This window comes from Astyanax mexicanus, chromosome 11 (assembly GCF_023375975.1).
Source record: "Astyanax mexicanus isolate ESR-SI-001 chromosome 11, AstMex3_surface, whole genome shotgun sequence".
In the NCBI taxonomy this organism is placed as follows: Eukaryota; Metazoa; Chordata; class Actinopteri; order Characiformes; family Acestrorhamphidae; genus Astyanax; species Astyanax mexicanus.
This window is the reverse complement of record NC_064418.1, coordinates 31,532,832-31,821,189: the sequence shown is the minus strand read 5'-3', so window position 1 is coordinate 31,821,189 and position 288,358 is coordinate 31,532,832. Positions and strand designations below refer to the sequence as shown.

Sequence of the window (288,358 nt, the reverse complement as noted above, 5' to 3'; positions counted from 1 at the left end):
TGTTACATTATTAATGCAAAGAAAATTATATTTTAAATTTAGTGGCATATTTGTTAGGTCAGAAATGTGACCACATGAGGAAGTTTTCCTCATTTCTACGTTTCATTGGGATAATGTCAGCCATGTATAAATAAAAAATATTTATATTCATAAGAATTTTATATTTATATAATTTAATATGTTTTTAGATTTGCACTTGATGGAAATGTTAAAACTTGCAATATGCTTTGCAATAGTATTATTACAGTATGTTTATGCCGAAGAAGCTACAATTTTATCCATATTTTAATTTGAGGACTGTCAAAATTACATTCACACTGAGACCTTATTAGCTTAAAGTAGAACACACACACACGCACACACACACACTAACGCAAAGGCAAGAATCTGCACTTGCGTTTTGATCCCAAATACAGTGTCAATGCACATGCATGGTGTAATTCGGTGTAATCAGATTTGTGTTCTGTTTCATCATGCGTTCCTCCGAAAGAGGGAATGAAATCCTGCATGAGTTATTTACCTCTTAAATGTCACCCCAGTGGGACATAAAATCCTTTTCTTGTTTGAATCTGATTTGATGCTATTAGGATGGAAAACAAATGTAGGCCTGGAGACGTGAGTGTGCGGTACGGTGCGGTAATTCAGTTAAACTTGCTCTATAAACAGGGCGGTAATGCACTGCGATTATAGAGGTGTAGTTTATTCATGCCTATGAAGTAACACTCAAAAACAATAATGCAGATTTAACTCACATCTGTCTAACACACAAATCAAATCAAAGCTGAGATTTTACATGCATAGTCACATGTGGTACAACTAGTAGTGGAATGCTTGTGATAAGATATTTATCTATATATATATATATATATATATATATATATATATATATATATATATATACGACAAAAGCAAAAATAACGTACATACCATAAAATGTAGAAAAATAAAATATGTACAAAACTGAACAAATATGGACAGTAGAAATTTGAGAAAGATTTTATGAAAAAAAAATATAAGTGTAATACATGGATTATCTATTTTAATAGATTTTTTTAAAAGCTGGCAGGTTTAATAAAAATTAACCATACAATTAAAAGCTTTCTTTGTTAAAACATATTTTTTGTCATCTCTGTTGCTGGTAATGCATGCATTTGTATCACTGCTTTATTTTACACTTGGTTTTTTTTAATCTAATAGAACTTTAATGTAACATGACTAACAGATCTTTTTATGATACAATCCAAAAATGTATAAAAAATGTTTTTTAAAAAATCTGGCAGCAGGGATGCATGAAACTTTAAGAAAATGCCATATTTTATGAGATTTTTTTGGGCCTTTACTGCCGAAAAAATATATATTTTAACAGTTTTTTTGGTCCAGTGTAGTTATTTTCCTGTCGCGTACTCAAAAAAAGTTGTAATACATTTCATCCTTCGTCTAACTCCAAAAATATTTTTTTATATATATTCAATGATTTTTTTAAGCATGCAAAACCTTAATGAATGTAAACCTGCTTATCTTTGGTATCAGTGAAAAAAGGTGTTTGCCTGATAAACGAATAGAAGGGTCCATTGTTGGGATGTTTGAGGTCCTCTAGCATCTTCCTGGCTTTAGTCCAGCACTCTACTTTGCTGTAGATCGTCTGCAGGTCATGAAGTTTTGTTCAGATGATGAGCTCAGCTAAGTGCATCACCCTCTGGAGAGCCCACCTGTCCTGTGTGTTGCTTTTCCCGAACCAGGCTGTGGAGTTTTAGGTTTGTTTGAGTTTTATTTCAATATTATTGAAATATTAAGTTCAGCATCTATAATATGATTATTTATGTCTGTGTGTTTAGGCCAGCTGTAAGCTCACTTAAACCACGAGACTGCAGTAATTTTTAGACGTGTTAGCAGGAGTGATTAATTGTGCGAAATTGGCCTGGCCTGGTAAATTCGTCATGAGGGAAACGGTCAACATCTGTTTGTCATTAATTACAGTAAGATCAATGCAACCTTTGGTTATTACAGTAATCACTACATCGTTAAGCGGATTCGTGAAGATTGTAGCTGTGGGCCTGGAGCAGAGGGGAAGAGCGGTAGCCGTTGTGGTGATTGTAGCAGTAAAAAGAGAAATAGTAGTGGGTGTAGTATCGCTAATGGTAATTTATTGCTTTGGAGTAAAGTGGTGGCACTGGCAGTGGAGGAGGTAGTGGAGGAAGATGGAATCGTTAGTGTCAGTAGTTATAGGAGCTGTTGTTGATGTTAGACACTTAACGCTTTGGTCTGCCTGTGCCATTATACTATTGAGCTGCTGGTAGAGGGGTGAGGCCTTTGTCCTCTTTTCTCCCTCCCTCTCTCTCTCTGTTTATTTCTTTCTCTCTTTCTCACTCTTTCTCTAAGGCCAGGCTTCATTTAAAAAGTGTAGTACAGCATGTGATGCCTCAGCGCACCTAGTCTATATCTCTCACTGTAAATTCGGCTGTTATATTATTCACTCTGTCGGCCTCTGGAGAATCAAGCCCCTTTTGAATATTTAACACAAGCCTTTTGTGCTCATTCATTCCCTTTACCATGTTCATGTTCCCCACGCACACACACACACACATACATGCACACACACACCAAAGTAGCATGGACTCAGTAACTTAGACTTAAGGAGTGCATAAACACACATTGGTCCTGTTCTAACACATCCATATATACACACACACGCACACTCTCAGTCTTCCTGCTCTTTAGCTGGTGAGGAGGCTAATCCCCGGGCTGGCAGGGCAGCAGTGTTGTTTTGCCGGTTGTTTTCAGTGTAGTTCATAAATTATAGATGGGCCATGTCAAGGGCCGTCACCGCGCTGAGGCCTGTCTGGCCTGACAGCTGTATGATGCCCACTCAGTGCAGCAGATTGGGAGCTCAGAGTTTCATCAATAAATATCAGGCCGACCCTCACACTCAGCCTCGTGTCAGCGGTCAAGGTAATGGCTTTTTATTATGGTGAAGGGCAGCACAGCGAGGGGTAGGCTTAAGGTTGCTCGTCCATCGCTGGTCCTCAGACAGAGAGAGAGAGAGAGAGAGAGAGAGACAGATGAGACAGGGGAGAGGAGTGAGAACGAAACGAAAGAGCGTGAGAGAGAGAGAGAGAGAGAGAGAAGCAGAAGAGGGGGAGAGGCAAAAGTTTAAATGTCTGAAGCTCGGACTAAGTGAAGTCTTGGGAAATGGGTGTACGGCCAGAGTATCCGTGAGGCTCTTTCTCGAGCCGTGCCCTTGCTGATCTATTTCTGTAGTTTAGTAGAAACTAACCTCCTTCAGAAGTGTAATGTGTAGAATTTTACACTCTTCCTGTAAATCTTTAAAAGATATAAAGTGTTTCCATTTATTGTTTTTGTCTGTAAGAATCTGTGTGTGTGTGTGTGTGTGTGTGTCTGTGTCTAAGTGTTTGTGTGCACACTGTTGAATGTGTGATCTGCCTGCTGTAAAAATGCAGAAAGCCTGTGAAATCTCAGTCAGGTACCCCTCCCCCCTCAACCCCCCCCCCCACCACCCACCACCCCGCAGACATCTGCAGAATTATAGTTTTCATCTCAGACGCCACCGAACAGAACAACATTTTGTCTAAAGTTCATTCATCAGAATGCCGCATATTTTGAAAAGGGTAAAAGCGCTATACTAGTCTGTCAGCGGAGCGCAAAGGCTAGATACTATAGATTACTCCTATCCCCCTGCCAGATATAAAACGGATAATTACATATTTGTGGCGGAGGCTGAAGCGCTGAAAAAATCAATAGAACTTTTTTTTTCCAGATGACACTTCATTAGGGAAGAGAAATCTGGCGGCTGAGAGGAAGAGCAGCGCAATTAAACGCTCCTGCTAGCTCGCAGGCTGCTACACCTCCATATTATTATCCAGTTTATCTGAAATAGTGGTTGCACTTGAGGAGTAATTGGAAAGCATTGATTATGTACTTTTATGTGTACACTGTTGCAAATCATTACGGAGAGAAGCAATAGTTAGTTAGCCTCTCTAATGAAGCGCTAATTGCGCTAAGTAGGTTAAGATGTTAGTCAAACTGTGAGATCAGAGCATGGATGCCTCTCCACCAATCACTGTCCAGACAGACAAAATCACCCCCCAACCCCCACCCCACACCCGCTCACACACACACAAACACATACACACACACACTCGTACTCTCATAAATAAACTTGTACATTCTTTTTTTTTTTTTTTTTTACTTCTTGTGATGAAGTAGGCTATACCCCTCTTCATCACCATAAAGACTATATCACTTACCTGTGTACACTCATGCTCAGCCTGTTGAGACAAAAGGGTACTACACGTAACTCAAAACCTTTTACTTACCTGGGTGAGTCCATCCTTGCAGAAGAGAGGGGGAGTGTGTACCTGTAAAAGAAAGGGAAGAAATGTGAATGTGTATCTTATATGTACATTGAAACTCGTACAGATTTCAGCACTTACAAACTGATTAGAGTTTGCTACTATTATTATTATTATTATTATTAATATTGTTGTTCTTATTATATCATAGTACCATGTACTTGGTGTATCATTACCCGGTTCTACCCGTGTGAGAAATGGTATGTTCATGGGAGGGGTTAATGGTATAAAAGGTGTACTGGATCTATGGGTAAGGGGGGGGGCAGATAGTTCGGGATATCAGCCATGAAAAGAAGCTCTATACGACTGTATAGGAGATAGACCTTATTCTCTGCGTGAAGAGATTATTTTGTGTTTGTTTACTTTTCGTTTTCTTTTCTCGTCAAGTACGTACGCCTGTAAATTTGTAAATATTAGTGTTGGTGTGTAAATAAACGGTGTCGGATAAACTGTACCTCCTTGTTGCCATGGTTACTGGCCCTGCTTCTGAGCGCTCGCCCTACACTACCCATAAAGTTTCGTTCTGTCCTTGCTGGATATGAATGCGCTTTATCACACATGGTGGCAGTGGTTGCCGTAACTAAAGTTGGGCAGAGGTAATACAGTAACTACCGAGGGCTTCGGACGCCAGAGAAGGAGACGCCGCAGCCATTTTGCAGCGTGCTACTGAGCGGCCCCAGCCAGGAGAGGGCGATGGCACCAAAAAAGCCCACCGTCACCCAATCATCAACACATACACGCAGTGATGACCAGGAATGCGAATCCTCCGAAGCGCAAACAGCAGAGAGTGCATCGGAGATCGCTTGTCTTCAGAGGACGTTTCAAAACTTCATGGATATGCAGCTGCAGAAAGACGAGGAGCTGCGCAGAGAAGCGGCGAAACAAGACCAGAGGTGGCGCTCGATGCAACTTCAGTTCGGACTCCTGCAGCAGGAGGTTAGGCGCGGCAGAGAGGAAGAAGACACCGGAGCACCACACGACACTACACCAGCAACAGCGCGCACTCGGATCTACAGACCGGTGATGCCTGCAGAAAGCACTCACGAGGCGGCAGGAGCTCAGACTCAACCAGCGCCTACAGCGTGGCCAAGGCTCCCAACGCTGAAAGACTCGGACGATATCGAGCATTATTTTATAATGTTCGAGCGACTAGCACAGGCGGCTAGGTGGCCAAAGACGGACTGGGCTTTCCATTTAGTTCCGCTGCTGGAAGGGAAAGCCAGGGCAGCTTATGTCGCTATGTGCGCTGAGGACATTAACGACTTTGATGCGGTGAAAGAGGCTGTGCTCAGGAAATTCCAGATAAATCCGGAGACGTACAGGCAGCGCTTTCGGAGGAATAACGTCTTGATGGGCGAGACGCCAAGTGAACTTTTTACGCGGCTGATGGGACTTTACAGAAGATGGATCCGTCCGGATCACAAAACGAAAGAGGAAATTGGACAGACCATCGTACTCGAGCAGTTTCTCAGCATGGTCAACCCGGAGTTGAGGAGCTGGATCCTCGAACGTAGCCCGACTTCAGCACAGCACGCAGTAGATATGTCGGAGGCGTTCATGGCGGCGAGACAAGCTGAGGGAGGATTTCAGCTGGGAAAACCAGATTCCGGCAGGCAGAGGGGTGAGTTTGAGCAACGTGAACATGGTGTTGTGATGAATCAGCTTAGACCAGCCTTTAAGACGCAATGGCGCAAGGGTCCCAGTAAGAACCCTATAGATAAACAAAAGATCAGATGCTTTAACTGTAACCAAATAGGCCATATAAGCAAGGAATGTCAGTACCCCCCAAGTAGTGCTAATCAGCTATGCTACATACCTAGAAAGGAAAACTCTTTTACTACAAGGGAAGGTAGTGACGAGACCACAGTTTTTGTTAAAATCAAAGGCAAACAGTATAAAGCATTGGTAGACACAGGGGCTAGCCAAACACTAGTGACGCAAACGTGTCTAGACCACCTGCAATATAACTTGACGGGCAAACTTAGGGTTAAATGTATCCACGGTGACGAGCAGACATATCCTACTACAGAGATTACCATCTCAATTAAAGGCCAGGCGTACCTGGTAAACGTAGGAATTGTACAAAACGCACCTTATGCTGTCATATTAGGTAGATATATCCCAGTACTGGTGGATCTGCTAAATAGCGACGAGGAAGGCACAGCAGAGGTCATGGTTATTACCAGGCAACAAGCAAAAAATACACCAAAAGACAATTTGGACATGCTCAGCAAACTACCCTATGCTCATGAAATAAAGCGTAAAAAGTCGAAGATGGAAAGGCGTAAAGAGAAGATTAAAGGCACCAAAGTGGCAGAGAAAATAGAGCAGCCAGCTGCTAATATCTTTAGCCTACCCTTTAACATTGAGGAACAGCAGAGGGAAGATATAACATTAAAACCACTTTTCTCTAAAGCAGCACAGGACGGTGATAATAGAGAAGGTTGTCACTTAGCTGTAAAGGACAACAAGCTTTACAGAATCTCGGAGAAGGGAGAACAGCTAGTACTTCCACAGGGTTTGAGACCTGAAGCGCTTAAAATGGGACACTCAGACCCATGGGCAGGCCATTTTGGCCAAACTAAAACCTTTTTTCGTGTAGCTGACAGATTCTACTGGCCAGGACAATTTACTGACGTGGTGCAGTATTGTAAAAATTGCCCCGAGTGCCAATTAACCGCACCACAGAAAAAATCTGACAGAGTACCAATGATAAGTATGCCAATCATAGATGTGCCATTCACGCGCATAGCCATGGACGTTGTAGGTCCATTACCACGCACTACAAATGGCAACCGTTACATCCTGGTAGTGTGCGATTACGCCACTAAATATCCCGAATGTTTTCCGCTTAGAAACGTCAAAACACGCCAGATCGTCAATGCCCTCATCCAACTCATCTCCAGGGTAGGGATCCCTCGGGAGATATTGACAGATTGTGGTACCAATTTTACATCTAAGCAGATTAAGGCAGTTTACTCCCTGTTGGGCATTAAAGGGATACATACAACACCATTTCACCCTCAAACTGACGGTCTGACAGAACGCTTTAACCAGACCCTAAAGCAAGCATTAAAGAAACTCACCAACACCAACGGAACGGATTGGGACACATGGCTACCATACGTCATGTTTGCATACCGTGAAGTGCCCCAATCTTCCACCGGTTTCTCCCCATTTGAACTTTTATACGGACGCCAGGTGAGAGGCCCTCTGGATGTCCTGAAAGAAGCTCTGGAGGGAGACAACAGAGAACAAGGACTAAACATTCTGTCGTACGTCATGAAAATGAGAGAGAAACTGAGCCAGCTCGTTGAGGCTGTCCATGAGAATATGGGAAAGGCTCAGGTGCAACAGAAGCGGTGGTACAACCAAGCAGCACGGACCAGAGTGCTACAGGAAGGACAACAAGTACTCATCCTGTTACCCACTAGCGACACAGGACTGTTGGCTAAGTGGCAGGGTCCTTACAAAGTGCACAGACAGGTCGGCGATACCACGTATGAACTGTACATGCCAGACAGGAGGAAGAAACTCCAAAGCTTCCACATCAACATGCTGAGGCCATGGAACGAGCCTGAGGCTGCAGGCTCAGAGCAGCTATGGGTCAGAGCAGTGGAGGACGATGAGGAAGCAAAGGAGCAGTATTTCCCAACAGGTGGCGCCAAGTCAGTTTTTCCAGAAGTGTCACACCTGGGGGTACTGCAGAAAGAGGAGTTACTGCAAGTAATTCCACAAGGTGTGTTCTCAGAGGAACCTGGACGGACAGAGGTCACGCAACACAACATTCGACTCATCAAAGACGGGCCAATTCGTCAGACATCCTGCAGAGTCCCAGCTCGACTCGTCCCAGCTCTAAAGAAAGAGGTGGAGGACATGCTGAAGATGGGCATCATAGAGCCTTCGTGCAGTGAATGGTGCAGTCCTGTTGTGTTGGTCCCGAAAAAGGATGGAGGACTGCGCTTTTGTGTAGACTTTTCCAAACTAAATGCAATTTCAGCCTTTGACCCGTACCCTATGCCACGAGCAGACGAGCTCATTGAGAGGTTGGGCAAGGCTAAAATTTTGTCCACATTGGATTTATGTAAGGGATACTGGCAAGTCCCACTTAGCCAGGCATCTAGGAGACTTACTGCTTTTAAAGCTCCTTCTGGATTGTATCATTTTCGGACAATGCCTTTCGGACTTCACGGAGCAGCTGCTACGTTCCAGCGTCTCATGGATACAGTTCTGAAGGGTACAGAGGAATTTGCGGCAGCATATATTGATGATGTCGTGGTCTTCAGTGCTTCGTGGGAGGAGCACCGACGTCATCTGGGCATTGTTCTCAGAAAGATCGCAGAGGCAGGACTGACTGCTAACCCAGCTAAGTGTCATCTAGCTCGCAGTGAGGTGTCGTACCTTGGATTCATCCTAGGTGGTGGGCAGGTCAGACCTCAGGTGGACAAAGTGGAAGCAGTGCGAGCCACACCACAACCTACGACAAAAAGGCGGGTGCGGTCGTTTTTGGGTCTAGTTGGATGGTACCGTAGGTTCATCCCGGACTTTGCGACCAAAGCGACGGCTCTAACGGACCTTACAAAGAAGGATATGCCACAAAGGGTCAGATGGACGCCGGAGTGTGACGTTGCATTCAATGTACTCAAAGACAGCCTGTGCAAGGAACCAGTTTTAGCCAGTCCAGACTTTTCAAAGCCCTTCTGTGTGCAGACCGACGCGTCAGGCACAGGTCTGGGCGCAGTCTTGTTGCAGGGAGAGGGTGAGGATCGGCACCCCATCCTGTACATAAGCAGGAAGCTTTTCCCCAGAGAGGTAAGGTACTCCACTATAGAAAAGGAGGCTCTCGCCATTAAGTGGGCACTTGACTCTCTGAAATACTATTTGTTGGAGACTGAGTTTCTTTTGGAGACTGATCACAAAGCGTTACAGTGGATGAAGAGGATGAAAGACTCTAATGCCAGAATTACTCGCTGGTATCTGGCACTACAGCCCTTTAAGTTTGACGTTCGCTATAGAAAGGGCTCGGAAAATGTCACTGCAGACTTCCTTTCTCGACACTGGGAGAGTGCCGAGCTTGAAGGGGGGGGTGTGTGATGAAGTAGGCTATACCCCTCTTCATCACCATAAAGACTATATCACTTACCTGTGTACACTCATGCTCAGCCTGTTGAGACAAAAGGGTACTACACGTAACTCAAAACCTTTTACTTACCTGGGTGAGTCCATCCTTGCAGAAGAGAGGGGGAGTGTGTACCTGTAAAAGAAAGGGAAGAAATGTGAATGTGTATCTTATATGTACATTGAAACTCGTACAGATTTCAGCACTTACAAACTGATTAGAGTTTGCTACTATTATTATTATTATTATTATTAATATTGTTGTTCTTATTATATCATAGTACCATGTACTTGGTGTATCATTACCCGGTTCTACCCGTGTGAGAAATGGTATGTTCATGGGAGGGGTTAATGGTATAAAAGGTGTACTGGATCTATGAGTAAGGGGGGGGGCAGATAGTTCGGGATATCAGCCATGAAAAGAAGCTCTATACGACTGTATAGGAGATAGACCTTATTCTCTGCGTGAAGAGATTATTTTGTGTTTGTTTACTTTTCGTTTTCTTTTCTCGTCAAGTACGTACGCCTGTAAATTTGTAAATATTAGTGTTGGTGTGTAAATAAACGGTGTCGGATAAACTGTACCTCCTTGTTGCCATGGTTACTGGCCCTGCTTCTGAGCGCTCGCCCTACACTACCCATAAAGTTTCGTTCTGTCCTTGCTGGATATGAATGCGCTTTATCACACTTCTTTTTGTTCAAACAAATAATTCTTCCAATTTTTAATTTCATCGTCATGATCATCTTTTATTTAAGCTCGGGTTTACATTCATTTGCAGTGTAGCCGAGAGCCACAGGAATAATAAGAACAACACAGCAAATTGAGATTGAATTAAGAAAAAGCTCATTTTTAAACTATTAAAGAAATAAACAACAATGAAAAAATAATATAGTAAGAACAAGATATATCTGGATTTCATTTGTTGTTTTCCCCGACTTTATTTATTATATTATATTTCCCCCTCAGCCAGAGTCTCACAGAACAAAAACAACCTGTACTACTACTACCGCCAGCACAACTGTTACTTCTTCAGCTACTGCTATTGTTACTGGTACTGATATAACTAGCACCACTACTGCTGACACTAATGTTATAACTACTGTATAATACTGTTATTCCATTGCTACTGCTGTCACTACTGCAGTTTGTACTACTACTGCTATTACTGCTAATGCTAATAATAATACTGCTATCACTAATACAGTGTCTACTACTGATATTAATACTGCTTCTAACACTACTACTAAAATAATAAAACTGTTATTACTACTACAGTGTCTACTACTGCTATCAAAACTACTAATAATAATAATATTACTTCTATTACTACTGCTATAATATATTTTTATACGACTAATACTACTGCTGTAATACCACTGATACGGCTTCTACTAATACTGCTATTACTACTAAAGTGTCTACTACTGCTATTAATACTACTAAAACTGTTACTGTTACTGCTATTACTGCTACTACAACTACTACTGCTACTAATACTACTAAAACTGTTACTGCTATTACTGCTACTACAACTACTACTGCTACTAATACTACTGAAACTGTTACTGCTATTACTGCTACTACAACTACTACTGCTACTAATACTACTGAAACTGTTACTGTTACTGCTATTACTGCTACTACAACTACTACTGCTACTAATACTACTAAAACTGTTACTGCTATTACTGCTACTACAACTACTACTGCTACTAATACTACTAAAACTGTTACTGCTATTACTGCTACTACAACTACTACTGCTACTAATACTACTGAAACTGTTACTGCTATTACTGCTACTACAACTACTACTGCTACTAATACTACTGAAACTGTTACTGTTACTGCTATTACTGCTACTACAACTGCTACTAATACTACTGAAACTGTTACTGTTACTGCTATTACTGCTACTACAACTACTACTGCTACTAATACTACTAAAACTGTTACTGATATTACTGCTATTACTTCTACAACTACTACTGCTACTAATACTACTAAAACTGTTACTGATATTACTGCTATTACTTCTACAACTACTACTGCTACTAATACTACTAAAACTGTTACTGCTATTACTGCTATTACTTCTACAACTACTACTGCTACTAATACTACTAAAACTGTTACTGCTGTTATTTCTACAACTACTACGGCTACTAATACTACTAAAACTGTTACTGCGATTATTTCTACAACTACTACTGCTACTAATACTACTAAAACTGTTACTGCTATTATTTCCACAACTACTACTGCTACTAATACTACTAAAACTGTTACTGCTGTTATTTCTACAACTACTACGGCTACTAATACTACTAAAACTGTTACTGCGATTATTTCTACAACTACTACTGCTACTAATACTACTAAAACTGTTACTGCTATTATTTCCACAACTACTACTGCTACTAATACTACTAAAACTGTTACTGCTATTATTTCCACAACTACTACTGCTACTAATACTACTAAAACTGTTACTGATATTACTGCTATTACTTCTACAACTACTACTGCTACGAATACTACTACAACTGTTATTGCTATTATTTTTACAACTACTACTGCTACTAATACTACTAAAACTGTTACTGATATTACTGCTATTACTTCTACAACTACTTCTGCTACTAATACTACTAAAACTGTTACTGCTATTATTTCTACAACTACTACTGCTACTAATACTACTAAAACTGTTACTGCTATTACTGCTATTACTTCTACAACTACTACTGCTACTAATACTACTAAAACTGTTACTGCTATTACTGCTATTACTTCTACAACTACTACTGCTACTAATACTACTGAAACTGTTACTGCTATTACTGCTCATACAACTTCTACAACTACTACTGCTACTGTTACTGCTGTTACTGCTACTAAATGTTTACTGCTACCAATACTACTATTACTTCTACTACTACTACTAATAAAACTGTTTTTACTACTACAAAGTCTACTGCTACTACTAATACTACTGAAACAGTAACTGTTATTACTGCTACTACAATTTCTACTACTACTACTAGTAATAATAATAATATTAAAACTGCTACTACAACTTTTACTATCACTACTTCTACTACTACGATAACTACTAAAATAGTTATTTTTACTGCTAATACTTCTACTAATAATAACAATACTGCTATTACTACTCCACTATCTACTACTACTATTTCTACTAATAATGATAATACTACTGCAAATAATAATAACACTGCTATTACTACTGCAAGTTCTACTACTACTGCTAGTACTACTAATACTACTAAAACTTAAACTGATAAACCTGATACTTCTACTACTAATAATAATAATACTGTTATTACTACTCCAACTTTTACAACTGCCAATACTATTACTACTAATACTGGTACTAATACTACTAAACCTGGTATTCTACTAGTAATAATACTGCAATTGCTACTACAACTTCTACTACTACAAATAATACTACTAAAATTCTACTTCTACAACTACTACTACTACTGAAATTGTTATTTATTCTACTGCTACTATTACAAAGACTGATACAACTTCTCATACTACAAGTATACTATAGTATATTATACAATATACTACTACCAATAATAATGTGTTCAGACAGTTTCACTTCTTTGAAAGCTGCTCTGCAAAAAGAATGAACTGCAACTGTGGAAAGAAAACAAGCTCCAGTGATCAATGTTAAATTAGTGTCTCATTTAATGGTTTTCTAAACCTTTTAATGAGAATAATTTCTCAGCACTTTATTGGCAGATAAGTATCTTCAGATTTGTGGCCATTAGACTGATTAGATTTGAAGGTTGTAATGCTCATTTATATTTCAACTATGGAATAAAACCTCTATTCTTTTGAGGAAAAAAAATATTAAATATATACTGTACATTATATTTTTGCCTTAACTTTAACTTACACATTAACATTTAGAAGTTGCAGTAATCTTTAACAAAAGTGATTACCAAAGCATGTATATGTTTTAATTATTTATTTCTTATTCCCTGAAACAAGTGGAGAAAATCTGACATACAGCTTTTAAACCTTAATCCATAGAACTTATCTGTAAAAAAATAAAATAAGACATATGTTTTATATTTGAGTGTGATTAAAAGTTTTTGACTTCTGGTTGCAGGAAGGAAGCACAAATAATGATTTGGAACCTAAAATGCCTTAAAAAGCCTATGTTATCTGAGAAACTGATCTTTTTTGATTCAGCTAAAATATGCAATTTTTAGATTAATTGTTTTTATTTATTTTTTATTTGACAATAGCACCTTAAGTTGCAAACTCAATGCAGGCCTTGAGATCGCTACATGGGTTAAATGTCATCAACAAATCTTTTGTACTGATGTTTTTATTGTAAGCAATGCCATGTCTCTAGTATCATACAAAGATGTGAAAAGTATTCACATTCATTACTCAGGTAACCATATTAATAAACCTTATTTAGGAAATTTCACTCGAGTCTCTCAAATTTCACTCTGGAATATAAAAAAAGCCATCAAACTAAGCTGAAATTTTGCAACAGGAGTGGCATAAAGTTATCCAAAAGCAGTGTGTAAGACAGGTGGAGGAGAACATGCCAAGATACATGAAAACTGTGATTAAAAACCAGGGTTATTCTACCAAATAATGATTTCTGAACTCTTAAAACTTGTTTTCTTTGCATTATTTGAGGTCTGAAAGCTCTGCATCTTTTTCGTTATTTCAGCCATTTCTCATTTTCTGCAAATAAATGCTTTAAATGACAATATTTTTATTTGGAATTTAGGAGAAATGTTGTCTGTAGTTTATAGAAAAAAACAGCAATGTTCATTTTACTCAAACATATACCTATAAATAGCAAAATCAGAGAAACTGATTGAGAAACTGAAGTGGTCTCTAATTTTTGAGCTGTATGATATATAATGTTAAATAAATTGGCTTATTTAACCACTTAAAATACTTATTCCAGTCAGAACTGTGGACATGGCAAAAATAATTAACCTTTCATTATGTAAAACATGTAAAAAAGTTACTATAAAGTGACGGTTAACAATCCTTCATGTATTTGCTGTGGACACAAAGGGCATATTTTTTCTTGATATGAACCCTGAACCATTAAAATCAATTTATTGATGGATCCTTTTGTTCACCTATATATTGGCAGTGGTAACAGTCAGCAGGCGGGTTATCCATGTCACCCAGTCTACAGTTAGTGTCTGAATATCTTTAGATCTTAGACTTTACAATCTACTAAAGTACTTCTTCCCATTCTTCCTTTTCCATCCCGCCATCACAGTCCAGACACCCACACACTCACAAACACCTCTGTAAGGGCTAAGCCCTTTGGCCGCGGACCCCGAGCCTTTGATCTCATCCTTTCAGAAGGCTCAGTCTGTCTTTCAGTTGCATGCTTCGACAGCAGCTCAAGTCTCTGCTGTGTAACAATTAACAACAGAAACTGCCCTCACACTTCCAGCTTGGTTCAGCACCTTTAGAAGAGATCCATGTGTTGACCTTGATTATGGCCCTGTTCATTACTTTTAAGGGTGTATTAGACATGCATATCTGTGTTGTATAAAGCGCGCTATAGGTGTTAGCGCTGCGCTGCATTAAGGTGCAGGTTTCCATCAGGATGTAGTAGTAATGGAGTCTCTTTCTTCCCCAGCATGTCAGAAAATCTCCCAGCTTTACGGCGGCATCAGGGGAGGAAGCCGAGTGCTGTTAGCTGTCATTGCACATGAAAGGATTAATGCCATCTTATAAGAAGGGGGAAAAGCCGCCTTTACTCTTATTTATTCTGTTTCATTCTCATTCCTACAGCTCTGCGAGAGAGGGAGTCTAATGTCGGGTCTAATTTGTAGCCTTTTAAATTCCAGACTGAGGATCTTTACATATCTCTGGAGCTCTGGGCTCCTCAGCTCTCCTCCCCGAACCCCGGCTCCTACTGGGAATCCCCCCTAAACCCACCAATTTAAGATGTGGAGCAGAGTGAAGATTTACATGAGTTTGTAGTTGAGTGGCTCCGAGTGAAACAGCGGCGGCTCCGTCCACTAAACACCCTCGCTATAATTACACCTCGCTCAAACTAGACCCAGACCCATACCCTACACCTTCAGCCAAATCAGAGAGAGAGAGAGAGAAAGAGAGAGAGAGAGAGAAAGAGGGAGAGAGAGAGAAAGAGAGAGAGAGAGATGGAAATACTTATTCCCCAATGCTGATTCTGAGCCCTCCTTGTTCAGGATATGTAATTGGCTCTGTGTTTTCCACTGGCTGCTAATAAGGAGCTTACTCTAGCTCCCTCTAGACTTGACCCACCACATTTTTTGTTTTATGAATTTTACAAGGGGATTTTAATAGACGCTTTAGGCTATGCAAAGCATAGGCTTGAAAGCAGGGCATAATGGAGCAGGCCGGACCTCCAGGCTGCTTATCATTGCGGACAGGTCTCATAACTTTCATTAGGACTGGTAGAGGACGCCAGGGCGAGCCCCGCACGCAGGGACATGAGGGAATATTAACCTGTGCTCTCTAACTAACTATAATTGTTTAGCTGTAAGGCCGTGTGCAGAGCCCAGCCTCATTAACCAGGCAGCCACATCATGGCCTGGCTGATACCGGCAGCAGTGCTTGTTAACGAAGAGGTGGAGAGGACAGAGAACACTAAGGGTCAGGGCACGCAGCAGCGCTCCGCTGGGCTTTAGCGAGGGTGGGACCACTCTGACTGGAACTGAAGAAAGTGGACTCCCTTAGCATGAGACCTCAAGCACAACGGAAAAAAATCGGATACTCAACAAGTGCACCGGAGTTATCGTGTTTGAAGTTAAGTTACTAGAGTCACTAGAAGCGACGAAAAAGTTAGTGGTCACATGTCTTTAGAGTCCTTAGAAGGTTTCAGTATCATTAAAAAGATAATTTACTGTACACTCATCAAGTAATGTATTAAGATAAACTTAAGGTAATGACAAGGAAAAGGGGCCTGTCTTCAGGTGCAACAGCAGATCCATTGATAGTCAAACCACAGCGATAATAAACTTACAAAATAAGTATTAGAATATGATCAGTTAGAAAGTTTACAATGGTTTTCCCTCCACAAAATGGTTGACAAAAAAGTTGACATGCAGACTGCTTCTACAATCATTTGTAAAACAACTTGTTCTTCTCAGTTACTCAACTAGCAGTGGTATCATAACAAAATGAAAGCAAACTTCCAGGAAATAACGTGACTAATGCTATAGACCTCCAAAACTCATGTGGCCTTCAGATCAACTCAAGAATAGTGCTTAGAGCACTTCATGGAATGGGTTTTCTATGGTCGAGCAGCTGTATCTTAGCCTTACCTCACCAAGCGCAATGCAATGCGTTGGAGGCAGTGTAATAAAGCATGTTGCTACTGGACTCTAGAGCAGTAGAGATTTGTCTGGAGTGACAGAATCATGCTTTTCTGTCTGGCAATCTAATCGACAAGTCTGGGTTTTGCCAGTATAACGATACTTGTTTGATTTCATTGTGCCACATGTAAAGTTATGGTGTGGGGCTGGTTTTAGGAGTTGGTCTCGGGCATTTAGTCCTGATCTTAGACCAAGAGAACCTTGTGGAAAGATTTGCATGAAGAGTTTTGAAGCTTATGTTGAGAAAATTACCTTCAACCATAGATACAGATCTTCTTAATTTGGAGGCGTTCTATATAAGTCATGGGGTGCCACGTAACAATTATCATTTTGTGTTGTGTTTAAAAGCCTCTTAGCTTTACCCTAAAAAAACCTTAATTAGCTTAATCAGCCAATTGTATAGCAGCCATAAATGCATAAAATCCCGCAATCAATTTCACATCAATCCTCATATTGGGAAAAAAGTTATTCTTAGTAATCTGTCATTTTTGTGCACAACAATCTTTTAATTTAGACACTCAGAATGGTGTAAGAAAAGCAATCGGTGTATGATATTTCTGTTGAGGAAGGTCAACAGAGGTTGGCCAGTTTGGTTAGAGCTGACAGAAAGGCTACAGTAGTTCAGATAACCACTGTGTACCAGTCTGGTGAGCTGAAAAGCATGTCATAATGCCAAGAAGGGCAAAAATAGAAAGCTGAGGCTACAGACCACATCATTGGCTGGCTCATCAGTGGTATGGTCAGAATTTGGCACTGATTCAGTGCCGCAAACTTGTGTGAACAGTCCAGGCTGGTGAAGGTGGTGTGATGAAGTAGGGAATGTTTTCTAGGCGTTGGTTGACTTGTAACTTGTTAATGGCAATCAAGTATATCTTTGATGCCACAGCCTATTGTTGCCCTTGAATGCCACATGTATTGTGTTGCTGACCATGTGCCTCCCTTAATGGCCACAAAAGTTACAACAAAAAGTTGCTTACAACAAGATAATGATTTCATGAACTTTATAACAAGTTCATTGTTCTTCACTGGTTTTCCTAGTCACTAAACCTGAATCTCATAGAGCACCTCTGGGATGTGGTAGAAGGAATTCAGAGCATGAAGGTGCACCTGAAAAAATCTGCAGAAATTGCATGATCCACTCATGCCAACATGGACCGGAATCTCAAAGGAATACCTCTTATTTCTTGAGGAATCCGTGCCTCGACAAAATTAGGCTGTTTTGAGAGCAAAAAGAGGCCCTAACCAGCATTAGGCTGGTCCTCCTAATAAATTGCTCGGTGAGCGTAGATGCTTGGTTTACGTTGCTTCATCTGAATTGGATGAATTGGAAGGAAATGCAAAGCACCCACCTCGGTTCCAAAAGTACAATAGTGCCGTATCAACTGTCTAAGAAAGTCTGTCCCTTTTGCTTTGGTCTTGTAATTGGGTGGTTCTGGTGTGCCAGATAACGGGATGTAGATTTGAATCTCGTTCTCCTTTTTCCCCCCTCTCTCTCTCTTTCTCTCTACTACTCTCTCTCTTTTTCTCTCTCTCTTTTTCTCTCAATGGTGCTCATTTGAGAGGAGTGGAATGACAGAGTCTCTTATGCAGGGTTGCTCAGATGTGACGAATGAAAAATTTAAACCCACTCGCTGACCCGTGGCCGACCCACACTGTCTATCCCATCATTAAAATACTTCCAGCTACCACTACTTATTCCACTCGCCATTATGCGAAATCTTCTAAGTGATTTTAGCGCTGACACACTCTCACCACTCTTTTTACCATCAAACCCATTTTTTCCTATAATTTCTTACAAAAGAGAAACTGAACTTCATTTGTGATGTTTTTTTTTCTTTCAGGGATTGCTCCAGCAGGAGAAGAGAAGCAGAGTGAGAGAGAGAGAGAGAGAGAGAGAAAGAGAGAGAGAGAGCGGCAGAGGCAGACATGCTGCGAGACCAAATCCCTGTTGCTCTGCATGGAGCTTGAGTAGATTTGGGACGAGGCCGTCGCTTCAGCATCAGATCACTAATAGCAAACACGATCACAAGCACCTGGAATAAATGGCGAGGTATAACAAGGAGACAGAGCTTTCTCTTTCTTTCTTTTTCTAAATTTCTCTTTCTCCACACTCACTCTCTCTATCTCTCACTTAATCCCCACCCCCCCTTTCTTTCATCCCCCCAGCGGTCCACCCCTCTGTTTTGTTCTTCCCCTGCTGCTGAGCCCTTTCTAAAGCACAGGTTACTTCATCACAAAGCTAACGTGGCATGGAACTCTAAAGCCGCCGCGTTTGTTTTCTCTCACCGTTTGCGTCCCTCTGTCTTTGCGTGCTTTTCTCTTCGCTCTCGTTTTTTTTTTTTTTTTGCTCACAGTGTTGGGTAATTCTCCCCATCTGCAGCGTGTTGGGAAGAAACAAAGCAACACTAAGAGGGGAGCAGTGTGCACGGGTGTCAGGTTGTCAGTAATCTGACAGCTATGGTAACTACCCTGTAATCCGGCCGGCTGCAGCCCAGCTCTGGGCTGACACGCGAATCTCTGAGTGACAGCTGAGGGCCTGGCTCAGCCCGCCTGCTACAGTCACATCCACTCCATTAAAGCAGACACGTCCAGCGCCCTGCACCCGGAGAGCAGAGAGCAGCCTGCCCTGCCCTGCATCCATCCCACCACAGCCTGAAGCCTGAGAGAGAGAGAAAACGAGAGAGAGAGAACGAGAGAGCGAGAGGAATAGACTGAGTGAGAGGGAGAGGCCAGGCTCCAGCAGTGTCAGAGAGCACACTTGCATCAGCATCCTAACCATATAGTAATGATGCTACTGGACTATGAAACACAATGATTGCTCAACCAGTCAGAGACAGGTTATGTCTGGGTATTTTACATTGCCAATGTGCTCTCTCTCTCTCTCTCTCTCTCTCTGTCTGTCTATCTTTTTCTCTCAGTCTCTGCCCCTCTCCCTCTCTCTCACTCTCTCTCTCTGTCTGTCTCTCTCTCTCTCTCTCTTGCAGTTTCTCATTCTTTCTCTATCTCCAGCAGAAGCAGCAGCAAGAGGGTCTCCAGGTCCCAGGCGCCAGTCAAAGCCGGATCCGCTACATGTCGGCTTCAGCAACATACATTCATCTAAAACGGACTGATGCATGGCAAAGAATGAGCGAACAAGGCCAAGAGAGCGAAAGGGGCCGGGAAAAGAGAAAAGAAAGGGAGAATATTCGATTGTTATCTGGATTTCTTCCCACCAGCAATGTGTTTTCAGCCGTTCATGAAGACATCCTTGTTTTAAGAAGGGCTCTTATCTGATATGGCCTAACACAAGATCGTCTTTATTGTTACACAGTTTAGCACAGCCAGACATACATGATTGCCTCTGGAGTTTTTGCCACGGCCATTAGAAAGCCTTTTGTTGCAGTGTTTAGAGTTTGGGGTGTGATAATTTGCCCTGGCAGGTCGAGTTGTTGTAAGACATTCATTAGGATACACATCCAACACACAGAGAGCAAATGAGAGCCAGTGGCAGTGCTTATGTTGGGAAAAGCCCCAAACCCAGCCAAAGCTGTAATGACACTCTCAACAGCCTACATAATGGAACAAGTTTACATAAATTAGCCCTCAGTGCAGGCTACGCTAGCAGACAGGGAGCCTGAGCTGTTTGCTGTGCGTGTGTGTGTGTGTGTTGTAAGCCTAATTAAAAGTACTGGAGGCTCTATTATATCTTAAAAATCTCCACTTTCTTCTTTCATTGCCTTATGCCTGGAGCCTTGCTCCTGGTTATGCTCCCAGACTGACCAGCTACTGCATTCATCTCCAAATTAACTCCACGCAAACTTTTCTCCTTTTGAAACTTTGATTGTTTCCAAGAAGTCTCGGGACACGACTTGTTTTATGCTTGTGAGAAGCTATGCATCTCCAAGATTATAATACCATGTATAATACCGCGAACGGCTGAACAAGCAGGCTCGTTTCCTCTTGGGTGCCTTAAGAATGCAGTAAATCCTTTACTTTAGTGCCACCATCGTGCCGCTTTAAGGCAGATAAGTCATGTATGAGCCTCCCCTCTTCTTCTCATCGCCTCTCCTCACTTTGTGCCTCCTCTCTCCTCTTCTCCTCTCCCCAGGTGAACTCAGCAGAAGTAGCTTACCCCGTCTGTCTCTACGGGAGAAGGCCCCAGGCTCCTCCATCTTCCTTACCTGAGCTGAAGGCTGCAGGTGGAGGGCTGGCAGAGTGATTGACAAGGAGTTAAGTATACATTCCCTCTGTCTGAGGTGGCTAGTCAAAGTGCCACTGCAGTTTACCACCCAGCCTTTCACTGAGAGAATCCATTCACTCGCGCATCAGCTGGTGATAACCAGTCTCAGTGGGCGCTGTCAGTTCTACCAGGCACACAGCTAATACAAACCAGGGCTGGAAAGATTTAGATGATGGCTTAAGTCAGGTTTGCTTTTGGTCTTGTTGGTTACAATGTCTGGTAAGATTTGTGAGGTTTTTACCTCAAAAATAGTGCATCGGATTATAAGGCACACTATCAATCAATGGTGAAAGAGCTAACTAGCGCTTGCCACTGTTAGCAGCTAGTTCTAATACCGCTCCAGCAGTGCTAGCCAGGGTTAGGAGCAGGCTACAGTCCGATAATACTCACTTCTGAACGACAAAAGAGCTAACTAGCGCTTAGCATGGTTTGCAAGTAATGTTTATACTGCTCCAGCAGTGCTAGCCGCAGTTAGGAGCAGGCTACAGGCCAATGATACTCACCTCTGAACATTAAAAGAGCTAACTAGCGCTTAGCACGGTTTGCAGCTAATGCCAATACTGCTCCAGTATTGAGTCTCAGTGCAGGAGAACCAAACTATAATTCTGTAGAGTGGCTTTACTGCTCCTTACAACATGACTGGTAGAATTCATACATAATAAAACACACCGGATTATATGGCACAAAAAACTGACGTTTTTTGGGGGGAAATTAAAGGATTTTAAGTGCGCATTATAGTGCAAAATACAGTAATTACCATTCATAAGGCTACATGATACCTAGGTGATACTTAATACCTAGCGTATTATGACAGCTGACATGATTGGAAAGGTTTATTTCAACAAATGTTCTTTATCATAGCACTTTCTGAGTTGTAACCTTAAAATTTACCAAAGCAGCCTCTATGAGAAAGGAAACTTAATAAATGTTACTGTTCAATTTAAGCCTAATTTTTAGTTGTGTTCAGTTTCCACCCAGTATCTAGGATTCCCTAATTACACAATGCTAAGAATGTGGAAGGTTTACAACTAAAATGTGCTTCATCCAAATCATATGAAGTGACACTGTATCATTTTTGAACTGCCATTAATGCAATATAATTGGACAGCTGAACTCAATTGGAGGACAGTTACATCAGCCAACAGGCGCACAATCTAAGTCACATAGCACTGTGTGATGGGCGAAAGGCAGGGTCATCCTATTCCTCAGCATACTTTTTTGCAAAGGCAACGTTCACCTGGTTTGCACACAGTTATAGATAAAATGAACAACAACAGAGGCTTAAATTCTGTGTCACACACATTTACATTTACATTTATGGTATTTTGCAGACACCCTTATCCAGAGCGACTTACAACAGTGCTTTGTTGTTTACTTCCAAATATCCATAGCTAGTTTGTAGAGACAAGGATCAAGAGATACACCAAACTTTCATAGTGTTAAGAACCCTATGAGAATTTGTTTTTTAAAGATTAGTTTAGGAACTCTTTGAAAAGATAAGTCTTCAGACGGTGTTTGAAGGCTGTTCTGACATCCAGTGGAAGTTTGTTCCACCACCTTGGTCCTCTAGCACAGAGAAGAGTCCGGATGTTTGTTTTCTGCTGGTCTTGAGGGATGGTGGGTCAAACCGAGCCGTACTGGAAGCTCTAAGATCTCTTGGTACAGATCTAGCTTTGACCATTGCCATCAAGTAGGAAGGAGCTGGTCTGTGGCAGCTGGATGAATACATGGCAGCTGTATGAAGTGCACAGATGAAGACGCTACACAGCAAAGCCTGTGATTGGTCAAAAAAAGGGGGCAGGTCATGAAACAAACATAGCTGCTTTGATCAGCTTTTCTTCGTAAAAAGACAGAGGAGCCAAAATATCTTGTTTTTACATGTCGTCATAGATAGAACTAGTAAGGTTAAAGGAGAACTCCAGGGTAAAATGGACTTTTGGTGTAGTAAAACACGATAAAAAGTACTTACCTTTGACGAATAGAACACCTCCACCCTCCCACAGCGTTCCGAGATCCATAAATTTTACCATAGCATAGCAGCCAGCACCAGGAGTAATGGCGGCACTCGGAGCTCGCGTTATATGATGTAAACAGTGGCTTTTAATAAGCTTCTTGTGCACTTTTTGAGTTATTAATGCCTCGTTTTTAAATGTCAGGGCTCTCCGAATTCTAGCAAGGAGGTGTGGAGCTACTTTGAGCTGGATAACAGTGGAAAAAGGCAATTTATTGGGGCAAATTATGCCCCGTGTCCCCCAGTCTGAGGGGTGTTTGGACAAACTGTTAAAATGTGTGCTATTCATCAAAGGTTAGTACTTTTTTATCATGTTTTATACACCAAAAGTCCATTTTACACCGGGGTTCTCCTTTAACATAATCACTCTGCACAATTTGCGGTTGTGGATTGTAAGTGGCAGGCAAACTACAGAAAGTAATAAAGCTCATAATCTCGCAATGGTGTATTTGGTTTTGTGCAACACTCGCAAACTTGCACACTTAACAGGAAGTATACTGAAACCTAAAGAAAGAGCAATTGTGAAAGCCAATTGTGCTTTCTAGGACTTTCAGCCATGGATGGCTTTTGGATCAGTAGGGATGGTCTACCAATGATTAGTGTCAATGCTTTAGAGTTGTCATAAAGGGCTTATGCATATACTGCTCATTGAGCTCTATTGGCTACCAGTTGCTGCTCATATCAAATTCAAAGCTCTAACAATCACCTACAAGGTGATGACAGAACAGGCTCCTTCCTACCTGCACTCACTCCTGAAGGCTTACGCTACCTCCCGGCCGCTGCGCTCCTCCAATGAACTTCGCCTTACTTTACCAAACATTCACACTGGTGAAACAAACTTCCTTCCACTACCAGATCAGGAGCGTCCCTCGCTATCTTTAATAAACTCCTGAAGACAGAGCTCTTCAAAGAGCACTTACTCTCCTAACACCTCTCACAAACTAACTACTTCTAACCTCATTTCATTCTTCCCTTCCTTCACTCCTCTCTCCCATTATCTCAGTTTGACCTCCTCTAGGCCCTCTCTAAAGATGTTTTACCTTTAACTTCTATTACTTTTGTATTTCACTATTGTAAGTCGCTTTGGACAAAAGCGTCTGCCAAATGTAATGTAATGTAATGTAATGTAATGTAATGCAATATGTACTTTTCACTTGTATTCAGTAAGCCTTTTTAATACATTCTTGACGTGGTAGAAATGTGGAAAGTTCTGTTATTCTGCACCTTTGGCTGTCTGCAAACTGGCCAGGCAAATTTTCTTGGTCATTGATGTCCATTTAATAGTTGATCAGAGTCATTAGAAGCCCTGTGGAGAGTGCTTTGTTTTCTGTGCACATCTTCGGGGCTCCTCTGCATGCAGGCCCATAGAGTCGTAATGAGACAGATAATTGGGGATATTTTTTATTCAATGCCTAGTTAATTGGTTGCCACCAGTGTCTCAGCAAAGGTTAAACTTAAAGTTGCATGTCACCAATTACTATTCCAGCTGGATCTGTTCATCTGGAAATATTTATGGCGAAAAGTCAATGTTTGGGCGACAAATGACAGCAGCAGACGTGAACGCTTTACAGATTCATGCCTGAGATTCTCTTTGCCTCTCCCCCCCACCCTTTATCTCTCTCTCTTTTTCTCTCTCTAGTCTTTTCTCCATTTCTTTCCCTTTTTGTCTCTTCACATTTTTTTCCCTCCATGCATAATCCTCCCGTTTTGAAAAGTGGAATCGATGTGTGCATAATCAAACTCATATTGACAGCACTCATATCCCCCTTCAGTGTGGCAGCGCATAGAGAGAGAGAGAGAGAGAGAGAATGAATGAAAGAAGAGAGGAAGAAGAAAAAAGAGAGAGAGCAGTGGATGAGAGGAAAGCAGTGAAGGGTTGCATTACCATGCAGTCGGTCTGTCTGGCACATAACAAAGCCGTGCGTGCATGTGTGTGTCTGTGTGTGGATGTGTGTGTGTGTGTTAAGCGTGTAGATTAGGTCAACTTTTTACCTCCTCTGAGCTCTTTGCCTGTAAATGACGAGTTTTGATGTGAAACAAGCAACATGTCAGAGGGAGTTGAGAGATGTAGGCCTCCTCTGCCATGTCTCTGTGACAGGGCTGTGAATATTTGGGCCATTAGGGGCTTATTAGCGAGTAAATGGCCAGATGGTTCAGCCATGCGCGAGAGATGGACAGAGCTGCCTGCTACTAATCAGCCCTGTCTGTAGCCCTACTGTCAAACCACACCACGCTGTAACCCATGGCAACCGAATAAAAGTTAACATTAGCAAGTCAATTTGAGCTGTAGAGGCCGTAAACAGGCATGTGAAAAGGCTGTATACTGAGAGCACACGAATCAGAGAATCAGAGCAAAGCAAGCGGCCAAAATATGCTTTTAAAGATCTCCGGCGTGTTTCTCTCAGCGCTAACACAGTGTTCATACTGATATGGTGTGTTGGCTCGTGGTTGACCTCCTGTAGGGAGGAGGGTTGTGGTAGATATCACCTCCAGTTACAGGGCATTAAAAGACATTACACCCTACCTAAAACTGACATTTAAAGATAAGAATAAGATAATATGATCAGTGTTGGGACTTGTCCTAGTTTGGGTAAATTGCAATGTGTAGCTTGATAATGGGCTTAACAATCCATTTTTTATATATAGCATAATTTAGGGGGCAGCTAATGTTGGTCATATGACAGATGGATTATGATTAATTAATTGTTGACCCCAACATTGGCCCTGTTCCACTTTATGTAGAATTTATATTGGAACTCGAGCTACAAATATTTATTGATGCTAATGAATGGAATAGTAGTAGAAAAACTCATGAAAGTCATGCACACCACTGTGTTTTTATTTATTTATTTTGTATTATTTTTGTATTCGTATCTGTATTCTCTTTTTATGTTAAAGACGATGATGATGAGCAATCCTAGATTCATGCCACATAAAATGATCATAAGCAATCACACACAGTGAAGTACAAATTATTGAAATTGAAGTGTGTAAGAGCCCTCTGTAACTTGGTACTTGATATCAGCTAATACATTTTAGTTCAGGAAAATCTTATATATAATCTTAGCTAAAAGAGTTTATCATCGTATCAAAATGTATATTTGACAATAAATGATTTTTTACAAATTGTTCTTATTCTGTTTTTATTCATACTTGTAGCAGACATCACACTTTTAAAAAGATTTTTCCCTGAATGCCCAAAATATTCTGTATATCAAACTACTGAAGATTATTGATGTGTATATTGATGGCCAAATCACATTTTTAATATGTGTAGAGAAATTCCAAAATTAGCTTTTAACTTTTAAAAAATACGCTGTTTGAGTGATACTTATACTGGACTTTAATATATTTATCTGGGTGTAAATATACTGTCCTTTGTTGAAAAAAAAAATAGTTTTTAGCCAAAACCACTTGAACAGAAGTCACGTTGTACTTACGAGGTGAATTTGAAGGCAGCATTTACTTCCTTGTATAAATAAATGGCTTATGGGAAATTAAGTCTGTGTGGTCTGTATCCTTGTTGATGAAGCTCCACTAAAGTTCAGGATTAAGCAGGTGGTTTACTGAGTGGTTAATAGAACAGACTGTCTGTGATAATGTAACACACTGGCAGCTGTTATCAACTGCAGACTGTCGTTTTAAAAAGACTGCTAGTAATGCTGTATCCTGTAGTGTGTTACACACTGCTAGCTAGCACAGTATGTGCAGCAAACGTGTTTACTTTCTTAAATTTCAAAATAAGCTTTATATTCAACCTGCTGCTTTAACATTCTAACAATTGTACTAAAGACTTTTAGATTCTTGTCCAAATCATTAACACAACCATGTTTTATGACAAACCAACCAAAATATTTCTAACTTTTGATGTCCAAGGCTATCATTGTTAGCATTGTTCCAGGTTAGCATTGTTAACAAGACCAACTGATAACAACTCTGGATCCAAACACCATGAAACCTCTGAATTTGTCACTTGTACTAGGCATTCAATTTAATTTTTTTTCTTGAAACTTGAAAATTCTGACACTAGAGTTGAAAATGAATGCAGCAACAGGATAAATGTGTTTAAGATAAAAATCTTCCAATTTGTGGAAAACCACAGTTTCTCTTTGGTTAACTGTCTTAAAGGCCCAATAGGTAGGATTTCCTTGATTATTGAACTTTTTAAAGAAGTAAAATTACAGCTTGAAACTCACTGCAGCGCTGCATTGAGGTGTAATAGGAGGATTAGCGGTCCTTTCGTGTCTGTGCCGGGCTCCTCTGAGCTCAAACCAGACTCTGTAAGTTTTCCTAGGCGGCCGCGACCAACACTGGCGAGAACTGCGCCTCTTTTGAGAAATGCGATCTGCTTTCAGACCTGTATGTAGTTCTTACAGTTCTACAAGGACTACAAAAACCCGCTATTTGGAGTTGATTAATTCCTTACAGAAGCTAACGAGTAGTGGTGGGCACAGCAGCTCTTTTAAATGAACTGAATCATTAGAATCTGTTCACTAAAAAGATTCGTTCAAAAGATTCGTTCATTCGAACGAATCTTTTGTGCTGTTAGTCTGTGCTGTACAGGAGAAGCTGGTGAGTACCAGATAAAGACAGATTATAAGTAAATCAGTGGGTATTTCTGTTTTGCAAGGAGTTTAAAATGTTAATAAGAGAGTTAAAAGGTTATTAAAACAACCAGAGTGTAAATATGTGAGGTATAAGTTGAGTTAAAGTATTTGTTTTGCTGTAGGCTAGCAGGCGGAAGCTAGCAGCGATTAGCATTTGCGATTAGCATTAGCAATCGGGTTAAATGTGTACATATATCATGTTAAGTGTAAAATATGGCTGTTTGTAAGCTTAGCTTACAGTAAATTGCCCCAAATTGAAATATACATTTTAGTCTGGGGCTTGTAAAAGCTTTTACTGATACTGTGTTTTTGTTTTAATATTATTTCATGCTGTGCTTGTTTGGTGGTGAGGGCTAACAGTGCTACTCTGTAAACATGCTGTTTTATCAGTTGTAGACACAGAAGAAATGTCTTGTTTCAGTCGTGATTACAGTAAAGTGTAAAAAGAGACAAACTGGTTTTCGTGTGCTTTTTACTTTCTGATAGAAAAAGTTGCTTACATGCAGGTGGATTTTCCACTATTTATGTAGTCAGAGGCGGTCTTTGCATAGAGGCATTGCTAGGCAACTGCCTTGGGCCCCTCCCACTGCAGCCCACTGTAGGGTCCCCATACTTAGCTGCAAATTCCCATAGGCCTACAGCTGGTAATTGGGGCCCTTTGGACAGTAATTCACAGATAGTGAGTTCATAAATGGTGATTCTTGTATGTTAAAAATGGAAACAAAGACAACACAATAAATTACAAAGAAATACAGATTCCGTCCACACCCCCTCTCTTTCACGTTAAAATGGAATATTCCATCCATGCCATGTGGTCATGCCGGTGAACCGCGAACGCGCTGCTTGTGAAAGACGGAATTAAGGTGAAATTAAGTGTACAAGTGGTATGTGAGCGAAAAAAGAAAAAAGAAGCAAGTGTGTCAGCACCCATATCGTCATTTATGACCCACGCCCACTTTTTTGTTTTTCCAGAAACATGCACTGACCTTCTTTGGGTCTCCTTCACCTAAAACTTTAGCAGGGATTGTATGGAAAAATATCAAATCAGGTATATAACTTAAATTAATTAGAGTCAGGGATGAAAATTTAAATACCCTACTGCTATAAATATGCCTAATTGGCATATTATTATATTATTTATTATTATTCTATTATTATTATTCTATTATTATTTATATCTAGGTTACAGCTTGTCTTCGCTTTTTCTACATGTCTGTATTAATTTAAAACATTTCATGTTATTCAGGCAAATAGAATAAGCCTGCTCGTTGTGCGTTGGGAAACTTGCGAATTGTCAACCAGTGTTGGGCTTACTTTGAAAAATCAGTTATATTTACTAGTTACTAACGGAGTTACCTCACTATAAATGTAACTAGTAAAAGTAATTGACTTACTTTAAATTATGTAAATTCTATTATTTTTATTTGAAAAATAACAAACGAAAAGAACCCAAAATGTTGACAAAAATATAATCTAACGAATTTCAAAACATAAAAACGAAAAACGTTAAGATGGTATTAATATAACCTAATATAATATAACAGCTGGATCAAACAGTTTAGCGTCAGTCACAAGGAAAGCGCGCGCGGCATTGCATTAAAAAAATAAATAAATAAGATCTTATCAAGTGAAGTAAAATATAATGGTAGTAAAAAATATTAAATTCACATATTTATTGATATTTAAACAAGAGAAATCAGGCAAAATGCGCCGCGCCGCACTGCGCTGCCCGCGCGCTCTCTCTCTCGCTCTCTCTCTCTCTTCCGCAGCGCTGAACTGAATTCAGCGCGAGGCTAGAAATAATTTGAAAACTCAGTTTAGTTAAATAAATTAAGATGAGTGAGGACCTGTAAAGTTAATCAAATATTGTCAAAGTTAATCAAATAAAGGATAGGTTGAGGTTTTGGGGAGCTGTTTCAATTATTTGAAACTGAAACTAACTGAAACTGATATTATTCTGCGCACTATTAGATAGCTTTTGATTCTGTTTTAAATGAGTTTTTATTTTATATTAATTATTTTTTATTCATTTTAAATATTTTTAGTATTTTATTGATCAATTTTTTTTTTATTGATGAGCCCCCAAGCTAAATTCGGCCACCGTATGTAGTACATAACAGTCTACTGTATATATATATATAATATATAACATAAAAAGTGCCAGGAGACGGAGGGGGGCGTTTTACGACAGTGCTGTGTACATTTATTACACTCTGCAACTGTAGGGGGAGCCCACGAGCACAAAATCTCAATCCTTCCTAGTTCAGCTTTAAGCTTTTTCTCATATCACTACATTTGCTTTGATATTGTGAATGTGAATTGTGAAATTTGTCACTAATGTGTTCTCCTCAAAGCTGACAAGAAATCTTAACACTATATTTTAACACTAATATTGTTTGTTTAATGCAATGGACAGGAATTTGAGTTGCAGACTATATATTTTCTTTAAATACAAAAATCTCCATTTAAATTCTGCGGAATCCAAAATGACAGTATGACAAATATGTTTTTGTCTGAGACATACAATGTTTGTGTCATAGTACTGAAAATTAACCTATATGACACACAGTTTAGCTCTGCAAAAGTTTGGGCACACCTCTTCTCATTCAATGTATTTATTTTATTTTATTTTCTAATTTTAATTTAATATTGAAGGCATTAATTCTATGCATCTATATTTTCTCAGTGTCTTCATGAGGAAGAGTCACCTGGAATAGTTTTCTCAGCATCTTGAACAATAGTTTCTGCATTCCCTTCATGCAGTGAAGCTGTAGCTCATCCCAAATTACCAAATCATCTCAGTTTGGTTTAGATCAGGAGATTGTGGAGCCCAAACACACCTTTTTTATTTACTATATAATTTCATATACAAGCCTTAGTTGTCTCAAATTGTCTTAAATATCATTGAATGAGAAGGCATTTCCAAACTTTTGTCTGGTACTGAACATAGTATAGAATTTGCATTTGAACACAAACAATAAATCCCAGCCATAAAGCTTTTTTCCTATTGTTTGTTTGGAGGCGGACCAAGCGAACAGTCTGTTTTATTCATTCATTCTTTCAGCAGACATCAGAAATCTTGGATAAATGTGACACTAATAGCCTTAAAAGTTTTCTTCAAACTTTTTTAGCCTGAGTGATCAAAAAATATACGCTTGAACTTCTACTGTTCTTCCACCCCACTGAAGCATCCTTCACTCTTCTCCTCTGTATTAATGGATTTATTCCATTGCGCTATCGAAGGTGTTTTCATTAGTTTACCCCCCGTCCGTCTCCTCTCGCTCATCTCTCCGTCCTCTTCACAGGAGGTGGAGAACTAAAGTTCAGACAGACGGTGTGTTTGTTTAAATGTAATTGGTTATGGGTGTGTGTGAGTGTCTGTGTGTGTCTGTGTGATGTGATGGACAATGAGAGTGAGAAGTTGAGACAGTTGTGAGTGTGTGTGTGTGTGTATGAAGCAGCTGCATATGAATGTGGAGTAAACACACCCGGGCTCTGTAATTGTGTGTTGTTGTTTGATGGCCACAGCTGAGCCTGTTTGCTACAGTAATGGATGAGGAGACAGGACACAGCCGTTCTGATTGGTTAGAAGTCTCTTTCTTCGCGGTAATTGATGGCTGGTGTTTGCTTTAGATTTGGTAAAAGGAATACTTTCATTTCGGGGTGTAAAACACGAGTTTAAAGCCTTCGCCATTATGAAAGTGCTTTATAAATACCCTCCTTGGCCTACATACTGATTTACAGCCTTGAGTAATTTGGAACAGAAATGTGGGAGAAACGTGTAATTAGTATGCCCTATTTTCATTATTATCGTTATCTGCTGTTGGAAGCGTTCGTTGATTAGATTAACCTAACATAAATTACATTGACTTTGCGATGTTGGTGTAACGTCGCTTATTATAAATAACGCTGCATTTGAATAATTTATGCACGTAGATGGTGTTTTAGCCCGTTTCTCCTTCTCAGCAGCAGCTTCAGCTCTGAGACATAAATAAAGTGTGCGTTATGTAGGGGGGAACAGTAGGACGCCATGTTATTGCCCCAGCCCCCATTACACTGAATACGGCGCATTGTTATTATTTGTCATCATATGCTAATTATGCATCATTAATGTGAGGCCCTAATGGCCTCTGGAGTGTGAGAGCGTGTGTGTGTGTGTGTGTGTGTGTGTAAACCGAGTGGGCTGTATGCAGAGAAGTGCAGTCTGCAGGGAGTGGGAGAAACACATGCTAATGAAGCCGAGATCTTTTATCTTACAGATTAAAAGCCAAGGAGATCACCACCCTCAGAATAGGCCCTCTGACATCTGTAATTGGTGGAGACAACAAGCTTTTTGTGCTATTATGAGTAAAGGTCAGGATTATTTCAGCACACTTTACACGTGTGTGTCTATTTATATATGCATGTTTTTTAATGTTTGATATTTAATATTGTGTCTGAAACCTTGAGTGACCTTCTGTTATGCCGACCTTAAACCGACCTTAAACGATTTTCAAGCGATTTTACAGTCGCAGACTAATTTCCAGAGAAGGGATAAAATCACGAGAGTCTTGCTAAGTCAAGTTGCGGTCGCGTCATCTCGATCGTTCAGTGTAAGGTGGTTAGGATTGAAAGTATTTGTTAGTCTTTTTCTCGTTCTGGTGTTCACATAAAATCAGCCGTATTTAATATTAGTCTTGAGACTTGGCACAAGCAAATAAGTGACTCGACAATGTCAACAGCCAATAGGAGAGCAAAAGTAAGCCGCAAGGCAAGAATATTTTATGTTGTGAAGTTAATATTCCTTATATGCTTCTTTACGGAGCCCGGGAGGGGCAGTGAAAAAAATAATAACTAAATCGAGTGAACGATATAGCAGTTCATGCTCATGTTTTCTTTAATTTGAGTGAATGATTTGCAATTCGTGCTCACGATTTCTGTAACTTGTGCGCATGGTTTCTGTAATTCAAGGGAACTATTTCTGTAATTCAAGTGGATGATTTCTTTAATTCGTGCTCACGATTTCTTTCATTCATGCTCACGATTTCTTTAATTCGTGCTCACGATTTCTTTAATTCATGCTCACGATTTCTTTAATTCGTGCTCACGATTTCTTTAATTCGTGCTCACGATTTTTTTATTTGTGCTCACGATTTCTTTCATTTGTGCCCCCGATTTCTTTCATTCGTGCTCGCAATTTCTTTAATTCGTGCTCGCGTTTTCTTTAATTCGTGCTCCCGATTTCTTTAATTCATGCTCCCGATTTCATTACTTCAATTAATTTTTTTTATGCTCACTAAGAAAAGAAGCTCGGAAGAAAAGGAGCATTTTCCGCTCTTGAGCAGTTACAGGGTTGCTATGATGATACAGTTTTCTAGAATTCAGAATTCATCATATTTAAAGTTATTTTATTTTGCACTACTTATTGTCTTATTGTGCAATGTTATTTTTGATACAAACAAGTTTAATAAATATATATTTTCCATGAATAATGTTCTTTATTGCATTAATTCTAGGCAAATGTACAGCAGTAAAACTGTAATTTCTTTGCTTTACAAGGTTGTCGCAAAAAAGTGGGTAATGAAGCTTATAAGCAGAGTTGAACACAAAATGTATTTTATTAAAAAATATCAAAAACTAACAGTGTGAAAGAAAAATGTAGGGTCTCTAATAAATTACAGTATTGATATACTGTACACATTATTTGTAACTTAATATGTAATTTGTATTTTATGGAAACTCCACCAGAAGCATGCTGGGAAATAATCTCAAAAAGAATCGAGTTGCAGTTAGTCTGTTAAAAGTCTTTTTAGAGTCTTTTTAAAGACTTTAAATTCGTGTAGTGTTTGGACAGCATTAGTTGTACTGAGCCTGAAAATACAGCATGCCCACCTACACCAGTGTTCTCTAGTGGTGCACTGCTTCTTATGATTCTTAATCCCAGTGCTGATGAGCCTGAGCACTGCATGGTTTCAACTCCTCCCTGCCTCAACACACCTGATCCATCTCATGAAGGGCTCGATGATCAGCTGATGAGCTGTATCAGGTGTGTAGGGGCAGGGAAGGCTTGATACTCTGCAGTGTTGCTGTGAGTTAGCAGGAGCAAGGTTAAAAACACTGCAGAAGTGAATTCCTTCAGCTAATTCTATCTCTGTGTGAATTAATGATGGACATTATTGATATGATTCTGTGTATCACGATATTTCCCCAAAGATATTGCAATTTCTGATAATATATACTGTAAATTTGTATCAATCAAGCCTATGAATTAATGTATGTAATGTATGTAAGTGTTTACACCTTTAACACGTTTTAAAGAGCTGTTCAACAGAGCAAAAACTAGGTCTGCCAGAAACTGCTCAATTCAAATATATATATATTTTTTTACAAATCTTTTTTTTTTTTTCGATTAAATCAATTATGTTTTGCAATTTAAATGAACATATACATAAACATAGCATTTGCTAGATCATTATAAAGCCTGCTTCAGCTATCTAAACGTTTATCTACAAGGTGGAGTTAATTGCACTCAAATTGCTTTTGTGTATTTCACTAAAAATGAGAAAATAGACACCAGCAGAATTACACAAATTTTGCAGTTTACTGACGTTACTATTTCAAATCAGCATTAAAAATTTTACCAAAAAAACGAAAAATGACTTAAATTCAAAAGTACAAATCAAATCTAATTGCTAATATCTTCCAGTAATAATAATGCATTTTTAATTCTAGTTGCTCTTAGAGTAAAAATCATATACATAATTCTATGCACTTTTTTGTCAGTGTTTTAAAATTAATTTATGGAAAGGACATTTCATTTCTGACATTGTGCAGGTACAGCTCTGGAAAAAATTAAGAGGGCATTTCAGTTTCTGAATCAGTTTCTCTGATTTTGCTATTTATAAGTATATGTTTGAGTAAAATGAACATTGTTGTTTTATTCTATAAACTACAGCCAACATTTCTCCCAAATTCCAAATAAAATATTGTCATTTAGCGCATTTATTTGCAGAAAATGAGAAATGTCTGAAATAACAAAAAATATGCAGAGCTTTTAGACCTCAAATAATGCAAAGAAAACATGTTTATATTCATAAAGATTTAAGAGTTAAGAAATCAATATTTGGTATAATAACTCTTTATAATCACAGTTTTCATGCATCTTGGCATATTCTCCTCCGCCAGTCTTACACACTGCTTTTGGATAACTTTATGTCACTCCTGGTGCAAACATTCAAGCAGTTCAGTTTGGTTTGATGGCTTTTGATCATCCATCTTCCTCTTAATTATATTCCAGAGGTTTTTAATTTGGTAAAATCAAGGAATAACATCATCATTAAGTGGTCTTTTATTTTTATTTTTTTTTTCAAGGATGTATGTAGTATTTCTCAATCCACAGTGTCACATGTGTACTGTAAAAAAATGTAATAGAAGGCATTAGTATCACTCACAGTGGACAGTGCAGTTAGTGGTAATGATCATGACCAGCAGTGTCTGGCTAGAACTGTCTGTGCAAACATGTAAGCAACATCTACATTTAATGCAAAATGCCACACATGCTTACCCAGCAGGTCAGGGCAGCATTGCTTAGTTTTCATTTGACATGGCAGAAGTCATGGGACATGTTGCCCCCTCTTTTCAGTGGCTGATTACACACTCTTTAGAAGCGATAACTGGGCAGCATTGCTTAGTTTTCATTTGACATGGCAGAAGTCATGGGACATGTTGCCCCCTCTTTTCAGTGGCTGATTACACACTCTTTAGAAGCGATAACTGCAGCCAGACACTTTCTGTAGTTGTTAATTAGTGTCTCACAACACCGTGGAGGAATTTTGGCCCACTCTTCTGTGCTAGGATGCTTTAGCTCAAAGATATTTTTTAGGCTTTTGAACATAAGTTCCACTGTTTTATGTCCTGATCTCCATTTCTATAGGATTTAAAATTGGGACTTTGACTAAGCCACAGACATATTGTCTCTGTCAAAAAAAAAATTGCCTCCAAAATCTTTTCTACTTTTTGACATCATGATTTTTTTTCCTTCTTGTGTAAAGTAGTTATTTTTAGATTTTGAGATGCAAGGTTTTGGTCTGACAACAACTCTCATTCTTTTTCTCATTTCTTTTAAGCATTCTTTTAAACAGTCTCAAAGTATTAAGTAGTGCTGTCAACGTTAGCATGTTAATACATTGGAATAATCTAAAAAATACAAAAATAGATCTTTTTTTTCTTACACAAATGAATCACTTTACTAAGTTTTGTCCTAGATGCATTTATTTAGCAGTGTAAATATGGTGCTGCAATTTATAAGATTAGAATGTAGATTATATTTCTATGCTAAAGTATGGATTAAATCTTATAACTAACACCCACAGTCTTATTCCTCCTTTCTCTTTGTGTTCTTGTCTCTCTTTTTCTCTCATTTTCTCTTTCTCAAACATACAGCTGCTTCCTCTATTTTCTGGTTTAATTCATCGCCATGTTTAACAGTAGAAATTATTTTACTGTGTAAGTTGTGCTGTGGTAGCATTCATTTCCTAAAACTTTTTACACAGCACATTTAAAATCTTAACTACACTGAGATGTTATAATACATTTATAAAAGTTTACGCTAGCCAGCTTGCAGTGAGTTTTTATATGTTCCCCCAAAATGTTTTTTTTTTTCTTTTACAGTTTTTTTGTTCTTCAGTAAGCCCTACACTCTATCTGAGCTTCCTGTAATTGATCTTAATGTCCAGGATCCAAAAAGTGTTTTTAACCTGCAAGGAACTGAATCATGTTTCATCATTCATCATGATTAAAAAAAAATATTCCTGTTAGTCACAACAATAATCATGTTTCTTTTAATTTTGGGAAAATATTTAAAAACAACAAACCAGATATCCTAAAAAAATTTTGGGGCATTATGTGCACATATAGTAGATGTAAAAGGGGCCACTTTCATGTTTTCCCAAAATTAAAAGAAAAGGAAATTATCGTTGTGATTAACGAGATTTTTTAAATAATGATTCAGATCATGAAACAGAGCTCTGCATTCTGTATAAAGCAACAGTTTCAGTATGCACTGTAGGGGTGCACAAGACTATAGAGGCTAAAATGTCCTCTTTATTGAATTCCCATATTGCGGTGGTGGGCTGTGTTATGTGGTTTTGGCTACGAGAGCAAGAGGGACAGGGTGAGAAAGAGAGGGAGATAGTGTGTGTGTGTGTGTCTGAGTGTGTGTGTGAGAGAGAGAGAGAGAGAGAGAGAGGGTGAGAGATATTTGAGCCTTCTTGCTCTCTGTGCTCTGAGGAACAGGGAGTTGCCAGCTGGTCCTGCACACCTCTGTGTTTGACCCGTGCCTCAGAGCACTTGAGTCTGTGTGTGTGTGTGTGTGTGTGTGTGTGTGGTTGTGTGTATCATGTGGCCAGAGGCACAGTAGAGCCCAGAGGACAAACGTGCCACACGCCACACCTGGCAGACCTCACATACATGCACAGATACACACACACACACACACACACACACAGACACACACATGAACAGCCATTGTTGCCCCAGGTGAGGGGAAGATAGCTGAGGGCCACATGGGGCCATTTAGGGCCACACTCTCTCACCCCAGAGCCTGAACAGGCCCACCTGAACAGCAGGCTCCACACCGGCCGGAGGCCCATCTGTGAGTCTGCTCTGAGATCAGCTTAAACAGGCCACAGAGGCTGGAGGACAGATCATAACGGGATTATTTAACCTCTGACATTCACACCATCTCACACAGTCTTCATGCTACCGTGGGCTATTGTTTCAAATGGGTATCACTGAGTACCTGTGTGGAGCGTGCTTGGAAATGCAGATTTAAGGCACATTAAGTGGCACATATTTTATTTTAAAGTAAAAGGATACGTTTTTTCTGAATCAGTTTATTGCAGAGAAAAGAGATTAAAGAATAAAAAAAATAAGTACACATAAGTTATATCAAATCTACATAAAACATTGTACCCAGATATGACCACAAACATTTTTGGACTTCACATGCAGTTTTGTGACCTTTGACTTTTTAACTATTAAGTTTAAATGTGTTAAATTTTTTATCTAAACTTAATAAATATCTATGAAAAATAATTAGTAAAATGTCATTATCATGTGAGGAAAAATAAGGACATCCTCACATTTATTGCTACCTAAAATCTTCTTAAATGGCTTATTAGAATCAACTGCGGATTATTAGAACATGATTAGAGAGTCTGTCATATTCATATTTATAAACTCAGATATTTGGTCCTATTTGCTCCTAATTTTTCCTGTTTTTGTCCAGAAATAAATACCAGTGTACAACATTTTTTTAAAAACCCATGTGCTACTGCAGCTCTTTTTTAGTTTTTTTACAGTTCTTTTTCTTTTTCTTCTTCTTCTGTTATTCAGTAGGCTCAACAGCCTGCCTGAACTTCCTGTAATTGGTCTGAATGTCCAAAGCATCCAAAAAGTCTTTTCAAACTGCAAGGAACTGAATCTTGTTGCTTGGTTGCTGAGTGATCCAGCTGGTTAAGCACTGCCATTATGATCAAGAGATCGCTGGTTCAAATCCTTGTCATGCAGCTTGCATTCAGCTGCTGGAACCCTGAGAGAGCACAGTTGGTCTTACTCCTGAAGGCTTACGTTACCTCCCGGCCGCTGCGCTCCAGTGAATGTGTGAATGTCGTCTCGCTTTAACAATTATTCACACAAAACAATCCAACCTGTTCTCATACAGAGTTCCCCAATGGTGGAACAAACTACCTTCCACTACCAGATCAGGAGAATCTCTCGCTATCTTTAATAAACTCCTGAAGACCGAGCTCTTCAAAGAGCACTTACTCTCTTAACACCTCTAACAATCTAACTACTTCTAACCTCATTTCCTTCTTTGACCTCCTTTAGGCACTACCTTAAAATGTTTTTTTTTAACTTCTATTACTCTATATACGCCATTACTGTAAGTCGCTTTGGACAAAAGCGTCTGCCAAATGTAATGTAATGTAATGTAATGTAATGTCAATGTTTGATACAGACCAGGACTATTTTTTTTTGGTCAGACCACATATACAGCACACCTACACTGTGTTCATGTGTGGACTTAGGTTTGACTTAGGTTTGAGCACAGTCCAACCAAGCGATGGAGGTGTGAATTCTCCTAATGCACTATTCTATGGTCTACAGTATGTGATGCACAGGCCTCATATTCCCTTCCTAATGTGATGATATCACATAACCTGGTAAGACCTGCGAAGAGGCTTGCTACAGTGGCAGCGAGCGAGTCAGCCGGTGTGTTTAATTATGACTAGTTATCCCGTTAACTCCTCTTTGACTCAAACACGTATGTAATAAGCACATTCTTGTGAGGTGGGAGGGGAAGTGTGAAAGGTCAGCTGTCAGTTTTAATACGACTAGTGCACCTCTAATGAAATGCTGCTCACAATATGTGTTGAATACGAATGCATTAATTTCTTAAATGTCTCTCAGATTCGCGGGCGTCTCCGGCCCGTTTTAGGGGGGATAATTTGACAGCAGCCCCCAGACTGGCTCTGACAGCTCGGAGCGGAGCGGACCAACACCTGCGTCCAGCCAAGCATCACCGCCCCCATCCCTCTTTTTGCTCCCTTCCGCTCATCCTCCCTTCCTCTCTTCCTTGGTCTGCTCACAAATGAACTGTCACATCATTACTGTGGCTGATGCAAAATAATCTGCCTCCAAATTAGCATGGGTCAGGCCACTCGGCTTTTCTCGCTCTTGCTCTCTCTCTTTCTCTTGCCTTCCTTCTTTCTTCCTCTCTCTCTCTCTCTCTCTCTCTCTCTCTTTTTCTCTCTCTCCGTTCACGCGGTGTGCTTCCGTGAAGGTGCTAGTTTGAATATGCATCTCTGCGCACTTCCATCAGGCGTTCCGCAGGGACAGCACGCGGAGAGCAGCAGCTCGCTCTGCATTAGCATGGCGGGGGAGAGAGGAGAGGGGGTCCTCGTGGGTTTGGGGTCCCTGTGCAGATGCCCCAGCCCACTTGTTCATTACTACTGCATTTCATCAGCCTGATGATGTCCACATGTCAATTGAGCGCGAGGATTTTGCACACAAAGGAGCCTGAGGGAAAAGGACTTCAGAAACTAATCAGCTGATTATCATAACTCCAACTCTAACGGAGACAAGAGAGAGAGAGAGTGAGGGAGAGGGAGAAAGAAAGAGGGAAAGAGAGAGAGAGACAGGATGAGGACAAGCCGATCGACACCCCCACTCCTCCTCCTTATGAGCATACGGTGCGTTATGCAAAGTGAGTAAATGAAATTCAAAACATATGAGCAGGACAAATAAAAAGCACATAAATCACTGCCTGAATAAGTGTGGGTGTGCACAGAGGCCTGTTCTCAGGTTCAGGGTCACACACTGTTCCATCATTACCATGTAGCTGATGCCATAGTTGAACTTCAGTGCAGCCCATAAGTAATTGGACAGCGAGACCCAGTTTGAAGACTCTGTGTTGCAGAGTCACAATTACATCTGAAACTTACCTAAAATTTAAAGCAATATATATATTCACAATCGCTTTGCTGTTAATGAGCATCTGAACTCATAGATAGTGATGGTCTTCGAGGCTTACAGTGCAGACAGTGTTGATTACACACTTCCTGATCTATAAATGCATATTATTGTTGTTTAATTTAAAAAAAAAAAAAAACTTTCATCTTCAACTTCTATTACCTTTATATATTTATTAATCACAAGGCATTACTTTCATGAAGGAAGCTGTTATATTGTAATTGTAATTGTAATTATACATTCTGAAGATAAAGACCAAAAAACAAAAAGTTAAAACAGATTTGGCATTTCTCATCCTGGGCCCTGTCTCTCGTTGAGATATGAAAAAATTCCTGGACGAGCTGAAAGATACAGAACTTTTAGTCATTTCACCAAAGTTAGAGTTTCAAGTAATAATACAGATACTGTACTTTCCATTACTATTTCAGTGGGACATCAGTATGATTTTAAAACCCTTGTTAAACGATGCATTAAAGTAAATAAAGCTCTTATATTAATTATTAAAGAGCATACATTAATTTGTATGATTTTATAACTTTAACACAGTTTAAAAGGCAATTAATTTGTGTACTTGTGGGTGTGTAATCAAGATTATAATTGCTTATAGTTTATGCTAAGGATGGGATAACATTGCTGTGAGGAATTTATTTGTATTTTGGCAGCAAGAGAGTTAGAAAGGTCCCACCCCACAACCCCACCTCACCCTCAACGTCCCAACTTGGGGATGAACAGTTAAACAAAATTTATTTATGACTGTTACTCAGAACTTCTAATAAATGTATGAATTTAAATGCTTGTGTAGTTTTTATTTATTTATCTTTTTGTTTACTTACTTACGTACTTATTTATTTTAGTTAAAAGTTATCAGCTTGATGGCCAGCTTGTCAAGCACCTAAGACCTTCTGAAACCAGCTACCAGTAAAAGCTATTAGATGGTAATTCTAAATAAAAAAATAAAAACTTACATTGCTTCACAACATATATATATATATATATATATATATATATATATATATATATATATATATATATATATATATATATATATATATATTTTATTTATTTATTTTTTTTTTTTTTTTGGATTTCTGAAAAGTAGCATTGTCTTTGTAGATAAATACCTTTACTTTCTATTGTCTACAGAGATGTGTGTGTATGTGGGTAATGTATAGAAATATTCAATTTAATGCTAAAACTATGCTCTTCCTTGAGTTTCCAAATTGAATCATTTTATTGATCTAGTCATCGCAAGATTTTGTAAATATTGTAAACTCAAAAAAAAAAAACAGTAGAAATGGCAATGCATGAGAGTGACAACGTGTGTGCAACCCTATATAATAATTAACAATATATTAACATGTATTCTGATCGAGCTGTGCTGTAATTGAGATGGTGTAGACATGGATAGACAGCTTCTTGTTAAGTAAAATAATTAAATAAAATCCTAAAACTGAATAAATACAAACACTTACCCCCCATCTCTCATACAAATAGAATATATTGAAAATAATGTAACAAGGTGTAACTCTGCTTTCTAGGAAATTATTTACATGCGCTGCATATTTTATTGATAGTCCATCACAGCACATCTGCATGTTTATATTGAATCAGGTACTCTCACTCATATGCACTGGCAAAACACACATACATATTTGCATACACACACTGAACGTATTCACACTGACATATACTCAGAAGCACACAAACATACACCAGCCGGCCACACACACACACACAAATGTGCCTCAGGCCCAATTATAAAGTCTGCAGACTGCATTGTTCCTGTAGCCGTAGGATCAATGTGCTGAAGGCATCTCCCCATCACCAAGCCTAATGATGTCTTTCTGGACCATGGCCTCGCACACTGCATAGTAATCTTCTGCTAATTAGCGCTATAATGCTCAAGCAAGCCGCCTCAGCTCCGCAATCCCAGAGCGAGCTCAGTGCACTTATTTATTTCCAGCCTCTCTCTTCCATTCTTACTGCTAATATAATTACACTGAAATTATTGCAATAGGAACAAGGATTTCGTGGGAATTAGATATAACGGAGAAGAGTAAGAGAGAGAGAGAAGGCAGATTTGAATAGAAACTAGATAAATTGTTGATCGTTTATTTAGTTACTCTATAAACCAGTGTATTTTTTAACCTGTGGGCCACAGCCCCCCAGTGGACTGCAGTGGTACTACAAGAGGGGGAAAAATTGAGTTCTTTTACTGTTTTGCTAAGTGAAAATGATATATAGATTTTACAACACATAAAATTTAAGAGAAATAGTATAAAAATAGTATTTAAGATAAATAGTTAGCAAAAAATAAAACATACTTAGGACGCACTCATTGATTGGTCTTGCTGTAAATGCTGTAAAGTGGTGCATTAACATGCTAAGTGGATTAGCATGCTAGTTACGATAATGTTTCTGATGGCTTGAGTGAAAGGTTTCTGTCTTATTCCATATTTTTGCCTGTCAGAAGGAATTGTACTGAAGCAGTTCATGCCTGTTAAATAATTTAATTGCTTACATTGATATGTGCTGTATTTGACTGAATCAAGTCAAATCCAAATTATTGTCACATCACATAGTGTACAGGTGAGTAAAAAAATATATAATCCGACCTAAAATGCAGAAAACACAATATATACAACATAAAATAAAATAAAATAAAAATATAGTATATTTTTCGCTCTATAAGGCGCACTTAGAATCTGTTAATTTTCCCCAAAATCAACAGTAGACCTTCTAATCTGGTGTGGCCTATGTATGAATTTTACCAGTCAGGTTGTAAGGAGTAGTAAAGTCACTCTGCTTAAGTACAGCATTATAAAGGAGTTTCAGTGAAGTATCTCCAACACCGAGGCTAAAGCAGTATTAGCATTACCTGATAACCGCGGCTCTAGCTCTTTTGCTGTTCAAAGGTGAGTATATCGGACTGTTAGTCTGCGTGTTCCTCAGTGTAGGCCTCGGGGGTGGCGCTTTCTAGCGCTAAGTGCTGCTAACCACGGCTAGCTCTGCTGCTAACCGTGGCTAGCGCTGCTTCTAACTGTGGCAAGGGCTGCTGCTAACCCTGGCTAGCGCTGCTGCTACCCATGCTAAAAGATTTTCAAAATCTAAGCTTACTGTTAATAAACGGAAGTGCTTTACTCACCCAAAAAAACAGTTTTCAGGAAAGAAATCTGTGTAGATTAATATCCAGCCCTCGTTTGACTTTGAAAGAAAATGTTTTTTTAAGAATTACAGTTTTGTTTACTTAGGCGCCCCCCCAGCTTCGCCATTAGAAGTAAAACATGGTGACACTTACTATTGTCCCTTAAAATGCACCTTATAATCTAGTGCGTATGTATGTATGTATGTATGTATTTATGTATGTAATTAAAACAGAAAATAGACGGTTATTGATAGTACGCTTTATAAAACGTTGCGCCTTATAGTGCGAAAAATATGGTTGTTGGAAACACCAGTGGTATATTGCCTTTACCTTTAAACCAGTCTGTGTAGTAAAAACACAAAAACATACACACTAGCGAGCTTAGACACACACACACACACACACACACACACACACACACACACACAGATTGTGAGCACACATGCCCGGAGTGGTGGGCAGCCATCACTGTGACACCCAAGGATCAGAGGGTTGAGGGCCTTGCTTAGGGGCCTAGTAGGGTCAGCTTGTCATTCTGGGCATCCATGTCATAAATAACCTGGTGCTCTAGTCACTGAGCCACCACTACTTTTGGTCAGATTCAGATGGTCAAATTCTTAAAGCAGCATTATGCAGTTTTTGATATTTCTTGCTCTTGGTGCCTCCTACAGTCAGGAAGTGTAGTTTGCACTTTTAGCAACCTCTAAAGGACACGCTTTACACATGCATTTCTGCACGAGCTGAGAGATACAGAAACAATGCAAAAAAAGTAAAAGAATGAAGCAAAATGTGAACAAAGATGACTCAAGTTAAACACTGTAACTCAATACTTTATTGTGTTGTACTTCTCACTTTACCAAAGTTACATAGTGTAGTTTCTACTATGTAACCTGGAATTATTACAGGTCAGTGGAACTTCACAATGGTTGTGAAGCTGTGATTTTATTTTATGTTTTAAGTATTGGTGTTTTTGCTTTATTGCTGATTTTGAAAGGGCAGCCAAACCTGCTGAGTAATCTCGGTACGGTTTTCTTTGCTTTTGTGCAAAACTGAGAAGACTGCTTGCGATTGTGACTCATCTATTTGGCCATTTGCCATTTGAATAATGACTTTTTGCATAGATAATTATCTGAGTGCATTTCTTTCACACCTCCCCAATCACATATGATTCGGGAGCACCGGTGTTATTGTTGCAAGCTGTAAAAAACTAGGCCAGAGGGGCTAAAATGCAGACGTAGCTGCATTCACCTGGGGAAGATTAGCCATGTGTCAGGCACACAGGTGCAGGGCTAGCTCACCTTTGGGACACCTGAAGAATGGCCTGAAGAAGTCTTATAGCACTGCAGAAGCAGAGCTGTGTCAAAATTATAAGTGCATTGAAATTCTGAAAATAAGGAAAGCTGTTTTATGCAGAAACCATAATAGGCCAGGAGAGGTGCGTCATTCTCTCCCTTTTATTTCTCCTTTTTGATTTCCCTGACTGTACCTAATTTTTCAGGCCTGACATTCAGAAGTTCTGCTAAATTTGGCGTGTGGGTCCGCTCTGTGTATGTCTTTCATGTTTTAACGTGTGTCCATTCGCTCTTTGTCTTCCTCTCGCTCTCACTCTCAGAGAGGTTAATACGTGCCCAGCCCTGCAGACAGGCCGGCTGGAGCTGACAGCATGTCTACCTGAGCGGAGATGTTCCTCTCTCCTCACACACACCGGCCTGACAGCCTGATGAACTGCCAAAGAACCTTCTCTCATCTTTGCCTCTCGTTCCCTCGCTTCCTCTTGGCCCGTATACACCGAATGAGTGAGTGATGTTTATACCTCCGTCAGTCCTTCCTTCTCTCCATCACCCTTTGATTCTCCCTCCGTCTCATAATCGCGTCTCTACCTGGGAGCTCTTTGCTGAAGGCTTGTTTGAGTTATGTCATAGCGCCAGTGGAGATGTGGAGATGTTTCCAGCTTGATGTTAGGAGTTGTTCACGGTTTTCTCAGTGTGTTATGGACTCGTTGTTCAATCTCTTGCTGCCTTCAATTTACACCTTGGAAGCCTGTGCTGACGATTTTGGAAATCACTGGAAGTATGAAATAATTTCTGTTTCTCAAGTTATTTTGGTCAGAAACAACACAAACACATTTTACAATTACTTCTGATTGTTTTTTGGCAAAATAAAAATCAAAACAGTCCAAATATATTTATATATCAGCAGAATGTAGAGTATTTTGTAAATTTTTTAGGCTAGAGACCTAGACTTGAGTAATGGTAAAAGTGCTATATTAAAAAAGTGACTTGGGTAGAACACTTAAATAGAATTACTAAAGTATTCAACATTTTTAAATATGCACTTAAATATTGCAAGCAGTCTATTCTTAAACATAGTACTGAAGTACTGAAAGTAAAAGTACAGTACTGTTATTAGTATAGTTATTACAGAAAGCAATGTAAAGTTCTCAGAGTTAAAGGCAGAACGGGAGCAGTGAGGTCTTTTTATAAGATCAGCTTGATTAGTTGATTCACTCAATGATAAGCAGCTTAATCAAACCCAGTGACAGTGCAGAGCATCTACCACTCTGGCTTTAGTAATAATGTGGATTTGGAATGATTCCTAACATTTTTATAATTGTAAAGATGATGCACATAAAAAAAAAATATTGGAGTGAAAGTCATGGAAGTAGGAGAAAAATAACAACACTCCAGTAGATACAGATACAGCATTTTAGTACTTCAGTACAGTAGTGAATTTGTTGTACTTAAATAAGTTAAATACTAGTAATAACAGTACACATTTAGGTTTCTGCTTGACACCCCCCAGCCAGCACATAAATGTGTTCAATTCCATCACCACCTCACCAGATTTAACATAATTAATTCATCTCTGATTTTCAAAACCAGCTGTTAGACTCTCATGAGGAGAGCTTTGAATATGTTTTAATCAACACACTGACATAAACCACTACTTTTTGTATGCATGTTATTTGTATTTATTCTAATATTAGTATTTTACTGAGAATAAAAAACACTTACTGTCTTAATAAGGAGCTTTAACATTTTTTATTTTATTTTTACAGGTGCTTAAACTATTTGCAAAGTACTGTATTTAACTGATCTACTGAAACTAAAAAAATGACTGCAGTTGCTGTTAAATGGATGCATTTTTATGAACATGCCCCAACTTGAAAAATCTCATTGAAAAACCCCAGTTTGTCACTGGTAAATATAAATAAGTGATTCATGTGCACTCATTTCCTAATTTCTACAATACTTCCGATACGCAAGTAGAAGGCAGCGCCTCTCTTTTTACTGACTAAAAATGGCGGCAGCATGGTGGCTTTGATCGTACTTATTTGTAGTAGCCTTAAGGTAGGCTTTGGGGCCAGAATGAGATCGGTGGAGAGAGAGAGTCGATGAGAGAGAGAAAAAGCGAGAGAGTTAAGCCTCTTTCCTTTAGTCCTCTTCATCCTTTGCTCTCAGTACAGCAGTGACCTCTCGCCCTGTGACAGCGATGTCAGGGGACCAGGCAGTTCAATACGCTCACATGCTCCATAATTAGCCATTATAGCTTGTCTCTGTTTGTGTGTGTGTTTGTGTGTGTGTGTTGGGGGGACAAGTTAATGAAAGCTTCTCTAAATTGAGGAACCAGTGGGATTGTGGGTAAGGGAGGAAACGGTGTGGTGCCATCAAGGTGACCACCAGAGCAATTTACACCATGACTTATTTCCCACAAGCCCCGCTTCCAGCCAGGTGTGTGTGCGCCTTGCGTTGTTGGTGTTGTACGTCTCTGAGTGCGCGTGCCTTTACTGTTGTGTTTTGTGTCATGTTTGAGCACATTCTGTGTACTGTGTCTTAGAAAATGTAAGTGTTTTGTGTGTGTGTGTGTGTGTGTGTGTGTGAGAGAGAGAGAGAGAGTGTGTGTCTCTGCCTGTCTTATGTTCCATTTCCCCTCATTAATATGCATGGAGGCCGTAATGAAGCAGAAGAGAGTAAGATAATGAAAGTGAGGGAGGACACCATGGGCCGCTCTAATGCTGTGTGACTATATTCTGACGCATTCATCTCCAGATGCCTTTAGACGCCGTTTAGCTGAAACACAGCGCTCGCTATCAGAGCTGCTCTGTTAGACATGCCGCCTATAATTACATTTTACACTCACTGCACCTTTGCATCCGGCTTTTCACCAGCCCGAGAGTGAAAACATACTTAAGCACACTTTGTTAGACGTTTAATTAGATAATTAACAGATAAAATCACCGACTGCATTTCAGAAAGAAGTGTAGGCTTTACCAAGCTGAGAGTTGTACTGTAGCTTACGTACATTTGTGCTACTAAAACTTTACAAAAAAGGGAAAAATGTTTCAATAAGAGTGAATGTAATGTAACGAATGTAAAAAGATTTTATTAGAAACATTTCTGTTGTTCTGTTAATCAAGAACATATACAATGTAAAGAACAACTGCCATATTTTCTTATTATTTAAATTATTTATGTGAGATATAAGTGGTGTACTTTACTATTGATATAAGTCAGGATTAAGTCAAGTCATGGACCATTTTTCCCTTTCAGTGGACCTTCTCAATTTAAACCGATATGCAGTCCAGAGTTAGTCTTAATTCCTGTCCAAGGAACCACACTGTAAGTTTATCCAACAAACTAGACTAAGATCTACAACCATTTAAGGTAGATTTGCACATTGTTGCTGTTCAGCAAAATTGCATTTTTTGCTATTTTTTACTTTCTGTTGTCAGTTGTTTAAATTGTATCAAAGTTGAATAATGAACTGACGAATAGAATAGAAATGCTCCAAAATTACTCAGAAGAAAATATTTTAGAGATATTAACTTTTCTCAGGTCAGTTTACAAACATTCATCCCACTGTAAGTATTGTCTGTTCATGTTTGTCATTAGTAGAGATACATTTTAAAATCTATGGTCCCTACATTATTTTATCCACCTGCTATCTATCTATCTGCTAAAAAAATAGTATTTATCATGTATTTATCAGTATTTATCATGACATCGTATTTTTTTTTTTGGCTATAAGATGCACTGGATTATAAAGCACATTTTACGAGACACTATAAGGAACTTCTAATTCAGCAGGTCTGGCTGCTGGGTGGTGTGTGTGTGGGGAGGGGGGGTGGTGTAGCTAACTAAGTTAAGTAAAGCTAAGCTAAGTAAAAATCTATGCAGATTTCTTTCCTGAAAACTGTTTATTTGGGTGAGTAAAGCGCTTCAGTTTATTTGCAGTAAGCTTTTTCACAGCACTAAGGCTGGAGCATTAGTGGCTAACCACTAGCGTTAAGCGGCTAATGCCACCCGACAGCACTACACTGGGTAACCCTTAGTGTTATGATAAGCCAGGGAGATATTAGCTAGCAGGTCATCCCATGTAGCTTGTTTTAACACGCTAAACACGCAGATTACAGACCGAAATAATCACCTCTGAACAACAAAAGCGCTAACGCGGTTAGTGGCTAATACTAATGCTGCCTCAGCAGTGCTGGCCAAGGTTAGCAGCAGGGTACAGGCTAATAATACTCACCTCTAAACGGGAAAATAGTGGTTAGCGGCTAATGCTAATGCTACTCCAGCCCTGGTGCTGGAGAACTAAACTAAAATACTTGTATAAGGCTGTACTTCAGAAGAATGGATTTACTGCTCCTTACATCATGACTGGAAAAAATCATACATAAGGAGCACTGAATTAAAAGGTGCACTGATGATTTTTGGGAAAATTAAAGGATTTTAAGTGCGCCTTACAGTGCAAAAAATATTTTTTCACAGCTGCTGCTAAATTTACTGCTCTCTATCCAGGTAAGCAAACCTATTTACAATCTATCTATAAAGAAACACGCAGTTGTTCAGTCTTATTTAAACACTAATGAGATTGATTTCATGCTTATAAAAACATGAAGAGGCAGATTCTCACACAGGTATTAAGCCTAGTCTTGAACTACACTGCATTTTGAGTAGAGATGTGTGTATCTTAATGACAAAATATGACAGTACAATAAAATATTGTCAGACCGCCCTCTCTACTGGTATCCTAAAAGTTTATTAAATATGTGTTTAAGAATATGCTAAGGCTAAAATCTGGGTTTATTCTAGGTTGATGGATGGTGCCAGTGTGTGTATTAGGGCATATACAGCTCTGGAAAAAATTAAGAGACCACTTCAGTTTCTAAATCAATTTCTCTGATTTTGCTATTTATAGGTATAGGTTTCAGTAAAATAAACAAACTACAGACAACATTTCTCCCAAATTCCAAATAAAAATAATGTAATTTAGAGCATTTTTTTACAGAAAATGAGAAGTGGCTGAAATAACAAAAAAAAAAAGATGCAGAGCTTTCAGATCTCAAATAATGCAAAGAAAACACGTTTATATTCATAAAGTTTTAAGAGTTCAATATTTGGTACAATAACTGGTTTTTAATCACAGTTTTCTCCTCCACCAGTCTTACACACAACTTTATGCCACTCCTGGTGCAAACAATTCAAGCAATTTAGCTTATTTTGATGGCTTGTGATTATCCATCTTCCTCTTGATTATACTCCAGAGGTTTTCAATTTGGTAAAATTAAAGACACTTTTTTCCCAAAGCTGTATAATTTATAATTATTTAATGTGTGACATAATTTTAAGCATGATTGTTAGTTTAGGGAATGCTATTAATGCATACTTTCTAGATCCGTATATATTGATTTTAAAGGAGTTTGAATAGAAATATGGATTGCTATTAAAGTTACAATTATGTTTTTGATTATTGACTATGCCTAGCTGTAGACTATATTTTAATTTAATTGAAAAATCTGCTGCACAGTCCATGACTAGGCCCTAATTTTTGTTTCAAAAACTAACCCAAATGTTTGCACTCAAAAACATTAGCTTTTTGGATTCACTGGCTAACCCACTACATATTTACATAGATTAATGGCTAAAAAATATTAATTAGTGACATAACTAGTAGTAATGTTGTGTTCACAGCTGCTTGCTTTTAATATAAAGGTGTTTAAAGAGCACCTCTGTAAAGTTTTACAAGCGGCCTCAAGGACTAAATGAGGAGGAGAAAACAATGAAGAGCTTTTCAGTCAAAACCGTTATAAAAAGAACTATAAAGTTACTTTTATTATACAGCTCTTGTAAACATCTTGTTTTCAGACAGTTTTGGTTCACAAACTATTTTGTACATTTAAACGCTGTTAAAGTGGAGTTAAAGGGGTTAATGAGTAGAGTATATCACTGGATTTTACTGTTAAATCATCTGGTTCAGTTAAAAGCTGCATGCACTCTGCGGTTGCATTCTAGATCATGCTTGCCAGTTTTTTTGTGGAACACGTTTGATTTTGCCAGTTTTTCGTGTGTTTATTTCATGTCTGAGACCACACATTTTAAATAAAGAAAAGGGGAGAGGTATAAAAGCGGAACAGAATTATTGATTGGGGGTGCAGGGTTGAGCTGGTGCCAGGCAGGCACAGAAGTAGAACAAGCGAAGAGTAGGTTTGTAAAGGCAGGGCAGCACCACACTGTCACGGGCCGCTGTGTTCCTAAACGGAACTATAAATATAAGTAAGTGTAACATGGCCTTGAAGGGGAAAGCTATGATTTTGCTGGAAAAGTTCTCTCTCTTTTCCTTTCTGCCTCTCCCTCTCTCTCTCTCTCTCCCCCCCTCTCTCTCTCTCTGTCAGCAGTATTTTCGCATGGGGAGTGGGTCCGGTGCGTTAGCTTTGTCTTCTCCTCTGTAAATAAGGCGTCCCCATTCTGTCACGCGCAGGAGAAGGAGCATTTGACTACAATGGGCTATTATTGGCCATCATAGGGATGAGACAGACTCTCAGGGGAGAAAGAAGGACTTTTGTGAACTGGAAATGTCGACTGCTTCTCACTCCGCTCTCCTCCTGTTGGGTTTTTCTGCCCAAAAGCAGGCGAGAGAGCCTCAGATAACTGAAGGAAGAACCTGCCTCAGACACTGCTTTAATATGCGAAACAGATAACCGTTTCGCATAGAGAAACACCGCCGTGAACTCTTCCCCTTTGTGTCCAAGTGATGTCCCCAGTCTTAGCACAGAGATGTGTCCTAATGAACCGCTAGTGAGAACAGCCATGTTTGAAAGATGAGAAAAATGTATTTCCAGTTCTGGGGGATATTATTGTATGATTGTAAAGGGGGGTGGTACACTAGTTTTACTAGTAGGAGCAGGAGGAGGATTGTAATTTGTACTTTATTTTAATAATAATACTTAGTTCTTAATGTATTCTCAGCATCATGGTTATTAATATTTATGGGGAATGCTTTTTCACAACACAGAAATTAAATATCTGTTTTCAGTCAACAATATTTTTAGAAACAGGCAGATTAAAAAAAAGTTGCTATATACATTTTAAGAGAATATATATTTTTTTTACTAAAAACAGCTTTTACAGCTCAGGCTAATCAAGCTGATTAAGTCGGTTGACCAGCCCAGCTCTTCTCCAGCATGTCGGTGCTGTCCAATGAAAAACAGGTATCTCCATTTTTGTCGATTTTTAGTTTACTACATAATTTCAACAAACCAACTTCCCTTCCCACTGTGTCAACATTTCTTGATGAATGGACCAATAGAATTTCTCAAAAAAATATTTTTTTAATTTAGTTTTTATATTTACTTCCACAAAGTTAAGAAGGTTTTATCTTTCTCCTGTAAAGTTGCTGTTTTGGAGACTTGTTTTTCATTGGACAGCGACGATATGGTGTGTTTTTTGGTTGAGTTTGACCAAACAAGAGAACAAACAAGGAAACAACCATTACAGACCAGACAAAGCAAACTACAGCAACCAGACAAAGCAACAATAAAGAAAAGCGTCTGCCAAATGTAATAAAATGTAATGTAATGTAATGTAATGTAAAAAGAGCTATATACCGGTACACAGACCGGGAACTGGGAACACCTGGGGAAGGTAACGAGGGGGCGTGGTAACAAACAAGACAGGTGGGAACACTAATGACTAGGGCAGAGACGAGGGAGGAGACAAGACAGAAACTAAAACAGAACCATGTGTTAAGGAGCACACGGCAAGTAAAAAACAAGAAGTCTGACCAGAAAAGTCATAGGATACATGTATATCCTACATGTGTATTTTGATCAATCTACATGACCAGGATGATCAAGCATTGCAAAAATCTAATTCAGTGTATACTTACCAGTATAGTCTGTGTTTTCATCTGGGTGACCAGATCTGCTTTTAAAGAACATTTAAAACCAGCAAAAGCTGATTTTGAGCTGGAATTCAGAGAATAGAAGCATACTGAGCATAACTTTTTAGCCTTTTAGTTTAAAAAAAAAATAACAGATGCAAATAATTTTATGTGTTTATGAAAGAAGTGCAGGAATAAGGAACTCTTCAGTATCTACAATGAATTAGTGGGGCTGCTTCTCTGGCCATTGTGTCAGATCACAAACTTCAATTCTGCCTAGAGTTGTGGGAAGTCTCTAAGCAGTTCTTTGGTTCTTTGGAAGATATTTTCATCAGTTTTCATCTCACGAATGTAGCAATACTTACGCTTCAGAATAGGCTTAGACTAGTCTTCCCACCTCAGTCTGTTCAGGAAATGACCATTTCACAGAAACTCTGGTCCATTATACCTTTATTATAAAGTTTAAATATAAGATTTGATGTAGAATATTGTTTTTCAGCCATTATCCGTCTCTTTCCCCACAACCTGCTGAAGATGGGGTGTGTCAGCAGCTCAGTGCTGTCAAGGTCTCCTCCATGAGTGTCTGTGACGTCCTCTGGGTGGTCCGATGGGCCGCTGCTAACTAGCCAAGCCTGAGACAGGACGGCCTGAGGCCCCAACACCACCACCCTGCATCCACAATGTGTTCTTCTCAACACACACACACACATAAACACACACAAACACACACGTATTCACACACAAGATGAAGTCTCACTTCAAAGGGTGCATGTTAGGGAGCAAACAACTTATACATACATCAACACTTCTCCATGTCAGAAAGTTACCTGTGTGTACCTGAAAGCTGTCTTTGAATGTTTCCCTCCTTGAATGTTAAATAACGAGCAGTCCTGAATAGATCTGACTCAAAATAAACAAAAATAGAGAATCTAACAGTAAACATGCATATATCTACCAACAGCTCTATATAAAACAATGTGACTATTTAATTGTTTTCCATGTTGAATATCATTATGTACAGTTCCATATTAACATTTTGTTGATTTTTCTATATGGAAGCGAGCAATAGCTGAATGCTCCATAGGTAACACAGATTAATATGTTGTTTTTATGTATTAATCAGTAAGTAATACATTATTCCTCTATAGATAACTGTCACATGACGCACATGGATGAGTTTTTTTTTCTGCATTAATTAGTATGTTATAAGTTAACCCTGTATAGGGAACACCAATTAACGTTATTTTTCTGCATTAATAAGTAAGTTATAAATTAATCATCCATAGATAACACAGATAAATGTTATTTTTCTGCATTAAGTAAATTTGAAATTAATCCTCTATAGGTATTTAAAAGGACTGTTATTTTTCTGCTTTAATAAGTAGGTTCTAAATGAATCCTCTATAAGTAACACACATGAATAAGGTTACTTTTGCTTCAATAAGTATATTATAGATTAATCCTCTGTAAGTAACACACGTTATTTTTCTGTTTTTTTTTATTGTTGTTGTTGTTTTTTTGGCTTGCTAAATCAGAAACATATTAGAAACAAGAAACTGTAATACTTTAATGCACCATAATCTTTGTAGCTTCCACATGTTAAATCACTGTCCTGGTCAGTTATTTATCTTAATGTTACTGAACTCTAATAAAGCATGGATATACTGAATAACAACTATGCTGTAAAGTATCTGTATAGAATATTGCCAATATAATATGAACCTATTTTTGCCTTTGCTTATTTCAGTTGTGGACTGTACGGTAGCTGTATTGAGCTGTGGAACAGTGGAACTGTGTTCTCTGGAATGGTGGTGTTCCATCCAGTACTTTTGAGATAAGATTTGGAGCACTGCATGAGGTGGGTTGGTGATCATCCAACATCCTGACCTCAGTAAAGCATGTGTTGCTGAATGTAATCAAATTCTCAAAGCAATTGCTCCAAAATACACTGTCATGCCAAATATCATGGGATAGCAGTATGATCATTGATCATGAAGTGTTTTCCCAAGGGATGGTTTGGGAACACCATGTTAAACACTAGTCAGTGTGCTCATGACAAGGCGATGTTAACTGTCAGAGTTTGGAGCGAGGCCTGAAATTCAGGCCTGGAACCACAGTGTCATGGTGTGCTGGAAACACATCAACACACCCTCTTCCCACTCAGGAATACTACTGCTTTCATTTCAAAGACAAAACCTTAAGAAAGGCCTATTTTAATTCAGCAAATAAACAGTAATTGTGTGAAAAGATTGTCATGTAGAAAATAACCAAAACAATGAACAAAATCATGTGAGTTTTTATTGTATTTTATTTGTATATTGTATTTCATTCATCCATAATCTAGACAATTAGAGTGTAAATCAGTGTAACACTTTAAATGATGTGTTTAAACGTATTTCTGCTTGTAGACTGGAAGCGTATATATTGACTGAAATTGGTTTGCGCTGTCATCATAGCTATCGTTAACATCTACGCTGGAGCAGAAGCAGAGGCTGAGCTGCCTTAATGCATTTCCCTGTTGCTCAGGCCCTGGTGGAGTCTGCCTGCTTTAGAACAATTCTGCATATGGACATAATCCATATTAGTCAAAGTAATTAAAGCAACCCCTCTAACAAGCTCCCTCTCACGCGCAGACACGTCCTCAGCTTTATCTCATTAAAGCTAATCATACTTTAGAAAGAAGTTTGGAGGAGGATTTGAAACCCCAGTGTTTTCCTTTTGTAATTGATTTTAGCCCATAATAGCCACCATTAAGTAGGTCAGGTTAGGATTCGGTTAAGAGCTGATGTTGCTTTATCTTAGCTAAGACAGAGAGAGAGAGAGAGAGATAAGGAGAAAGAGAGAGAAAAAGAGAGAGAGGGGGAGAGAGTCAGCTCATTATGGGTAAAAGACACAACAGTTGACGTTGAACTTGCACACCGTGCCCATTCCGGCGTACGCTGGGGCTCTGGGGCCGACGATTAGCATAGTGTTAATGAAAAATCACCAGCATACTTGGAAAAAGGCAGAGGAAAAATCTGTCTATCATCTCTCTTTTTTCCGTCCCCTCCGGGTCTTCCCTCTGTTCGGAATGTTTGAAAGTTTTGCGGCTATTCCCAGGAGCGGGGCTGCTATCATATCAGAGATTGGCATTGCAGCAGTGACCAGCCTGTGCTTTGGGCCTTCTCTCTCTCTCTCTCTTTTCTTTCTCTCTCTCTCTCCCTTCTTTCCCTCTATCCATCTCTCTCTCTCTCTCTCTATCTCACCCATCCCCCCTCTCCCCGCCTTATGCCTCCATCAAAAGAGAGTCAGTCTCACAGATGCACTGCTTAACAATGCCATCTCTCTCTGTAACACACACACACACACACACACACACCTCTGACGGGAGCAAGAGTGTGGGGTGTGTGTGAGGAGGGGGTGGTTCAGAACAGCGGCCTGACGAATGAGGGGGGCAGGTCCCCTGTGATTGGCGCTCTCTGAACATTGATGCCAGCTTCCATCTGTCATGATAGCCCTATCGCTGAACCTTCAATCTGTCAAACGCCTGCACCAGCCCACCGCTCGCCCAGATCTGGCCTGCTAAACACAGCTGACAACAGGCATTATCACAGCCAGAGAGAGAGAGAGGGATGGTGGGAGGGAGAGAGAGAGAGAAAGAGAGAGACTGAGGGAGAGAAAGGTCGATCTAGTGCTAAACAGACGAAAAAAAAAAAAACTACCACGAACGTGTTAATTGTGGGCGGAGTTGTAAACTGTCACTTCTCATCTCATTTAACACTGACAACGCCATTTTTTTCACGCATCCTTTTTTTCTAGCTCACAATAGCAAAACATATGGAGGCGCAAAGCCCAACAGCCCAGCGTTAGCCTGACGCTACTACGGGTCCCCTTGGTAAAGCGTGAGATGCTAGCAAAGCTAACCGGCTAGTAACAGTCACCTCTCTCTTTAAGTGGTGTGTAATGAGATTATTAACAGTTCACTGGTGGCGCACACAGTAAAGCGGCCCCCTCTGTGTTATGCTAACAGGGTTAAGACCGTGAGTGATCCTCGCGGTTGCTCTTTGCCTGCTGCTTTTGTGCCCATCTTTTCTTCTGTTGCACAAACACAAGCTTGCTCACACACACACATAGCATTTGGGAAAAAGTAAGAGATTGTAAAATAAAAACATAGGATAAAAAAAGATTAGATGAATTACAGATATGGTGTGTAAAAGACATATAACTGATGTTTTTTTTTTCTTCTGTTAGTCCTTTGATTATGGGTGCACCCTAGTCACATACTAATTGCTAAGAGTGTATGATGTTGAAAAAACTGACATTGCTTTAAATATTTATTTTTGCTGTAAAAATTGCAATATTAAATAGTAGAGGAAATTCATCATAATATTAATAATGCAGTCTATATATCAAATATTGCAATAAACTCTTATAACAATTATACATATTATTATACTGTTTTATATTGTGTTGCCCTGCCAACTACTAATTAAAACTAAACTGATGGTCAAAGTGGGTCAAAAGCTGGACATCCAGCCAAAAACAGACCCTACAGCTCTTGACCAGCAAGTCAAAAACTAAGCTAGTCAACCAGCTTAATCAGTTTGACCAGCTAGATTTTTTTAATTAGTAAAAGTTAGGTATACTAAAGTATCCATTATTCATACCCAGCACTGATTGTTTTTTTATGAGTGTGGTTACACCAACATCCGGTACTGACCGTCTGATTAATCCCATGCACACAGAGATAATTCCAGATTCTTTGATTTTTTTTTTTTAAATATTATGTACTATATATGCTAGGATACCCAGTATCTTCTTAATTTTGTTTGCTGTCCTTTTTCTGAAATTGGAGCACAATTTTTAGATGCAGTGTTTCGCAGGTTGGTCAATATCTTTTTCCTTTTGAGAGACTCTCTAAGGCTACGTTTACATTACAAGTTACATTACACACTGCTCAAATCCGATTTTTTGTTTAGATCGGATTTGGATCTTGACGGTTCACATTCACAAATGTAAGTGATTCGTATCTGTTTTTAATGTTAACAAATCTATACCTGAAACGTCTCACATGCTGCACATTGATATATGTATAAAGATCGCCTTCTTCCCCAACAACCAAAAAAACATCATATTTGAGACTCGTAGCTTTATAAAGTGAAATGGATGATTTAGCAGCTCATAGGTGGAGCATCTTTTGCTGGAGTGGAGAAACAGCAAACAGCTGGTCTGAAGTTCATGCTCAGGTCGAGGAGGTAAAAAAACGTCAGGCGGTTTGCTTTTGCTGTTTTTGCAGCTATAGCTGCACAGCTGCACCAGTAAAATTGTGGGTATGTCAGAGAAACATTTAGCACATGCATAAAAGCAAGAAGACACATGAATTCCGATTTGACCACATGTTTACATTCATGACGCGGGTCCATGGATCAGATACGTATCCGGTTTAGAGCACATATGAAATTGACTCAACTCTGATTTTTAAAAATCGGATTTGTCACACAGCCATGAAAATGTCATATTTTAGTCACTTCAACTTGGTAATGTCAACTTAATGTGAGCCTAAAATGCTCTATTTTATCTAGTCATGTGAGTTTGTTGCAAGTTGCTCATATTGCAACAGTTTTTGGTAGTACCACTTTTCCCCTTTTTCTAGCCTTTTGTTGCCCGGTCCAAACACTTTTTGCTGCATCAATTTCTAAATAGGATTATGTTTTTCATGAAACTAAAAAAATGTAAAATATGTAAAAGACATGTGTTCTATGTTTTATTGCAAACAAAATGTGGGTCTATAAGATTTGCAAATCGTTATATTCTGTTTTTATTTTCATTTATTTGGATTTTATTCTGAGGTTGTAGAAAAAATGGCGGCTAAGATGCAAGTGCAGTGGTTACAGCTTGGCTGTGGAACAGGAGGACAGTGACACGATATTTTGGCGTAGCAGTGCTAAATCACTTTCTGTTAGTAGAAACTTAGTTAGTATGTTAAAGGTCTCATTCCATTGTTTTTTATTAATTTTAGTTAATAGTTTAGTTGTGGTCTCTAGTATGAATGAATGCCATCTAAGCAGTTTTTTGTGAAAAAAGAGCTATGGTGATCCGGTATAACGTGCTTTAGTCCGGAATTCGGCTCTTGCTCATGAATATTCATACATGCAAACATATCGCCTCTGATTGACTAACAGCACTGTGATGCAGCGAGACGGACAACAGTTATAAATGTTTTAAAATAAAGACATTTTGTCACTAATAACAGTCTTTGCAATGTCATATGTTACTTTACAGCATGTGTAATGCTCTGTTAAGTGCAGTTCAGTCACTGACCCAGTCTTAGAGTCTCTGTAAAACTGAAAATCCACCGGAGATCCTATGTAAACCTATAGTTACCTACACAGAGAAAAATCAAATCCAGGGTTTTGTTACCTGAGTTTCATGTGCAGCATGCATATACAACTCAGAGAGACATATTGTATTTTTTATAAAGAACAAGAAAAAGTATATTTGAGCAGAAGGACACCTTTAATATTTTGTGTACTAATCTGACAAACCTGCACTATTAAGATTAATATATATATAGTATTAGCCTTATATATTTGTGTGTTGTAAGCAATTGGGACACAGCCTAAGTTGCATATTTAGGTTGCTTTATAAATGTCTGTTTTCTGCATAGAATGTTTGGTCACTGTGTTACACTTTTAGCTATTAGTGGTTGGAGAGCCAACAGTGTACACTATAACAAAGAAGTGTGTGAGTGTGGGTGTACGTGTGTGTGTGTGTGTGTTGTGGTCGTCCTTGTCAAAGCTTTCACTGACTCTCAGTAATTAGTGCAATCATGACACATCCAAGTAGCTGGTTCCCTGACAGGCCTCAACAGAGACAAGTGTCCCAACGGACAGAGTTCAGCCCCCTACGCACACGCGCACACACACACCCTCACACACACTTTTCACTAATAGGATTGAGCAGCAGGGGACCAGAAGCTTGGTAAAGAGTTTGCAAACACTCATCTCTAACCCAGATTTAACGCTGCTCTTAAGAGTCTGTTGATAACAATAGAAGCTAATCTGCTCTCCACGTGTGAAAAGAACATATAAAAGAACCTGTATTAAGAAGCTTTTCTGAGAGAAACAGATTAATAAGACATTAACTTGCTATTAAGTTGATAATGATTTTACAATAATGTTGTATCTCAGTGACTGAAATGGACAAGCATATATATTTTACATGTATGACAATACACTCAACCTATGATTCAGTTCACCATTTAATATACTTTCATATCTACACTTACATAAAAAATATACAGCATGTTCAGCAAATGACACTTGAGCAGTGAGGTTGGATTAGGCCGGTCATGATAACAATTCTTGGTGGACGATATATCGGAATATTGTCATTGTCATTTTAAATGCCATTAAATGTCACTGACATGAAGATAATAGAATTGCACAACAAAGCAATTATACCCTTTTAAAGACAAAATATTAAATAATCATAGTTGGGAAATATATTTATTTTTTTCCTTACCTACTGCAGTTCACACTGTATGTATGGTCAGTGAAGCATGGCTGGCTAAAATACTGTTCATTGTTATATATGTGAACAAACAAACAAACACAATAGACAATATCACCATTATCAAATATTTCATGGGCATTTACTGTACGATTAATTAATAATGTAATTATTGTCATAGGTATAGGTTTTTAAACCATAGACATTCGCAAAGCTATGCTTTAATACATGTTGTGTAAAAGTGGAAATGTTAAAATGTGATTTTTTTTATGCGTTAATCATTTTACCAACTTCCTGCAGTGATTCACCCTTTTTTACAGAAGGTATGTTGTTTTTCAATTGATATCTGAGTCTTAGCAAAAAGTAGAATAAAAATAATAAATATTTTGGCATAGAATAAAAGAAAAGAATAAAAATAATAAAAATGTTTTGGCATTTGTACTTAATTTTTTTGTCAAATACAACAGATTAGGCAGGTTATAACTAATATAGCTAATAACGATAAAGAAATTAATTATAGTTTAAAAATAGTGTTTTAACAAAAATCTAATTAACATGATAAATCAGCCACCTCAGATGTAGATGTTAAGTCAAGACATATTTACTGTAATTTCTTATGCGCTTCTTGAGGGAAAGAAAAGCTAGACTAACATTGGACACTGAACACTGGACTTGAACTGTTATCACTCTCATTTAAAAAAAAAAACTAAAATTGAATTAAAAATCTACTAAAATGCTCCTTTGTTTGTGTTTACATTTAATAATAAAGTAATATATAGTAAGTTATTTATTCTTCTAAACCAAATTAATTGAATGTACATAATTAATAAATAAATATGTTTGACAGGCTTTTATTTACGTATACAGTTTAGTGTTTCCTAGCAAAATTAGCCTAACATTTATGGTTCTAACCTAAGGATGCAAACAAAAAAAATCATGTAAATATCTTCCAGATTTTGTCTTTTAAGAGTACACTGCTAATTCAGGTTTAACAACTGTAACCTGTTTACATGACTTTATATTATTTAGCAAACGGTGTTATCCAGTATCCACTCACCTACTGTGTAATATGAATTTAGCATTTGGGTTTTAGCCAGGAACACTTCTTTTTTGGATTTGATTTGAAGTTATGTGTGGAATGTTTGTAACTTCACACTGATTGTACATCAATGTTTGTTTGTAAAGTTGAGACACATCCTGTGTGCAGATTTTTACATCCACCATTGGTCAAACTGCTTCCCCCACAGCCAATTTACCACAGCCTAAAAATATATAAATATAGATGTAATTGAATACAAATCATTTTGAATTAAAATTAATTAATTTTGACTACATTTTTTATGTATTTTTTAGATAGTCTTTTTCACAGTTGCATTACAATTCAAGTTGAAATATAAGTTGAAAGGAGATGATTTGCAAATATAGCACCCCAGGTACATTGTGTAGCTTGGTTCTTTCACTGTACAAAAATCAGACTCAGTCCTCGGTTATTGGCTGTTCAAAAATCCAAATATTGGTACGATATTAATAATGAATTTTCCTTTTTCATCTCTGTATTAAATATAGGCCACTGCAACATGATGCATCCCTGCTTAGCATCCCCCAGAAACTATGACTATGAATCTTTATATAGATAGTGACTGTGTGTATGAGTTAGTAGACATACTGGGGTGTATATGTGTGAGGGTATGTGCACACTCTGGCTACCTGTGATACTGTGTGTGTGTGTGTGTGTGTGTGTGTGTGTGTGTGTGTGTGTGTGTGTGTGTGTGTGTGTGTGTGTGTGTGTGTGTGTGTGTGTGTGTGTGTGTGTGGAAGAGGAGGACAGAGGAAGCCTTGGTTTCATCTCTGCAATTAAGAATGTGGTGACAGTGATTGTGGGCCAGGACAGGATGTAACAAATGAATGTATTCTTTTATGTGGAGAAGCTGCTTCCTAGTTCTTTCTCTCTTTTTCCTCACTCCCCCTTTCTCTCTCTCTGTACTCTGTCCATCCTCCCGGGACCTCATCATCTTCCCTAACAGTCAGAGTGGGATTTAGTACCCTCTATTCCCTCACCTTCCTTGGCCCTTTTTCACTCTCTCACTTTCTTTCTCCGTTCTCTCCTGCCCCATCTCTGCCTCTGTATCCCACTTTCTCTCTCTCTGCCCTCCTGGTGTTTCCTTCTGTGTTGCTCTCTTTCTCTCTCTCTCTCTCTCTCACTCTCTCTCTCGTCCTCTTTCTCTCTATCTCAGTAATGGAGGTTTACTGTACTGTGTACTGTGGTGATATTGGATTATATAGGGACAGGCTCTGGGTCCTACCAGTTGCAGGTGGAATGCCTTGAATTTCATAGAATTTTGAGTATACAGCAGTTACACAGACTATAGGAAAAACTGCCATATACACGAAAGGGCCTGTATGTAAGTGGATATAGACTTAAAGTTCCAAACCATACAGTTTTAGAAAAATACTACTACTACTACTAATTGGCATATTCCACAGGAAATTACATGTATAAATGTGCACACAAAATAATACATTTTATTACTAAGCATAGTCTCTTGTACATTTACCTAATTGCAAAAGTAAAAAAATAGCATTCGTTACCTGTCCCCACTCTCTAACTATAAACTTTACCATGAAATATAATTATTAAAATCCTCCAAATCCCATCTCTGCTTTAATTAAAATATATATATATATTATAAGAAATCCATAATATTTAAGTTAAAATACACATTTTAATTGTGTCCCTGAATTTCACTCAGTCCTGTTACTGTAAAACATTACCCCATCTGAAACATCTGGAGCATTCTTCAGGTCACATCTACAACAGGAAGTGACATCAGCTGGTTCTTCTAAAAATTATAGGAAACCCACAATCAGATCCCCTCATTTTTTTTTTTTGTATATTATATATTTGATCTTATAACTTGTCACTCATTCCTGTTACCTAAATTAATTCTTAGATCTTATTTGTTTATTTTTGTAAACTTATTCCAGTTACTTCCATTTCTGTTATTCAAAACATAAAAAGTAACAGGAGTGATTTCTTTTATTTAAACATGCAGACTTTCTTGAGAGAAAATCAAAGGAATTTGTGGACCTGCTTTTAAACATGCTTTTAAACGTCACATGAGTTTTGTAACAATCGTCAGCTTAGAAACCTTGTAAAACAATTAAGTAAAGCTACCTGAGTTTGACCAGTACATGTTTTGAAGAGTTAAATACATGTGTTATTATATTCAGAGTTGAAAATAGATTAAAAAAAGTTTAATTTGGAAGAGTTAAAACAAGCAAATGGCACCCATTCAGTGGAATGGCCCAATTACCATTCTTTACATTCTATTCACATTGTGTACTTTTAAATGTTTCAAATTTAAGTTTCAAGATTCTGCAAATGTATTAAAAAAAATAATAGTATATATAATAATATAATATAACAAGATGCTTAGATTTTAAATGGGTTAAACAGGCCTACCACCATAATAACTAGTAACCTATAAATATGACTTTTGCCCTAAAATAGCAGCTTAATGATGTTGTTAAAGTTCCACTGACTAATATGGTGAATGGCATCTCTATCATTGCTACTTTGGGCTTAAAATGCCTGTGTGAGACTGGAAACACTGTATAATGCTTTATGACTATAAATGACTATTTTAGCTACTGTAGCTATAAAAAGAAACTAGCTTAGAATTGAGAGTATGAACATCATGACAGTGGCTGAAAAAATACCAAACAAGACATTGTTAGTAGAAGCAAGCAGAAAAGAAAGCGAGTGAATTAGCAAAAGAAAAACTAACATGATTAAAAGTCTAGCTGGAGCTAAAAGAGATGAAGGATGTATGACAGATGTCAAGCTAGTCTACTTCCTGTTTAACTGGTAAGTAATTTACTTTTATAGCTACTTACTTGTTTTGTGTCTTGAATTGTTTTGTTTATTTGATGATTTGTGCTGTTAGCAAAGTTGTTGATTAGCCATGTATTGATTACAAGCTAACTCATCTCAGTGGCTGGAGTTTAGCTGCTAGCTAGACATCTCAAAGTGATGTTAGCACATTTGCTAACCTAGATATCTTGATATTTTGAGTCTTGGTTTCTCCCAAGCTTACTTCCTCTTAGTGTAAAGCAGTTTTTCCACTATCACTGTGGTTTTTACTCATAAGAGGCTTGGACCTTTTTCTCTGTGAAGCTGCTTTTTAAAACAATTGGTGTAAAAATCAATATATACAAATATTTTAATTTAATTTAATTAAATAAAATCCTGACATTGGTTCTGGCAAAAAGTGTTCTGACATCTAGTTGCACTGGCTATCTGGCCACACAAACTTAGCTTTGTTTAAGTAAAATCCAAGTTTTGTAAGGTTAGAGCTTGTAGTTGACAAGCTGCACTATGTATGTTAGCATTCATTTAGGACTGATATGTTACGGTAAGGTGTTTCTTAGTTCTTTATTCTTTATATTGTCAACAATTCAACATGTAACACAGTAATGTTGTATTTAAAAGGTTGTAAATCACACTTATTTTAAAATGTAGGTGATTCTAGTAGCAAACAGTATTTATTCTTGCTTATGCTAATAAAAAATGACTTTCTTTGCCTTGTGTATCTGTAATAGATATGGCTGTATGTGAAATGTTATTCATGATGCACAATGTTTATGTATGATTGCTTTTCATACAGACAAAATGCACCAAAAGGGGAAGATTTTAAAACTATCCAAATACTAGCCCTTACTTTAATATAGTATTTTTTACTCAGTCTTCCTTAAGTACTGAAGACAGAAAAAGTTTATTGTATAGCATTATAAAAAAAGTATCACAACACAATCAAATATTATTATAGTGCTCATCCCTATAATAGGGTTTGGTATAGTACATGTAAAAGTTTATATAATATAAAAGATACTGTTTAGTCCTCAGTTCATACATAAGGAAAGTAAGCTGCTGGCCATCCACTGGCCATTTTGAATATACCATTTATAAAGTCTGAAGTTATGTGAGAATTTTACCTTAACTTCTTTTTTAAAGAGGTCCAATACAAAACAACTTATCTGAACTTATCATTTATGTATATCATTTTTTAAAAATGTAACAAAAACAGCCTGTTTGATTATAATGAAAGATAAAAAATAGGTAGTAAAATGAATGTAAAAAAAAATCTATTAATACAGTACATAGACAAAAAAATATCAGTTGGCCTCAGAAAATTAAGAAAAAAAATGTTTTTTGAAATATTAAACATTTGAAATTTTCAACAAATTATCCCTTTTGATCTGATAACAGATTTTTCCCAATTCTTTGTTGTTGTTGTTTTTTATTTTTACAAGGATATACTGAGTCGTAAGTTTAAAAAAATTAAAAAAAAAAAAAAAAAAAAAACAATTCTGGAATCCAGTTGAAAATTGATGATGGTATTTAGGATGTTTGAGCGAGCAAAGAGTGATGCTGATAATTGCCTGTCTGAGAGGCCATGTAGTCCCACAGTCTAGTCCCCAGACATCACAGCCCAGCCCAGAGCACACTGCACACTTACTGGATAGATGACAGACAAATAGAAAATGGTAATTTATGTGTGAGGCTTTTTTTTTTTTTTTTTTTTTTTTTTTTTCAGAGAGTCGACAGGCCACCAAACCCCTCAGAGACCACAGAGAGTGATACTGCTGCTCAGAAATCACAGCATAATGTGCCGGAAAAGGGATGATGTGTGTTTTTTTTTTCTCTCTCTCTGTCTCTTTCTCTCTCTCTCTCTCTCTCTCTCTCTTCTTCCTTTTGTCTGGGCTTGCTCTCGTGTTCATGGGATGAGAGGCATGATTGGGTCTTTTCTTTCTCTCTCTGTGTGTGTCTCACTGCATCTAATGTGTCCTACACTTTCTTTCTCTCCTTCAGCATCAGTGTTGGTGACGGAGAAAAAGCGGAGACTCTGGGGTTTAAAAGTACCCAAAGCATCCTGGGTAATTAGCCATTACGTTGCTGTCACAGAGGGTTGTGCAGTCAATACAGAGATAATTTGGGCAATGGTGAATGACAGCGCTGTCCGGACTGCTGGGATGATCAAGGACAGAGCCAGCTGCACCCGGCATCTGTCAGGCTCATGAATCACACACACGCACACACACACATGCGCGCGCACACACACACAACACACACAGCTTGCTGCTTACAGAACAACTGAAGCAGAGCAAGAGAAGCTAACGGAGCTGGAGAGATACACTAAACAAACCTGTTTTTACCCTCTTTTTTTCGTCTCTTTTCTTTCTCTTTCTCTTCTCTTCTCTTTCCTCTCTATACTCTTCTCCTCTCCTACCTCCTCCTCTCTCAGAGGGAAATGGCTAGTTAAGGCCTGTCTCTCCAGTAGAAAGGCAGGGTAAGGTGCTTGTTACTGTTGGTGGCAAATGAGTGACACTGGGTGTGAAATAGAGAGGGAGGCCCAGAGCGGCCAGAGCACTGGGTGTAAGTAATGGCAACACAGGCAAAGAAAGAGCGAGAGCAGGGAGAGAGGGCCTGCTGGCATAATGAAAAAGCTATTTATTCCAGTAATAAAGATAAATGTGTGCCAGGTTGATTATATTTGGATCGTCTGAATTGAAGCCGTAGCACATTGTGTGCTCGTATGTTGGGGGCTGGGCGGGAATAAGGCGAGCAAAAGTGTGTTAGCTTCAGGATTGCTGCCCTTGTTGAAATATTTCAGAATTTCACCCCCCCCCCCTCCCCTCCCCTCCTCACCATCACCACTGTTCAAATCTTCCATAATCACATATTTAGTTACTGTAATCACTGACACAGGAACATTAAAATAGTGTTTGTTATTATGACATATTTATTTCTATAACAAAGACTTTTACATACAAATGAAGGCAAACTCTACAGAAACCAACAGATAAAAGCTTAATTATATTGCATCCTAAAATTAGAAAAAAAACATTATCTTGTATACAGTATTGCTCACATTTTGCTCACATGTACCTTTTAATTAAATTATACGTTTTTCTGAATTTTACCGTGCTGTATAACATAACATTACAGCCATAACATTAATACTGGCAAAGTGAAATCAGTGATTATCTTTATCTAGAGTGGCATCCGTCAAGACGTGGGACTTAGGCAGCTAGTGAACAGTCAGTTCTTAAAGAAAATGAGCTAACAGCAAACAAAAACAGATACAAACTTTATCACATAAACCACTGCAGTAGGTAGTCTGAGACAAATTTGAGTCATATGTTATATCAGTCTAAGGCCCCGTCCACACAAATCCGGATATTTTTTTAAATGAAGATTCTTTTTCTCCAAGATGGAGATAAAAAAAAAAAACGCCGCTACCGCTGTGTGGATGGGAAAACTGAGCTTTTTAAAAACGCTGACGTCACATTTTTGTTTTCGATGGCTTTGCCTGTTCAGAATGAGCCTGAAACATGGACAGTATCTGGGTTGATTCTGTTGATGTTTGTTCTGTGATTTGCAGATTAATAACAAGTTTACAGATTAATTTAATGTTACTTGCATATTACTCTACACGGCGGAGGCACCAAAATGCATTGCATGCAGTTTTTGCGTGCACCTCCGAACAACATATAATTTTCACGATACACTATATTTATTTTACTATTTTTTCATACAGACAAAATATACGGGAAGTGGCAGATTTTAAACCATCCAAATACTACCTCTTACTAGTATAGTATTTTTATTCAAAATGTGCTTCTCTACATTGATTAAACAGGTAAAAACTTTACCACGATTGGAGATTCTGGACCAGGCCTGGATGAACAAGCACCTGGTGGCACAATGTTGAAAATTAAGTAATTGTTGCAGAGGAGTTGCGAGAAAGCTGTGCATGAAAACTGTAATGAAAAACTAGGGTTATTTCACCAAATATATAGATTTCTGAATTCTTAAAACTTAAAACTTTGCATTTCTGAAAGTTCTGCATCTTTTTTTTTTATTTCAGCCATTTCTCATTTTCTGCAAATAAATGCTCTAAATTAAAGTATTTTTATTTGGAATTTGGGAGAAATGTTGTCTGTAATTTAGAGAACAAAACAACAATGTTCAATTTACTCAAACATATACCTATTAAAAGCAAAATCAGAGAAACAGAAACTGTGAAAAAGTGGTCTCTTAATTTTTTGCAAAGCTGTATTTTAGCATATTTTAGCTATTTTTATTTGGAAAAACAGAAAATGGGCATTACAAAAAATATTTTCAACTTTAATAGCTTGATGTCTCACACTTTGAATAGCTTGATAGAAAAAATTTCAGGTGATACAAAATTTCAAAGATGTATAAACACTTTGACTCCTTAAATCTTGTCCCATTAATCAGCTGCAATTAGGTACTTTTAGCAGCTGCCTAAGAAAAAAAAGAACTTGTGCCCACAAAGCAGGAAAAGCAGTTTGAGATTTTATCTGCTTGTATATTTGTCTGTAATAAATAATAATTATCAATTGTAGTTATAAGAAACAGGGAAGGTCAAGTTGAGGCCTGGAAGACCAAGAAAACTTTGAGCAATAACTGCTTGTAGGATTAATAGGACTTGACAACTATTGTGTTACTTCTGCTTTGGCACATATTCCTTCCTGATATATTTTTTTAATATAAAAAATGGAAAACAATTGTGCATAAAATAAATAAGAATTGTCTTCAGTAAAATCAGGTCATCTTTTTAAATCAGGTCATCTTTTAGGTATTTGCTTACCTCTTCTCAGTACACAAATCCTTACCAAGAATACTATCTTCCATGCCTAATTATTTTTTGTACATTATATACCTTAAAATTATAGAACCTTAATATCTTGCATTTTTGACAAATTTTGAACAGCATCCAAGTGATTGTATAGAGTTAGCTTTCAGAAAGGCAAAACTGTACTTTATTTAATCATTCTGCTTCTGTAGAAACTCCTGCAGCTCGGGGGACAACTGCACCATGCCTCTTTATCATATCTTAATCAATATCTCTCGCTGGGTGGTAACACAAAGCAGCGAAGTATATCTAGAGTCCATCTTCTCTCTGCTTCACTAAAATTCACTGCTGGAGCAAATATAATATAACATACTTAGAGTTTCTCACTACGTTTCAGGACATTTGACCTGTGATCTGTCTGAACCTTACTTCCTCACTCTAGTGTCAGAGAGAGAGAGAGAAAGAAAGAGAGAGAGAGGGAGAAAAGGTGGAGAGTTTAATCTTATATATAATCTTATTAAACAGTGGCGTAGCAATGACCTACAGTGGTTGTGCAGCTACTAGAAGAACACAGTAGAATAAGTCACCTTCCTGCTGTATAATTACCTCCATTCATCCCGCACCGGCATTAGCCTTATGATAAAGACAGTGAAACTGCCTGTCTCCTACTGAATGACTCTGCAGATGCACAGCTGTGACAGTCAATTAAAAATGAAAGATAAGGCCCTATTCTGAGTGGGCTCTGAGTGGAGTGTTTAGGGCCTTTTCATTTATGTAAATGTCTGGAAGGGCTCCGAGAGGCGATTTCACATGTAGCTTTCTCTTTTTTATTTTTCACCATATGCAAAACGCCATAAACCCTGAGTGTTTACCTGCCATCTACTGGAGCTGGGCACAGGCACCTTCTCACCACATCCCACCACATTAAGAATTCCTCGGGGATCCATTCCTACATATGCCTCTATAAAAGAGAGAGGGAGAGAGAGATAGGGGGAGAGAGAGCGGGAGAGAGAGAGAGTATTTTATAATGGCTGTTTACTGTGCTTGGAGATAGTGCTCCACGCTGCATTTTAAATGATAAGTGTCTCTCCATTACTGTCTCGAAATAAACATTTAAATAGCCTTTAATTAGCGTGTCCTTTCTGCCTGTCGATAGGGCTGTGCTAACCGCTCAGCACCTTAACGAGCCTTAATTAAACTGGTTAAAGTGGAAGCCAGCAGGGAAGCTCCTGTCATTTGTAAATAGATAAATACGAATGGATTTTGGGGCTTTGGCGTTGGTAAAATGATCACATGTTTAATATTGTGGAGTCGGCAGAACGAAATGATCATTCTGTCGCTCTAATAAGCGACAGGATTTGAAATACTTACCATTTTATCTATCTGGTAGTTAAATCAGACTGCTTTGTTCACAGCCCACTTTAGTCTACCATAGTTCACCAGTATATATGCACTGGTACAGTGTTTGTGTGGATGTATATTTATATATGTAATTGCTTGTAGTAGGGGTAGGCGATATGGGCCTAAAATAAAATCACAATATTTTATAGTATTTTCGCGATACTGATACTCTTGGCGATACAACAAAACACTGAATTGAAAAAATATATATTTTAAGAATACACTACTGTAACAAAATAAAATTAAAATGTATTATTTCATATGATATGATATGGCACACCCCTAACTGAGCTTTTAAAAAATACAAGAATTTTATCAGATTTGTAACAGAAGTCAATGATCCAGAATGTCATGATACTAATAATGCACTCCAAATATCTTCATATATCCAGGATTAAAGTAAAACAAATGATACTGGACAGATTTAATCTCTAGTCTCTAGTCGATATATAATAGAAAATAAGAACAGTGTGAATTTTACTTTTGTTAAAAACAGAAAAAAGTAGCACCCTGATGTGATCATTAGGGGTGAGCGATATGGCCCTAAAATAATATCACAATATTTCATGGGATTTTCATGAGAATAAAACTCTTGGCAATATGACAAAACACTAAATAAAAAAAATATTTGAAGAATACACTACTGCAACAAAATTAAAACAAAAATGTGTTATTGCATATGATATGATATGGCACACCCCTAACTGAGCTATTAAAAAATACAAGAATTTTATCAGATTTGTAACAGAAGTCAATGATCCAGAATGTCATAATACTAATAATGTACTCCAAATATCTCCATATATGCAGGATTAAAGTAAAATAAATGATACTGGATATATATAATCTGTCTCTAGTAGATATGTAAAGGGAAATTAGAACAGTGTTTTTTTTTTGCTATAAACAGAAAAGAGTAGCACCCTGATGTGATCATTAGGGGTGGGTGATATGGCACGATATTTCAGGGATACATAAAGTGCATTGTTCTCATAAATTGTTGGATTTCTGGTAAAACCTGGTGAAAATTTCTGTATTGCAGGAGAATGTTGACTCTCTGTCGCTCGTGCCAATTAGCAACATGCAGTATTTCCCAAAAGTATGTTGACTGTGCAACTGTAATTCATTAGATCAACTGGTATAAAGATATAATAACTTTGTGTTAAGTTCCTTTTGTGAAACCAAAAAATAACATCAACAGTTTCTTATTTTTGTTTATTTTCCACAAGTGGACCCATTTACCTCGGTACCTTACACCACTCTCAACCAGTTACTGAGACAAACAAGTCTGTCTACATTCACAAGTCTAAGATGTGGCTCTGCAGTTTAGCTGTGAGGGAGGGAATGCAAACTGCACACCGCATAGTCATATTTCTGGAGTGGATGTAATTAATGTAACAGGAATGAGTGCCATTAACAGGAGTTATTTTTTTTTGTCATAAATATCAATTATTTGAACATGCAGTCAACCATTTCTTTAAAATAAAGACTTTTTTAAAAAAAATCAAAGGAATTAGTGGACTTGATTTTAAATATACTTTTTAAATGTCACGTAAGTTTTGTAATCATCTTCAGCTTAGAAACCTTCTAAAAAATAAGGAAAGGTGCCCGAGTTTAATCAGCATATGTTTTAATATTTAAAAACATGTGTTTTTAGATAAAAAAAAAATAAGTTTCATTTGGAAGAGCTACAACAAGCAAATGGCACCCATTCAGTGGAATGGCCCATATATTATCATTCAGAGTTTAATACTGCCCTCATCTTTTGGACTATGTTAAACTACTTTTGAGAAAACATTATAGTGACTGGAACTGTAGCATCAGGTCATAGGGCAACAAGGAATTGATTAATCAGCGTATATATTTGTTGCTGTAATTAATTAATCCATATTAACTTGTTAATTTTTACAGCTCTAATTTTAACCAATGTCACTAAGGACATGACAACATTGTAAAGACACAGCAAGAGGATTTTTTTAACAGCAGGTCTGAAATGTTGAGATGATGAAACGCAAAGACACATAGTGGATTGTGAGCTTCCACAGCAATCCACTAATAAGCGTCAAAGAGTCTTGTGTAATTAATAATCATAATTTTAAGATTTAAAATACATTTTTAAAATTATATTGAAATATTTACATATATGAATGTATAAAAAACACTATAAAGCATTTCGTTTAAGCTGTATTTTCTTATTTTGCGGAAATAATCATGTTTTGGCACGTTTCCCAAAGCCGACATGTTCATTATTGAGGCTAAATGAAATAGCGCTTAACATTAAAATGAGGCTGAAGTGATATATAGCTGGTGCACGGACTCATAGTGACATTTCTTCAGCGGGAAAGGGCCAGGGTTCCGTTTCCAGTTTAATGGAAGTGTAGAGAGCTCAGATGTAACTAGTGTTCAGAAAGATGGCAAGCAATTAGAAAAAAACCCTCAACAATGGAACTTAATATCCTTGTTACCCTGCTATGTGTCGCCGGCTGCTGGGAAAGTTTCGGTCCTAATTATGCACATTTCTGCCTGTCTGTCTCTCATCTCATCCCTCTCTTTCTTTCTTTCTCTCTCTCTCTCTCTCTCTCTTTCCCTCTCATTATCCCTTCTCCTCACGATCTTCACACTGTTACATTAGCAAAAGAAGGAGTCAGATCTGCACTTAACACAGATATGTGGAGGAGGAAAGGACTGAAGACATGAAGAAAGATGGTAAGATGGAACTGATGTGTAGAAAAGTTGCAAAAAAAAATGTGCAAAGGAAAAGCAATGTACAAAAAAAATTCTTGATGCTCGTATAAGAAGACGAGCTTTTGGGCCTCTGTTGAACCCTGCGGCCGTCCAGATGAGCTCGTCACCTTCGACTTCATGGTCCTTCTGTCCACCCACTCCCTCAGGAGAATCCTGTCACTGAGTTGATTCAGAATATGAATGTTTAGGTTCTGTTTCTGCAGAAATATCAGTGTGAGATCTGTCTCGCGTATCTAGAATGATGACTCGCTCATCCTCAGTGCGAATAATGAGGCACTGAGCTAGGAGACGTACAGCAGAACAGCATTCAGAGTGAACTGTGCTGCTGGATTACATCTGTACTGTATCAGGATATTGTCACTCATGCAAAATCTACATTCAAAATGGCAACTTTATATAAGCGGGAAAAAACTTTAAGTAACTTTAAATGCAAGTCAATTGTAAAATAAATATTTATTTTCATGTCATTTTGAAGCATTTCTACAGGTCCAACCATTATAAAATTCACAAACAATGTAAAGAACAATGGCCTGATACACATCATGTTAAAAAGCAAAAAATGCCAAATATGGAGACTGATAGAGTCAAGATATACAGTCTGTATATGCTTTAATATTTCAGTTCTTTGCTCTCAGAACTGCAATACTATACATCTATATTCATTTCTTAATAGTTACCAAATAATTGTAGTTTCCAGAGAGTGGATTATACAGTGACTTGCTGCTAGATTACATATAGCCGCATGATGTAACTTTATATAATAAGAGCATGTGCTTCTATAAACTATTCCAAAAGCCTACTCATTAAATATTTTTCCAGCAGTCTGTTATTCCTGTTGAAATATTAGTTCTAAATTGTAGAGCTGAGTAGCAATGGTGACAGTAGCAGTTATCCTATGCTAGTATACATATAAACAACAGTAAAAATAACTTATTTTTAACATATGTAATGAAATAATATAGAAAGTCAGTTAAGTAATTTAAAATGTTATTATACTTAAATGAATAAAGTTATTAACAGGAAGTTAATGGTGACTGACGGAATAGACAAAGTAAGAATAGCATTCAGTAAGATTTGAGGTTTAACAGTATAAACGAATGTGGGATCACTATTTGGTACACAGTAGGCCACTTTTGCCCTTTCTATTTAGGTGTTGTGATTCCTTATTAATGGTTTATAACCTAGTTAATAACCATTAATGAACTCCTATTTATGAACCCTTTATAAAGGAGCCTTATGTTAAAGTGGTACCAAAAAAAAAATTTTTAAAAGACAGTAAGTTAAAAACCTCCACTTTAAAAAAATGTCATTTAAAATATTACCAAACAGTCAGATAAAAAACTTAAAAAGGGGGGGCAGATCATGCAGTGTCAAATCTCTTTGGAAGCCTGTTCTCCACTCTCTAGTTCCTTATGAACATTTATATATACAGTATACATATATGCTGTGCCTTATATATCTTAAAAAATATTTTTAATGACTATTTATCTTATTTATCTATTTAAATGACTTCAGACTACACAGAATACATCATATTTCCCAGTTAAAACACTTTTTATTTTAAACCTTTTTTTTCAGCAGTAATTGTTCAGTTTGACCTTGTTCTGTTTTTTTAAGATACATTTTGGTTGACTAAAATTATTTTAATTACTTTGATATTTTAGCACAACAGTGGGAAGAGCTTAAGTTTTACTTCAGCTAAGTATGGAGACAATATTAAATGTAATTATTAAGTGGAATTAATAATAATTATTAATAACATGCAGCATGTGTTTTCATTCACTTGGAAATAAAACTATTTAATTTTTTTTTTCAAATGTTACTTTCTTAAAAGGGTGGATAAAGGATTAGTTCACACATTTAAATTGCTTGATTTTTTTTTATTAAAAAAAGCTTAATTTAACAAGCAGCACTGCAAACCAAAACAAACCTCACCCCTACATCACATTATAAAATGTATAAAAAATATACAAAAAGTACTTTAATAGTGTACAGTGTTCTATATTCCTCTATATTTAATAATCATTAATAATGTGTTCTTTCACAAATATTTTTGAAGTGTAAATCTTCAAAAAAAAAAATATTGTTACACAGTTTTTGTATTTTTTTTTTTACAACTACTCTGCAGACACAAAGGCCATGTTATACTAATATTGACACAAATGAAAGCAAACTAATACTGACCCCCTAAAAAGGTACATGGTAAACTGTAACTGCTTTAAAAACGATTGTTGATAGCTTATATAAAGATATCACACATCTTATGGATTCGTACAAATGTCTTATTTTGTGTCACAAATGCAAATGAGCAGAGGGGGTAGTTCCTCATGATGTAGTACTATGGGATTGCAAAAGAGCGGTCATATTCTGACCCAGACACAACCTCTCCGCTCTGACATTAGGATCTACCTTATTAGTGGCCTGTAGGAACAGCCTTATCTGACCATAACTCCACTCACTACTGACATCAGAATGGCCATCATCTAGCACCTATGTGTGTGTGTGTGTCTCTGCCTCGCCTTTGCCTCCTTTAATTAAAGGCACAGGGCTCTCTCGCCTCTCTTTCTTTGCATACTCGGCACAGGGGACATTGATACTCATTATTCGCAGAGCCAGAACACTGAGACTGTGTCAAGCCTGCATCCATCACGGCATGCCCGCGTGCAGTCAGCACAAAAAAACACCGTTCTGCACACTCAGCACATTGACCAATTTGCAATTTTCCAGTGTTGAGGAAGGCTGACATGTTTTTATAGCTGAAGATCACTTTCAAATGTGCAGATCATGAGAGAGGCCCCTCGTTAGCCTTGCTCGGCCGGCCGCTGCTCTAACGAGCCTCATTAACAGCATCACACTGAAGAGGGATGGAGTCACCTCTGTTAATGCCCAACAACTAGATGTGTTATCGATGGCAGTAAAGCTAATGCAGAGGCAAGGTGATACCTGCTCTTAATGCCAAAAACTAACTGCACTACAGAGTAGAGGTGCACGATATGGACAGAAATTGCGATGTGCGATAATGCTATAGGGGTTGGACAATGAAACTGAAACACCTGTCATTTTAGTGCGGGAGGTTTCATGGCTAAATTGGAGCAGCCTGGTGGCCAATCTTCATTAATTGCACATTGCACCAGTAAGAGCAGAGTGTGAAGGTTTAATTAGCAGGGTAAGAGCACAGTTTTGCTCAAAATATTGCAATGCACACAACGTTATGGGTGACATACCAGAGTTCAAAAGAGGACAAAATTGTTGGTGCACATCTTACTGGTGCGCCTGTGACCAAGACAGCAAGTTTTTGTGATGCATCAAGAGCCACGGTGTCCGGGGTAATGTCAGCATACCACCAAGAAAGACCAACCACATCCAACAGGATTAACTGTGGATGCAAGAGGAAGCTGTCTGAAAGGGATGTTCAGGTGCTAACCCAGATTGTATCCAAAAAACATAAAACCACGGCTGCCCAAATCACGGCAGAATTTAATGTGCACCTCAACTCTCCTGTTTCCACCAGAACTGTCCGTCACCACAATAAATTATTGTGGTCTAAAACCAGGTGTTTCAGTTTCATTGTCCAACCCCTGTATATGTGCTATAGTATAGTCTGATATCGATGTCAAATAATATAAATGAAGATCATAAATTAGTTTAACACCTCAAAGATATTTTAGGACCTGGCTTAAGCCCAATCCTATTTTACCCCTTGGATCGCTAGTAGTTTGTCTCAGTAGCTAGCTAGCTAGCTAACTTTCCTGTTCCACCTTAAATAGTGCAACAGACGGCAAAAGCTGCAGCATTTAAGGCATAACGGAAAAATGAATAAAATAAAAACTAATCTAATTTCAAAAAAGCTAATTTCAGCTCCACATCATAGAGGAATTAAGAAATGGACTATAATAATTAATTTCTACATCCCCCCCTTCCTGAATACATACAATAATGCCCTAAAGTTAACTAGTTAACCAGCAGCAGCTAGGCTACTGAACTTTAGTGCTGCTGATGATGTATCGGGGTGCTTGAAGGGTTGTCCCAATTCTCAGTGTGGAGGATTTCACCCCCTTCCCCTTGAAACAGAGTTAAACTTGAAAAGAAGGTATGAGGGTAAGTGGTAGGGCCAAGGGGTGAAAAGGGTTTGAGCCTTTGTCTTTTTCCCAGGTTAAAGCCCTATCCAGACAGGATAAGTGTCTCAGGGGGACATCTTAGAAAAATATTTCATACTTCTACACTAAAACTCTTGCATCCGGACTGCAATTGAAAAAACAGGAGGACCAGTGAGTTTTTTAGTTTTTTTCTCTGTCACATGACATCGTGTTCAGTAGCTCCTCCATTTCCACTCGCTGTTCTGTTTACCGGGATGTCTGTGGAAATGCGTGCCCAAAGTGTAATATTTCATTTTAATTTTTAATTTAGTGTAATATATAAAGTGTATATTTGCGTCCAGTCGGGACTAAAATTACTGGAGGAACACAGAGTTCAGCGAAAAACGTCAAGATATCTAAGAAAAACAAAAACATGGTCGTTCCGGACGGGAATAAAATCACAGAGGACCCCCCATAAAAGAGAACATTACCCCAGGGCAACCCTGAAAAACTAATCCCATCCGGATAGGCCTTAAGAAGTAGTTTGTTATGTGCATATACTTAAACTTCTGCCTCATTCTTCCTTGCTCCATCTCACTCTGCTTCACCATACCTCACACTACCTCTTTTAGCCTTGTTCAACTTTACACTACCTCGTGTTGCCTCTTTATATCTTACTCTACCTTGCTTTATTTCACTGTACCTCACTCTGCCCTGCTATACCTCAAACTACCCTGCTCATCTTCACTATACCTCGTTCTGCCTCGTTATACCTCACACTACCTTGCTTAACTTCACTCTACCTCACACAACTTTGCTCTGCCTCGGTATACCTCACTTTAACTCCTTCTACCTCATTTGCTCTACCTTGCTCTGCCTCAGCCTCATTATATCACATGAGTATGGTTTGCAGCATGAAGAGCTTTCATGCATGTGTGATGGAGGTGCAGCTGTTACTAAAAACATATAAAAAAAAATTAAAATTAATAATTTCTATAGTCTGTGTGATGCAAGATTAGATGCATCTAGCCTGTGTGTGAGACCGAGATGATTGTAATTGATGCTAAAGGAACTATTTCTGTAGTGTGTGTGATGCTAGGTTTTGTGCATCTAGTTTTTGGTGAGTGTGTGTGTGTGTTGTGCTAATGAAGTTTTGATGATATTGTGTGATGCTAAGTTAACCGTCCCTACAGTGTGTGTGTGATGCTAGGTTAGATGCAGCCTGTGTGTGTTTGTGTGTGTGTGTGTGGCGTTGAGTTAAGTGTGTCTGGGCCCATTCGACTCTATTCATTATGTGGCTAAAGCGGCAGCTCTGCTCTCCTTGGAGCTGGGATGAGTGTTATTAAAGGCGGAGTGTTCTGACACCACTCTAATGAAAAATAGGAGCTTCCTGAAGGTTATGTTGCCAGCCAGCACTGAAAAGACTGCTTCATCTCTCTCTCCTTCTCTCTCTCTTTCTCCCTCTCTCTCTCTTTCACTCTCTCTTTCTCCCTCTCTCATGTTCAGGCCAATGTAATTCGCTTCTCCTGATAGATATTTTCTCTTAAAGGTTTTGTGTGTGTGTGTGTGTGTGTGTGAGAGAGAGAGAGAGAGAGAGAAAGAGAGAGGAGTGTGGCCAGTGTGTGGCAGCCTCATCATAAAGAGACCTTTAGCTTTTTCTGTTTTGATGTTGATTTTTTTTTCTCCCTATAGCACTGAGCAGAAGGCAGCTCTTGTGTGGGTTCTAGGCCGATCTAGCTGCAAGAAAGAGGTGCTGCTAGATAAAACATTTGTACCAATGATTTATTAATAGAATAAATATGAAATATAAATTCATAGAATCACTACGATAGGAAGGTGTCAAGGGACAAATGAAAGGCCAAATTTTTTAATCCTCTGACACATGTCCATTCATGCTAATTTACCCAAAATATTAATTTATTCAAACATTCATTCATTTAATCTTATGTTCTTCATGGTGAGGGTTTTGGTAAGTCAAGTTCTTGCCTGGAATCAAGGCAGCAGTTGCCAATCTCACACCTAAGGGAAATTTGGCATGAACAAATCATACTAAATACAGCCGTGTTTTTTTTTTTAAAGACACACTATGTAACCCTTTATTTTTCTTTTAAGGCTCCCCCTTTAGGCTGGGAGAAAATGTACACTGTTTCGCTGCTATTCCTCCGGATCCTCCCCCTAGCCATGCGTGATTGTTTTAAGCACGGCAGACCTGCAAACATAAAAGAAAAGGGTTCACAAATTGCATGGCTGAAATTATAATACAATCAGAAAAAAATTGAACCATTCTAGGGTATCAGTAAATGCTAGTTTAGACAGAAACACACTAGTTTTGTTAGTTTTATGTCTAGCAAATGCAACTAGACCTTGTACCCAACCTGGTTTATGATTTATGCTGCTCATTGTAAAACAATCTGCACCAAATAGTTAGCTATTTAGTAAAGTAAATACAAATACCTGCACTAAACTTTTTTATGAAGCAATTCAAAGGTAGTTGTCTAGCTGTTACCCAAACAACAGTGTTTAGCCAGCTAGCTACCTAACTAGCTAACTCTCTAATCTAAACAAACATCCCTACTAGCCACTAATCTATCCAGCAGCTAGCCTGCATCTCTGCTAAAAGTGTCCCTAATATTTGCCATAAAATAGGACTGACTCACGTGATGCCCGAGACTTGTAAGCTCATGGATGCAAGCTGAGGATTTCTGCTTCTACTTGCAAGCATGGTTTTCTTCCTATAGACCAAAAGGGCAGCTGAGACTCATAATGACTCATTTAATCATCTCCAACAGTATAAAACACAGAGTACCTTTAAATCAACAGGGTATTGTTTGCTCCTGGGCTCCCCCTACAATCAGGAAGTTTACTTTATACCACTACTAAGGGACGCACTTTTCACATGCAGTTTACAAACTGAGATATATCCCAGGAAAAAAAACGATGAAAATAACACTGTTCTCGCTATTACAGCTTAGTGGAGCATCAGCATGATTTTTAAGCTGTTATTGTAAAGTACAAATGCTACGTAATTCTGCTTTAAAAGCCAAGTTTCTGACCTCTCCACAGCCCTTAAAATTAAAAAAGACTGTTTGTGTGTGACACACCTTTAGGACTGGTTACATGTAAATATTCTCTGTTCTGATTTGCTGCTCTGTATTGTGCCCTGTGCCCTGAGGGTACTCTAAGCTAAAAGCTAGGCTGTCAGTGAGTAGTATAATGAATTAAATGAATGTTTTGGTTTTCATTACTTTTTTTTTTATTCATGATATTAAGAAACCTGAAAGAGGTTCTATGCCTCAAGCTTGGCGTTGCTACATAGTAACACAGTAGCACTTGTTCTTTTAGAGTCTATACCCTGACATACCAAAGATCATGAGATAGCAGTATGTAGATTAGTAATAAAGTGTTAATTTAGGGGATGGTTTAGAAACACCTACACCCGTATAAAAAATTGAGATGTAATAGTGTAATAGTTCTGCTAGCATTTAACGTTCTGCAATACCCAGAGCCACTGGGGGTAATGATTGTGACCAGAGGTATCTGGCTAGAATTGTCCGTTGTCCAACAGACAAGCGATAAAAATTGTAATCTTGCCATGTTGGTGTATGTACAGTGTACATCAGTGTCGTGCAGTTAATATAGTGGGTACCCCTTCTGCAACACCCCCCCTCCACCCACTACATATTATACAACTTATTACAACGTTAGACTAATCACAGAACTCGTTACCTGGAAAAAAATTTGCTCAGCTGAGCTTTCCAAAAGGCCCATTTAGGCCATTTAACTGTGACACTGTTGTTTTATTGAATTAGAATAATGGAGAAACCGTTTCATTGAATTAGAATAAATGCTCTAATATTTGTTTTCTGTGAAGAGTGTTCACTGTGCAGTATAAAGTCAGGGTTGAGTAGAATTTCTAAGTTGTAAAATCAATCATGGGTAAGCAGCACGACCTCTCAACCGGAATAGTGGCTCAAATTCAAGCCCTTCGCCAACAAGGCTTGACCCAAACTAAAATTGCTGAGCAGCTCGGCATCAGCCAGTCTTCCGTCTGCTAAGCTCTCAAGAAAAACTGCAGCAAGCGCACCAACTGTTCCGGCGTCCGAAAAACTTCTGCTCGCGACAACAAGCAGCTGAGAAAGATCGCAGTCAGCAACCGGTTCAAGTCCACTTCCGAGCTCACCGACTTGTGGAACAAGCAGACCGGCGCTGACGTCTCCAGATCAACCACTTACTGTCGTCTGCGCGAACTCGGCTTCAAATCTCGCGTTCCAGCAGTAAAACCGATGCTGAACAAGAAACAAATGGAGAAACGGCTGAAGTGGGCCAAAGAACACGGCGAGTGGACTGCTGAAGACTGGCAGAAAGTGGTCTTCAGTGACGAATCACGCTTCTGCATCTCCTTCGGTGACCAAGGTCCTCGTGTCTGGCGTCGTGGTGGCGAAACCTACAACCACGAGTGCGTGAAAAGATCCGTCAAGTTTCCCCAGAGCGTTATGGTCTGGGGATGCATGTCTGCTCGAGGTGTAGGGAAACTCTGCTTCCTCAAGAAGACTGTCAATGCTGCCGTATATCAAGATGTTCTGGAAACGTTCCTGATTTCGACTGTTGAGGAACAGTTCGGCGAAGAAGACTTCATATTTCAACAGGATCTTGCACCGGCTCATGCGGCAAAGTCGACCAAAGATTGGCTCACTAAAAAACAGCTTGAAGTTTTGGCATGGCCGGCCAACTCGCCTGACCTCAATGTCATTGAAAACCTTTGGGCCATCGTCAAGTGGAAAATTCGCGACAGAAAGCCTACTACGCTGGACCAACTGAAGCAGAACATCGCCACTGCCTGGGAAGCTGTGAGTGCGGAAACTTGCGACAAGCTGGTCAAATCGATGCCGCGGAGACTTCAGGCAGTCATACAAGCCAAGGGGGCAGCCACAAAATACTGAGAAAGTGATGATTGAAATTATAATAAAAATTATTCTAATTCAATGAAACGGTTTCTCCATTATTCTAATTCAATAAAACAACAGTGTCACAGTTAAATGGCCTAAATGGGCCTTTTGGAAAGCTCAGCTGAGCAAATTTTTTTCCAGGTAACGAGTTCTGTGATTAGTCTAACGAGTAGGACAGGTGCGGTGAACACCTGATTTGCTTTCTGCACAAAAAATGCATTCAAAGAATTTCATGATTGCACTATTTCAAATTATTCTAATTCGTTGACCAGCACCTGTACAGTGTGTATGGATGCATGTGCATAATAGGTGAGTAACATGCATCTGCTTTGGAAACAATGGGAAATGTAAAGAACAAGATAAGGGCAAATAAAGAACAAGAGAAAGTGTGTGTGTGAGAGAGAGAGAGAGAGAGAGAGAGAGAGAGAGAGAGAGAGAGAGAAAGAGAGAGTGTGTGAAACTAAGTATTTTTTCTGCAGTACTCAGCAGTTGGATGATATGTATGGCTTTTCTAAGAAGTGGGAGGTCACAGTTTGGATGCCCTCGAATTCCCACACTGACAGTCTAACTCTCTGCCCATAAAACTGCATACACACACTCACACACCACTCACTGCTGCCCAGCAGACCCCTGGTCATCCACAGAACAGCCTCACGGGAGGCCTTGTCACTCTCACATGCAGGCAGATTACTGTTTTACAGTCAGTCTCTGTTTCTCTTTGTCTCCGTCTGTGATCTGGTTCTGTATAGTCTGATGGTAATGGACTCATTAAGAGCATGTCTCTGTGTTCAAGAATCTCGTAAAAGCTGTTTACAGGAATGTTTACATATAGTGACAAGCACCGAGTAGCACAGGCATGCAGTGCAGTGCTGCAGTAAGTGGAATAATGGAAGTGGTGAATGAGTGATGGTTAAATGAGTCAGATTTCTTTTATTGACTTTTGTAAAAAATATTTTATTTCTTAAATAAAAGAAAATTCTATGTTTCTAGGTGCTATGGTTGTAGCATTATACAACATGACATTCAATAAGTAAGTAAGTAAATGCGTAAGTCATCTCTATTGTAGACTATATCACACTTTAAAACAAAGGTGCATTAACTAACAGAACCTATTAACAGAACTAATTATTAATCAACACTAGTTAAGACATAATTAACCATTGCAAAATAAATGTCTGAAACAAATGTCTAGGTCTGTCACAATAATAATTACATTATGGATTATAAACATGACCTCATTTCTACTTAATTTGTCTGTTCTGTTTATTTCTAAGTTAGTTTACATATTTAACTAGTGAACAGTATTTACGCCAGTCAAGCATTGACCAATAGTCCATACACACAGTGTGGACTGCAGCAGATGAGGAAAAATATAGCTGAATATTTCCTAATCTATGATTAATTACATATGTGTTGTCTTTAAAAGGGTATGAATGCTTTGTTGTGTTATTATATTATCGTTATGTCATTTATGGCATTTAAATGGTCTTAAAATTAAAATAATATAATTTATATCACAATAATTTATTATCCACAGAAAAATGTTATCTTGACATACCTACTAATGTCTCAATTAATTATTGTTTACAACATTCATAAGCATTAAAATTGAGTTATGTTTAATAATGTCTTAAGAACATTTATTACTGTTGTAAGTAGTGTTATTTGTGAGTCTTTTTGTAAAATGTTATCCATTAAAGGTTCAGAAACTACTAAAATCACGTGGATAAAAATAAGTCTTTAAACATTTCTTATAAACATGAACTGATGTTCCAGAGTCTTTTAGCATAAACTATCATTTTAGTTTAATTTGCGAGACAACTAATTACCCCTGGTTTAAAGACTTTTGCATTGTTAATTGAAAACAAAATTTTAGTAATGTGTGCTCTTGGTGTGTACAGTCAAGAAAAAAATTATGAATAATGAATTGTGAAGCTGTAAATCATAAAATTCAGATTTTCATAATAATAATCATGTCAGTTCCCTTTATTAGCCTGAAATCACTATTGTTACCATGAATGCAGCTGAACAGAAGAAAGGTTAATCCCAGCGGGCATTTTAACATTGAATCAACGTTGATCAACATAGATGTTACGGTTTAATCAACGTTGTTTTTGAAAAGTGAATCAACGTTGATATAGCAATGTTGTTTCAACGTCATACATTCAACCTTTAATAAACCATAGCTCACTAAAATAAAAAAAACTATGATTAACAAAGTGTTAACAATAAACTTACATCACTGTTGTAAATTTGAGTATAAAGAAAGTTACCCACCACTACCAATCTGATTCAACATCTGACCTCAAAAACACTAAAACAGTAAAACTAATAGAACATGAACATGGTTTTAAATTAAAAAGCAGTTACTGCAAATAGAAGTAAAACACTTTTTCATTCCTCCATCCAAACGTTTTTAGAAATTATATGGTGATGAAATGTAAAATGCTGATTCAAAAGGCAGAAGGTTGAGGACATTATGTTGATTCAATGTTAAAATTTCAACATTAGGACAACCATTAAACATTAAACATTGATTCAACGTTAAAATTTCAATGTTAGCACAACCATTGAACAGTAAATGTTGATTCAACGTTAAAATGTCAATGTTAGAATAACCATTGAATATTAAACGTTGATTCAACGTTAAAATTTCAATGTTAGCACAACCTTTGAACATTAAGCGTTGATTCAATGTTAAAATTTTAACGTTGGCACAACCATTGAACATTAAACGTTGATTCAACGTTAAAATTTCAACATTAGCACAATCATTGAACATTAAATGTTGATTCAACGTTAAAATTTCAACGTTAGCACAACCATTGAACATTAAATGTTGATTCAACGTTGTTTCAACGTTGAAACAACAACAGACATTACTTTAATCATATTTTAACCACAATTCAACATTGAAGGTCGGTTGTGTGCCAGCAGGAATACTTTTTTGATTGCAAGACTTAAGAAAAAGCACAAATCACTTTAGCACTAAAGCTAATTACTCAAAACATGTTAGACACGAGTTTGGTACTTTACTTTAGAATAGAGAGGCTAGGCTAACACTGCTAACAAACTCAGGACTATACTTCCACAATTTTATATCATGAACTCATGAAGTTAGAACACAATTAGTGCTTTTTTACATAGGGCACTGTTTTGGGTCGTGAACCTAATTTTGAACTGTTCGCTGCTTTTCCAACAACAAAGGAATGTTCCAGAACTAGGAATGTTTGTTTGCAGCAGGAACCGTAGAATATTAGGTTCTTCAGTGCGAATCATGATTGCTTCTGTCCACCGCTGCTGTTCAGCGCCCTCTGTGGTCCAGTTTGGCACTGTGGTCCAGTTTTAAAGTGGAAAGCTGGACATTAGTCAGATGATAATAAATGTTAAAATTTTAGTGATACACGTTTAAATAAGATCTGTCCTGCTTCTTTTTTAAGAGTAAAGCTTTTTATTTGATTTTTGCATGATTCATTGGGGTGAGATTGGTGGTAGTCTGCATCCAGTGTTTGTTAGCAATGTTAGTCTAGCATCTCCCATCACCATAACTAAAGAAATAGATACCAAACCACTGGAGTTACTCTATATAGCATTGCTGAGATTTTTCCTGGACAGGTACTGTCTCTTGTTTTAGCTAGGATAAATGAAGATTGTATTAGTACTGATTTACTGATAATACAGGGTAACATTTACATCGGTTAGTATTTATTTTGGTCGTATGTATTGTGTGATTGTATGCTACATTGTACTTGAACACCAAAATCAACAACACTCCAAACTTAAATATAATAATCCTACTTCAAAAGAGCATTCATGTCATAAATGTTCTTGTAACATTGTCATGTACTTTACACTTACACTACTGAAACACTGAAAATGTAACTAGAAAAAAATATTTTTTGATAGAATAAAAATTGTATTTACTTGTATAAAATGTATGCAGTATTTGTACAGTAATTAAATCTAATACATCAACCTAATAACAGCAAAAGTAGATGAAAAACAAGCGCTGTTGTAGTGACATTTCAGTGCAGTCTGAACCAAAGTAGCAGGTGGGAAAGGGGCCGCAAACCACACTCCAGACCAAAGCACCAGAGTTTGGTCAGATCAAAAGAGGTGGTCTCTGTGTAGATCTACTGAACCACTGTCCATTTGTTTGCAGTGTTAAACACTTTTCTAGATGGTTTGGACTTTTAGACCAATTACTGGAAGTTAAGGCAGTCTTTCAACAAACCATAGGGGGAAAAAATGGTGTTGTGCTGAAATACTATGCACATCATGCGTAAGTATGGACACAAACGCTTAGACTGGGAATTAATTTATTGGATGTAACAGTAGATTAACTTATTTTAATTTAATTAACCTTATTTGAAAACAGAAATAAAAGGAATGTGAGAATAATCTTTTACACTTGTTGTGCTGGGGATGTGCATGTATGTGAAGGGGAGTCAAATTTCTGGCAAAGAGCTTGAATTCGGCACAACACCTGGCAAAGCAAACTTTCAAACTCATAACTCAAAACATTGTTCTACAAACCGACTAATATGAAGTATAGAGAGATGCAGCTATAGATAATGACCAGTTGTTCTTTATTCTGCTTACTAAACTCCAGTGTGAAACCAAAACTAACTGATCCAGATATACTATACACAATGTAACAAACACACAAACCTTGATGTGGACTCTGGTCCAGACTACTTTTTTTTAGTGCTCACGGTTTGTTTGTTCCAACAAGATCTAAAAGATGGAGCCTCTCGTCATGAACCCTGGTTTCAAGCATTTATTAAAAGTGCTGTAGTCCTACTAAAACATTCCATCAAAAAAACTAAACATGGTTATAATGAATAATGAAATGATTCTTTGTTGTTATGAAGTTAATAAAGGTGAGGCTATACAGAATGCCCAGCATCTTTATTTTTCCACCATTCGTACTGAAAACGTACAGAAAATGTCCCGAACCGTGAGGTTTATACCAAGGTGTGAACTGAATTGTGAATTTTCTGTACTGTTACACCTCTAATAGAAACTAAAGTTACAAAAAAAAAAAAAAAAAAAAAAAAACGCTGGTTTTGGATGTCACATGAACCAACTTATTTACATACACCCACCTATTACCTATTCAACATACCACAGTTTAGCCTTTTGCAGTTCATATTGCACTTTTCAGGTGGGTATCATCTTTTTGTATTTACTAAACAGAGCTTATTTATTCTTTAGCTTTAAAGATTTAGTAACAAAAACAGTGTGTTAAAAAAGCTTTAGAAAAGGGGGCCAGGTAAAATGGATTATGAATAGATTATGACTGTTTTTGGAACATAAAGCTGCACAGGTTTTGTGTTAGTGGACTTGAATGAAGGATATACAGGATATATAATATATAATAGAGTAAACGTTACTATATGGGCCCTTTAAATGGTGCTATGCCATAAATAGACAGGCCTTAGCAAAGAAAAAAATGGGTTATATGGGTTTTCCCTCTTACTATGGATGAAGAGGCCCCTGAGGCAGAGAGTAGAGGAAGTGTATGATGAGCGTGTTGAGTGCTGAGTTTCTCAGTGGGGTGCTAAGCTCCGTTTATGATACAGCACTACACTAATGATGGAGCTAATGTTAGTGCTAAACACTAAAAACTTTCTCTCTCCCAAGCTCTTGCTCACCACAGCATTAGATACCGGAGTGTTTGCTAAGCACCTGCTTAATTTCCCTTAGACAAGGGAGTCTCAGTTTGTGAGTTTGTGTGTGTGTGTAGCTGTGTGTATGTGTGTTAAGCACCTGAAGAGCAGTGAAAAAAACATGTCACAGTCACTTCCTGTGGCATGCTTGCCTGTTTTAGCTTGCATACGCACCCCCTTTTTTTGTCGGTGTGGATTGTTAGGGTTGTTTTTGAAGCACAGACTCCACTTGTCAGATTATGCCACATTTCCATTTGACTTTCATAAGCTGTTTGCGGCTCACAGATTGCACAGCGAGCTCCTCTGCTGTGCCCGGCTCTTTACATATGTAGCTCCTCTGAAATGAGAGCGCTGTCCTGCTTAGAGCAATAATTCTAAAACCAATCCCGCGAGATGGTATTACACTCTTTTTTTCCTTCCTATTTTTTGAGGAAATATAGGAATGGAATGGGAATATGTAGAGATGCGTAAATGCAAAACTACACCGTGTGTTATATGGTAATACATCCGTACGCCTTCTCTGCACATGCATGCGTGTTCACCCACCTCACTATACCCCATGCATCTTAGCGACAACTTCCATCACTGCTTTTATGTGATGTGTTTTACACAAGGTCTATTAATAGGGTGGCTAATAGGGAGTAGTAAGGTGATGACTATGGAGTGTGCGTATGTGTATATATACAGCTCTGGAAAAAAAAAAAGAGACCACTTAATATTTATGATTTTCTTTCATGATTTTACCTAATTGAAATCCTCTGGAATATAATCAAGAGGAAAATGGATGATCACAAGCCATCAAACCAAGCTGAACTGCTTGCATTTTTGCACCAGGAGTAAAGGCATGAAGTTATCCAAAAGCAGTGTGTAAGACTGGTGGAGAAGAACATTCCAAGATCACTGTGATTAAAAACCAGGGTTATTCCACCAAATATTGATTTCTGAACATCTTTTTTGTTATTTCAGCCATTTCTCATTTTCTGCAAATACTTTTTCTAAATGACAACATCTTTATTTGGAACTTGGAAGAAATGTTGAAATGTAGTTTATAGAATAAAACAACAATGTTCATTTCACTCAAACATATACCTATAAATAAGAAAAACTGATTCAGAAACTGAAGTGGTATCTTAATTTTGTTCCAGAGCTGTATGTTTGAGTTTTTTGATTGGTTTGTATGTGTATAAATGACTGTGTGTTTGATTTTATATACATACTATAGTACTTTGTAGGATATGCAGAGAATAAAACACACTGTACAACATTATAACTATAAAAATAACCCTTATGGTTTTTGTACAGTGTGTTTTGCTGTTGTCTGTTTTTAAAACTGCATATTGTAGTTTTTGGTAAAGTTAGTATTGGGAATATGATAAGAAAAGTCTGTAAAATTATTTGTAAGGCTACAGTATGCCTACAGAAATATTTAAGGACAGTGTTTTGACAACTGATATATTCTACATATATTTATATATACAGTACTAGTGTAAAGATTGGACAAACTTTCTTTTTAATTGTTTTTCTTTATTCCTTTATTTTAATTATTGTCTACATTAATAATATTAATATTGAGGGTAATAATTAACAAAACATTGTTTTTCCTCCACAATCCTCTGACCTAAACCCAACAAAGATGGGGAAAATATTCCAGTTGACTCTACCTCATAAAGCCACTGAAATTAAAATACAGATCTGTGCTCAAAGCCAAATGTGGCTACTTAGAAAAATCTAAAGTATAAAACATATTCTGGTTTGTTTAACACTATTTAATTACAGCTGAATTCCTAATAAAACAAATTAATATAGTTTTATTGACTTCAATACACATTTACAGTGTAAAAATCATAAAAAGAAAGAAAACACATTGAATGAGAAGAGGTGTGTCCAAACTTTTGACTGGTACTTTATATACTTAACTTATTTTGACACTTTTAATGATGAATGAATACTCCAAAATTATTTGGAAAATAATTTTAAATAAAATAATAAAAATTTGAAATTGCCATTTTAGCGATACAAGTTATGAAGTTGTGTACATGAGAAAAATACTATAAATACTATAAATATTTACTCTCATAAATACAATTAAATATGGCTGTCCTTTACACTGTACATAGTCACAGTGTGACAGTCATGACATGATTGATATTCAGTAATATATAAGAGGGAGATGATAAAGCTTATATTCGCTCCAAAATATTGACATTGTGTTCAAATAAGTGGGTGATGCACTCAACAATGTACATGAATGAAACTTTCACCTTTTTTTTGTTCAAGACTATTATTTTATACTATTGTTTTTAAACTATTTTTCATTTCATGAGTTTCTTTGCTTCATTTCTTTTTTTTTTTACTAACAGAGAAACAATAATTTTTTGTTAAAATTATAACTGTAAAAAAATAAACTGTAAAAAAAAATTAAGATAGCACTTCATTTTCTAAAGTCAGTTTCTCTGATTTTGCTATTTATAGATACACACACACATATATATATATATATATATATATATATATATATATATATATATATATATATATATATATATATATATATATATATATAATTAAAATGATTAAAATGAACATTGCTGCTTTATACTATAAACTACGGACAGAATTTCTTCCAAATTCCAAATACGAATTGTCATTTAGAGCATTTATTTGTAGAAAATGAGAAATGGCTGAAATAACAAAAAAGATTTAGAGCTTTCAGACTTCAAATAATGCGAAGAAGACAAGTTCACTTTCATAAAGTTTTAAGAGTTCAGAAATCAATATTTGGTGGAATAACCCTGCTTTTTAATCACAGTTTTCGTGTATCTTGGTATGTTGTCCTCCACCAGTCTTACACACTGCTTTTGGTTAACTTTATGCCACTCCTGGTGCAAAAATTCAGGCAGTTCAGTTTGGTTTGATGGCTTGTGATCATCTTCCTCTTGTCTTATTGATTATATTCCAGAGGTTTTCAATTTGGTAAAATCAAATAAACTCTTATTGACACTTTGTGCTTCAGTGAAATGTTGGCAAAAATAGTCAGTTATTTATTTAGTATATAAAAATCAGATTTTGCAATCTTTCTGTATGACCCCTCGTCCTGACATTATTGGTTAAAAACAAGTGTGTGTTTGTGTGTGTGTGTTTCCTGCAGACTCCAGGGTGTGAGGTCCAGATTCTGCTCTCTATGGGGAGGCCGGTGCAGTGAAAGAGGGATGAAAGCAAACACATGGGAAAAAAGCCGGCGTGAGTCCTGTTCAAAGGCACACAGCACTCCTGACTGGATTAACATTTATTGAGCGTCTAAGCTGGCTTTTCTCGCTCCAGGACAAAGATACAAACTTAATTGCTGTGACTGTTCCACCAACTGATCACCAGTGTGCCCACCAAAGCTCGGCTAATAGACACTCCATTACGGATTAGAAAGTCTCTATTACCAAACAAATTAAGCATGCTCGGATCTTAACCTATAGGTCGAACGGCATTACAGCAAAGTTTAAGCTGTTAGATGGCTGAGAAACGTATTACGCGCTGGCGCTGAGGTTGCAGTTTGGTATTGATTTTACGATAGCCTGATATGATGATTTATGGAGTGCTGGTGTCAGTATAACAAGCTGAAGGACACACAATATCATCTTCAACATCATTAAAATTCAGACGCTTCTCCGACCCACTCATCAACTGCTGCTCACTAGCAGAGAATTTCACAGGGAGAAAGATGCACACAAGGAATACACACATACACACACATATAAGTATATATACACACACTTAAAGACATATAGACACACATATGTATACATATATATACAGAGAACAAGATGGAGATTAAAATAATATACATATATATAATGTTTTTCCCACTTATTATTTCCCACAAAAATATGTACAGTGTACCCACAGGCACACACACACACACACACACACACACACAAATATTGTAAGCTTCTTTCTCTTTGATGATGTTGACTAATCATTTATCTCTCCTGTCAAAACCCAAAACTAATATATATGATTCCTTAAAAAAGTACTTACCTTATTTTTTCCATTTTTTTAAATGTAGCATTTTTTTTAATAACAGCATGTCTTGCCACTTATGCTGTGTTTGTTAAAGCTGCTTGTTTTGATGTGAATGGAGAAGCAGCTTAAAGGATCACACCATTCAAAGCAGCTGTGAGGGTAGAGAGGACTTCCAGAGTGGAGGTCTACAGCAGAGCAGAATCTGTGGTACACTAGAGCCCCCTGTAGGCCTGGAAAGGTATTGTGGAAAGGTAAAGCGCCTGTGTTTGTGATGCTACTCGTCCACTTCAAGAAAAATCTCGGTGCAGGTAGTTGCAGGCAGCCTGAAAGCTGCGCACAATGCAAATATTTATTTATAAACTACTTAAAAACAGTATAGAAATTACGTGCACATGGCGTCCAATATGGTTAACGTGACAACAAGCGCTTTGATGCCGCCATCTGCATTTACAGTATGTCTGCTCGTGTCCTTGCCTTAAAATGTGAATCCTGTGTGTTTATGTTTAAACATATAAAAAAAACAAGACGACAAGAATTTACTTTAAAAAGTAATTTTACGCCCATATTGTTGCTGTCACACAAAAACCTCTAGTGTCTGTTTTTGCAGATTTTTAATTTTGAGGTAATGTGAATCTGGCAGTTGTTCTTTGCCGAAATTTCATGATTAATCGACTAATAGAAATGTACGGAGCCCCTAAGGTGACATCATGTAAAAATAATAATAATAATAAAAATATAAATGCATGGAACCAGATTATTAAGGCGTGGCCACAAATTATTTAGGCGTGGGAGCTAGTTAATTTAATCTAGCCGGAGAATTATAAAGCTTGTTTTTTTTTCTGCAAATGAATGCACATGAAAAAAACCTGAATTTTACATCAAAGTTATTTTAATCCAAAGATAATCTTTATTAAGAAAATGTGGAAAGTAAACTGGTTTCTTTTTATTTTAATCTCTGAATAAATTATGATGGGGATATTTTAGTCTCTTGCAGTGAGACATGGAATAATTCTAAGTAAAAGACACTTAATTCTCATACTAAAAGCTGATTGGCTCAGACGCAGACAGTATTCAGAGCCGTTTACCTTTCTTCCTCAGTCATATTGTGCAGAACCTCTGAGAGCTGCTCGCTTTGTTAGCTGTGAGTCAAAAGAACCTTTTAGCCACACCCTAATGGCTACGATTGAATGAACTCGTTCCCACGGCTTAATAATACGTGGCCACGCCTTAAGGATCTCGTTCCTATGCCATAATTATCTTATTTCCGTTCCCACGCATTAGTATCTCGTTCCTACGCATAAGTATCTCGTTCTCATGCCTTAGGATCTCGTTCCCACGTCATAATAAGCCGTGGCCATGCACTTATTTTATTATTTACATAATGTCACCTTAGGGGCTTCTGTAGAAATGTGCAAAAATTAGTTTTTACATTGTCTTCCAAGAGAAATCAACCTTGAGTGAGACTGAACAATGGCCAGCGTGCTTAATGCTTAATGCAAGATGGAGTAAATTATCAAAGTTAATCAGATGTTGAGCAAAGTCTAACAGTGGGATAATATATTTAACATTCCTCGATGTTGCAGGTGTAGTGGGAATAAATTCAGAAATCAGAAATTATCTCCCATAGTGGACAGTGCAGAGTCGTAATGATCATGACCGGTTAGTATGCAATATATATATATATATATATATATATATATATATATATATATATATATATATATAAACAGTGTCTGTAGCCTAGACGCTAAAAATTCTATTTGTGTTAATTTATATAATCACTCCCTAAGTGGGAAGAAAGAATCGCTGTTCCTTTAATGTGTCTGTAGGGTGAGATGGCATGCAAATGAACAACATGATGACTAAACACCTCTCTCTAATGACTTAACTAGCTATTAATTTACTGTCATGTCATCATTATTAATCACATTACTCTCCACACACACACACACAAAACCATGCACGTACCGTCTCCTCCAAGGATAAAATGGAGTGGAACACAGTGATAATATAGTCAGGATGGAAGAGCAGTTTTACAAACGAGATCGTAGAAAGAAAATAGGCTAATGTCTTTTTTTTTGTTGTTAAGGAATTTTTAATAGGGCTGTTACTCTACATTATTAACACATTTACTCTACAATGTCTTTGTGTGAGTCATTCTGTCTTTTTTGTATCTTTCTGTCTGTTGGAATCTTCTGGATCACAGAATCTGTCCATCGTGAGGCCGTCAGTGGGGTCAGAGCGGCAGGGCAGGGTGTGAGGTCAGCATGCTGGGGTCCATCAGCCTCCTCCAACGGAGACAGAGCTAAGCGTGAGAGAGAGAGAGAGAGAAAGAGAGAGAGAGAGAGAGAGAGAGAGAGAGAGGAGACGTTAATGCACAATCTTCTGCTGTGACTTGGCGCACCCCACTGGACAGCTGGAGACTCTGGGAGCAGAGAGGCTGCCAAAGCCTGTCTGACAGAGAGAGAGAGAGAGAGGGACATAGAGATAGAGAGAGAGAGAGGGAGAGTGAGAGTGAGAGAGAATGGTGGGGTTCTGTTACCTGCAGCTGGTCACCACCATCATGATCTGTAATTATGTACATTTACCTACTCCTGTTTTCAAGCCTCAGCTATAAGGCACACACATACCCAGGCTCACATACCTACACACACACACACACACAATACTATAGAGAAACATTTGACTATAAAAAGTACTACAAAAACTGTCCAATAAAAAATGTGTCTCTATTTTCTCCATTGTTTAAATCCTGTAGCTGTTTTGTATACTATGTTAATACTGCATGATGAATGGACCAATAGAATAGCTCTAAAATGAATTGAAATAAAAATCCTATTCAAATTCCATACACAGTTAAAAACATTTTAGCTTTCTCACGTTTTTTATTGGACAGTAATATTATGCTTTGTGACTTTGGTAAATATAAAGAATATAAAGAATATAAAGAAAGTATGCAGACTGACTGAATTGTTGTGGCTGTGTTTTACCACAGGATGGGGGTGGGGGTCAAGAGGTTTAAGAGGTTAACAAGATCCTTCACCCTCACAAAAGTGGTTCTTTTGGCTTTGACTTCATGTCCCATGTACTGGAGGCGGCATACACTTGTCCTCACCCTCCTAGTGTCAGAAGCATTGAAAGTGATAGGGGGAGTCCTAGTGAGTGGGTTAATTGTGTGAGCTAAATTAGGGAGAGAATTGGGTAACAATTAGACTTCATTTAACACCTTAAATGAAATACAAAATGTACAATACAAAACCATCTAAAGCAGTTTTAAGAAACACTATCAGTAAATCTCCCATTTGCTGTGTAAAGCTCACACGTCCCACCATTGTGTTGCTATGCAGACGCAATCAAAAAAGGCAAAGTGCTTGAGATGGAGGTGGTGTGTTTCGTGTTTTGCATGCCGTGAGAGTTTTTGTTGGCTGTGATTTGGTGACTTAGCACAAAACTGCCTCAGTTTGAACGAGAACCTAACTGTCAAATTTCCATTTGTGAATAATCGGCTTCATTTACAGCGTCTGCCGGAAAAAAGCCAAATATATACGGAGAGCGGTTGCTTCTTTTTCTGATGGATTATCAAGTTGGCTCCACAATAAACATTTCCCTTAACAGCGCTGCATCTCTCTCTGAGCGGTGTGAATTATGATTACAGCATATGAGAGTGTTGATAAAATTGGTTAGCGTGAGGGTGGAAGTGGCTTAAAAGCAAATGCTAAAATACAGTCAGATAATCATATAAATTATGCATAAGCTCTTCAGATGGAGCAAAAATGTTTACTCCATGAATTATTCATTGTTTATGTGTGTGTGTTTCATTATCATATTTCCTTTTTTCTGAAGGCCTGGAAAAGTTTTTTTTTTTTCGAGAAGAGAGAGAGAGGTGGACTTTTGATGGTATTTTGCAAGTATAGCAGGAGATTTTATATATATATATATATATATATATATATATATATATATTATTTTTTCCCTCACTATGTCAAAAGTTAAAGCTTTTCTTAAAATCTAATACATGAAAAGGTCCAGTTATTCAGATCACACTGGAGATTGGAGAGGAGAGGGGGGATAAATAAATATATATAAAAATAATGAAAGGCCCGTGCAACTAATTCTGCATAATGCAATGCTGGAACCCAGCACTGCAGTACTGCTCCCATGACTCCAGCCATTCGGTCTGTCCACTGATTTCAATGCCTCATATTCACTCATTAGACATAATGCCAAATGTGTGGTATGAATATTAGATCAGATGTGTGATTGCGGATTCTGGCCCAGTTATGCCCACCCCTCCACCCGCCCCACCCATCGCTTAATCGGGATCTAATCTGGGTTCATCAGCTCCCCAGCCCTAACTCGCAGGCCTGCTGACAGTCTGCCTGCTCTCTGATAAATGATCTTAGCTGAAGCCAGATTTAACATGAGAGGCTCAAGTGCCAATTATGGGCGTCTGAGCTGGTTAATAAGCAGATGTAGTTAAATTTCTGAGCTGGACGCCATTTGTCAGGCTGAGTGTGTGAGTGTATGTGTGTGTGTATGTGTGTATGTGTTTCCCGGAGAGACACGATGCTGTGGAACATGTGAAACCTGCATCTTTCCTTCCCTAATCACCTTTTATTAGCGAGCTGACATCATGATTAAACTAACCCAAAAACATGTGCCCATACACACACATACACATACACAACACAGTTATACACAACACACACACACACAGACACACATGCAGATTAGGGGAAGGCATTCCTGTCACTATTCTCCTGCTTAAAACACACTGTGTGAGGATAAATGAGTAAAGCTGTGTGAGGAACGGGGTGGGTAAGAGAGGAAAGGTAAAGTGTAAAGCTGCTCTATACAGCTCTATACAAAAAAATGAAACCACTTAAAAATTATGATTTTTATTTCTTTTTTATTTTACCAAATTGAAAAGCTCTGGAATATAATCAAGAAGAAAATAGATGGATGATCACAAGCCATTTCTGCACCAGGAGTGACATAAAGTTATCCAAAAGCAGTGTGCAAGACTGGTGGAGGAGAACATGCCAAGATGCATGAAAACTCTTATCAAAAAGCAGGGTTAATCCAAGAAAAATAGTAATTTCTGAATTCTTAAAACTTTATAAATATGAACTTGTTTTCTTTTAATTATTTGAGGTCTGAAAGCTCTGCATCTTTTGCTACTTTAGCCGTTTCTCATTTTCTGCAAACAAAGGCTCTAAATGACAAGATTTTTATTTGGAATTTGGGAGAAATGTTGTCCGTAGTTTATAGAATAAAACAACAATGTTCATTTTACTGAAACATATACCTTTAGCAAAATAGCAAAATCAGAAAATATGATTCAGAAACTGAAGTAGTCTCTTAATTTTTTCCATAGCTGTATAGAGCAAAACATGAGGATAACAAACAGTATAATTTTTACTTTTTACTGGATGTTGGACTGAGCTCATAAGGTGATCATTTGCACACTAAAGTTCATTTAAGGTCATTTTAGTCACTGGAAGAACATACACAAGGATGTTGTGATTTTTTTTTTTTATTTCTTTGATAATTCCCCCTCCCTGCTTTTTAATAACTGAAAGCTCTTGCGGCTTTCCTGGTCTCAGTTTAATAAACACTCTATGTTCATGTGGGATGTGTGTGTGTTTGTGTGTATGTGTGTGTGTTCAGGTGGGAGCTCCGTTCGACAGTGAAAGTGTGTGGTTTCTCATCCTTCCCGCAGCTGAGACCTGGTTCCTCTTCAGCACGCATACACTCAGGTGATTTTATTGTGCTTTAAAATAATCCTTTCTTGGCCAGGCTTGGTTCTCCTCTGTTTTCTTCGCTCCCAGAAAACAATTCATAAACAGTATGAACTGGAGATTATGACTTATTTTCTGGGAGCAAGGAGCATTAATAATAATAATGGATTCTCCGGCTATAGCAGCGCATGTGATTTCAATAGGCTGCACCGGCTAGAATAAAAAAGGAAAGCAAAAATAACTCTAGCATTTAATAAGACTTACCAGCATTTGTCATCTGTAGGTCATACCACCTTTTCTAGAGGAGCTTTTTCAAAATTGCCGCCAGTGGAATACCTCCTGTCAAAGTGTTAAAAATGATAAGAAATTGAATAACCCACCAAGCTTCTTTATACAGTAAATTTACATTTACAGCAATTTGAAAACCACTAGAATCTAAAGATACCTTAAGCCCAGATATTGTCAAATACACTCGAGCAAGTATCTTGTCCCGAGACAAAGGAGAAGTCAAATAAAGAACTACAAATCCTTTGTTATCTACTTTATTTACTGTATTAATTATTTTTCAGATGACTTTTTACTTTTTACTACTTACAGTTTAACAGTTTCATTTTAGTTTGTTTTCATTCCTGATTGTAATGGTTAAAAAACCTATTCAGATAAATCTCTCCATCTGGTTAGAGTTAATTTAATTGTGGTTGTATGAAAAGTATAAACATATACCATTCCGACACCCTATTGGTTTATACATGATCCATCACACCTGCACACGTCACGCCCACACTCCAGTAAGAACATAGCAGACGTATGTAGCCTTATATGAAGATGATTCGTGGCAGCGACTCAAGAGAACTCGAGCTAAATGTCCCAACTAAGCTTCTTTTAAGATATTTAGATTATACTAAAATGCGTTAATTTTAAATGGGCATATATGCAGTTGAAACAGAGGCTAGTGCATCCCAAATTTATCAACCTTATCATTTTAATATAACATTTTAGTCATTATGTCTTTTAGAAAAATGTGTTTTAGGGAGTGGGGGAGTGCACTATAGGCTTATGTGATGCGGCCTTAGCTTTTCTCTTTAATGCCATTTTTTCCATAAATTACTAAATTATTTTTATAGTTTTTTTATACATACAGTATAATTTTAGTTTTCTCCAGAATTTACACAACCAATTACCCAACCCACTCTTTATAACTCCTACTATCACTAGTGATGCCCCAACACCAGGAGGGTGAAGACTAGTACATGCCCCCTCCGATAAATGTGAAGTCAGCCACCAACTCTTCTCGAACTGCTGAGTAGCATCACAGCATGCTCTGATGAAAGTGTAGCGACTCGGTTCTGATACGTCAGCTCACAGACGTCTTTGGAGTGATGTGGGGAGAGAGCGCCATCTACCCATCCGGAGAGAAAGCAAAGCCAATTGTGCTCTCTCAGGGCTCCAGTAGCCGATGGCAAGCTACAAGAACAGGATTCGAACCGGTGATATCCTGATCATAGTGGCAGCGCTTAGCCCGTACTTTTATAGTGCTAGGGCTCATAGGAGTTGTGGTAGTCAATTCTTAAAGTGACCAGGGACTAAATAAGCACATTGGGTTCCTTCCTTGTATGTATTTAATGGCAACTTGGCAGAAGAAGAAAAAGACCTTAAGCTTTTAAATAGAAATCAGTTTAAAAATATTTAATTCCGATGCATTTCGTATTTTTTTTATACAAAATTCACCATGAAACTTTAACACAGTTAAAAAAAAATTCAAATTCTATAAAAAAGTGAAAAACAATGGCAAAATTGTATATAGGTTTTTTTGTGAGGGGGGATATATTCTTCTGCAGAAGCAGCACCATGCATACTCTCTTCACCTTTAATGTTCTGACCTCACTGGTTGGTAAACATATATAGCATAATTAATGCTAATGTATCACTATGCAGTATATTTACACACACAAATAAACACACACAGTATGTGTGTGTGCATATCAGAGGCTGAATGGGGGGTTGGGAGCATCTGTTGGCTGAAATAAAAGCTTTTTCATGCTCATGTTGGGAGGATCATTAGCATAATATCCTTTTCTGTAAGGTGAAAACAGAATAATAATTGACTTGGCCTTTTCTCTCTGTGTGTTGTAAAACAGTTAGGCATTAATTTGAGGATAACTGTGCAATTATTTTGAAATGCTAGCCGATTGCCAGGCGGCTGTGGAGGAAAGCAGAGGAGAGGGGGGCAAAGAGGAGAGGAGAGGTCATACAGGAGAGAGGGAAATTAGAAAGGCAGAGTGGAGGCAGAAGAGTGGAGGAAAGTTAAATAGGCCATCCCATTAGTTAGCAGCCTTATTTGAAGTGGACTCATGCTTATCCTCGCTTTGATTACGAACCAATTAGGGACACATATTTATCGGGTGATCATTTTCTTCATCTGCGGGTTAAATAATGAAGGGATTAATCACAGCGTCACAGCGGTCCAGAAGGTAGTGTGTGCCGTAGAGCTCCTGGGTTGTGGGTTGGAGCCTCGCTTGGGTCATGGTCTGTTAAGAGATTTTTGTGTTGTCTGTTTGGGTTTCCTTTGGGTATTCTTGTTTTCTCACAAAAACATGTATATTTGTGCTATATAATAAGAAATAACAATGCTAAATTGTCTCTATGGTGAATAAATACTTGTGTGTTGTACTCTGCATTGGACTAGCACCCTTGTACTCAGTTATTTCAGTTGCACCGCTAACTACGAAGACGTGCAAAAGAAGATAAAATAATCAAATGCACATAAACATGTATTAAAAATTTCTCATATTATATGTATATATATAATGGATTACTAGTGCATCTTAAAAAAATAGACTATTATTAAAAAGTTACATTATTTCAGTAATTCAGACGGAACTCTTCAAAGAGCACTTACTCTCCTAACATCTCTAACAAACTAACAAATTCTAACCTCATTTTTCTTTTTCCCCTCCTTTATGGCTTACAGCCAATAAAAACACAAAAGTCAGTATCTCAGAAAATTTGATTATAACAATTGGACCAATAGGTACTTTTGGCAGTGTGCCAAGTCCTGCTGGAAAATGAAATCCATATCTTCAATAAAGTTGTCAGTAGAAGTGCTCTAAAATCATCTGGTAGACACTGCATTGACTGGACTTGATATAACACAGTGGACTAGAGCAACGGCTACAGGCACCTAAGCACATCATTTATTGTGAATATAATTGTGTTTTGGTTGTTTGTAAAAAAATAATAATAAATAAATAAATAAAAAAGGACACCCAATGAAAAGCCTTCATTTTAAATATATGAGAATTTGATCTTTAGTAGAAACAGAGAGATGAAGTTAATAGAGCTAAGCAAAATAATGAAAAAATGAACCAATAAAGAACTTACAACATCCTCACGTCATCACTGTTCCGAAGACCCCTAAGGCCAGGAAGCAGACGCAGTCAGTCCTGTATGGGGAGTCGCCTGAGTTAATGAGGTCATCATTTATTACTCTTTACATCCTGATGCTTCATTCACAAGGAAAGACAATTCTCTCACAATCACATGCGTTCACAAAATCACATTCTCACACGCTCGTTTTCCCATATAGCAGCAGACAGGAAGAGGAAAATAAAAGTAGTTATTTGGGTGCTGTTCAGAGTGGCTGTTTCCTGACTGTGTAAAGGTGTGTGTGAACAGAGAGGAAAACCGCTGTATTTTTAACACATCTGAATCATGTCCGAGGAAGACTGTACTGTCCTCTTATCACACATCCTCTACACATCCCTGAAGGTCCACAAATATATTTAATAGCTGTGTGTGTGAGATACATGAATATTTACTGGTAAATGTAATATGCATAAGAATTTTGCAGCACCTACTGCAGGGGTGTCAAACTCATTTTGGCCGAGGGCCACATTGGCATATTGGCTGTCCTCTGAGGGCCAGATGTAACTTATAAATGTAATAAAATGTAACCAAATGTAATATAAAATGAATGTAATTACTCCTTAATGTTAAATAACTCTCAATATATTATTTATTCAATCAAATATTACAGTTGCATGGAAAAAATGTTTGCTTGTTGCTCTATTAACATAAATCTTTTTAATTTGTCATGTTATGAAATCCAAAAACTCCATCAATCAAGAACCAAACTATTCAAGTGAATAGAAATGACATCAAATACAAGTTATATTAACTTTGATCAAAACGTTTGATACTGAAAAGAGGCTTAATAAATATACAATCAAAAATTGTGAGCTGTTAAGAACATGTGACAGATTTAGCATTTCCTCAGATTTAGCAGTTCCTCATCCAACCACTAGTCGGAGCTGCAGCAGCACAAGCCCCGCTGTCTTTACTGAGTCAGAGCTACAGCCCAGCCACGGGCTACAGGGCTCAGCTGAGCCAGTCTGGAGCGTTTTTACAGTTTTTAAAGTTCTTCTGTATAGGAAATAAAGGTTTTAACCCCAATAACCGTATAATACAGCTCTCTACAGTTCATCTTTTAGCCCAAGCAGCTAACAGCAGCAGTTTAGAGCAGCAGTTTAGAGCAGCCGTCACGGAGTCACTGCTGGGATTACATTATAAACAGGTCAGTTAGCGCGCTGCTAACCTCAGGATGTTTATAACTACGGAGTTTAGTGGACACACCACGGCTGCAAGGTTAGACTGTTAAAGGCTACTGAAGACTAATAAAGGCTATTGGATGTTATTGAAAGGGTTATTGGGGGCAGAAATCAGTACAGGCTGGTTAGATAAGTGATTCACGTCCTCGTACTTTGCTGTGGTGAAACTGTGACTAGCGCTGACACAGTGATGTTTATTAACGTCATTAAAACAGATTTTGTCTGGTATTGTCTTATAAATATTTACACATAACATATCTCTCTCCTAAAAAGCGTTTATTTTGGTCAGTAACACTCTTCGTAACACAAAAGGCATACCGGTCTTTCGGCTTGAAGCACAGCCATCCGTCTGCATCAACTTCTCTTTTTCTGGACATTATGGGATAAACATTTGTATGTCTCATGTCCACCCGCGAAGTTACGCCTTCCCTCCGGCAGGGTTTCCACATCAATGACTACACTGCCGTGTAGTGGCAGTAAGCCGTAACTTCGCGGGTAACACAATTGACAAGCATTGTAGGAAATGTAGTTTTTGGTCAAAGCACGCTTCTGACCTATTTATTATAGACACGAAGATCTTACAAGCTCTCGCGGACCACATGAAAGGACGTGGCGGGCCACACGTTTGACACGTGACCTACTGTATCAATCTGTGGGGAAACGGTCACATTTATACTGGCCATTGTAGTAGTAGCCCCTGTTAGAATATGTACTAGCAATTCCCTGCTCTAACAAACCTGCTACAGTTTCACATTACATCACTCATTGGTTGATTAAAGAGTGTTTGGAGCAGGGAAAACCTTAAAATGTGCATGTAAGGATTTGCAGATTTTGCAGGATGTTCAGCTTTAGGAAAATGTTAATGAATTGTCAGAGTGGAAATGCAGTGTATTGAGAATACATGTTTTAAACATTCCATTATGTAAATAATCACACTTTTCATGTTTAAGATCAAGCTTTTATTTACAGGTATTTAAATGTAAATAAAAGAAACAGTATTAGTTTGGCAACATTAAATATTTAATTTCAAAATTTGATTTAAATCATTTAAATTATTTGCATCACAACAATATTCTCTGACTTAATCATGATCCATTTTCACTTTAGAATAGCTCAGGGCTGTTTTAATGCTTTTTTAAATTGGAATATTTTAATGTGCTTGTACCACCTGGTGCTAAAAGCGTTCTCATCTCTCCCACACTACCACGCTCTGCCTGCAATCTCTGGACTACATTGACCAGGACGCAACACACACTGACATCACACCTAAACCACACTACCAGGAAGCAGGTCACCTGAGGAAATTAACAATGTAGCTTCATATCCCACATTTAACAACTTAGAAAGCAGAAATGTGAGACTAAATCTCAGCACAAAATAAATAAATAAATTTACTTTATGACCTAGGCCACTGTTTTACATCACTAAAGATAAGGGCTAATACAGGCTCTGTAAACAACCACATGATTATTTGCATTAGAAAACACATTAGATTAAACTATACGCTTTAAAACTACTTTTTAAACAAATGAATTATGTTAGCCACAATATAAACATGAGTTAGTGAATGCTTAGAATTCATTCATGTTTATATTGTAATTTATTTTTTTACCTGTTCAGAACACATAAAGCCAGATTTTAAGACTGTATTAAACTCAGTAAGCTGTTTAATTTGTAATGAACCATAATTGCTAAAAAGTTAATGCTAGAAGTGCACACTTGTAAAAGAAGAGTCAAACCACAGAATGAGACAGTTTCAACATTTTTATTGAGCTCACCATCAATGATGCTGTTTTCCTCAAGAATCAGGTCTGCAGCTGGTCACTAACATTAGATTGATTGATTGATAGATAGATAGATAGATAGATAGATAGATAGATAGATAGATAGATAGATAGATAGATAGATAGATAGATAGATAGATGCTTGCTGAGCCTGCCTTTAAAAGCATGCTGGGAATTCTGGGTAATGGAATGTACTACCTTCTAGGGGGTAAACCAGAGTCTGTAGAAGATAGATAAGTGGGTAATTGGCATCATTTCTATTTTATTTTATTCTATTCAAAAGTAGAATGTTCTTCTACTTGTTCTTTATTAGATGGACTGTTTGTAGAATCTATAGTAATCTAAGTATTCTCCAGCTAAATGTAACTAATTGTTGAGGGTGACTCTACCCTGTAATTTCAAATAGTCTGGTCCGTCCTTATAAAAGAGCACCGCTTACATCGTGATTAATTAATTAATTAATTAATTATATTTTAATTTATTTTATTTTTGCTTGGCTTGGTGATGAAGGTTGTTTTCTTTACATAATGGTGAGTTAAAAGTCACAGGACACCTTCTTATTTTTAGAAATCAAATTATATAATCTTAATACTTTCAGGCCATCATAATCTTTCAGGCCATGTCTGAAACATGGTTGTATTGAAAGCCACTATAATTTGTTTCTGAAGTGAGTCTCCTGTGACTTTTGTATCACCTTGTATTTAGTTTTTGTTTAGTTTTGAATAGGTCTATTCAAAAAGTGCAATATATTTGGATCAGTCTTAAAACTTTATATGAACTTGTTTTTCTTTGCATTATTTGAGGACTAAAAGCTCTGCATCTTTTTTTGTTATTTCAGCCATTTCCCCTTGTTCCTTTTTAGATCAATACATCCACGTAGTAAACATGTTGGACCTCAACAAGCCTCTTTACAAACACTTACGTTCTGCTTGTGTTGCCAATCTCTGCTAAAGCATGAGTAGACTGATAAACCATTGTGTTATATGGAACAAGTAAGTAAGTTTCCTTACTTTTGGACATATATGTGGAAGCATGGTGATGAGTTACAAGCTGAACTTAAAATGCAAATATTATTTTGCACGTGTACCATTAAATTACTACTTTGGTAGACCCTGAAACCTTGTGGTGATGAGTTTGAGGCAACACTGTCATGCAGTCTTGCTATCTATCCTTGGATGTCCTGCTTTGCTTTTGCTTTTTCTTTCAGTCCTGCTCTCCCTCTGCTCATAAGCACTCATGTTCTCTCCCAGCCTCCATCCACCCAGCGCTCTTGTAATCAATGCTAGCTTGCCTCAACAGCAGAGATCAATGTGTCAGGGTTTCTGCTCTGCACGTGTGGAGGCGTGGGGGACTTAGCCTGAGGTTTGAGTTTGTGTGTATGTGCAGGGAGGCTGCAGGATTTGTGGCTGAAAGTGTGTGCGTGCTTATGAAGTGTGTGTTGGGATATAGGCCTGGGGCGCGTGTCTGAACGTGTACTTGTGTTTTGGCAGTGTGTGTTTATAGTGGATCAGAGGCTGGTCTTGTCTGTGGCTTACCCGTAATCCTCACCCTGATCTAAGTGTTTGATCAGCCGATTGCTCCGGCGGCGGTGTGATCAGCTGAAGCTCTGTAATTTAGAGCTGATGTAGCGACGGTGATCCTCCTCCCGCTCCCTCTGCTCAGAGCAGCAGCAGCAGCAGTGATGAAGGCTGCTTACAGGCAATCCTCAGCCTGAGCGCCCTGCGTTCAATATGCTTCCACAGTCACCCACAGACTCCACTATACTCCTGACACACTTTTCCGGATTAGGCCTACAGTATTACAGGATCATGCTGACAAACTTGTTATTGTGCTGTGAGGTGAGGTTCGGATGGGTGACGGTGTACAGCTGTTACTGTGGGTTGCTCTGGATTTGTAGTTTCAGTCTTGCATCCCCAGCCACCATCATGTCTTGGGATGTCTTAAGACTGATGTATGTTGACCCCAAAAACCTACCAGGAGGCCTAAACCACATAGAAACACTTTCCCAGGCAGGGATTAACCCTAGTTTTGGACAACATAGCATTTTGAATAGAGATTCAATGGAGACTAGGTTTAATCACTGTTTGGAAAACCAACCCATATTGTATATTTTTTAATACCATACTTTTTTATATATATATATATATATATATATATAGCTCTGGAAAAGATGGATGATCACAAGTCATCACAAGTCATCAAACCAAGCTGAACTACTTATATTTTTGCACCAGGAGTGGCATAAAGTTGTCCAAAAGCAGTGTGTAAGACTGGTGGGGGAGAACATGCCAAGATGCATGACAACTAGGATTATTCCTCCAAATATTGATTTATGAATATGAACGTGTTTTCTTTGCATTATTTTGGGTCTGAAAGCTCCATCTTTTTTGTTATTTTAGCCATTTCTCATTTTCAAATGCTCGAAATGACCATTTTTATTTGGAATTTGGAAGAAATGTTGTCTGTAGTTTATAGAATAAAACCACAATGTTCATTTGACTCAAACATATACCTAACAAAAAACAACATCAGAGAAACAAAATCTAGAGCTATATATATAGTTATTGTATATATTGTTATTTGTGGTTTGTGTGAATGATAGAAAAACTGTCGGTTTAAATTTTCAAACATTTGAATCAAATAAAAAATATTTGAGTTGAATAAAACCATTTCAGTTCATTGTTTTTTTGTTTTTCATTCATTCACTATTTTACTTTTCAATAAAAATGTAACTATAAAAAGACAGAATGAGAATATGTGTATATTGGCATATGACTAATCTGAAAACATTGCTAGTAAAAAAAAAGTTTACCTCTGATAAATAAAAAGTTATATCTTATATCTTCTTTTTATATATATATACGCTAAAATGGCTTGCCATAGTCTAGTCTTTGTGATATGCCATTGATATAGTTTCAACAAATAAGCTTATATATTTTTCTCATTAATTTACATAGAGAACAGTTTAATGTATTATGATTTAAAATATACCATTCACTTCCCAATCCATATATACCACATATGGAAAACAGTTTGTTCTCACTTCATTAAAAAAATCACATTTACATATAATACTGTATGTATACCAAGTCTACTGCCTGTAGCTGTTCAGTCCCGATCATTCGTGCTAAAAGTTTTAAGGAGCCTTTTAGCAATGAGGCATAATACATGGCCACCAATTAAAAGCCAATAACCATTGTTTTATATTTCCTATTCCTGCTCATTATGACAGGTCCACTATTACACAGTGCTACCAGTACAATGTAAATGCTAGACTAATATCAACACTGTCAGACAACAATTGTTCCCTCATTTTCTTTGCCTTTTTTTTTACATAATATAAATCTGATTATTTATTTGACTTAACATATTCTTTTTTAATGTCCAATGGAAATTCAGAAGGTCTCTTGTACTACTTCTACCTTAAAATTTGTCATTTTAAAGAGGTAAGTTTTTGTGTGACAGTGAAGATAGGTTTCCCCCTAGACTCATGAATCCAGCCAATCTCATCTCACCGTTAGGTGGCCAGCTCAACATGCTTGGACTATATCTCCTAGTTCTGTTCGTATATCTTCTTTATGATTTATTACTTAGTGTCTTAGAATTATTTTGAATATAAATCTGTTAAGATTTTTAACTAAACCCACATGTCCTGAACTCTGATTTGAATCATCTACATGCTTCTTGTTCATTCAAGAAGAATGTTACCATAGACAGTTCTATTGTAAAACCCTCATGACCTTATGTGGGCTGATAAATGTTTTTAAGATCTCAAAACTTGATAAAAAACAAACATGAACAAAAACATGATAATTCTGAATTTAAATAACAATAATAATAATAACAAGAATGGTAGATGAGTAACTGTGGCTGCTTTGTTATGCATATGCTTATAGTGTCTTAGACTGCATTGAAAACTTTTTTTCTATTAAAACTTAAATAAAAAAAGTTTGGTATTTAAAAAAAAATACAAAAATATTAAAAAATATATATTCTAGATTTTATTTTGAGGTAAATATTTGTGACACTGGTTTCTTAACAGCTTTTTTCAGTTTAATCTTTTCAATTTAAGCTTGGTTCACATCATTTTGGGTGGATTTACTCAACAAAATCCTCTGCTCCTGGGCTCCCCCTACAGTCAGTAAGTGTAAGTGTGCTTTGAGACACCATTGAACAACATGTAATTCTGGACAAGCTGAGAAATACAGAATATAACTTTTCTTCAAAAATATTACTTGGGTAATGCAGCGTCGCACTGTTTTTGTGAGTGGCATTCAGCTTCACCAAAGTTACAAAGTACAGTTAGCAGTGTGCCTAGCCTGGAGTTGCAAGTTAGCAACAATAGAGTATCACAATACTCTTACAGCTCTAAGGAAAAAACATAAGAGACCACTTAAAAATTATGAGTTTCTTTGATTTTGCCAAATTGAGAAGCTATCAAGCCATCAAACCAACCAGAACTGCACCAACTGAATTTTTGCACCAGGAGTGGCATAAAGTTATCCAAAAGCAGTGTGTGACACTGCTGGAGGAGAACATGCCAAGATGCATTAAACTTTGATTTAAAAAAACAAATATTAAGATAAATTCACCCAATATTGATTTCTGAAGTCTTAAAACTTTATGAATATGAACTTGTTTTCTTTGCATTATTTGAGGTCTGAAAGCTCTGCATCTTTCGTTGTTTTGTTTGTTAGTTCTGCAAATAAATGCTCTAAATTACAATATTTTTAGTTGGAATTTGGGTATACCCATACATTGCAAAATCATTTTTTTTATAGAAATTTTTCCAGAGCTGTATATAGAAGATGCTATTTTAAGGCAATATGCTACAGATGCTAAAGTTGCTTTAAAACACTCCTTTTAGTTTTCAGTCTTTTGCACACTCTATGTGTATGTACATCAGTAGTGTAAGGTATTTTCTGAACAGTTGGACATATGAATATTGAATTGTTTGTATATTTATTTATAATTGTATAAGTGTGTGTGTGTGATTTTGATAGTGATTGTGTGAAGGGGGGGGGGGGTTAACAGGTCAGCGAGAACTGCTATTAGCCTGTGTGATAGGCCTAGCGCTTCGGGGTGCACTAAATCCTTAGGCCCATGACGATCTGCAAGTTCTCGCACTAAAACTTTCAACAGGACGCCCATTCCACCATTCAACGGTGTGTGACATTGCAGTAAATTGTTGATTGCCTAGGTCGGTGAACCCTCTTTCGGCCGGGGTGAAATGTCAAAAATTGATTGGTATTGTGGCAGCGATGTGTATCGACAGGGCCTGCACCTTTTATGTTGTTGTCATATAACCTCCTGGCCTCCTTTGAGGAACGGGATATAATCGTTACATTATAAAACTGTACAAGGTCTTATCTTTGCTTGGGATTAACGGAGAGATGCCCTATCTCTCTCTCTCTCCTTCTCTCTCTTTTTCTCTCTGTATGACTCTCTCTCTTTCTCTCTCTCTCTCTCTGTTGTTTTGTGTGAAATGTATCCTGTTTTTTTAGACTGAGATAAAGTGCTGTATGTGCCTGCGCAGGTCTGCAGATATATGACAGACTCTCTCTCTGGTCAAGGTTAGAGTTTTTCTCTGTTTAATGACTCTCTCTGCGAACCCAAGGTTAGACAGAAGCGTGCTCTACAGCTTTGCTAAAGCAACCTTTTGATAGTTCCATATTCGAGCAAAGAATTATGTGTCTTTAGGGACCACTAGTGCAATCTACGCTCATATGTACAAAAACAATGCGCCTTGATTTGCTCTGACCGCTGCCTTGTGCTCGGTGCCCGCAGGAAGAGCGTGAATCCGCTTGTTAAGTATGCCAGTGGCCCACTTATAACTTAAATGACTAGTTTAGTTAACCTCTTCTCTCAAGTCCAGCGTCTCGTTATGGCGACAACAGAGCACTGCATAATTCCACTGGCATTAACATCCGTCATCTTCCCACTCCTGCTATAAATACAACTGACAGTGCGAGTCCGCGAGCGCCCACTGCACGCGCACACTTCAGTGGGAGAGTGTGAGTCGGGTTCCAGAGGTGAGGCACTCTGATAGTCCAGCAGATGAAATATTTGCTGACTTCCCTCACCTAAGGGACTGCTGTTCTGATGGAGGCACTTATATGTAGCCCCATTAGTCTCTAAGGATTTTCTCTAGCCCACTTTTCACCCGATCCGTGCCAATTAAGCAGCCGAATTATGTATAATAGTGGGAGTGACTCGCGTTTGCCAGAGCAGGAACGAGTAGGGCTGCATGACAGAGGGAGACTGTTGAATAATTAGAGTGAATTTTCAGAGCCCTGGAAGCTCAATCATATTCTGCCATATGCTAACTATTTTTAACCTAATCTCTCTCTCTCTTTCTCTCTCTCTCTCGCGCTCTTTCTTTCTTCTGTTCTCCACATATTCTGTGCTGTTTAAAAAAAAAAAGAAAGAAATTCACAAAGCAAATTCTTAAAGAACCGATGAGTATCTATCGGCAGTGAGAGAAGAGCTTGCAGAAGATGCATGAGACTACAGTCTCATAATCTAAACATTACTTGACATACAAAATAATAATAATAAAAATTAAACAATATATATTCATAATTGGCTACATTGTGATAGGCGGACAATTAAACAAAATAAAACACACACCCCAAAACAGCCCTATAAAAATGCAGTATTATTGTAATAAGTATAATAAAACTAAAACATGTTACATAATGAGTCCATGCATTCTACACATATGATCAGATTTTTTGCATAATATGTTACGATGGCTCTTCTGAGACTTTCACTATATTTAAGTTTAGTCTTACAGATAAAGTAAGTTTAAATTTAATGAAGAATTAAGAATAAACTCTAACATCAAAAAATATATTAGGTACAATTTTCCAAAAACAAAAACAAATGCTGAATCATAAACGTCTGTAAATATTTTTGATAATTAGCCAATTTTTGTTAGGCCTATTGTAATTCAAAGTGCAATAATAGAGAGTGAGACACAACCTAACATGATAAGAACAAATTTCAGTCTTCTTATCAACCATTTAATGTTTGTGGTACAGCTCATATAATGCATATAATTTACACCTTCATTATTTTAATCACTATCTTGGTGGTTGTCCTGTAATGTGGGCCATGCTGAATACGGTACTGTAAATAACTTATAATAAGAGCTAGCCAGGCTAAATTAAAGCCTCCACACCTGGGGTTAGCTATAATGCAGTGTTACATATAAGTGCTGAGATATATGGCACTCAGTTTATGTACAAATATTAATATGTCAAATATATTTTAAACATTGTAACAATTACTGCCCATATACTTCTATGTGTCCTTTATGTTGATATCAAGGATGAGCAATACCTGCACTAGAGGGAGCTTCAGAGTCTTGTTTTTGACAACAACAAACATGGCAATAGGTTACGACGCACTTAAATTCCTTTAATTTTCCCAGAAAAAATCATCACTGTGCTTTATAATCCAGTGCGCCTTATGTATGAACTCCACTGAAGTACAGCATTATTCAGGAGTTTTAGTGAAGTTTCTCCAGCAAAGAAGCTGGAGCAATATTAGCATTAGCCGCTAACTGCAACACTAGCTCTTTCACTGTTTAGAGGTGAGTATAGCCGCTACAGATACCCGCAGCTATTGCTGCTGCCCACTGTGGCTAGCGCTGCTGCTAACCACACTAAAATACTGGAAATTGAATTTTACTGTAAGTAAACTGAATTGCTTTACTCACAGAAATAAACAGTTTTCAATCTGTGTAGATTAACATCCAGCGCTCTTTTGACTTTAAAAGAAAATGTTTTTTTTTTTAAGAATTACAGTTTGGTTTACTTAGGGGTCTCAACCCCAACTTTGTTATCATTAATTTGGCTTGAATTCTTTATACAGCCCTGGAAAAACTTAAGAGACCACTTCAGTTTCTGAATCAGTTTCTCTGATTTTGTTATTTATAGGTTTATGTTTGAGTAAAATGAACATTGTTGTTTTATTCTATAAACTACAGACAACATTTCTCCCAAATTCCAAATAAAAATATTGTCATTCAGAGCATTTATTTGCAGAAAATGAGAAATGGCTGACATAATAAAAAAAGATGCAGAACTTTCAGACCTCAGATAATGCAAAGAAAACAAGTTCATATTTATAAAGTTTTAAGAGTTCAGAAATCAGTATTTGCTGGAATAACCCTGGTTTTTAATCACAGTTTTTATGCATCTTGGTTTTATGCATGTTCTCCTCCGCCGGTCTTACACACTGCTTTTGGATAACTGTATGCCATTCCTGGTGCACAAATTCAAGCAGTTCAGCTTGGTTTGATGGCATGTGATCATTTTTCTTCCTCTTGATTATATTCCAGAGATTTTTAATTTGGTAAAATCAAAGAAACTCATCATTTTAGTGGTCTCTTATTTGTTTCCAGAGCTGTATCTAAAATAATTATTAATCTTCCATTAAATTTGTTTTCTGAAATCAAAAGGTGTCAGGTTGTGCTGCGATCTCTACCAAAATATAGACCCTGTTCATCCCTTTTCACCTAATGTCACATTTTCGCTCTATATATGATGCTGGTATGTATCTGTGCATACAAATATAAAATTCTATAAGCCTTCAGTGTGTCCATAAAGCCGTACAGATAGATTAGAGCTATATTTAATGAATACGAAAAAACTGTAGTTAGCATATGGAGTCAAAAAAATGAGATGAAGCTCAATTCTTTATCCGTTTAAGAGTTATCTGCTCACAAAAGCAGAGCAGACTGTGAAGCTTTAGAGTAAGCCTGCCATAACATATGCCCATAAACATCCATACTGTATCAGACACCACACTGCCAAAAACCAAAACAATTAATCTGCTTTACTAACTTACAGCTGATTGAACCATCTGTGTGTAACATAAATAAAGTTTGGTGAGGGCTTGAGGAGGAGGTAGAGAGGGAGAGAGAGAGTGAGAAAGAGAGAGAAAGAGAGCGAGAGAGAGTCCCCATAGGCCCCAGCTCCTTCTGATCAGCCTCCCATCAGTTCTCCTGCTGCCCTCCACCATCTCAGGCTTTAATAATTCATGCTGTGCTGATGCCGGGTGTTTATTTTTAGTGATGAGAAGATTGATGAGCCGTTCATATCACTCTTAACCACCAGCTAATGAACTAATTAGCAGGTCTAAATGAAGCCGCACTGGATAACACGGCAGCACCAGCAGCAGTAGTGTGTGTGGATCTGCAACAAACGGTACACAACTCTCTAACAGGAGCCAGAACACACACATGCCTTTTTCGGTCCGGTTTCCAACACACTGCCAATGCTGAATTAACACTGCAGGTATTGGGTCTGTTCCTTAGCTTAGAAATATTTAATGGGACTGTTTCATAGATACACAACATTTCCTCTCTTTGTACACAACAGTTTGTTGTAGTATACAAATAGTATAACAGTAAAAAATACCTTTCATGTCTCATTCTATACTAAATGAAAAATACACCAAATTCCAAATTATTATGCAAGCGATATTTTTCTTAGATTGTCCTAAATCTGAGAAAAATATCGCTTGCATAATAATTTGGAACATGATGTATTTTTCATTTAGTATAGAGTATAATAATGTCAAGCCATGAAATGACTTTATGAAATATCTAATGTTTTGTCCAAGGAACTGCACTATTTTGTGCTTTTCATCAGCTGAAAGATTCTTTTTCTTTCCCATATTGCTTGAAACCTGTGGCCTGCTTGATAATGTGGAATCGTACATTTTGATTTATCATCGGGAGATTTGTTCAATAAAATTGTATTTATACTTAACAGCTCATGACTTTTGAAATTATACTGACTGTCATTTGTTTTGACCATTTAGGAAAATCTGAAAAAAATATCACATAATAATTTGGAACACGGTGTAAAATAAAAAATATTTTAAAGCAAGCAATATTCTGAAATCAAAGATGTTAAAGGAGTTTAACCTATTTTTGTTGAAGTAACTGTCTCTACTGTCCAGGAAAGCCTTTCTACAAAATCTTAGGGCATTGCTGTGAGGATTTGATTGCATTAAACAATGATCACCACCCTACTGCTTGTCCATCTTCCCATCTAATTCAATAATTAAAGTATTGAATGTAGCACCATCATTCTAGAGAACACAGTTTCACTGCTCCACAGCTCAATACTGGAAGGAAGACTTAAACAACTTAAGCCCACACCTGGAATTAGGTAGGGGTCCAATATGGTATTTGTCCTTGAGTATTTGCTTCTATTAGCAGTACTTCTCTATAAGAACTAGCCAAGTTGTAAATTTGTGAGATTGCACATCTGTGATGGCAAATGTAACCCAAAGTAGGTAAGCCTACATTAGAAGGTGTCTTTATGTTGGATGTATAGTGTATGTTGTATCAACCTTACAGACATTGATTGTGTTGGTGCAACATACTGTATGTGTATGTGACCACTCGACTTAATCACATAAATTTAAAGAATAAATCTGTATTTCCCTTGGAATGCCTTTATAATGAGACCATTAACATCACTGTTATCCTATCCTTACCCATGACCTAAACAGGGTTGGAAAGTGAGACAAAAAGTCACATGATTACTATTTGTACATCAAAGAACAACTTAAAATCCTGTGTTAAAAACATTTGTGGAACATTTAAGCTGCAAAAACTATTTGTAATTTATTTTGAATTCACTTTATTTTGATGTGTCACACAACACACTTCCATAGATACTTTTTTTACACAGCAATTTAACTCACTCAGTCATACTAGTTATATCTGAATATGGCAAAATGCAGCTAAAATCCTTTTTGAATGTCAATTGGCATAGTAGGAAATGTAAAAGATAAAAATACCATTCATTGCTGTTCAATGAAAAACAAGTAATTCCATTTTTGTCCATTTTTAGCTTATTATATAATTTGAACATACGCCCTGTCCCCCAAACTGTATCAAAATAGCTTGATGACTGTACCAATAGAACTTTTTCTGAATGACCTGAAATAAACAGTTTTTACATTGATTTCCATTAAAAGTTAAAAACCTTTATCCTCTCTCCTGTAAAGTTGCTGTTTTTGGAGATGCAAGTTTTTCATTGGACAGTGGTGAAATATACTGTATATACTGTATGTCGTCTTTAATACATTTAGATGTAGTGAGGACAGTTAAAAATAGAGAGTTTTATGTCTTATCTTGTATCTCATTTCTCTTAACTATAACTAACATTGTTTTTTTTGTTTTTTTTAAAGATCCAGGCCTAAACTGAGGAGGAAAAGGGGAGGTGGAGTGTGGACGGTGTGTCAGAACGATGACAGATTGACGACAGAATGAGTGAGAACAGGTGAGTGAACTCCGTTGTCCTCTCTTGCCCTGAACATGTGCACCACATCGAACAGAACATTCATCAGCTCGCTGTCTTCAGCTCATTTCTCCTCCTGGACGGGGCAGAGGAGGGAGAGATTTTTCTCCTCCGCAGCTCCTCCCGTCTTCCTCAATAATCCCAAACCGCTAGTCTTCCTCCCGTCAGACCTCTGCCTTTGGCTGACTTTGACCTGCTGCTCTGCTGGGTGAAAGGTCGCGTGTCCTTGTTTCAGAGAGTTGATTGGTGCATGTTCTAATTACTGGTTTACCATTGACATAACACCTTGCTCTTTCCTGTTCCTCCCTCTTGTGAACAGCGCTCATATTGGTAGCCTTGCACACATCATTTTGCCTTCTCCGTTCGCTGATTGCCTGTAGAGGCTGTGGTAACGAGATGTCAGCCCACTGTGAATTCTAATTTAGCGCCGGCCAGTGCTTGCTAGGCATTTGTACCGTCCTACAGGGTCTTCGGCTTCGGAGAGAGGCCTCGCAGCAGCCTCGCCGCAGCACTTCGGCTGATTATGACTGAATTACCTTGTTTTCTCCTCAGTCCGGCTGTTTTTAGCACTCTGACACTGACATTAGAAGGCAGAATCCCACATGGCTACTGCAACCTAAAAGTTAATAATCCTTTTAATTAATGGTTAAAGCCAATATTGAGCACAAAGTATGAAGGATTACAAGCTAAATGAGCAGCATCAATTAGGCTACACTTTAAGAGCTGATTTGAGAAGCCGGCGCTGAGACGAGGCGTAAAACTCGTAGAGCTGCTCAGGGAGGCTGCAGGGATGTTAGCTTGTGTATTAATGGCATCGGGGTTGTGCGGGTATCAGGGCTGGCTGTGAAACGCAGCATCCCTCTGGAGTGAGCCCCTCCAACATGCGCAATATGATCACTCCATCACTTCATCAGTGCTATCTACATTCATCCAGCAGCTGCAGCAGTTTTATCAATAAACACACCCTCAACAATTAGCCAACTCTAAAGGGGAACAAAACCAGGAGCCAAGGAATGAAAGCCAGACGTACACTTTAATCACTGACACCGTTAATCAATAAAACGCCTTCATATCTTTTAATTAAAGTTTTATTAGAGGAAATGCGATGGAATATTCGTCCGATGCTGATTTTCCATTAATGGTGGCTGGAGGGTTTGGGGAATGGCCGTGGCAGATGCTGCTGGTCAGTCACGCTGGGCCTCCTCACGTCTGTAATTGCATTTTCTCACCTACAGAGGGTGGTGGAGGAACCCCTGATAGAGGCAAGCCTCTGCCTAACAATTATTGTCGAGCAAATTACCAGGTAGGCAATATATAAGCTGTCAGGAGAGGTTAGCAAGAAAAAGTGTAAGGAAATGGACCATTCAGCCATTCATCATGGCTGTAGTGGCTGGGTCCAAATTGAAAAAATGTCATTCTATCTGTTGGAATTAGAGGATGTTAAAGCTTAGCTCATCACAGTGCGGCGAAGATGAGGAAAAAAAAAACAGTGTAATGAATGCTCTTTTTCCTCTTCTCAGCACCAATCTGTCAAAGATCGCTACATCACATTAGCTACATCTAAACATGTGTTCTTACAGCACCTTTACAGACATGAACAATACACAGATATATTTACAGTAAAAAAAATTACTGTGGAGGAATCCCTCAGTAGCGTCCCAGCGTATCAGTGGAAACAGTTTTGTACCCACATGAGCTGTACTTTACCATCTGCTTGATTCTCTGCATGATGCACACAAACACACAAACACACAAACACACACATGTTCACTCTTTCTCTCACTGGCGTTTTCAGATGATTGCATGCACATGCACACTTAAACACAAGGGCAATACACACACACACAAAGACACAGGCACACCATCACTTGTGAGCATTACAAGAATTACATTGGTAACATTTATTTTGAATTGTTTATATGAATGATACACACATAGTGGCTTCATAACATAACAACTTGATGAGAATTAAATAAAATGTATACATATTGCAATACTGGAATATTTAAAGCATCACTCAGCACATGACATAACCGTTCTATAAAATTAAACAGTGTTGACAGTGTATCGATATATGTGTAACATGTATGACTGTTGAATTTCGTACAGCTCTGGAAAAAAAATAAGAGACCACTTAAAAATGATGAGTTTATTTTATTTTACCAAATTGAAAACCTCTTGAATATAATCAAGAGGAAGATGGATGATCACAAGCCATCAAACCAAGCTGAACTGCTTAAATTATTTGCACCAGGAGTGACATAAAGTTATCCAAAAACAGTGTGTAAGACTGGTGGAGGAGAACATGCCAAGATACCAGAAAACTGTGATTAAAAAACAGGGTAATTCCAGCAAATATTGATTTCTGGACTCTCAAAACCTTATGAATCTGAACTTGTTTTTTTTTTGCATTATTTAAGGTCTGAAAGGTATGTATTATCTTTTTTGTTATTTCAGCCATTTCTCATTTTCTGCAAATAAATTCTCTAAATGACAATATTTTTATTTGTAATTTGGGAGAAATGTTGTTCGTAGTTTTTAGATTAAAACAACAATGTTATTTTTTCTCAAACATATACCTATACATAACAAAATCAGAGAAACTGATTCAGAAACTGAAGTGGTCTCTTATTTTTTCCAGAGCTGTATATATATTTATATTTAACATATTTATAATTTAGATTTCAAAATAAATTTATTATGTAAATATATTAAGAACACTATACATACATTTCCCTCTCTTAAATTATAACCTCTGTACTTTTGGTCTCTCTTAGTCAGTTAAAAACTGTTTTATACTTGTTTTCTTTTTCTTCATGAGGAAATTTGATACTCTTTGACCTTTGGTTTATTTATTTATAAGCCTGTTACGAAGCATTATTCCAATAAGATGCAGGGTTTTGAAAACATCTGTTTATAAACAACATAGTTCTATGGCCTCAAACTAATTTTCTTAATTTTCCTAAATTTCCTTCAGGATAAATAAAGTATCTATCTATCTATCTATCTATCTATCTATCTATCTATCTATCTATCTATCTATCTATCTATCTATCTATCTATCTATCTATCTATCTATCTATCTATCTAATGTGGGAAAACATTTTTCAGTTAATACACCTTTACTAAGCAGAACTCACTAAACATGTTATTTTTATTTTATTTTTAGGAAGGCTCTTTCATTCCTTTTATCAAGGTTTTTTCTCTCTCTTATAATACTTTACATTTATGCATGATATTCTAATACAATCTCATGTATTTTATAAAATGTTTTATGTATTTATATTATTTATGGTATTATAAGTACTTTCATAAGCCATGCATACATATTTTAAGAAATATTTATACTATAAACTACTTATTAATCTGTTATGAAGCCCCAATGTATGTGTTCTTTCTGTAGACGTACATGCATACATACATACACACACACAAACATGGTCTGTATTTGGCAACATCATGTCCAATTAAAATGAAAAAGAATGGCTTCATGAAAAACAGCATTTCGGCTTTAAGAAATTGTCTTCTGTTACAGAAGCAACCGTTTTTGGCCCTGATGCATTTTCTTTCTTTTTTTTTTTCTTTTCTTTGTTAAATGTAAACTTTTTGTGTTTTATTTTGAACTAGAAATATTACTTAATTGAAAGTAATGACACTTGTCATTAAGATTGGTTTTATGTTACTCATTCCCAAGTTTAAATTTAGTTAATTTAGACCCCTTTTAGTTCAGGAAGGTACTGGAGCGGTCCTTAACCCCATGAAGACAAAAGGTCCTCAATTGATGTTTCCAAATTGTCCAGGACAAAAAAAACATTTTCAATTTATATTTTTTTACAATAATAATTAATACTTAATTCAACAGTTCTTTTAATGGCAAATAAAAGTTAAGAAGAGTTTTTCGATCTCCTGAAAAGTTGCCTTTTTTTTTTGCTCCACAGTGATGATATAAAAAAAAATATATGTTAATTTTTTTTTTGCATGTACAGTTGTTTGTAATTTCAATAAAAGGAGTAAAACAATGCTTTTTTCCCAATATAAATTATAACAATTATCATATATTTGCCAAATTTGTTAGGTCACCTCATAGTCACACCCTCCATCGAAGGACCACCCCAACCTGCTCCTCCTTCCTCTCTGGCCTCTCAGCAGGTTCCAGACTATGAGTAGTCACTTTAACCCCTGTGCTCCAACATTCTGCTCAGGCTTAAGGCGGTCACTGAAGTCTGTTTTATTATTGTTTTCTCTGGAACCGCCCCATTTTCCCGTTTAATGGCGGCTCAGAGTGCTGGCGCTGAAATGGCGCCCGGGGGAACCGAGCACGAGCGCCTGAATCTGCCCACCTATTAAGCAGCCTCCATTTAATTAGAATGCATGGAAACCTGACGTACCATAACTCACCGCTCTCCACGTCTACATAAAGCATATCTGAGGCGCAGGCACCGCTCTGAAAACGCTGAGCCAATCTCACCACCACTTTTATTGAAAGCTAATTACATTCTTGATGGCTTTTTTTTTTTTTTTTAGTTTCAGAAAACCAAAGCTGGATTAGTGGTTCGCCATGATGGAGCTCGGCCCTGGTCAGTCGCCACCGTAAATGTGGATGGATATGGATGCAGAGAAAAAGAGAGAGAGGGGAAAGGAGAAAGAGAGAGTGCACACTGGAGATTATTTCCAGCAAGCAGCCATTGCAGTCTCTTTTCCCCTCTCTCTTTTTCTCTCTCTCTCTTTCTCTCTGCCTCTCTTTCTCTATTCGTTCCTCTCTCTCTGCTGCCATCAATTAGGCCGCGTCTCAGGCCAGCACTCCCATATTTCCATGTCTAATAAATTATGCTGCATATCAGAAATGGCACGGATACCTATTTAAAAAACAGGATTGTGTCGAGGCAGCCCATAAATATAAAATATGAAAGGCAACAAATTGCGACAGTCAATAAAGTGTGAGATTTGTTATAGGGCTAAATGCTACGTGGGGAAAGGTGAGGCTTACTATCAGGAATTATGATGATAGAAATGGACTTTGATTGGTGTTTAATTTTTCGCTCTTGTACAGGCCTAGAAGCAGCAGGCAGGTTCTATTTACTGTATGATTAATAACAGGCCGACTGCGCCTCGGCGAAATGAAGACATTACTTCTAATTTGACTTTTATTGTAAAAATCACCTTTTTCCTACATTGAGATTGGATTCATTTATTTCGTATTATTGCTTAAATGCTCCCTCCTGGTTTTAATTTAAAAAGGAAAAAATGGATCCTCACCTTTTCCCCCATTTTTTATACCCGCAACAAACAGAGTGTGTCTGCAAAAGGCTGCTTGCTGCTCGGAATAATCTCGGAATCACCTCATTAATTTGCCACACTGCTTAACTTTACATCATTGCTGTGCTCAGGCTTTTTTCTTTAAACCTTGCGCTAGTTTTTTTTTTGTTGTTGTTGTTTTCTTTCCATATCTGCGTAACATCTTTGCCTCTTTCTTTGCTTTGACCTCCCGACGGTTTCCGACCTCCCACATTTTTAATTGCTCATTACATAAATCTGCCCCCAAAAGCCTGAAATAAGGACTTTTATGGGCCACTCGCATGAGCCCATGAAAGGCCGGCATGCTGACAGTGACACAGTCCAGACAAGGTCCATTTGTTTGGAATTAGTATGACCGCTTCTCGGCCTGTGTGAACGTGTGTGTGAGTGACCTGCAGAACAGGCAGTCGATCACAGAGCTGTGGATTTCTCCGCTGGTGGCCGATCACAGGGCTTTTAGCAGGTGAGGCCCACCGCCGTGAACAGCAAAGCATAGTCAGGCCTTCTCACGCACAGGGGTCGGGGGGGTCACCGGCGCTGCGGGCCCTGACACCATGACAGATTAAGGGGATGGAGCTCATCTGATGTGTGTGTGTGTGTGTGTGTGTGTGTGTGTGTGTGTGTGAACAGTGGAGAGCCCAGGTTAGTAGTCTGCGTTAGTTCACAATGCATTAGCTCTCAGCCATATGCAGTAAGATGTGTATGTGTGTGTGAACCTGTGTGTGACAGACTCGTAAAGCTCCATGATGGATTCAGACTGAGGCACGCCAGATTGGCTCAGAGTGTGGGAGGAGTGGGGCCAGATCAAGCAGGTTTCTGTAGCAACTGCTGCCACGGCCCCCAATTTACACAGAGGTGCTCTGACAAGACAGGCCTGCACCTTTCCACTTAGCGCCTTGAGTTGATTGCGCATGTGTGTGTGTGTGTGTGGCTGTGTGTGGCTGTGTGTGGCTGTGTGTGGCTGTGTGTGTGGGCCAATGTGCATGAATATCGTGTGAGGTGTACTTTGACTGTGTTGTACTGTTTTTTTGTTGACTTCATAACATGAAGCCTCACTTTATTGTCTGGACGTCTGACAACAGTCTGTAAGATTTGGAAAATGAGTTGTTTTCCCATTGACTCCCTTTAATAGACTTTTCCCCTCATCCTGTTCCACTAGGATGTTGAAATTCCGTGTGTGTTTCATGTGTGTGCCGCCTCCCAGGCTCTGTGCCCTTGGGGTCAGCCTTTATAGAAGGCCTGTGTTCCTCATAATTTGTTTATGAGCCTGTCAAAGTCAACACTCACTTCATTTTCGGGATAATAGCGCTCGGACGGGTGGTAGCTAAATGACTTTTTACCGCTCTCTAGGCTAGGTCATTCTGATTGGTTTCATTAGTGCTTTATAAGGGACACCCCCCCCCTCGCCTCCCACATTCCACCACTCCCCACCACTCCCCTCCCACTTATCCACCCTTCCACCAATTGTTTTGAAGCACACTGTCAACAAATTGGCCTACTCTGCTGATTCAAAGATTCACGAGGTTATCTTCTGTGAGAGAGACATTTCAATTGCTTTGAATTAGCAGTGCTGCCTTTTTGTCACTTCCGATTTTTATTGGTAAAGACTGTTCACACGTGTTTATCTGTAAATCGTTGGCTCTGAGGGGCTTTTTTTGTCGTAGAGCCACCCAGAGCAGTCTGGCTGCATTTGGCTTGGCTCATATCTGGGGAGAGAAAATTAATGCTTATTAATGGAGCCTATAAAGGCGACTAATTGAGCATTCCGGAACTCGCTGAGTTGGGCATCTGCTACTGACATTCTACAGCACTGGGCCTGCAGCACACTCTCTCTCTCTCTCTTTCTTTCTCTCTCTCTCTCTTTCTCAGGCCATGACACATGGTCAGGCCGTTAAAATCAGGATAGGGTCGTTACTGAGACAGCCATGTTAATGACACCTGATCTTTCAAACGAGCCCTCAGAGCCAGTGGCGACTGATCTCTCCTCTTAACTCTGCGAGGCCACCCCAGCCCTGCCTGAGTGGCCGGGAATACACCAGTCCGGGAAAGAAAGACACGGTGTTCTCCGCACCATATGTGTAATCATATCATACGTGTTCTGTTTGAATACCCACGCATGTTTGAAAGGCATCACAGCAGCAATGCAGCAATATGAGATATGTAGACAGACACTCTGCATTCTAGCATGTGCGGTGCAGCTTTGCTGAACATTCCTATTATACGTCCTGCCTGCCTGCCTGTCTGTCTGTCTCCCCCGTCTCCCCAGATGTCTCCTAAAAAAAACACACGTCTCTGAGAGTGTGTTGTGTGGTGTGTTGTGTTGGGGAGGTTGGGGGAGGGCTCTGTCTGTGTGTTACATACATACATGCGCCTATTTGAGAGTGTCTGGAGGCGTCAGAAGTCGACACCTTCACGCCGTCTTCTTCTTTTTTCCTGCTACGAAGAACATAAAGGTCAGGCCTCTTCCATTATGCGAGCGTCTTTAATCAGCCCGGGCTGGTGCTGATTAAACAGCTATAAGCACTCAGAGTGTAAATCCAGCTGACCTTGGGGACAAGAGAGGAACCGCACATCTGTAAACCAATCATCGCTCGGCTACCCCTGTCATCCACGCTCCTGCACCCATACACTGCTGCCTCCAGGCTCTCTCTCACACACACACTCGGCCACACACATACTCATACACATACACACACTGCCACATAACTGCCTCTCCTGACACTGAACAGAGGCATAGAAAAAGCAGAAGGAGTTTTAAGCTTTTATGGGAGTCAGTCAGGGCCTGGTCTGCTTTTCATTTCTCACCCTGCAGCCCATTTGACTCCGATCACACCTAATAGAGGAAACATGGAAGGCCGTGAATTTCTCAGCAAATTCTGTGTGTCTTTTTTTTTATGTCTGCTGGGACACACACATACAGAGACATATATACACACACACACACAAATTCTTGCCAGGTGACATCTGGGCGCGCTCTGGGTTATTTCATTTTTTCCATCCATCCAAGCTGAGCTGGAATTTAATGAATTTATCACATTGATCGGCCCTGATGATTCACTTGGTGATATTGCTATTATTATGCTTGAGTATTTCTAGTTTGCAGTTAAAGACACATTTTATAGCTCCTGAGGGGCTGCTTTACGTCGATATGTGAGAATAGGCTCCCTCCGCACCGTCCACCCCCCACCCAGACTGCTAGGCGTGAAGACTCATTTAGAAGAGGCGAGTGGAGTGCCTGATACAGAGAATCCACTTTGCGCAGGTAGATTAATATGGTGATTTATAGCACTTCGCATTATGGAAAATCATAAATACATTAATGTGCAGAACGCACAGTGGGAGGATTTGTAGCTGAGCTGCAGATTGCTGTGTTCGTTACTCATTGGGAATAATGCCAGTGTTGAAGGCGGATAAAGATGTAGAAAGCTGCTCGTTTCGCAGCTCCTTTTATCTAGTGCTGAAATTTATGTGGAGTGCATCCAAGTGCAATATGTGAACATGACCTTTTGGCCTCTCTTTTTTTTTGTTTTGTTACAAACATACGTCAGGTGGACTGTGTATCTCAGGGCTGTACTGGCACTTTGGTGTAGTTTTACAGCTTTCCCTCCCTTTCACTGACTTGCAAAGGCCAGATCGCTAGAGAGCAGCAGAGACGTGAGAAAATGCCTAATAATCTCCCATTAACAGCACATGAAGTGGCTAAAGCACACTAAGGCTCCCAGCTCTGACTCTCGCCATTAGCCAATGGATCTTTCAGATAATAAAAGCATTCATGCAAAAGTGTCTGATTCAATCAACAACAGACAAATGACAAATAAAGGCAGGTAAAATCTAATACCACATACAATTATACGCAGCTTATGTCCTGCATAATAAAGAACTCAATAACACTCACTCTCAGAGCCAGGGCTGTTTGTGTACTGTTGGCTCTCATATAGATGCCTGTTCAAGAGATAGATAGAGGCAGAACTATATAATTCTGCCCGTCTCAGCATTCTCAGCATTTCTCCTCTTTCTGTCTCTCTCTCTCTCTTTCTTTTTCACACTCTCTCTCTCTCTCTCTCTCTGGCAGAGAGCACAGATCAGTGCTCTTATAGATCGGCCCACAAAATCAATGCAGTGAATACTAATGACCTTTAAATCTCTGAATGCCCACAAACAAAGCAGGAACATGTCCATTACGTCCAGCAGCCGGAGAGCACAGCCGGCTGCTTTCTATAGAACTTATACTGACACACACTAATGCAACCCAGCTGGCCAGTCCACAACCCAATTATGAGAGAAATGCCAAAACTAGGCTCTGCGCGGTAAAAGGTGTTTCCATGCAATTATGTCTGAATAGTGTAACAACACATAGACATTGTGTTAAAATAAACATGGTAAAATACAGGAATTATCTCTGTAGATGTTATCTGACACTATGGTAAAACTGTGTAAATAATCCAGATGTGACATTATACTCTATACTTCTAAAACTGAGAAACATGTAGATATTATGGTACATTATTATGCTCAAAACAGTACGCAGATGTGCGACACTCTTCTGTTATGTTTAAATAAGGTGTAACAGCATGTAGATATGAAGTTACACTCTTGTTAATATTGCGTAACATCATAGATATTATTTCATTATTAAGTTAAAATACAAATATTAGATATGGTTATACTGTTTATTGGTATACTGTTAATCAGTGCAGGTATGATGTTACAATAATATTCTAAAAATAAAAAACAACACAGTGATATGATGTATATATGATGTTACACTTTTCGTTACAAGAGGGTAACAACATGCAGATATGAAGTTACACGTAAAATAAAATGTTGTAAAAAATATGCAGATATGATGTTACACTCAGGATATAAAAGTGTAACAACATGCAGATATGATGTTTTACTCAGGATATAAAAGTGTAACAATATGCAGATATGATGTTTCACTCAGGATAAGAAAGTGTAACAATATGCAGGTATGATGTTTCACTCAGGATAAGAAAGTGTAACAATATGCACATATGATGTTTCACTTTGGATAAAATTGTGTAACAATATCTATGTATATTACACTCATGTTAAAAGTGTTACACTTTTTGTTACAAGAGTGTAACAATATGCAGATATGATGTTTCACTCTTATGTTGAAATAGTGTAACAATATGCAGGTATGATGTTACACTCTCATGTTAAAAGAGTATAACAACATGCAGATATGATATTACACATTGAAATAGTGTAACAACATGCAAACATAAGGTTACACTCTTATGATACAATATTGTCACATCGTGCAGATATGATGTTACACTTACACTGTTTGCAGCTATGATGTTCTGTTAAAATAGTGTAACAACATGCATACGTTATATACGTAGATACTGTTTAACTAAATGTGAGTATGATGTTACACTCTTGTTAAAAAACAGTATTGAGGAACTGTAACACTATTTGTTTAAAATATTGTATCATAGTATGTAGGTATAGCATAATATTTATATAACACATGATAATTTAAAAATATCCAAATGTTAAGTTACACTGTTTCTATATAATAATATTGTAAGCTATGTATTGCAATCTATATGCAATTTATGTCAGTAATACTGTTTGCAAATGAAATGTATGAATATTGTGTGTTAATTACAGGTAAATTACTGTGTGTGAGAGTGTGTTTGCATATCATGCTGCATATGTGAGTGTGTGTGTTGCTGTAGCTTCCTCCTGCCTGTGCTGTCAGAATGCAGAACGCCTACTCACAGCTTGTCAGTGTCGGGCCGAGGCTGTAAAAACCTTTTTCCTCTTTCTCTAACAACTGCACAGCACACACAGACACACACACTCGCTCCCTTTCACTCTCACATGCACACGTACACACAGCGCCGTAGGTGCCCACTCTTCTGACAGGATGTGGTGCTGGCACAAATTGTAATTCATAAAGGTTAAGGGGGTCAATGCCTTTTATTACCAGTCTGAGTGCATGCAGCTTGATGGGGGCCGCATGCAAATGCAGTGTCTCAAGATGTTCCCTCTACAGGAGAGAGAGAAAGAGAGAGAGAGAATGCAAAAGAGAGAGAGAGAGAGAGAGAGAGAGAGAGAGAGAGAGAGAGAGAGAGAGAGAGAGAGAGAGAGAATATACAATACAGGTGAGCATATACATGAAAGTGGAAAAAGGAGATAGTGGATCCTCCTTTATATTTTGAATTAATGTGGCTTCTGAAAGACCTAGTAGTGAGACATCAGAACAGCACACACTGACCACACTGACCCAACTATTAGCATTATGATTTTCATTTTTAGAAACCACCAGTGCATGGGTGGCAGTCAGCAACCCACTAGGTCTACCCTGTTCACTGACAGGAGAACTCATAATCCTCTCAGTGAACAGTGGGCACATAAGACTCTTTGACCCCCTCTGGTGGTCACTGAGCACAAGGATCATCTTAATCATCTCCTGCCTCAGCCTACAATGTCCACATACTGTATGTTCAGCATATGAGCAAACACTGAAAGTCAATGCACCTGAGCTAAAGAAGAGATACCCATGCTAAAATATTACTCCAGTAAAAGTATCACGGTTTATAATGGATCTATTGTCTAACATTCCTAAATTCTTTAAATTATTTTTTGTGACAAGACTCTGCTTAATCAACTCAATTAGGTTAAATTGTGTCACTTTTAGTTCATCAGTCTGTTAATAAAATGTCACTAATTAGTCTGACACTGATGTCTATGGAAATGATCATAAACACAAAACATTGCATTAAGAAATGTAGCAAGTTACTATAAATAAAGTTTTGTAAACAGATTAAACAGAATAAAGTTTCAGATTAAGTTTTATTTGCTACTGTAGCCTGTGTTGACCTGATTTTACCTGCTCCATTTAGCTAATAGCTAACACTCGTAACACTCACGGCTCCTCAGTGTAGTGCTGTCGAGCAGCATTTATCATACTACCATTAAGCGCTGCTAACCGCGACTAGCACTGCTGCTAACTGTGGCTAGCACTGCTGCTAACTGTGGCTAGCACTGCTGCTAACTGTGGCTAGCACTGCAGCTAACCATGGCTAGCACTGCTGCCAACGGTGCTAAAACACTGGAAATCTGAGCTCATTGTAAATAAATGGAAGCATTTTACTCACCTAAATAAACCGTTTTCAGGAGCGAAATCTGTGTAGATTAACATCGTTTGACTTAAAGAATTGTTTTTTTACCCCTCAAGCGACGAGACCTGCTGAATTAGAAGGGAAACATGGTGACACCCTTGTTCTCTAGTGTCGCTTAAAATGTGCCTTATTATCTATATAATGTTTAAGGTACATGCATAAATATAGAAAATTCTAAGGGGTTAACACATTTTCAAGTACCACTGCATAACATAATTGAGATGGGCATACACACAAGTGATCAGTTACACTCTAAAGACACACACAGTGAGAACACATGCCTGGAGCTGTGGCCAACTATCGCAAGGTGACATACAATGTTATGATGAAAACCATAAAGGAAAAAGAGATGCTAGGTTGAGAAAACGATGCTAAATTGAGTAAATTTCTGTGCTACTCTTTGTGTGATGTAGTAAACAGCTCTAACCAGTCCGCTGCGCTATTGTGACTGAAATTAAGTTATGTATGCATGTTTTAGCATGATGGTGTTAGCCAACACTAGTCTGGGTCTCAAATACTCACTGCCTTGATAACCTTTGCACTTGAATGTTAAAATGACTTGTGTCCATCTCTACTAGAGGTTGTTATGAATGACCTTACTTAGGTTTGCTCATATTAGCTGGCGCTCAGTGCTTACTTTGCTGTCTTGTAGTCCTTTTGGGCTCTAAGCTGTCTCCATCTATTCAACACATTGCAAGTAATTATTCATATTTTGCTCTGTCTCTGGTCACATAATTGTTTTATAAGAATTTTCAGGCTGCAGCAAGCTGTGTTTGCCTGCTAATGTGTTCTACACCTGGCAATATGTGGTGTGAAAATAGGACTGGGGGACGGGCAGTGGGTGGTATCAGATGCAAAAAAAGACAGATTTCCACTCTATTTTAGACAATTCAAAGAAGAACATACTGGCTGAAGCACACAGAATACTCTGTATTTAAATCAATATTTATGATATTTTGCCCTGTCTTTGTACCCAGTAAATTATATCATTATATTTAAGTTAAACAAGTTTATTTCATTAACTAATTACAAATTAGAATATGATTGTTAAACACTAATACTGGCATATCAGTACAGATGACCTTGTTCTGCACTAACCCAGTACATACGAGTATCTCTGATGCAGTGAGAAAGATTATGTTCACCTGTACAGATGAGCACACCTGAGGAAGCAGCAGGGGGATTCTGGGTCTGAAGGCACCAGCAGAGCCCACTGAGGCTCTCAGCACTCATTAGCTTTACCTGCGCATGGCCCACAGCACTGGCAAGCCATTCATCACCCTCAACTACAGAAATACTGCTGCTGGAAAAGCGCCCAATTCATACGACAGACAGAGACTAAATCTGAATTCATATCTCAGATAGATTGCTGAGAAGTTTGTCTCAATGCACTAAGATTAACATCATAAATTATATATTAATATTGAAAAGGGGAGATTTTGCAGAAAGTACATTAGTTAAATAGTAATTTAATTCACAAGTTACATTTCCAAAAATCGAAACATTTTTTAAATAATGATTATTTTTTATATTTAAACTATTTTAGTAAACTTTAGTTTAACTTACAGTGTAATTTCTAAAGAAGGTAATAGAAGAAAGAATACCTTAAAACTTAAAATATAATTAACCAAAATCAAATGTATATTGTTTTGCATTCACTAGATATATGAATCATTTTACTTAATAATTGGCCTTTTTATCTTCAGATGTTATAGGATTAAATTGCTAACAAAAAAGGTTCATTGGATTCACTCTCAGTATAACATATTACCTTTAACCTTAAAATGCCAGCTTATATACAGTACCTGTTAAAAGTCTGAACACACCTCTTATTGATTTTTTTACAATGTCCATTTAATATTAAGGCTATACAGGAACACACAAGGAATTATTTTGTAAACAAAAAATATTAAACAAACCAGAAAATGGTTTATACTTTAGAAGTCACCTGGAGTAGTTCTGCACATGGTGCAGAACATTGTTTAAAAATATATATATATTCTGTATGTAATCCATCGTACAGGACACATTAATTTTCAATGGACATATAAAGCTCTGGAAAAAAATAAGAGACCACTTAAAAATTATGAGTTTGTTTGATGTTACCAAATTGAAAACCTTTGGAATAAAATCAAGAGGAAGATGGATGATCACAAGCCATCAAACCAAGCTGAACTTCTTGATTTTTTGCACCAGAAGTGGCATAAAGTTATCCAAAAGCAGTGTGTAAGACTGAACATATTTTTATTTGGAATTTGGGAGAACTGTTATCTGTAGTTTATAGAATAAAACAACAATGTTCATTTTACTTAAACATGACATTATACCTATAAATAGCAAAATCAGAGAAACTGATTCAGAAAGTGAAGTGGTCTCTTTTTTTTTTCCAGAGCTGTATATGCGGCTATACCAGGTATTCTACTGCATCCCAATTTTTTAAACATTAACATTTCAACATTTTGTCCTTAATGCCAATTCCCCCTTATATTTCTTTTACGTTTATGCTTTGAGTAGTTTTGGAACCAGTTATTTTACACTTTTACTTGAGTAAAAAAGTATTTTAAAACCTTGTATCTATATAATTCTATCTGGTTAATGAATGAGAATACTTTTTACATCACTTTTTTTTTTTTTGATTAATTAATATATTTTTTTTCTCAGCGTTCTTTTTCCTGAAGAGTGTTTCAATAAAGTTTTAATACAAAGACCTTGCAGTGACGTCAGTTGTCCATCCGGGACTTTTTTATTTTTATTTTTTATTTTTTCTGTGCTGTGGAGACTCCGCGCAGGCGCAGTGTGTACCAACCGCTTCGACCTCCGGCTAAGGTAGGATATGGGGAAGCGGCATTTCAGCCGGTATTAATCTCAGTTCATCCTCCATCAGCAGCACTTCTTCGTTAGCCTTATCTCTACAGCAGTTGTCAGTGGGGTTATGTGTAATTGTAAACGGGTTTATTTCTGAGCTAATGTGTAATATTGCTTGTTGACCTTAGTTTTGTCTTGTCTCCCCAGACAGTGCTCGGTTGCTGCTGCCAAATTCGGTATAACCGGTAAAACAGGACAAACTCCATAATGTACGCCTGTGCGAAATTCGTCTCCACACCTGCCCTGGTGAGTAAAGTGATCAGAAACGGGTTTTTGCTCCTAAACCGGTGTGTCTTTGGGCGTATATACTTGGGGCCTTCTGCTGAACTTGAAGCTGACAGCTAGTTAGCTACGCTAGGAATTCATTCATTCAGTCATTCATTCACTTACTCGCTCATTTAGCTGTTCATGCATTCATTTGTTCATGCGTTTAGTGAAATAATAGTTAACTCTGTGTAATTGCAGCTGTATTATAGCTAATGGTACAATGGTGTTTAAATCCGGGTTGGAATATTTAGCTCATTAGCTAGCTAAATAAGCCGCTACGTTAAGGTCAACATATAGCTATGCTAGGTAGCTAGCTAGTAGGTTAGCTAGCTACCTGCACACATTTTGACTAAGCTAGAATAGCTAATCTGTGTCTAGGGGCTGCTGCCTGTTTGTGCAGGCAATCTAGTTAGATAGGTAGTTAGCTGTTTACATTGTCCAAACTATAGTCTTTTCCCTGCCTCTATTAAACCGACTAATGCGTTAGCCTAGCTGCTAACATGTCAATTCTAGTAACGTTAGTTAAGTAGCTAAGGTGCTGGAATGGTTTGTTGATATTTAGCTAGCTAGCTATGTTAGCTGTCACCAGTTAACTCTAGTAATTTATAGACTAAGCACTTTTATTGGCAGTAAAAAGGTTAATAAGGTGGTCATGCATATAGAAACACTTCAAGGAGCAGAACATAAAGGAAACTTCACCTGTGCTAACTTCATTCAGCACTGAGGTGGATGTCCTTCCTTAAGTCATGTGATAAGCCCTGAAGTGTAACTTTTGGACCTGCACTCTTGCCCTTCAAAGGACAAACTTTTCTTGCTTGTTTTACAATTATTACAGTGCATAAATTAAAACACAGTTTGAGTGTCATTTGCTTTGGTTTAAACTGACATTTATTCAACTTTTTTTTTTCTCTTTTTTTTTTGTTTTTAAGGTCCGCTCTGGATCCCGAGCTCTATACAGACCAGTGTCTGCTGCTGTACTGTCTAGGCCAGAGGTCAATACAGAGGTGAGTGTTTGTTTGAGAAGATGTAGTTTTTAATGCTCTCAATATTGGTGGAAGAATCCCTTTACACAGTCGTATATGCAGTGTTGAAAGGTCACAGGAGTGAGGAAAACATGGAGGTTGTTTATTAACATATTTTGCATGAGACAATACAGGATATGCTTCTCTATTCTTAGATGTTACATTTGGCTTAATTTTGGCTTCTTGTAATATTATTCACTACCCCTGTTAGATGATGACTCCTTGGGCCTTTCAGCCTGGTGATCCTGATTGAGGCATGGCTCACTTTCACTTATTTGGACCAATTGCTCTTAAAGGGCCTTTTAAACTTACACAGTTGTCTTTTTTTTTCCATTGATGCACATTATTTCTTTCTTGCGTGTAAAATGAATTTGTACTACAAGAAGTTGGCACCATTTTGGTGACATTTAATGTTGTGAAATTTTGCTCAACAAATTTAAAATTGAAGATTTATAATTTTTGTCGTCACATTTTAGGTCGGATGTATGCAAAATATGTTAAAAGCATTCTAATTTTCAAATACTGCTGTTACAAGTTTTAATGCATTAAAACTAAATACTATTTTGTCATTACTTAACACAGTACTTTTTTTAAATACATTTGAAAGGGTCTGTTTTAAGGATGTGATCATTATATTTAAGAATAAGCTGCACTGCAAGGTACATAGTTTCAGTCCCATTTAGTCCACCAAGAAATGCTTACCTTGTAGTGCACATAGTGGTCCAGTGAAATAAGGTGCTGTCACTTCTGGATCATGCCCCTTGCTATCAGCAACCATAGAGAAGACAGAAGAGTGTTTCTCAGGGTGCAAGCCTATTTTATCTCTGTTTTTATTGGTATATGTCAACAAGTCATTTATGTAATTTCCATTAAAAAAAAAAAAATTTGATTCATTATTTACTGGAATTCTTTAGGCCACTGCTGCTCTCCTGCCCCAGTCCCCCATCACCCAGATGTGTCTGCGAAGCTTCCAGACCAGTGCAGTGAGCCGGGACATTGACACTGCCGCTAAGTTCATTGGAGCTGGAGCTGCCACCGTTGGAGTGGCTGGATCTGGAGCTGGAATTGGAACTGTGTTCGGCAGTCTTATCATCGGATATGCCAGGTGAAGAATGATGATAAATTATAAATATACAGAAATTGCTATTTTGACCTGAAATTGTCAGAAAATACCGAATAGGATAACTGAGTCTGACCTAACACTCTCAGGACTAGAATGAAATAACACATGGCATGTGCTTCTATTGCTGTTAAACATACAGTGAGGTTATGTTAACATAATTTATAACAGTTTTATATGATAACCAAGGGTTATGTGTTTTTATAGGGTGGAAATTTATAACATGAGTAAAAGCTCATACACAGAGACCTTAATCTCTATGCTGCACTACGCTACATAGGCAGGAGATCAAGTCAGCTACTAACAGTTTCTGATGTAGTCATTTTGTTAAAATGTAATGAGTAAAAAAAAAAAAAAAAAAAGTACTGAGTCGGTCAACCCGAGTAGGATGGGTTCCTCTGACTGAGTCTTGGTTCCTTTCAAGGTTTCTTCCTCTTAAAGGGAGTTTTTCCCTTGCCACAGTGTCACCATAAAATTGCCATCTATGTGGTGCTGCTTATCTCTGTAAAGCTGCTTTGTGAAAACTTTTGTTGTAAAAAGCACTATATAAATAAAATTGAATTTAAAAAAGCTTCATAAAATAATTGTGGGTTTCTATTGAAAGTAGGACATGTATTTAAATATATACATGGTGTACTATTTCTGTTATCCTCAAAGCAAAATGAGACGGGGTACCACACTTACAAGCTGTTCATTATGTTTCATTAACAATAATGAATGTTGCAATTAATTCGGGCAGTGGTTTCTCAGCAGTTAGAGCACTAGGCTAAGATTTGAGGGGCGCTACCCTTGAGTTATTTCCATTAACACTCAAGTCTTCACAAATGCTGTATTAATGGCACATGGTCTCACAAAATCGCTGTCTTCAGAGTGTGCTCACTTGTATGTCCGTGTGTTCACTGCAGTGATTGGTTAAACTCAGAGAGGTGTGTGTATGATTGACGTGTCTTTTCTAATCTGACTGTTTTGTCTATTTTACAGGAATCCATCTCTGAAGCAGCAGCTCTTCTCGTATGCTATTCTGGGGTTCGCTCTCTCTGAAGCCATGGGGCTCTTCTGTTTGATGGTTGCTTTCCTTATCCTGTTCGCCATGTAAAATAAACTAACGGTGGAAACGTACGCTGTTTCGAATTGTGACTTCAACCATTGCGCCCTAAAGTGTCTGCTCTTTAATGTCCATGTAAAAGAAAAAGTGCATTTTGAAATTCACTCTGTCAAAATGATAATGTGTTATACAAATGTAAGCAATTGCGAAATTAAAAACAGATTTGAACTATTTAAAGGACGGTGTAGTTTTTGTACTAGGGCCATCTTGTTGAACAAAGGCAGCAGTTCCAACGGTGCTCCCCAGAATGTCAACCTTGAAGATTCATAGCAAAACTATCACAATTGGGGAAAGTGTATTTGTTTTGGGTCCACTCATTTTCAGGGGTTCAGCAACTATTATAACTGATACTGGTGGATAGTGAACATGTAAGTAGGCTGCAACTGGTTAAGACCTTTTGCTTTTGTAAATTGCATTAAATAAATATAGATTTCTGTTTACTGGACTTGAAGATTGTCTTTTTTTGTTTACAGTTCGACTCAGATAATAATAAAATACAATGGTGTAAAAAATAAAAGCAATGTATTGTAATCAAATGTACAGCAGTTTAGAATAACTGCAACATTGTCTGAATGAACAGCCTGCTCTGTGTCAGTTACAGGAGTGCCTAAATGTGTCCTAATTGACTACCACCCAAGAATAACGCAGCTAAATCTAACTATTTAACGGTGTTCATTGCTCATGGTCCACAACTGTAGTCTGAGTGAAGCCCGCCGCCATCGTTACTGTGGGGCTTGCTGTGTGTGTGAGAGAGAGGGGGTCACTGAGGGAAAGCTCGCGAGAGCAGCAGCAGCGCGCTGGCTGGGCTTCGGCAGGGTTGTGCCCGTGGGTAAGTAATGGACTGCTGCCTCCATTCACTCATAGTAAACAAAGAGCGCTCGTTTTAACGTGTCGAGCGGTGAAACTGGGGCGTAAGTTATGTGCAGTTGTTTTGCTAAGTTTGCTTTAATGTCAGATAAATATTTAAAAATACTCAGCGCAAGCTTTGTTGCTAATATGGCGAAATATCTATCTAGGTTAGCTAGCTAGTTAGCTAAACTAGATTAGCTTGGCTAACTAGCCTGGCTAGCTCAGTTCATCCTCTGTGTCTAAGAGAATGGGTGGGACTGTTAGCTAGCTTGCCTGCTAGCTAACGTCAAAGCTAGCTACTTTAGCTTAGCTTGTTTGTAGCTAAACTGCTGGCAGGGTTGTAAACAAGCTGGCCTGTGTGGTTATCCTCAGCACACAAAGCATTAACGGGACACGAATATCCACCTAAAACAGCATATTCCCTTTTTATCAGCCTAAATTTGGGATTTAATTTGAAATAAACACATATTTAATAAGCTGTCAAAGAAAGTGTACAGCTAAAACTGACAATAGAGTATTGCTATGCTGCTAGGTTCAGTTAGCTAACTAGCTAGCTGTCATTTACTCATTATGTAGGCATTTAGTGCTGTTCAAGTAGGTTAGTTTGAGTAAAATGAATGTTAATTTGTAATTTATAGGCAAACATTCAACTTTCAACTGTAAATAGCATGCTGTCATTTACATGTATTACACGATAGATACGCTAGCCAGCCAACTAAGCTAACTGCCTATCTAGCTTGTTAACAGGACTCTGAGTATGTGTGCTGATGTAGCTTGTTAACTAACGTTAGTTATATTATCCAGTAAAGTTTACTTGAATTCACATTAAATGTAACTTACTTATCCACAGAACACAGGCTGTTCTGTTACAGAGTATCAAAAGTATTAGGTTACCTGACACCGAAGAGATTCTGTATACTGTAGCTATTCTTTATGTAGTATATTGGCATACTAGGTTATAAATCTATGCTTACTATGAAAGTGCATTTTTGTTAGGGGGAAGATCTGAATATGAGTGTTGTAGCTCCTTGCGCATCCACAGATCACAGGTTGTTATATGCCACAGAGTTTTAATAGTATCAGGCTACTTGACACAGAAGAGTCTCTGTATACTGTATTTTTTGTGTATATAGTATTACTGGTATACTATAAAACTCATTATAAAAGTACTTTTTCCTTTAGGAGGCAGCAAACAGAAGCTCTGAATATGAGTGGTGATGATAAGCCATTCCTCTGCACTGCTCCAGGCTGTGGTCAGGTACTTGTGTTTTGTTGTACTAATCACTAATATAACGAATTAGAATTTGAATATTAGATTCCTTACAGTGCCTTACAAACATTCCTCACAAATACTTTTTGCTGTAATACTTTGCCTACCTATGATTCTGTTTTATTGTGGATAATTTGTATTTGTGAAATTTAAATGACCGATACATTTTCAGCGATTTACAAATGAAGATCATTTGGCAGTCCATAAACATAAACATGAGATGACCCTCAGGTTTGGTCCAGCACGCAATGACAGTGTCATCGTTGCTGGTGAGTATGTTGTGCTAAGAAAGTGACAGCAGTAAATTAAAAAATATTTTTGCTATGTTTGCTGTAATTTTTTTTAAATTGCTAGTGTCTTTATAAAGTAATGGCTGGTGTGTTTTTTTGGATGTTATTGTGTGATGGACTCACCATAATGTCCTGTTTGAGATAATCAGTGATGTTAAAAGTTGTTCATTTTAGTATGTTTTTGTTTTAGACCAAACACCAACACCTACTCGTTTTTTAAAGAATTGTGAAGAGGTTGGTCTGTTCAATGAACTGACCAGTCCATTTGAGCATGACTTCAAAAAGGCCACTGAGGATGATATTAAAAAGGTACGTGGATCTGAATAACATAAACTGTGATTAGCAGAGTTAATTTTGTTTTGGCTATGATGTTTCATCTGTCTAATTTAGAAAGTTTGATTTATTTTCTATATTGAGAAATATATTCAGCCAAATGAGCAGAATAGCATATAATGAATTTAGTTATGTTTTGTAGAGAATCCTAATTTATTGCAGCATGTTAGGGCTGGTCAGTATTATCAGTGACAGTATATTGTGATATTGTCATAGCATGTGATGGGTATTTTGTTGGTTACTTCGGATCATTTTGAAGGAACAAGAACAAGTGTTCTGGAGTAGAGCATAATTCTATAAAATTAATAATGGAGCAACAGCAAAAATTAAATTTGTTCACAGCTGTATGAATTATTTGGGAAACATACTTGGTTAAACTACATATACAGAATGAATCCATAATTGGTTTAGCTTGTGGTCAGATCACATTCTTACCACAAATTAACTTCTCCAGAGTTTGGGACCAGTCAGAGAGTGCCTTCTCTCAAGGACCTTGACTTGATTGTTTTTTATGGGTTTTTGTATAATGAATCATAGTTAACAACTGGGGCAGATTACACTAGACAAGCCCAGGCCTGATTAATACCATCCATGTTGAATCTAAACTTTACAAAAAAAATAATGAACAGTGGCTCACAGTTATAAAAAGTAAAAAAACATTCACAGTTATAAATTTCAGTTATAAGGTTATAAGGGTGTTGTTGCAGGGGGGTGTACTTTTTATGGTATTATACATGTGGAAAACCATCATGTTTTGAAGTTGTATATACAACATATAGAGATCTTGATTCATTCATCATTGGAATGATTGTGATTTGTATGCTATGTTTCAGTTACCCTTGGACTTGTCACCTCTTGCTACACCGATTGTAAGAAACAAAACCGAGGAACCTGCATCTCTTGAATCACATCGAGACAGCCCCCTCCCACATCCTGAATCCACAACATGTGATGACAAGGTAAGCCCCAGAATTACATTCATGGTGACCTCTAGTAACCTGATTGCTGACTGTGAGTTGTTCTTATATGGTGGACCTTTATATTTTTGAGTCATGTACTAGCATATATGATCTGCACTATTATGTGAGTGCTCAAAATGTATTTTATTCTAAACACAACTATGTCTCTGGATGTAACACTAATCTACTAACTAACGTCTCAATTTGCAGAACACAGTTTTTGGTATTTTCTTGGAATTTTTTTGTGTATTAAGGTTTATATACTCAGTATGTAGCCTTTATTTCCTGTTTATTGTTATTATAGTAATTAATATATAGTGAAGGACATGATACTTGAATGGTTGATGCACCTCGGTCTTGATATTTTCAGGAGGTTACTTTGCAGCCGACCTCACTGCCTACATCCACTATAGTCCGTCCTCCATCCCTCCAAGTCCCCAATGTACTTCTGGCCAGTTCTGATACCAGTGTTGTTATTCAACAAGCCCTCCCATCTCCAACATCTAGCTCTGTTATAACACAAGTCCCATCCTCTAATAGGCCAATAGTGTAAGTAGCTCCAAAATGTTACTTATCACTTAATACTTCAAATTTGATTTTTTTTTTTCACATCACATTTTAGTTCCCTTTAACTTTTTCCCTTTTTGTGTCACCCCAAGAATTTTATTTTGGTTATGTTGGTTTGCTGTTTTTAATATTGCTTCTGCTTGCATTTGAAGCTTGCAAAAGTCACATTCCTTAATTTTGCTTTTTTTATTATTTGCTTTGTCACCAGCATTACTTACTTACTTGCTCTCATTTTAATTATTTTAAAAGATGTCTGTAAGTTATTTCTTTTATAATAATCTGCCATACTAGTTATAGTATTTCCATGTGTTTTTGCCTCTCATCTCTATTTCTAGCCCTGTATCTGGCACATTCCCTGTGCTTCTGCAGCTGCCGAATGGACAAACCATGCCTGTCGCCATCCCAGCCACCATCGCCAGCTCCAGTGTGCACATCCCCACTGCCATACCCGTACGTTAGCAGCTTTTCTGTTGTGCATTTAGTTGTAGGTAACAAGGAGTGTCCTGAAAAAGTGTTTTGCCTTCTGCTCTGATCCTTAAAGTACCTTAAGGCTGACTGTCAGCCATTACTGATGTAAGAGGTGCTGTAAATTAACTAGTAACACTAGTAAAATCAGTGAATTATTAGAAAAACAGTGACATTCTAAACTGATTTATTTGGTTTGAAACCAACTTGTTAAAATACCAGACACATACATTGTTTTCAATAGAATGCAATCTATACACAGATATTTCTCTTTTGGTTATGAATGCACTGTTCAGTGCAGTTTTAGAAACTATCCATATGTATATCATGGAATAGAGAATCTTTGTCCTTGCACCACACATATTTCATTACGTTTTCATTGCTCACTGTAAAATAGTTGCACACTTTAGACTTGTTAGTGAAGTGAAAAGCATAGTGCTACAACAAAACTAAGAAACTGGATCAGGCTTTAATAACTAAAAAACTACATATAAATGCCAGAAAATCCTGATCCTCAAGATTAGATCAGGACATGGTTTTGAAATAAAATATAAACAATTTTTTTGTTTGTTTTTTGGAAATATTTCTTTAAATTGAAATTGAAAAAGTAGTTTGAAGCTACAAGGTAAGGTTTTTAACAGCTTGCAGTTTTGATTTAATTCTTGACCTTTATGAGATTACACATGTTTTTAGTGGGGGTGGGCGAAATGCAGAACATCAGAACATCTAATATTTAAGTAATAAGTACTTTGATTGTAAATAGCAGGGCAGCATAACAGCCTATTTAAAAGGAGATTCCTCAGGAAAATATTTTTGCGAAAATATATACAAAATATTTTTTGTTGATATGTGTTTTGGTGTAGAAATACAAACAAAACCACTCAGAAAAGAAAAGGGTATTTACCTAAACCGCAGTACTGGTGATATAACTCCCAAATTGCCCACCCCTTCTTGCAAAACACTTATAGCTCAAAAAAAAAAAAAAAAGTCTGCCCGTAACTCCACTTGCTGGGTAATTAAACATTTGAAAGTCACTTTCTTTCCAAAAGAGTGGCACAGAGTTATGACATTGGGAGTGAGATCATCTCCCTCTGCATTAGTGTCATGTTGGTGTGATTTGTCAGTGGCACATTTGAGAGTGACACTGAGGACAGGCTAGTATTTATTATTCCGACATCCTCTTTCTGGCATGGAGAGAGGGAATGAGAGAACTAATGGGCCTTAGAAAAGGGCAGTTGTATGTCACAGCAGTAAAACGAGAGAGGGAGGAAGAGAGAATAAGATGCAGGGAGAGCGCACAGCCCCTCCATAATGGACTCTTTTTCACTCTGCCCCTAGAGCACCACTGTGATATGTTCCCTGTCCTTGTATATGGTGTTGGTTGTTGGATCAGATCTGTATCACATTCATGCTTCCATTAATTTCTTCATACACTGACTGTATGGGGAATTGTGAAGTGATAAAGTGGGAGGTGGGCCGGCAAACCCTTATCCTAGTAAAGGAAACTTGAGTACCTGTGGGTCTGATTGTGTTTGTGTGTGGAGTGTGTCTCTGTGTGGCTGGTATGCTGCAGTGATCAGCAGATGATTATGAACCAGACAGATTCATCTTATCCTCACCTTTCTGTGATTGTCTCTCTTTCTTATTCTTTGTGTGTGTGTGTGTGTGTGTGTGTGTGTGTGTTCTGGAATGGAGATGGGGCCTTGGCTGCTATATCTTCTTGTGTGTGGTTTTGCCTCCTGCAAATACCAGGCAGTCAGCCTAATGAGGTTGAGCTATGGGAGTAGGCTGTGTGTGTGTGTGTGTGTGTGTGTGTGTGTGTGTGTGTGTGTGTGTAGCTCTGGTGTGAGAATGGGGAAAAGGCCAGTTAGCAGGTTGGAGTGTGTGATAAATCCAGAGAGAAACTAATTTTGCTTTTCTTTATTCTTTTCATATGTTTATCTATACATGATCCATCTCAGCTGGTAAGACCAGTCACCGTAGTGCCTAACGTTCCAGGAATCCCCGGCCCCTCCTCTCCGCAGCCTGTCCAATCAGAAGCGAAGATGGTAACTTATGTTTTTCTTCCTGTTTACATTTTAACACCATCAACAATTTCAGAAATTCATCCTTAAAATGACCCCAAGTAAATGACATCTAAACATACCGAAAACTGGTTAAAAACATGAAAAAAGTTTAAATATCAAAAAAAAAAAAATTATATTCATGGTCAATCTAAGAGTTTTAGTTTCTGAATGTTTTGGCATTGCCCACACATATGTGGGTATTTCTAAAAAATTAAACAATGCATTTTTGAATATACAGCTCTGGAAAAAAATTAAGAGACCACTTAAAAATGTGAGAGATGTGTTTCTTTGATTTTACAAAATTAAAAACCTCTGAAATATAATCAAGAGGAAGATGAACGATCACAAGCCATCAAACCAAGCTGAACTGCTGGAATTTGTGCACCAGGAGTGGCAAAAAAAAGTTATCCAAAAGCAGTGTGTAAGACTGGTGGAGGAGAACATGCCAAGATGCATGAAAACTGTGATTAAAAACCAGGGTTATTTAACCAAATATTGATTTCTGAACTAAAACTGTATGAATATGAACTTTATATGAATATGAACATTATTTGAGAAAACACAGAAGCGTAATGTCAAATTACACATGCCTTATGTTTTGTATTCTAAATTTTAATAGATTACATATTTGTTACAGAACAATATTGACATTTATTCACTTGTGGAAATGTAAGATCTGGTGCTATCTGTGTGCTGATTTTGTAATTTTATGTAGTTCACTATTAAGTAATGAGTATGGAAGTTTTCAATGTTCAGTCTGAATTTAAAATATCCACCATAGAATAAAATTAGCAAAACGTAGGAAAAAAAAAAAAAAAAAAATTTTTTTTGTTGACTGAGCCTTAATGGGTAATCTAGGAATGCTGTGTAAATACTCTGCCAGAAAAGTCTGCCAAAATGATGCCAAGCAGAAACACTTTTGGTGATTTTAATGCATTCATTAATGATTCATTAAGCTTTTATACCTTGATTGTAAGCCCACACTTCTTTATTTTCTAAAAGGTTTTTAGCCAAATGGTTACCATCAGTAGTTTTTGCATTAGCATTGAAAACGTGATGATGTTCAAGAAGTTCAATAGTTTTAATGAATCAGAAATAAATGTAAAAAAATTACATGAAAGTTATTTTATTTATTTATGACAATAGTAACAGAAAGGTCCTTAAAAGGAATATTCAAACTAAAAACCATAAAGGTATGAATATGTGCTTGTTCAGTTTTACTGTGATTTCACTGAGATATAAGTGTATTTAATTAATGTGAGCACTAGAGGGCACCACTTAAAATGTAATGGGTCTGATTTAGACAAAGGATGGGTATGCATGGGATGCTTATCTTTGTTTGTCACATTGGTTTTATGGGCCTGTCAGGATGCGTGTAAGAAACTGAAGCAAATTTGTAAATTAGTTCAGGACTGCATTCATGAGGTGCTAATTTGGCTTTAAAGTTTTAGTGTGTTTTAGAGTAATTGTATCTGTTGTGCAGTAATGCCCATAACAGCGTCCTGGTAGGAATCTTTTGATGTAGTTAAAAAGGTGGACAGCTTTTGTGAGTAATATTAGAAATTGTTACATTACATTAGCTGTCCCTTTCTTAAGACTGAATATATTCTGATCTGTTTTTCTTTTGATTACTGCTTTAAAATTTGGTCTGGATATTACAGTCGGTGAAGCAAGGTGTGTATGCAGTATAAATGCAGACCCGTGCTGTAGTGATGAAGTGTTGATCACTGTGCTGTAAATGTTCACAGCATGCTTCTCCTCTGGACATTAGCAGGGAAAGTTGCTCTCGGAGATGAGGTTGGGGGGCAGCTGTAGGGATGGAGCGATGTCTGTTGGAGGGCGTGTGTTAGAGATGACAAACGCACATACAGCGCTGTGCTCAGCGGGCTGTCATCGGGGGCAACCAGAGGGGGGAGGGCAGTTGGCACGCGCTCAGAAAAGCGCATTAAATCAGCCTCACCCTGCGTGGAACCTTTTGTTCAGCAGAATCCAGCCTGACCCCGTACACACACAAACACATACACATGTGCAACACCATACACACACACACACACACACACAGGACACTATACTCTCACCTCAATAACACTCACCCGAATGGACATATCAGCTCAGACACATGTGCAGACAAGGGCTTGAACCAATAACACTCACCTTTCCACTGCCATAGACACACACACACACACACACACTCCAAGCACCCCACCCACATAGTGCCCGCACAACGCAGTTCAGCACAACTCTCCAGAAAACACCTAATGAGCTCACATCAGGGAAACATCACTCTGCCCCTCCTCTTCTGCATCCATCCCTCCATCCCTTTCTCCTGCTCTTCTCCTCCTGTCCTCCCCAGGCACACAGACATGGCACTTTACAAGGACTGATGATGCTGCAAAGACCACAATAATGATAATTAACTTGCTGAATTTAGAAGATTATGCTGTTAATTAGTTGCAAAATAAAGATAAGTAATATAGTAGCAGATGGTTGGATAACACCCCAGAGATGGAGGGTTATTGCACTGATGAGGTTTCTGTGGCAGATATGAAATATGAATCTGTTTCTCTCTCTCTTTCTCTCTCTCTCTCTTGCGCTCTCTCTCTCTCTTTCTCTCTCCCCCTTTCCATGAATCGTTCTAGGAGAATAATGTTTCTCAGGCAGGGAGGGGAGTTCTGGAAGGTTGTTATACTATAAACTAATTTGCTAGATAGATTGGTCTGGCAAAGGTAGCTGTTAAAAGAATGTTCTCCTCTTGTTTTTCCATGTAAATGAGTCTCTCTTCTCTCTCTTCGCCCTCAGTTGCCTTGTTCACCTGCTGTGGGTGCATTTGTTACCTGACACCTTTGACTTTTCTCTTTTTTTGGGCCTCATTGTTGCTTACCTTCTCTTGTCCTTTTACAGGGTGATGCTTTGGATTCTGTGATATATTTATATAGATATAGATAGCGTGCGCTGGCAGCGAATGGCCATAAGAAGACAGGCGCGCCTCAGTATGTCTTTGCGGCGTGTGTGCGTGCCAGGTGTCACTCCAGCGCGTGAATGTTGACATTATTGTTAGGCAGCTGTGGGGAATGTGTGACAGGCTCAGTGGGAGGCAGAGTTAGGAAAGGGGTGCTTAGCGCTAAGGTCGCTATGCTGCGTGCGCTGCGGCTTGCCCGGGAGAGAGAGATTTCCCTGACAGGAGAGAATCACAGCCGTCTCGGGGGAATAGGAAATTAGCTACGACAGCCATTACTCCTCTGGAACAGGACGCCGGGAAGCATCTGTTTTTAGTGGTGATGAATATGTTGTTTTAATCCTTGCCTCCCGCTTTCTCTGGAAGTTAATTATTCTAATCTCCTGTACCTGCCTCTCTCTAATGCAGTTTAGCCCTCTGACTTATGAGAGAGGCCGTTAGAGCAGCGGTTTTGTTACAAGGGAAAGAATGCTTTATAGACAGCAGAAAGACAAACAGTGTCGTGCAGTAGCGTGATTTGTAGTGTTCAATGTAAGAGCAGATGACTGAACCCAATCTAGATGCTTGCTGCTTAATTAGAGAACCGTCGGGAGTAATATATGCACAGCAGGTGAACTGTAAGTTCGTGCAGTACTGACAGTTTACCTTACTGACAATGGGAGGAAGCTTTGCAGAGACCAGTGTAATTGCAAACTTCATGCTGATCTAACCCTCTAACAGAAAAGTTTTGTTTTAGTAGGTTCCTATGAAATACAGTTAACTTTTCCCAAATTCTGTTTTTTGTTCTGGTTTCTGTTTTTAATGTGATTATTTAATTTCTTGTATTTCATGATTCGAATAACTGCTTCATTTGTATTAGAGACTTTAATTTTGATACAGTCTGTTGGTTCGTTTGTATTAGTGAATTTTATTTTGACACAGCCTGCCTTTGGGCACTCATAGCTTGGTCCTCACAAACCCTAATGGTTTTATCTACAAACTTTGTTCACATGACAGATCTGCTCAGTTTGTATGTTTTTACTGCAGTTCTGCATAATGTTGGAAGTATAACTATTTCACTCTGTTTATTGGTTAACTTTAGCAATTAACCTATGGTTGACATATGCCCTAAACCATCCATTACAGCGCTAACTGTGATGTATGTGAACAAACACGGAAACCTGTGGGTATGAGTAGTAAGCATAGCTGCTAAAAGAACTGATTTTTTAAAATAATGTACAGAGTTGTGTGTTTTTTTTTCTCTCCAGAATTTGTGCATATTCGTTTTCTCTTAGTTCTGCGATGTCTATGTTTTCCACATTGTGGTAATAGCAAGGCCCTACATTTGGTTAAACTAGTTGATCATTAAACTGAAATGTTAGTAATAATAATAAATACGTCGGATTGAAGTTCCTCATGGTGTAGGGGTGTGCCATATTGTATCGTACGCAATAATATCGCCAACATTTTTTAATATCATGAACGATATTATACCCTGAAATATTAGCCACTCCTAATTCAGTTCCATCAGGGTACTACTTTTTTGCTGTTTTTAGTAAAAGAAAAATTTACACTGTTCTTGTTTCCCATTATATATCTACTAGAGACAGATTATATATGTCTGGTATCATTCATTTTACTTAAATCCTGAATATATGGAGATAAATGGAGTGCATTATTAGTATCATGACATTCTGGATTATTGACTTCTGTTACAAATCTGCTAGAACGCTTGTTTTTTTTTAATATCTCAGTTAGGGGTGTGTCATATCATATAGTATGTAGTAATATATGTAATTTAAACTGTTGCAGTAGTGTATTCTTGAAATATCTTTTTTTTTTCAATTCAGTGTTTTGTCATATTGCAAAAATACCGTATCGTTATTGCAAAAATACCATCAAATATTGTGATATTATTTTAGAGCCATATCGCCCACCCCTGTCTATAATACTGTACAAAAAAGTCACAATTGATATTTTTTTCCTGTTCAAAGTCTAAGCTGTTGTCTTCTTCTTGTCGTTAAACTACCTGTAGAAACTGAAGGCAGCTCTCAGTCAGCAGCTCCCTCAGTTGACGAACGGAGATGCTGGAGACGTCCAGAGCAGAGCTGCCACCCAGACCCCGTCCCCTGCCCCACCTGCAGCAGAGGAGACGCGCCCACAATCACTACAACAGCCAGCCACGTCGACTACAGAAACACCGGTGCGTGATATAGTACATTCTTTTTAATCTTTTTCAGTTTGCAGTGTACTTTCTACCAAAACTGGTTTTACTAAAGATAAAAACTTTCACACCCAAATCTCCATCATTCAACTGTACTAATAATATTGTAATTCCAGTGCCGCATTGCTCATGTACATAGCAATAATGTTCATCTTCTGATGTGCACTAGCATGTGTGTGTGTTTGTCTGGGTTTACAGGCATCTCCAGCCCCACCTGCTCAGCACACACCCAGTACAGGTGGGCGGCGGCGGCGGTCAACCAATGAAGACCCTGATGAGAAGAGACGGAAGTTTCTGGAGAGGAACAGAGCAGCTGCCTCACGCTGCAGACAGAAGAGGAAAGTGTGGGTGCAGAGTCTGGAGAAAAAAGCTGAAGACCTCAGCTCTGTGAACGGACAGCTACAGGTACATATACACACCTGAAACACACATTAAAACTATAATGAAGTCCAGAAGAGTGAAGTCTGAGAGTCTAAATGCTTGGAGTCGGCACTTTGATTGTGTTGGCTTCATGTTATTTCACCATAATTGGCTTGAGAAACATTTGATGAAGGCATGTGCAATGCAGCGAAGAGTTTGAGTTTGAGCAGCATGAGTTTGTTTAATTACCAGGCTTTATGTCACGCCATCGCTGCTCACAAGTCACCATAGCACTATCTCTGCTTTAAAAAAAACTGTTGATTTAATGTGTCTGCATCTACCCTTCTCCATTTTTACTTTTACCTCATGCTATGTAAAGGCATTCACTAGGGTTACAGTAGAGCTAGTTAATTAAAAAAATATTAAAATATTCAATCTCTGTCAATTATGATTTGCTCTTTTAAATTCTGAAACAATCAACTTTAGCAATTTGTACCGAAGAAAAATGCAGTATCCACCACTAGGATACAATAAACAAAGATTAGAACAGTACAACAACCAAAAAAAAGAAACAACATTTCATAAAGCTGTTTTGAAAAGTAGTAAAAAAAAAAAAAAAAAAAAAAAGCATTGAATTTTTGATTTTCTCAACACATTTCTTTACATTTTTAGAGCCTGGTCAAACTCAAGCATCATTTTATGGAATGGTAGTTAGTAAACGTCAGCTCGTCCTATCACGCTAACTTAAATTACTTGGTTTAACCTACAAACTATTATCATATCCGTGTGATCTGCCGAAACTTGGAGAGTGCAGTATCTCTGTGCAAGGTCACAGGTCGCTACAGTTCTGAATTCATTAGTCTGGTGTTTTTTTATTGTATCTGACTTAAACTCTATGTGTAGAATGTATAAAACTAGCATGTGGAGGAAAGAGATTAAAGAAATGAAACCCCTCTTGAGAGTTCATCCCTTGCCCCTGCTTTGTGAGTATCATTACTTAGTAGAGCTAGCAAACACTACTAACCACACAAAACAGAAAACAATTCAGACCACATTTAACCACCACCTAAGTACAGCATCAACAGTTGAAGATAGATTAAAGATATTGGGATTGCATCCAATGTGATTAATGTGTGTTTTTAACACCAGATAAACCCACTTTGTGGTCCCAGTGCAGTTCTGTACTGGAATTCAAACACTCTCATCTAGCTACAGCATTTTAAGTGTGGTTTATTCCAAAAAGTAAGTAAAAGTACATTTTTAAAAGACAGTGCAAAACATTACAGAAGCCTTACATGATGATGAATTACAAAGTGCATCTAACTCCACCCTCACTCAGTATTGGTGATTGGCCAAATAAGCTATAAGACAATCTGTCATCAATATCAGCCCAAAAACTCTGATCAGTCCATCTCTGCTGTTGTGCTCTTGTCTTTTTAAGGTTGCAAAATCGACTACACATGCTATAGAGTTTTGCTGATTTTAAATGTAGACTAATCAGATTGTTTTGTATCCTTTAACAGTTTCACTGCCTCTATTTAACACAGTTTATTGGGTCTAATCCTTGAATATATGAATCCAACTGGTCGCTTTTTTCCAAATAAATCTACAGTATAGCAGGGCTGCAACTAATGATTATTTTGGTTGTCGACTAATCTGCTGATTAATTTTTCGATAAGTCGATTAGTCAAAGATTATTTCTGCCATGTCCTCCATCTCTAAAAATGATAGAAACAGCTGAACATGAGATTTAAAAGGCATTTAAATGTCTGGATGTTGTTTAAATGTGTAATGTACTGGTATTTAGTGAGTAAATGTGTTTGGGCCCTTTTTGGAGACGCACACTAAGTTGAGTGTAAACTGTGTGAGTGAGCCATATACTAGGGGTGTGACGAGACACTAATCTCACGAGACGAGACACGATATTGGGTTCACGAGACGAGACGAGATTTAAAAATAAAATTTTAAAGAAAATGTCAAAAATGAAAAATTAATAAAACTAGAGTTTTATTTGACGAAATCATATAACGCACAATTAACAGACTGGTTTCTCTAACACATTGATTTTATAGGAAATAGTAATAAAAATAAGATTAAAAAATAAAAATAAAACTTTTCTAGGTCTTATATAGAGCAAACAATAAGTGCAAACCACAACCAGTCATATTAAGACTATGGTTTGTGTTTTTTTTTCTCCTAAATCTCTTGTAATTTAACTATTCATAACCACAACCAATCATATTAAGACTATGCTTGAAGTGCAAACAGAGACAGAACATGTTTTTAAGTACAGTACAGAGCTAAGGGATTAGTACACCTGCCTGTGAAACAGTCACGTGTAGGATTTTCTTACAGTATTTACATATGGTTTGTGTCTTCTTGGTCACTCTGTTACCGTTTATTGTTTCCACTGGAGCCAAAATGCAGCCAGATATACAACTTAAAAGTAGCAGAAGCATCTTCTATGCCAGGAGTAAGTTATTTAATTAGAATTCAGTGTGGTCCAGTTCTCGTTTTTCCGCCCGTTTTCGGGATCCCCATCTCCTTATAAAGGCGTTTTTTCACGACCGCGACCCTGACAACACGGAGCGGTGTGTTTGTTTATTTATTTATTTTTTCCTTACCGCGTCTGCACAGATCTGATTGACTGAAGAGAGCGTTTGGTGATCTTCCACTACACGTGATTGGTCTGTGATTTACTGCGCCCGCAAGCGTGTATACAAGTAAATCCTTCTCAGTAGGTTTGGGTCCGCATTGGACAACGTTTGGATCCGGACCCGGACCACGGTCCGCCCATTAGTGACCTCTGTTCTATACAAATGCCCGAATTTTGCTCTTCTGCTGAGAGCTGCTCTCTGCTCACTATTATTTATATTAATTTTTTAGTGAAAAGTAGCTCACTCCTCAGCTACCCGCTGTATCGCTACTGGGTTGCCAGATCCCTCTTAAAAAGTCCACACTAAACTATTTTTTTTTTCCCGCGAGACAGGTTTAAGCTTGACGAGAAATATCGTCACGTTTAATCTCGCGAGATATCGTGCCACGATATCTCGTCACACCCCTACCATATACCCATCTCCCATTGTACTTCTGAACCCAGCACTTTGTGTAATGCAGTACTATTACATAATATATAATGATTAGTCAACAATAAAATTTGTAGTAAACAAATTTAAATAACTGACATTGACAATTATAACTGATCATGACTAATCATTGCAGCCTTACAGTACAGTAAATATGTCTGAAAATACTCTCGTGTAGTTTGGATTAGATCAGATAAGCTATATTCAAAGCTTAGTTTCCTAAGAAAACAACTATTTCTGAAAATTTAAAAAGAAAATTCAAAAGCTAAAAACTATTGTTTTGGCTTTTGATAAAAAGTAAAATGTATGGACAGAACTCAGAATTATCAACAAAGATGTAGAGCTTTTTTGTTCAAATATATAATACATTTGTTATTCATTTATTTCCAGTATTTTGTGTATTTCAGTGATTCCTTGCATCTAGTTAATATTTCTTTTTGTGGATTTGAGTGAAGGCAGTTCCCTGACATAGTGATGAAATCATTAATGGTGATTAAGAAGTGTTTGGTTATGACAACTATGGTGTATGTGTGATTGTGTGTGTGTGTGTGCCTGTGTAGGCCTCCTGCATTGATACATCCCTGTCAATAAAGATATTTCCTCCAGATGTCATCGGCACACAAGCGTGTCGTCTCTTCTGTCTGAGCGTTTAAGCGCTGGCCCTGGAACTCTCCCAGGGAAACCCGTCTCTTTGAACCGCCATTTTGCGGCAGGCAATTAGGATCCGCTACTGACAAGTTCGAAACAGTTCACGTAACTATTGTCTCTGCTGATAGGGACAAGCTAGGCTATGAGGCGACGCGTTCCAGACAATTTAATGAGATGTGCCGCTGTTTATTTGCGTGCTGTCTGTCCTGTTTGTCCGTTTATGGGAGGGGGGCTCCAGGAGAGGAAGAGGAGGAGGAGGAGGTGGGGGAGGACTGATTAATTTGTGATGGAGAGACAGGCGGGGGGTGCTGATGAGATTGTTGTAACACTGCTTAGGGTTAAATGAACGAAGGAATGAACGCAGGCAGATGAAGGTGGGGGAGGGCGAGAGAGACAGAAAGGCAGATAGAGAGATATGGAAGGAGAGAGGAATGTTCAGGCATTGACTGCTAATTGTGTCAAATGGAAACAAACCCTGTTCTAAAGCCCAGGGCAGAGCGGTTGTGTGCGTTTTTATATGCAGGGGCGTTAATCAGTGCCATCAGGGTGTTGTAATAGTTCCTCTCGGTCCCGTTGGTTCTGTTGATCAGCACACAGAGCTCTAATGATGTGCGATTACTTTAACATCGTCCTTAACGGGCTCTTTAACGAGGTGTCAGGGCCAGTCGGCCCGTATGCTCCACGATTCCAGCCTGTAGAACAACTCGTGCTCTGAAGCCGCCTCTAACGCTGGCTCTGTGACAACATAAAACATTATCTCAGCAGAACAAATGGAGCATTGAGCATTTTATTCGTTACGCATGTCTGGGCGATTTATAAAGTGCCGCCATCTTCATACTAATGGGTGTAACTTATCTGAACATCTCAAAGTTAAACGTAGACCAGGGAACATGAGCGCAGTTTCAAGCCTGGTTCCACAGCTCAATTGTTGCTTTGTACAAACTGGATGTTTCTCTGTGGAATTCCTTCACTTTCCTCTGATAACCGCACACTTCCTGTCAGAGTCCTGTGCGCCTCATATTTAGTCAGTGCTTATCTGCCTGATGCCAAGCTGAGCTCCAGCCCACCCATATGCATCGTGTAATTGGACTGTATGAAGGGTTACGAGGATCCATCACTGTTTTATGGGCAGCACCGCGTACGAGCGGAGGGATGGATGGTGTGGAAAAAGGGAGAGGTGAAACGAACATGCAACAGTGCGAGTTTGAGAGCCGGAGCACTGGTCGTAATGGGACGTGGCAATGCGCATGGTGAGGAGATCCACGGCTCCACCAGCTGTGTTTAAATCTGTTCCTCTACAGCCTCGACGTGCCAGCACCGCCAAGCCCTAACAGATGGAATCAAATAAATTGGCTGCTTTTTAGATGAATAGATTAAAGCACCAGCCATGTTTTAGAGGAGAGAAGAAAACGCTTAAATCTGCCATGTAGTGTCCTTCCCTCTCTCTCCCTCTAGCGTTCCTCTAAATCCCCTTAAAGTCACCTTCACTGTTAAACGGGCCCATCTTTAACACGCGCACAATAGCGTCCCACGGGAGCAGTAAGAGGAGAGTAAATCTTGGCAGAATGGGGTGTGGACTTTTGCTGACGGTGGGAATAACTCTCCTTCTCTCATTCTGCCTCCATTTTCTCTTCCTCTCGTCTCCTCTAATGTTACGGAATGGGATACTTAGCTAGCAGAATTATTGTTTCTTATAATAAGGATTAGCAGCATTGAATACTGAACCGGTATCTTGTTTGTGCTTCCGGTTAGTTTTGATTGCCTTTTTGGGCATATTTTAATCATACACCATGTTTTTGTAAATGATGGAAATGGAAAAAAATGGAAAAAGGCCAAAAAAAAGTCCCCAATAATGTTTCAAAAAATATATAATATTATTATGTTAGGGCACTGTGAAAATGTTAAATGTTGTGGTTGTGGAATTAGTAGGTTCTGGTGTGGCTAGAGCCAAAATGTGGAAAAATAGTGATAGAATTTTTTTTGTTGTTGTTAATGAATTATTATTTATGAATTTCAGTGATTGATTCTTAATACCCTTTCATTCTTTTTTTAATTGCTTAACTGTATGTTTGAATGAACTGAACTGTTAATACACTGATGCCCAGAGTTTTGCCCACCATCCTGTACTCTTTATATCTTAATACCTTGTATAGAGGACTGCTGATTTCCTTATCAGTTGTCACGGTGTAGAATCAACAGGCCTACGGATTGTCTGATCATTATCTACAGCTTTATAAAGGTTGTTTTCAATATTCTGACTTGCTAAACCAAAAGCTGTTTTGAGTAATGTCTCTGTAGTGACTCTCCCCTAACTTTCCTGCACGTTTGTGCTTCCAGATATGTAAAATACGTCACTGGCCCAAACATTTTACCTCACTTGTTTCACTTGTTTTAGACACCTGATATAATCAGGGTGTTTGGACAATAGTTATTTCAGATTTTTTTCTGATGAAATTTTGTAAAACATAAATACAAACCTGTTTTTTGTTGTAAAAACCTGTCCTGTTTTTTGTAGTTGCTCTCACATGTTTTTAAACACTTTAAAGGAACATTTATGTATCCTGATGGCAGGAGGAGAGCCATCAACATAGAAGCATCAGAGAAGGCATCTAGATGGCTCTGGTTAAAAAGGGGGAACAGGTGGGGGCCGTAGGGAGCCACTTGGACACAGGCCAGGGCTTGATCAACCCTGGTCGGTTTACCTGTCAAGAGGGTGTCTGTTGAAAGACCCGAAACACCCAGTGAAGCCAGGATACAACACTGATGATGTGTCCAAGTTAGAAGCATCAGATGTAGATGTATGTAGAAGTAAAAGTAGTGAAACAATATTTTTATAGTAAAATAACATTTATGCCTTAAAATAACAGCTACTACATAATTTTTATTTCCCGCTGGTTTGTAATAAGGCGAATTGCATCTTTGTCATTGCCATTTCTAGCCTGCATTGTCTGCTGCTACCTGTAACTTTGGTAGAGCTGCTGCATAACCATATTTATATGTATTTGTGTAAAATTCTGTAATTTTGAGCTGTTTCAGTTCTCAAGTTTATTTTACTTAAGATGCCAGTACTGGATCTCTCAGCTTGTCCAGAAAGGCACATATATGACTCTGATTGTGTTTATGACTATGGTGTAAAAGTGAATTAGACTTACTTCAAGAGCAAAAAACATCAATTCTCACACAATGCTGCTGTGCAGTAGTTCTTGTGTAAGCATTGGGATACATTGGCCAGCATTGTAAATGTAACTTAATAAGTATAGATGTGTTGTGTTTGTCTGGGCAGTGTGCCACTTGGAGGGCAACAGTGTTACCCACAACACTGTACAAATCATATTTACACATTATATATTCTCTTAACATGAAGGGATACAGTTTCTTTCAGGCATGAAAGTGGTCTTGAATTTAACATTCCTCTCTCCTCTCTCCTCTCTCTGTTCATCTCTTTCTCAGAGTGAGGTGACTCTTTTACGAAATGAAGTGGCCCAACTGAAGCAGCTTCTACTGGCTCATAAGGACTGTCCAGTGACGCTCATGCAGAAGAAATCTGGCTACAACTGTGAGTATTGATTCTTTTGTGAACAGCCCAGACACATTCTAGAAAACATTCCCGTCTGTCAGAGGTGGCCCTGTTGGCTTAGAACAGACTAAGCACCTCCTCATTAGAATGTGCGAATGCATGCAAATACGCATGCTTGAATGGTTTGATTTCACTTTCACATGTTCACACTTCATTTGCTACAAGTGAAGCCAACAAACAAACAGTAGGATGTCTGTGTTTTTTATGTATTATGGAGTGTGTGTGTGTGTATGTGTGTCTGTGTTTGTGTGAGAAAATTAACATTCAGAGAAAACCTTGTTGCATTTCACAGGTTCCTCTGCTGTTTTGTCAACTGTTGTTTTAAAACTGCCGACATATAAAGCTTAATGACTAATTAAAGCTCTCTTTACTGGAAGAAAATAGACACAGTTTATTAGCTGCTTAGGTGATAGGCCATGTTATTAGAGTCTCCTACCACCTACAGTACATTGCAAAAGTACATTGTGACAATTAGAAAATTAGAAAAAGCTCCTTATTTGAAAAGTAAGTTTGCACAATCAAATACTGTACTTATACATAAGTGGTTTTCCATCAGTGTGTTTATTCTGACATTTCTAAAGCTTTCCTCAATACAGTCTAGTCTGACTAGATTAAAACCTGGTTTGGTAAAGTCATGCATAATTATGTTAATTAAGCATTAACTTGTGAGCTTGTGCATTTAAGATTCTTAGATCAGCTGCTTGCTTTATAATGAACAATTATTTTGTACGTATATTTAGTTGCATCTGTTCTAATGCACAGGGCTGTATGTACATCAGTTCTACCGCCAACATGGTATATCTGATGTAATGGTCAGGGAGTTTAAGGTACAAGGTTGTCATACCTAGTGAATTGGGTTTTGGTTACTTATTTTTCTTGTGTCTCAGAGGTATACAATGAAGCACACACTGAACTTTTTCTGATTTAAGGAAAAAATAGTGCAGCTAATGCCCTATCTGGACGGGGTTGAATTACAGGCTGAATTACTTACGGTTTTTCACTGAACAACCCCCTCAGACTCACATCTCTGAGTTTTGTCCCCTTACGCTTAATAAAATATCTATTTGTCCACTGCCACACACTAATTACACAATTTCCCGTATTTGATTAAAATAAAAAATATATATATTGTTGAGGATACAGGGCACTGACCGCTCTGTGTCTCTTAACCAATCGTGGAGCCGGTTCAAGGAGAAAGTCCCGCCTTTCAGGAGAAACAGCCAATCAGCTTGCAAGGAGGGTCAGTGTGGGGAAGCCCCGCCCTCCTCGCTGTGAGTTCAGGGAGCTAGTTGGAGCTGCTGATGTTAAAACATACATGCAGCGATTTTTCTAAAAGAAAGGTAACGGTAGTCTAATCTTGGAAACTGTGATGAGATTTTTCTGATAGCTGCTTAAAAATACTCCGAAATAAAACACACAGATTAAACCTTTTAAAATAAAAAAAATTACAGCTTGTGACTCAGTTTAACTAGAAATGTGGAGAGGACCGACATTAACTGAACTGATCAGGGGTGGAGTGATCAAAAGGAAGAAGTATTAATTAAAAATTATTGTGTAGGCCCCTTAGGACTATTTTTTACTGATGGAATATATCTGGTCCATGTCCTTTTAGTAAAAGCTCATAATACCATTTTTAGGTCACCAACAGTCATTTTGCAGAATTTGTGCACTCTTTGTTCAATTTTAAATCCATTAAATAAATAAAAAATATATCATATAAAAGAGTGCATTTATTACAAAAAAGACATGAAATCTTAAATAAAAAAAAGATATAGAAAAGGGTTTTTAATTTGGCTGTATTAAAAGAATGACATATGTAGGAATGTCCACAACATGTTCAGATTCTGATAATCTAATTGTAGTGTGTAAGTGGTTCACATGTGGTTATTTTAGATTTTTTGTAAACCTGTTTTAAAATGTAAGAGATACTGAACCTTCGTTGGGCTGGTGGGACGGCTTTAAGCGGACAGAGGAAAATATCCCTTATTTTTAAATCTAAAACTTGACAGGTATGCTCTAGTGACTTTTAGAACGCTTAGACACCGCCATTGTGCTCCATGTGCAAAACCTGATATTATGTGACAGTGCAATGTTGTGACCAAGAAACCCAAAAAACTCACTGGTCCTCCTTTTTTTTTTAATTGCAGTCCGGATGCAAGGGTTTTATCACTGAGTAGAAATATGAAATATTGTTCACAGACGGAAAACTAATCTCGTCCGGATAGGGTTTAAGCCAAATGCCAAAAACCGTAGAGAAGCTTGAAGTTAATGAGGATCTTTATTTATCACATTTCAGTAACGGAATATCCAACAGTGATATTGCTAAGGGCCAAATTACTGATATCCCAATACATTGTATCATTTTGTTTGGTGTTACATTGTTGATATGTTGCTGCGCCATTACTCTATGTGGTGGTGCCAATCAAATGAATAGGCTAAACCTATTAAAAACAAATATTGGTTGTCAAATTCTGTGAAACTGTGTAAAACATAATTGCTGGCATTTGCTTATTTATGAGTATTTTATCACGTTTAATAACACAGATGTTGTGAAGTATCATGTAACGCATCAGGTATTGTGATATCCTCTTTATCGTGGGCAACATATTGTGGTAATATTGTGTCCTGAGATGTCCTGTGATTCCCACCTCTAGTTATCACATCACAGTTTTTGTCCATATCGTATACTCCTAATTTGAATGTAAAAAATATGAAGATAATGACTTCACTGAGGATGCTGCATGCACAAATTCTGTAGTAGTGTATTTAAATTGAGATCATCTGTCTTTAGCACAGAATCAAACAGATACAATTTAGCTACCCATAGCTTCACACCAGTGTTTTTTTTTTCTTTCTTTCTTTTCCCTCCACACTGCTGTCTTTTTTAAAGGGGGCCTGTAATTGTGCCAGTCTGAGAAGGAAGGGCATCTGTGATTCCGGCACATATTTGGCCGTTATGCTTTAATGACATCTTATGAAATGAGCAAATCTGTAGCTCGTCTGCCATATGCAGCCACTTCATATCAATTTGCTGTTGTCAGTGCAATGAAGGAGCGGTTCTGTGAGGCTGTGCTAGCAGCAGCTCCTCAGGCTCCCTGCAAGTGCTAAAACTTAATGGCTGCTATTTCTGACCGCCATTGTGTAAGCACTTTCTGCAAAGCACTTTACTACAATGCTTTTCAACTCTTTCAGAATAACTTACGAACTCTTGGTTGCATTGTTTGTGTGTATGTACATATGTGTGTGTTTGTGTGTGTGTATGAGTAGAAGTGAGAGCAATTGAGGATCAGCACCCCTCCGTAACTCAGGGAATAGAAATAGAAAGTAGGTGAGGTAGAGAAAGAGAGAGAGATGCATAGAGGCGTGTGTGTGTGTGTGTGTGTGTGTGTGTGTGTGTGTGTGTGTGTGTGTGTGTGTGTGTGTGTGTGGCTTGCTCCGAAGCCCAACGCTGACTTGTATTGACAATGATTGCCTCCAAAATGAGTCTATTATAGCAGCTAGCCTGTCAGTGCCACAGAGTCCTGCAGCAGGCGCGCTACCTTGCAGCCGCGCTGTTCATTATGCGACGCCATTGTTAAAGCTGCACCACTGACATGCCTCATGCATATTATTGGAGTGATGGGTGCTGGGTGCGATTGGGTTGTCACGGAGCGGACTCATTTGTGGGTGTCTAGTTGGTGTATTTGGGAAAATGGGGGGCTGTGGTAATGGATGAGGCCATTCTTCACTCCTGTTTGTGGCGCCTCTGTTAGAGAGCGGCGTGAGGGGTCATATATTAGCAGCCTGCTGAAATAAGACGGGGAGAAAAGCATCACTCTGTCTTTTCATTTTAGTAAACAACTAGATGAGATTTTGCAACATTTATTGCTGGCATCTAAACAGCAGATGGTCATTTCTTCTGTCAGAAAGTTCTCTAATATGTTGAAAGACTGCAGCCTGTATTCAGCCTGTATTTATTCTGTTCAATATATATGTCATGTGACTCCCTATGAAAACCTTTGTGATTTTTAGCATATGTAAACATATGGATGTGATTTTGGGGGTTGAAACTGCTAGGATTGGCTGACCTGGCCGTGTTGTCAATTGTTTAAAATGTTCTTTAGAACTAGTAAGTTATTTTCTGGATGATTTCTAGTAGTTCTGATTTCTTTTTCAATCCCTTCCCACACTTAAGTGCTTCTTTCTGAAGGTATCAGAGAGCTCTTCAAATCAGTTTCTTTCATTTAAACTTACATGTCGGAAGTTCTGAATTTTAATTAGGATATTTCAGCTTGAACACCCGCACTAGTTCCTGCTCTGGAAGTTAGCAGAGCCTTACTAAGTCTGAGTTCACAATCCAAAATAGCTGCATGGCACATTAACAGTACCGAAAGTAGTAATATACATTATTAAATAGAAAAAAATTAAGTAGAAACAGTACAGTCCTACTTCTGTTAGAGGACACAATTTATTTGGTGTTTAAATGTTCAAAATACTGCATAATGCATTGTTATCAACTGGTTTCACTAAAAGAGCTAATCTGGAACAATGCATCATATAAAGTAGGACACATTTTAGTAAGATTTGCTATAAGACACAGACTGAACTGGGATTTGAGCTCTACCATTTGGCCATGCTGTGGAATCCAAGAATCCCTGAACCCCGTCCCTCAAAATCATATTTTTTCTGTATTATTTCTTAAATTATACCATATCATTGTTGTTAAAATGAAGATGTAATATACACATGTTTAAATGTAAAGACAAAGATTAATATAGGGTCTTAATATTTTTACATACCTAAATAGGCATATGCAACCTCTGTATTATGTATGTTTATTGATATTTATACACTTTAATACAGCCTCTGTATTAAGTCTACTGATTTATATAGTGAATATAAAGAGGTTCAACAAGTAGGCTGAGTGATCTCTCTTTGTAAGGTGGGGCCACTGTTCAATTCCGGGCCCCTGAGGTACACCGGCCCTTGCGCTTCTCTGTCTGTTGGCACTTTTAATCACCCGCCCAAGGCACCGCAATGGCAGGCGGGGGGAAATTACCCAACCTGCCCTGCAAACACGGCAGGCCATGCCTTCGCTTGGCAGTGTGCGCAGCCCATCTGCTCGCGGCGGTTAGAAGATCAGAAACGAATAAGAGAGCGGGAGAGGAGGGCGGCCTCGGGAGCCAGCAGTGCTGCGTATGATAATATATCTCGCCCTGTGCTCTCCTGCTTAATGCCATTAGGAGTAATTATGCGAGCCTGAATATGGAGCAAAAAAGAAGAACAGAAATGCTTGTCTGATTTACGCGGAGTTCGACCTTATTCGCCGGGAGCGTGTGCGAGTATTTACAGCCTCCTGGTGTACACACGCACTAAATCATCTGATCAGAACCCCATCAATAGACAGTCCCACTCTGACACCACGCGACAGGCCTTTTAAGCTCGCAGCCTTTTTACGACACGTCTCCGAAGCCGGAATCAGAAGTGCACACGCGAGATAACAGAGCCCCATGTTAATTACCAAGTGCCATTTCAGCGGACTCTTGCATCATTAGCTGTATTAATTATCATAGTAGTCTGCATTTCTTTACGAGTCAGAAACAGAGAAGGTTTTTTTTTTTTTCCCTCTCCTCCCTCATCAGGAGCCAATTAATTCATTGCAATTGTGGAGCAGCTGGTGGCATTTGGACTGCGAGTCTCTGCCTCTCTCCAGTGTGAGCATCATTAAAATCAGGTGCTGTAATCATCTGTCGCTGCAGTAGTTGGCAAGGTAGCAAGAAACAAATGAGAACGCTGGGAGGGGTGCGAGGGCCCAGCCACACGCCACTGCCTGTAATACACCCTTATGATGTTGGTTTAAAATGACATTGTAACTTTAATTAAAGGTTACAAAGCAAGTGTTGGGAATAATAAAATTCAAAGCATGGATCAGCCTCGAAACTGGCTTTAGTAGCAATTATGCCTGGAATAGAGCACACTGAGAAGGAGCGTGGTTGTTTTATGTGTGATGTGTTCACGGGGTCAGAGCTGTGGCATGCTGCTGTTATTTGCTGAAATGGCACTATGACCCTCTCTCTAGGTCTCTGCATGCAAGAAGGGACTGCACTTAAGTGCATGTTGTATGATTTAGTGAGTGTGACCTGACGGATGACGAGAGCTTATAAGGCTTATCTTCATTTTAAGTACACTTAAAGTACATTTAGTAACACTTTATTTGAAGGGTACCTACATAGGGGCTTCATAGCACATTCATAAGTATTGAATAATGCATATATGAAGCAGTCCATGAATATTTATTAATATATTATGCCACTACCCACAGCACAAGGTCCCTATTTTACATCCTGTTCAAGATGTGTTGCAATGTTTATTGCTTATTGCTATCTTACACCTTGCCAGTAGTCTATTTTAATGCCTTGCGTCTGCATCATTTAAATACCAACGGCGCTTGTGAATATATCTATGCCAGTGGCCATGGTAGTCTGGAAGTGAGGTGTGTTGAGGTAAATTTCTGGGTATTGCTATCTTGGCAGCAGAAAGCACAGGTGCGCCACTCACTGAATGGAACCTAAGCAGATGTCAACAGTCAGATGTTCATTGCTATCATGCACATACACCCCTGCTTGTTAAGCACACATGGACATGCAGCAGTGCACAAACTCATAGCGTGTTTTCAAACTTTTACATCAACAATAAACAGAATGAATGAGTGTGAACAAGCAGGTCAGTTTCCTCTGCTGAGAAGCGTTGGACACTTCCAGGTAGCTACGCATCCGAAGGACACAGCTTACTGACTCTTAAAGGGAATGGCAAGTGATGCCCTGATTTGGTTTATTTCACGGTACACTCAAAACACACCCATGATTGATCAAGAGAATTAGTACATGCCTTTTACACGTGTTGCGAACAGCACAAGGTGTACTTTTCCTGTTGTTACGATAGCAAAGACGCACTGACATGCCCTGTCATGTTAGCATAGTCCAGTTCACTTACTCCTTTTTTTGTTTGTTTTTTTCGACCGTCAGCCATGAGCACCTCAACATGCTCTGAAGAGGACACTAAGCCTGTGCTTTTGTAAATGTGCAACCTCATCATTTAACATTATCAGAGACCCTTCTGTCCTTTCCTTCCAAGGACGACATGGCTAACTCTGTCCCTGGGGACCCCATGGACACACCAACTGAGTCCTTGGAACACAGCTGTAGGAAGCTGCTTCACACTGTCAAGCACTGTTTTTACAAAATTCCTCAGTGTTCCAAGTATCTGAGACTACAAATGTTTATGTCTAAGGCTAGCTTTCCATACAAACTTTTCACAAAACAAAAGCTATTCACAGTGAAGAAATTTTGGCTGAAAATTAAGTGAAGTAAGTTATGTTTCCATTTACTAAATTTTATGCGAAAAAGAGAGACCAGCCCAATGAGGACTGAAATTTCCATGCCGCCCTGACGACATTCATCCTACATTTGGAAGCACAAACTTACCAGACAGTTTTATGAGAGCAGTGGGGAGCTATTCTTCAGACAAGCTCTGGAAAGCAGCCTTTAAAAAGTTGTGTGTCATGATCACACAGGTCGTATTTCAGGGACTAGCGCCTATGTCGACTGATGAGAGAATAGTCACTAGTATATGGTAGTGTTGAAACAGGTTTGGAACAACAGTTTTTCTTAGTATGTGTGCTATACATCAAACAACAAGTATGAAACAAATTAGACAGTACATCGTATTATTGAATGTCCCAGAGGTGTTTATGGCGAAGTGTCACTGTTTATTCTTAAAACCCTTTACATTTTCTCACAATTTGGCTTTGGCCATATTCTGAGTTTCCACCAAATTCTGGCATACATTTTTTTCCCCATTTCAAAATGAGCAGAAACATGGTGAATAAAAACCCCTCTTACAGTTTATTTAATTACATCCATCTCTTGCCCCTGTCCTTTTTTGTGTTGCTTTAATAGGATTTAAAACTTTTACAGGTTTCTTGGACTCCAGTAGGCCTGCGTTCACAGAGGGTTAGAAGCAGCAGTATTTCTTTAGTAGTATTTCTTAGTAATTACTTTACAATTACATAAAACAATCCTCAAATGCTATATGCCATGAATGCACCTTTTTCCCACCAGGGAAGAGTGCCATAACAGCAGTGTTTAAAACAGAAATTGCATTGTGAAAAACCATTCAGGTGTGGTTTGAGGCCACAACATAGCACTGATTTAACACCACACATATCAAATACTGCATTAAACATTTAGAAAATACAGGCATAATCCCTCTAACTGTACACATAACATTAATTTTAATAAAAGAATATTGTTTATACTTAGTAAGGGATAATAAAAGATGCCAATACTTTTCATGTCTAATGTCTGCGGACATCACCTACTTCTACATCTTAGATGCTTAGCCTGTTCTTTATTACAGCTTCCTTCAGTTATTGTTTGTTTGAGGTATTTTTTGCATTCAGATTTGCCTTTAGTTAAAGCGAAAAGCATGCTCAGTTAAGGTCAAGTAATTGACAGAGTCCTGACTTTAAAGAATATTCAATTTCAGATAAAAAAAGCTATATAATAAATAAACGTGGACACAAACCAGAGTCTTACAGAGATTCTATGTCAATCATTTGTTAAAATTGTTTAAAATAGTTGATTAATGCTTATATCACCCATCTCTATTTCTCTGTAAGTGTTCCATTACTCATTCATTCAGCTATCTACTTCATTTTTATTCTGTTTGAAATGGCCTGATGTTATTGCGCAGCAGTTTGGGTGACACTTGGCTTTTAAAGGTCTATATAAATAAATGTGAGTTGACTGTGTTGTGTCTGCGTTTCAGTGCTCGATAAGGAGGACAGCTGTGAGGAGATGTCAGTCCCTGGCAGCCCCCACAATGAGGCTATCCAGCACAGTTCCGTCAGCACATCCAACGGCGTGAGCTCCTCCACTACATCCGCAACTGCTAATGCACCCGGCCCAGCCACCGGACCAAATACAGACCAGAGCACAGAGGAGGAGGAGTCGAACGGAGCCGAGGCCCCAGGCACTCAGACCCAGCCCTCTGGAAGCTGATCGGGCTTTAGGGGTCACGTTTATTCCTGGCAGCCATGTTTATGTGAGGAGGCGAAGTTTCCCTCACTTGTCTTTTTCAAGTCTGGAAAATATTTATTTATTTATTTATTTAATTTTCATTTCTCAACATTTTTTTTTTTTAACTAAAGAAGCAAAAGGGGGATCGTACTTAACCAAATGTTGGGAAGTTGTTGGGATTGTCTAATTCTCTCTGGCACTCTTGTTTATTTCTATGTTTATTATATTGCTGTTTTATGCAGATGTGCATCATGATGAGTGAAGTAGTGAACGAATCAGTGAGTTTTATATGAGTCTTAAACGCCAAAGTGTATCATGGCTCATGGTAGTGTAGACCTGATCTTCACAAGCACTGTTGTAGGCCTACAGACAGAAGGGGAGTCACTTTTATTTGTTTGCCTTTTCCATTTTGCACATGAGGAGAGATGGGAGGGTTTTTGTATTTCGTTTTTTTGGAATTTTTAACTGTTGACATGATCAGTCCTGGCAGCTTCTAGGAGTAGATTTGAATGCTTTGCTACAAATCTTCAGTGATTGAGCGCAGTTTGATCTGATCGTAGCCTTTCTTTTCTTTTTTTTTTTGTGTAATTTATAAGCGAGTCGTTGGCCACTGCCACGAGGTGTGGTGTGTGTTTGAATGTTTATCTTCCGCCTGTAAAAATAAGTCTTAAGGATGACTTTGGCTAGAGCCGTGTGTCTTTTATGAACAATGCTTTGATCAACATTCCATGAGTAGTTTGTTGCAAAGGCAGTAACTTTAGGAATATAGGACATCTTTCACCATACAGACATCTCATTGATGTTGACTTAACTATGTGCCATTATTTTTTATTTATTAGTTGTGTTAGTGAGGAAATTTTGCAGACGGCTGTGTGAAGTACATTCTCAAAGTTCTCAGATCATGGAGGCTTTTGTGTACATAATTTCTTTGAGTAAGAGGCGTAATGCATTTTTTTATGAGTATTTCTGCCACTTTTTGACAGCTTGACTGATTCTAAATCTGTGGTGTTCTACTCTTTGAGACACTTTTGAAGAAAATAAGAGCATAGCTGTTTTTTTTATTTGCCTCAGTTGGCTTTCAAATTACAAAATTTTCGGAAGCATTGTAAATGCCATTATCGATGATAGCATTGTATGTGATCTGCAGAAATATGTGCATTATTTGTGTTAGGGCCTTCATTCATTACAAAAAAGAAAAATAGTGCTCCAAAAAGAAACAAAAAACATAAATAGGGCTTTATATACATTTAAATAAGTTTATTCTTACCCCAACCTCTGGAGTAGTCTCAATCCCCTTAAAATAATAAAATAAAAATAACAACAGCAAAAAAATAATAATAATTAAAAACTAGTTTTTGTTGATATTAGAACCAGCAGTGCTTTCCAAAAATGCAAAGACTTAGTCCGTAAGCTGTACTATATTTAATTTAAAATTATTTGCTATTTGCAATTAAGCTTAGTGACAGTTACAGAATAAGTAACTCCTAGAATTATCAGTTTAAATCAATTTGCCTTCTCTCTTAAAATGTATTGGCTTACTACTGTGTAGTTTATTGCTGCATTATTTTTTGCTTTTCTAAGGATCATCTATTTAAGAATCATTTAGTTTAACAGGTAAATTTGTACGGTCTTTGTTATGTATGTGCTTTACTTGCATGATTGATTGATTCTCTGAGAGAATTAGATCGATGTTTAAATCATGTCTCAGTTGAATTATTGCAGTTGAACATGTTACACTTTGATTCTCAGCCAGGAGGCAGCGAGTTTATGTTTCTCGGGCCCCACTGCGGAAAACGGATGTGATTATTATTGTGTTGGCAGTAAACTTGTAACTTGGTGAAAGTTATGTATAAAGTATCATAAATTAATAAAATGTTGTAATAAATCTTTTAATATCTCTTTAAATCTACTTCATGGCTGTGGTGCTTTTTTATGCCTTGTTATTGGATGTTTTTCATCATTTGTCTGCAGCTTTTTTGTGGGGTTTCCATCCAAAAGGCTTCATCTGGTAGATTCTGCCATCTTGTGGTGAAAAAGGAAAAAATAAATGTTTTCATGACCCTCTCTATTTAACAACAGCTACTGCTTTCTCCTATAAAAAACACATTAGGAAGAAGAGTATAAGGAAATTAACACACATATTTAAACCTTATGGTAGGTGAGAAAAGCCTTTACTGACACATTTAATATAATTAGTTTTTCTATATAAAATATCAATTAATAGCCATAACATTCAATGCAGTGAAATAAGTATTTTTTACATGGTGGCTCAACTAAAATGTGTTATGCAATACAATTTACACAATAATCAGCATTTTATTTCTGAATATGTTTTCAACGGGAAAGAAAACATCTGCACCCATAAAGTCATAAAGCTGGCCTTCTGTAAGCCTGAGGTCTGTTTGCCTCAGACAACACTGAACTGTAGATTTAATTATGGGTACTGTAACTGTGTTCTCTGAAATGATGGAGCTCCAGCCATTGCGTTTGGAATGAGTTGTGGAGTTGGGGGTGAAGTGTGGTGGTGATCATTCAACATTCTGACCTTACTAATGCTTTTGTCGCTGAATGCAGTCAAAATATCACAGCAATGCTCCAAAATCTAGTAGAAAGACAGTTACTCTAACAATAGCAGGATAAACTCTTTTTATATACTCTTGATTTCAAAAGACATAATACATATGTCTGTATATTTAGGCCATTCCAACAAATGGGTGCCATTTCTGTCCCCAGGAAATTACATGTATAAATGTGCAAACAAAATAACTTTAAAATACATTGTGTTATTAAGCATATTTTAGCATGTCTTGTACATTGACCTAACTCCATGAAATATGACTCCAAATCCTATCTTTGTTACCTCTGTTACCTAAATTAATTCTTAGATCTTATTTGTTTATTTTTAAAATACAAATTTTGGGAAAATCACTAGAATGTGCTTGTTGTCCTCTAGCTATTAGCATAGCTGCCATTTAGCTATTTTTCATGTTTTTGCTAATTCTATGCTAAAAACTCCTTCCTGTTACTTTTTCAGTCCTGTTACTCAAAACATAAAAAAGTAACAGGAATGAGTGCCAGTAGCATGTTTTTTTTTGTCATAAATATCACTTATTTGAACATGCAGCCAACCATTTCTTTAAATGAAAGACTTTCTTCAAAGGAATTAGTGGACTTGCATTTAAACATGCTTTTTAAACGTCACATGAGTTTGGCAATCGTCTTAGGCTTAGAAACCTTGTAAAAAATAATAATAAAGCTGACTGAATTAGACCAGCACATGTTTTGAATAGTTAAATAGCTGTGTTATTAGATTTAGAGCTGAAAAAGGTAAAAAGAAAAAAAGTTTAATTTGTTAAAGTTACAAAAATAAAATTGCACCCATTCGGTCTAAGGGCCCATTTAGTTTACAAGTTTACATCCAGGCCAGGCTTCACAAAACAGAATTTCACTCAAAATGTGCTGCAACTCAAAAAGCAGCCTTTATGCCCTCGATTACCCACAATTCTCTACCTACATACAATGCGAATGTTTGGTAATGTTGAATGTGTTTGTTACAGGGTTTTCCTTTAAGGTCAGTAGCTATAATCTACAGTTTGACACAACCTTTGTCAGGTCAGTCTCCTCTTTACACACTAGCGGGTAGCTGGCAGGTCTATAGCATCAATGGCGTCACTTTGTTGATAGGTTCCCGTATGAGAGCTTGAGGTGTTCATGCCGGAAGTGCGGTCTGACATGGGTATTCCGGCACACATGGCACAGGAGATGCTCTTCTCCCTTGAATAAAGCAAAGTAAGAGCATCTGCCTGTAGCCTCTTCCTCAGAACGCAGCCCATGCGAGCAAACAGCGCCAAGAGTGCCAGTATTGCAAAAGTGTTGACCCCACTGAGGTACAAGATGATAGTCTGAGGCTCTGGGCCGGACATTTCCTCTGGTTTTGTGATGATACCCAGGCAGAGTTCGCGTGAAGCCACGTGGCACACCTTCTCATCCACCACACTCTCCACGCAGACCAGATATGGCGTGGAAGGACGCAAATCGCACAGGTTGCACGTTGTGCCCTGTTTGACGCTGACGAAGCGGCTGAAGCGAGTGCGTGTGTGAAAGTGGTCGTACATGACTCTGAAGTGGACGTTCGGCGCGGTGTTTTTGGCCAGAGTCCACTTTATGAGCGCTGAGCTGGAAGTTACTGTCACAGCAGAGATGTTGAGAATGGCCAGCTGGTTGTAGGAGCAGGCGTCGCTGCCTGTGCTGTTCTCTGTGACCTTTTTTCTGGTTGAATTAGAGGGGGATCTCGCAACTCGTTCAGGTGCTGATTGTATGTTTTGAGTGGCCAAGGCTCCCCCTGCGGACTCGTCCTGGTATTGTACTGGTTCTGCAGAGCTTCCTTCCTCTGTATGCTTGATCAGGAGTTGTGGAGCAGTCCTGCCCACTCTTCTGTGAGTGTGGTATCTGTCACCATCATGACAGGTTTGTCTGGTCACCCGTGAGCCGCTGCCTGAGTGGGTAGGCTTTGATTGAACACTGGTGCGTGCTCTGCTGCGTGGGCCGCCACCGCTGCGGATCAATGCGCCTCTGATAGTGTGGAGGTACTGACCTTTCAGGCGTTCTGGATGAGAGCACTTCACAATGACGAGGCCGTTTCTGCCTGACTCTAGCCAGCTCTTCAGGCTCAGGAATCTGCAGACACACTTCCATGTGTTGCCCGTCAAATCTAAAAACTGAAGCTGTGGAGCGCTTGATCCGAATACTTGTGGATTTAGTTGAAGGAGCCGGTTGTTGTTTAGCTTTAATCTTCTCAGGTGGGGTAAACCACTGAAGGTGAAGTTGTCTAGGTGTGAAATGGCATTGTCGCTGAGGTCGATGTCTCTGAGCTTTCTGCAGTATTGAAACGTGACTTTCTTGATCATAAAAATGTAATTCCCTTTCAATTTTAGGACTTCCAATTTGTGTAACCCCTTGAATGCAGAAGGATGTATCCAAGAAAGTCTATTGTGACTTAAAGACAACACTTTAAGGTTTCTCAATTCCCTAAAATTGGAGTCTCTGATCTCAGACAAGAGATTTTCATCAAGTATGAGTTCAGCGAGAGAAGAAAGTGGCCTTAAAATGCTGTCAGAGAAGCGTGATAACCTGTTGCCTGAAAGATTCAATCTCTGAAGGCTCTGCTGTCCTTTGAATGTATTTTTCGCCAATGACTCAATTCGCATCACATGGTCCAAGAGTATAATCTCCAATGATTTCAGAGTTACTGATCTCTGCTGTGTTACTCTTCTATAATGCACTGTTTGTTGCACATCATTCAGTTTATCCATGTTTACGGTATCTATTTTAGAGGCAAGAAGATTGCAGTCTAATATTGAGCTGTCGAAATGACCTACATTAAGGTCCAGAGAGGTAAGATTCCAGAGATAATAAAATGACCCAAAATTAAAGAACTTTGCATTTGTTTCCAAATCCCAAACTGTCAAATTTGTGTACAGCTGTAGACCAGATGGACGAATGCAGTCAACAAGGTTTCCAGCCAGCCTGAGGTGCTTTGTTGACTGAAGCCAAAGTAAATGAGATAATCCAGAATTCATGCAAAAAAGCTCCCCATTCCTGCATTCACAAACTGTAGGACATGTATCCAAAAAATGACCACAAAGGCTGGTGTAAAAAAGGCAAAAAATGAAAATCCTCACCATTGTAAAAGTCTGTGAGTAAGATCCTTCTTGACCTCCTTGGACAATAAACCTAAAATGGACAATTTCTGCAGCCAGGAAAGGCTTGTGTAACAGTCATTTCCTTTCTGGAATAGTGTTTTCTAGATTTTATCCATGATTCCTGCAAACAAACAAGAGATTCACCATCCTGTACATGACAACAGGAGGTTGTTGTTTTTGGAAATGTTAAGTGATTTAGATAAGGGAGATGAGACGTTGTGAAACCATTCTGTTTTTCTGTAGAATGAATTGTTATAACTGAGAAGATTGTTGCTGCTGGGTTATATGACAAAAAGCAATCATAAGCAGTCAAGAGCATAGATCTAATGCTATTGCATTTATAAAATAAATACAGCTATGGAAAAAAGAGACCACTTTTTTTTACCACATTGAAAACCTCTGGAATATAATCAAGAGGACGATTAATGATCACAACCATCAAACCAAGCAGAACTTCTTGAATTGTGCACCAGAAAGGGCATAAAGTTGTCCAAAAGCAGTGTGTAAGACTGGTGGAGGAGAACATGCCAAGATGCATGAAAAATGATTAAAAACAGAGTTATTCCACCAAATATTGATTTCTGAACTCTTAAAACTTTTTGAACTTGTTTTCTTTGCATTATTTGAGGTCTGAAAAAGCCTTTTGTTATTTCACTTTCTGCTAAACAATGCTCTAAATTACAATATTTTTATTAGAAATTTGGGAAATATTGCCCGTAGTTTATAGAATAAAACAACAATGTTGATTGTACTCAACCATATACCTATAAATAGCAAAATCAGAGAAACTTATTCAGAAACTGAATTAGTCTCTTAATTAGAGTTATTTTTTTATGTATCGTACAGTCGAAAAAGGAAAGAATTACATCCACAATCCCTAAGAGATTTGAACTCTTTGAACTTTCAGATAACTATTTCCAAAGTTTTAGTCCTTAATCAGCTTGCTAGGGCAGTGGTTTGTTCACAAGCATTATTAGGAATGACTGTGATGCAAATTTCAAATTATCAGCCATGGGCTCCTCTCAGCAGCTGCCAAGCTCTATAAAAATAAAATATAGGACAGTGGCTGTACAGGAGAGCAATGTGTTTTTTTCAGTTGCTGTTCATTATATAATTAAGAAATGTCTATTGCGTGGAGGTCAAATTAAGGTTTTGAAGAAAAAAAAACATGTGGTTTAATGCAGTAGAATGGAGGCAAGTATGGATTACACTGAAAAAGTATGGTAAGCTGTTTTAAGAAAAAAAGTTAATCTGTCTAAAAGCAGACCTGTGGCTACTGTAAAAGTTCTGTAATATTCTAATTTAATTTCTGTTAAACCTTAACTATTTGTATTCAGTCTGTAAGGGTTCATATCTATTAACACTGAAAAAAAGCCCCCTGGCTGCAGAAAGTATGAGATCCCCTGGTGTAGTGTATCATTGGTCTGCTCTGTTATTTGAGGACTTTGTGTATCCTGGTGTGTTTGGGTGTGTGTCTGTTCTGGTCTATTGTGTAAAATGAAAACAGTAAAAAGATTCTATTACCGTATATTGGATTACAAACTGAGCCATAACCTTCTCATTAAAGTTGAACAAGATACTATTGTACAGTTAAATGTATACATGCAGTTGTGTGTCCAAGAAATCACATCATATGTATTTAAAGGAAGGCTTTCACTGGCCTCTCGCAGTGTATTGTTAAACAGGGGAAATGAGTGTTCAACAACAAAGTGTTGTAGCGAGACGCACGTCTCCGTGCCCTGAACGCACACTTACTGTTGGGCTGCTATTGTCTTGGCTTCCTGTTAGTGTGGACACTTACTTAAGCTTCTGTCAACGCAGGACTGCCATCTGGAGAAAACAAAACAGAGGGTGGAAGAGCGGGAGATATTCGGGGTTTAATTGAATGGATAATCCAAAATATGAAGATATTTGTTGCTATAATTGAGTATTTGAATGAGTAAATGCATGTGTAGATACTGCAAATACTGACTTATACAGACTTTCTCTTATTATTATTATTATTATGTTGTAGGTCATTGTGTTAAGTAACATGGCACAGTGTGGCACAATGTCATAGGTTGGAATGCGTTGGAAATAATGTGTGAATGTGTGTTATGTAATACAGGACAGAGTTTCGATTGTATTGCCAAGTGTATTAGGTAATGGTACTGTGTGTTATGTAATATGACACAGTGTGTTGGATGAGAATATGGGACATACATAGCTTACCTCACATAGCCTACCTTAAAGGTCTCATTCCATCATTTTTTTATTCATTTTAAAATGTCTAGTGTGAATAAATGCCATGTGAAGAAAGTGCTCCAGTGAAATGTTAGTATAATGCTAACATAACATTATCTCAACATTAGCACAATGTTAGCGTAATGTTAGCGCCGCGTTAGCATAAAGTAACGAGTAATAAATGAGTTTAATGTCCAGCACTGGCTGGTAATGCCGTGCAACAGTGTGATGCAATCAGATTATTGATCATGATTAAAATGTGTGATTATTAACATAATTACATTAAACACTCCTCATCCACTGTGATTTTCTAATATGTTCTAATATGTTAAATGCAGATTTCAAACCGCGCTTCCCTAGTGTATATTTAAGGTCTGGGTAAAATGCAGAATCCACTGGAGATCCAATGTAAACCTATAGTTACTTACACAAGATAGCTAACGTTAACTAGCTGGTTTAAAGAAAGCTATAAGCTCTTTAGCTGACGAGACAATGTCAGCTCTGCTGCACCCCAGCTTCAGCTCTGCCTGTAGTTGAGGCCATGAATACTATTTCCAGGGTTGACGTAGACCCATGTGCTTTTCCTGATCGACTTGTATTCTGATTTTTTTCTTTTACTAGCTACTGCAGACAAAGAAGGTTGAGGAACAGTTTCACATGCAGCATGTATATACAACTCAGAGAGACCTATTTCATTTTACAAAGAACAAGAAAAGGTGGATTTTAGCAGGAGACCTTTAACTATTCTTTTTTTTCTTTGTTCTGCTGACAATACTTTTTCAACTTTAAGGTATTTGTATCACATTCTTGCCTGATATCCCACAATTGCAGAATTTAATTTCTTAAAATGTCTTTTTTTTTTTTAATTACTAGAAGAAAAGTCCAAAAATGTAATGTGTTGGATAATTAGTACTGCAAAACAAAAGATACTCTATCTCATTTCAGAGGGTTTTGATGGAGAACAATTCCAGTGCTCCACAGCCCAGTGCTGGGTGATTTGTTCCCCTTTAGCAACACTTGGCACTGGGCATTGGTCAAAACCTGGCACTGGACCTTAGGCCTGTGTGCAGCTGCTCCAGAGTGTCCCATGCTATTGGCTATGCTTTTCTATAGAGAATATACAAAACGGTGTGTGGACAAATTATGCTTTTGTTTATAATCTAAATTTGCTAATTTAGAAGATTTGTCTGGATTTGCACATGGCAGAAACAGATTCTACTGATAGCTGGTTTCAGATGGTCTAAGCTTGTCTATTCAAGGTGGTTGAAACACTGATCATTAAGATGATGGCATATCTGTATGTTGATAAATCAGCTGCTACCTCTTGACCAGCTTCGCATATGTTTTCCTTTAAGTTTAATAAACTAGCTGTCTGTCAGCATCATCAATTTGACCAAGCTGGGAATACTTGAGGACCAGAGGTCAAGTGGGCCATGCATGCTGGGCACACTGGTCATGCTGATACTGGTTTAATAGGCTAGCTGCTCTGGTGTTAGGTTGTTTAATGACGTATTTAATGGCCAAGGTGGTTGAAAAGCTGGTCATCCAAGTGAAAATATACTTTATGTTGGTTAATCTAGTTGTTTAACCAACTCTTCACCAGTTGTGTGTATTATGCATTCGACTTCGGTCATGCTTAAATCTCGACCAGCATGGTCTTGCTGGTTCACCAGCTTGGTGGTGCTGGTTCACCAGCTTAGTCTTGCTTGATGAAAAGCGTGGTCATGCTAGGCAAACATCATGGTCAAGCTTGGTCATAGTGGTTGTTTAGTGAGCTTGTTCAGGTTGATCATTCTTTTTGTTGACCAGCGAATCCATCAAATTCAGTAATGAATTTATAAACTGATAAGCTGGCCCTACTTTTTTTCATTAGGTTAGTTTGGTCAAGCAGGATGGCAGTGCTGGTAGATCAATTGAAAGACCATCAAACTTAAACTTGCCCTAAGCTACTCGTGAGATAGCAGACTTGTCAGACAGCTTGAGCTGACCATGCTATTTTTAGCAGGTTTGTTTAGTTTAGCCATCAAACTAAGAAATACTGTAGATTTATCAAGAACTACATTCCCAACCAGCTTGAGGGTTTTCTTTACGCAGCCACTAAGGTGACATCATGTAAAAATAAAAAAAAATGCGTGGCCGCAACTTATTAGGTGTGAGAATGAGATCCTAAGGCTGGGCCATGACTTATTAAGGCATTGAAATGAGATCATTAAGTCGTAGCCAGAGAATAATAAAGTTTGCTTTTATGTTAATGAATGCCCATGAAGAAGACTGAATATTAAATCAAACCTCCAACCCAAGGATAATCTTTAGTAAGAAAATGGAGAGTGAACTGGTTTCTTTTTATTTTTATCTTGGAATGAATTATGGCAATATTTTGGAGTCTCTTGCAGTGAGACATGGTATAATAAGAAAAACACACTTAATTTGCATACTAAAAGCTCACAGGCTCAGAGGCAGACAGTATGCAGAATCCAAAAGTATAGGATCTCATTCCCATGCCTTAATTACCTTGTTCCCACGCCTTAATTATCTTGTTCCCATGCCTTAATTATCTCGTTCCCACGTATTAGAATCTCATTCCCACGCCTTTATTATCTTGCTTCTATGCCTTAATTATCTCGTTCCAGTGCCTTAATTATCTTGTTCCCACGCCTTAATTATTCTGTTCCCATAGCTCAATTATCCCATTCCCATGCATTAGGATCTCACTGCCACACCTTAATTATATTGTTTCCATGCATTAGGATCTTATTCCCAATGCCTTAATTATCTTGTTCCTACACATTAATTATCTTGTTCCCATGCATTAGGATATCATTCCCATGCCCTAAGTATCTCGTTCCCATGCATTAGGATTTCATTCCCATGCTGTAATTATCTCGTCCTGTTTCTTAATTATCTTGTTTCCACACATTAGGATCTTGTTCTCATGCTTAAGTATCTCGTCCCATGCATTAGGATCTCTTCCTATGCCTTAAGTATCTTGTTCCCATGTCTTAATTATCTTGTTCCCACGCCTTAATAAATCGTGGCCACACATTCTTTTTGTTTATTTATTTTTGGTTTATTTTTTACATGAGGTCCCTTAGGGGCTCCGTAGTTATCCAACTTTGCCCCATCACCATAGTTAGTTAGTTAGCTAGCATCGTTTCCGTGCGTGCGCGCCGCCGTGTCCATGGTAACGCGCCATGAAGAGGCTGCAGTCCCCGAGGAGAAGCGGAGCTCGCGGTCATGTGCTCTCACAAGATGGCGACTTCAGTGCTGGGATACAGAGTGAGTCCGGGCTGCAGCAGCTTCACATCGCTAGCTAGCTAACCCTGTCTGAAAATAACGCCGTCGAACCGCCGTGCCGTCTGCTGATAGCGCTCTGCTGGGAGCGGCTGGGGCGGTTAGCTAGGTTAGCTAGCTGGCTAATTCTCCGCCGCTGTGAGATCATATGCAGCCTGGCTGAGACTGATGTGGCTGGATCTGCTGAATTCAGTGGGGTTCAAACTTTAGCTTTGTGCAGCCTGGAGATACAGACGGAGGGTCTGAATGAGCCAGCAAACGATTAAACTCAACATTTAGCGAGTTATTTAACTGGCTAGAGAAGAGAGCTCGCGCTGAAATAATCCACATTTTTTATGTGTTCGTTTGTTTCCATTCAGGCAGTTTGCTGATGTGATTTTTCTCCTCCTACATGGACAAGCGCTCATTCTGAATGAGTGAACACAGCGAATACAGCTTTGTCCATCGGAATTACAGCACGAGCATGGCCATCCATGTGTTTGGTAAGTTGCACAATGTTATTTTTTTTATTTATGTTGTTGTGTGTTGATGTTGTGCAGAGCAGTAAAAAGGGAGCATGTTTTGCTGGAGAGACTAGCAGAGAGACAGACCCTCAGGGTGTGTAACTAATGTAGCTTTAGCTTCAAGGGGGAATCAACAATGGAGAGTGTGTCCATGGGGGTGTTTCTGTTGGAGTGTGAATATGCAACCAACAGGTTAGCTAGCCTAGCTAACCTTGCTATCTGTCCTACTCGCTTACACTAGACCATACAAGCTAACTAGTTACTTGTTTTTCTTTCCACCTTAAATAGTACTGTAGTTCCCATTCTGGCTCATGAAAGGTAGCTAACTAGCTAGTTACTGATGCACCATTTAAGGTGGAACCTAGCTAAATTTCACATAATAAGTCGACGTGTGCCGCACACTAACGTTTTTAGATTACTCAGATGAAAAATATGTATTAATACAGCTCTGGAAAAAATAAGAGACCACTTAAAAACGATTAGTTTCTTTGTTTTACCAAATTGAAAATCTGGAATATAATTAAGAGAAAGATGAATGATCACAAGCCATCAAACAAAGCTGAACTGCTTGAATTTTTGCACCAAGAGTGGCATAAAGTTATCCAAAAGCAGTGTGACTGGTAGAGGAAAACATGCCAATATACATGACATCTGTGATTAAAAACCAGGGTTATTACACCAAATATGATTTCTGAACTGAATATAAAAACTTTATGAATATGAACTAGTTTTATTTGCATTATTTGAGGTCTGAAAGCTTGCCATCTTTTTGTTATTTCAACCATTTCTCATTTTCTGTTCTAAATGGCAATTTGAGAGACATGTCCGTAGTTTATAGAATAAAACAACAATGCTGATTTTACTAAAAAATCTACCTATAAATAGCAAAATTAGAGAAACTGATTTAGAAACTGAAGTGGTCTCTTTAATTTTTTTTCCAGAGCTGTATATTGCCAGCTAGTAGACCAGCTAAATTAAAACTGATTGACCAGCATGGCAAAGCATGACAAAAATAAAATGAAACACACTTTTATGTTGGTCAAGATCTGTTTTTTTAGCAAAATAGAAGAGATTTTAATCTGGATGACCACCAGCTCTTAAATTATCCGCTCATAGTGGCAAAATGTTGAGATTACAACTACTACTACAACATTACTATTCTGTATATGTAGCACGTAAATCTAGCACTTAAAACATCTGAAAGATCGGAAGGAAGAAAGTGTGTCTCATTTCATTCTTCCCTTTAGGCACTTCCACTCAGCTTGAGTTGTTTTGTTCATTCAGGTTTTGAAGTGGCAGCAGGGAAAGGGGGGGGGGGACAATTGATGTTCTCAAGCTAGCTGTGGTCACTTCAGATGCTAACAGCTAGCAGAGTAGATATCAGGTATTTCTGTACATATTAGTTACACTTGAGTGGCATTAAGGCTTAGTGTGCTGTTGCTTTAAATCCTAAACTGGATCTGGAATCAAGTAGAGCTTTAGGGTGTGAATGCCTCAGCCACTTGTTGGCAAAATGATTAGTCATGGGGAGGAAGTCTTCTTCCCTGGAGCTCTTATCTGTGGGATGGGGGAGCAGCCATTTTCTATCAATAATTAATGCTGAATCATAGGAGGAGCACATTTGGCAGAAGGGCAGGGAAGCTGCTAGGAGTGGAAGATAAGCTAGTCATGAGCCTAATTTGGCATGCAGCGCCAACATTTCCACAATTGGATTAAGTCCACAGTGTGTTCATTCTTGTAATTCATAGTTTATTACTTGTGGTTGGTTATATGCTTGGTTGTAAGATGAGCAATATCTTGTTGTTTCAGATGTCAAATCATTAAAATAGCTTTGCTTTTGTTGTGAACTTCTGTTTTGTGGGTGATGTCATACACCACATCTTCTGATAAATTAACTAAAATCATTTTTTGCTAAATGTGGCTCAGATATTATTTTTTAAGGCTATGTGAATAAGCCAAATACGATATTTTTTCAAATCAGATCTGAGCCACTTTTATATGTGCTCCTAAATCGAATATGTATCCAATCCATGGACATGTGTCATGAATGTGAACGGTCATGTCTTTTTGCTTCGGTCATGTGCCACGTGCTTCTCTCTCGTACCCACACATATCTTGATACAGCTGCGCGGCTATAGCTGCAAAAACAGCAAAAGCAAGCCACCTTGTCTTTTTTCAGCTCCTCGACCTGACCATGTACTTCAGACGAGTTGTTTGCTCTCAACTCAAGCAAAAGATGCTCCACATATGAGCTGCTAACGTGTCCATTTTCCTTTATAAAGTGACGAGTCGACTCTCAAATATGACGTTTTTTGTTGTTGGTGAAGAAGGTGACGTTTATGCACGTATCAATGTGCGCATGTGAGGCGCTTCAGGGACAGATTTGTTCATTTTACACACAGATACAGATCACTTACATTTGTGAATGTGAACCGTCAAGATAGCTAAATCTGATCTGAGCAAAAATTCAGATTTGATCAATGTGACTTGTAATGTGAACATAGCCTTAGGTCACAGATTGCATTCATCTTGCAGCCTTTTACATATGGTTTGGAATTACTAAAAAGGAAACGTTTTTGTTTTACAGGTGTTGTAAATAAAAAGCAAAGGAAACGTCATCCGTTCAAACTCTCAGGAACTTCCTTTCCTGTCTGAAAGGGCTTGAATAGTGAATGAGTGAAAGAGCAAGAGAACAAGCCTGTAGTGTTGTGAAGAAGGGCCAGGTTTTTGAGAGGGCTTGTGCAGTTTTTGTCCAAACCTCTTCTCTCCAGGGGCCTATTGTTCTGGCAGTGCTTACATTGGGACATTTCTGCAGGGTTTTCCTGCCTGCAGCCTTTCATTAAACTCATTGAGAGCCAGCAGGTAGCCCACATGCACGTCCCTCCACTCTCAAACCCATGAATGAATATTGTTCTAGATTCTGTCTGAACTTCTAGTTGTTCAGAGTTGTGTAGTTTTGTAGTTCAGCAGAACTTCTAAACACCTGTTTTGTACTACTTACCAAACGAATTAAGAAGATGCAACACACGTTCATCTATACACATTGAGGAGTTAGAAGGCTCACTGTTTTTACACTTCTGAGCAGTGCAGTTGTTTGCAGCAACTAAGACCAGTTTAATAAATCCAGTGTAAGCTCTATCATTTCCAGATCTGCTAAAAAGAAGTTGTCACCTGACAAGGATAACCTAAAACTTACGCTGTCTGTTCAGCTGAATAGTCAAACTTATTTTACTTTTTCCCCCCCAAAGCTGCTCTATAGGATTATATAGATATAGGATTCTACCACTGAAGAGCACTGAAGTCCTTTTCATGTTTGTGAGCTGATATTTGTTTTATAACCTGATGCATCATCATGCAGAAAGTAACCATTAGATGAAACTCATAGGAGATCAGCAGTAATCTCAAATCAGCCCATCTGGCACCAACATGCATGGCACATGTAAAGTCATGTAGGTCATAGTTTTTTTGTGTGTGTGTGTTTTTTCTTATTGTGATAGTGAATGAACATTACATGAAGCTGATGCTCCTATGTGCATGGTTTTTATGCACTACACTGCTGCAACGTGATGGATTTTGATTATTACATGAATTATTTTATTAATTATTTTGTTTGGTTATGTATTGTGTAATGTACAGATAAATACTGTATACTCATTTTTTTAGATTTGTTTTATAAAACTGTTTCAACCAAAATAAATGAGTGCTAATTAACATTGGGTGTATGTTGCAAATTAATTTGTTTTTGTTTCTTCATTGTGTATAATATCTGTTTTTCTTTCACAGGTTAGACCACATTTCTTTTTACTGTAGTTAGCTTAATATATTGGTCAGTCCATTACCTTGTTTTCATGAGCAAAACTGCAGATACAACCTCTATGATTACACCTTGTACGTTGCAAGATTTCTTAAGTTCTATTCTGCATTTGTTTTTAGGCTTCCGTTTTTTCACCAATAAATGTAAATGAATGCCTGAATGTTGACCGAGCAGCTCTTAATCTGAACTCCATGTTTGAAGTTTAGTTCCACTGATCAAAAGCTCACATGTCTTGTTTAGAGAACTGTTTGAAACTATTACACTAGAGGGCGCCCTTTCTTTACTTATACTGGAGTAGCACAGTTCATGCAAGGTGAAGTGAAGCCTCTACTACAAAGGGGTTGTTTGGCTTCACATGTTTGAGCTTATTTTCATATTCATTTGAATACACTCACGTGCGTTACTGCTCATTATCTGAATGAACCTGATTGGCCTTTGATTTCTCTCTGACAGATAATGATGAGTACAGGCCACCAGTATGGAAATCTTACTGTAAGTATAACTTTGGAAATAAGAAAAATTGTTTATTGTATTTTTTTTTTAACTGCAGTAATGTACACTGTGTAAATAATTCTGAATGAATAAACTAATGCATGTTTAACATGTATGTTTTTTATTCTTACAATTTGCCTTTGTGTCATTTAAAAAAACACTCGTTTGTTATAGAAATTATAGAAATATATACACTCCACTCCTAAAAGTCTTATGACAGCAAGTCAAATGCACTTGTTTTTGTTGTGCACTGAAGAATGAATTTTGGTTTAAGAATTTTTTTTAAAATAAGCATTAGACAAGATTTCTGAATGTCGGCCTATATTTAGTTTTCTGGTCTTCACATGTGGAATGTGTTAAACAACTTAGAATATATGGCCATTTGTTTTACACTAAAGCATTTTTAGGAGCAAAAGTAAAGGAACATATAATCTTAAAGTAAATAACATTTTAGTATTTGATGTCATAACCCTTGCTTGAAATGACTGCCTCAAGCCTGCGACCCATCGACATCACCAAACTGTCCTTCATTCTTCATTTGTAATGCTGCTCCAGGCTTTTACAGCAGCTTCTTTTAGTTCTTGTTTGTTTTAGGGGGCTTCTCCCTTAAGTCTCCACTTTAGGAGGTGAAACGACTTGGTCAATCTAAAACCTTCCACAATATTCCCCCCTGATGGCGTCCTTTAGCTTTGGTGGCAGTGTGTTTTAAAATTCCTCCTGATTAGTTTGGTTTCTTTTCTTCGTAAAGAAGAAATGTTGCTTGCTTTTCTCCTCTAGACAGCTCTCTGGCCTTCATGTTGGTTTATCTTCTTTAACAAGAAATATCTACTTTATTGGTTTAAACCCAGGCCAAGAAGTAGTCTCGTCATGCAGAGCTATTTATTAGTATTTGTCTCACTCCAAGGTGCACTTAAAATCTTTTAATTTTCCCAAAAATCGTCGGTGCGCCTTATCTGGTTTACCAGTCTGTTTGTAAGAAGCAGTAAACTCAACTGAAGTGCAGTATTATGGTTTATTTTTATAATTTAGGTCTTTAGCTAGTGCTAGTTAGCTCTTTTACCGTTCATTAGTCAGTATGATCAGCCTGTAACGTGCTGCTAATCCCAGGTAAGCACTGCTGGGGCAGCATTAGCATTACTTGCTAACCGCGCTAAGCGCTAGTTAGCTCTTTTTGCTGCTGTTCAGAGGTGTGGTATATCGGACTGTAGCCTTCCCGTTTACCGCGTTTAAACAAGCTACGTGAGACGAACAGCTAACTAATATCGCCCTGGCTTACCTGAACACGCAGGGTTCCTCAGTGTAGCGCTGTCTAGGTAGAAAATCTAAGTTTACTGTGGATAAACAAAAGCGCTTCACTCACCAAAATTAAGTTTTGAGTAGAGAAATCTGTGTAACATCCAGCGCTCGTTTGACTTTTAAAAATAATGCGCACAAACAGAAAATAGACGTCTATTGATATTGCTCCTTATAATACGATGCTTTTTATAGTGCGAAAAAAACACAACGTTTGAACACTCAACCTTAAAGGCACCACCTGGTCAATGAGAAACACCTGTCAGTAAAATTATATATTTAATATAAAATCTGTTATATAACTAATTAAATTGTATTGCCACACAAGCTGTAATGCTGAACTGACTCATTATGCCTCTATAAATTCGTTCAGAATAAATCATCATGCTGATACTCCCCTGCCGTTTGATCATCTGTCAGCTTTGCACCCCCTGTTGTCACATCCTGAAATTACCTGTGTACCAGGCTGTTAGTTTCTTATATCACCATGAAGGAATTTGCAATTCACTGATCTCATAATAAACCTGTTTATCGTTCAGTCTGTTTCAAAGGGCTTTTTTTTCTTGTGTTCTTTGTGTGCTACATTGATTTCACGTCCACACAGCACATCTTTTGATCTCTTTGTTTTTGTTATAGTGTATCAGCTCCAGCAGGAGGCGCCACACCCCCGGCGGGTTACTTGCACTTGCGAGGTGAGCACATAAACAAGCGCAGAAATGCCTTTTCTTTGTGTGTCTATCGAAGTGGCCGTGATCTTGCTTTACCAACACACTATTGATTAATTTCTAGGAAATACAATTTATATATATATATATATATATATATATATATATATATATATATATATTTGTGTGTGTATATATATATTTGTGTGTGTATATATATATATGTGTGTGTATATATATATATATGTGTGTGTATATATATATATGTATATATATATATATATATATGTATATATATATATATATATATATATATATAATTTTTTTACTATAGTCACCTTTAGATTTTTTCTGTCTTGAGTTGCATATTCACGTTCCACTCGTTCTGCTCAGCTTTCTGGAGATGGTTGATTAGGATAAATGTGATGTAGAGCTGCACGATTCATGCTTAAAGGTGCCCTAGAAGGTCAGACTGTATTTATATTGGTATGGTAGAATAATATACATTTATTATTCTTCAGTGACAAACTATAAGCGTCAAACACTATTGTCTCCTGCTTTAAAAAAAGGTAGAACCAAAACAGAGTTGTAAAACAATAAAGTCTGATTAAATTCTGAGGCAAAAATAATTTAAATGGTAAACATTAAGAGCTTTCTCTATCTAACTGATAAATTAAAGCACCACTTAGAGGTGGTTCATATGTAGAATGAATCTATCTGAATGCTAGAGTGGTGGACCAAAGAGAAAGAGCTTCATGCTGTAGTGAGCCAATCAATCCAATAAAGTTATCTAGTTGATAGTTGGGTGCTAAGCTAAAGGTTAATTCTACCAGCCTCTAATTCTGTCTCTTGAGATATCTAATCACACATTGTGCTGGGTGGAAAAAAGGAGAGCAGCCCTATCCAGAAAGAAAGGGAAAATAATTTACATATAATAGTAGTCTTAAATATATATATATATGAAAATAGGGTTGATAAGCTCCACAGGAACATAGCCTAGCTTAGCCTAAATATTAAGACTAGAGTTTAATAATAAAAAAAAACATATTTTATATATATATATATATATATATATATATATATATATATATATATATATATATATATATATATATATATATGTTTTTTTTTTAAACTTACAAACATTAGCTTTAACCAATCAATATAACATGTCTAATAATTTACACATTAGAATTCTAATAACATTTAATAATGAGTAAATGGATTTAGTAGGACCTTCACAATGTGTTTTTGTTGTGGAATTAGGAAAAATATATAAAATAAAAAAAATCTGAAATATAATAAAATGAATGAATATTTTACACACACATCTGAATAACAAAAAAATGTGTTTTTAAGCAAACCACATATGAACCAAAGGCTTGACCTGTGCTCTGATCTTTAAACCTGGAGTGATCTTAACAGGAGAGTCATTTGTATAGATTCACATTTTGTGGGTGTGCGTGTGTGTGTTTAGTACGCAGGGAAGCAGATATAAAATGCTCTTCATTTAGCTGTTCTCTCAAAGAGAAAATGCTGGTAATTGCAGAGATATGTTCATGACAATGGTCAAGCTCCTTGATGTGGTGGTGGTGGTGTGGATCATGCTGATCTAAGCTAAGACCTGCAGAATTGTCCTTGTCTATACAGTTTTTTTCTTTTTTTTTATAATCAAGTAGGGAATCAAGGTCCTCATCTTGTTTTTTTGCAGCCTTACTGTGAATATTCAGAAATAGGTCATCAGTCTGTATAGAAATAAACATTTTCTGTTTTAATTGGGTGAAAGTCTAGTCTAGTTGTTTTTTTTTCTCCCTCACTTGAGCTGCAATATAAACAGTGTTTAAGAATAACAGTGAAAGATCTCCAGCACAGAAGACACACTGCCCCCATTTTGCTTCTGAGCAGCAGAACCAAATTAGTCAGGCGGATAGCAGCATTAATTAAGGCAGGCGTAAGGTAATGCTTCTGAATTATTCATCTGTATTATCATTATAGCGTCTGTCTGACAGTGCTGCTGTAGGTTGGAGATGATGGCTGAGGTTGGCCCCAGTTGGTCGCACATTTACAGGCGAGGCAGAAACGCTCTCCTGGGGAAACGTCGAACCTAGTGACACCACTCGGCTCCTCAGCTGCATGCAAAGGTTTTAAGATTCTGTGTACCGATAGCCAGCACTCTATTATAGCACGTTATTTACATGTGAATATTTATTAATTATCTTCTCGTGTTGATTTGAGACAACATGGCGTAGTTTGGTTCCTCTTTGTTTGTACTGCCAGCACAATGCAGTATCAATGGAGTCTAGTCCGGCTCAGTATGACTGGGACCAAAACAAAGAGTGAAGATTGTCTGAGGAGAGTTTGAGCTGCTGATGCTGACTGAGAGAAGGTTTTTCCCCTGCTGGTAGAATAATTTACCTGCCATTACACACACACACACACACACACACACACACACACACACACACACATGCTTGCACAGCTCCCAGCACTCCATCTCAGCAGTGTGGATGCACACTTAATTAGTGAAGTATGAACATGCAGAGAATATTTACATGAACTCTGAATTAAAGTGCTTGCTAGATGTTGTTTTTCTTCTCTCCTCCTGAGGTCATTAAGGTTTCTTTTTCATGCTAAATACCTTTTTTCCCCTCTTTTTTTTTTTTAATACTTTTTTGTGCTGGAGGACAATTTTGAACGCTGGAGGCTCGCAGATAAAAGCCTATTATTGAAAAGCGCGTTTCCCCCTGGGCAGAGGGGTTGCATGGATGTGGCAGGAGATTTAACCCTGTATAATCCCCACAAACTGGGCCAAAAAACCCTGATTTACATCTCATTCAGATTATGCTAATATTGTCACCAGCACCCCGTAGCCAGCCTCCAGTGTGTTCAGTGTGAACACCCTCGCTTTGTGCTTTTCTGGGCAAGCCCTACACTTCCTCTGTCTCGCATATACCTCTCAAACTGGCTATTATGCAAATATTGTGAGTCTTCGTTGGTGAGGACTGTTCAGAAAATAGCCTTTAAGGCCACTGAAGCAATATATTTGCTGTGTATTTTAGAGTAATTGGCAGCAATTATGGATGCATTTATTTCCATTACTGTGCCTGCTGACTGAGCCCTATTCGTCATGCATGATCTGCCCTGCGGTTCTGCATACGTTTAACAGTGTTAGCCTGACGGGCATCCATCCAAAGAGTTGGTAAACAGATACTCCAGGAGCAGTCGGGTCTGCTTATATCAACTGGTTAGTGCTGACTGATTTATGTGGAGTGTTTGGAAGGTTTTATTAATAACCAGCCTGGTTTTGTGTGAGTCAAGCTAAAAATAAATATTTCCTTATGTTTAATGTATTGGTATATAGCTTCATTTTGCTCAACTGTAGAGATGCAATAGAATGAGTTAAAATAAGCCTCAAATCAGTGTTCCCCACCAGTGTTCCTGTTATGATAACTGTTTTTGTCTGGACAATAAAATGGGGTTTTATATTATTACTTTAAATTAATATTATTATTATATAATATTATTGTAATTTAATTTAATTTAAAAACATTAGAATTGTGTTTTTTTAATACTGTAAACAAACAAATAATAGTTATTAAATAAGCATTTGTTATTTTTAAGTCAATAACATAGTGATGGGCCTGTTGACCCAAATAGATTGCTTTGGTTGCTAGCAATATAAACATAGTGTAGGATGCTTAATTGTGAACCCCCCTTTTAATTAATACACTTAACTACTTTAAGCTGCACCCCTTGCAGACACCAGATTTGCACCATGCCTAATGCCAGGCATGAGCTAAAGGGGTACAAAGCCCCCCAGGACTGAGCTGTGGAGCAGAAGAACTGTGTTTTTGAGGAACTGGTTTGGGTTCTGTAGGATTCTAGTTTTGTGAAAAATATGATGTAGAAAATTAAAGGAGCAGCATGTCACTTTATTCCAAACAGCATAATCCAGTGCAGTTCACTGTGTGAGTAAAATACCAAAAAGAGTGTAGTGGTAATTGTCTTATATTTACTATTAAATATATAAATAAATGGACATTAGATCAGTATATATCTCAATATAAATGTATTTCCAGATTTAAATGCATTTCAAAAATATGCTAATGCACCAAAACAAATATAAATGTTTTATTTAGTAAAAATTGTCTTTACACATTGTATAAAAATGATAAACATTATTTTTACGTTTGTCTAATTTGTAAACATTAACTTAAATAAAATAATAATAATGTAATATAAACGAACCACGGACCTGGAGAGAACCGGAGAATGCTGGCGACTATGTGGTCAGTAGACTGGACACTAGCATATTTTTTTTGGGGGGATGCTTAAAATTCAAGGCTTATTGGTTAGATTTGCACGATACATTACAACAAAATATTGGACTTAAAAATTAACCTAAAATTTGATATTTTATTTTTAGGAGAGATCAGTCCTCAAGAAATAGGATCAAATAGATATTTCTGGAATATTCTTTTGATTAAAATTAATTAAAAGCCAAGGAGATGACCTACTTGATTCCCCAGTAATGAAAGAATGGATGAATATAGTCAATAAAATATACCTATTCGGATATAAAAATTACATTTGCTATTAGGCTGCAGTTGTCAAAATTTGCAAAACTATTGTCAAAATGGACAACTTACATGAAGAATAAAATACCAGATTTCATTGAAACAAACAGAATAAACTACTACCCAGAAAGCATTATATATATTTTATTTTTACCGTATTGGTTTGTTTAATTTAATTTTTATTGCACAGTAATTTAAGGCATCTAGGTTAATAGGTCCTTGTTCTGTTCTGTTTTTTTTTTTTAAGCACAAAAACATTGTGATAATTGTTATATCAGAATTGATAGCAAAAGACAAATTTTATATTGTAAATATTAATTCTTGGAAGTACACACTGGAAAAATAAAGAATAAAGAACAAAAAAAATCCCTGCAAAAATCTACCACAAAACTTAATTGCAGCATATTCATTGCATGCATATAAACTGCAAACAAACAAAACTATATATATAGTACATACATAGTAAATACAGTAAATATCAAAACTAATACATTTTTTGGCAATATTATTGTGCGTGATACGATATGACACACCTCTAATTTATACACACCTTTTTAAAGACAAGTGACAAACAGATTAAGTCCAGAGTCACCAATCTGGAGAATAATCCAATCATCAAACCGCAAGACAAACAAAGCCTGAAGCCTAAAATCTTACCTGCAGCTCTACAGCCTGTGATAATGGGGCAGAATCCCTGGCAGCACAGACAGCTACACTGATTAGCCCTCATAACGAAGTCAACTTAAGTACTTAAGGATTTGGACAAACAGTAGCTCTGGGACTGTATCGACAGCTGCTACTCTTTTTGTGTGATAGTGAGAAAATGCCCTGCCTGCTGGTGCAGATGTAAACATTCAGAGGCTGGGCTGGGGGTCGTTACGAGGACATTAAGGTGGTGTGTGTATAAACATATGTAAGGTGTTCTGGAACTGTAAATACATGACTGGACTGGTGTAATTCTGATACAGTGCAGAAAGGCCACAGAGGACTACAGCTAGTGTCACCCCATTGCTCCTGCACAGTGGGGGTTGGGGGAAGCACCTGGTGATGAGCTTTAAGAGCCGGGGAAAATGAGACAGCTAGTGCTTTAGGAGATGCACTTTATAGGGAGCATTGCTGTAAAAATCTGATTGTATATAGCAACACGAGCTCCAGTTAGGGCTGGGCTCAGTTATGATTAAGTTTCTCAGTGTGCTTAAGAGATTTTTTTTTTTTTTTTTTGGGAAGCATGAACACAAGACAACTTCTCTTTTTGTGTTTTTTTTCAATGAACTTAGCAAACTGCACTGGGTTATGTTGTTAAATTTGCCATGCTGCTCTGTTAATTGTGATATTTCTAAAAAAAAAAAAAAAAAAAAAAAAAAAAAAAACAATTTGCACAAGTGCACTACTGTACTCTGTTGATTGTCATCCCTCTGCCAACCAAACCATTTCCACACAAATGATTTGTACACAACCTTTTGGTATCCCGCAAAGCAGACACAATATTACAATATGTACTTTTTTTTTAAATATTTTGTATGAGATGGTTTGAGTATACAGCTCTTAAAAAAAAAAAATAACAGACCACTTAAAAATGATGAGTTTCTTTAATTTTACCAAATTAAAAACCTCTGGAATATAATCAAGAGGAAGGTGGATGACCACAAACCATCAAACCAAGCTGAACTGCTTGACTTTTGGCACCAGGAGTGGCATATAATAACCCAAAAGATGTGTGTATTCCACCAAATATGGGTTTCTGTACTCTTAAAACTTTATGAACTTGTTTTCTTTGCGTTATTTGAGGTCTGAAAGCTCTGAATCTTTTTTGATATTTCAGCCTTCTCTCATTTTCTGCAAACAAATGCTGTAAATGACAATATTTTTGTTAGGAATTTGGGAGAAATGTTGTTTGTAGTTTATAGTATAAAACAACAGTGTTCATTTTATTCAAACAAAGCTGTAAGTAGCAAAATCAAAAGTCTCTTAATTTTTTCCAGATCTGTATATTTGATCAAATCTGGTATCAGTATCGTTTCTACATCCCCAATATTTACAATAAATAACTCAGCCCTAGCTGCATAAGGCACTTTTGTTCTGATTGTTGCTGGTGAGCTCGATCTTTTTTCTTGATCCTGCTATTGAGTCTGTTGGGTGCAATGGGTTAAAACTTAAAGCACTTTCTATGCGTGCCATCAGTCACTTGCAATTGATTCAACTTCTTATAGCTGCCAACATCAGATTCACAACCATGACACTGTATTGGACCAAGCCTGCCCGTATTTGCTGGCAGTTGTCAAAACCATCTGATTTGTACCAAGAGCTCTATGAGCTTTCAGTAGAGCTTGGCTTTTCCCACCATCTCTCAAGATACATGGAAGATGGTCATCCAGGCATTTTTCTGTCCTGGCACCAAGGTGGTGGAACAAACATCTGCTTGGTGTCTGACTCAAGACTCAACTCTTTCAAGAGTGCCTCTATTAGCACTTGTTTTGCACTTATTAAAAGCTGTGGCTTGCTTTGATATTCAATGAGTTGTAGTATGTGCACATTTTGCATTTAGGTATCCATGTTATTTTTTGAATATTGCAATATCTAAGCCTGAGGTATCATTTTGATTCTAACCTTTACAAACTAGCTAAGGAATAAGAATATTTTGAATGAAACATGAAACATTTTTGTAAGTCGCTCTGGGTAAGAGCATCTGCTAAATGGTTTAAATGTAAAAGTGTACTAGACCCTTTTAAAACTTTGCTTATGTTCTGTCTAGGGGGAGTTAAGGCTAACTATACTGTTAGACTTATTCTATACGTCAGTGTTCTCAGTTCCAGTGACGTAGTTTGTAGAGTTTGTTCATTATTAATCAGAGCTCAGGGCTGTGACTGTACAGAGTTCTTCTTATGGTCCAGTAACCATTTAGGCTAGTGCCCTTCTACCAGCGCTCTCTCTCTCTCTCTCTCTCTCTCTCTCTCTTTCTCTTTCTCACATTTTCACACACACATTCTCTGTAACTGATAAAGCTCTTATAAGGGGGAGTGTCAGATTATTAGGGTTTCCCCCTAATCTAGTGTAAGTAGCAGGGGTATATGTGCGCAATAGTGAATCTTGAGAGCGTGCGAGTTAAAGAAAGAAACAATGAGTGAATGAGAGAACGAGAATTCAGCCGTCCCCTTGAGCCATCACAGTATGACCCATTTTAGTAAGTCCTTCAGGCTTGAGTCCTCTTCATCCTGCTGCTCCTCTGTGCATAGAGCAGATTATTTTTTTAAAAACCTTTATCGCTCTGTTCCCCAAGCTTTTCTCCATTCTGCAGGCATCAAATACAATCCACAGGGACGTAATCTCCAATATATATAGCTCTTTGTATGTGTCTCTGTATTTAGTAGTATTTTCGGATCCATCGACTTTAGTTGTTTCCAGCTGACTCCAACTAGCTAGCATTCCCCCTGATCATACAGTTCTGTAGTACTGGAAGGGTAATCATAGATTGTGTTTTTCCTAAAGTCGTGTGAGACACGACTTTTCCTTCTTACTTTATTCCTGTTAAGATACCATTGTACAGCTAAACACACTTGGAGGAGAACCTTACTTCCAGTTTGGTTATGCCGAGTTGCAGATACTTGCTTTGACTAGCATCACACTGAGTGAGGAAGTAGGAGGGCCAATTTGCAAGAGTGCAATTTGTGTTAAGTCCTGCAATCTTTCCATGTGTCCAGCATTTAAGAGTCTGGTGTTTCATTTATTTATTTTTAACATTTTTAAACATTAATTTAAGAATTTAGTTTTGCAGTTTTAAATTACAAGACATTACAAACAAATGCACCGTACTTCTGCTGGGCACAGGTGGGCTTTGGCCTTTGCCTTTAACTAATCCATGCAGTGAACACACATACATACAGGGGTTGGACAATGAAACTAAAAAAACTGTCATTTTAGTTTGGGAGGTATCATGGCTAAATTGGAGCAGCCTGGTGGCCAATCTTCATTAATTGCACATTGCACCAGTAAGAGCAGAGTGTGAAGGTTTAATTAGCAGGGTAAGAGCACAGTTTTGCTCAAAATATTGCAATGCACACAACATTATGGGTGACAAAGCAGAGTTCAAAAGAGGACAAATTGTTGGTGCAGGTCTTGCTGGCGCATCTTTGACCAAGACCACAAGTGTCACGAGTATGCAAGAGTATGCACTATACGCTTTAATGCACATCTAATGTACAGCACCTGAGGTTTAAACAGTATTGAGTGACCTGAGATCTGTGCTATTTTATAAAAGGAAAAAAGTGGCCCAAATCTTAAGTGATGCTGGGTATTTAGCCTATAAAAATGTCTGTCTGACATGGCGCATTTAGACGGGACTGAAATCACTGAGCAATAATTACATATAAAACCATGTAAAACTAACCCCATTCTAATAGGGCTTAATCCTAATAAACAGGAATAAAAGACAGAAAATACGATGTCTGTACACTGTTCCCTGCGTACTTCTTGCTTATTAAGTAGCTTTCTCTGCTGTTTCTATGTTTCTACACACAAACACACACAAACAAAATCATCTGTCACTGTGCGGCACGGATACATATTACCCCCGTATAGCTTGGAAAACATTGTTTCTTCAGCATGTGCAATTTTCCCTTCAACCCCCCCCCAAACACACACACACACACATGCTCACACACTTTATTATTTATTTATTTTCCCCATAATACACAGAATAAATTGTACAATCCCAAGCTCATTTATACAGTGCCCTGTTATCTCATTATCATGGACACAGCGTTTCATATTGCCCTCTGGTTTTCTTCTTAATGCAGAGCTGAATAGTTGATGCTATTGGAGATGTACAGTATGATGACAATGGTTCTTGTGGATCTATTGTGTTTATCACTGGTTGAGGTATGCGTTTTTTATTATTGAAAACAAAACATGCAGATGTCTTTCAGACACATTTCCCTAGAGCTTTGTAACACACCCTGTAAAATAGCATCCACCCCACCCCCAAATTTATAAAAACACACATACAGCATTTTCTTATATCCTACTCTTATTTTCACCAATTCTTTCCGCATTTTCCGTTCCCTCACCGTATAGTAAGACAAAGTGGTGTGTATGCATGTGTATTAGAGGTAGAGGGAAGGCTGGTGACTGTGTTGTGAATACAGAGAAGGCAGTACTCCATGCATCTGCAAATGAGCCAATATCATTTTAATCTGCACTTGTTCCCTATTCATGTGCTTCCTGATCGCAGCCTCACAATCAGCTCAAGGTTAAACGGCTGGGCTTGCTTTTTTGGGTTTTATTATGCTAATGTAGTAATACCCAGTTTACAGTGGGAGCCGTTTCAGTGGATGCCTGTCATACATTATATATGACTGTCTGCTTCCCTATTGTTTAGCAGCTCTTGCTTATAGAAAGATGCAGAAAAATCTATTCTTCTAAATACAATAAATAAATAATGATAATGATAATTTTAGTATAGTATAATAGTATTTAGTATAATAATAGGTTTTATTATTTTATATCATATTTACAGTAATGTCAGTTGTGACTAGTAGTCATTACTGATAAACAACAATGATGTTAGGAAAATATATTTTTTATCTTTTTCATTTGTCATTGCTCTAGCTTCCCTATTATTTTATTAAAGCCCTGAATGAAGCCAGATTTACATTCAGAGATATATACAGCTCTGGAAAAAAAAATCAGTTTCTGAATTAATTTCTCTGATTTTGCTTTATATTTATAGTATGTTTAAGTAAAATAAACATTGTTGTTTTATTCTATAGGCTACGCACAACATTTCTCCCAAATTCCAAATATATATACTGTCATTAAGAGCATTAATTTGCAGAAAATGAGAAATGACTGAAATAACAAAAAAGATGCAGAGCTTTTAGACCTCAAATAATGTAACAGAAAACAAGTTTATATCCATAAAGTTCAGTGAAATAACCCTCGTTTTTAATCACAGTTTTCATGTATCTTGGCATGTTCTCCTCCATCAGTCTTACACACTGCTTTTGGATAACTTTATGCCACTACTGGTGCAAAAATTCAAGCAGTTCAGCTTGGTTTGATGGTTTGTGATCATCCATCTTCCTTTTGATTATAATCCAGAGGTTTTCAGTTTGGTAAAATCAAAGAAACTTTTAAGTGGTCTCTTATTTTTTTTTCAGAGCTGTATGTATCAGTTAGTTTTGACTTTGTATATAAATTAGATTGAACAAATGGCAATGTTGATTCAATATTTTAGGGGTACATGTCCCTGTAAATAAAATATCGGATTATTTCAGTCATTGCCTTTAACCTGCCTTCAGGGTATATCGTGTTAGAGGAAAGCTGCCTTTAGGGTAGCAAACTCTGGACACGAACTGCTAGCACTGTTGTTTTTTTCTCTATTGCAGCTTCAGTCTGCAGACATTCAGTGTTTCTTGTAGGTCTTGTAGGCACTCTGCACATTCTAGTGGCTTCCTTGCTTTAACACGCTCACTCGAGAACACTGATTTAAAAGTACTAATTAACTGATTATTTGAATCAGGAGTGTTGGGAGAAGAGAAAGCAATAAATGTGCTGGACAGGGTTGAAAAAAAACTGCATTATCCAGTGCTGTCTTACAAATGTTGATAGAAGTTTACACCAATAATAATTAATTGCTTATTTTTTAATATAAATATCATGGCTTTAACCCATTCAGATGATTTCTGTTCAAAATGGCAGTTATGTAAAAGGAGGGGAAAAAAAACATCTCTTTTAGTGGAACTCGCAGAAACAAAATTGTTAATCAAAGACTTTTTACATTGGTCCATTTTCCATGAATTTTTCACACAATGTGAAGCACAGCCTCCCGTTTAAAACTATTGAAATGGAGGGGCTCCAAGTGGTCCAGCTGGGCTAAGCGCTGCCACTATGATCAGGAGATCGCCGGTTTGAATCCTGTTCATGTAGCTTGCCATCAGTTGCCGGAGCCCAGAGGGAGGCATCTGTGAGCTAATGTATCAGAACAGAGTCGCTTCGCTTTCCTCCAAAATATATCTGAGGAGGCATGTGCTAGTCTTCACCTACCTGGTGTTGGGGCACCACTAGTAATAGGGGGGAGTCCTGATGAGTGGATTGCGTAATTGGCCTTGTAAATTCGAAGAAAATGGTATAAAAATTTGAAATAAAATTATAAGAAGCTGTAGGAATGGATATGCATGCTTTGTCTGTAATGAAAAAGAGTATTTGAATAATTTAAACAGCATCTATCGGGCCCTTTGTTTAAAGGTACTTCTGGTTTTAAATGTATTTACATATTCAAAACTGCTATTTAAGGTAAAAATGCCACATAATGTGACTTTAAAACAAGGTCTGCGTTTCTGTAACTGGCTATACTGGTACCTCAATGTGTAATCAGATTAAATTGATTTGACAGTTGATTTATATTGTTTCTTTTTTCCTTTTATCTCTTAGGTTGAGAACAGACCGAAGTACTACGGGCGAGAGTGAGTTTCAGTATTTTATTTTTTTTTTGTGTGTGTGTATACGTATGTCCATACAACACACATACTTTGTATACCAAATGAATTAACTTATTAATGAATTGAATTAAATGAATTTTTAAATAAATGAATGGTTTTAAATGAATTAAATGAATTAACATGATAAATAAATACCTTTTTGTGTAATATACTGCGAGTAATGAAATGATCTCTTGCACAGGTACCATGGCATGATCTCCAGAGAGGAGGCAGATCAGCTGCTAAGTGTGGCAGAAGGAAGTTACCTCATTAGAGAGAGTCAGAGACAACCTGGGACCTACACTTTAGCCTTACGGTTTGTAACACTCCACTTTTTTAATAGATTCATTCATACTTTTCTTGCTTTTAAATCTCATGACCATTATTCAGGCATGGGTCATATACACCTCTACCCATGGCCTGAAGCTTTTCTCCTTTACTCTGTGAACCTTGCAGCTGAAGGTAAACAGTCTAAATCTATTTAAAGCCTTTCTGCTACCACGCTAAGGGCAAACCAGTCACAGCCATCTATTTCTGTCCCTTATGCTGTCTTAAATGTAGGTGATGTAATGCTGCATGTGGAGGGCTTTGTCTTAACCTTTGACCCACACCAGGCTGCCTTCAGGATTTGAGCACTCATCCTAAACAGTATTACTATGGAATGCAAACGGCTATATTCATAAGCCAGGCTCTGGAAAAAAAATTTATATAAATATCCTAAAAAGGAGCAAAATATATACTATATGGACAAACTGACACTTTTGGACGCTATAGAACACTCCAAAAAAATTGAAGGTATTAAAAAAAAGTTGTTGAAGTACCGTATTTTTCGGACTATAAGGCTATAAGTATTATAAGGACTATAAGTATTATAAGACGCACTATCAAAGAACGCCTATTTTCTGCTATTTTTCCATACATAGGGCGCATCGCATTATAAGGCGCGTTAAGTGACACTAGAAAGGGTGCCTATATCAAAGTGAACAGGGGTGGCGCCATGTTTCCCTTCCCCCACCGGGGGTGGTCGCTTGCCGGTGGAGCGTCTCAGTATACAAATCTAACTGTTAGCTCTTTCAAAGTCAAACGAGTGCTGGATATTAATCTACACAGATTCCTCTCCTGAAAACTGTTTATTTGGGTGAGTAACGTGCTTCAGTTTATTTACAGTAAGCTTAGATTTCCAGATGTCCACTAAGGCTTGCTGCACCAGTGTTAGCATAGCTATCCGCTAGCACGCTAGCTAGTCACCTAAACTAGTAAAGTTAACCCAAACTTAAACGACAGCGTTACACTGAGTAATCCTGCGTGTTCTGGTAAGACAGTGAGATATTAGCTAGCGATTCGTCCCCCGTAGCTTGTTTTAACACGGTAAACAAGCAGATTACAGGCTGATAAAACTCACCTCTGAGAGAGTTAGCGCTTAGCATCTAGCTAATGCTAGCCAGGCAAAGCAGCACAGACTTACAGGCCAATAACTCAACTCTGAACGGTGAACGCTTAGCGATTAGCATCTAACTCTAATAATACTGCTCCAGCAGTATTAAAAGTGCTAAATTTAGAAAATACTGATCTCTGAACAGTGAAAAAGCTAGCTAGCTAAGCGGTTAGCATCTAGCTAATGCTATTGCTGCTCCAGCCTCGGAGCGGCACGGCTCTGCACGGAGTGTGTGTTTACTGCTCCTTACACCTGACGGGTAAAATTTAGATAATACTGATCTCTGAACAGTGAATAAGCTAGCTAATGCTATTTGCTGCTCCAGCCTCGGAGCTGCACGGCTCTGGACTCTGTATAGCACTGAAACTCTGTATAACGCTGCACGGAGTGTGTGTTTACTGCTCCTTACAACCTGACGAGTAAAATTTAGATAATACTGATCTCCGTGAATAAGCTAGCTAGCTTAGCGGTTAGCATCTAGCTAATGCTATTGCTGCTCAGCCTCGGAGCTGCACGGCTCTGGACTCTGTATAGCACTGAAACTCTCTATAACGCTGCACGGAGTGTGTGTTTACTGCTCCTTATAACCTGACGAGTAAAATCCATACAAAAGGCGCACCGTATTATAAGACGCACTGTCAATTTTTGTGAAAATTAAAAGTTTTTAAGTGCGCCTTATAGTCCGAAAAATACGGTAACTGTCTCTTCTATTCAGTATACACAGTTCCATGGCTCCACAGCCCCCACCTGGAATTAAGTATAATAATAGGAGTTGATGCATATGATGCATGATTATGTGCTTCTTGTCTTTTTTTGTGTACCCGTATTTTTCGCACTACAGGGCGCACCAGATTATAAGGTGCACAGTCAATAAACTGGGTTGCAATGTTTTCCTTCTAATTCACTGGGTGTCGAGACCTGTAAAGCTAAGCTAAGTTAGGTAAACAAAACTGTAATTCTTAAAAAAAACATTTCAGACAATTCAGGTGAGCACTGGATGTTAATCTACACAGATTTCTCTCCTGAAAACTGTTTATTTGGGTGAGAAAGTGCTTCTGTTTATTGACCGTAAGCTTAGATTTCCACGAAAGCTGGAGCATTAGCATTAGTAGGTAACCGCTAATGGTAAAGCTAATGCTGCTCCAGCCGGGCTAACCTGGGTCATCAGCAGGCTACAGGCTGATTTTTCTGAACTCTGAACGGCCAAAAAACTAGCGCTCAGTGAGGTTAGCAGCTTGTGCTAATAATGCTGGGGAACTAAACTGAAACTCCTGTATAACGCTGTACTTTAGCGGAGTGGCTTTACTGCTCCTTACAACCTGACTGGTAAAAAATTCAAACATAAGGTGCACCGGATTATAAAGTGCACTGACGATTTTTGGTAAAATTAAAGGATTTTAAGTGCTCCTTATAGAGAGAAAAATATGGTATAAGCTTTATGATATCATTATCATTATTTGTTTTGTTGAGTTTGTTTTACTTTGTGTTTGATTGATTGTTTCCTTAAACAATCTATGCCTATCTCCTAAGTGGATTTATGCTAAAAGAAGAGTATTATCCTTTTTTAATTTGGTTGTAGATTTCAGCCTCATTGCGTGAATTAGAAGCTGCTGGTGACAGATGCCGTCTCTCACTTACAAAGGAAATACAGTCTGTTTGTTCACTTTGAACAGTATTAGGGAAAGGGTTGCTTAGCCTGAATAATAGCTAATAATGCTCTTAAATTAAAAAGAAATGTTGAGCATGTGCAGGTGGGGTCTAAAGATTCTGAAAATATAGTGTATACATGTGTGCAAGTGTGTGCCCTGGAGAGCTTTAATCCTCAACAGTTTTAGCTACAGTATGATCATCTGATACACAAAGCACATGGTCCACTACTGTACTTCCTAAATGTTCATTTGTATTATTATATATATATTTTTTAAAGTCTGGTTTATGTTTTATTGTGCTTTCTCTTACTGATTAAATCCTAAATTGTAATTTTATTTTATGTAATTTGGCCATGAAAATTAAATTAGTCTGCATGATTTAGGATGTGTGAAGTGTTAACTGACTAATGGTGTGTGTATGAGTAATTACAGTAAACATGATATCTGTGACGTTTAAAATGAGGACCCTCTTGGCCTTGAAAGATAAGGTTATACCTCATCAATATTCAATTGCCTGATCAATTTCACATAATGGAGACACTAACTGCATGATAAACCTGGATTGATATTCCTTATTCATTAATTAGGCAGGCTGATGCATAATTCATCTGTACTGCTAATCTTTGGCTGTCTGTCAATAGTAGTAGTTTAATGGTGAATATCTTAAACTGTCAGTTTACTTTCTTCATCTTGAAGATTAAAGTATCACTGCTCTCTTTTACTTTGATTTGATCTTTCTTGTTTATGCTTTTTGAAAGAATTTTGTTTGGTATGCACCAAAATAATATGGATCAAAAATTGCATTAAAAGCATTTTCTGTGTTAGACCAAATGAGTCTAATGTAATAATTTATTAAATGTCACATTGCAGTGTTTTTAGATTTTTTATTATTTTTATTTATTTTTTTTTAGCACTAACCATCTTGATGCCAGCTACTATATCTGTTAGCATTCCAGCTAAACCACTCATAACTCAGCTTAGGCTGGCTGCTATATATGTTAGCATTCCAGCTTTAAACTTGACTGGGCCTGGCTGTTAGAATCATGGATAAACCACTCTAAATCTCAGAGGCTGGTTGCTGCGTCTGTTAGCATTGCAGCTAAGCTATTTTTTGTTTATCATGCTCATTATAATACATAATATAATATAATTTGCTATATATATATTATTATATATTATAATGTATATATTATAATAAGTCAGCAGTGTGTTAACATATATTGCTGTGTGTTGGCTGATGAAAGGCAAAGCTGGCTTGTGGAACATGAGCGTTTTGTAACTTCCGTATTGATCTTTTTAGCTCAGGATCCTTTAAAACCGCAAGTACAGGAAGTTCAGGAAGATGATATGGGTGTCCTTAAGAGTGTGTGTGTATGTGTGTGTGTGTGTGTGTGTGTGTGTGAGAGAGAGAGAGAGCAGAAGATAGTGTTGCATTTCCTGTCAGATACTTGCTTATACAGCAGTATGTGGTATAATGCGTGGTCATTTTTTAATATTAGCCAGTCACTGTCCAAAAAGCATTTTACCTCTTGCTCTCATTGTGTTTTCATCATCTCAATGTGTTTGTTTGCACAGTTTGCTCCCTCTATTTTTCTCTGTTTTTTTTTTTTTTCTCAGTTATTAGCATCTTTCTCTTGTTTTTCCATCAGCTTTGGCAATCAAACTCGAAACTTCCGCCTGTATTACGATGGGAAGCACTTTGTGGGAGAGAAACGGTTCGAGTCCATTCATGACTTGGTCACGGATGGTCTGATCACTCTGTACATCGAGACCAAAGCAGCAGAATACATCGCTAAGATGACCATCAACCCCATCTACGAGCATGTGGGCTACACCACTCTGAACCGTGAGCCAGCGCTGAAGAAGCCTGCGCCCGTCAGCAGAGATGCACCTGATGGGAGAGAGCCTCCTGGAGAGGGCGGCGGCCAGGAGGAGAGGGTGAGTCTGGACTAATCCTTCACTTCGTTCTGTGTGTGCGTCTATGCGTGTGGCCTAGCTTGAAAAAGCCTGTAAAATGCATTATATAAATAATAATAAAATTACTTTATTCTCTTACTATAAAAAGAGACTATTTTAACCACAGATGATTATGCTTAACCACAGATCATGACCTGAGATTGGAGAATATAAATAGCTTATGCCATTTTCTAGCTGGTCTTGATACGCTAAATTAAGAAACAATTAGTCATTTTAACAGTGGCGATTTTGAAAGCATTGGTTTGTGGGCAGATGACTGATACAAGAAAAGCTGTGCATTTTTTTTGTGATGTATCAGTCAATGCAATTATATACTTCTGCCTTTCCATTTTATAGCAGTGTAACCATTCCTGTTCAAATTGGAGTATGGGCCAAAACACATTTTATAAATTCAGCTTGAACAAGGCCCAATACAGAGTAGGCAACAAATAACAGTAAAAAATAACAAAAACTATTTCAGGCTGTGTAGATAGTTATAACCAAAAACAGGCTGTGTAGATAGTTATAACCAAAAACTCCAAATGTTTATTTATGTATGTTACATACTAAATTAGTTGCTTTTGTAATGAAATGTAAAAAATGTTTTTACTATAATGAAACATAGAGGTGCATCTCAAAAAATTTGAATATCATTGAAAAGTTGATTTTCAATATTGATTTTATTTTTTTAAGCGTTTATTTTATTTTATTCTTTTGTTGATGATTATGGCTTACAGCTCATAAAAGACCAATTGGTACTTTTAGCAGTGTGGGCAGTGTGCCAAGTTCTGCTGGAAAATTCTGGAAAATCTTACAACACTTCCTAATTCCCTATGTTGGCTACTTTTTGGAGATGCAGATTTCGTTTTCCAGCAGGACATTTTTTATCTGTAAGCCATGATCATTAACAATAAAATAAATGCACGCTTATAGATCACTCTGTGTTTAATACCTCTATATAACATATGGGTTTTATATTTGGACCGGATTAATGAAAAAAAAGTTTTATTAATATTATTTTTTTTTTTGAGATGCAACTGTATTTGTGAGCATTCTGTTTGTGTAGTATATTTAGTCCTTTTTCAGGAAAATCCATGTTTCATTACAAAGAACCCAATTAGTTTTTTTTTAATTGGATCTAGTTCAGCAATAATGTCAGAGCAATAATGTCAGAGCAATACAAATTATTACATTAAGTATTTTTAAAATATGCCATTTCTGTGTCAGAATGATGTGATGCATGTTGTGCATTGTAATTTTTTTAGACCCTTTTACACCTGGTCACTTTATATGGGTATTATCTGGATTTGATCTTAAATTGATTTTAATCACATCTTACACTCAGCACTTACACTCAAAAGTCCGATCCGTCTTTTTTTTTTTTTTTTTATCATCCAAGAGTTGCTCAGTTCTGGTCCTGTGGCCTCATTCAGATGTATCTCTGACCACCTCCTTGGTCACTTCGTAGTTTTATGTGATTTGGTTTTATCAAGATATAATTTCTTATACTGAAGACACAGAAAAGACCAGGTGTAAACAGGATCTTGTGTTTGTGTGCTGAAAATTTTGGTTGCTGTATCTGTTTGTTTGTTAACAGTTGATTGTTTTATGTGTGTTGAATGTAACAGTGTCTGCTCCTCCTCAGACTGGAAGGTCTAATGAGACTGAACTCTGAGGGGGATTCATTAGTTTGTCTTTTAGAAAGTCCCATCCTCCCCCAGACTGCTCAGCTTTGGTTAGGAGTTCAGTTAAGCTGATATTTTACAGTAATTGTACTCGTGTCTAAATGATGATTATCATATTATTGCGCTAATGTCCTTGTGCACCATATTTTTCATCTGAATTCAGATCTGCTGGTACTGTCTGAAAATAAAATGTAAAATATCTACAGGGTATGCACAAGATTAATTTAAGATGAATTTAATTTTTATTATTACTGCATTTCTGGTCAGTTTTTGTCAGACATATTAGCCATGTGAAGATACTGCCTTGAGCTTGTCTTTGGCCTGTATTTGCCTCTTTAATTCTAGGTACCTGCTAGGTTTCATTGCTTTGGTATGCCTCAGTGAGTTGTCCCTGCTTTCTAGAAGTGATGGTGTGTTTATATCCGTTTATATCCACACGAACCTCTTCCTCCATACCTTTTTTGTGCACCACTTTGACGTCACGATCCCACCTCCACGCGACACTGTGACACTGAACCTTTGATTCTGGAATGTTTCCTCTTGTGAAAGAGAAAAAAAATCTCAGCGTGACTCAGTGTGTTTTTATTTAGCCATGTTCATGCTCTCTGACGTACAAAAGATCAGCAGGATAAACATTTCAGCAAAGAAAGGTGCCAATATTGCAGGGAGGAATAATCGTGGCTGACTCATCTACGCAGTCAGGAAAATACCCCAGTTCTCACTGATTCTACTGAATAATACTAAAACACTTACTCTTTACTATTTTTAACCTCTATATTTTTAGAATAGCAGAAAAAATAAGACCTGCATCACTTTGATAGGGTCAGTTACATGATGCCTATATTTTCTGTCTGACTGCATTATATGAAATATGATCCTTATGAAAATAAAAATATAAAAATATAAAAAAACGATAGTTTTTCATATTTATAATGCGGTCAGACAGAAAATGTAGGCTTCATGTAACAGACCCTATCAAAGTATTGTATATCTTGTTCTGTTACATAAAGTGTCAATATTTTGTAATGTGAACAAAAATTGCAGTAACTGTAGTCAATTCTAAAAAAGCTACATAATTGTTGCTAAAATATTAATCGTAATACAGTATGTTGCAGTAGTGGTATTTAAAAAAAAATGTTTTTATGTAATTTACAAGAAAAATCAGTTAAGTATATTAGTTTTGATATTTTGGTGAAAATGTTACCAAAAATAGACAGTGTACCTTATAATCCGGTCCATGAAGTATAAATTCTACCAGTCAGGTTCTAAGGAGCAGTAAAGCCACTCCGCTGAAGTGCAGGAGTTTCATTAAATTTTCTTCAGTTCTTAGGCTGGAGCATTATTAGCATTAGCCGCTAACTGCGGCATTAGCCGCTAACTGCAGCGTTAGCTCTTTTGCTATTCAGAGGCGGGTATATTGTACTGTAGTCTACGTTTAGACTGTGAAAACAAGCTGCGTGGGACGAACCGCTAGCTGATAGCGCCCTGGGTTACCGGATTACTCGGGGTTACTCAGCGTAGCTCTGTGGGAATGGCGTTTAATATCGCTAAGCGCTGCTAACTGCGGCTAGTGCTGTGGCTAGCGCTTCTGCTAACCTAGACTAGTGCTGCAGCTAACTGCCCTAAAATACTGGAAATCTAAGCTTACAGTAAGTAAACAGAAGCGCTTTACTTACCCAAATAAACAGGTTTCAGGAGAGAAATCTGTGTAGATTAACATCCAGCGTTCATTTGACTCTGAAAGAAATGTTTGTGTTTTTTTTTGTTTGGAGACACCCTTGTTCCTTCTCACTATAGTCACTTACGATGCGCCTTATGTATGAAAATAGACCACAAAATAGATGTTCATTGATGGTGCAGTTTATAAATACCTTAAAATCTGTTAAAAAAACAAAACAAAAAAAAAAAACAGTAAAATATAGTAATTGCACTGAGCATGCTAAAAAGTGATTTTAAGACGTGTATTGTATTGCTGACTTTTTTTTTCAGAGTTAATGAATCTAATGATTTTAGTGAGGATTCTGTCGTGTTTTTGTTTATCTCCACAGTTTTGTGTAGGGGCTAGAACTCTTCTTCTCTAGGAGGCTTGTTGTGACAGTCTATATAGTGGCAGTCAGATAAACCAGACTATAATGAGAGGTATAATGAAATGTAAACAGCCAATCTGTTTAGCAAAACAAACATGAAACAGCAGGAAGAGTACTCTAATCAGAAGAACAAGAAAACGGAAGAAGAGGCCTTTAAATGCTCTGCAAAAAAAAGCGGAATAAACTTGATGATTATAGACACAAATGAATTTCACGAAGATTATGAAAGTGATTTGAGTTTATTAGATTACCCATTTAACCCCTGAGCTGAGCTAATGGAATCTGAATCAATGCGTGACAAATCAGAGTGAAAATGGCATCAAGTCTGAGACAAATTTAAGAGAATAGAAAAGAAGTACTACAGCACTTCTCATTATACAGCTAAATCAAACATGACTATGACTGTATGTAATGTTGTTATTATTTCATCTATCACTATTTAGCCACTGTTCCTGAGCTAAAAATAGATCGCTCTAACTCTCATTTGAAGTCAATGTAAAAAGATTTTTTTCCAAATCAGTTTTGAACTTTCCTATTGGTCAATTTTGCATTACTTTGGTTTAACACTGCAAGAAGGAACAAATAAAGACTTTAAAGTTTGCTTTTCTGATATCTCCATGTTGGCAATAGATCGTGTGTTAGCATCATTAGCAGCACAGTGTTTGCTCAGATAACCAGCAAAAAAGCTGTTTTAGCCAGAAAAGCTTCCAGGACCTACCAGACACTCTGTTTTTAAAAGGAATATACAGTATGTGGCTTTGTAGGAATGATAGAAGCACATTGAACTCTACACTTTTCTGGAACACTACTACTTTTAATTTAAAAGAAACAATCTTGATGACTGCTCATTTAAGGAAAACACAAAAATGTTTATTCTCAAAATGGTGGCTTTACATTAGAAAAAAAAACAGTGTAAAAATCTCATCATTTATGAGCTTTTCTATCTGTTCATCAAGCACTTTTAACACTGTGTTTGCTTAATTAGTTCACTCTTGATCAAATAGATCTTTTGAATGGTGCCACTTTTCTTTCCATAAAGAATGTTTAAAAAAGTAACATGTAAATTTGAAGCACATTTTTGTAAAGCTTCTTTACCAGCTTTAAGCACTTTATTCTAAGCATTGGAGTACTTGGACATGGTCTGAATATTATTTGTACAGTTTGTTCTACTTAAAGTCTTGCCGTTATGCCCGTGCTGCCTGATTTTAGCCCATTTTCTCGTGAGCCGTTGAGCCAGAAAGAAGAGGCGCTGCAGCTGCCATATGCTCACACCACACACAATCAACTCAGCAGCACAATTAATCAGCCGGCTAAAGAGCAAATCAGCACTGCTTTAAACGCGCACTAATTACACACAGTCATCATTACGCCTCTTAGACAAAATTATTAGGGAGGATTGCAGTTGTGAATAAACATTCAGCTCATGATCTGTGTGTTTTCAGAAGCAGAGGGAGCTTCTAATTGGTGTTTTACCTTTTGGAACAAGATAGTTTGGGTGGTTTTGTTAAAATGACCTAATATATGTAATATGGATTTTTATCTGAAGCTCTGATGCTAATGACATGTAGTTCATAAGAAAAGCTGCTGTGCTCAGTCTCTGCTTATTGTTTCTTTATTTGTCAATTTGTTACAGTTTTTAATATTTATAGGCTTCTGTTTTGGAAAATGTAACTATGGAGATAAACCATATTAGTGAGGGAAGACTTGCTGTCTGACGTCTTTTGTCTGTTGCAGAGGGAAATTAATAAAAGAATGCTCTCGATTGTGCTGACTCTGAGATGTATCATGTACTGCTGTGTAAATTGCTTTGCGTCTCTGTAGAATTGCTTGTAATATAAAGGTGTAGCCAGGCCAGTATCTCTGTAATATATCTGTAATCTCCTGCAATTGAAAATCAAAGACGAGTCAGACGTTCTCCTTTATGTCTCAGTACATGAAGTCAGTGATATTGCTGCAGGTATTGGACTGGTTATTGGCAAATAAAGTCCTCTGTAAACAGAGATCTGCAGTGTAAAATACAGGACATCCAGAATTGCAGCAGCTTTTCTTTGACATCTGTTAACTAAAAAAATGTCCACAGTGCTTGTTGAAATTAAAGGTTTACTTTAGAACTGGGTTTTGGAGCAGGCCAGAGGGTCACTGCGGTGTTCTGCAGTGACCTCAATGTGTGCAGGGGTTTTCATACACACGTAGGTGCGAAGGCAGACTAAATAAAGATTACCAGGAGCAGTAAATTATTAAAATATACATATACATGCCAGATACACTGCCTGGCCAAGATAAAATGGCTTTAGCTTTGATTATGGCACAAATTTGCTGTGGCATCGTTTCTATAAGCTTCTGCAATGTTAAAAGATTTATTTCAATCCAGTGCTGCATTAACATTTCACAAAGGTGTTGCAGCATTGATGATGGTAGAGTCTGACCCCTGCACAAAGTCTTCTCCAGCACATCACAAAGATTCTCAATGAGGGTAAGGTCAGGACTCTGTCGTGATCAATCCATGTGTGAAAATGATGATCTCATGCTCCCTGAATCACTCTTTCACAATTCCTGCCCCATAAATCCTGGCACTGTTATCTTGGAACATGTCCGTGTCATCAGAGAATAAAAAAATCCATTGATGGAATAACCTGGTCTATATTCAGTATATTCAAGTGGTCAGCTGACCTCATTCTTTCAGCACATACTGTTTCTGAACCTACACCTGACCAACTGCAGCATCAACCCCACATCATTTACTTAGTTACATCCAGGTGGTGAGTTTTTTTTGTCCAGGCAGTGTATCTCATGAAGCATGAGGTTATATGGGTTTGAGTTTTTGGGGTTTCCTGCAGTACTAGATTTTCCTGGGCATATTTTACAGTATGGAAAATATAGACTAGCCATGCCATAGCCTCTATATTTTCAAGTTATTCATGAAGTTTTGAGAGTTATTAATATTTGGTGGAATAACCCTGGATTGTAATCTCAGTTTTCATGCATCTTGGCATGTTCTCCTCCACCAGTCTTGCACACTGCTTTTGGATAACTTGATTATATTCTAAAGGTTTTCAATTTGGTAAAACCAAAGAAAATAATTTTTAAGTGGTCTTTTATATATATATTTTTTTACAAAGCTGTATGTAGACAGGACGGCACGAGTTAGCAGCTATGGAAGAATTTTAAGCTAGGCTTCATGTCCTGTATATTAAATGCCCTTTAGCAGTGATTTCCTGTCTTTTCTGTGGGAGGATGGAACTATTTGTGCATCGGAAGAACACAAGGGAGCCTTCATACATGAGTGGATACAATTAAATATGACAAAACATCATCGTTCTGCTTTGAAGAAAACCATCAGATATCTGACAGCAAAGGCCCAAGTTCAATAGATCCTGCTATTCTCAAACATGTCATGTAAATAGATTCAGGCTGAGATGAGCCTCACAGTGTCACCACTGACCTTTTCTTCATTTGCACACACAAACATTGCCCTGACTTTAATGCCACTAATCATTCTGTATAATTCTGTGAGCTTTTCTTCACTGTTCATGTTTGCAGAACTGACTAGACAACACACTGTCGTTAGTTGTGTGTGCAGTAGTCAGTGAAAGGTCAGTGAAAGAACAGTCACACTGTAGACTCAGTGATTAGGTTCTCTGGCTCCAGGCTCAGCCTATAAACAGAAAACAGAAAAGAAAGCAGTGATGATGGCTGAACAAAATAAGGTCAGATGAATGTGGTCTGGGAATAAGAAATGTTCTTAGTTAAAGAGCTCAGAGGATTGTTCGGAAGTCTAAACTACCATGGGGCTGTTTGCTTCCAGAAACGCCCACTGTTGGCCGTTCGTTATTTAAGCCAAACATTTTGCTTGTGAACGTTTCAGCCTACATGAGAGCTTTGTCACGGACTCAAGACCGTGGGTGGGGGCGGGGCTGGTGTCGTCATGGGCCCTGTGTTGTTTAATATTGCAATATATATTCCCGGAAAAAAAGAATTTTGCAATGTAACATTTTTCCAATACTGTGCAGCCCTAGTACTGGGTGGCTGTGTGTGTATGTTGTGTATGTTTGTGGCTGTGTGTGTATGTTTGTGGCTGTGTGTGGCTGCGTGCGTGCGTGCGTCTGTGTGTGTGTGGCTGTGTGTGGTTCCTGCATTTAATATGGATGTGATTTCTGGCAGTCCCTGCTATACCATGATCTTTGGCATATCAGAGTATATTGCTTTTTATTCTTATATTTTAGATTATGTTGAATGTCTCGTTTAAATCCATAATATACTGGAAAAAAAATACTGTTTATTTTTTTTTGTTATTCCTTATTTTTCATGGGTAATGATGCTCTGGAATGCTATTCATCCATATTGTTGCATCATTTAAATGGTAATCAATTATACGGGAGGGGTAAGGAAACAATGCTGCAGTTGTAAAACTGTCCTTGTGTCGTTACTTGTTAAACCCAATGCTTTTGCAAAGAACAAAACCCCAGTCAGGCTGTGGACTCACTGTTGGTTGTGTAGTTGTGCCTCTGAGTCAGGTGGGCCTCTCTGCCCTTTGTTTTCCTGCAGCTGAGTGTGTTCAGTGTGTGTCGGTTCATATTCAAATAACAAGACGGATGCTTTCTGTGGAGTTCCAGCTACTGAAAATAACTGTAATGCAGTCAAATCCTCACAGCAATGCTCCAGAATATAGTATATTAATTTCCTTCTTGGTAGAAACATGTACTTTAACAAAAGCAGGATAAACTCTTTATCCCCTTAGCTTTGGAAATTAAACTGAATTAGCAGGTGTCCTAATTCTTTTCTCCATGTGTTTTAAAGACGTCCAGCTGGTGTTGATGAGGCCTGAGGGCTTGTTAACTGAAGCATATCAAGGCTGACATTTGTTGAGTTCAAATAGACAGATGTGTGTTCATGTGTGTGTGCATAAGCTCGTGCACCCTAGATATTACTTTAAGGCAACAAACAGCAGTTTGTAGAGAGCAATCATGTCTGATCAGTAATGTGTCAAGCTCTGCCTGGGTGCTGAATGTGAACTGACATGTCTAGTACAGTGAGGGATGCACTATATATCTTTTATATTAATTATTCATATAGGTATATGTTTGAGTAAAATGAACATTGTTGTTTTTTCTGATAAACTACGGAGAATTTTTTTTTCCAAATTCCAAATAAAAATCTTGTCATTTAGAGCATTTATATGCAGAAAATGAGAAATGCCTGAAATAACAAAAGAGTTTTCAGTATGTAATGGGTCTTGAGTAGCACTGCTTTACTTTTACTGCACTGCTTACGTAAAGTTATGATTAGAATAGCATAGGCCTGTCACAATAATTGCAATATCGATTTATCGTACAATAAATGAACATGACCGCAATAATTTTTGATAATTGTGATATCGCCTATTGTGTGTGTTTGTATGTTTGTTCACATATATAACAGTGAACAGTATTTTAGCCAGTCATGCTTCAGTAACTGTGACTCCATACACACAGTATGGACTAAAGTAGGTGAAGAAATAAGTATATTATTCCCAAACTAATTATAATAAAAGATTAATTACAATTTTGTTGTCTTTAAAAAGTGTATAATTGCTTTTTATGCTATTATGTTATTATTGTCAGTGGCATTTAATAGTCTTAAAATTACAAAAATATATTATCGCAGTAATTTATATCGTCCACAAAAACATCTTATGTTGACCAGCCTAAAATAGCACAAAACAATACATTTACCTAAGCTTTGTTGGGATGTCTGCTGGGATATAAACAGTGTTTAGTGCTGAATAAATATTTTTAATTATTTAATGATTTAATATTTTCTAGTATCATAATTGTTTTCTTTGAAAAGCAAAAAACATATGAATGCAATTTTTTCTATGATGAACATTTAAACATTTAAACTAATTTAATGAAATTCTGCTAAAAACTGTGTTCATTATTCCTTCTGCGACTGAACATTAAACCAAATGTTCAGTTTTGTTAAAAAAAAAAAAAGACATTATACTGTTTGGGATTTTACAGTAGTGAACATTGAACTTCATACTAAAGGAAGTTGCTCAAAAGTGATCCAGATGTTTGACCCAGTTCTTCTGTGCTGTAAATAAACACTATACATCACAGACGTGTGCGAGACGTCTGATGTGGGCGGTTCTAGTGGGAGGCTTTTCTAAAGGCGTGGGAGTGTTTAGGGTGGTTTCATATGTGTATAAAATCTGTGCGTTTGAAAGAAACAGGTTGAATAATTGAGGCAGCCTGCGGTGGTTTGAAATGTGCAGTGTGTAGTAATGTTTTTCTCTAGAGATCTCTGAGCCGGGTTTCAGCAAACAGGATAATCACATCTACTCACCGGAAATACACGCAAGTGCTGTTCCTATGGGAACGGAGCTCTTTACAGGAGATGCTGTTACACCCACACAAATGTAACACGCACACATACCCGGTGTTGATGCTCCTCGTCATCTTTTAATCCAATAGAGCCACCAGCAGTGAGTCATTCCTCAACTTTTTAGATGTTTGAGCTCTTTGACAAGCATTGAATTCCATATTTATAAATTCAGTCCTTATGCAACCTAACCTCATTGCATGAAAAGAGCCTCTTGCAGATGCCTTTATAAAATAAAATGTAAAAACTTTGGACTACATAATATAAAAAAAAAATTGACATCGCTGTAATATATTGCGAAATTAATTACAGAATTTCCGTCCATCCGGTTTGTAATAATATTAATAATATTTGTCTCTGTATCAAAGACTGTGGCAAAAAACCTGTATGATTTTAATTAGCCTTATATGGCACAAAAATTCCCTGTGATATAACTGTGATATAACATTTATTGCATACTAACGATTATTTTGGTACTCGACTAATCTATAATATATTGAATAATCGCCGATTTACATACAATCTCTTCCTTCATTGTGTAAATTTTGATTAGTGTCATGATTAAAATAATACCCAAACAATAAACAAACACAAAAAACACTGAATAAAAATAAACAAACAATTCCATTTCAAAAAAGAGGTGCGCGATATTGTTGAATTTGTGATATATGACAGTTTATTGTATTGTGATAAATCTTGTCATGCCACAAAATATATTTTTAGAGCATATCAAGAATATCTTCAGGTTCTAAAGAACACTGAACAACTGCCCTGAATAAAAGTCACTGTATTAAATATTAAGGTTGTCAAGATTCCAGACATTCCTGAACATCCCTATTTCAAAGATTGTAATATACCCTATTGGAAAAATTCTCCAAGTAATTGTGGTGCATATTCCAAATAAATGTCCATCTGCTGGAAGAATCAACATTTCTTCTGCCTTTACCCCATCTATACAGTGAACACACACCCACACACGCACACACACATATTTAATACAGTGTCTCAAGCGCCCAACAGTGGCTTAACTTGCTGAAACTGTATCGAATCCACAATCCTGTCATCAATAACCCAGTGTGTTCTAACCACTGAACCATTACTGGCCATTCATCAACGGTTAGTTCTGTTCTGTGTTTCATTTCAATTGTAACCGCTCTAGAAATTAGGAAATTAATTTTTTTTTCAAAGGCTGAAGAATGGACAGAGATTTTATTAACTTAAATTTCCTAAATGCGTGTTGTCTTGCTTTAAAAAAAAAAGAAAAAAGAAAACATTTTTTTTATATATACATCACAACAAATCTAACATCAACTCACAAATCTTTTTACCTCAGTGAATTTACATCAGTTGTGCTAGTCACACATATAGCTAACTTGGCTGTGCAATTGACTAGGCATTTGGCAATGCAATTTTAGTCATATATTTATCTCAGCAACGCAATTTTCATGTCATATTTTCCCTATTTATTCTATTTTTCCCTATTATTCTATTTTAGTCAAACATTTACCTTTTGCAGTGCTATTTTTATTCAGATTCGTACCTTAACATTGCTACTTACGCATAAATGTGGATGAACTGTACCTTTATTACAAGTTTTTTTTTGTATGCAGTCTTTTGGTATACAAACAAATGCTAAAGCTGAGTTAGCTCCTCTAAAATTGCTACCCAGGTCCTGTACAGCTTGTATCTTTTAGCTGTAAAACAGGGAAAAAAGCCTTTAGAAAGAAAGTTAAAGATATAAATCATGATAAATGATGATAAATACTTTAAGTTAATTCTAAATTCCAAAATTGTATGCAAACAGGACATAAAATGCAGTTGAACCTGACATTTGCCAGCACAAACACACTGCAGTTAGCTATACAGCAGAGCTCTGATACATAATGTTACGTAATGGATGGAGTGTGGGCCTGCCTTCGCTAATTCAAATGACTTACTTTAGCTAAAAATAAAGTAGTTATTTGTAGTTAAGGGGCTTTGCTTGCCAAATATTTGTTGTATCCACAGCATCTTTCCTTATCTCTCATCATCTTTCCTAAGCACAGTGTTCTTCCATCTCAGGGACTGTGCAGCAGTTATAAAACCAACCCTCTCATGACTGACTAAAATGCTGCAGTGTGAACAGATCTGTAAACGAGTGCGATTTCAGTGATTTTGGATGCTAATTAAATATCACTGTGTAGGAGTAGCTAACTCTTCTAACTCTTCTTCTTGTCTAATTAATTGGTCTTTGATCTCTCCCTTAAGCCAATGGCCATTTGCACCTGTTTTGCATTCCCCTTGAGATGTCCAATCAATCAATCATATCAGCATCTGATGCCTGATCGTTGTTTAGGTTGAATAATTTAGATTTCTGATTCCTGTTCACTTTTAGCACTTTTAGCAGCAATACTGTTTTCTCGACTGAGTTTGTGTTATTTTCTCGTCAGTGTAAGCTGTGGGAAAGTGTGTGCTGAAAGTGTGTGTCCTTGCTCACTCGTGCCATGCGCTGGGGAGAAGAATGCGGCAAGGTTGCATAACGCTATCGATCAGCAGTTTGCTGTGAGAGAGTGAGATGGAGAGAGAAGGGAAGGGAGTAGATGGCTCATCGTTCTGCAGGGACTTCAGGTACGAGCACAAGGGCAGAGTGTACTTTTCAGTTTTGCTTATTCAGTTCTTTAGCCCTCGCTCTGGCTGAATTCCAAATATTGTAATTACCCACTGCGGATTCTAGATCATGTATGCGCAACACCAAATATTTAATATTATACCACAGTTAGCTCCGACCCTGCAATGTGATTGGCTGAGAGGCATTCTATGAGTGCCATTATCAGCCGTTAATGCACTGTAACCGAAGCTTTCCATGTATTACAGGTACATACAGGTAGCCTTGCAACCATGCAGCGCTTACAAGCCAAACAGCACAGCTACAAACAGAGAAGCAGTGGTACTATTTTATCTTGCTGAGAGTTGGTATACAAACAGATCATATTCTCAGCCTCTTTAACTCAAAATCTTTCAATAAACAGCGATAATTTAACTGTGGTATAATTGCAAAAATACACTAGAGGTTTGTACTATAACGTTTAATATTGGGACTGCTGTGCTGATCTACGGCTGCAGCACACATTATATGTGTGTATTATTAATGTGTATTGTTGCTTAAATGAACAAAATCTACAAAATCTTTCTAGATATTTGGAGTATTTAAATGTGCAGTCATTCAGTTAACAAGTTATCAAAGTTATCATGATTCAGTGATTTTTAGCAGATTTGGATAGTTTGGTTTGATGGTTACATAATAAGCCTGGATTTTTACAGATTTCAAACTGGGTTGTTGGTGTCTAAACATGCATATTGACGATGCAGTGTAAGCGTGTAAGGGGTGCCTAAACTTTGCAGACCACTGAAGTGAGTAGAAAATAGAGAACATTATTTTTAGTATTGGAGTTAACTACCCCTTTCAGTTTCATTATTAATTGTTTTATAAATTCATATTCTTACGCCTGTCACAATAATTATATTATCATTTTTTGTTTGTTTTTTTACGAAAATTATCATTTTGCATCCCTCGATATTGGTGTTGTGTTGTGCCTTTTAATCAGGTGGCTGTTTCTGCATAAAAACTCTAAAAGGAATTTTATGGCCATATTTTTCCATGGTTCTGTTAAACAGTAATAATTCAATAAATCATTTTTCTTTTAAAGACAGTGTGATACTGGCTCCCAGAATTGTATTTATTTATCATAAACATCTGTTTTCTGGTCTATTTTCATACACAAGACGCACTGGATTATAAGGCACATTATGCGACACTAGTAAGGAACAAGGGTGTCACCATGTTTTCCTTCTAATTCAGCAGGTCTCACCACTGGGTGGTGGCGAGACCTGTAAAAGTAAGCTAAATAAACAAATAAACAAAACTGATTCTTTAAAAAAAACAAAACTTTTTTTTTTTTTTTTTTAAGTCAAAAGAGCACTGGATGTTATTCTACACAGATTTCTCTCCTGAAAACTGTTTATTTGGGTAAATTTCCACTAAGATTTCCACTAAGGGTAGAAGCGGTTAGCGACTAATGCCGCCCGACATGGCTACACTGAGGAAATCTGAGTGTTCCGGAAAGCCAGGGTAATATAATCCTCGTTGCTGATTTTAACACTGTAAATGCTCAGACTACAGGCCGATAACACTCACCTTTATAGGGCGAAAGAGTTAGCACTGCGGTTAATAGCCAATGCCAACTTTTGGGAAAATGAAAGAATTTAAAGTGCGCCTTAGAGTGCAAAAAGTACAGTACATTCTTGCGTCTACCATTAAAACAACGAATTGCCACTGACAGCAGCGTAAACCCAAAGCATGATGGGTCCACCACCATTCTTAACAGTTGGAAAATTTAAATAACTTAAAAAAGAGGAAGTTGGCTGAAAGAAACTTCCTAGGTATTTCTAGGCAGCATTTTCCTTAGTTAACATGAACTCTGGAGGTCAGGTTAAGGTCTGGAAGGCCAAGAACCCTTTCCAGAAAAACTGCTTATAGGATTTTTAAAGGAAATAGGATGTTTAAAAAACCTTCAAGAAATTAGACATTAGAATTTCTGTTAAAACATGATTTGAAATAGATCTTTTTGACTGCAATAAGCAAACATTTCCCTGGTGAAAAAGGTGCAGAATTATACAATACAAAGAACGAATGGTAAGCATGGGGGTGGATCGATCGTGCTTTGGGCTTTTGCTGCAGCCAGTAACTTGGAGGTCATTTCTCTGGTAGGGGGAACACTGGATACAATTAAATACCAGCAAATACTGGAAACCAGCATCACACAGTCTGTTTAATTTTTTTTTTATTAAATTGTGTATTTTAAAACAGTAGATTTCTGCTGTCTAATTACTTTCACTATTTCAATATTTTAAAATAGGTTTAGATTAATGGTTAGCAGCAGAAAAAGATAATACTTAAGCATATTATTTAGCCTCTGTGATTAAATCTCAGCATTGTGGGGTGAGGCATCGCTTGCTTTATCCTGGTATAATAGCACTCACACCGCAAATGAGTTTTTGATGTGAAGTAATTATTTGTATCTATTAGCTCATGTATCATGTGGATTGTGTATGTTCCTTGGAATGACCTTGGTGTGTGTGTGTGTGTGCGTGTGTGTGTGTGTGTGTGTGTGTGTTCGTGGTATGTGATTGTCACACCTCATTTGTCATAGTCCAGGCCCCAGACAAAGGCTGATAATCTATTTGTCTGGGAGAAACATAGGGTTAATCTTTCTTCTCTGGTCTTCTTGCAGAATAAGCAGACATTTTTTGCTGTAAAGTGCATTTGTAAAGCCAGACTATAGAAAGATAAAGAACACGGCTAGGAACACTGGTGTTTTTCACCATAAGAGTAGATGCTTTTGTGTGTTACAAGATTATAGTGATGTGTATCATGATGTATGCACTAATTTAGTTTAAATATATGGCCAAGGAATAATATCACAATATTTTAAGTATTTGTGCGAAAATACTTAAAATTTGTAACAAAATGCTGAGAAATTTAGTTTATTTTTATAATGAACATGTGCGTATATATATATATATATATATATATATATATATATATATATATATATATATATATATATATATATATATATATATATATATATATAATGTTTATTTTTCCAGAATATAATAATTGGTAATTTTATTCATTATAATCCTAAATCGGAAAAGTTTGGAACACTATGGAAATAGTGTACCTAAATGTACCTTTCATACCAATTGAAATGTGTTGCCGGCCTGCAATGTTAATAAATTAGGTTTATTAGTCAAAATATGAAATATCTTGGGTTCCTGTTGTGTGTGTGTAGGGCTGCAACTAATGATTATTTTGGTAGTCGACTAATCTGATGATTATTTGTTCGATTAGTTAATTAGTCATCGATTAATTCTGCCATGTCCTCAATCTCTAAAAACAATTGAAAGAGCTGAACCTGAGATGTAAAAGGCATTTAAATGTCTAGTTGTGGTTTAAACGTGGAAAGTACTGATATTTAAAGAGTAAATATGTAATCTGTTGTGTTTGGGCACTTTTGAACATTGTTCTCGGAGACACCGACTAAATTGAGTGTAAACTGTGTGAGTTAGCCATTTACTCATCTCCCATTGCGCTTCTGTCTTTGTGTAATGCAGTACATTTACAAATTAATAATGAAATTTATAGTCGACAAATTTTAATAATCGACATTGTCGATTATATCAACTAATCGTTGCAGCCCTAGTTGATTAAATAAAAAAATCTAAAAAGAAAACAAACACTTAAATGAACAAAAAATTAAATAAATCTAGTTTTGTCTATTTTGTAAACTGTAACTGAACAAGAGATATTACAAAAAATTATAATATAAAAAAATAATAATGTAGCATACAATTACTGCAACAAAAAAATCTACCACAAGAATAAAGTGCTGAATATTTAGTGATTTTATTTTAACAGTTACTCAAATACTTTTTAAAGCCTTATGTAATACAAGACAGAAGCAACGTTCCTGTGTACGCGTATTAAATACTGTACACCCTATGTGTACAGTATTTAATTTAAGAATAAAAATCACTAAATATAGTTAGAATTAATTTAGAAGAGTGTATAATTTGGCTTTGAAATATGGGTCAGCAAATGTAATTATTGCAGCCAGTTCAGTAATTATAACTGCTAATTACATCTGATCGACTGTCCTATAATATAAAGGATTAACACCAGTGTCCTATATAAGCGAGAGATGGTGGTCTGATTACTCATCCCGGGTGAATTAATAACTTTCCCAAAAAGACTGCTTATGCAGGATTCTTACTGTTGCACTGACAACGCACTTATAAGCTGCTCTGGTTGTGAGTGTCTTTTTAAACACTATGAAATTTGTGCATAAAATAAGGTGCTAGGATGAATAGCCTAATAATTAATTTGATCAGATTTTTAAGAAATGTTTTAATTAGTGATGCATCTATAGACTTTCACAGTTTTTTTTTTTTAAGAATGTTGCTAATTGGGATCTTAAGGCATATAAAAATGTGTTTACATGCCGTTCCTCGCGTATTTTGGGGTGTTATTTAAAGTTTTACTGTATACTCTTTGATCCGACACATTTGAACCGTATTGGAGGCTTTTAAATCTTCAGGAGGATGCCTGTTATTCATACTAGAGCTGGGCAATTAATAAAAAATTGATCAAGACTGATATTTAGAACTCCTTACTGTGTGTTTGTTTTCCTTCCCATTAAAACATACTACCATGTACAGCTCTAAAAAAAAAACAGACCACCCTCATATACCATACATCATACTTTCCTCCTTTACACACTGTTCACATTGTTTTGGTGATTCCTCAAAACAGGAGGTTATCAAAATATTTCTAAAAGTTGATTTACATCGGCTTACACATCTTCTGAATTTAAGTGTTTTAAACAATACATACAGCTCTGGAAAAAAATAAGAGACAACTTAAAAATGATGAATTTCTTTTATTTGACCAAATTAAAACCTCTGAAATATAATTAAAAAGAAGATGGATGATCACAAGCCATCAAACCAATCTGAACTGCTTGCATTTTTGCACCAGGAGTGGCATAAAGTTATCCAAAAGCAGTGTGTAAGACTGGTGGAGGAGAACATGCCAAGATTCATAAAAGCTGTGATTAAAAACAAGGGTTATTCCACCAAATATTGATTTCTGAACTCTTAAATCTTTATGAATATTAACTTTTATTCTTTGCATTATTTGAGGTCTGAAAGCTCTGCATCTTTTTTGATATTTCAGCTATTTCTCATTTTCTGCTCTAAATGACAATATTTGTATTTGGAATTTGGGAGAAATATTGTCCGTAGTTTATAGAATAAAATAACAATGTTCATCTTACTCAAACATATACCTATAAATAGCAAAATCAGGGCAACTGATTCAGAAACTGAAGTGGTCCCTTAATTTTTTCCAGAACTGTATGTAGTCATGTGAATTCATCCCAACCAGAAACATGGAGGATAAATAACAACTCGAGCAGCTTGTACAAAAGACAAATGCTGTCTCTATCCATGTTTCCAGTACAATAAAAAAAAAAAAAAACATTAATTAATCACATTCGAAGTAAAATGTTCTGTTAATCGTGTTACTGATTTGAGGTCATATTGCCAGCACAGAGTGAAACTATTCATACAGTTGAAGTCTCAGTTAAGTTTCTCCATGTTATCACAAGATTCATTTTTGCTCTCCCCCTACTCTGTGAGCATCTTATATAAGCGGAGGCCTTCAGGCTTGGTGCAGTGTGTAAAATGTGCTGCTATAGTAACAGACTTATTCCACATTCACTCTGTTCTTCTGCACCAGCTTTGGCCCAGTGTTAGCAGCTAATGGAACTTCAGTGCAGCATTTAACTGTGACTGAGGATGATTGAAGAGGAGGATGTTCTTGTCAGTGATTATGAGGATAAAGACTTGATTTTTGGTCTAAATGCTGAGCTCTGAATCCTGTCGTAAGTAATCAATGTTCCAGGAAAGTATATGGAGTATTTAGAGCACATCAAGTGCTCCAGTTCGTCTTCTTCTTCTCCTCGTCTCCTGCGCCATGATTACGCATTGCGATTATGCCTTATATAACGTTACGTAACTTGCAGCCCACATTATCATCTGCCCTGAGAAAGAAGATGGAAGATCATGATAGTTTATTCGAAAGTAAAATGTCTCTGTGTTGATGAGTATAATTAAAACACACTATAACAAGCATCAGTATGCCAGATAGTTCTTAATGCACTTACTATATAGGAAAAAAAAAACGACAACCACACTTTCCCCACTTAAGAGTGATTTAGCTGTTCAGCTGTATATGTCTGAGAGAAAAGCTCGGAGAAGGCGGAGCACCTGTAAGTGCTGTAATTTAGGAGCAGAGGAGCGGAAGCCAGACAGGCTTGATGGCTGACGGGCTTGATGGCACTTTTATGGTGATACAGGTCAGCAATGCAGTTAACATTTTACATAACGCTGCTCTCGCCCACTCGCTGTGTGGTGAGCTTATCTCACGCACACACTGTTTCTCTCTCTTTCTCTCTCTCTCATTCTGATCTTTTATGGCGCAGTTAAATGAATCATCGTTTCATTAATTCAAAGTGGTTTCAATCTTTGCTGCAGAACTTTATATAGATATTCTGCTAGGTAGGGGTGTAACGGTACAGAAAATTCACGTTTCGGTTCACACCTCTGTATAAACCCCACGGTTTGGTACGTTTTCGGTAAACAGGCTGGGCGTTCTGTATAGCCTCAGCTTTATTAACTTCATAATACAATAGAACTTCATTATAACCATGTTTAGTTTTTTGGGATGGAATGTTGTAATGGGGCTTGAGCTCTTTTATTAAATGCTTGAAACCAGGCTTCTCTCCTACTGTCATCATGAGAGGCTCTATCTTTTGGATCTTGTTGGAACAAACAAACAATGAATTCTTGTGCTTTATTAAGAACAAAAACAACATCATTACTTTAACTGCTTAAACTACACATTTTTCCTAAGAGTATTACTGGATGCATTTCAGTGTTACGTTTTATATGTTTTAAGAAAAATCAGCGTTAGATTGTTAAAGTTTAATTATGTTAGTGGTGTCAGTCACTTAAAAATGATTTTTTTAATCCTGAAGTATAACTGTGAGAGGTCAGTCTGGCAGACTAGATTTTTTTTTGCTGTATGAGAGAAAGAGAGACAGAGAGAGTCCGAATTAATTATCTGCGTTTCTGTGCGCTCTCTGCTTCCAGTTTCCAGTCAAAGCTAAGCTTCTCAGTGCAGGCTATGGGCTAAGTCACTGTTGCTAATAGCAACAGTGCTACAGCTACACTTTCAGGGTGCTACACTTCATTAGTTCTGCATTACGTTAATTGGTTCCACAAGTCTCCTATAGATTTGAATACTGTGCACTTGATCCAAGTTCTGTTATTCTGATTATGAGACATAATTTTATTAATTGACGTGATCCAATCTGATGGGAAATAACTACCTAATTTTTTCTGTTTTCTATATCATGCTACCATTAGCCTTCTTTCTCAGTTCAAAATACTGTCTTTAGAGCTCCTTTAAAACTAAAGAAATGCATTAAGTATATCCTCTGGTAAAATGGTAAAATAGTAGTTTTAAATACTTTCTCCACACTGCAGACTACAAATGGTTACCTGCTGAGAGCAGTCCTCTCTGCTGCAGGCTGTGAATAAAACCATTAATAGTGCTTAAGAGTAAGGTAAAAGGGTGCTCTTAACATAGTGGGGAAAAAACAAAGAATTTGAATTTGATTGGGTTTTAAATTGCAAATGCCTAAACTATTAAAATATATCTGGATTGGTCTTGATCTGTTGGATCTGAACAGCTCTGGAGCAGACACCTCTATACCTTTAGTGAGTAATCGTTTATGCACTAAGTGAGAAAGTTCATGTGTTTACTAAAGATTGAAGGACGGACTAATTGGTTATATATTGTTACCAGCTGATCTGACAAACTGACAATCTTATTTAATCTGACAGTTGGTCAATAAATAAGCTGTTTATGAGAGCTGGTCAGATCATATTAGCAAGAAGTTCAGTATAAATATCGCCATACCTCTTGAAGGCAGTGTTGAAATCAGATTAACATGCTAAATGTCACCAGTCTGTCTCCCCCTACATATCTGAATATTGGAAATATCAGAGCTAGGAAGGCATGGCTAGTACCCTGGCATTCTACTAGCGTGTTGTTAAACATGCCTGATTTTAAAAAGTATAATATATTTCATATTGAGAGACAATGCACACAACAATACAGGACCTGTGCACCCTGATGCGTTACCAAGTTTGCCTAGGGCTGGGTACCGCTTAAAGATTTTCGATACTGATACCGGTATGGTACCTTAAATTAGATACAGATACCCAAACAGTACTTTAAAAAAAAAAAAAAAAACTTTTTCTAAATTGCAACAAAAAATAACAAAAAGTAATTATTATTGTCATACAATGGAGCTATTTAGCAGCTGACATAAGTAATCTCATTCTCATACTGTCACCATGAGATGCTACCATACTTTTAGTTCTTGTTGGAACAAACAAACAATGAGAATGATTGTGGCGCTTTATTAAGAACAAAAACAACCGCGTTACTTTAACTGCTTAAACTACAAGTTTTTTTTTTCCTAAGCATATTGCTGGATGCATTTCAGTTTGTAAAAGTTCTTTTTAAGGAATATCAGCATTAGATTAGTGGTGTCAATCATATAAAAATGATTAATCGTGATTAATTAGTTTTTATGCTGAAATTTCCCAGTATTACTGTGAGGAGACAGTAATAAAAGTGTAGTGTAGTTCAGGTCCGGTAGACTAGATCATTTTGTACTGTATTATAATATTTCAGAGGAGAGAGAGAAAGAAAGGAAGACTGCGCGAGTGAATGAGAAGTAGAGACGACGCGAACAAGAGCAAGAGACAGAGTGCCTGAGAGATTTTAGCACAGCAGTGGTGTGTGGACAATTTGAATGATCTGCATTTGTGCACCCGAGTGCCGTAGCGATTTTTTTTTGTTTTACCACGCTTTGCGCACTCTCCGCATTTGGTGTGTTTATGTGCATTTAATGTAAAATATCGAAAACAGGCATCTATGTCTCGGTACTCTGTAGTACCGAGACATGACGGTCGATATGTTTTTGGTTTTGAATTTCGATACCTAGCCCTAATCCAGCCTGGCCCTTGGACCTTGGCCTTTTGAAAACACTGATTTGTTCGTTTCTATTGTTTACAACTATATAGCATGTAAAATACTGAGTACAGTATCCGTATATGGTTTTAATTTTAATTATGTTGGTACTCATTATAGCACATAATTAAAAAATTAAACTGAAGTCAGGTCTGAACAGCTTGTTGAAGCAACAGCACAGCAGATGAACAAATGATCATATCAGGTGTGACCATGCCTGTGCAGCTAATGGCCAATTAGCTTGTGTGCTGTAAAAGCGGGGAAAGCCCCGTAAAACCATCAGGTGTTTAATGTCAGCGGACAAATGAGTGATTACATGGACAGATGGACTCACTCTTTCTCGCCTGCTTTCAGCAGGGACTGAAAATGGCCTTGCACTTTGCATCCATCCGTTTTACGAGTGCCGTTTTGGTTCTGGGTGCTTTTGAGGAACGGGCAGATCAATCAGTGTCAATTAGCCGAGCGGCTGAAAGCGACCCCATCCTGAGAGCCAGACGCCACAACCGCACCAAACAGCCCGGGCGCAGAAGGCACTGCTATTACGCTTACCCTCACCGGCTCTGCGCGGCTCGCTGGGAGGCTGGAGGAGAGGTGAATATGAAAGGCGTAGGGCTGCTGTGCTGACCCAGGAGGCACAGGTACCTGCCACTGTGCCAGCGTGTCTCTGGGTGTGTAGCAGCACCACCTCCTTTGGAGTGGTGGGCCCGTAGCCTTTCATCTCGCATCCAACAGTTTCAGCCGCTCGACCCGGGATTGACTCATTGATCTGAAGCCAGCAGGCAGGAAGCCTCTCATCCTGGCCACCGTTTGCGCTCTGGCAGGGACTGGCTTTAGTGGACTCTTATGGTATTGATTAGAGGAAAATGCATTGAAGTTAGTGTGCCTGTGTTTAAGTGCACCCATGTTGGAGGCATGACTTGCTCCTTCAGACTGAGTAGAAGATAAAGTTTGAGAGAATCCATAATCATACTAAGATGAAAGAAAATAAAAGAGCTAGTAGGAGCTCAAATCTGTCTGTGCACCTCAGGTTCAAGGTGAGCTGTAGATCACAACCTAAATTCTAGGTGAGCTGTGGAACTCATCTTGCTGTGTTCAAAGTCACAGTGAGATCATCAGCGCCAATTCTTCAGAGTTACCTGCCAATATCTGTCTTCTATTCTTCAAGATCTTCACTTGTATGGGCCTGTAGACTATACTTTTCCTGTATTCTTTTGTGTTGTATTTTCTGAGAGCCAGTTACAACATTTTTTGGAACTTTTATGTTCCAAAAATGGAACCATACCTATTAATCAGCTACTAAAAACACTCCTGAGAACTGCAGTATGATGAATAGACAGAGAGAAACTTATTGGTAGGTTTGGACAGATGGAGACGCACTATATGCAAAAAGAATTGGGACACGAGTATTGGGGGCTAATTTATTGTTTCTTTTGAAATCAGAGTTCAGAAAATCCATGTCTGAAGTTGTGTGTGTAGTTTTTTTGACATTACTCAAACCACATTATCAGGTGTGCAACAGGCCACCCACATTGGACAGCGCAGTGATTGAATACACACTGCTTTTGAATAACTTTAAGCCACTCCTGGTGCAACAATTCAAGCAGTTCTGCTTGTTTTGATGGCTTGTGGTCATCCATCTTCCTCTTGATCATATTCCAGAGGTTTTCATTTTGTTAAAATTAAAGAAACTCGTCATTTTTAAGTTGTCTCTTATTTTTTTCCAGAGCTGTATGTATTGTTTAAAACACTTAAATTCAGAAGATGTGTAAGCCGATGTAAATCAACTTTTAGAAATATTTTGATAACCTCCTGTTTTGAGGAATCACCAAAACAATGTGAACAGTGTGTAAAGGAGGAAAGTATGATGTATGGTATATGAGGGTGGTCTGTGTTGAAGTGAAATGCCCTTTCTCTCATTAACATAACACTTTAATTAGGTTTAGCAACAGAGGCCAGGAAGCTGTGTGACAGGCTCTGCATTGTTTTCAAGCCGATTTAATTACATTGCATCGAGCGCATTATGCTGGACCATCTCTGGAAGGTCTGAAGCGTTTAGCTCACCCTGATGTGGAAGAAAATTGGTTTAAGATTGGATCTGGTTTGGATGCTGGTGGTGTGTTTATCAACCCTTTGAGTAAGGAGGAGGAACTGTTTATAGTTCTATTATTATATATATGTTTTTTTTTATCGCAGTAAATGGCAGTTTCCTGTGGTGGTGATTGTTATTGCTGTTGAGATAATGCTTTATATGTTCTGTGTTGAGCTGCCTGTGCTGCTGTTGGTGTGGTGATCTACTGGTGAGTTGGGAAGGTAATGTAAGTGCAGATGGAAGCGAGTGCTGGTGTGCCGCTATTAGTGCAGTGTTGGCGCTGAGCTTAGAGGTGATGGATGACTCACTCAGTGGCCATTACTGGCCCACGCTTGTTCTCAGGCTCCTCCACACTTCTGCGCTGCTCTCTCCTCCCACTCACTCCCTTACGCACGGCTTCTGGGGACGGGACAGGAGGGGTTGGAAGAGTAGGGGGGTGTGATTTGCTCTGATAAAACCCTGGCCAGCTCTGCTCTGATTGGATAGTTTGAGCTGTGTGATTCAGTGCGACTGTCGCTAGATCCCTCCCCCACTGCTATCCTCCCCCTCCTCTCTCCCTCTCTCTATCTCTCTCGCTCTTGCTCTCTCTCTCTCTCTGAGGCAATGTTCCAGAGAGGATATCTGCCGTTTGCAGAGAGGAGCGGATTAACTCAACCACTCATCTCATCTGCATATAGATGCCCAGCAAGGCAGACGGAGGAGCTACCATACGCACCACATGCGCAATCTTAAAACACAGAACTGGTCCTCTCCTCCATCCGTCCATCCTTCTATCCTTCCATCCTTCTGGACTTACTCTTCTTAATGGGAGCAAGGAGCAATTTCTCTTGGTTTTCCTGTATTATCTGGAGTTGGAATTGAGCGCTCTCAGAGAAAGTGGCTTGTTTTGGTTGTGTTCAGCTTCCGGCGCTCTCTCTCTCTCTCTCTCTCTCTTTTTTCTCTCTCTCTTTCTCGTCCTTATCTGCCCTACAGCTGGCTCCCCGAATCATCACTAATGCAATGCAGGACATTTACAGTGTAACAGGGAACCTCTGAGTGTCGCAGGGGGCTTTATTTTTTTATCTCTCATCGTCTAAAAGTCATTGGGTCTCACCCACTGAGCTCCCAGCAGCTCTCCATCCGCGCAGAATCGGTTTAGCGAGCGTGTCGGCATGCCGTCACGGGAGTCCTACACTCTCCGTAAGGGGGAGAAGTCCCTGGTGCACAAGGCCAAGCAGGAAGGGAAAGAGCAGGAGATGCTGGCGGCAGCACTGGGCATGAGGATGGGTCCTCAGAAGCCTCCCGCCACACTCTGGCAACCTCTCAAACTCTTTGCCTATTCACAGCTTACCTCGCTGGTGAGACGGGCCACACTGAAGGAGAACGACCGCGCTCCCAAGTATGAGAAAGTCCACAACTTTAAGGTAAGAACTTTGTTTTTCTTTCACTGTTCTCAACTATACAGTTGTATTGTTTTGTGATATGTTGTCTTATCACGTCCTCATAATGCTTAAAAGAAGCATATTGTCTTCAGTCTCTTTTCAGTGATTTAAGGAACAAAACCGTATGAGCTTTGTTTTACAGAGTGTAAAAAATCTATTGGGTTTTTAATTGGATGATATGCAGCAAAAACTAATTTAAAATCACTTTACTATTAATGAAAGAGTATCTGAATGCCAGTTTTAAAAATGTGCATTTTTTCTGCATGTCATGTAAAAAATTGTGATAAATATATAATTTTAATGCATCATTTAAGTGTCTTAAAATATCTTGATTTTTTTTTTGTACCACATTGCTCACTGTTCTACTCATATATTGAAGAAGTGAGTGTGAAAAGGCTATACAAATATTTTTGGAAGGTGTTTATTAGTGTAATAGGACAGTTTGAGTTTAGGAGTTTTTTTTAAATTATTTTTTTATGTATGTGTATATATAGTTGCTCTTCTTTTATGTTTGGCTTTTAGACATGTGTGACAGATAGAAAGATAAGGGTTTAATGGACAGTACTGCATAGTGGTGTTTCCCCATTTAGCTTCTGTATGCAGCAGTTGCCCCCCCCCCCCCCCCCTCTCTTTTTTTGGTTTTATTTCTTTTCTTTTTTTTATTCTTGCTTTTTTTATATTCTTCTTGGCTTTTCGCTTGCTGTATTTCTTACATCTAATCTTTTCCTACGTTTTTTCTTGTTTATGCTTATATGCTCTTTATTCATTCCATTTTTCTACTCCCTGCATATCAGTGTGTTCTGGATGAGTAACTGGACTGTAGAGGCAGAGGTGCCTCAAAGGCTTTAAAACTGCTGACTTTACAAAGAGCTTTTCTGTAGTCTTGTCTCGGGCCGTTCTCATTTCTGTGTTCTCATTACAATCCTTTGCGCTCCAGTAGCATTTAAAGTGAGATTATAATTACATTATATTTTTTCTAAATTCCAACATTGAAAACATGAAAGATAAAAAAATATTGGCTTATTTTATAAAGAAACTTAAATTTAGCATATAAATGTATTTCAGCTTAAAAAAAAAACATCTGTAGGTATCCGTCCCATAGATTCCAGTTTGGGCCAGTCGCATATGGAAATGAGACACATGCTCTTTGTTTATTCCGGCTGTGCTGTGCGAGTTTGATGTTTGATGTGTTGGATGCTGTTTTCATCACCTTCGCTGGTGATGGCTAACCCTGTAACCCTGCTGCTCTTCACTGAGGCCATGCTTAATTTCCTCCAGCAGCCAGTGCGTCCCACAGCAGCAGCATCGGCTAGTCCCCCGCTCTGCTCCCCAGGGAGAGGCTGGTATGGCTCCTGATTGGCTGAGCTGTTACCTGGTGCAGAGGAGAAAGAGAGTTGTGATAGCTATTTGCAAGAGAGGAAGAGAAAGAGGGGGACCTTGCTGAATGGAATGGGCCACAGCTACACACTGTGTACAATCAGTGCTTTCCCCAACTCTGTGATCTTTTTACTCTTTATATCTTTTTCAGTTTTTCTCCTTTCATATAGTTTTTTTCTGTTATTTCTTGATCTTTCTCGCTCATGCTACCTAGCCTGCTCTTCTGTGGGAGTTTTTCCTCTTTTTTATTTTTTATCTTTTTTCCTTCTTACATTTCCATTTTTCTTGATTCCCTAGCACTCTCTTTAGCTCTCCTTGCTTTTGTGAAACGTCCTCTTTTTTTTTCTCTCTCTCTCTTGCTTTCTCTCAATGTCTTCTCTTAAAATTCTTCTCCAAATTCTCTATTCTTTTTCATATTTTCTTTTTTTTTTTTTTTTCCTACTTTATGCTTTCGCTACCTTGCTTGCTCTCCCTGGTCTTCTGTGGTATTATCTCTTATTTTTTTTCCTCTCACTCTTGCTTTCTCTCATTGTTTCTTTTCTGTTACATTTCTCTTCTCATTCCCACTTCTCTCTCTCTCTCTCTCTCTCTCTCTCTCTCTCTCATATTTTTACTGTTGAGTGGAATCAACAGGCCATAATTATTTTTTGTGTGGTCAATTATTTATTTACTTTCATTATGCATGTTATAAGCAATAATATATATTAAAATTATTAAAAGACAAAAAAGGAACTCCCGAACTCCCACCCCTGTCCCCGAGGCACCCCTCCCCAATGGCCAGTTCATCAAAAACAGCATAATATAGATAAACAGACCATCAAATTTGGCATGGCTTCCCATATCTGAGCAATTCCCATATCTCAGAATGCGTTATGGGGACGCACTATGCACGATGAGTGTGTGCGTGCGTGCGTGCGTGTGTGTGTGATTGTGTTTTGTTAAAGTAATTCACTCCCCTATTTCTCTCTCTCACTGTCCTGTAGGTGCACACATTCAGAGGACCACACTGGTGTGAGTACTGCGCTAACTTTATGTGGGGACTCATCGCTCAGGGAGTCAAATGTGCAGGTATATACACACACAAACACTTCATTTGCATAAAGTCCACAGACTGCGTTTTGTGTGAGTGTTGCTGTATGATATCCAGTAGTAGCATAATCACTCATTGCATATAAATAATGACACTTAATGTATGTACTCCATTGTATTAAAATTACACAGCACATTATGTCTGCAGATAAATACATGGATAGAGATGTTCTGTGTTATAAGTAAATCCTTAGAATACAGTTTAATACAGTGTAAATGTCCATAAATCTTGTGGATTAAGAGTTTTCTATAATGGCAGAATAGAGGATCAGCCTGAAAGATGGTCTGTGGTGGGAAGGATACATTTACTTACATGTGAGGTGCTTACTGTGCTCTCCAGGGCTGAGGGAATAAGCTGAGCAACAGTAGTAGTAGTAGTAGTAGTAGTAGTAGTAGTAGTACTAGTAATAGTACTATTTATTTGGGGGGAAAAAAACTAGAAAAACAAATGCCATGATTTATATGTCCATTTTTCTAAATATTCTTTTTAGTTTTTTTTCTGTTATATATTATGTCACTACTTCAATTATAAGGTACTGGTCACTGAGAGGTGTGTATCAGGCTGGTGTGTGTGGTTTTTAATGTTTCTTTAATAGGACAAAGTGAGCTACACTTAATGTTTTCGGGGACCGGGCTGATGAATAATACATGAGTTGATTTGAAAGCAGCTTGTGTTCAAAGCCGTTATTTTTGAGATCCCTTTTGTAGATGGCGCTTGTTCCCTCTCTCACTCTACTTCGAGCTAGCTCTCTCTTTTTACTAGCCCCTCTCTCTTTTACACACACATACTCTCTCTCTCTCTTACTCTTTCTCCCTCTCTCTCGCTCTCCAGCGTGTTTTCCCACTCTTGATGTCAGTGATGCTGTGAGAAAGTAGGACAGTGAAGTCCCATTTGATGTTGAAATTTGCATTACACAATGCCTCGTTTTTTTATCATCACTACTCACTAATGTTTGTGTGTGTGTGTGTGTGTGTGTGTGTGTGTGTGTTAGCGATTGTGTGTTTGGGTGAATGCCAGCCCCTGTGCTGTGCATGTTGTGCCACATTGCTTCTTCAGGGCAAATCCCCCTCCCCCAAAAGCCCATGCCATCATGGTGGAGAGCAAAACAAAGCTGGCATGTCTTTATAATGAAGCAAAGGGCTGGGAGCTCAGGGAGGCATTCACACACACATACGCATACCCACTCACATTGAAATTCAGCCCCCATAAGCAGGGAAGGGTGGCTCAGTGTTACACTCTTATTCAGGACGCTGTGTGGCTGTGTTTCTGTACCTCTACTCACTGAGTTTTTGCAAACAGGGTTCCTGCGGGTCCTTAAAAAGTCTTAACATTTTTTAAATTAAAATCTGGGTAATTAAGGTCTTAAACTGCCTTAAATTCGCTGTAAATTTGCTGTAGGTATTACATTTTTAGATGGTGCGTTTAATGCCGTCGGGAAAACACAGTGGCCTATCATAAACATCTAATCAAAGAAGAGAACTAAGGTTAGGGAAAAGCTAGCTAACATTAGTGGCAAGTTAGCTAACATACTAACTTTAGCTAGCTAAAGCGAGCTTGCTAACCTTATCAGGGATAGAATTAAATTTAGTGAGAAGCTAGCTAACACTAGTGGCATGTTAGCTAACATAATAATGTTAGCAGCAAGCTAGCTAACATATTAACTTTAGCAGCAAGCTAGCTAACACACTAACTTTAGCGGCGAGCTAGCTAACAAACTAATTTTAGCCAACTAAAGTGAGCTAGCTAACATTACCAGGGATAGAACAAAAGTTGGTGAGAAAATAGCTAATATTATCGGCAAGTTAGCTAACATACTAACTTTAGATAGCTAAAGCGAGCTAACTAATGTTACCAGGGATAGAACTAAGGTTAGTGAGAAGCTAGCTAACATTAGCGGCAAGTTAGCTAACATAATAACGTTAGCAGCAAGCTAACTAACTTGCCTTGCCTTGCATGTTTATTTATAAAAAGCACCTTTCATACACAATGGTTGTTCAAAGTGCTTCACAAATTAGAAAATACAAAGAGAAGTCAAATAAAAAAATAAAAAAACACACAAAAAAAAAAAGAATAACACACACACTCACTCACTCACTCACACTCACAGAGTATCTTATCCTCCAGGACAGAGCTGAGTGCATTGAATAAGTGCATGCATGAGTAGGCATAGGTGTGTGAGTGTGTGTGTGTGTGTGTGTGTGTGCGCGCAGTGGGTTGAGCCCCCAGAGTCCTCTCATTCCCCACCTGAGGGCCGATGGGGATCATCTCGGCACCATCTTTCTGAACACGGGTTCAGTGGCCCTTAGAGAAAAGAGTGAGCCTATCTGGGCCTGCCCCCTATTACTGTGTCTGTCTCTTCCTCTTAAGAGATCCTTCGCTCTCTTTCATAAAATAATTACATTTCTGCATCAATGAATTTAAATGAAGGCACTGTGGCTCAAGGGGCCATTTTTAATTAGAGTCTTTTGGAATTGGTGTCGCCACGCCGTATTCTGTAGTTTGTTTTGAATAAAGGTGTAAAACGCCCTTAATTCTAATTACAGTAGCTAATGGAAAAATGGTTTAGCTCCCGCACCTTTGCCTGCTTGAAAAGCTAGGAGGATTTGTTAATCAGAAATCTTGCTTTTAGTCACTGAACGAATGATGGAGGTCAGAGTAATTGTGTAATGAGCTGTGGCCACAGCAGGGAGCTTCTTAGCACCTGATGGATGTTTTCAGGTTTTAGTATATAAGAGAATGGGAATGACTGCTATGCTATATGTCTAAATGTTTGTAGACACCACTTTAATAAAAGCATTCAGGCTTATAGCTGCTTTTAGTTGTACATATACAGCTTGTGTAGTCCATGTAGAGCAGTATTGGCACTGGAGTCTTTGGACCAGACCAGCATGAACCAGTTGGCACCATGCCTAAAGCCAGATGTAGACTAGAGGGGTAAAAGGCCCCCAGCATTGAGCTGTAGAGCAGAGGAACTGTGTTTTCTGTAAGGATGGTGCTTTATCTAATACTACTGAAGTGTGACAAGCTGGTGATCATCCAGCATCCTGACCTCCTCACTTATGCTCTTATTGCTGAATGCTTTAATACTCACAGCAATGTTCCAAAATCTAGTAGAAAACTTTTTCTTCACAGTAGAGTTACACTGTAATAAGCAGGAGAAACTCTTTTCTATTTATGAAGAAACAAAGAATGAGCAGTGCTAATTTATCTTGGATGGTTGATTTAGAAAAAAAAAATAGAAAAGCGATAAACTATATTATTGCTGTTTTATGACCATTTTATGTCGCTAATGTAAAGATTTAAAGAACACATACATTTAATTATTAACTGTTAAAAGCAACAAACTGTTAATTATTAAGGTGATATTGGAATTGGAATAAAATTCTTAAACATTTTAAATACTGGTACATTAAATATTAAATATATTTTAATATTAATATTATTTTAAGCTTATTCCATGCCTGTAATATAATGATGATACAATTCTGCAGCATATCATAATAATGCATATATACATTAATTTTAAGAACCACAGACTGGAATTGCAGTAAAAAAAATCTTAAATAAATATCCTAAATACATAAAACACTGCTTTTAAATAAACTAGACATACCAACACATTAACTGTTCTTCTTACTGTGTAAATACAATGTTGAGGTCAGAAAATATTTTAGATTTTATAATATAATATTGTACGATAAATTCTTAATGTGATTGTAACAGGCCTAGTGTTTAATAGGTGGTTGTTATGCTGTTGAGTAGTGGTTGCTGTGGTGTTGCTAAGTGCCTCTGCATGCAATTAGGCTGATATGATGCTGTGTTCCTTTTTATTAATACAGTATTGCAAAATATACAGCTCTGGAAAAAAAATGATACCTCATAAATTATGAATTTCCTTAATTTCACCAAATTGAAACACTCTGGAATATAATCAAGATGAAGATGGATGATTACAAGCCATCAAACCAAGCTGAACTGCTTGAATTTTGGCACCAGGAGTGGCATAAATTTATTCAAAAGCAGTGTGTGAGACTGGTGGAGAAGAACATGCCAAGATGCATGAAAACCAGGGTTATGCCACCAAATATTGATTTCTGAACTCCTAAAACTTGATGAATATTAACTTGTTTTCTTTGCATTATTATTTGAGGTCTGAAAACTTTTTTATTTTTATTATTATTATTATTAGTTTATTTCTCCTTTTCTGCAAATAAATTCTCTAAATGACAGTATTTTTATTTGGAATTTAGGAGGAATTTTGTCTGTTGTTTATAGAGTAAAACAACAAATGTTCATTGCACTCAAACATATACCTATAAATAGCAAAACTGGAAACTGAAATGCTTCAATATATTGATAACATATTTTATTAAGGTATTAATTTAAGAGGATTTATATGTGAGTTAATTCGCCACACGAAAATCAGGGTGAGTCAGGCTGAGAGGAGTGGAGAGCTTTTAGGTTCTGCCCCATTAAAAACTGGAAATGAGGTCTGGTTTACCCTGCAGCACCGAGAATGGCTGTCTGCTGCACTATTGTGCGTTAGTGCAGATTTGGAGGAGAATGGAGTGCTTCTGCTCTTGCGCTCTCTCTCTCTCTCTCTCTCTCACTCTCTCTCTTCCCCTCTTCCCCTCTCTCATTCTCTTTCCCTCTCCTTCAGGCCACGTTGTTTTCAGTGTAGCTCTAATTCTCTAATTCTCCCCAAGAGCCCCCTGCTCACACAAAGCAGTGCAGTCTGTGCGTTTCTGCCCCAGCTCTAAACATTCTGCCGCTCTGGCCTCACTCGGCCTCTTTCTCCCTCTTTTTATTTTAATCATCTTTTGTCTTTTTCTACTTCTTTATCTCTGTCTCTCTCATATATTCATTCCTCAGCTCTTAGTTGGTCTCTGCTTATAGCGATACCTGCTATGGAGCAGCTGGCCCACTTAGGGTGCCATGTATTATATATTAATGAACTAATTTGCCTACATTTGCATAACTCCCAGCTTATTCTCTGGGTGTTTAAACGAGACTGAGCTTGTTTTCATGTTTGCGGTCTTTAAACTGTGCTAGAATGTTTGCTGTTTCCTTCTGATGTCTTTCAGCTCTGTGTATAAATAAGTAAGAAAGCATGAGATGGGAAACCAGAAGCTGTGAATTGTCCTCTTTGTATTTGTACATCCATGCAATCACAAGGCAAAACCAGCCAGATTCTACTGGTTTCTAAAGTCACAGTGCCCAAAAAAAAACAAAAACACCCATCTGAGCATTTGAACTCACTGTGTTGACCCCACATCTTAGTCTCCATGTCTTACAGTCTCCTTCTTCTTCTGATGCTACTGCTTCTTTATTCTGTTCTGGTGTTTCTTTTTCAATGAACACGAACACATATACCCACTTCTCAAATAACCATATACATATATTACATGGTGATTGTTATAGCCCAGAGAGGGCTGAAGTGGCTCATGCATTTTTTATCAGCAGTCATTTGTAGTCCAGCCGTGTTCCTCCAAGGTGACACCACCAACAGTATGCCAGTATCAGCCAATCAGAAGTTGATGACACAGAGATTGGAGGACATGGACACGGTTTGGACAGTTATTGATTAAGGAGACTGAAACCTCGCCACGCTGGATGAAAAATTAACCCACTCTGCTCCAGCCACAGGATATGGATAATCAATAGCTGTATTAGCCTCAAACTGCTGTGCTCTGCAACTAGTCTGCTGGGTTGTTTTTCCTTTAAACACTGCCCTAATTGGTTTTAATTTGCTGAATTATACATACCTGAACGCCCTTGAGAACGCATGCATTTATACCCTTGAAAACAAAAGGGCCTATATGGGCAGGAATTTCTATGAAGCACAATAATGGCACTTTGCTTTTTCAATGCTTTATTTATTAAATTTTTTTTTAAGTATCGCCTGTTGTTTTGTTGATGTGTTGCAGACTGTGGGTTGAATGTTCATAAGCAGTGCTCCAAAATGGTGCCCAATGACTGCAAGCCAGACCTGAAACATGTGAAGAAAGTGTACAGCTGTGATCTGACCACACTCGTCAAGGCCCACAACTCCAAACGGCCCATGGTGGTGGACATGTGCATACGGGAGATCGAATCACGAGGTGAGTGTTTCCAGAGTCTTTACTGAATTTATTTTCCTTGATGACAAATAAAGGAGACAATTTTTATTATTATTATTTTTTTACTTTGTGTTCCAATCCGACAACAAATCTGTTATGTTGGGAGGCACCATAAAACTTAGACACATGTCCTCTTCTTCGGAAGCTGGTGAATATGTCATTAAAAATGCAAAATTTAAATACAACACAATAGTGCTGCATGGTATGATCAAAAATGCATATCACAATATTTTGCAAGATTTTGACGGTTTCACAGTAAATCACTGTATTGTATATTTTATTTATTTTTTACGTATTTTTGCACAACTGGGCTTTAATATAGGTTTGTGACTTTCTCTACTGTTAGAAGTGCATATCATAAACACTAAGGCTTTAAATTAAGGCTTTAGTTACTATTGGGTAAACAATAGACCTTCATAACAGATTCGCCAACAACTTCAGCACAGCTTCCTTTACTAGCTAAATATTTTAAATAGTTCCATAAACACTATGCACAAACCTAAAGCACTCAAAATGCAAGTATTTTAAAGAGATGTTTCTCAAATATTGTATTGCTCAAGTAAGACACATGTTTAATATCAATTTACTGTATATTTAGATAGATAGATAGATAGATAGATAGATAGATACTTTATTTATCCCGAAGGAAATTTAGGAATTTGTATTGAAGCCATTAGAGGCATTACAGTATTCAAACAGCAGTTTATCAGTTTATCACAATTCCTGTCTCTTTCTAGTTAACAAAAAAATTAGTTCAGTGTACATTTATATTATCTTTAAGCTACAGTATTAATATATTTTAAAGGTCTATAGTTACTCGTATTGCAAGGAGCAGCAGCAGCAGAAGCTCCACGAGTTCGGTTTTCATTTTTCTCCAGGCAGGACAGCGTTAGGCTGACGAATTGGTATACCGCCCAGAACTATGTCACAAAACATCTTTGCCATTTTATTGTTAAGATTGCATTTACATTAATGTGCAAAATGTTGAAATCAGTTCAGATCAGTGTTTGATGAGCTTCTTTAGAGAAGCTCCAACATATTGTGATGCTCACAAAAACCTTGTCTCTAAGTCTCTACATTGGCAACTTCGGAAGAAAAGGAAAACCTATTTTAATTTTTATGAAAATCAGTATACAATATTTTGTTTCAATTATTTGATTGTTTTTTTTTTGGTCCATTCATCTTGGAATTTGGAGACAATAACAAAGAACAGCCGATAAATTGTTTTGATAAAAACACAGATATAAGATGTTTACCTTACATGACTCCACAAACATACTTCTGTTAGGTCCAGTTAGACTCAGCAGATTGCATTAATTCATTTTATGTAACAGATGGTTGATTGTTGTAATGTTTTGTTTCACATTTCAAAAGAACCTCTCAATTAGTGCTGCCATATGTTGTGTTAAAGAATTGTACAGTGTTCTGTGATGTGCAGCACATAATTTACCGTGTTTACTTCTCTGGACAAAGGTGTAATGTGTTTCCAGGGTTTTTTAAAACATAAATATCTCAAGATTAAAGATTTTTATTGTCACGTCACAGAGTACAGGTGTACATGTGAGTGAAAAATTGAAAAACTTGGGTGCAGGTTCCCACTAGTCGGCAGAGAACAGTATTTACAACAAGTAGAATAGTAAAATAAAATAGAATTTACAGAAAACTTTACAGTATACATAACTTACACTATAGACATATTGACATATGGTATTAAAATCTCTGCTCTGTTTTATTTATTTATTTATTTATTTAGGTCTGAAGTCAGAAGGTCTGTACAGAGTGTCAGGCTTCAGCGAGTTAATCGAAGACGTGAAGTTATCGTTCGACAGAGGTAAGCCTCTCTTTGTGGTGTACGGTTTCCTCTCTGTTGCTGCTTGGTTCTGATGAAATACAGTAATATCATATGCAATCCTTTGCATGCCTTGATACAGACCTCCTGTGCATAATCCTTCAAAGTGTTAAACACCCACATGTGTTCCCAGCGCAGATTTTTTTTTTTTTAGGTCACTCTTTGTCTAACAGTGGGAATGCCATGTGTTTGGGTACTGTTAGAAATTCGGCTTTCAGGAATCAGGAGTCAGAATCAGGAGACAGCTTGAGAGATGACTTGAGTTTATTCTCGTGCAGACAGAAAATCTACACGGGCACAGCTTAGTTGGTCGTTGCTCCCTCTGTGTCCGCCTGACTAGTCCATGTGACTTGTCTGTCTGTTACTGTCTGTGTGAGACTCTCTGACCGAGACTCAACTAGACTGAGCTACTAAGACATTTTAGCAGGACTTTACATACAGGAGAAACTGCTTTGAACACAGCAGGGGGAGAAAGGGTAAGGGTTTATGGAGGAGTATGTGGGGGGTGTCATCATTGGGGGTGTCTCTATCAACTTATGTTAAACAAAGGAGAGATGTGAGAGATAAGGGTGAGGGGCAAAAGGTTAGGAGTGTATAGGGAAAAGGGGGGTTAAGGAGTGAGACAGTTTAGAACCTAAGAAAACTTAATAAAAGTACAATTTGTTGTTGACAGAATCTCTCATTGCTCCCTCTGATTCTCCCAACATGGAGAATCACAAAACTATGTACAATAAATTGTCATATGTATAAACAATTAAAGAGCTGTAACTATACAACTGTAATTGTACCATAAATGTCAGAAAAGTTGATGTAACCAAGTATTGGATCTGTTTATGGCTGTTACTTGGTCCCAAAAATGTTCCTGAAGAATAATGAAAGTTTCAGTAGTTGTCCATGGTTTTCCAAGAGGCTTGCTCCCATGTGGTGATGTGTCCTCTTACATCACAACTTCAGCTTTTGAGCAGCCACATTGTGTGTGCGTGTGTGTGTGTGTGGATGTCCATGGCGATTGCTTCAATGTCGGTGAAAGGCAGGTAATCTGGGAAGTCCACTTTGAACATCAGTTGTCTCTTCAACTGTTGAGCTTGCGTCCGACACGTCACAAATTGTTCTCGCCATGCTGGATTGGCTGGAGCACTGTCTGGCTCCAACAGATCTGTAACAGAGGATACACTGAGCAGTAAATTGTTCATTGATGTTGATTGTCTTTTTTTGTAGTTTATCTGCTTATCCCCACTGTCTGTCCCTCAGAAGAGGCTGCTATGATAATGTACAGTGTGTTGAAATCTTCATCCCAAAGGGTAACCCCCATGAAAATAGAAATCATGGTTCTTCCTCGGGACTCTGTACTATTACCCACCTCTTCTTTTACTGACCCTAGATCTCAGTTTTGGGGAGCAAGCAGAAACTAACAAAACCCAATGAGACATTCTCATCTAAATAGATTGTTTCATGTTTCCTCACCATGACCCATTGACCAGAAATAACAAGACATTTGCTCTAATCCCGTTAGTTGTCGGAAGTTTACCCTACTGTGACCAAATTGTGCTTTTAAAGCTAGTGTTAGCTTCCCCTTTGATCCAGAAACCATCTGGATCACTTTCAACATATCAGTTCAGCCATACTCAGAGTTCCACAGATCAGGAACTCAAACTACAGGTTGTAGCTGAAAAGAATATAAAACTTGAATCGTATAATTGATCGTATAGTGGTTTATTCAGTGTATAACAATTTTAAATTGATCGTATAGTGGTTCATTTTATCTAAATGCAATAACTACATCACCTAAAGTCTGCAAAAACTTTGTTTGGTGCATTATCTCAAAAATTGTGCAACACAACATAACTTAATCAGGACTGAAAACAAAACAAAATAAAACTGTTCGAAAAGTGCACTCAAATCTCAATAAGATAATATTAACATGCTACTAAGCTTATGGTAAGATCAACCTGGATGGTAAATTCAACTTGTGTTCATAAGAAACTTAAGATTCTACTTTGTGATTTAAAACCAACAAAATCAGTTCTTAACAACCTATAGCACAAATATGAGCTTAAGTAGCAGGACAAATTAGCTTAAGCCAAAGCAGGAGAAACTGTTGAAATCCCTGTGACTCCCTGTAGAGCACTGAATATCAAAGATAACTGCCCTGTGACACCCTGTAAGGTCTTGATTATCAGTGATATCTATTCTTGGGAAATCCCAGCTGGGCTTCACTGTGAGAACCCACCAAAAGAATTTCCCATTGTGCTTTCTCTAGAACTAGCACCCATTTTGCGTCTATCTGCCTGCTTTTTATGACAAACTCGAGAAAAGTGACCAATTCTATGGCAGTAGTGGCACTCTTTTTTCTGATTAGTGAATGTTTGAGTTGGACCCAAGTTTGATCCATTCTCTGTGAGGATGTGTATGGATGCAGGAACATGGTTTGGTTCAAGATCCACATCCAAACGGTCCAGTTGATTCTTAAGATCAACCCACTTAGTTTTTCTCCAGTTTGGAACAGCAGTCACCAGAGCTTGTCTAAGATCTGTTTGTAGTGACTCAACCAGCTGTCTAAAATGGGGACCATCAGTTGTATTGTTGATGTTACCAGCACTGTATTGGCTGATACCTGAATGGCGCAGAAAAACTCTTTCAAACCTCTCACAGAAGTCTGCGGCAGACTCTCCCTTTCTATGTCTGCAGTTGGTAATCTGCCCCCAATCAGTGGTTTTACGGTATTTGCATTTAATCTAGTCATCAAAAGCTTCCCAGCCTTTGTCAAGGTTCTGGCCTTTGTCACCCAAAGCATTCAACACCTTTTTAGCAAGTTCTCTACCAGCTGTGATGTTAAGAACTTGGCTAGCAATTGCTACTGCATCATTGGGATGTAGTGAGTACAGATTCCTTTTCTTATGCATGAGGTCAATGAAGTCGAGCCCCATTTCCCTCGGAGGTTTAAAATCTTTGGATATTGTGTCCAAAGTTGCTGCATCTAAAGGAACGTGCCCAATTTCTAGTCTGGTTTCACCACCTGCATTTCTCCTATTACGTACCTCAGAGGATACAACAGTTACAGGTCTCATTTTAACACAGATTGGAAAGTGTGTTTTACCAGTAGCATGGTCAGAATCTTTATCTGATGACACAGATTCTGACCCATCAGAGAGGTCACTCTCAGACAATTCAGGAGACAGCCTGACTGTTACTTGAGGATTTCCATCCTCTTTGTAACACGACTGACCTGGAGTAGGGGCAACAGGGAGAGAACACTGAGGCCTTGATTTTGACTTACTCTTGCCATGTAGCTGTTCAACTTCTGTCAGTGTTTGCTGCCGTTGTTTACATGTGCTTTGGGCATGTTTGGTAGCAGTTTTATGCCTTCTGCACTCGCTAGTTAGCTCTAAGACCTTTCCTTCTGCTTCTTTTAACTTTTCATCCATATATTTCAACTTGCATTCCCAGTAATGCTTAATAGCAAAAAGACATTCCTTAACTGAGTTGTGCTTGAGGCTGTAACCTAAAGCTGTTTTACACTCAGCAAGAGTCCATTCTCTATCAGCAGAGAAACCTTTGGATGAAAAGTACTGAGTTAACTTTTGTTCACAAATATGTTTCTTCCCAATGTCACTGATTACTCTTTCAAAATCAGAATCAGACCACTGTGGCATTTCAGTCCCTCCCTTAACTAAGGTGCTACTTTTATAGTTAAGAGGTTTAGCAAGATTCTGAATGCTTTGGCCTTTAGCAGACATGGTGAGAAAACAAGAGAACAAAACCAATCTTTCTGAAACAAAGCAAAGCACAGACACTACCAGCAGATACCAACAAACTGTACTTCACAGAGGACTGCAGCAGTAAGTTTCAACACTAACTAAGTAAAACGTCTCTCTTTGTTAGAGAGGATCCCAGTTACAAATCCTAAGTTTACAGTTGTAAAAAAAAACAAAACGTCTCTCAGTTCAGAGAGGATAACGGTTACTAATTCTGATCTTCTAGCAGTAACAAACAAACATCTCTCAGTTTAGAGAGGATAACAGTTACTAATTCTGATCTTCTAGCAGTAACAAACAAGCATCTCTCAGTTCAGAGAGGATAACAGTTACTAATTCTGATCTTCTAGCAGTAACAAACAAACATCTCTCAGTTCAGAGAGGATAACAGTTACTAATTCTGATCTTCTAGCAGTAACAAACAAACATCTCTCAGTTCAGAGAGGATAACAGTTACTGACTCCCATTTTATCCAGCCATAATTTCTCTTCAGTTCGAAATGGCGTTTACTCACCAAGTAGGTTTCAGTAGGCCATCCGGGTCACGGCACCAAGTTGTTAGAAATTCGGCTTTCAGGAATCAGGAGTCAGAATCAGGAATCAGGAGACAGCTTGAGAGATGACTTGAGTTTATTCTCGTGCAGACAGAAAATCTACACGGGCACAGCTTAGTTGGTCGTTGCTCCCTCTGTGTCTGCCTGACTAGTCCATATGACTTGTCTGTCTGTTACTGTCTGTGACTGAACTAGACTGAGCTTGACTGAACTGAGCAAGACTCAACTAGACTGAGCTACTATGACATTTTAGCAGGACTTTACATACAGGAGAAACGGCTTTGAACACAGCAGGGGGAGAAAGGGTAAGGGTTTATGGAGGAGTATGTGGGGGGTGTCCTCATTGGGGGTGTCTCTATCAACTTATGTTAAACAAAGGAGAGATGTGAGAGATAAGGGTGAGGGGCAAAAGGTTAGGAGTGTATAGGGAAAAAGGGGGGTTAAGGAGTGAGACAGTTTAGAACCTAAGAAAACTTAATAAAAGTACAATTTGCTGTTGACAGAATCTCTCAGGTATGCTGGGCTGGCCAGAGCTGCTTTAATGTGAAAGTGGCGCATTTGTGGAAGGATTACGCTCCATCTGTACAGAAGCTGCGTGTCCCCAGGAGGCCCGGCTTCTGGCATTAAACACAGACATACCCAGGACAAATGGACAATGTCAGAGACAGCTTAGCCTCCACTGAGCTCGCACGCTGGGTTCATGAGGGAAAGGCTTCGGAAGGGAATGTTGGAAATGGAGAGGGAGGAAATTGAGCTTTTATTCAGCTTGCCATGTCTCTCAAGTAGGGAAGGACCCTGAGGCTAGAGTTCAGCTTTCAGAGATGGTGCTGAAGAAGAAGAAGGCGCAGAGTGAGTAAGAGAGAGAGAAGAGAAAAAAAAGATGAAGGAAAAAAAAAATACTGGAAAAAAAAGGAACTGGTACATAGAGTGAGAGAAGGAACATGAGAGAAACAGACAGACATGAAGTGGGCTAGTGGGGCATGAAAGAGAGCAGGGTATCACCCGTGGCAGCGTGTCAGCTTGGCTTCTAGCATTGGGATGAAAGACCCAGCAGCAGATTGAGGCCAAAGTATGAAGTGCCAGAAAGCACTGAAATGTGGCCGAAACACCCCACAAGCACAGTCAGTCCTACATCTACAAACCCACTCAACACAGGTTACAGCTGGAGACAAGAAAGTGATAAACAAAATGCCTCCTGTTCTCTCTCACACACTGTTTGAGCTGAGGTGAAATGAAGTGAAGCTTCTCTGCTGTGAGCCTTTAATCACGCATGCTTTCCTGTGTGCAGATGGGGAGAAGGCAGACATCTCGGTGAACGTGTATGAAGATATCAACATCATCACAGGCGCTCTTAAACTCTACTTCAGGGATTTACCCATTCCTGTCATCACTTACGACGCGTACCCACGCTTCATCGAAGCTGCAAGTGAGTCTCTGTCTGTCTGCACTCACAAAAAGATACAAAAAGACACTGGTGATAGAGCAGGGGAAGAATACAATCTTACACTAATATCAGTAACTAAGGTGCCAGGGTTATTTAAATATTTACAGATACTGTTTTAATTGATTTATTTGTAATAAATGTATATTAATTAATAAATTTACAGTTTAGCTTATGTAAAGAATTTATACACTCTAATCAAACGATCTAAAAATCTATTTTAGGACTGAGCAATATGACTGTTTCATTGTAGCGTGATCAATAAGGGTGGGCGATATTTCATGGTATTTTAACGATACTCAATATGCAATATGACAAAACACTGAATTTTACCAAATTGAAAAACCTCTGGAATATAATCAAGAGGAAGATGGTTGAGCTTAACACAAATTACTTGAATTTTTGCACAAAGAGTGGCATAAAATTATCCAAAAGGAGTGTGTAAGACTTGTGGAGGAGAACATACTGAGATGCCAAATATTTTTTTTTTTCAATGTAAACTTGTTTTATTTGCATTATTTGAGGTCTAAAAGCTCTGCATTTTTTTTTGTTATTTCAGCCATTTCTAATTTTCTGCAAATAAATGCTCTAAATTACAGTATTTTTATTTGGAATTTGGGAGATGTTGTCTGTAGTTTATAGAATTAAACAACAATATTCATTTTACTTAAACATATACCTATAAATAGAGAAACTGATTAAGAAACTAAAATTTAACCCTATCGTACAATCTATATGATCTATATAATCTGTAACTGTTTGCTTGCACTGTGATTTTAGACAATAAGCCTTCATGGTTGTCAATATAATTTACAATTGTATTGTAAAAATGTATTTTATTATCATCAGCAGGTTTTATACAGGTTTTATACTCACACACACACACACTCCAACTCTGTTTGTTGAACAAATATGCATCAGGGTTTGTGTCTGCATGCATGCTGCAAATAGTTTAGATTAGATATGCTCAGCTGCATTTCTGTTTATTTATATGAGCATCTCTACTGTTGTCCCAAAATAATGCTTGATTGCTTCTGTGATTAGCTGACAGCTCGTACTCAAATTCACATTAGCTCATCTCATACAGGCTAATATAACCAGCAGACCAAATGTGGGACCTTTCAGCAAAGCAGATGTGCTGCTAGACTTCAGTTATCTTCTCAGTCTTAACACGTTTTTCATTATCATGTAACTTGTGAGACATTTGCTATTTATGGCTGAGCCTGCTGATTGTAGGAGGCACTCGTTTTTTTGTTTTTGTGTAGGTTTCCCACCTTTGTTTCTCCCCAGTATGCAGATCTCTAGCCGAGCAGACAGTCTGACTTGTTTGTTTGTGTTCTCAGAGCTAACGGAGCCAGACGAGCGTCTCGAGGCACTGCACGAGGCTCTGAAGCTGTTGCCTCCAGCTCACTTAGAAACACTGAGATATCTGATGGCTCACTTGAAGAGGTGAGGAGCAACTTCTGCATGCCTGTATCATATCCACACATGCCGCATTATCTTTTTCTGTATTGTATAGGGTTTTTCTATACTGTATCGATACTCAAAAGTAGAGAATTGATTTTTACTCTAAATAAGTACATGTAAAGGTTAATTTCAGACGAAGAGCAATGTTGTATTGTCTTTAGATTAAATTTTTCTTATTGCATAAAAGTGGAATTTAGCTCAGTTTGTATGTGTATAATTTGATGTTTAATAGAATGATTTTCTAAAATTTGGATTAAACTACCTTGCACTATAAGGCCCACTGTACTATCAATTAATCAATCAATCAACCTTTATTTTCACTCGGTAAATAAATTGAGGGTAACCCTCATTTTCAAAGCAGTCGAGCATACACAACATTAAAAGGAATCGAAAATTAAGTTTAAATTATAAAAACAAGCAAACAATGTAAGATTTAATTAAGAAAAATGAAATAATTCAAAATAAAAGGATATGCAAAGAGGCTAAGATGTAGAGCAATAAAACAAAAAAAAGATTATAAGGCACACTATTAATGAACATCTATGTTCATTTATAAGGCACACTGGATTATAAAGAGCTTTTTTAGAGACACTATAAGGAACTTCCAATTTAGCAGGTCTCGCCGCTGGGTGGTGGCGGGGAGTAGCTAACTAAGTTGAGTAAAGCTAAGCTAAATAAACAAAACTGTAAATAAAAAAAGACTTTCTTTTAAAGTCACACAAGCGCTGGGTGTTAATCTACACCGATTTCTCTCTTGAAAACTGTTTATTTGGGTGAGTAAAGTGCTTTCGTTTATTCACAGTAAGCTTAGGAGCAGACTCCACTCTGAACGAGGGAATAGCGAGCACGGTTAGCTGGTAATGCTAATGCTACACCAGCCTCAATACTGGAGACCTAAACTAAACCTCTTGTATAACACTGTACTTTAGTGGAGTAGCTTTACTGCTCCTTACAACCTGACTGGTAAAAATCATACATAACACACACCGGATTAAAAGGCGCACTGAAGATTTTTAGGAAAACTAAAGAATTTCAAGTGTGCCTTATAGTGCAAAAAATAGAGTATATTGCTTTGCTTACAGTATTGTAATTTATTATTTGATTATTCAGTCATAGGCCCTGATCTTGATATGATATTGTATTGCCAGGTTCTAGTCAAGTGACAGCAGACTATATACCCACTGTATATTTATAAATGTGTAACATCTGTGTTTATAGGGTGACTCAGAACGAGAAGGATAACCTGATGAACGCTGAGAATCTGGGAATTGTCTTCGGCCCCACTTTGATGCGAGCACCGGACCTCGACGCCATGACGGCGCTGAACGACATCCGCTACCAGAGGCAGGTGGTGGAGTCTCTGATAAAGAACGAGGACATCCTGTTCTAGCCTCAGCACCATTCCACTGGCTGTATGAAGGAAGTTTTTCTTTTTTATCATGGACTGCGCTGCAGAGCTATAATGTATCATTTGTTACTTTTTGTGCAAAGACTTGAATCTCCAACATGAAGGACCCGCTGTAAAATACGACAGGTTTTCTCTCTTCTCCCCCACATCCAGTGGACCAGTACTAACTGCTTAGCGTTCTGTTCTCCCCGTTTAATGGGTGTGGATTACATTCCTTTACATTTTGCATGTCTTCCTCCCCATTTTTGTCGGGGGTCGTCGAAACTGAAGGGCGAGACTGTGCAGGACGAGCGTTGCTTGTTTTGGGGAGGTTTCAGGGTTATTGGTGGATAGCCCTGTAGCCTCCTCCCGCAGCATGTGGTAAAGCTCGTGAAACGTGACGCGTTGTGACTGTGCTTTTATTTTGTCCCATGGATGTACAGTAGTTCCCGCTTGCCAAACCGGGCCTTTTTTTATGGTGACACATTGTAAATATGATTGAATTGAATTCCAGTGATTTGTGGTGACACTTTACATGGAGGGCTGATTTATTTGCTGCACAGTTTATTCAACTTAAAACACCCCACTAGCAGTTTTAAACTTTAAACGGGGGAAGATTTTCTGATTTTTCTTCACCCCAGCATTTATTATTTATACTACCCTTATTTCTTGAATGTCATGGAACATATTTATGTAAGGCTCTCCATGTAAAGTGTTACCATTAATTTTTCTTTTTATTATTTTAAGATAAACCTTTTGGTTTTGGTTTTTGTTTTTTTTGCCTCACTTGTCTCTGCCTCTAATCTGCCTTTACATGCAGTACCTCTTCAGGTGAACCTCCAGAGCCTCCTCAGCTCTAGTCATGAAGAAGATTACAATCCGATTACTTCTCAGTGTCTATTATTGTAGTCTGGCCTTCAGAAATCTCTTGCACTCTCAACAGAACTGGTTAATGTTTTTGGCTGTAATGTTTTTGTATTTGATTTGCGCATGAATACATTAATTTATTAAACTTCACTTTTAGAAATATTGTGTTTTTATAGCCCTTTTTTATCACTGGACTGGAAACTGAATTCTAATTCAGATAATAAGAGCCACTTAATAGGAAAACCAGTTTTGGCTCCATGAAGAACAATGTTTAAAAATGTGTCAGGGTGAAGAACCTTTTTAAATGTCTCAGGAACTATTATTTGCAGGGCTGGACAGGGAAATTAACCCCGATATGTTTAGCATGAACCCCTTTATAATAGCACAACTGACTATTAATTTATGTAAGTGTTCCCTGGGGAAAAAACTCACTAAAAAACTATTAGATCACTAAAAAAATATTAGTTTCTTTGATTTAACCAAGTTAAAAACCTCTGGAATATATTCAAGAGGAAGATGGATGATCACAAGCCCTCAAACCAAGCTGAACTGCTTGAATTTTTGCACCAGGAGCAAAGGCATACAGTTATCCAAAAGCAGTGTGTAAGACTGGTGGAGGAGAACATGCCAAGATGCATGAAAACTGTGATTAAAAACCAGGGTTATTGCACCAAATATTGATTTCTGAAATTCATTTAGAACTTTATGAATATGAACTTGTTTTCTTTGCATTATTTGAGGTCTGAAAGCTCTGCATCTTTTTTTGTTATTCAGCCGTTTCTCATTTTCTGCAAATAAATGCTCTAAACAACAATATTTTTATTGGAAATTTGGGAGAAATGTTGTCTGTAGTTTATAGAATAAAACAACAATGTTCATTTTACTTAAACATATACCTATAAATAGCAAAATCAGATGAACTGATTCAGAAACTAAAGTGGTCTCTTAATTTTTTCCAGAGCTGTATTTCAGAAACAAATGGACAATAACGCATTTGAATACCCCAGTAAGTAATGGGGTATTCAGTAAAGGGAGTCTGACTTTTAGGCTACGTCTACCTTAGGCTACCTTGAAAGCTGCCATATTTTGTTTTGAGAAAAAGGCTCACCCTGTATTTAGTGAGCTGCTTATTAGGGTCCTCCTTGGCAAAAGTCAAGACATGTTGGCATGTTTATAATGTCTGCATACTTACAGTGACAGTTCAGCAACGTCTTTAAGCCCTCCAACCTTCTGTCAATCAAACAGATTTGTTTAGATGCCCCAAAACCCCAGGCACTGTCCACCCTCCAAATAACACTGAAGTTGATATGTTGGATGCTTATGCAAATGACGTAGAGGGGGATTCACGTGTGTTATTTTTAATTACTCCTGACCAGTGATGGTATAGTTACTTTGAAAAAGTAATCCGATTACTGATTACTCCTTTAAAAAGTAACTTAGTTACTTTATGGATTACTTGATTTTAAAAGTAACTAAGTTACTTTACAAGTTACTTTATTAGTTACTTTAAGCAGCTGCACACACCACGTCCCGCCGCCTTAACTTAAATTATAACCAGTTTTGCCAATACTCCCTTTATTGGAAAAAGCATTTTTAACAGCATCAATGTATCTCTAGACATTTAAAGTTACTAGTTTAACTAGTTAATAGTTAAAAAGTTAACTATTTCCTGAAAAAATACGTTTTTATAAAAATAAAAGACCATTTCTCTTGAATTAACTTAACATAAATACTTGTTTTTATAAAAAAATATAAAACATTGAAAGTCTTTCTTGACCTGACATATTTAACACTGTAAAACTGAACATTGAACCTGTTGTTCTCTGCAGGGCAGCAAGGAGTGGTATTATAAAACAGAACCGTGTATATGGTCGAGGACAGGGATCATATATATGCGGACTGCGGTCCGGGTCCGGACCCAGACGTTGTCCAATGCGGACCCGAACTGATAAACTACTGAGAAGGATTTAATTTTGACAGTGTTCATTTAAAGCGTCAAAACGAGAAAAACGAGAATGGGCGGAAACTAAAGACATGCCGAGCGCGCGAGAGAGAGAGACAGGGGAGAAAGCGAGACGCGTGTGATTGGGGGAGAGCGGAGGGGGATGGGGAAGGGAACGCGGTGTGTGTGTGAGGTGGAGAGAGAGAGAGTAACGCACAGTGACACAGGATAAGTAACTTTAATCTGATTACTGCATTGGAAATAGTAACGCGTTAGATTACTCGTTACTGAAAAAAAGAGTCAGATTAGAGTAACGCGTTACTGCTTGGGACCCTGTGTCAGCGTGAGGCTGCCGTAAAAAAATGCCTTTTTAATTTATTTAGACAGCAGTCATATTCATATTGTTCTACCCAGCTACTGATGCATCTGTAACTCTTTACAATCAGGGTAAAAAATAACAGTACTTACGACTGTAATAAACATTAAGTGGTAATTAAGTGGTAAATATTATTTAACATTTCTAAATTGTAATGCTTAAGAATGTTGTAAATAAAGATGAATTGCGATATCAGTTTTAACATTTTGTAGGAATTAATATCTTAACTAGTGTCATAATAATAATTAGTTGAGGCATTCTAACATAAGTATGGTTAAACAATGTAAATTAATTGTAAAGTGCTACTGATGCATCTGAGGCCAAATATCTTAAAGCAGGATTCCTCTACTGTAATTGTATATTTTGGTTTGTGGTAGACAGATTTACCTCAAACCAAAAGGATAGGTATGTGGTTTTAGCAGGTGTCCATTTCTGTCAAAATCAAGTTCACATTTTTCTAGTGTGTATGCTGACCTCGGACAGTACTTCTGAAATGCTAATGCTTATCTTTTGGAATTTGATTCCTTTGATTCTTATTTTTTAAAGCATCAGAAAGTTATCAGTATATTTCTGTAGGCAGGGCTTAATTTTGCACATGTAAATCCCAAAGCTTTAATCGTTTTAAAAGTTGTATATAGATATTTCTCAGAGTTGCACAGACAATTGTAGGCAGACGCCACCGGTCACAATAAATTTGAATGAATAACCTTCAACAATAAATTCCTGGCCAATACATTGAGGTAACACTTCATGATCAGCCTCAAGCCTACTATCCCATGACTTGTATAAGTAATGTCAGTGTAATTCCTAAGTGGTCAAACATCACATAGAGGCGAGTTGTTGAAAAATTACACTTTGGTTTTAAGTATAACAAAAAGGTGTAACAACACTGAGAGCCTTTGTATATTACCAGATATATTATTTATATAAATTCAATTAAAGGAATAACTTTCACTGAAATACAAAACTGAAATTGTCCTTGGAGCTGACATGACCTTATCAACCTTATCATATTTGGGAATATTAGACACATCAGCTTTTAACTTCAGAACATCTCTGTTCATTACATTAATAATAAATCAATAATTTCTGATTGATTCTTTCAGTGTTAAAAAAGTGGTTGAATGTGGGCATCAAATCCACATTTAATAAAATATTAAATTTTTTCCATAAACACATTTCAAGAAACTTAGCGATAGTGTGATCAAATAAACAGACACAAGTGATAGCAATAAAAAAACATTTATTGACAAAGAAATGTACAGTCATTAAAAAAATTAAGAACAGTTAAAAAAAAAAAAAAAAGTGTCCAAACCTCTTGAGTAAGCACAAAGGAGACAGCGGCAAAGAAAATTCTCTCAGAAAGAGAGATAGAAACCTTGAGAGGAACCCATCCTCCTTGGGTCAATACACAAATTGAAAAATGTAAAAATCTGAAAAAGACAAAGAGCATAAACATTAAATGAAACAAAAATATATACAATGCAAATATAAAATCCCGTATAAAGACATACAATTAATAAACAATGTAATACAAAGCTGAAAGAAAATTAAATAAAAATAATGTATAAATATCAGAATGAAGTACAGAAAGATTAATAGTAAAATAGTAAAAGGTAAGTACAATATTAATTGATTAAAGCACTAAAAGACAAAAGTTAAAATGTTTTTAATGAATATAAGCCCAAAATAAGACTAAAACACCAATACAATAACCATTAATATAGCAAGTAACTAAGCAATAAAATAAATATACACAAAAAGTGTATGGATTAAAACACTAACAGTATACTACATAAAGATAAATACAGTTAAGTAATTAATAAACATCAAAAGATAAACAATATCAAGATAAAAGGATTAAAGCCTTAAGTACATGAACACAAATACAAAACAAGAAGCAATTAAAAGCATACAATACACAAAACGATTAAAACATTTATATAGTTAAAGAAAATCATTACCTTTTTAAAAGTATGGAATCAATAGCTTTATTAATACCTGCTATTTTCCTTAGGTGTGTTTTATAAAAAACCCTCTAAACTAGAGAATAGAGCTGGGCGATATGGCCGAAAAAAAAAATTAGATTTTTTTTTTTAATCCAATTTTCGATTTAAATCGTTTTTTTCCCCTACTAAAAATCAAACTAAAGATGATAAAGAAATGGTTAAAAACTAGTTCTTATTTAATTTGTTTTCACTTAAAATGTTCCATTTGTGGTTAAAGTGCAACCAGAAACAAGCAAAAAAAACTATTGTAAACAGTGAGAACATCTAGTGACTTTTAGAAAGCTTTCTCCAACATAGTTTAGGTACACAATGCACCCTCAAACTTAAAAAAATGCAGAGTACACAGAGCACATTATAGTAAAGTTAAATTGGCTGAAATTTATCCCAACATTTGCAATACTTGTGATTGTCGGCACGCTGCCACGTTCAATAAAAAAAATATATAAGTACCTACAGAGTGTAAGAAACAGACAGAAGGAAATTACAGTCGCTATAGAACAGGCAAACAGTTATCCAGTGGGTAGCTGCTACATTAAGGGTGAAGAGAGAAGAGTGTTCAGGTACCTAACGATTTTCCAATGATTTCACAGTTGCAGACACATTTCCGAGTCAGGGTAAAATCACGAGAGTCTGGCTAGAGTCGAGCTGCAGTTGAGTTGCGGTCGTGTCATCTCAATCGTTAAGTGTAAGGTGGTTACGATTGAAAGTTTTAGTCAGTCGGGTTTGGGTACTGGCGCTCCGATAAAATAAACTGTGTTTATTTTTTAGTTATTAGCAGTGTGAGCAGAGCTGTAAGATCGAAAGAGCGTATTACACCTCTCTGTTTGGAAATATTTTAAAGTGGACTGCAAAGGCAGAATTTTACAAGGTGGGAAGGAAAAAAAATGCACATTCAACAACAAACATGATTTACCACCTGAGAAACAATAAGCACCCAGCACAATCCTCCCAGTACACTGCAGACACTCAGTACAATTAGCAACAGCACTGCCAACACATTTCTCTGTGTGTGTTTCCGTCCCTTAATTAGTTCCCCCGGTAAATCAGTAATAAGAACAAATAGAGTAATAATATTAAGCTATTAATGTATTATCATATATATTCTTCTCTCTTCATTCATCATCTTACATTTTTTAACTATTCATGCATATTTACAGTTTTTTTAAGCCGAGCTGCCTCAGCGTACTCTGAGAATTGTAATGTTTCTGTCTAATATTTTATTTTATATACAGTTTTTAGTTTTGATTTAGGTATGTTGTTAAATCATTGTTTCAATAATAATTCATTTATTAATAAAAACATAAGGGACAACTTGGATGTGTTCCTTTTTTTCCATTGCCAAAATATTGGATTAAGAAAAATAAATGACTGACTCAGAGGCTAAAAATGTGATTGGGACTTACCGCTCTGCACTACCATCTCAACATCCTGGGACCCTCCACTGCTGCTGGATCTTCCTCTTTTGGGTGGGGATGGAGAAGGTGGATGGGCCAGTGCTTCAGCTGGAGCTCCAGGACACTGAGGATGTTGTGTCTTTTGGAACTGGGCCTGATTTTACAGAACAGAAACACAACAGTTCATGGTAGCTGTATCAATTTATCCAATAAAGTAGATCTACAGGTCTTACTTTATATAAATAAAACTAACCGACACAAAATAGAATTAATAAAATATATATTTTTTTAAAACACACAGGCCTGCATGAAAATGTTCAGGACATCCAGAATGGCAAGTATTTAAAAACACAGTCCAGTGTTAATTTTTAGTAACATGTTTAAAGTCCATACTATCAAGACAGTGAGACAAATACAGCAACTTTTCTAAAATTACACTCTTCTACTGCAGCACAGACTTACACTCCCTCATTAAATAATGCTCAAAATCAGAAAAAAACAAACAAACACACCCTGGGAGGTTAGCTCTTTAAATAGCTTTTGACCAGCATAGGTAATGTTTATTTCTGGATGATCAGCTGGACTCAGCAGGGCCAACATTAGTAGCCTAGTCTTTTAAAATTAATTAACTCATTTTTTAAAACCCATCAAGTCCAGTAACAGCTGTGTTTATTTGTTTTTTAAAGTCACTGGTTAGCTGCGGGTGTAACAGCGATCTCAGTTTACAATTATGCAGCCACACATCTTATAAAATCTCCTGCTCCTAACCAAATATCCAGCACAACAAACACAGCTTTAAACCCAAACCATCGCTGTATAAACAGAGACAGAGGAGAAGTTTTCTTTCAGTGTTTTCTGACAGAAACTGTGAGGATTAAAAAAAAAAAGACAAGTGTGTTTACTAATCCGTTACTTGTTCGTGATGAAGTTAACGCTAACTTGCACGTACAGTGGATTCACGAGGTTAGTTAATAGTATGCAAAATGCAGTGAATGCTCGCGCCTCGTGTTTGGGGTCAAAATAAACTAAACACCTTAGCTAATAATCATGGACTGCAGAAAACTAAGCCGGAGACACAACAAACGCTAGCTCTGTAAGTTAGTTGTCTAACGGAGTTACATGAAGTGCAGCGTCACCTGCTCGTTCAGAAACAAAACAAACACCCAGCGCTGTTTAAGAGCTGATTCACGACCTTCTCTCTCAGCACAGGGTGTGTTTTTCTCAATCAGCAGCAGCTTTTAAACCACGCTGTAGTTCAGTAATAAAGATCGCGTTTCACCGAGAGCTGAAACAGCCAGTTAGCTAACGGTAGTTAAAATTCCTAACAGGCCTGAGAGCTCCTCTCTGTACTCCGGTCTAATCCGGCAGGGTTTTTGTAGATATTTAACTTCTGAATCTTATTAATTCTGAATTAAAGTATGGTAATCTGGCTAATGTTAAAAAGTCAACTGGCTTTTTACCAAAACACTTTTAGTTAATTTATACCCAATTTTAGCGGTGTGTTCCAACAAGATGAATAAAAAAAAAATAATAATAAATAAAAAAAAAAAATTAGCGGCCGTCTGCGCATGCGCGAAAATTAGCGGCCGACTGCGCATGCGCGAATATTAGCGGCCGACTGCGCATGCGCCGATTTTTAAAATTGGCGCATGCGCAGACGGCCGCTAATTTTCGCGCATGCGCAGACGGCCGCTAATTTTCGCGCATGCGCAGTCGGCCGCTAATATTCGCGCATGCGCAGTCGGCCGCTAATTTTCGCGCATGCGCAGTCGGCCGCTAATATTCGCGCATGCGCAGTCGGCCGCTAATATTCGCGCATGCGCAGTCGGCCGCTAATATTCGCGCATGCGCAGACGGCCGCTAATTTTCGCGCATGCGCAGTCGGCCGCTAAAATTGGCGCATGCGCAGTCGGACGCTAATATTCGCGCATGCGCAGACGGCCGCTAATTTTCGCGCATGCGCAGACGGCCGCTAATTTTCGCGCATGCGCAGTCGGCCGCTAATTTTCGCGCATGCGCAGTCGGCCGCTAATATTCGCGCATGCGCAGACGGCCGCTAATTTTCGCGCATGCGCAGTCGGCCGCTAAAATTGGCGCATGCGCAGTCGGACGCTAATATTCGCGCATGCGCAGACGGCGCTAATTTTCGCGCATGCGCAGTCGGCCGCTAAAATTCGCGCATGCGCAGTCGGCCGCTAAAATTGGCGCATGCGCAGTCGGCCGCTAATATTCGCGCATGCGCAGTCGGCCGCTAAAATTGGCGCATGCGCAGACGGCCGCCCTCTTTTTTTTTTTTAATCGTCTTGTGGGGACACACCGCTAAAATTAGGTATAAATTAACTAAATGTTTTGGTAAAAAGCCAGTTGACTTTTTACAATTAGCATACTTTAATTCAGTATTAATAAGATTCAGAAGTTAAATATCTACAAAAACCCTGCCGAGCTCTCAGGCCTGTTAGGTATTTTAACTACCGTTAGCTAACCGGCTGTTTCAGCTCTCGGTGAAGCGCGATCTTATTACTGAACTACAGCGTGGTTTACAAGCTGCTGCTGATTGAGAAAAATAAAAAAACACCCTGTGCTGGGAGAGAAGGTCGTGAATCAGCTCGCTGGGTGTTTGTTTTGTTTCTAAACGAGCAGGTGCTGCTGCAGGTAATCGAGCTAACTGTAGCTAATTAGCTTAGCCAGCCATCCTCCACTCGCTAGCTCGCTAACGTTAGCTATCTTACAGCGTTTTTCGCCATTAACATGCGTTAAAATCTTTAAATAGTGGTAAGACTATTTAAAGCGTGTTAATGTCGAATAAATAGTCTTTAAATACTGGTAAGACTATTTAAAGCATGTTAATGGCGAATAACGCTGTAAGATAGCTAACGTTAGCGAGCTAGCGAGTGGAGGATGGCTGGCTAAGCTAATTAGCTACAGTTAGCTCGCTTGCCTGCAGCAGCACCTGCTCGTTCAGAAACAAAACAAACACCCAGCGCTGTTTAAGAGCTGATTAAGTATCATAATAAGACCGCGCTTCACCGAGAGCTGAAACAGTCGGCTAACTAAATTACTCACCGGGACTTACAGAGCTCCGCCGCGCTACGATAATCTATTCCGGCAGGGTAATCACTAGTGGTGCTGGAGGCCCGCTGGAGGCCCGCTAGTGCCGCTGTTTTAAGACTAAGGGGCTTTAAATGAAAACAGAGGAACGGTGAAACACAGTAAACAGCACCGCAGCGGACCTTCAGCACCAGAGTGAAGAAATACTGGATTATTTGACCCAATATATAACTGTTCCCCATAAATCACAGCGAGGCTTTGGACTCATGCAGTCCCCATGCAGCTCCCGGAAAAAAGGACGTCTTTCTAGTGGCTACTGATTCAGTGGAGTGGAGCCACGACCATTCAAAACTAGGTTCGGGGGTTTTTGTTGCCCGAAAGGTTTTTAATTTGTGTGTTTTAATATATTTATTATATGTTATATTGTATTAAAACGTGAGATATAAACGTGAATAATCATAATTTAATAGGAACGGTGAAATATATTATTTTAATTATATTAAATATCATGCCTCAAAATCTCAGATCTCCCCCTCTTTTCCAGTGATTTTGGTTTCTTCCAAAAGTCTGTTGATGAGAGGGCGGGCGGAGCTGGACTGGAGAAACAGGGCCGGTGTTCTGTCGAATTCTGCTACCTTGTCGAACCGTGCTGCCCCAATGTATATTTAACTGTAAAAATACAAAAGAAGCACTATTTTAGGGCATGTACCCAGTGATATTCCAGTAGATGTACGTTATTAGATTTGGATTGCATAATTCATTGCACAATGGCAAAGTTATAGTAAATATAGCTCATTACAAACTGCTTTTCTATTTATTTATGATAATAAGTGTAATTTTTAGTTTCCATTTACACTTTTGTGCAATGACAGTGCGTCCAGGTTGTTTAATGCACATAAACCCCCTAAACCAGATTAATTATACATAAAACACGAGAAAGAATTAAATTGTGTAGGTCGGCGCATGCGCAGTACCTTTGGGAAGCATGTATCGATGGGTAGGAAAATTCGACAGAACACCGGACTAAAAAAACTGTTTTAACACACCTTGGGCTGAACAGCTGTATTCACTCAGTCGCAGTTAAATAAACTCACTGGCCATTTAGGAATCACTTAGACCAGAATTATAATAGAATAAACAATAAAATAATAAAATGTTATATATATATATATATATATATATATATATATATATATATATATATATATATATATATATATATATATATATATATATATATATATATAATCACCAGTGTCAGTGGCTGTCTTTACACTACAAGCCTCAAGTGTTTTTTTATTTTATATAAATTAACCTTTTTGTCAAACAGCACACATGCTCTCAATATTTTTTTTTTGGCTGCTCTGCCAATGCTGGCTGATAATGACAGTGTTTAATGTTTAAAATTAAATTACTCATGATTTTCCCATAATGCCAAAACAGGTCCATGACCATTTGAAAGAGTACAACATAGGCTATGACTCCTGCAAGTTTAGGTAAATTTCACTGTATTGTTTATTTTATATTATTATTAATTTTTATTCATGTTTAAAATTAAATTTCTCATGATTTTCCCATAATGCCAAAACAGTTCCACTACCATTTGAAAGAGTCTGTCCAAGGCTATGACTCCTGCAAGTTTGGGCAAATTTCACTGTATTGTTTATTTTATATTCATTTTTTTTATTTTTTATTCATGTTTAAAATTAAATTTCTCATGATTTTCCCATAATGCCAAAACAGTTCCACTACCATTTGAAAGAGTCTGTCCAAGGCTATGACTCCTGCAAGTTTGGGCAAATTTCACTGTATTGTTTATTTTATATTCATTTTTTTTATTTTTTATTCATGTTTAAAAATACATTTCTCATGATTTTCCCATAATGCCAAAACAGTTCCACTACCATTTGAAAGAGTCTGTCCAAGGCTATGACTCCTGCAAGTTTGGGCAAATTTCACTGTATTGTTTATTTTATATTCATTTTTTTTTTTATTCATGTTTAAAAATAAATTTCTTATGATTTTTCCATAATGCCAAAACAGGTCCACTACCATTTGAAAGAGTCTGTCCTAGTCTATCACCTCTGCACGTTTGGGCAAATTTCACTGTATTGTTTATTTTATATATATATATATATATATATATATATATATATATATATATATATATATATATATATATATATATATATATATATATATATATAAATATTTTTTTTATTTATTTATTTTTTTTTATTCATGTTTAAAATTAAATTACTCATGATTTTCCCATAATGCCAAAACAGGTCCATGACCATTTGAAAGAGTACAACATAGGCTATGACTCCTGCAAGTTTGGGCAAATTTCACTGTATTGTTTATTTTATATTAATTTGTTTTATTTTTTTATTCATGTTTAAAATTAAATTACTCATGATTTTCCCATAATGCCAAAACAGTTCCACTACAGTTTGAAAGAGTCTGTCCTAGGCTATGACCACTGAAATTTTGGGTAGATTTTACTGTATTGTTTATTTTATATTATTATTATTTTTTTAATCCATGCTTTAAATGAAAATTCTCATGATTTTCCAATAATGCCAAAACAAATAAAACAAAAAGGTCCACTTAACTGTTCCACCATTAAACTGCTCAGCATATTTCTAAACAGTCTAGTCTAGAAATCACCTGTTAAAGACACCTGTGCTAGAAACAGGGGGTGTGAGTTTAAAACCATCACCTTAAATCCAATACCTCAAGTGCAAGGGGCTATCTATAGTGAAACCTGCAGAAATACGCAGTGCTGATAGCCTGAGGAACTGATAGGACTGCCTCACAGTGGCCCTGTGATGGCTTATTGGAGAAAGACTTTACATCTGATACTAGCAAGTATTAAAAATAAACAAAACAGTGAAATTTGCCCAAACCTGCAGAGGTGATAGCCTAGGACAGACTCTTTCAAATGGTACTGGACCTGTTTTCAAGGATTCAAGGAGATTTTACTGTCATTCGTATCACATGTGGTTCATGAGGTGGAACGAAATTGTGATCTCACGATTCAGTTTACACCCAAGAGCTGTTGTTAAAATAGATATATAAATAAAGTAAGACAACAAAATAAAAGAATACAATAAAAATAGAATATAACAAAATGAAGATAAGATAAAATAAACAAAACAGTACAACTTGCCCAAACTTGCAGGAGTCATAGCCTAGGACAGACTCTTTCAAATGGTCATGGATCTGTTTTGGCATTATGGGAAAATCATGAAAAAAAAAATATTTTAAGCATAAATAAAAAAAAAAAAATTATTATAAAATAATCAATACAGTAAAATTTGCCCAAACTTGCAGAGGTGATAGCCTATGTTGTACTTTTTCAAATGGTCATCGACCTGTTTTGGCATTATGGGAAAATCATGAGAAATTTAATTTTAAGCATGAGTAAAAAATAATAAAAAATTAATATAAAATAAACAATACAGTGAAATTTGAAATACAGTGAAAACTTACAGGAGTCATAGTCTAGGACAGACTCTTTCAAATGGTCATGGACCTGTTTGGGCATTATAGGAAAATCATGAGAAATTTAATTTTAAGCATGAAATTTGCCCAAACTTGCAGAGGTGATAGCCTAGGACAGACTCTTTCAAATGGTAGTGGACCTATTTTGGCATTATGGGAAAATCATGAGAAATTTATTTTTAAACATGAATAAAAAAAAATAATAATAATATAAAATAAACAATACAGTGAAATTTGCCCAAACTTGCAGGAGTCATAGATTATGTTCTGTAAGAAAGAACATATCCAAAGATCCTCTCGCTAACACGGACCAGGAAATTCAGCAAATCCTCCGCCTCCTCACGAGTAATAATACCTGTGTACAAAGAGAAAGAGCTCAAATCAAAAACTTTTAATCACGTATTTCAATTTATTGACTGTAAGATAATATTACATAATATTTCAAACAAATATAATGAAATAGCATTAATCCTTTGAACTAATAATAATAATAATAATAATAATAATAATAATAATAATAATAATAATAATAACAAACCCAGTAATTAGAAGCAGAACACTTAGACAGAGAGAGAGAGGTTTTTCTTGGATTAAAGCTCACAGATGGCCCACACTTTGAACTCACCATGAAACCAGGGGGCAACTCGACTCTCGCCTTGCTGTAAACAAACTCTGAGGGTCTGCTCCTCTTTAAACCAGCGAATAATATCATCCCTGCTGGACGTCGACAGCGACCGGTGCATACCTGGCTTCCTGTCGATCATAACAGAAAAAAACGAATTCAGAAAAGACTGCCTCTCTCATACCAGAAAATCCTACATGACATCAGCTCTACAAGCCCAGGAAACAATAGAGAGTTAAACTGATAAGCATATATGACACAGCCTAGAGCAGTGATGGCATAATATGGTTTAGATACTTTGAAAAAGTAATCCAATTACTGATTACTGATTACTCCTTAAAAAAAACTTAGTTACTTTATGGATTACTTGATTTTAAAAGTAACTAAGTTAGTTTACAAGTTACTTTATTAGTTACTTTAAGCAGCTGCACACACCACGTCCCGCCGCCTTAACATAAAAATTATAACCAGTTTTGCCAATACTCCCTTTATTGGAAAAAGCTTTTTTAACAGCATCAAGGTATCTCTAGACATTTAAAGTTGAACTATTTATTTTTTAAAAATTAAAAGACCATTTCTCTTGAATTAACTTAACATAAATAATTTTTTTTTATAAAAAATAAAATATGGTCTTTCTTGAGTTCACTTAACATAAATACTTGTTTTTATAAAAAATATATAAAATATTGAAAGACATATTGACATATTTAACACTGTAAAACTGAACATTGAACCTGTTTTTCTCTGCAGGGCAGCAAGGAGTGGTATTATAAAACAGAACCGTGTATATGGTCGAGGCCAGGGATCACATATATGCGGACTGTGGTCCGGGTCCGGACCCAGACGTTGTCCAATGCGGACCCAAACCGATAAACTACTGAGAAGGATTTAATTTTGACTGATCATTTAAAGCGTCAGAACTTTTCTTGTCTTTATGGTATACGCGCTCTGCGGCACGGGAAACTTGCAGACCAATCACGTGTGGTGTAAAATCTTCAAACGCTCTCCTCTGCCAATCAGATCTGTGCAGACCGCTGCCCTGGCTAGTGAATTGGGACGCGGCCGGGAAAACCCGCCTTTATAAAGAGATAGGGAGCCCGAGAACTGGCAGAAAAACGAGAATGGGCGGAAACTAAAGACACGCCGAGCGCGAGAGAGAGTGACGGGAGAAAGCGAGAAGTGTGTGATTGGGGGAGAGCGGAGGGGGATGGGGAAGGGAACGCGGTGTGTGTGTGTGTGTGTGTGTGTGTGAGAGAGAGAGAGAGTAACGCACAGTGACTTGGATAAGTAACTTTAATCTGATTACTGCATTGGAAATAGTAACGCGTTAGATTACTCGTTACTGAAAAAAAGAGTCAGATTAGAGTAACGCGTTACTGACATCACTGCTCCTGACACCCCCAGCGCCCCCCCCAGCCCCCCCTGCAGGATCAGAAGAGCTGTCACAACTTATCTCTCTTCATTCAAACATCCCGCTCCTCTTCCATTATAGTGAATATTAGGCTTCATCAGCAACCTTCCTTCAGACATTTCTTATCAGGGGTCCCATGGTGGAGGGGGTCCATTCATGTCCATGTTGGCAGCTGGTGAGTCTTAATTTAGCATGAAATCCCATTAAACTGTCCACCATTGTTCTCCCAGTGAACCGGAGGAACACCAGTATAGGTTGGATTATTAAGAGCCGTGAAGCTTTACGAGCCCTGACCTGTTCCTGATTCAATAGCTTTGTGTCTTTTCTTCCCCATTTATTCATTTATTCTGCCCCCTCTGGACAGCATGGTCAGAATTGAGTCATATTGGTTCTGCTTTAATGGCCAGAGCTTCGATTTTGAGGCTGAAGGTAATTTTTCAGCTGTAGTGAAATGTGTTTTTTTTCATGCAGTGGAATTAATGTATGGTTTCTGAATGATTGTTTTTTTTATTGTTTTGCTTTCCAATTTTTCTGTTAGATGCGGGAGTGATGAATGTGGATATGAACATTTTGAAGCGCTGGCTACATTAGCAGTGCGTATATTTTCCCCTGACCAGAAAAAGGAATTTAGAATGTTTTTAAGTGAAAGATACACCCAAAACATCAGCTGTAAAAATCACTATATAAATACATTTTATTTGATTTTAAAGCCATATAATAACAGTTTTGGTCAAATCTTTCACAGTTTTGATAGTCTATTACCTGTATTTAATAAATATATGACTAAAAATTATCAAATTGAAGATCTAATTTTCAGATGTGACCACCCCTGAAATGTACCAAAATCCTGGAATGTCCCAAATATGGTATTTAATTGCTACTGTGACACACAGATAGGACAGATATACAGGTATAGTCTTTAAAGGATCACCTGATAATAATACTGCTGGTTACTTTTAGTTTGGTAAAGTGAAATAAATTGCTACTGAGACGCACCAGCACATACAGATATAAAGTCACATGTAGTCTACAGAGACGCACCTGATAAACATAGTAATTAAAGTTAGACGCAATACTCCACTTCCAGGCATTTTCCAAGTCATTTAAATCATTGGAACCTAAAATAATATAAGAGATGGAAAAGACGCCCAAAATTACACCAAAAGGTAAGATTATATATCTGAATGAAGCTTGACACAATACACCATTCCCAGAATTTTTCAAACTAATTAGCTTGTTTTATTAGCAAAAGTCTACAGTGCATCACCCCCTCTCCCCTCATCAAAACACATTTTTCTAAAAGCCAATAATGACTACAATGTTATATTAAAATGTTAATGTTGAAAAATTTAAGATGTACTAGACTAGAAAATAAAAGCACTTTACTACAATGCAAATATATTAAAGATATATATTGGATATTTTGCTTGAGTTATGCTCTCTGCAACAGATCATCTTCATACTAGACATGTTACATACGTTTGCTATGTTCTTGCTGGATGTGTGGAGGTGTGATGGATTGTGTATAAACTAATAGGTTGTCAGTATACGTTTATACTTTTCATCCAACCACAATCAAATTCACTTTGTCCAGACGAAGAGATTTATTTGGATAGATTCTTTTGTTTTGAACCATGGCAAGCTGAAATGAAAAGAAGCTAAAATTAAACATGAGTAACAAGGCTATTTTTAAAATGTAAGGAGTAGAAATTACAGAACAGATGCATGAAAATGTAAAAGTAAAACGTAGAAAAAAAATAGAACAAAATAATTATTTCAATAAAGTATAAATAATCAACATTTCTACTTAAATAGGGTAATGAAGTAATTGTACTTCCTTACTTGTTCTATTTCATGGCCAAGAGTCTACCAATAAGAGCTCTTCATAGGACACTCATAACAAAGACCCACTATACGTTGGCTGTATCCTAAGCTTTTGTAAGCTTTGGATTTATCACAGTGTTATAGTGCACTGAAAATCCACACTACGTTTTCAGACATTAAAAAATATCAACCCTCCAAAGTAGTGCACTATATAGTGACAGGGCACAGCTTCAGATACAGACACTATTTTGTTTGTTAACAAAAATGTTTTCTTTGTCATTTCTTAAAGCATCATTATGTAAGAAATGTTCATTTTGTGATCCTGCTCTCCACCAAGTGAGGAGCTCCACCAAAGTTACAAAGTGCAATCGCTGGCATGCTGAGCCTGACCAAGAGGCCATTCTTTCTGCCACAAGTCAGTGTAAAATTAGTTTCAGGTAAAAAAAAAAAAAAAAAAGCCACCTAATGTTGCTTTAGGAATTGTTGGTAGTACATTTACTTAAAAAAATTGTAGGAATATATGCTAGCCATTCAATTCTAGCCTATAAACAGTAATTCTAGGCTGAGCAGACCCAGACATTTTTTTTTTCATTTGGCCGTTTTGTCTGAAGTAGAAGGATGTGTTAATATGCCCCCCAGAGCATTGTGCGCCACTCCACTAATTCTTGAGTGAAGGGTAAAATTTATGAAAAACAAATCACTCCATCCGTCCCCTTTTTTTGTGGAAGAGTGGTTTATTGTTATTGAGCATCAGCAATCCATCAGTATTAATAGTGCAGAGCAGCAGAGCGGGTGAAGAGGCTGTGTTAATACCTCAGCGGCTGAACTCTGATCCACACACATCAAATAACGCACAGCAGATTAATCACGAGACCACTGTGCCTTTTCACACTAATGAATTGGAATGCCCTCATGTGATGCGTGAGATAAATTGACCTTTCTGGGTCGGGCGGGCGCAGTGGAAGTGACATTTCCACGTGCGGAGAGCTGCCCTATATAGTCAAATACTAATGTGGACTGAAATATTGAAATCAGGCGTAGATGTGAAGGATTGGCACAGAATGCATTCCTAAGCACTTCAGCTTTCTGATAAATGATGAAATGAATAATGAGAATGTTTTGGTTTTATATGCTTCAGTAGGTTTGTCACAATGTTTATTTCTTGTTAACTTTATGCAAAAAATCTGATTGCCATACACTAAATACAGTATTATGCATTTTATACTTATTCTTCTTTGTCTTCTTTTTCATTCTTACTTTTCTCTCTTAGTATTTTTCTGTAACTGTTTCTGCATTTATTTATTTTTTTGAGATTTCAACACCTTTTCAGCTTGGTTTTACATTGTTAGGTATGTTTGTAGGATTCTGGCTTATATACACCCTTCTGAAATATTGATGCAATTTGATGCAACATATTTTTTAACATATTGTTATTCCCCATAAAAATGAATGGAGTGGAAATATAAGTGCAACTTCTTATGTCTCAATAATACAATTACACTTGTAATACCCAACCGACCACATGTAGTATCACTGTAACCATTTGGCAACACCATAGCAAACATCTAGCAAGCCTTCAGCAACACCAGAGCAACCACCTGAGATACCTGGGCAAGCACCTTTCATTACTGTAGCACCCATCTAGGTAGGACATTGTAGCCACCTCGAAAACAGCATATAAACATCATAGCAACCCCCTAGCAAAAACAAAATTATTACTATAGCACCTGTATCAGCAGCACCTAGCAACCACCTAGTGGTGACTTAGAAACATCCTGACAACCATATGACCATATGAAATACCATATCAAGTTCCTTAAACACCATAGCAACCACCTGACATACCTGGGCTAGCACCAACAAAACTATAGTACCCATCAAAGAAGCATATAGTAAACACATATAAGCCCCATATCAACATCATAGCAACCAGTTAGAAACATTAACTAGCAAAAAACAATCATTACTATAGCATCTATATCAGAAGTACCTAGCAACCACCTAGTGATGACCTAAAAACACCTTCATATCTAGCCCCTTAAACACCATAGCAACCACCTGATATACTTGGGCTAGCACCAACAAAACTATAGGACCCACCAATGAAGCATGTAGGAACCACCTAGAAGCCACATATCAACATCATAGCAACAAGTTACAAACATCGTAACAACCACCTAGCAAAAACAGTCTCACATAAGCCACCATAAAGCAACGTCCTGGAAGAAAAAGCCACTTAACTGTCTAACCGTTCTGCATTTTCCTTAAGATGCCATGCTGATGGTTGTACTATCTGACAAGTATGTGTTTATTGTATTTTTTTTATGTTGCTGATTCTGGAAGAGATCAAATTATGCAGAAAACTCCTTTGATTTTTTATTTGATCCTTTGATCAATCACCACATTGATGATGTTCTCTCGAGGCAGAGAAGTGTAGTGAATCTATTTAGATGCTGTTAGTCACAGAGCAGCCTATATATGTAAAAGGGTGTTTTTTAGACTCTCAAAACATCACCAGAAGCTTGAGAATGTCCATGTTTGGTCTGAGCTCTAAAGAGACCGTTAATCACCTGAAGAGCAGAGATAAAGAGAGCAGGCCACATGCAGAGCTGTGTGAATGTGTGTGTGTGAATGTGTGTGTGTGTGCTGTGTTGTCTGTACACTCTGAGCATGGCAGAGGATTGGGAATGTGAACGGTGTTCTACCTCTCAAGGTCGAACGACTTTAATCCTGCCAGGACAAACATGTGCAGGGCTGGGATTCAGGTGGCCCAGGCTATATTTTAGTGTGTGTGTGTGTGTGTGTGTCTGGTGGTGGGTGGAGTACTGATCTCTCTTAATTCAGCGGTTGCCAGAACTGCCACTCTGTCTCTAAATAAGATGAATGATCTTGGGGTGTGAGAGCAGGGGCGATGGGGAGGGAGGCTGGGGGGATTGGTCTTTAGGGGGCATGTGTTGGGGGATAGTATTCCTGTAAGTACCAGTGTGGGGGCAGGAATGGGAGAGATACAGTATGCTACTCAAATTTTTATATTAAATTTCTACTTTTCTCATTCCTAGAAAAATTGCCTTTACATTTGCATTTACAGCACTTGGCTGTAATGTGTCTAATTCACTTATAAACTCATTACTGTAGTGTGAACAGGCCAGTCTGACATTCACAAATATAATTTTTACTGTTATAGTACTTTTTGTAAATACTAATAAGCCCTCATTCCATTACCGTATTTTTCGCACTATATGGCGCACCAGATTATAAGGCACATTATGCGACACTAGTAAGGAACAGGGGTATTGCCATGTTTTCTTTGTAATTCAGCAGGTCTCAGCGCTGAGTGGTGAGACCTGTAAAGCTAAGCTAAGTTAAGTAAACAAAACTGTAATTCTTAAAAAAACAAACGGGACAACATATCTCTACATTTTAGTCACCCAGACAGGGAATTGAACCCCAGTCAAATGATGTGGTAGCTCAATGGTTGTGGTGTTATTCACTGTGCCACACCAACCAGTAGTCTACCACAACAAGCAATATCCAGCCAACAGCGTCCTCTGACCACTTATGCAGGAGTAGCGGATGCCCAGCACAGCTGTTTAAAAACTCCAGCAGCACTGCTGGTCGAGCCACTCGTACCAGTACAACACACACACTAAATGTTGGCCATACCATTGTGTCACTGCACTGCCAAATAATATGTACATATATGTGTGTTAATAATAACTATGAAAGAGTCATTCTAAACCCAGGATAGCTGCAAATATTGCATGAAAAATTTATATTCTTTAGATTTTTTTTTGAAAAAATCTACAATAATCTAGAGTTCATAATTTAGAAAGTTTCAATTTCAAACATGAAATATCCCACAATTAATATGTCCTGTTTATTTACTACATTACATTATATTACATTACATTACGTTACATTTGGCAGACGCTTTTGTCCAAAGCGCTTTACAATAGTGAAGAACAAAAAGTAATAGAAGGTAAAGGTAAAAAACATCTTTAGATAGGGCCTAAAGGAGGTCAAAGGGAAATAATGGGATAGAGGAGTAGAGGAGGGGAAGAAGGAAATAGGGTTGGAAGTGTCACGGAACACAGGCTGGAGGCGGACATAAAAGACAGACTATATTTATTAAATAACAAATAAACAAAGAAACAAACAAGGAACAAACGAGAGATAATGAAAACATAAACAAACAGGGAAAAATAACTAGGAACCATAGACTGTGTATAGCTGGACAGAGCTTCGTCTCTCAAAAGTGAAGCCACCACAGGTCGGACGCCCCCTGCTGTTCGGCTGCAGAAAGCTGTGTAACTCCACCCATCCCCATAGGTTTCAATGGCAAAACAGACAAACCTTCAATCACGTTTTTTTCTAATATACTGTAATTCTACCTCCGTTATTTAAATGTAACAGCTAGTGTAACCTCTGCTTATATTGTCAAATTTTTATATCCCCACAGAATTCGGTTTTTAAAACGTTATTCAGCTCTATTGAAAAAAGGTGTGGTTATTGTAAAAGGGCTGCTTATGGGCGGGACCAGTAACAGACCGTCAGCTCCGCTCCGCCCCGCTCTGCTCCGCCCCGCTCTGCAGTCTGTGACCGCGAGGCAGCCCTCAGGGGCGGGGTTATTTAAATGAGTAGGCTGCTCTCCACAGTCTTTCTCCATCCTCTGGTCTCTACTGCGCAGAATCGGGTGTCAGGATTGCCAACATGGCGGAAGATTTTGGCTTTATTTTCATTGAATGAATGGGAACGGAGACACAGCGTCCATTTTTTTTACAGTCTCTGCTAGGAACTAACTAGACACAAAAAGAACTAAACAGGACAAGGGAAAATAAACAGGGAAATAAACAAAGAGATAAACAGAGCTCAATAAACTGGGGCTATAAACTGGAACTGGAAAGAAAAGACAAACGACAGAGGAAGGTGCAAAGACCGACGAGCAAACACTGAGACAGGGGGACTATAAATACAAACAGGAAGCACACATGGGGAAACAGGTAACGAGGGGCAGAGCTACAAATTACACACACGTGACTGGAAAAATACTGGGAAATGCAGAAACACAGGGCAACAGAGCAAGGGCATGACAGAAAGTGATTAGTTTGTTAGAGATGTTAAGAGAGTAAGTGCTCTCTGAAGAGCTCTGTCTTCAGGAGTTTTTTAAAGATAGTGAGAGATTCTCCTGATCTGGTAGTGGAAGGTAGTTTTTTCCACCATTGGAGAACTCTGTATGAGAACAGTCTGGATTGCTTTGTGTGAATGTTTGTTTCGTAAAGCAAGTTCTTTGGAGGAGTGCAGCGGCCGGGAGGTAACGTAAGCCATCAGGAGTGAGTGCAGGTAGGAAGGAGCCTGTTCTTACTAACATGAAACCAGTTAATTGTATTATATTGACATCTATTTTAATTCAGTTCAGTCATTCTGTAAGCTGATATAAACAGTATTGGTGATTTAATTGAGTGTGTGTGCGTATCTAGAAATGTGTTTATATGTATCTGGAGCACAGGCTGCAGTGCGAGCAGCAGAAGTGTGTTAAAAGCTTGAGGTGACAGCAGCCCTGCAGGTTGTGGAGGGGAAAGGCCAGTAGGACCTGCTGGTGGGGGCAGGTTGTGAATGGAAAGAGCACTAGAGCTGCGGGAGGGGCAGGTGGGATATTGAGGAGGGACGCAGTCATGTCAGATTCAGCCATCTGGAAAAGTCTAACCAAAAGCTGGGGCCTCTCAGTTCCAGCTTGTGAAATGATTAGGCCATGATCTAATATAATAAGCCCATGCTGACCCGGCATTATGGCAACGGGGAGAACAGCCATTCATAATGTGCAGCTAAGATGCTAACACCATTTTCTGTTCACATGTGTCTCAGGTGTGTCAGTACAGTACATCAGACAAAAGCTACTGATGATGGAACAGCTGAACCAAACTCAGCAGGGGTTTTTTTTAGCAACAAAGCTTAGCATATTCCACATTGCTGCTTGTCTAAAGTCTCATTCATTCTTTGATTCATTTATTATTTTTATTAATTCATATAAATATAAAAAAATAGTCGAATCTGTGTTTTTTGACAGTCTAAAGTGACATTTTTTTTTGACATTTTAGAATTGTTAACTCTGTAAACCATCAGAATTTATTTAAAATGCAGCAATTCAGATACAAATATTGCAATATGCATTCAACAATTACACATATTTTTACAAAGTCTCCCTGTTTTCACAGGCTTAGCGAGTTCACTTGCCCAAATCATCCAGCTAGTAGTGGGTAGAGCACCATCTTTTCCAAAGAACACAGTTCTACTGTCCCTCTCTCTAAATGTATATATTGTTACAGATTTAAAGCAGCTCTATTTGACCCATGCATAGACAACTGTCACACACTGCATTATATAAACGTTTATATAATAATCTTTATTTCCCAATTTTTATTGTGTACAAAATAAACTTTTATAAGATTATACTTCTTTACGTTGTATTTTGGTTGAAAATAAGAAATTACTAAACACAATTTCACATTGATCATAACTTTAACACACATGTATATTTTACAGCATATTTGATCTTGATATAGTTTATAGCACAGAGACAGTCATCCTGCATCAGTAAAAGGTTTATTTCCTTTGTTCTTGACTGGAATTTACTGTAATGCTATGCTAGTAGCGGATGGATCACCATCGTTCCAAAGAACACAGTTCTACTGTCCCTCTCTAGCTCACACATTATTAATGATGCCAAAGGGTTCATTTTTATCTGCTCCAGAGGGTCCTATTCTAACCTCTCCTATTCAAAACATATGTACAAAGACAAGTTCAGCAAGTTGGTTGATTTACTACTATCATGTTTAAAATGTATCTTTTTTTTTTACACAGCACAGTACATTGCGGTACTTGTTATATTATGTATACCATAGAAATATATTTTTTAATTTACAATTTTTAAGTGAAATTAATGTTCATAAACATGAAAATTTAATTTTAAAGTACATACATGTACAGTCTAACTAGAGTAAAATCTTGAAATATTGATTGAAAAATATCAAACTACTTTTTAGTGATGGTACATAATAGCTAGAGTGATATCAGTAATATTAGTATAGTGATATATAAATAAAGTCACTCTCAGTAATATAATATTCATATAAATATGCATGTAATTGGCAAGTAAACTTCTGAACTCTGTGTATATGTGTATATTCCACTACACTGATGCCGTGTTTGGATGTATATGGGTGTTGTATGTGAAGAACACATGAGCGATGGATTAGACAAGTATTTGTCTCTGGTTTCATGTGCTGGAGCGGCTCAGGAGTGTGAGGAGTGTGTGAGGAGTGCAGCGCTCACACACACTGCAGAGCTGGACAGAGTGTTCGGTGGGCATCAGTGAGGCACCACACACACACACACACACACACACACACACACACCAGTACTGCCATTCAGAGCATGTGAGCAGACGAGAACAGCTTAAAAGAAGAAAAAACTAAGAATTTATTTCTTCATCTCCTTTTTTAAAGAAAGAGTGATAGGATTTTTTTTTTTGGGACGGCACCAGTGACAACAGCATGAAGAGGCTCCATGTGGTTTCTCTGCTCCTGACTGTTTTTGCAGGTACAGATTTATTTATGTTATTAAGAAGAGTTTGATGGCATACTTAAGTTTGAAGCAGATAAAACAGATAATATTAATTATATTTTATGACATTTTAAACTTAATGCAAACTAAAGGGACTTAAAGGATTTATTGCATTTTAAAATATAGTTATTATCTTCTTCTTATTATTATTATTATTATACAATACTAGCCAAAATGAAATAGGTGCCAATAATGTAGCACAGTAGTTGTTATTGTAGTTGTTATTTTTAATTAATAAGAGATAACAAATATCCTTCGTTAAATTAATAAAATATAAAAAAATAATACATGTGCGTTTTCTTGGTTAAATAATGGGACCAAAAAGGTTCAAATCGTGTCTTTAAGCATTTAGACAATGATTGATACAATGTAAGAACAGGGTAAACAAGAGGTCAAAGGGGTTTTAATGTTCAGTTGTAAAATGTGAGATAGGATATGCTTCTGTTTATAGACCCCACAAAAAAACGCGGCTTTGATTGACAGCTACAGATGTCCAAGTGACTGCTGGTGACTTTCTTCACCGCTCTCCCGTGGGAATTACTGAATAGTAACTGATTCTTAAGTCAGACTGATGGAAATGAAGAGATATATTGATCCGAGAAGGTTCTGCATTCTTAAACATGAAATGTTCTACACAATGTTGATTAATCTGTCTTATATTTGCAATATAAATAAGTAAATAATTTCATAAAAGGCTGATAGAAAGCTTCTTTCATCTACTGATAAAATTTAAATATGATATATAATGGCATATTAAAGACTTGTGACACAAATGAATGATAAACTTGTTTCCGGTAACTCTAGAACTAATGGAACTTTCACACGTTCCTGCTCATCTCTGGCAGAGTAAGAGAGCAGGCTGACAGAACACCAGATCACCAAAAAATGAAAAAAGTTTCTTTGATTTATATTGATAACATCTGGAATATAATCAAGAGGAAGATGGATGATCACAAGCCATCAAACGAAGCTAAACTGTTTGAATTGTTGCACCAGGAGTGGCATAAAGTTATTCAAAAACAGTGTGTAAAACTGGTGGAGGAGAACATGCCAAGATGCTTAAAAACTGTGATTAAAACAGGGTTATTTCACCAAATACTGATTTCTGAACTCTTATCTTATTTAAGATCTGAAAGCTTGTCAGCTTTTTTGTTATTTCAGCTATTTTTCATTTTCTGCATATAAATGCTCTAAATTACAATATTTTTATTTGGAATTTGGGAGAAATGTTGTCTGTAGTTTATAGAATAAAATAAAAAAATAGAAAAAAACTATAAATAGTCAAATCTGAGAAACTGATTCAGAAACTAAAGTGGTAATTTTTTTTACAGAGCTGTTTAAACTACACAGAAGAGTTTGTTTGCATTTTAATTTCTTCTTTTTATGTATTCCATTCCACAATCTTTCAGTGGTCCCTATCACTTAATCAAAATCTCTCTGTTAATATGTGTCATCTCACATCAGCTGTGTTCAGACTGCAGGCAGTTCAGATTTATTTCCAAAATCAGATCTATTTATATTACTGTCTAAACTGTTATTTGCAAATAATCTGATTGGATTTGAGTGTCCAGTCATCACAAATGCATCTGCATGGGTTGCTATGGTATTGAGATTGGGGTAAGTACCTAACATTCGGTGCTTTTCTTGAACTCCTGCACTTCTGTCACTCTGCATTTGGTGATGCTGTTGTTCATTGGTTTATCGAGTGATGCAAAAGACACGTTTAAATCAGATTTGAGCGGCCAGAGCGTTCAGACTGTGACGCATCTGTACAAATCCAATTGTAATCACATTTCCTTGGTTTGGATCTAATTAAACAAAACATTTCAGCTGTCCTTATTCTAAAGCTTGCGTATTATCTTGATTTAGAAGAATTAGCAATAAGAAGAAAAATAAATTGAATGTGGTGTGTGCGCAAAAAAGTGTGAATTTTACAAAAATACCCTATTTATTTATTCTGTAGAGAGTTCAATTATTTATTTGCACATTGAAAATCAACAAAATACACTAATGATCAAAAGTTGTAGAACACCCCCATCTTTTTCACTTTATTTTTGCCATTTAATCTTTTCAGCTCCTGTCCATAACCGGAAATTGTACAAAATTACAACAATAATAATTGTATTTTTTAATTGTAATGTTCTACACAATGTTGATTAATCTGTCTTATATTTGCGATATAAATAAGTAAGTAATTTCATAAAAGGCTGATAGAAAGCTTCTTTCATCTACTGATAAAATTTAAATATGATATATTTATATATTTAATGGCATATTAAATATATAACCGGAAATTGTACAAAATTACAACAATAATAATTGTATTTTTTATTGTATTATATAATTTATTTTTAAAGTAGTTTTTTAAAAAAAGAGGGGATGATTTTTTTGCAAACAATTTATTGGTTAACAGCTTACAGCCAGTAACTAGCAATGGAAATAAACTAAGCTTTGGAAACTGTAAAAAAAAAAATATTTATTGCAGTATTGCAGTATTGCAGTGGTTGTCAATTAAGTTTGGTTAAATATTTTCCAAGCCATTACATGGCGGGCCACAAAAGAAAATCTGTTTTGGAAAATGAAGTGTAATGGGATGGAGTTCTACAGACAAGTAGCTCTCCAGCCCAGAGGGTTGTTGAAAAAATAAATAAATAAACACACCACTCCTCACGTGGAATTGAACCCCTGTCGTCAGGGTTGCAGTCCAATACACTACCGCTGCTAGAGAATTGGGACACTGTTGGGAAAAAAACTGCCTTATAAGTAGATAGGGAGCCCAAGAACGGGCAGAAACTAAAGGGCAGAAACAGAGAAACAGGAGAGAAATGTAAACGAAAGCTTACCAGAGAAGCATTTTATTTATTTATTTTTTCATTATCGTTAACTTTAGTTTAAACAACCTCACGGGCCAGATGTTTCATGCTTGCAGCCACATCTGGCCTACGGGGCACCTATTGCCAACCCCTGCAATATTAGACAGATGATGTTACTGCACTCTCTACTGTAGCATTTACACACTTACACACAGCACAGAGCTTTTGTGTGAGTGCTTCTGGCTATGTCACGCATCTTCACGTACTTACGTCACATGTACAGCCTTTAAAAGAGGATCCGGCTCAGTTTTATTTTGAGCACTCTCAACGCTTATCAACTCTTTGGCCCTTTTTTTGTGCTACAAGTGTACACTATCACAGCTTATCAGCTCTTTGGTCCGTTTTTTTGTGCTACAAGTGTACGCTCTCTCTGCTTTTCAGCTCTTTAGCCCCTTTTTTGTGTTACAAGTATACACTTTCGTTGCTTATTAACTCTTTGGTCCGTTTTTTGTGTTACAAGTGTACACTCTCACAGCTTATCAGCTCTTTGGCCTGTTTTTTGTGCTACAAGTGTACACTCTCTCCGCTTTTCAACTCTTTGGCCTGTTTGTGTGCTACAAGTGTATAGTCTCGTCGATTATCAGCTCTTTGGGCCGTTTTTTCGTGCTACAAGTGTACAGTCTCGCCGCATTTCAACTCTTTGGCCCTTTTTTTTTGTGCTACAAGTGTACACTCTGGCCGTGTTTCAGCTCTTTGGCCCGTTTTTTGTGCTACAAGTGTACACTCTCGCAGCTTATCAGCTCTTTGGCCCATTTTTTTGTGATACAAGTGTACACTCTCGCTGTTTATCAACTCTTTGGCCCATTTTTTTGTGCTACAAGTGTATACTCTTGCAGCTTATCAGCTTGTTGGTCCATTTGTTGTGCTACAAGTGTACACTCTCACCGCTTATTAGCTCTTTGATCTGTTTTTGTGCCACAAGCGTACACTCTCGCAGCTTATCAACTATTTGGCCCGTTGTTTTGTGCTACAAGTGTACACTCTCACCGCTTATCAGCTCTTTGGCCCGTTTTTTGTGCCCGCCCAGTTTAAAATGATTCTTCCGCATGCTCGGTGCAATTACTCATTCTCACCAGAGAGGGCCCTAAATCCCCCAAATTGATCCTTTAACTTCAGTATTGTTTTTTTTTTCCACACATAACGCTTATGCTAGACTACAGTTGCATCATTTGTCAGAATCCTGCTGTAAAACTCAGTACTGAAGAGTGACAGTGTACACTTTAATTAGTATCTGGGTAACTTTTATTCCTGTATTTGTGTGTTGAGCAGGCGGGCTGGTGTGGTGTTCAGAGGATGAGACTCGTCTGGTTAAGCATCTCTTCAGTGGCTATAATAAAGTGGTGAGACCAGTGAATCATTTTAAGGACGCTGTGGTGGTCACGGTGGGGCTGCAGCTGATCCAGCTTATCAGCGTGGTATGAGTTTCCATCACTACATAAGAGCTTATATATTTCACTGCTCACTGTGTCCATGTTTTGAGGTCACATTGCTGAGCAGAATGATACAACCAATACATCCCCAGCAGAAACTGGACATTTAATTTCCTTTCTGTCTGTCTGATCTCTGACAGGATGAAGTGAACCAGATTGTGACCAGTAATGTGCGTCTGAAGCAGGTAAGTACAGAGAAAGTACTCTCCCAGCTGGCATTTCAACGTTGAATAAACGTTAAATCAATGTTCTTAAAAGATGCTGTACCAGCTAAGCTGCGTCTTCAGTAAATTCTCGGACTTCACTATGTGTACAAAGGACAATAAGTGGCAAACAAGGCGTTTTGTGAAGCAGAACTTTTAATAATATGCACACAACCGTGGTAATCACAGGTAATAAACATAACTTACTTCTCAGAAGCTTGTTTGCCACTTATTGTCCTTTGTATACAGCTGGTACAGCATCTTTTAAGGTCCCCCGGGAAAATTCCGTTGTGTTGTGACTCACTTCCGTTGTGTTGTGGTTCTATTTGCAGCGCGTTTTTCTATTTGCTGCGCCTGTGTTGTAATTTTGATGGATGTGTTTTGTGCTTTTGCAGCGCCTTTCAATTTGCACTGCGCTGGGCTTTCTCGGCCACCGTAGAAAAACACTAAAAGAGTAAAACTATTAGAACATGAACATGGTGTTAAATTAAAAAGCGGTTACTGCAAATAGAAGTACAACTGTTTTTAGAAATTATATGGTGATGAAATGTAAAAGGCTGATTCAAAAGGCAGACGGTTTTAGAACATTAAGTTGATTCAACGTTAACATTTCAACGGTAGCACAACCATTGAACATTAAACGTTGATTCAACATTAAAACAACAACAGACATTACTCATATTTCAACCACATTTTAACGTTGAAGTGCCAGCTGGGTCTGTTTCTCTTTGTCAGTGGTGAACAGTAACAGTAAGATAAATGTAAATAGTTACTATGTTTGAGTCGTTTTTTCATGTACCTGTACATTACGTAAGTATTTTGCATGACTTTTTACGTTTACTCGACTACACTGTGCAAAATATGTTGTTGCTTTCTTTTTTGTGTGCATAAAAAACAAGCTTACCTATCATAGTACAGAGTGCAGTTTGTTTTGAACTTGTTTGACCTTTTGTAAATACAGTAGCTACTTGGTATAGGTATTCGTATTGGTATAGGTAAATGATGCGAAACATAGAAGATGTAGGGTAAAGAAAAACCTTTAAAAACCTAAAACTAAAACTATGTTTAAAAACCTTAAATTAAACTGTTTAAAATTTTATTGTGATTATGATCAGGAGATCAGATTTTCGTGCTCTTCTTGAATCCCAACACTTGAAGTTGCTATTTGTACAAAAAAAATCCCAAAGTGTAATTGCATTTCAGACCACCTTAAAATAGGGTTTGTGGCTGTTTAGATGATCAAAAATCAATCAGGATGCAAATTTAGATATGCCAAAAAATTTGATTTGTGCCAGTAGACAGAATATAGTCTAAGTTGCATTAGACAGAAATCCTGTTGGAATATTAATCCAACTGATGCAATCTAGATATGCCAAAAATCAGATTTGTGTTGGTAGTCATATAATATAAGTTGCAGTAGATTGTTTGTTATAAAAAACGTGTTGCAACTTGATCGCTGCATATGAGTATTTAAACAAAAATGATAATTGGACATTAGAGCAAAATAAATCATAGTCCTTTTACTTTTGATACTTAAGTACAATTTGAATTCAAATACTTTTGTGCTTCTACTCAAGGGATGGTTAATAGGGAGGCCTTATACTTTTACTAAAGTAATATTTTACCTTGAGTTAATCTGCTTTGGGTTCTTAGTCCACCACTGCTATTATTATTGTCACGTTGGCCAGACACACACTCGCAGATACCAAACACACAGTTTATTACCAAAGTATCTAGGCTTACAGGTGTAGTAAGGGACAGGAAGGATCAGTAACAGTAAGGCAGTAAATATAAACAACATACCAGAGCATAGTCAGGCAAAGACAGAGTCTAATACAGTAAATCCTGCAAAGAGAGGGCTAAAACAAAAAAGTAGTCAAAAATACACCAAAATGATCAGAAACAGAATAAACAGTAGAGATCGGAAACAAAAACATGTCGGTAACAGAAAGCAATAAACAAAGGTGGAAACGATCAGTAACTGGGAAAGTGGGAATGCTGAGTCAGGGAAGTCCAGAGTAGTTCAGAGTCCAGAGCAGGCAGACTGAAAGCATCAGGACCGACAAATATATACTATAAGTATTACCACATAATATAATACCACATAAAATGGGATTTTGTAGGAATATTCCTATGTTTTATCTATTCTATGATAATTAAATATGTAATTCACTTACTCTGCCTTCAGCAATGGAAAGATGTGAACCTGCAATGGAACCCAGAAGACTATGGAGGGATAAAAAAGATCCGGATACCATCGACTGACATCTGGAGACCTGACCTCGTTCTGTACAACAAGTAGGATATCAGGCCACTGTCTCTTAATCCCAGCATTCTGTATTTTTGAGTACACTTACGCAATATGAGCTGAGGGACTTATAGCCATACGTCAAAGTGACGTTTTCTGACTAATACTCCAGCATGGATCTCTGTGTGTGTGTGTGTGTGTGTGTGTACAAGCTGTATATAATGTGTGTGCGGGCATGAAAGAGCACACATACAGCAGTACGCTAAATCTGGCCTTCTCATCATAGGTTTCCCCCCCCACGCCATATGTGGTGTCTAACACACATGTGCATACCCACATACATACACCACACACATGCACACACACACAGAGCAGCCGTTTCTCCCTGACAACCAGTCTGCTGCTTGTGAGACCCATGCCCGGCGCTATGCTGGTTGGCTGGCACGAGCTCCAGCAAGGCTGGTGAGATGCCAGGACCATGGCAGTCTCCAGGCAGAGCTGTCTGCGGCAGTTAACCTCATCCTTATCCTCTTCCTGTTTTTCTTCTCAATTTACTCTCACTTTTCACTCCTTATTATTTTCTAGAGAGGCTCTTATAGATTGTGTTTTTTGTGTGTGGAATGTGCTGAAAATTAATAATATTTTGTGATCGAACATGCTGAAAAATGTATTTTATAAGTGTATCCTGAATGTTCTAGTAAAATCACATCAACATATTAAAAAAAGTGCTGTTACATTTATTTTGACAGCATGAGGAAAAAACTTGTAAATAAATGTTTTATTAGTTAAATTATTGTGTGACAGGTTGCTTCTTGATTAGATTTTTTTCTAAATATAGAGCACCTAACTTGAAAACCAACATTTCAATAACAGTTACATACAATTAAATACAATTTAATTGTATTTTCGTGATGTCACATATTACATGTTTACATACTGTATATTTGCAAAATCATTCTACATCTCCACCCATTCAGATTAAAGTTATAAACGGTGTTTAGGTCTAGACTGTTTTATATTTTTTTTTGGCACAATTCAGAGCAGCCCAATTCAAAAAGATAATAACCAAGAACCAACCTACAAGGCCTTTGGTACCAGCCCACTGTAAGTACTGAGCGATAAAATATGTTTGAAAAATGGTAAAGTAAAAATGTATATGTTAATGTAGTAAATGTATACTATGAATCATTTTACTTGATTTTACTTTAGTCATTTTTCTACTGAGACATACATAATAAACCTGGCCAGCAACAGAAGTACTGAAATCACCAAAAAGTGCTGGACAGGTCTTTTTCTAGGCCTTTGATCTGATCTATTAATGCTTTGTCTTATACTTTTTTTTATTTGATTTAGTTTTGTGTAAGTTTATAAACATAATACAAATAAAAACAAATGACAAGCATACATTAAAGCGAGAGTCTTATACTTTTTTTACTCAAATGTTCTTGTCATCCACAGTGCGGATGGTGACTTTGCTATTGTGCATGAGACCAAGGTTCTGCTGGAACATACAGGAATGATCACGTGGAACCCTCCAGCCATCTTTAAGAGCTACTGTGAGATCATTGTGCTTCACTTCCCCTTTGACCTCCAGAACTGCAGCATGAAACTTGGAACATGGACCTTTGATGGAAACCTGGTTGTCATAAACCCTGTAAGAAAAATTCTAGTTTTAAAACACTAATTTAAACACCAAAGTTAGAATAAGAATAATTGACTTGTTATATAGAGTATTGAGGAGTTACTATCTATAGTTTAAAGAAGCTGTCTGTCTGCCATTATAGATTATTCTGACATGCTCTATTATTGACCTAGAGCTAAGTTTAATACATTTACACCATGCCAGTCCATTCATTCAATGACTAATTCAATTCTTGTAGACACTTTAACATACATGATTCTTTCTTTCTCTCCATTCTGTAGGACAATGATAGGCCAGATCTGAGTAACTTTATGGAGAGTGGAGAGTGGGTGATGAAGGACTACAGGAGCTGGAAGCACTGGGTTTATTATGCCTGCTGCCCTGACACACCTTATCTGGATATCACCTACCACTTCCTCATGCTGAGGCTGCCACTATACTTTATCGTCAATGTGATCATCCCCTGCATACTGTTCTCCTTCCTGACCGGCCTGGTCTTCTACCTGCCCACAGACTCAGGTACAGGCTTAATGTTACAGATGCCAAAAGGTTTCTTGAAACCATTTTAATAACCTTTATTGAACGGTTAATGCCACGTAATTGACTGTGAACCATTTAGGAATCTTTATAATGTATAGAAGCTTTATATTATCATCATTAATCAAGACTAATAGAGCCAAAACCAAGACAAGAGATAGATTGTGTCTGAGTCAAGACCAAGTTAAAGTAGTTGAGCTCATGAAGTGGCTAAGACTGAAAAATATGTATACAAAATATCACAAACTGTGCAGCTTCTGTCTCTGACTGTATATCTATGTAGTGGATCAGCTAAAAAGGAATATCTAACAGAGAGAACAGAGGTGGACGCAGTGTTTAAAAACTCCACCAGCAGTGCTGCCAGTGATCCACCATGCACAACCCGCTCTGGGGAGTCCTGTGGGATCCTGACCCTTGTGCTGGTTGGTGTAAAAAACAAATATCTAGTCTTGAGACTGAGGCAAGACGAGACTGAGGCTGCTCGTTTATAGATCTGACTTCAAAGTTTTTTTTAAGATGAATGTATATAATAATTCATGAGTACAGTAACTGATACAGGCCCTGATTCCCTACAACTAACAATAGCAGGATGAATGGACAGGGTGATGGACGGCTGATTGGATGAATAGCTCACTGTTGGCATGGTCACCTACTTCCTCACTGGCTTTATCTCCTGCCTGCTGTTTATCTTCAAACGGACTGTATGTGTGACTGACATGAGCTCTGTCTGCAGTTAACATTGGCTGTCTGTCATTGACGCGCGTATATGTGTGTCTGTGGCAATTCTGATATGTGTGTGTGTGTGTGCGCGCGCGCACTAGTCACTCTGTCTGTGTCTCATTAGGCTCTCTCAGAGGCTCTGGCTCACCATGTCTGCCAGTCTGACTCTGCTCTAATGTATTATACATCACACACACACATCTCTCTCTCTCTCTCTCTCTCTCTCTCTTTATCTCTCTCAATCTCTCTCTGTCTGATGGTTTTCTATGTGTTGCCATGAGGTTTGGTTGCTGATGGCTTGTAACCCATCATAGCACAAGCTATAATCAAAAATACATTTGTTTTCTAGACTTAATTAAATTAAGCAACACATTTCCATTCATTCATTTAAACTGAATAAAATCAGCATAAATAAATGTTGTTACCTTAGCATAAATATGAGTTGTTTATTGAACAGTTTATGAGGCTTTCATTAGATTTCATTCGATTTTTATTATTTTTATAAGATAAATAGAATAAATTTTGAGATTGATTGTTAAAATGAGGGCTTTATTTACTGTTTGCTTTGGGATGTGGTAACACTCTAAAAACTAACCCTGTGGTGTGGAGGCTGCACTTTGTAATAGGAATATTCAGGCATGTATATTCACAGTGACTTTGATTATATTTTTTTATAAATGTGGGATATAGCATTTTCTTAAAAATTTGAGAAAAAAAATGATGTTTTCTAAATTTACACTGATATAAACTTTGACATAGATTGTTTTAAAAATATTCTTACATCCATATTCAATACTGATAATAAACTACCGTAGTGTAAAAATCAATGGATCTAAGAATCTAAGAATCAAGTTGGAATATTCAGAATGTTCACACAATGTTCCTAAAACATCTAAATATGCTTACTTAAAAACTACATTCCAATAAATACAGATTTTTATGTATTATATTTTTACTGTTGTTTTTTTGTTGTTGACTGACAAAAGAGTGCTTTAGGTTTGGAACTAATCAAATTCAGACTGTCAGTTTATGCGGCTCAGTGATTGGTTGATGTCAGTGTAGGTTCATCATTTTGAGTAGCAGTAGGGTTTTTAAGTGTCTGTGCTCAGTAGAGCATGATAAGGACTATAGTGCTCTCCAATCCCTCTAATCAGCATACAGCTCTTTCTGTGGACTGCCTCAGATCTCTGACATGTCCAGAGCTCTGTTCACAGGCTGTGTTTAGAAACAGATTTACTAGTTATGTAAAGCATTGCATATCTTAGGCCCTACCTGGTGGTGCTGACTGGTTGTATAGTTTTAAAATATAGTTTTAAACAGCTCATTTATATTTTTCTTATTGTAAAAGACAGCATGTGGCTGTAAATATACAAACAACAATTTCATAACTTGTACTATATTTTTTTGCACTATAAAGCGCACCTAAAATCCTTTATGTATAAATTTAACAAAGAAGGTTGTACGAAGCAGTAAAGCCACTCTCCTTCTCTTTAGCACTGAGGCTGGAAAAGAATTAGAGTTAGCCGCTAACCACAGAGCTAGCTCTTTTGCCGTTCAGAAGTGAGTATTTTCGGCCTGTAGTCTGTGTGTTTACCTTGTTAAAATAAAGCTACTTAGGATGAACCGCTAACTGATAGCGCCCTGGGTTACCGGAACATTTAGGGTTCCTCAGTGTTGCTAACCGTGGCTAGTGCTGCTGCTAACCCCAGATACTGCTGCTGCTCACCCTGCTAAAATACTGGAAATTTAAGCTTACTGTAAGTAAACAAAAGTGCTTTACTCACCCAACTAAACAGTTTCAGGAGAAAAATAGGTGTAAATTAATATCCAGTGCGCATTTGACTGTGAAAGATTTTTTTTTGTTTACTTAGGCGCTTCCCCTAGCAGCGAGACCTGCTGAACTAGAAGGGAAACATAGCAACACCCTTGTTCCTTACAATTGTCCCTTAAAATGCGCCTTATAATCCGGTGTGCCTTATCTATAAAAATAGACCAGAAAATAGACGTTCATTGGTGGTGCACCTTATCAAGTGGTACGCCTTATAGTCCGAGAAATATGGTTCTTGTTCTACAAATTTTGTTTAGAGTTATATGGAGAGTACAATGTTTCAGCGAAAAAGCATTTAAAAGCATGTTAAAATGGTTCAAACAGAGCTGTAAAAGCAAAACATGTACTTTTAAATGAGCTAGTTTTATCTCAAGCATTAACAGAATTTGTGCTACTGTACTCTCATAATCAGTACAACAGCATGTTTTACAGCATGTATTTTCCACAATATAGCAGAGAGCTATTTATTGGAGTATTTAAATTTAATTATCTGTGTGTTGCTAGATTAAATATTATTGTTAAAGGGTTCCTATGGAAAACTAAATTTGCTCCATATTTTACACACAGGCTTCCAATGCAATGGAAATAAAAAGCTAATATTTTAGTTAATTGGATTTATTTGCTATATAGATTTTATAGTGTATTAGTGTCTTATTTTCTGTGCATTACAGACAGAAAACACTGACTTTTTTTTGGCTGATTTCAGGACAGTCTATATTTCTGTCCTACTTTATTCCATATGTGTGTGTTCCCATGGTGTGCAGCTGTATGTAGGAATCCACGCAGCTCTGTCAGCCCTCCGCTACCCTTCACCCTGACCTTGGGGCTTGGGACTATATTGTGTGAACTCATTAAACGACTATGTATAGATCACACTGAGGCGCCACTGGAGTTTAGGGGCCTGCTGTACACATTTAGCCCAGCTGATGTCCAGCCTGCTGCTAATATGCATTACTGGGACAGCTGAGCGGTCTGTAACCGGATCCGCTGTTGGTGTTTTTGACATGAGTGGTGAAAAATCTTAATTAAGCTCAGCAAATTCATATGTTCAATAATTGTGTGTGTATATGTTTGTGTTGTGTGTGTAGGTGAGAAGATGACCCTCAGTATCTCTGTCCTGTTGTCTCTGACTGTGTTCTTGCTGGTGATTGTGGAGCTGATCCCCTCTACCTCGAGTGCTGTTCCGCTCATTGGCAAATACATGCTCTTCACCATGGTCTTCGTCATCGCCTCCATCATCATCACCGTCATCGTCATCAACACACACCACCGCTCCCCCAGCACACACACCATGCCCGCCTGGGTCCGCAAGGTGGGGACTGTCCTCTATCATCTATGCAGTCTTAATGATTGATTATTATTGTGTGTATTTTTATTATTTTTAATTATAAATGTTAATTAAAACATTTTTTTAAGAGCTGGAGCAAAAATTTTAAATAAGCTTACAAAATGAGATGAAAATCCACATTCAATACTGAGAATAAACAAATGTAAAAAAAAAAGTTGATCTCTCTAAGAATCAAGAAGAATCTAAAAAATCAAGTTCTAACAATCAGAACATACACAAAATGTTCCCAGAACATCTAGCTAGGCACTAAATTCTTCCAATAAATACTGACTTTTCTTTTAGTCTGACTTTAAGTAAAACAAACATGTTTTGGTACATGTTTTTTGAAGTATTGTAGTGAATATATACAGTACATAGAAAGCTTCTAACTTAAGGATATAGGGCCCTAATTAAGCGATTTATAGCACTTCAACCAATTATTGCACATCTTGCAGCTGGAATTTGGGGTGTATTGGTGTATCTTTGGTATCGTCAGGGCACAAAAAATATGCCTTGCGCGGCTCAAATCGTGCAAAAAGCATGAACTAATTCTCGTAATTAATCATGGCGGTGTGTATTAGGCGTTGCATGAAATAAACCAATCAGTGTGCCAGTTGTTATTCCCTTTAAGAGCCAGGTGCGCTCTGTCTTTGGCGTGTTGGTATCCTAACAGCGCAGCACTTTTGCACGTCTCTGACCTGAGCGTTAATGCTGTGAAGGTACGCCAGCAGCTTTACGGAAACAGCAATCTTATTTTATTCTTTATTCTGTTTATTGTTAATGTAAAAGCTGTTTTTTCACCCATATGTGTGTGTAATGAGTGGGGGTGTACACACTGATGGGGTGTAAGATAGCAACAAGCATCGCGTCACACTTTGCACATGGTGTACGATAGAGCCTAATCCTGTTTAAAACAATTCTGTAAAAATACTAACTGGCAGCAGGGGTCCCTGGTAATGTCTGTTAAAAAATTGTAATTTTCCATAATTTTCCATTATATAATTGATATAAATAAAATATAAATATAATATAACCGCTATTATAGTTATATCATAACATTTATCAGCATAACAACAGTCATAATATGTTAAATGACCAAAAGAAAAATTCATTTAAAGCATTTCATATGTACATATATCTGTACATCTACATATATATATATATATCTTCTAATGGAAGAGGTTCTGAATGACACTGAAACGTTTATTTATTTTCTTTCTTTTTTTTTGTCTATAGACTATTTTAATGGCTGTATAAAGAAGCACCTATAGGGGGATTTATTTGTAATTGAATAAACATTTAGCCAGACAAAGAACCATTTAAGCATTCAAAATATTCTTTCAGTTGCTATAGGATTATATAGAGATTGTATATTCATCACATACATGTGTAAACAATAGGTATTTCATTATAGGGTAGAAAATGTACAGTACCGATATATGAAGAAATGCGTTTGTGTTTACATCATGGTGCTGCTACTGTTATTTATAAAATCTTACCCAGTGCTGCCACCTAGTGATCACAGCAGTAATGTCCGCTCAATGCATGATATCAACCTGTAGGAGACCTTGCCCTACACATTCCCTGCTCTCAGAACCTGATCCAGTTCCTCAGCTGCTTTCAAGCACATGCTGAGCTGAAGTGTGTGAACTAGAGCAGGAAAACTACTACTACTTTAGGACCAGCTGAGAGCCACTTGAGTCATGAACCAATGAAGTACACAAGCAGTCAATTTATATTTAAGACAGTAGCATATGATATGAAAGTGATTTTTTTGGTATTTAAGTTGTATTTAAGCTGTAAACCTCTTCACCTTCAGTGTCTTAGTGATTAAAACTGATTCACAATCATATATACATATATCCATTTTTAAAAAGACAAATATTTCTTGCACTCCAGATCTAAAGTTTACTATCATTTTAAAACAGCAGCTGTCCTTCAGACTGTGTCAAATTGAATGATGAATTGACTAATAGAAATGCTTTAAATTACTAAATTTGTAAAATGCAATATGCCATTTGTCACCACTGTCAGCAACTTTACCAGGTAACAGCAATAACTTTTAATGGAAGTCGATGTCAATTTAATTTATTTCAGATCATTCTTAAGGAAAGTTTTATACAGTGTGAGGGACAGTTTGTGCGTACATATTTATGTAGTAAACTGAGAATTGACAAAAATGGAGAAACTTGTTTTTTTATTGCACAGTGACAGTATGTGACATACTGTTTTGTGTCTTTGTGTGTTTTTTCCAGATTTTTATTGAGACTGTCCCCAACCTGATGTTCTTCTCCACTATGAAACGGCCCAGTATAGAGAAACAGGCAAAGAATATCTTCACAACTGATCTGGACATTTCTGATATCTCAGGGAAGCCAATGCCCACTGCTGTGCCCTACCAGTCACCCATCACCAAAAACCCAGATGTGCGCAGTGCTATAGAGGGCGTCAAATACATCGCAGAGACCATGAAATCTGACGAGGAGTCCAATAATGTAAGGAATCATCAGTTTAATTACATAACATTTAATTGTATTCTCAGATAATTTTCAAATTATACAACATTACAAATTGTTCTTCTGCAATCAATGCTCTCTCTCTCCCTCCCTCTCTCTCTTTCTCTTTCTCTCTCTCTCTCTCTCTCTCCCTGCAGGCCTGTGAGGAGTGGAAGTTTGTGGCCATGGTCCTGGATCATATTTTGCTGTGTGTGTTCATGTCTGTGTGTATAATTGGAACACTGGCTGTGTTTGCTGGGCGTCTGATTGAGCTGAGCATGTTATAACATGGCCAGAACATCATTTTGACCATAAAGGGACCTTTAGAGACCTAAAAATGCATGCAAGTACATATTTACATATACCATTGGACACACCTCTGTGTAAATGTTTGCTGTACAATAGAGCTTTATTTGAATTCTTAGTGTTTTGTCAAATAATTTGTGTTGTACAAAGGAAACCGTACCAGTTAAAGCAACAACATGTAGAATTTAAAATGTACAGTGTTAAAAGAGATGAGTTGTTTTGATTTTCAACACATTCATTGAGTGTCATCAGACAGTACACACATTGTGCTGATTTTGACAAAGATTTAGATAAGGTGTGTCATCTGTTTATGCAAACCAGCTGCATTTACCAAAAGGACACAAATATATGCTGTTTCAGCACAATATGAGCTGAATATGTAAATGAATGTTACTTCATCCAGAATTTGTGCAGAATGCGTTAGAGTAGATTGTCAATTGAATACTTATGTTGATGCATTAATTGTATTTCATATATCATTTGTACTTCTTTGTTTTTTTGTCTTGTAAAATAAAGTAAAGCTGTCTGTACTAAATGAAGAAATTTTTTTGCATTTTCCCATTTATTTGTATGTTTGTATGAAAAAAGTTTAAAATTATAGAATATAACTCTTTAAAAAAAAAGGACATGGTATGTAAGAATAAATAGTTCCACTTTCACCCAATGGTTGGTTTTATATTAATTTTTATTTATTAAAATAATGCTTTAAATTCAATTTCTCAGGATTGGAACAACCTACTACGGCGATCATTTGGAAGAGACTGTCCGTGGCCATCACCTGTGCGATTTTTAGCCAATGGTTGATTTTATATTAATTTTTATTTATTAAAATAATGCTTTAAGGGTGATTCTCATGAAGCTGCCCATGACAATTGTGTCCATGACAATTTTTTTTAATCAATACTTAATTCATAAAAACTCTGATATTGTGTGTAAAGCAAATGGGGAGTACTGTATGGATCAATTGTTTTCATCATCATATAAAATTATTTTTATATAAATTAAATAAAAAATATATGGAAATTCTTATTACCGTTATGTGTCTGTATCCCTTCTTTCTAATTTTAAGTTAAACTATATAAAAATTACTAAGCATATAAAATAAATAAAATAGGGTAAAGTCATTTTAAATAATTATATTTATACATAATATAAATATTTTTTGTGTTGAACCAAAAAATGTACTTGATTTTAAACAAAATAACTGTGTCTGAACAATTTTTTTCTCATTACCGTTTCATGATTTCACCCCCCTATAAAAATTACACTGAGCCTTTAAATTGATCAGCTATCCCATGATGCATCACTTCAGAGACAAGCTTCAAATTGGAGATAAGGTCAGTTGGTCACTCTTCTCTCCCTTTGAGAAATCTGTGTTAATATTGCTAAAACTGTCCTCAGTTACACTGTCTATTATCATTACCTTTATGGTTTAATACTCATTACTTTAAAAATATAAAAATAAATTATTTCATGAATATTATCACAATATAAGGCTTTGACATCTGGCAAAGTTATAGGTTGTTAGCATATTAGCATTTTAAGTTATTTGTGAAATTAGCCAAGAGCATCTCATTACCGTTACTCAATATTCTCATTACCATGCATTGTGAGGGCCATAACGGTAATAAGAACCATTGAGCTGTTAATGAGATTCTTATGTAAGACTGTTAAAAGAGTCATTTAACAGAGTTTATTTGATCATTTATGGTAATTCATTATATATATATATATATATATATATATAAAATAAGGTGGCCATCACCTGTGCGATTTTCAGCCATATTAAAATAATGCTTTAAATTAAATTTTTCAAGATTGGAACACACTATTACGACGATACTACCATCTTTTGGAAGAGACTGTCCTTGCCTATCACCTGTGCGATTTTCATTTTCAAAGAGACTGTCCGTGGCTATTCCGTGTGCGATTTTCTTAGGATTGGAACAACCTACTACGACGATCATTTGGAAGAGACTGTCCATGGCCATCACCTGTGCAATTTCCAGCCACTTTCACCCAATGGTTGATTTTATATTAATTTTTATTTTTTTAAATAATGCTTTAAATTAAATTTCTCAGGATTGGAACAACCTACTACGACGATTCTACCATCATTTGGAAGAGACTGTCCGTGGCCATCATCTGTGCGATTTTCAGCCATATTAAAATAATGCTTTAAATTACATTTCTGAAGATTGGAACACACTATTACGACGATACTACCATCTTTTGGAAGAGACTGTCCGTGCCTATCACCTGTGCGATTTTCATTTCCAATGAGACTGTCCGTGGCTATTCTGTGTGCGATTTTCGGCCACTTTCACTGTATGGTTGATTTTATATTAATTTTATTTATTTAAAATAAATACTTTAAATGCTTTAAATTAAATTACTCAAGATTGGAACACACTGACTTCCAGTTTGAGCGATGTGGTGTTAAGACGGGAGCACCGTGAGCTCTGATTCCTTTCAGGTTATTATTTAGCGAAAGTACCTTTACCTTTTACTTGTTATACACTTGGAGTGGTAGGGGAATATAGCAACATTCTACAGCTACCCATTGTGCATAAAATAGGGAAAAGTGGAAGAACGGCGCAAAACCAAGGTGACAAAGATGGTGCTGGAAACATGGCGGATAGCCCTCCACTGATGACTGAGGCACTTATTGTGGAACTTGAAAACCTCCGAAAGGCAATGACTGATGAGCTAACAACGCTCCTGAACACCTCAATGGAGCCTATTTCCTACTCAGTTGAATCAATAGAGTGAACGCTGGTTACTCAGGCTGGCACAATCAGGGAACTGATCACAGCGACCGTATCACGCAGGTCGAACACGAGGTGTGTGTGCTACAATCCACACTGGAGTCAGTGATGGAGGAGAATAAGGCGCTCCAAGCAAAGGTGGAGGACTTGGAGTCAAGATCAAGACGTCAAAACCTCCGTGTGCTGGGACTACCGGAGGGCACAGAGGGTAGGGACTGTAGAGATTTCATGTCCCGAATGTTCCATACTTTGCTCGATGGGTCGTTGCCCGAACCACCTGAGCTGGACCTCGCTCACAGGAGCTTACAGAATCAGCCAAGCAGACGAGCAACACCACGAGAATTCTACCAACAACACATCTCAATCACTGGCCGTATACAGCCAACGGTCTCAGCTGAGGAGGATTCACTCCCTGTGGACTCGTCTATTTAAGATATGCGCTGCCATCAGGTGATAACAGCCCTTGGCTGTCCGGTTTGTTTGAAATGTTTGGATTAGTATTTTCCCTAAAGTAGCGAGATGATATGAAGGTATTTAGAGTCCTTTCTATATCTATAATAGTTTCTTTGGCATTTCGATTGCTAGTATACATGTATAACTATAAGTTTAATTTACTCAGTCTTTTAAGTTTAAACAATTTATGTTTCCCATACGGCGTACTTTCTGAGGAACAATGGCACCACTCAGTGGTCTTCATGCAGATTGCTTTTTTTAGTGTATGCCTTATCTCCCTGCTTTGTTTATCTCTATATCTACTATTTTATAAAAAAAAATGTTGTTTAAGGTATAACCCTTTTATTAGAGGGGCAGGATTAACACTTCATGATTAATCGGTTGTATGTTTACCATCCCTGGCTACTCGCCGCTCATGCAGACGAGCATCAGGCATTTTTGTTTATTATGTTCACTGTTGATATTTTGGGGGTTTGGGGGTGGGGGCTGGGGGGTGGGGATAGGGTGGTTTTGTCTTGGGTCAACTGTCCCTTCTTTGTCTAGCTCAACTTAATTTGTTTTTCTGTTTTATTCTTTTCATCTTCCCTATAATTTGTCTCACATTCCTTCATTTAGCTTTAGAATATCCTTGGTATAGCCAGCATATGATTCACTTCAAAGTTCCGATATAGATGACAAATCCCTCTACAACGCAAGTTGGATGGAATAGACACCCTGTTAAAATAGTAACCTGGAACGTACGTGGTTTAGGTGGGCCAATTAAATGGCCCACCTCTCACACTTAAAGAGCCTCTCAGCTGACAGCTTTTTTACAGGAGACTCATTTATGCAAAGAAGATCACGTGAGACTACGTAAACCCTGGGTCGGTCAGATTTTCCACTCTAATTTTAATAGTAAATCTAGAGGTGTGGCTCTCTTAATCCATAAAAGAATCAGGTTTTCTCCGAATCAGATATACTCTGATGCTTATGGCCGCTATATTATAATATTTGGCTTGCTCTGTGAAACTCCGGTGGTTTTTGCAAACCGGTATGAACCAAACTGGGATAACCCAAATTTTATGTCTAATGTTTTCTCACACTTACCAAGCTTGGATACTCACAAATTAATTCTGGGTGGAGACCTTAACTGTATCACTAACCCTGCTATAGACCGCTCCCAAACTAAAATAGCGATTCCATCGGCTATGTCTAAGACGTTAACAACCTTCATGGAACAAATTGGTTGCGTTGACCCCTGGCGTTTTCTATATCCTAGCGTTAAGGATTTCTCCTACTATTCTGCTGTTCATAAGGTTTACTCGCGTATTGATTATTTCTTTATTGATAAGACTCTTCTACCCTTTGTTAACACTGTAAAGTACTCTGCAATTGTCATTTCTGATCACGCCCCCCACATCTTAGACCTGTCCTTACCATCAAATTCTTCCAGGCACCAAGGTGGATGGAAGTTTAATTCTAGCCTGCTAGCTAATACTGATTTTTGCGATTATATTTCCACTAACATTAATATTTTCTTAGAAACGAATAGATCTGAACAGGTATCCCCGTCTTTTTTATGGGAAACATTAAAAGCATTTCTGAGAGGCTGTATTATATCTTTTAGTACACACTTGGCTAAAAGTAGAAGATTGGAAAAACAAGAATTAACAGAGGCCATCCATAGCATAGAAAGACAACAAGCGATAACAATCAATCCTGGTTTAACTGCCAAACATTTACAATTACAGACAGAGTTCGACTTATTATCCACTGGGAAAGCAGAACACCTATTGCAGCGTACAAGAGCAACATATTATGAGCATGGGGATAGAGCTGGCCATCTTTTAGCCTCACAGCTGCGACGTCAATGTGCCTAACGCTTTATTTCACAAATTTATGATGCTTCCCACTACAGACCCCGCCTCCATAAATGCAGCGTTTTCCTCTTTTTATTCAACACTATATAAATCGGAAACTCCTTCTGATGAGTTGTCCATGGACTCCTTTCTAGACAACCTAGTATTTCCAACTCTAAGTGAAGACATGTCAGGAAGTCTACATGAGCCTCTTAAGCTGGAAGAAATCACTTCCAGCATTTCCCAAATGCGCAATTACAAAGCTCCTGGCCTAGACGGCTACCCAATAGAGTTCTTCAAGAAGTTTTCTGCTCAGCTAGCTCCCTTACTACTGGATGTTTATAATGATTCATTGGAGCAGGGTGTTTTACCTTCAACTCTCAATCAGGCTTTGATTTCCCTTATATTGAAGAAGGATAAGGACCAAGATTTATGCGGCGGTTATAGACCCATCAGTTTACTTAACAATGATGTTAAAATTCTAGCAAAGGTGCTCGCACTTAGACTTGAGTCCTGTCTCCCCAAAATCATATCGGAGGACCAAACGGGTTTTATCCCTGGCCGTCAACTATCATCCAATGTACGTCGTCTTCTGAATGTCGTTCTATCTCCTTCTGCTTCCCCAACTCCAGAAATGGTCATCTCCCTAGACGCTGAAAAGGCGTTTGATCGCGTAGAATTTAAGTACTTATTTTCTGTATTACATAAGTTTGGATTTGGAACTAAATTTATCTCTTGGATTCAACTTCTGTACTCTGCTCCCACTGCTTGTGTTAAAACTAACCTTGATATTTCTCCTCCCTTCCCTTTATCGCGTGGAACCCGTGGTGGCCTTGAACATAGAGTCTCACTCTATGCTGACGATTTATTGTTATATGTACTCGACCCTCTGAATTGTATTCATAAAATTGTGGAGTTACTTACGCTATTTGGCACTTTTTCAGGATACAAATTGAACATTGCCAAGAGTCTTTGTTTTCCTGTCAATCAATCTGCTAAATTAATTTTGCCAGGTACACTGCCCTTCCAGTTTTCCCCCAGTGGTTTTAAATATTTAGGTGTCAATATCTCCAATTCACTTA

At 37.7% G+C, this 288,358-nt stretch overlaps 5 protein-coding genes and 1 long non-coding RNA gene across 8 annotated transcripts; 4 read left to right on the top strand and 2 right to left on the bottom strand.

The window, feature by feature from the left end:
- The first annotated feature begins 130,141 nt into the window (after window positions 1-130,141).
- Window positions 130,142-134,275, top strand: atp5mc3a (ATP synthase membrane subunit c locus 3a). 2 transcript variants are annotated; one of them, XM_007234849.4, is made up of 5 exons: window positions 130,142-130,282; window positions 130,469-130,567; window positions 131,518-131,592; window positions 132,525-132,715; window positions 133,712-134,275. In XM_007234849.4, the coding sequence occupies exons 2-5, from the start codon at window positions 130,529-130,531 to the stop codon at window positions 133,824-133,826; spliced, it is 420 nt and encodes a 139-aa protein (XP_007234911.1). In that variant the 5' UTR covers window positions 130,142-130,282; window positions 130,469-130,528; the 3' UTR covers window positions 133,827-134,275. The 2 variants fall into 2 exon arrangements, with proteins under 2 accessions (XP_007234911.1, XP_007234912.1); XM_007234850.4 differs by having other exon boundaries at window positions 130,269-130,376.
- A 144-nt stretch (window positions 134,276-134,419) lies between these two features.
- atf2 (activating transcription factor 2) lies at window positions 134,420-164,432 on the top strand. 2 transcript variants are annotated; one of them, XM_022680334.2, is made up of 12 exons: window positions 134,420-134,664; window positions 135,867-135,942; window positions 136,127-136,223; window positions 136,435-136,553; window positions 137,411-137,536; window positions 137,907-138,085; window positions 138,439-138,553; window positions 140,530-140,616; window positions 145,605-145,772; window positions 145,992-146,198; window positions 153,338-153,443; window positions 162,273-164,432. In XM_022680334.2, exons 2-12 carry the CDS (start codon window positions 135,892-135,894, stop codon window positions 162,503-162,505), a joined length of 1,488 nt encoding a protein of 495 aa, XP_022536055.1. In that variant the 5' UTR covers window positions 134,420-134,664; window positions 135,867-135,891; the 3' UTR covers window positions 162,506-164,432. The 2 variants fall into 2 exon arrangements, with proteins under 2 accessions (XP_022536055.1, XP_022536056.1); XM_022680335.2 differs by lacking the exon at window positions 134,420-134,664 and adding an exon at window positions 134,671-134,746.
- Window positions 164,433-164,736: 304 nt separating this feature from the next.
- Window positions 164,737-168,455, bottom strand: LOC111194913 (TLR4 interactor with leucine rich repeats). The gene has a single exon (XM_022680336.2). The coding sequence runs from the start codon at window positions 168,205-168,207 to the stop codon at window positions 166,156-166,158; it is 2,052 nt and encodes a 683-aa protein (XP_022536057.2). The 5' UTR covers window positions 168,208-168,455; the 3' UTR covers window positions 164,737-166,155.
- Window positions 168,456-173,623: 5,168 nt separating this feature from the next.
- Window positions 173,624-243,015, top strand: chn1 (chimerin 1). The gene is made up of 14 exons (XM_049484977.1): window positions 173,624-173,724; window positions 174,099-174,221; window positions 178,510-178,548; window positions 180,478-180,533; window positions 192,512-192,543; window positions 192,761-192,874; window positions 197,292-197,580; window positions 222,855-222,932; window positions 225,311-225,395; window positions 231,345-231,518; window positions 233,290-233,367; window positions 238,982-239,119; window positions 240,478-240,583; window positions 241,820-243,015. The coding sequence occupies exons 2-14, from the start codon at window positions 174,152-174,154 to the stop codon at window positions 241,989-241,991; spliced, it is 1,431 nt and encodes a 476-aa protein (XP_049340934.1). The 5' UTR covers window positions 173,624-173,724; window positions 174,099-174,151; the 3' UTR covers window positions 241,992-243,015.
- A 3,384-nt stretch (window positions 243,016-246,399) lies between these two features.
- On the bottom strand, window positions 246,400-251,928 carry LOC111194915 (uncharacterized). Its single transcript, XR_002651366.2, has 3 exons — window positions 251,640-251,928; window positions 248,586-248,730; window positions 246,400-246,606 (listed from the first exon to the last, which is right to left on the bottom strand). It is a non-coding gene; the product is annotated as an uncharacterized LOC111194915 (long non-coding RNA).
- A 14,402-nt stretch (window positions 251,929-266,330) lies between these two features.
- On the top strand, window positions 266,331-282,763 carry LOC103028684 (acetylcholine receptor subunit alpha). Its single transcript, XM_007234853.4, has 9 exons — window positions 266,331-266,584; window positions 270,751-270,896; window positions 271,052-271,096; window positions 273,303-273,412; window positions 274,821-275,016; window positions 275,286-275,523; window positions 279,178-279,401; window positions 281,672-281,911; window positions 282,070-282,763. The coding sequence occupies exons 1-9, from the start codon at window positions 266,539-266,541 to the stop codon at window positions 282,196-282,198; spliced, it is 1,374 nt and encodes a 457-aa protein (XP_007234915.3). The 5' UTR covers window positions 266,331-266,538; the 3' UTR covers window positions 282,199-282,763.
- Window positions 282,764-288,358: the final 5,595 nt, after the last annotated feature.

Coding starts and splice junctions, on each gene's coding strand:
- LOC111194913 (XM_022680336.2), bottom strand. CDS start 168,207: ATGGTGAGGATTTTCATTTTTTGCCTTTTTTACACCAGCCTTTGTGGT.
- LOC103028684 (XM_007234853.4), top strand. CDS start 266,539: ATGAAGAGGCTCCATGTGGTTTCTCTGCTCCTGACTGTTTTTGCAG. Junction 275,017..275,285: donor ACCTGGTTGTCATAAACCCT/GTAAGAAAAATT, acceptor TCCATTCTGTAG/GACAATGATAGGCCAGATCT. Junction 275,524..279,177: donor CTACCTGCCCACAGACTCAG/GTACAGGCTTAA, acceptor TTGTGTGTGTAG/GTGAGAAGATGACCCTCAGT.
- atf2 (XM_022680334.2), top strand. CDS start 135,892: ATGAGTGGTGATGATAAGCCATTCCTCTGCACTGCTCCAGGCTGTGGT. Junction 140,617..145,604: donor TCCAATCAGAAGCGAAGATG/GTAACTTATGTT, acceptor AACTACCTGTAG/AAACTGAAGGCAGCTCTCAG. Junction 146,199..153,337: donor CTGTGAACGGACAGCTACAG/GTACATATACAC, acceptor TCTCTTTCTCAG/AGTGAGGTGACTCTTTTACG.
- chn1 (XM_049484977.1), top strand. CDS start 174,152: ATGAGTGAACACAGCGAATACAGCTTTGTCCATCGGAATTACAGCACG. Junction 180,534..192,511: donor GGGTTACTTGCACTTGCGAG/GTGAGCACATAA, acceptor TTTATCTCTTAG/GTTGAGAACAGACCGAAGTA. Junction 192,544..192,760: donor CCGAAGTACTACGGGCGAGA/GTGAGTTTCAGT, acceptor TCTCTTGCACAG/GTACCATGGCATGATCTCCA.
- atp5mc3a (XM_007234849.4), top strand. CDS start 130,529: ATGTACGCCTGTGCGAAATTCGTCTCCACACCTGCCCTG. Junction 130,568..131,517: donor TCGTCTCCACACCTGCCCTG/GTGAGTAAAGTG, acceptor TTTGTTTTTAAG/GTCCGCTCTGGATCCCGAGC. Junction 131,593..132,524: donor GGCCAGAGGTCAATACAGAG/GTGAGTGTTTGT, acceptor GGAATTCTTTAG/GCCACTGCTGCTCTCCTGCC.